The 288,358-nt window shown below is 36.9% G+C and overlaps 1 protein-coding gene across 1 annotated transcript; it reads left to right on the top strand.

Moving 5' to 3' along the window:
* The first annotated feature begins 17,288 nt into the window (after nt 1-17,288).
* On the top strand, nt 17,289-186,499 carry LOC149149910 (disease resistance protein UNI-like). Its single transcript, XM_089442620.1, has 2 exons — nt 17,289-17,474; nt 184,379-186,499. Exons 1-2 carry the CDS (start codon nt 17,289-17,291, stop codon nt 186,497-186,499), a joined length of 2,307 nt encoding a protein of 768 aa, XP_089298746.1.
* Nucleotides 186,500-288,358: the final 101,859 nt, after the last annotated feature.

Consider the following 288,358-nt stretch of genomic DNA (forward strand, 5'->3'; position numbering starts at 1 on the left):
TAAACGACACCTCTCCACAAACTAAAACACATCGCTTGACAACTCCTCCTCCACCTAGAAACTAATAAAGGAAATTTTAAATGCCCCCAAATGACCACTAACCATCTTAGTTAGCCCACACTTCCCTCCAAGGCCACAAAATGACACCAATCATAAAGTAAAAACAAAACTTGCAGAGCTTAAACTTGACCAACTAAATATAAAAGAGCGGATACAGGGAAAATTCCATCAGGACCACCAATAGAATTTAGAGGCCCCCTTATCCGTCACCTCTTCCACAAAAGAGTACTAATCAAACAACGTAAACTGATGATTGAAAAAAGCTAAGGACAATAAAAACAATAATACTTGCAAGGAGGGGGCCATACCACCAGTATCCACCGATAGAGAACCCAACTATAAGCATCACACACCCCACCCCACCCCCCCAAAGCCTAGGAAATCTTCTAGTCTCTGGAATTTGTCGTGAGGCAGGGTCCCAAATTACATTCTATCTTACCAGTGGAACCAAAAGATCACTAAGCCTCCCCTCTCCATTGTTCACTGTGCACAACACCAAGCCAAAGAATATGAATGACTCACCTAATAAGCTTCCCTACTCTCGTGAACACTCTATTCCCTTGAATACCCAAACCCTCATCGCCCAACACTTACGAATGCATACAAGCACCCAAATAATAATAATTATACTGTGGATCACCTCCATAATGTTCCTCCTTGAAGCGCCAAACAAGGCTTGCATGGCACACTTCAAATTCATTAATACCACTTAGATGTGCTATTAAACGCCCATGTCTTGGGCATCACCATTTGCATTTGCCACTCATCATGGATTCTCAAAATATATTAAAAAATAATGTTTTAATTTATTTATATTCAAAATATTTTATAATATTAATATCAATTATTAAAAAATAAACTCATTTCATCTTATAACAAAGTTTTCAGAGATATATATTTTAAAAATTAATTAATTAAATTTATCTTATAAATTTAAAATTATAATCAACTTCATTATTACTGACACTTTCATTTGATTCTCTTCATATTTATTTCATTAATTTTTATTTTTTTTATTAATTCCACAAAAAAACTATACAATTCCAACTATTTTCTTATTATATTATGCGTTTATTTTATAAACATGTCAAAACCACAGTAACAACCTCTTTTTACTCATTATAATTGAAATTTTCCCATAGAAAACATCCTTTTATTACACTATCTTAAAGAGTCTTTCAATAATGCTATTGAGATGAAATGATATTTTATCAACATTAACATGATGATAAGGTTTTATCCTTCCTCAACACCAATAACATTGTGTTAATTCATATGAAATATATAGCTTATATATATTTATAAATTAAATGCAACTAAATTTTTGTGGCTTACAAATCTTTAATAATAAAGGTAAAACCACATCCTTATAATATAGCTATGTTAACATAAAGTAGAATTGGTAATTTTAGGAAATTTGATTATCTATCTGCTGAAAATGAAAACTAGAGAAATTAATAAGGTGTTTATTAAATTTAAATTGAAAACATAAAATCAATGATATAAAAAATGATTTGAAAAATAAAATACATAAGAAAAAAATTATTAAAATTAATATATGAAGATATAAAAAATTAAATAAAAAAATATATTAATATTATTTAAATAATTTTAAATTTAGAGAAGTAAATTAGAGTTATTTTGAGTGGATGGAAGAAGTAATGGAATTCTCCCACTCCCATTCCTTCAAATAATAGATGTTGATAGTATTACTAGCAATTGCCCCAAAAGGTGCAAAAAGAGGCCGATAGAAATATTAAATTGAAAGAATTGTATTTTGGTTCAAAATAATAAATATTATAATAATTCAATCATTCAAACTAAACCTAGTCAATAAATTGTCCAAAATAAAATAAATCCTTAATCAAAATTATACCAATTATTATTCTTTGTTTCTCTCAATTATTTATATAATAAAATCCAATCAATCATTCAAAATAAATCAAATCAATAAATTTGGCAAATTAAATCCCAACTAATCAAGATTATTTGGGAATATATATGTATAACCCAACAAAAAAAATTATATTTATATTGACCTGTCCAAAGCATTTCCATTCTTGCTATTTCAAAGGGAAGGTAAGGGGGTGAGGTTATTTTGGCATCACTCTATTTGGCTAGAGAGATAGTAATTTATTTCGACTTTTGTAAACACAGTTCTAAATACTGAGATCTTGGTGATTATCTTCCCCATCACGTTTACTGGGGAAAAGTTGTATAGTGGTGCCAAAGTAACTTAATAATCCCACTCTTCCAAAAGTAGACACTACGAAAAGGGGTGACATCATTGGTAAGCATAACAGAGTTCAATTTAAATTCCATATAGGGCCCCATCGAGGCACCTCGAGTTCGATTCACACCAATGCCATACAAAACCACTAGAAGTCATAAAAAGATCATAGCTACAAAATAAAGAATTTAAAAAGGGTAAGTTAAAAACCTGCATGTTAGTCATATCCATAACTCTCCAGAGCATGCTGGGATGGGCACGAAGGTGCTTTCGAAGCATATTCCCGATGACCACTTTAGAGAAGTCAATATTTGTTATCCACTTAAACCCTGCATCATATAGCTTCTCCGATACTTTTTACATCCCATTATTTTGCCAATAATATATTATGGCATTTATATAAGCAAAGGTTTTCAAAATTATTATATCAATGTTTTTCCTACATCCATGTTGATAATAAGAAGGGGAGGAAGCAAGCCATGGACCGAGTCAAGATCAAGATGGTTAGCGAGGTCGAGGGTCAGGTTAGTCCCACCCTTTATCAATGTTGCATCCATATAGGGTCGAACATTGTCTCTAAACAATGTGTTACAGTAATAATCATGACCTTCGACTACCTTAGGCTTGGATCACTTGCCACGTGGACCTGTCCACGATGGCAATGCAAGCACATAACTTGCCACATGGGCTATTGTGTGGCTACTAGGTGGAGGTCAGATGATGTGGTAAGGTTTGAAATGGCCTATGCTTAAAAGTTCATAAATTATGATCCTTGAACTAGATTGAGAAAAAAATTATATCGTTGGAATCATCTCAATGAGATGGATGCAACGATATTGTCCATTTTAATTTTTGAGGAAGTTGAAGAAAGAATTTTTTTTTAGATCCCATTCCCATAACTATAACTTGGAGTTTGGAACATAGTAACCACCTCCTTCTAAATCTAATTGCAATAGATCACAATTCTAACTTCTTTTTTTTCACACCCATTTGACTCCAATGACTTCCTTTTCAATAGGAGGATCTAGAAGCTCCCTAGTTTCATTCCTCTCTATTGCCACAATTTCTTCATCCATTTCTTTGAACCATTTGAGACATTAAAGGAAAAATAGTATATCTCTAAATTTCATTTAAAGATTTTACCTTTATGAAAAGAGGAATTCATCTTGTAATAGTACTTGAATTTGAAGAAGATGATGGTGTGGATGTAGTGGGAAAAGTATTCAAGGTACTGGTTGGATTTGTAGAAACAAAAGATTCATCTTCTTGTTAAATAACTATTGGGTTTTCTTGTTGTATTCCTTGATTCCAATGTCCTTCCTCTATTTCATCAAATAACACATCATGACATACAAGTAATTTTTTATTTTTCATACAAGCATCCCTTTGTTGCCTCACAATAGCCAATAAAAATCCATTTCACACTTTTATCATCTAGTTTTTTTTTTTTATCTTTTTTGAAAATAAACATGAACATAAGCAATACAATCAATAACTTTGAAATGAACAACACTAAATTTTCTTCTAGTCCATCCCTAATATGGAATCATATTTTGCACACTTCTTATTAGACATCCACATAAAAAAAAAAGAAGAAGATGTAATTATAGCTTTACCATAGAAGTGTTTGGAAGAGCTTTAACTTTCAACATACTCCTAGAAATCTCAACAATTGATCTATTCTTCGCAAACACTCTCTTGGGAACATTCTATAATTAATGTCTTCCGTACATATCCACTCTCCCTCTCTCTCAATTGATCTATTCTTCGCAAACACTCTATTGGGAACATTCTATAATTAATGTCTTACGTACATATCCACTTTCCATCTCTCTCAGCAACGTCTAAATGGTTGAACAGTAACAAATACATCAATTTTTTTTTTATTAATATAAGATACGCATATTATTCTACAAAAATCATGAAAAAAACAATGAAATACTTCTTGAACTTGTCACGAGACAATGTTTTCATAAGACCACATATATCTACATTCACTAACTCCATTGGTTTTTTTTCTCTCCAACATTTTCCCAGTGGGAAAGGAATTATCAATAATACATTTTTCATAAACTTGATCAATATAAGCATCCACAGTGAAAAAATTTAATATCCTTATACACGTAAAGTTTAAAGGTTAATAGCATCACATTTGAAAGTGAAAATTCCTTCCAATTCTTGAATCAAAACCAAACTATGTAAGATTAATCTTCCTGAAACAGAAACGGCTACGGCTACTGATCTTCCCGGCATTGTTCGTTGCCAGCTAAGAATTCAAACCAATAGATAGGTCCATTTTGCGCCAGCATTAAGTGGGAGACTTTCTTTATCTCGATATCCCACGCGTTATCCAATGTTTTCCATGGAGTAGGTGAGAGAAATGTTTGAAGGGCGGTGGAGAACCTTTGGTTACGCCTAGGCAATATGTTGTTGTCGTCGATCCAAAAAGGCCCATTATCCCAATGCCCCGCAAATTCATCCCACTCTTCAGTACCCTCTCCCACTATTCTATGCTTCACGTTTTCCATTTCTACTTTCGATATGCACAGCAGTACATCATTTATGTCTTTATGTACATACAAGCGATACAAGTCACCATAGATTAAAGGCTGGGTGTCATCGCGATCGGCCTTCGGTATCATGAAAATATAATCCTCGTTTTGAGACTGAGACGGAGCCGGACGTCTTCCATTTACAGTCAACTCCTCTGGAAAGAGGTCGGCTGGAGCAGGACATCTTCCGAATACACTTTTGTAAACAAGCTCGTTATTAATCCTACGATTCAACTCAATATAGGTTGGCAGCCTGTTTGATTTATCCAGAATCAAGTTTCGGGGAAGTTGAGTATTAATGTTAACATATTCCCATTGCCAGTTGCTTTCATTTTCTCCGTTTCTCGACAGTTTCCATACGTTGGTTTCTAAGGCATGAGATCCACTTCGCTGCCATATGTAGCTGTGTCCCCCACAAGTTGTGGAGGTGTAAATATAATCCCCTAACATTGGCAGGTAGGGGAGTCTTTTCCAAACAACATTGAACTCTCTTAAATTGAGCAACCACACTTTGTACACCTTATGCCAAACCTTGCGTTCTTCTCTTACAACGCCTGGAGTGAACAAATATAAGCTCTCGCCGTCGCACACAAACACAGAATCAAATGCCACGTTCGGAGGTGGTGGAAGTGCGTTCTCCATACCACGAGAGGGATTCCACACACACAAACTCCTCTTGTTGAGGCATTCCTTGGACTCAAAAATACGCAATACAATGAACTCGCCTGGGGAGATAATAGCAGCCGCGTTATAAACACGATCATATAATAATGTGGTATGATCCGCCATAGCATTGCCCCACGATCGACTCAACAACCTCAGGACCGGCCTGGAATCCCATGGCATTGCCCGACATAATCGAGGAATGACTTCCCTGAGAACGACGTCATTACTGAGTCCAGAAACTAAGTCTCTTTCTGCCCAATAGCATAACAAAATACTTCATTACTGTGTGCAGAAACTAAGAATCTTTCTCCCAAATGAAAAAAATCATAGAAAGCATAGAAACGAATGTTTAAATAGAACAATGAAATTTGAATGCAATAATCAAGAACAAATAGCTAACTCACCTGCTGCCATGGATGTCTGAGATGTCACATCAGCAGCCGTTTCTCTGTAATTTTCTTCAATTGTGTCTAATCTGTTCGCAAGATTTTCCATCTTTACTAATATAATGTGTTCACTTCACACAAAGGTGTGTGAGATAACAGATTTTCAAGAAATATATATATATAGGTTTTGGGGGTGGTTGAAAATGTTCACACGATTAGAAGAGAAGTCGAGGCCGACCATTTTTCGAAATAGTATAATTGAGGCCGTAGTGTTCAGCTAGGGGCTTCCCAAGATTCCTCCAGTCGCCCTACCATTCGAAGGGTTCGTCTGAGCGGAGTTTGAAAAATTCGTCCCAGTTTTCTCGACTGGTGAAGTCTTGCAAGGCCCCTAGGAGTTTCTTTTCGACTTTCCTACTCTTCTTGCTGAAAATTCCATCTTTCCTGCTTTTCAAGGACTTTCCTATCTCCATTGAGTCCAGATAGGAAAGGAAAGTCCATGGCATAACCAAATGCGATCATTATAGGCTAATGGGCAGTTGTACACATGTGGATGTGGCCACTAAGAAAAAAGCTGCAAAAAAGCTTGATAACAGGAAAAAGCGGCCATAGAATAGAGAACATGCAAGTCATCATTTCTAAAAATAAAAATATATATTAATAAGGAAAATAAAAATATATATTAATAAGGAGATCGTTGGGAAAAAGCAGTAAAAATGTTTAATGGGAAAAAACAGTAAAACTCTACCAATATTTGGAAAAAGCAGTTACTTCAAATCAACAGAACAGGGTAAAAGTGTTGACGATTGTTGATGCATAGGAAGGCCTATCGGCCTAAATATGATAAATGTTAATAATATTGATAATGTATAAATAATCTAACTTACAGAAGAAATAGTATTTTTTCCAAAATTAAATATTAAATTTCAAATCAAAATAGCTACTCACCCTTTATTTAAAATAAATTGAAAAAAAAATACTATAATCATATTTTAAAAGAGACAGATTTGTGGAAGTTGAATAAATACAAAGGGTGTTTCTTACGTATTCTGCAAAAAAAAACAACTAACCCTGAAGCGAAAAAGTCTTTTTGGTGTTTTCAAGTGCAGATTGGAGTTGCTTTGGGACCGAAACACTCATTACCAATTTAAAATTTGCGAAAATGCAGTTTTTCATAATTTACAAAATAGAAAAGACGGTTAAATACACGTGTAATCTGGCCAAAAAACGAAATACTCATATGGAACTACAAAATCCGCCAAACAACAATGATGCCTTCGCTTTCATTTTTATAATAGCTATTCGAATTCTACCTTACAAACAGAATGCGAAAACAGGCATGGGCATAGGTTGTAATTATATAATTATTTAACTATGATTGATATGATAGCATGGGAGAATGAATGCTTTGTAATCAGTTTTTTCAATTATCGTTCAATTTAATCTAAGATCGATCGAAGACTGTCATATAAATACCATATTTTTTATTGGGTGGGAAGAAATTTAACCATAAATTAGTTTTGAAGACTATTGTTTGAATAGGTCTAATTATTAAGAACATGTTTTTTTAACACAAAAATCACAAAATATGTATTTTTTCGGGAAAAAAATAAATAATAATATCTTAAAAAAACAGAATTTCAAAACTAAAAAGATAAAATATTTATAACTTGGTACAATCAAATCTCTACGCTGATATGGACAGTTGGTCCCCACAGATCTCTGATCCAATTCCTAATTAGACTATGGACACTTAAAAATTGCTCTAGGCGCGAGTATCTATAAAGTTGGACAATCTGTTTATGGATTCCGCATTTACCTGTACATATATATAGGTCCAAATGCACTTAATTTGTTCCACAAACCTCTAATTGATCCAGAGAACCTTCTGCGGTAGAAGGAATTGAAGAGGGCCGAATATCACAGCTCCATCTTAGCGAAAGACTTGATGTTTCAAACGGTTGGCAGAGTCATCGGATTTCATTTACTTTCGATTTCTCACAAACAAACATTGAAACGGACTACAAACAGACTTTCGTTTTCTAAATCTCTAGAGAAGAAGGTTAACAGTTCTTCCCCGCTCGAAACAGACTTGACAGCGGTAGCATACCAATGCTCATGATTGGTAAAACAAGCCGCAATCTTTGACTTATTAGGCTGGGGGCGCTTGGTTGGCTGTGCGATTGGTAATGGCACAACGTGTGTGGGAGATGTTAAGGAGGGGCATCCTTAAGTCGATTGCTGATTCCTAACGGAGAGTGACAAAAGTCGTGGATTGCGTCGCCAACCGCCGGCGGGGATGAATCCAACATGCAAGGCAGATAAGTTGACGTGTTATGGATTTAACGAGACGTGTCATCCTCAGATTTGCCATGGATAGACGAGGAAGGTCGGCGGGCGATCACGCCCTTATAGGACACCTTCTATTTAATAAGTCAGACTGCAATTTGAATAACGATCAATAATGTCTGATGACTGTGTATCCCATTACTCATTTTACAACTAATATATTTGGATTTATGACTGATTTTCAATAAAGACTAATGACTGTGTATCCCACTACTGATTTTACAACTAATATGTTTCATTCTGCAACTAATATGTTTGTATTTATATGATGAGTGATTTATATAATAACCATGGTAGATCAACTCAGTCTGCATTTTGAATAACGACTTATGACTTTGTATCTCTTCGATGATTTCACAACAAACATGCATATTCTTTGTATTTATATTTGTTTGTTAGCCTGTGTTATAATGTCTCTCGCCCTTTTAGACGCGGGATTTCTTGGGTTGTCGAGCCAAAAAGAAATGGCAGTGACGGCTATTATCACTGGAGTGGCAGCCAATACATTCAGTAGCGCTATTGCTCCACTCATCCGGCAAATAGACGATGTTATTCGGTTGGATGAGAACCATAAGCTTCTGGAAGGGCAGTTAAGACTCTCTTACTCGATGTCAGCAATCAATTTCAAGATCGGCAAAAGATGCCCCCTCAATCTCTGTGAAATTGTCTGCGAAGGATGGAAGATGCAGTTGGAAAAGCAAGACAGTTGATCAATTGTTTTCGAAGGCGGCAACGGTGTATCAGTTGCCTCCTTTGCAAGCCTAAACTTTCTACAAAAATCCGAAGGTGGAAGACAACTTTTGATGAGCTCTTTCGCAATCTTCAAACCGACTTCTCTGTGTTTCACAGTGCTTAACAGATTGCCTCTGCGGCACCACAACAAGCAAGCCTACTGCTTCAAGACCAACTAGACACATGACTCGTAGTGTCACGCCCCAGGCCTACGGTAGTCTTTCAATCGTACTTGGCGAGGTGCGGCACCACCGAACACTTTCTTTTCACCAATACTTATGTTCATGGACTACGCCTAACCACTTGTCCTACTTAATTTGTGTTTCTCAACCAAGTAATTATTATGTTTCCTTTATACCAATGAACACCCATACACATCCATTATCATCAGCAATTATAAATGAAGAACACAATTGCACAGTATAAAGGGAGGGGCAACTCCCTGAACAATGAGTCTACCCGAATATATATTATTAATCAATTTTTCAATATTACAAAGCTTCACAAGTATACTTGGGAAACACCAAGTTTCATACTTAGCCAAATTTACAACTTGTCACACCTTCGTGTGCCAACCAAAGTTCCTTACCCAAGCTGGGCGGGCGCGCCCTCACACGAACTACCAACCGCACTTCTCAACCGAACCTTGTTTCTTCGTGGACGACGGGCAGGCAACCTCACCAAGTCACCGAGACACCCTCGTCTACTCCTTCGCACGGCGGTCTCACCAAAGTTTCCACCGCATTATGTTTTACACGTCGGGTGGGCGACTTCACCAAGTCTCCACCCGCGCTCCTCGTCCGAACGACGGGCACTCCTACTCGCACCCTCGCCTTTCCTTCCAAGCTGCGTGCTACTGTGTGGAGCTGCCCAAGGTTGGGCGCATTAGAACTGCGCCTTTCCTTCTTGTTGCGGCTCGCACTCTTCTTCACACCTCACACTTCTTCGAAAGACTTGCTTGAGTTTGATTGCCAAATGAATCCATCGCATTGTTGTATTTGTATGGATGGTTGGGCAAGTCGTGCTGCCCAAGCCGACTTGCCAACGCCCTCACACATCGTTCGTTCGCCTTGTTTTGTGTTGGTCGGCCAACACTCTACGCACAAGCTGCCACAATATGTAAGGTCGACCGGTGGGTTGAGCCATCGCTCCCCACTCTATAAACTCCATCGCTCCCTCCTCTAATGTGCATTATTAACTCGTCCCCTCGTGCATTTTGGTCATGGAAGCTCGCACTTCGCGTTTTCCACTTCGCTCATTTGCCAACAAGCCGTCGCATAAATCGGGAGGTCGTGCCAAGAACCGCAGGTCCTTACATCCTCCTCCACCTGAAATCGTTGTCGTCCTCGACAACATCCCATCCTGGTAGCCATCCACCAAGATCATCATCAATAACTGTCTCATCCTCGGTCCATGATATCGACTCCTCCACATACTGCAAACATCCCTGCAACATATGTAGAACCACCATCTCCATCATGTGTCGTCCCATCCTGTGAACTGTCCTCCTTCCTACCTGCCTGATGTCAACATCTCTCTGGTACACTGCTAGCCCCCATGACTTGAACTAGTCGGGTGATCAGTCCAACTGTCACACTCAAATCATAAGAATGTCCATCCTTATGCCTTCACCAGTCTATTTCGGATTCTGCCACATCCTGGACTCACCAAGAATCTCTCCCATGCTCAGGTCCATGGAAACTCCATCCCATCTGCAACATGTCATGATGCTTAATGCCAAACCATTCCTGCACCATCTGTCATACCTGCTCAACCTATTTTAAGGACTCACTGCCATGAGCAGCTAACAATGAGCCCCATCTTCTATGTCATCTAAGAAGATGTAGAGGGAGTAGAGCCTGAAGGCTCACCCTCACTAATAAGCTCAATCCATCTGTCAGGATTCTCTATCTCCATCCTTTATAGATATGCCACCCGATCCTCCTCATGGACATTCGGTCTCACATAAACCTCCTCCTCGTCATCATCATCCTCAACTTCTTCTAGCCTTCTTGATAAATCCAAGATACTATCAGAAAGTGTCCTGATAACCAATGACTGCTCGGTAAGCTTTGCCTCAACAGTAGACAACCGCTTACTCATGTCTTCCATGCGCTTCTCATCCTCCATCTACATCACTGCTAGTTTACAATCATGCTTTCTCACACTAATGGTTGGAACACCAATGGGTACATCTTCCCTTCCATCGTAAATGTACGGTTTCTTCAAATGCGGAATGATCATAGCATCATATTGTTTCAAGAATTCCATCCCCAGCACAGCCTCATAGTCATCAATCCGCACTATAGTGAAGTTGACTTTCCCGGTCCACTCACCTAGTGTTGTGTCCACTCTTTTAGCTACACCAAGAACCGAATCAGGAGGAGAATTCACCATCTTCATTTGTGCCTTCACTGGTATAAATTTCAACCCAATTCTTCTCAAAACATCTTCACTCATGAAGTTATGAGTAGCTCCACTATCTACCATAGTAAGTACCTTAATACCTCCAATCTTCATCCGAACATACTCCAAGCTGTTCCTTTCAGGATCTCTTTGAGAGACCACTTCCGTAGCAGCAGCACCACCAAGAACCTGCATCATCACCACAAAAGGTTCTTCTTTCTTCGCATTAGATTGTGCAATAGCAGCCACTTTTGGTCTAGAAGGACAATTCTTTACCATATGTGGTTTAGCACAAATCCAACACTTCAATGGCTTCTTTGTCTTCTCATCTGACTTCAAAGCTTCATTTTTCTTCATCTCTTTTGGCTTATCGGACTTCTTCTTCCTCTCATCAGAAGTCTCATCATAATGCTCCACCAACCTGTCCACAGTAGCAAAAGCTTCTTCAAGTGTTTTAATCTTCTGCCTCTTCACTTCATTGCGTGCCCAAGGTTTCAATCCAATAATGAAGTTGAACACCTTGTCCCTCTCCACCATGTCAAGAAGTTCCAGAACCGCACTTGCAAACTCCTGCTGATATGTCTGTAGGTTCCCTGTCTACTTTATGAATTTAATCTTCATCCTTGCTTCCCACGTTTCATCCTGAGGACTGAAATGAGCCTGCAAAGCTTTCTTCATATCATCCCAAGAAGTAATGTCATCAGCACTACCATTGGCAATCTGATCCATCCATCTTCTCCACCACATCTTAGCATCTTTTGTCAGGAATTGAGCAGCCACTTTCACCTTTGTCTCATCATCGGATAGACCCAAGCATTCCAAGTATTGCTCCATATCCCATAGAAAGTTACCAAGAGTCTTCGCACTTCTTGTACCATCATAAGATTCTGGTTCCTTGACTTTCACATGAGACACTCCTCCACCTGAGTTATGTCTCACGGCCTTCTTCAACACCGCGATCTCATCATTTGCACCATCAAGAGATTTCCGCAAGTTCACGATCTCTGCCAGACCCTTGTCCCTTGCTTCTCCAATCTCCTTGACTTCATTTTCAAGTTGTGTACACTTAATATTAGTGTACTCTTTCCGATCCTGGAGTTCATCAAACTCTTCCCTCAACTGCACATGATCCTCTAGTTCCTTCACGACTAGATCCATCTTTGTAGTCTAGTAAGATTCTAATGCCTCCACTCTCTCTAGTATCTTGTTTATCCAAGCCTCAGTCGCATTGTGGCTAGATTCACTTGATCCCACACAAGATTCACCTGCCATTTCTGCCTCCTTCTTCCTTCTTTGTGATCGAGTATCGACCATCCAATAGCCTCACCAAGTTGCCTGCAACCTGAACCAGCCCTCATTCCACTTGTATGTGAAACAGCTTCCTTCACCTGCAAGTACCTGCTTCACTGTCACCAGCTTCCAAGCTTCTTCAACCCTGAATACCACCTGGCACTTCGTCACGAGCAAACCTTGTTCTGATACCAACTGTCATGCCCCCAGGCCTATGGTAGTCTTTCAACCATACTTGGCGAGGTGCGGCACCACCGAACACTTTCTTTTCACCAATACTTATGTTCGTGGACTACGCCTAACCACTTGTCATACTTAGTTTGTGTTTCTCAACCAAGTAATTATTATGTTTCATTTATACCAATGAACACCCATACACATCCATTATCATCAACAAATATAAATGAAGAACACAATTGCACAGTATAAAGGGAGGGGCAACTCCCTGAACAATGAGTCTGCCCGAATATATATTATTAATCAATTTTCCAATATTACAAAGCTTCACAAGTATACTTGGGAAACACCAAGTTTCATACTTAGCCAAATTACAGCTTGTCACACCTTCGTGTGCCAACCAAAGTTCCTTGCCCAAGCTGGGCGGGTGTGCCCTCACACGTGCTGCCAACTGCACTTTGCGAAATCATTGTTTATATTCGATCTGTAATTAGTGACTGAACTTTGCGAAATAGTTGTTTATATTCTTATTTATAATTTGATATATATTCTTATTGATCCACAACTAATTTTCCATTCATAGATTTTGATACTATGATCTTCAATATATATACTATACCTTTTTACTAACATTAAATTCCTCACATAGTTCAAATCCAGACCTTACACTGTATGGTGTATGCGTCATAAATCTCCACTTTACTTTTATAAATTTCGATTGAAATAAGTGTGTTATGAGTATTTCAAGTTGTGTTATTATTTTCAACTTGAACTTGAGATTCATGTGGTATGAGTATCTCATGTGTTATGAGTATTTCTATAAATCTTTATGTATCATGAGCATTTTCAATTGAAATTGGAATTTGTATAACTAGTGATAGAAGTTGTTCAACTTGGAGTTGAAAGATAATGATTTGGGTTTTATCTTCTGAGATCAAATCCATCATGCATTATATAAATGTTATTATAATGAATATAAACCTTTTTCTCATGCTTTTCATTAAAGTTTTTACTTTACATATTATCTCTACCTTGAATCTTTTAGTGTTAGTGATTGACTCAAGTCTAACACATTTGACTCTTTAGTGGAAAGAGTTGCAGAACATAAGAAATAGTTTGGAAAGAAGAAGACAACATCACAACGCACTAGATAGACTATGTGCATTGCTCAAAAAGAGAAGAACCAATCACATGATTCTTCTAGGGGAAATGGCACTAAAAGAAGGTGGGGGAAAAATTAATTCTAGAGATAGGGGGTAAAACAAAATCAAGAAGAAAGACTTGATCTTCATTGTATTTGTTGCAACAAAAATGGATCTGATGCAACAACATTTGGAATCCTCTAGGAGAAAATTAAAGACAAGCACAATTAGAAAGAAGACAAAGGTAAAACACTAATCCAACAAAACCACCTAGATCTACGTATTACATACTTTCTTTATGTAATGTCGAAATAGATGAAGAATTGTTTCATACTTCATTTGCTTCTTGGAGAGATGCATAACTGCTTGACATAGGTGTAACATGTAACAACCTTCCAAAGACACTTCTTTGAAGATTTAGTGACAATAATTTGTCAACTCTTAAACTTTTAGGATCGACACCATCATGCTTAACTTTCCTTGGTTCTTAGATTCACTTCTACATGATGTGCTTTATCTTTCAAAGTTATGAAGGAACTTTCCGCCCCTTGTAAAATTTAACAACAAGGCCACTCCATTCATATATTTGATGGAAAATTTCAAATAAAAAAGGTTTATGATAACATGGTTGTCATGACTAGAGTGGAGGATGAAACATTGTTGATGTTGAAAGGGACATCTACTCATGCACAAAGTTATGCATATCACTCTCATCAGAATGATTGTACATTGTCATATAATCTTCTATGGCATGATAGATTTGAACATATTAAGTATGACAACCTTTGTTTATTGAAAATAATAATGTTTGTAGTTTGTCTACTATTCCTAAGAAACCAAAGTAATGTAATGTTTCTATCCTTGGAAAGAATACCAAACAACCCCTCCATGAGTCCACTTCCAAAGCACGTAGAAAAATTGAACTAATACATTATAATTTATATGGCCCCGTGCTTATTCCATGTTTTAATGGAAATAAATATTATCATGTCTTTTGTTGATGATTATACCAAGATGTCTTGAGTGTACTTATTGAAATATAAATCTCAACCTTTTGAAACTTTTAAAAATTTCCATGTATTGATTCTAAATGAAGGACAATTGGATATTTTATCTCTTCACACTAATAATTGAGGAGAATATACATCTAATGGATTTGAAAACTATCTTTCGCAACACGGGATTCAACATCAAACCATAATCCCATATAATTCTCAACAAAATGGTGTTAATGAACACGAATATCTTGAATATGGTTTGTTCCATGATGTTTTTCAAAAATGTAAAGTTGATGTTTTTGGCTAATGTGGTTCTATGTAAAGTATTTGTGAAAATAGTTTTCCATCTCAAGATCTTAGAAATAGTACTCCATATGGAATGTGGCACGACCACATTCCTACAGTGAGACATCTCGGGGTCTTTGATTTAACTTGTTATGCCTTGATTTATGAGGCACAAAGATGTAGGCTTTAACCCCATAAAGTTAATCATTGCAAACAAATTCTTAAAAAGCTAAACATATACACTAGAAAAGACAAAAATAAAAACAAATATTTTACACTAGAAATTGAAGCTAGGAAAAATATAAATATTCTTTAGTATATTGATCTTTATATATATACATATATATATCGTGGCATCCATAAACTTCCAATTCATTTATCATGGATTAAAATATAACCATAGTTCATTAACAAAAACTACAAATCCATGGGCCAAACCTCCATGCACAACAAAATCATTTAACTAAAAAATTGTGTGCCGAAAACTAAAAAAAATAGATGCAAAAAATCACCTAAAAGAAAATTAGGCACCTTACCCCCAAACAATTGCACAAGGTGGATTTTCCACTACTGCACCTAGAACAACATACAACACATGCAAGTAGTCATGCAAAGAATATAACACATACCCAATGTTCTCTCACTTATTTTTCTCTTTTCATATAAGGGGCCACACGAGTACATGATCAATAATCTAGGGCAATAATTCCCATTGTTTCTCTACAAAAAGAGAACTTCTCTATGCTCACATGTTTTTTAATGAATATGCAACATTCTTGAAAGTGTCCACCTTTTCCAGTAGAAACTTCTTGTCTTCAATCATATTTTTGATGAAGTGTTATTGAATATCAATTTTTTTTGTCTTTGTTGATAATCTAGGCTCTTCACCAAGGAAAATACATTCTAAATATCACATTCTATCATTACAACTTGTTGCATCAATCCAATACTTGAAAAAAATATTTGTAACCATATTTATTCCTTGCTTGCATGATTTGATGCCATGTGTTTAACCTTTGTGGTTGAGAGTGTTGTTGAAAATGCAACAAGAAAATCATGATTTCATTTTGTCCTTGAATTAAATTAGGAATAAAATTGTAATTCCACATCACAAGACAACTTGTACAAGTTAAATAAGTTAATTTGACTTAGTTGGCTCAGTTAATTCGAGTTGAAGGTCTAACTAGAGTGGTGTAGAGTGTCTCCTACATTATAGGATCCCTCGTTGAGTTTATTTTGATTTGTAATTAATTATTTTAGTTTAACCGAGTTAAAGTCAGTGAAACGAGTTCCAACTGACGGAGGAACTAGTAGGAGGTCAAACAGTGGGGTGTTGCTTCATGTGTTTAACCAATTAACTTATGATTCACTCATAAGTAACTCATGCATGTTAGATCTAAGAGTTACTAAGTTCAGACTTGAGTTCAAGGGAAGTTTACCATCAATTGTATAATCATCCGAATTGTACAATTGGTGCATGCAGTCAAAGGAAGGTCTATCAGGATTTCTCAATTCATATTGAGGAATTTCCCTAATTAATAGGGGGCTAATTCCCAAGGAAGCAATGCAAGGAAATAGGGACTTGGGGAAGCAGAAAATTGGTTAAGTATTAGCATAGGTGTACAGTCTAGGAAGTTGTGAGATAGATAGAGATAGTGCATAGGTTGCTCGAGCTTCTGCAAAGCATTGCAATCTTCTCATTATTTATGACTAATGCAATATACAAATAGCAGGGGTTTTTAGTTGTGGATTTCCCCAGGAAATCATTATGCAATGTGTTGATTGAATTATTTCTCTTGTATGCTTCGTGATTTATCGATCAATTATTATTTCTGCTGATGAGTAGAGTAGATTCAAGTCTATTGTTTTAGTAAATTAAAATTAGCAGTTTGAATCTACAAGAAATTTCTAGATGGCATTAGAGCTAAAATCACTATAGAAGAGAAGAATACGAGTTTATATTTGCAAGAAGAACAAGTTTTGCAGATCTATTCTCCAGAGCTAGTAGCAGGATCTGGATGGCGTTCTATGGTCTGATGCTCGAGTATGCCCTTGAGGGTAGCTCGAATTGCATTTCTTGGAAGGACTGGATGGAAGCAATCATGGAAGATAATGTATTGAAGGAATACATTGACAGCAATGTCTCAAAACTAGCAATTGCAGATGCAAAGAACCTGACAAAGTGGAAGAAGAATGTAGCCAAGGTAAGAAGGATCTTACTGGAAGGAGTTTGATATCATATTGTCTCGGATCTCCATAGGAAGGAGACTCCACATGCAACATAGAATGCCTTGATAGACTTATTTCAGAACAAAAATGGCCGTAGGAAGCTAGCACTGAAGGACAAGCTTCGAAAAATCAAGATGGAGAATGGCGACACAATACCACAGTACTTGTGCAAGTTCAGCCAATGTCGGGTTGATCTTGGGAGTGTTGGGGTCACAGTTACTGAAGATGATCTAGTCAACCTATCACTTCTAGGCCTTCCCAAGAGCTGGCACAACTACCAGGATTAGGTAAATGGGAGGGAGAAGCTACCAGAGTGGGAGCATTTGTGGTTTGACTTGATGCAAGAAGAGATTAGGCGGAACACCGGAGATGGAATATCATCCAAGAATGAGGATGATGAGAATTTTGCATTAGCTAGAAAGGTAAAGAAAGTGAAAGGAAAGAAATTCCAATCCAAAGGATATTCCAATCAGGATGGTAAGAAGAAGGACTTGTCAAAGATTAAATGTTTGCATAAGAAACCCGACAAGAACCCCTAAGGAGGAGCGGTAGGTGAAGCTCTTGCTTCACAATTCGAGTTGGATTTCACCCTCATTTCATGTATGGTGACATTGGTGATGGAAAGTGTGTGGAATATGGATACTAGTGGAGGCTCATTCCATATGAAGAGCAACAAAGAATTTTTCAATGACTTGGAGGAGTAGGACTTCCAGATGCACATCGAGATGGTAGATGATGGAAGGTATAACACAATCGACATAGGTACTATTACTTTTCAGAAGGAGTCTAGTTCTCCTTTCACATTAAAAGATGTCAGGTATGTTCTGAGTTTGAAGAAGAATTTAGTTTCAGTTCCTATTTTGGAAGGTTGTGGCTACGATGTGATATTTAGGAAAGGGAAGGCTTTCCTTCGTCACATAGCCACAAGACAAGTGAAGCGGATCAAGCTTCAGGTGGAGAACCTCTACAAAATAGATGTAGAAGATTGTGCAACATTGAAAACAAAGCAGAGAAGGTGTAGAGCTGAGACATTAGTGAATTACATCATAGAAGATTAGGCCATTTGCACCATGGAACATTGAAGATCATTCAGCAAATTTCTACATGATTTCCCAAGGGCGCACTAGAGCAATGAGATACATGCAAAGGGTGCACATTGGGGAAGTACACCAAAGCCACCTTTCATGATAAGGACAGTCAAGCACAAGCGATCTTTGAAAGAGTTCACTCAGATGTGTGTGGACCGTTCTCGAAAGCCCCCATAGCCAAGCACAAATATTATCTGATATTTGTAGATGATTTCTCATGTAAGTGTTGGATTTTCTTCATGCAAAAGAAAGATCATACGTTCTCTAAATTTTGTGAATTTAAAGCACTTGTTGAGAAATACACTAGTAGGAAAGTGAAGGCTCTTAGGAGCGATAACGGTGGAGAATATGTGTCAAATGAATTCAATACCTTCTATGCATTAGAAGGAATTTGACAAGAGTTAATAACAACCCATAACCAACAATAGAATGGGGTTGCTAAAAGGAAGAAAAAAGTATTTTGGGAGCTGCATAGGTGATGTTACATGATCAGGACCTACCGTTTCACTTGTGGGCTGAAGCATGTAACACAATTGTATATGTGCATAATAAGAGTCCTCATCAGATTCTTTGGATGAGTACACTAGAAGAAGCTTTTTCACGTAAGAAACTAGATGTGGCAGACTTCTGAATCTTTGGTTCACTAGTTTACTATCATGTTACCAAGGATGCAAGGAAATAGCTAGAGCCAACAGTTGAGTTGGGCATATTTGTGGGGTACACTGATACACCTCACAACTATCAGGTGTACCTGCCATCTCACAGGATGACAATGGTTCGTAGTGATGTGAATTTCAATGAAGAGAAGGCCATGAGATGTTCCCTTGAGAGGGAGCTTCAGTTACATGTAGATGAAGAGCTTTTAGCTCCAAAGGAAAAACCTCAAAATGATGTGGAGAAACCACATGTAGAGGAGAAAAGAGTTGAAGCACCCACTCCTGCAGAGACATCCAAATATGGAAGGAAGTGCACCAGAGAAGCTGACAGATTGATGTTTGATGCTAGAGAAAATGTGGGAGCACCCACATCACAACGCAGGAATAAGAGGTCATGAGATCGGTACACTGACTATGTGGATCTGATGAGCGAGAGTGTAGAGACTGAGCCATCCTCATTTGAGGAAGTAGTGCAAAAACTAGTATGGGTTGTCGCCATGGTAGAGGAGTATGACTCCAATATGAGGAATAGTGTTTGGGAAGTTGTCCCAAGGCCAGAGGATAAGTCAGTGGTAGGTTCTAGGTGGATCTACAAGGTGAAGAAAGCAACAAATGCAAATGTCGAGAAACATAAGGCCAGATTTGTGGCCAGAGTGTTCTCTCAGGTGGAGGGAATTTATTACGAGGAGATCTTTTCTCCAGTAGCAAGGTACTCTTCAATCAAATCTATCCTAACACTTTCAGAGCAGATGGGATGGAAGATACATCAGATAGATGTGAAGATAACATTCCTCAAGAGAGTGATTGAGGAAGAGGTTTACATTGAGCATTCAAAAGGATTTGAGACCTTCAACAGAGAGTGGCATGTGTGCAAACTTAAGCGAGCACTGTATGGAATGAAACAAGCACCTCATGCTTGGTACACCAGGATTGAAAACTATTTCACTAGGTTGGGCTTCTCCAAAAGTGAAGCATATGCATACCTTTACCATATTATGGTTGAAGGTAAATTATTGATTATAATATTATATATCAATGATTTAATTCTAATAGGTGATGAGAAGCTGGTAAAATCTTACAAAGAGGATCTTGCAAGAGAATTCAAGATGAATGTCCTGGGGCTCATGCATTATTTCCTTGGTATGGAAGTATGAGAAGGAGATGATGAATTATTTGTCTCTCAAGGTAAGTATGACAATGATATGGTGAATAAGTTTCACATGGAGAGTAGCAAACCCATGGAGACTCCTTTAACAGGGAATTGGATGAAGGAAGATGCTACTTCAGGTGAAGTAGCAGATGCTACTATTTACAGGAATCTTGTGGGGTCACTTATTTACTTGGTGAACACATGATTGAACATATCTTTTGCAGTTAACTAGCTTAGTCAAGCAATAGTTAAGCCAACCAAACTCTATTGGAAGGCAGCTAAACATGTGTTGAGATACCTCAGAGGCACCACTTAGTTTGGTCTTTGGTATAGACAGACTGAGGGAGTGAAGTTGTAAGGCTTCACAAATGAAAATTGGGCAGGGATTCTGTCAGACATGAAGAGCACATCAAGGGGGGTTTTTAGTATTGGGTTAGCAACAATTTCTTACTACAACGAGATGTAGAGATCAATTGCACTTTGTTCAACAGAAGTGGAGTACACAGTTACTAGTCAACCACCTTGTCAGGCTATCTGGATGAGGAAGATCCTTGTTGGGGTAATTGGTCGGTTGATGGATCTTACAACGATTTACTGTGACAATCAGAGTTATATCAAACTCTCTAAGAATCCATTTTTTCATGATCGGTCTAAGCATATCGACATCGGGTATCACCATCTATGAGATTGTGTGCAGAGGATAATCATGTTGTTGGTTACTTTACTACAGAGGAACATGACATAGACATCTTGACTAAGGCACTGTGAAGAGGAAAATTTGAGTTCCATATAGGCAGGAATTGGGTATCTGATAACAGCTTTCTTGTTGATAGGAAGTTTTGAAAATGCAAAAAGAAACTCATGATTTAATTTTGTCCTTGAATTAAATTAAGAATAAAATTGTAATTCCACATCACAAGACAACGTGTACAAGTTAGATAATTTATTTTGACTTAGTTGGCTCCATTAATTCGAGTTGAGGGTCTAACTAGAGCCATGTAGAGTTTATCCTACATTATAGGAGCCCTGGTTGAGTTTATTTTGAGTTGTAATTTACTAATTTAGTTTAACCAAGTTAAAGTCAGCTACACTAGTTCCAATTGATGGAGGAACTAGTAGGAGGGCAGATAGTGGAGTGTTGCTTCATTTGTTCAACCAGTTAACTAATGATTTACTCATAAACAACTCATGCATGTCAGATATGAGAGTTACCTAGTTGATATTAGAGTTCAAGGGTAGTGTACTATGAGTTGTATAATCATCAAAATTGTACAGGTGGTGCATGCAATCAGAGGAAGGCATATGAGGATTGAGCAATTCATATTGAGGAATTTCCATAATTAATTGGGGGCTAATTCCCAAGGAAACAACGTAAGGAAATAGGGACTTGGGAAAGTATAAAATTGGTTAAGTATTGGCCTAGTCTTGCCTAGGAAGTTGTGAGACATATAGAAATAGTGAAAAGGTTTCTCGGGCTTGTGTAAAGCATTGTAATCTTGTCATATTTTCTTACTAATGCAATATACAGATAGCATGGGTTTTTAGCTGTGGCTTTCCCCAGGAAATCATTGTGTAATGTGTTGATTGAATTATTTCTCTTGTATGCTTTGTGATTTCTCGATCAATTATTGTTTCTGTTGATGAGTAGAGCAGATTCAAGCCTATTGTTTTAGTAAATTACAATTAGCATTTTGAATATAGAAGGAATTTCTACAAGTTCCACTACAAACTGTCTCTTTCTCATCCAACTGATTACTCCTCCGAACATGTTAAATACATACCCACTTATATATCTTCTATGATCCATATTTCTAGCCCACTATTCATAAAAAAATGTATGTATATACAACAATTTGTCCAATCCAAGTTTTCCTTATTAGTACAATCCATTTCCAATAGTGCCACACAAATCCCTGAAAACCCTCTTTATTGATGTTTAATGCTACTTGCCTAGCTTTGATATATACTTGCTCAATACTCATGTTTCATGTGCAATATTGAATCTAGTAAAGACCATCACATACATCAAACTTCCAATTGCACTAGCATATGAAACACATGACATGTCCTCTTCCTCTTCCTATGTCCCGGGACACTGATTTCTAAGTAACTTTAAACCTACATAAATAGAGACATTTACCCATTTACATTCTTTCATATTAAACCTTTTCAATATTGTCTCAACATACTTTGATTTAAACAAGGTTTCTTGTTGGCTCAATCTCTTTTAATTTCCATTCCTAGAATGAAATTTGTAACACCAAGATCCTTCATCTCAAATTTAGAGGACAACTGAGTAAATTGACTTCCTAGATGGTTTCTTTGTCATTTCCAATCAACAACATATCATCCACATACAAGAACAAATAAGTAAAACCAATTTGAAATACACATAGTGATCTTATTTGCTCCTTGTGAAGCCAAGTCCCAATATATAAGTGTTAAAATTTTGATACCACATCATTGGTGATCCCTTTAACCTATAGGGGGGATTTTTCATCCTGCATATGAACTATTTCTTTTTCCTTCATCACAAGGCATTCTTACTATTTCATGTATATTTTTTATTATAGATCCCCAAGTAGGAACGTTTTCTTCACATCCATATTTTCTACTTCAAAATCAAAAGCAACAACAACAAATAAAAGAAGTATAATGGAATTTAACATGGCAATAGGAGAAAAAATGTCACTGAAGTCAATTCCTTTTATTGGGATTAGCCTTTTTCCATTGACCAGTCTTTTTATTTCTCCACTTTTCATTCCACATTGAAATTATTCTTAAACACCCATTTGCTAGCAATCGGCTTTCTTCTAGCTGGAAACTCCATTAGATATCAAACATCATTTTTGTCTAACGTTGTCATTTCTTCAACCATAACATTTTTTTGGAGTTTTCCATCCTCCAAATCCACCACCTCCCTAATAATTCTAGGATCATCATCAGTAATAATCAAAACAAAATATGAAAAGAAATGAGGTTGAGTATACCTTTCTAGATTCCTTATTTCTTAAATTGATCTCCTCAATAATGGAGTATGTGGTTCTTATTCTTTCAATTTGTGTTCCTTTGTAGAGTTTGATGTAACAACCCCGAAATTAAAACATGCAACTAATTAGATCAATTATGCGATTTACAATCAACACACCTCTATTCAACTAATTAGCATAGAATTTTTGAGAAGTAGGAGCAAAGACAACTTACTTGCAGCAATGATATTCCTTACTTGTACTTTCAGAGTTGAACATTATTTGAATCCTACTAATCGCAACAAAGTTTTTGGGATGACTCTCCACCCAACCATAGGCTCAGTTGAACAAAATATTTCTACAACTGACCACCCCCGAGCCCTCAATCAACGTACTACTGCCAGGGAATCCTTTGTCTCACAACACTTTTCTCCCAAGAGAATGGATGAAGGAATGATGGAATGAATCTCTCATCTTCCTCATTGTCTATTAAATAGACCAAACATTGGAAGGGGAACTGCATGCACACATTCCATGTGTCAACATGCAACTTTTATTTTTTTATTTTAAGTTTTACTTAAGTTAAATTTTCTCTCAATTTATTTCTTTCTTATTTTATTCATTTTTTACTTTTTGATAATTTTACTTATTTTTACTATTTTTATAGTTCTCTTAGTTAACTATTTCTTATTTTATTTCACTTTTTGTTAACTTTACTTATTTTTGCTATTTTTATAGTTTATTTTTATTTTTATTTATTTAGAACTCTAGTATTGTTATTTACTATTTTATTTATTTATTATTTAGTTACTATTATTATCTTTTCTTTATTGTTTATCATTTATTTTCTTATATTTTAATATTATATTATATTGTTTATTATTTATTATTTTTATTATCATTAGGGGACATTACATACTCCCCCTCTTTAAGGAACTTCATCTGAAAGTTAAGTAGAATTATTTAACATTTTTTTTTTTTTTTTTTTTTATATATATTACTTCATGTTTTCCCTACACCCTCTATTAAGCTAGCATAACCAAAATGCATCGAAAGTTTTCACAACTCTTGGTAAATCTTAAGGAACCTCTGTCATTTTTCCCACTTTCAGAATCAGGCATAAGCCTCATTGATCTATATCTTAGTCCAAGGCTGGCCCCAAGGCCCGCGCCCGACTCAGACCTCATCTGCCCCAAGGCAGGCATTCGGTATAGTACTCAATGACTTCTGGCATCTCGCAAGGTTGGCCCACTCCCTCCACACCTACTAAGGTGCACAACCCCAGGCATCGAAGTCCTTACACCCCCACCAGACTTCGACATCCCAATCCAATATCAGGAAACTAGCCTACAATATTAGGCACTTGGCCTCCTCAAGATGGTCCCATAGCCCTTCAAGAGCTATCCATCAAGAGCTATACAAGACAAAGGAACCACTGACATATGTAGTGTTGATTGAGTATGTCCCCAGCCCATATGGTGTTACATATTCTCCCTCGCAGGTATGGGCTCCCACAAGATCATCAAATAAACCGGCCCTCTCAGCCCATTTGTGGATTTCCTGTCCATCACCACATCTCAACATACATCCAATGCATTAGTTATAATCATAACAAAATAATCCATATGCCAAATCTTGCATGTTATCTTGACAACATAACATCATTGTTATCACAACATCATGCATGTGATTACCACATGCTTCAGATCATAAAATACCTTCATAAGTTATAACATCAACATATTTGCATTAAAGATATGTCATGACATCACATAATAAATGAACCACATGTCATAACATCATAATCCCTATGCATATAATATCCATAATGAGAATTCAACATCATTATCATAACAAATAAATAAATAAGCACCACATATACATCATTAACCTCTCATCAGAACTATATAGATTTACCACATACCATCATATCATGAAACATCATTCATGTGAGAATCATCTCAATACTTATCAAATATAGAACAATAATACACTATAATAATTCTTATCATGAATTAATTTCATTTACTTATATAAATAATGAATGTTAACTATGAATCAAGATTATTCAACATCCCTCTAGGATCTAGGTTATCTCATGAATACTATTAGTGTCATGTTTTCATCAAGGTACCAATAACTTTTAAAAAATCATTTATTGTTCTTTATATTAGGAAGTTAACCATTTACACCGTAGGTATACTCATCTAAGTACATCGTTAAATTTCAAATGAGTCTCATCAAATATTCTTGCTTCCCCAAGGAAATTTTAGTGAAATTCATTGTTAAGATATTACCGTTTGTACAATCATTTAAATAATCAATATCAACTTACAATTTCATGATCACTATACATATTGTTCTTATCCAAATGACACACATACACGAGGTCATCCTTAGTTAAGTCTTATGTTATGCTTAATCCGCCCACATGAGAGCTTGTTGGCCCTTGCTGATTTATCTGTCACACATGTGATTGTCATTGTACATCCTCAAAAGATCTACTTATCTCATCAAGTTCCCATATCAATAATTCTACTTGACCTCTCTTTATGCTCAATGGTTTCTCATTATTCCATACTGTTTATTTAATTTTCCCAAAAGTTAAACAATCGTTATCCTTGAAACATTTTTCTAGTTTATCACTTGTCATTTCTCACCAATTACAAGTATTCACAAATTTCAATCTTAACGCTTTTAAATTATGTAGGTCATCACTTTTACACTCATCAACATCCTTAAGAGAACTTTCCACTTGAGATAGACCCCATAATTTTCTTAGTTCCCTTCACTCTTTAATGTTATACACCTTAAGAATGGTATGAACTTTAATTAGCTACTTAAATATAAAAATTCATATTCTTGTTATTCACATTAGCACCATGCGCCACTATCACTAATGTTGGACTTACCATGAAATTATGCATTTTCCCAATTTCTATTTTTAGCTTCCTTATTCCCATACTGAAACATTCATGGATTTTGTAATCAAATGTTACCATAATTCCTACTACTCCTTTAAATCAACTTCATAATTAACTGCAAATCTTTCATTATATTTTAGGACAATTTTATTACTTCTTGTTGATTCTTATGCTTGTTTATGAAACTTCCACTCATTCCCTTAGAGTGTTTTTCTATAACATTTTCGCTATTCACCATCATCGTTCCAATTTGGTTATGGTTAGGAGGATTGCAATATCATTGATAGAAAATTGACAAGTTCAGCATTTTCCCTTCTTGCATAAGATTAACTTTATTCAATATTGCCACAAACTTTAGGGATCAACTTAGAACTTTCCTTTCATTCTTAAAGCCCTTGATAAATACTACTTTTCTTTTTCCATCTATTCATGTGGAATTCCACTTCTATTTTCTTAATTTATTCACCTATAAATTCCCCACATCTTGTATAAATAGTTAGTGTCATCTTTACTTTCTTAAGTTGCATAGGCTTGCATTAATTTCCATAATTAGCCCTTTATTATCCTTCTTTCCCTCTTCAAGAGGTGAAATTCTCGGAGCAAGCCAACAGAACAACTCAATAACCTCAAATTCACTAGAGAGTTTGCATAACATTAACTATTCATGTAATCACTAGTACATATATCCATGCATTTCTCTTTATGTTAAAAGGACAAACTATGCTTTAACTAGAAAATTCAAATACAGAAGAAATTTATGATCTTACTATATACGACTCAAAATCTACCTTTTTTTTCTTCATCTCATTATACAAATCCATAACAATCTTATATATCTATTATTTACTTGTATATTAAACAAGTCTAACAACTTTCTTACATTTCCCCTATTCTTTGTGTATAAAAATATGATACAATACCTTTACTTATTATAATTATAATTTTCAAACATGCATCTAGATGCTTATAAAATTTAAGATTTTTTTTTTTTGTAATAATGTAGATCAACATTGAGTAAACTTATATCAATTTCCATTTGTATACTTGAATCTATATAATTCTATAAAACGTATTTTGAGAACCATGATAATAGTTATTTTTACATTATAACTCTATGTACATGACTTATTGCATGTGATTTTTCAACCAAATCAGTGAACTACATACGTTGAAGACCCAAGGCTCGTTGGTGCCAGAGTTGCCTAGCTCGGTTGGTGCGAGAGTTGGCTCTGCACACAACCACAACCTCAAAAACAAATATTAAAAATGACTATAAAGTGGCTGCATAGGATTCATCAAAGATCGAAGACATGGGTAATAATTTTTTCCCTAGCCTAGGAGACTCAAGCTAACTTTCGCAATGTTTCATATATGTCCACCCGAAATTAAATTAGAATATTATCGAAGACATGGGTAATAATTTTTTCCTTAGCCTAAGAGACTCAAGCTAACTTTCGCAATGTTTCATATATGTCCACCGGAAATTGAATTAGAATATACAATAGCATATACTTGTACTAAAAATAACCTTTTCATAGAAGTGACGTGGCATATGATATATTAATTGATTATATTTTTTTAATTTCCTCATATTTGCCAACTTCAATTTTAAAGTTTGCATGAGACAAAAGTTAAACACATTATGCATTCCATTTAATAACCTAACTCTAGCATAAAAATATTTGTCACCTAAACACTTTTTGGAAATATATGGAAAAAGGCAAGGTATTAATTATTCAACTTCTATGTATGGAGGTATAAAACAATTTGACACCTTTAAGGACATGTACGATCTCGTGTGGTTATCCGGTTAGGTTTCAAAAAAATCCGTATCTTAGCTGAATGACGGTTTACAGAAGGCAATTGTTTTTTTTCTATGGGAGCTTCCTTTGACTGTTTTTACAACATCGGGTTTGTTTGGCCGCTAAATTGCATTGGTTATTGTGGCGTGATTATGGTTCGAATCCTCTCAATTGAAAAAGTCTTTTTGTATTTATATAAGTTAACCCATTTTTCGATTTTTCTTAAAATAGCCCATGGTCGGTTGGAAGAATTTTTATATATAATTTTTATTTTTATTTTCACATTATTAAAAGAAAAATTGTTGATAATTTAATTAAGTATTTTTTTTGAATTTTTACCATAGAGTTGAAACCTTGCTCTGATGCTATATGTAACAACCTCGAAATTAAAACATGCAACTAATTAGATCAATTATGTGATTTACAATCAACACACCTCTATTCAACTAATTAGCATATAATTTTTGAGAAGTAGGAGCGAAGACAACTTACCTGCAGCGATGGTATTCCTTACTTGTGCTTTCGGAGTTGAACGCTATTTGAATCCTGCTAACTGCAACGAAGTTTTGGGGACGACTCTCCACCCAACTGTAGGCTCAGTTGAACAAAATATATCTACAACTGACCACCCCCGAGCCCTCAATCAACGTACTATTGCTAAGGAATCCTTTGTCTCACAACACTTTTTTCCCAAGAGAATGGATGAAGGAATGATGGAATGAATCTCTCATCTTCTTCATTGTCTATTAAATAGACCAAACATTGGAAGGGGAACCACATGCACACATTCCATGTGTCAACATGCAACTTTTATTTTTTTATTTTAAGTTTTACATGAGTTAAATTTTCTCTTAATTTATTCCTTTCTTATTTTATTCATTTTTTACGTTTTGATAACTTTATTTATTTTTACTATTTTTATAGTTCTCTTAGTTAACTTTCTCATTTTATTTTACTTTTTGTTAACTTTACTTATTTTTACTATTTTTATAGTTTATTTAGAACTCTAGTATTGTTATTTACTATTTTATTTATTTATTATTATTATATTTTCTTCATTATTTATTATTTATTTACTATTATTATTTTTTCTTTATTGTTTATCATTTATTTTCTTATATTTTAATATTATATTATATTATTTATTATTTTTATTTTTATTATTATTAAGGGACATTACATTTGATTCATCATCCTTCAATTCAATCTCCCTCTTCTTTAGTTCTTTCTCCCTTTGTACGACTTCCTATTTGAAAATATATTTTATATTTCTAAATACCACATCTCTACTATACATAACCTTCATAGATTTTGGGTTCCAAAGATTATAACCTTTCAAACCATCTTTATATCCAATAAAGATATTATTTTTAGCTTCCTAGTTAGCTTGCTCTTATTCTGCTTTATTATGTGTACATAAGAATCATATCAAAATACCCTAATACATTTAATATAGGGTTTCTCACTAGTCCATACCTCATATGGAGTCTTGTAATCCAATACTCATGAGATTGATCTAATTACCAAGTACCACGCACTGTTCTTTTCCTCTTTCCCAGAATTCCTGACCTAACTTGGTACCACTAAAAATGCTCCTTTCTTTCTCCATTAATGGTCTATTCAGATTTTATACAACTCCATTCCACTAAGGTGTGTATGGAGTAGTCTTCTTCCTTGCTATACCACACTTCTTGCAAAATTCTTCAAATTTATTCCCACATATGTCTCCACCATTATCTATCCTCCAAACCTTAATTTTCTTCTTTTTTTAATTTTCCATGAGAGCCTTAAATTCTTTGAATTTGAAGAAAACTTCAAATTTATTCTAGAGAAAATAAATACATGTATTCCTCAAGAAGTAATCTATAAATGAGATATAGTACACAAATTTACCCAGTGATGGAGCCAACACAAATCCAAGCACATCACTATCCACTAACTGTAATATTCCTAACAACATAAGAGAATCTTACCTGATTTTACTTCCCATATAAACAATGTTCACAGAAATAAAAATCTAGAGATCATTTAGACATCCCTTCTACCACACCATTAGCATGTAGTACTCAAACAACCTTTTCTTTGAAATGACCCAATATTTAATGCCATTGCATAGTCTTTTCTCTGGACATTGTAGGAGTTTCTCATTCTTTTTCTCGACCTTTAGGAACATTGAGTTCTTGCACCCATCACTAATAGTACTTCCTGGTAGATTATATAGAATCCCAATCCAAACTCCTCTTAGCAATACTATAGCTCTCGAACCATCTTGTAGGTATAATTTTCAAACATTGTCTTCACACCTAGATTGCTAAAATTTCTTATAGAAATCAAATTTTTGGCCAATACTAGGATGTGGAAAACATCAAGGTGTGTTCTAATACTTCCACCCATAAGCTTCAACTTGAATTTTCCATGTCCTATGATTCTGCCTATCTAGTCATCCCCTAGGAAAACATTACCACCAATATTTATTTCATACATGAAAAACCACTCCTTGTGAAGAATCATATGAAAGGATTCCCCTAAATCAATCAATCATGCCTCATGATCTACATGTGTACATGAAGAAGCCAAGTACATATACCCTCCTTCATCTAAAGAGGTTTCTTGCTTAAGTAGAAGGAGCCTCATTAAATTCCTTCCCTTTCTTAATGATTTTGGATTTATAATTGTTATATGGGAAATTCACTTCTGCGGACAAAAATGAACTCCCTAGATCTAGTAGTATGATCTAGAACAATAGAGGAAAAAATTCTAACACCCTCCTCCCACATCTACCCAAGAAACTAGCCAGTCGGGGTAAATATGCGACAAGAGACCACTATGATATGATTCGACCTCCTAAGTCATGTTAAGGAAGTGGAACCGATGGAAACACACCATACATACATTCAACTTCAGCATCATGACCCATAGGAACCAATCCAACACTTTAGACAGCTTTCCCTTGGGTCCCACTGAAATTTTGGATAACTTAAGCCTCAGTCACTCTCATGATATAGGCATGACAATGCCCATAAACCTAGAGTCACTCTCACAAGCTTTCCTACCAGCATCCAAAGACTCTTTTTTCTAGTTTTGTGCCAGTGTCCCCAGGATTTAAGACACTTTTTCAAGCCCAAAGCCCAAGTCACTACCCATAACTTCATGATACCTTCAGAATAATAACATAACATGGAAATTACAATACTAAAGCAATTACTTGAATGAGACCTTGACTGGACCCCTACCAGCCATGACAAACATTTCGTAATCGATAGGTTTAAATAACAGATCTGAGCATAGGGGTCTCATACTTATCTGAGATTCACCATGAAGCATTGATACCTCAACACATTAACTGCCATTCCATCCATTAGGTCATAGATACATTCTTCATTCATATACAAGTAGAAACATGATGATATTCATACATAGATGATGTCATAAAACATATACATAACCAGCATAATAGGACATAAATACTAATGAACTCACCGCCATATAAACCTCATATAATCCAATATAATGCTTATAGAAATACAAGGAGAAATAACCTCTTATTGATGATGAAAAATCTAGCCGGGATGGGACTTCCACGTTCCTCCTGACTGATTTGAATGTTGGGAAAACTTGTTAATGCTATGCAAGCTCCCTCATCAGTATTATAAAAAATGTGCTTAGGATCGTCTCAAATTAACCAAAATGTGAGGAATTATGTGTCAATTCTTAAGTTTCTTTTATAATCAATTTATGATGTTAATTAGTTGTTTAAAACACATATACGACAAGTAAAATTCAGAGAAGTAAAACACAAGAACTCATAGGACAAAGTTGATAAAGGAGTTCACCCCTACTGGGCTACATCTCCTTGGACCTGCTTCAATGGCTAGGCTCTCTTTGGATTAATGGTCAATTCTCTGATTACATGCACCTAAAGTGCTTCAATGGCTTTGCAACTTGATCCATTGGATTCAGAAGACCCAAAAACCCCAAAATTTCCTATCCAATCTCTACAATTGGACTTCAGGTGATCTAGGCTTGACCTCCTCTTCTAGTGGCTCTAAGCTTCCTTAAACTTCAACGTAGAAAAATCACATATAGAAGTGTTTTTCTGCATCTGAAACCTATTCCATTGGGTTCAGAGCATCCAAATAATCTAGGAATGACTCTTTCTGAGCCAAAATTGGTTGAATAACACAAAAGTTATGGCCTCTTCAATTTTCCCTAGGAAAACTCCACCAAATCTGGAGAAACTCCAGTTAACCCCACCAAATTTGGAGCAGTGCCGGATTTGTCGGACCTGCCAAAAATGCTGCCAACTTCTGCTAGCACCCTCCTTTTCAGCGCTGGGTTGTATGGTGCCCATGGAACTGGGGCTGGTCCCCTTGGGTTGGCCCCTTACCTCCAAACCTTCGGCGCTTAAACTTTAAATAAAACTTAAAATGCATATAGGTTAAGACTTGTGGTGCAGCATAGTTGTAAGGCATGGGGCTTGTGTGTGTGAGGTCACGAGTTCAATTCCCCGGCCTACCAAAACATTTAACCCGACCTTTGAGAGGGCACATGGCGGCCTCCGGGCTTGCCACATGTCAGCCTCTCATTGGTCCACCAAAATACCTTTGACCAATAATCTGCCGACAATTGTCAAAATGTGATTGAGCCACCTGTCATAATATTCCGATAATTTTCCAAGGAATATTCCTTAGAATATTATTTTTCTGACTGGACTATACAGATGCCTAGTCAACATCCCAGTGAGCCCAATACCCAAAATTTGCATGTTTGAAAAAGCAGACATAAGGGTCTATATTTCTCATACGAGCTTCGTTTTGAGTGCAACAAGTTGTGTTAGGATCGTACCACTGAGATGGACGTGGTTGTTCATATTTTGAGCGATTTTGAGCACTTTTATTTTTGAGGAAATTTTTTCCCCTAATCCAAATTTCGATCACTCCTTCCCACTGATAGGCTTTTGGACCCACAAAATCTAGTTATATGATGAGAGATGAATACTATTCTCCTTCCCAAGTTCTATCAATTGATTCTACTTGGAAAAATCTCCATGACAACCACTTGGGTTCATTGACATGCCTTGCCTTGGAAATGGCTTGGCACTTCAACCAATGTTCTCCTTTTGCTACTAACCCAATCAACACTTGTTGGTTGGTTGCTGATTAAACACCCTATTGTACCAAAGCGATCCCTCGGTGCTTGGAAAGCTGACTGATGGCCTTCCCACTGAGAATCATGTTCCTCCTTTGCAACACATGCATTCGATGCAAGCTTCTCCTTGGAAACCACTTTTCCAAGTTAAGCCCATCTGATTGAACTAGAACAATAAGTTTTAATATCAGTAATAACAAGAAAAGAAATTACAATTCTTTTACCTCCATGGTTCCAAATTCCACATTTGGAAGAATGCATTCGCCATCTCTTTGGCTTCTTGGCGTCAACACATCAAATGGTCTACAATGGCTGCAATTTTTTTTTACATTTTTGTCCACTTTCACTTCTTGATTCAATCATCCTCTAGTATTAACATGCTGATCATGTCATGATTTGAGAATGAAGACTAATCACAAGCCTCTTGCTCAAGCATGGACCTTCCAAATTCCTGCGACATCTTGTCACAAGAAACACCATTAACCTTGAAAAACACTCATGCAAGAGTATAACTTGACGATCTCTTCCTTTTGCTTCTTCAAAGAAAAGAATGTCACATCATGTGAACATCGCCATGTGCTCTTACATCTTGGTGTACAAATCATTGACTAAACACAAGTCAACAAAACATGCTTCTTCAAACAACTGACTTTCAATTTAAGCAAAAGCATGTACATCAACTTGATGATTTACAACAAGAATTCCACATTCTCATGAAACAATTCGTCACATCTCCCTTTCATCTTTGGAGACAAAATCAACTCTTCTAAGTCGATATAACATACATGTAACAATCAATCAACCACACTAGCCGACACTCATGCATGTGAAAATGATCAATATTCTCAAGTTGACAACATACAAGTTAACAAAGCAGTCAACCAACACAAGTCAATCACTCATGCATGTTCAAGCACAATGAAACTATTAAAAATTCCATTGTTCACACACACAAATTCTCATGCATGTATAAGAATTCTCAACTCTCTCACAAGTACAAGAATCCCATTGGTATGTACGTGTACTTAAAGAGATGAAATGACCAAATTTGCTGCAATAAAGTGAGTCAACATACTCCACTTTTGAACATCTTCCTAGCGTAAACTTGCAAGTTCAAGAATGCAACATGCATGCAAATTTGTTGTTGCAAATTGCCATCTTTGCTACATCTAAGTGAGTCAACATAACTCTACTTTTCCAACATCTTGCTTCATGCAATATGCAGCATACTTTCAGGAGAAAAGAAATGCATCCAAATAACAAGGAAATGCATCAATAAGGCAAGATTTGCATTGATTATCAAAAGAAATGCAAGGCCTTAATTGGTTAAGAAATCTAGACATCTCTTTCCAAACCATTTCAATGGTGCTTCTTTCAGTTGCACTTCATCATGTGTATCATCCTGACCCACATCAATTATGGAATCCTCTTTTCCATTCTTGCCAAAATCTCTCTCCACCTTCAACTGTCATGGATGACTTGTTGGATGCAAAGTCGAACACTTGTCTAAAAGACGACCCTGCTTATGGCAACGAGTGAAAAATAATTGCATCTTCTTTTCAACATGCTTTTGATTATCCAATGGACCTTTGGCTTTCTATCTGTTTTGTTTTGAAAGTTTCGTGTGTATGATTATCCTCTTCCAACACCTCCAAACAATATGGTTATTCAAACCACAAAAGGAACATGTAAATTTTCTCCAAATCTTATGTGAAGATTGACCATGTTTATCATAATCAAAAGAAACTTGATTAAAGGCAGATTTATACCTTTCACATTCATCTTTGTCGCCTTCTTGAGGAGGTGAATTTGATGAGGTAGTGGCTCTCTTCAGAATACCAAAAATGGTTTCAATGACCTTAGAGCTTTCAACATCCTCTTGTTTTCCATTTCCACTATTTGGATGCTTATGAGCATCTTCTTGCAAAGTGGGTATAAAACTTTTGAATTCCTCATGAACACAAACTTCACAAGCTTGAGGTAATGAACATGTAATGAAATTACTTCTTGGAACACCTTCATGTGCCTCCTTGGCTTTGGAGCATTCTCCATCATGTTGTCCATAACCAAGACCCAAATACCTAGGCCTTTCCTCAACAAGAATTGGCTCAACTATGCCTTGTGCATGTTTTCTTAACCCTTTACCTTCATAAGCTATCCTCATCAATAATTTAGACCCTATTCCTCTAGTGTGTCTTTCAAAAGCACCAAAACATTCATTTTGAGAGGAAATTGAAGATAAACTTGAATTGCATACCTCATTTCCATGCACATACTTGGCTAGGGTTTCCTTGGCATCATGAAGTTGAATCTCCATATCATGCATATTTTCAAGAATCTCTTGCTTCTCCTCCTTCATGGCCATCAACTCCTCTTGAAGTATAGTGTTCTCCTTCCTATCTTCATTCATCTCTTGCACCATATCTCTCATGATGATAAGCTCTTGCAACATCTATAAATCAAAGAGTCTTGCTAAGGAAGATGGATTAGAAACATTACTTGTTGAAGCATCCATCACACTTGTAATCCATAAAAAATATTCACAAATCTTCAAAAAGTTTCTCAACAAAGAAGCATCTCCCTTCTTCACCTTACACACGTAAACTTGCACACAGTGAAATTCCTTGCACAAATACAAAACAAATAACTAATTTTCTAGCTAATCTTGGCAAACCATCTTATAGTTAAAATGAGCTAATAGTGCTCTAATACCAACTTGATATGAATGTTGGGCAAACTTGTTAATACTATGCAAGCTCCCTCGTGAGTATTAAAAAAAATGTGTTTAGGATTGTCTCAAATTAACCAAAATGTGAGGAATTATGTGTCAAGTGTTAAGTGTCTTTTATAAGAAATTTATGAGTTTAATTAGTTGTTTAAAATACATATACGACAAGTAAAATGCGGAGAAGTAAAACACATAAACTCATAACACAAAGCTGATAAAGGAGTTCACCCCTCTTGGGATACATCTCCTTGGACCTACTTCAATGGCTAGGCGCTCTTTGGATTAATGGTAAATTCTCTGATTACATGCACCTGCAATGCGCCAATCGCTTTGCAACCTGATCCATTAGATTCAGAAGACCCAAAAACCCCAAAAATGCCTATCGAAGCTCTGCAATTGGACTTCAGGTGATCTAGGCTTGAGCTCCTCTCCTGGTGGCCTGTTGATGCCCCGAAAATCATTGTATCAACATTGGGGGATAACCACCCGGTTCGGACCTTAATACAGCTCCTTTTCCATTTGGGATGGTGTCTCTGACTGGATATAATGGGACCAGTTTCCCAATAATGAATAAAAGGGGATGAATGAGTGATTGGTTTCTAATAAATGATGATGAATAGATGACTTAATCTAACAGAAAAACATAAATGACTATTCTATCTCGGGAGGCTTCTATTCTCTTAAGTGCAACTCTTGATGATCTCTGTTCATTGTTAAGCATATAGATGACTCTACACAATAAACATAGAAATTCATTTACTTAATGATTACTTTGTTCAAGTAGTTGAAAAAAGTGATTAACAAACATTGTTACAATTATCCTTTTATATTACCAATACATGTATGATAAAAGAAAAGCATGCTGTAAACATCCAATAGTCGAAATTGTAAAGAATGTTGTTAAAAAACACATGCATATATATGATAATAGCAAGAGAGATCAAACAACAATTCACATAAACAGAATGAACTCAGACATAGATAGTAGTACCATATGAGCTGCAAATCATTCCCAATATCAATCGCTATTTGAATTCCCTCTTCCGATGCAGAAATAATTTTAAACAAAGGCAGTAGTGCACATTCAAATAAAAGCTTCGTTATCAAAACTGGAATAATTGGCCCAGTCTTTATAAAAGAATATGCCTGAAGTACAGTAGTGCAACTTCAGGTTTAAGTCATATACAAAAAACTTACGACCCTTTCTAATGCATTGAAAGGGTCTATAAATACTTGACTAAAGCTAACTAACTATTAAATTAAAATCCTACTTAATTGGTACAACTTGATTCGGGAGTATATTCCTCATAGCAATCTGGCAGTCGGCAACATGATTCATCACTTAGGCTATTTGCCTTTTGATCTGAGTTGGCATATTGCAAGCATTGGTTCCACTTCTGGTGGTCGATTGAGACGAGAACTGAGCTGGGTAGCATAGGTGGCATCTTGTATATCGGGAATGATACACCCGATTGCATCTATGAGGCACTTGAGGGTGGCTCTCTGGCTGTATGGTTTGACTACGAACAACTAATAGGTGTCCCAAGTCAAACTCTTAATACTTGCGATTAATCTCCCATTCTTCTCCAGCTCCTGATAACATGACTGCTCCAATGTTTTAGCCGATAGAAATTTACCTGGGGTACATTGAGAGACCATGTTAGATAAGTAGAGAGTGTCATTAATCAATTCAACCAAATTACTTGTAGTTAACTTGCATCTGGAAACTACTCTCTCTGCCTTCATTAACTGGGACTGCCATTCCATAAATAGGATCTCTTTATGTGATTCTAGGATTTTTGGCAAATTAGCTGCCTGTCCCTCATCAATGTCTTGCCACTCAAGAAAATTGGTCAAGGTCTCATCGGCCTGCTCCAAGTCTGTTCTAGCATCAATCGATTTATCACTTATTGATGCTGTTAAGTCACATAAAGGTTCTGCTTGAGCGATTTGTTGACATAATATCCGTATTTGTGTCACCAATTCTTTGTTAATCTGTAATGCTTCGGCTCTAAACTCAGCTGGCTGTGGAAGATTCTTGGACTTTTCTATTTGGGCTGATAATTGAGCAATTTGTTCATCTTTAGATTTCCCCATTTGTTCATGCACTGCTTTCAATTTTGCCAGTGCTTCCGACAGCTCCTTCTGCTTTTGAATGGCACTTGAATCAATTCTTTGCTTTTCTTCCTGCAATTGTTTATTCAGTTGATTGTTTATTTGTTGCTGTGTAGACAACTGTTGTTCAAGTTGCTCTGCCTTCTGTTGTGCCTTCGATAACTGTACTTGTAGCGAAGCGATTGTTTGGTCCTTTTCTCTTAATAGATTGGTCACTTCTGATGCCTTGTCCATGGTGGCTGCCGAATAGGCTCCAACATATTGGGACAATTTAGTAAGGTCATCGGAAGGATCAAATTCCTCTTTCCAGACCACATGGGCTATCACTGTTTGTTCAGGGAATAGGGAAGGTTGATCAGTCCTTCTCCTTTTCCGCTGTCGTTTTACTATAGCCCTGTGCTTTGGGCTGTAAAAGACATCCAATGGAGGTATCTCCTCCACTTGAAAAACAATCTGATCGGAAGGATCCTTAGGAATTATCTCTATTCCTGTAGAAATGGGTAGGCCGCTGGTTCCACTTGGAACCTCTTTAGATGCTGTATCCTGTGTGTCAGCCGCTTTTGATGTATCAGCTTCCTTTGAGCTCTCATGATTTCTTATGATTGAGTCGAATTGTTGCCATTCCTGAAGGAATTTCGGGTCAATCTGGGCATCTACATTCACTTCCGTGCTGCTCTGCTCCTATTCTTTCCTCTGTGTTTCCTCTTGCTTTCTTCTCTGCACTTCTTCCTGCTCTCTTCTCTACACTTGCTCCTGCTCTTTTGTTTGGATTTCTCCAGCAATTCCTGATGTAGCAGGAGGTTCATTAGTGAGTCGTTGCTCAGGCTGGCTTGATGTGTCATCGGGGTCGTTGCTAACATATCTAGAGGCAGAGTTTGCAACCTCTGTTCTCTAAGTCTGTTAAATTCTACTAACCCGTCATCCTGATATTTCATTCTGGCTAGTGATTTAACCTGGAATAGCGACTCGGCTGAGGAGAACAGGTCATCGAAAATATCATCTTTATGATCAAATTTAGTTAATTTTTCCTGTTCGAGTGCATTGTAGGCGACTTTGTTTGGATCAAATCGCCTATTAGGAAGAGTAGCAAGATTCAGTGCCTTAATCTTATCTGCTTCTTTCTCTGCATGTTTAAAGTCATGCAGAGCATAGACACCACATATTAGAAGAAAAGAAGGCGAAACCTGCTTCTTTTTGTTACTTAGAGTCTGTGTAACTCCTTCGGATGTAATCTGATATGCTACCTCTCGGGCTAACAGTTTGTCAGGTATATACAAAGGGAGGACATGAGGCTTGGCTTGGCTGCCGAAAACTCTTACATAGGTGAATTTTTCTTCTCTGAACCATCTCCCTATGGATGTCAAGTCAATCTCCGCTTGGTAGGAAATCTTAGGAGCAGGTTTGTCAAAAATGGCATAGTGAATGGGTAACATAAAACCATTGCAAACTTGATATAAATGATGTTTATAGTGGGCTTTCCATAACTTCTGGTGATATATATGAATGGGCATGGGGTCTTGTGGAGTCCATCTCCACCCAAGCACATGAAATTCAGAATTAAAACACAGGGTGTCCAAGATATAGGCACTATAGTGAAATGGGAGAATGAACCTTTCAGTAATGCGGGATTTGTTTCTAAATTCAAGGACTGCGATTGCTAGCTTATCAGACAATATATTTCCCCAATCCATTATTTCACTATTGCATGCTGCCTCCATCAAAGGAACCATCTCTATAGTGAAGTTTGCGGAATCATGTAACCCCCACAACCTACACATACCCCGACATAACAATAAGTAGAACACAAAGAATCGGCAGAGTACTTACCCGAAGACTCATGATTTTGTTTTGTTGGGTTTTGCCTCCAATCCCAAATGGGTTCTGATTTAATGTCGTTTTCATTCCTGAATTTCTCCAAGAATGCCTTGTTGTATTTCTTCTCCGGTGCAGGAAAATGGTACATTTTCCTCAAATAATCAGGTTGAAATGAGCCGAAGACTCTCCTGTCCATGGTGCAAAATGTCCTGTTTGTGATTGGGATTTCTTCAATTGCCCATCTGACCACATCTGTATATGGGAGAATTTGTTCTCAGGCTGCTATCCGATGAAGGAAAGAGTCGGCTAAATCTTTTAGAGTAGCATCAAACTTCCGAGTCATGTCTGTTGTGGCTTGCACCGTTGTTACCTCAGGCTCTTCGGCCTCAATCAGATTGTAGATGCTTAGCCAAGTAGTTTTACTGAGTCCTAGACATGTAGTGTCAGATATCAGTCCCTTTTTGCTTGCTCCTGGATCAGCAGTGTGTTGCCCTGCAGCTGCCGAAGCGGAAGCTGTTGTAGTTTTCTTAGATTTCTTCCCCGTTCCGTGTTGGGTTGTGTTATATTCTTTCCACGACTAACCTACGTAGTTAAACGGGGGGTTAGAGGGGGGCAGTAGCCCCCCTTCGTTGCGCCGATTGCGCAGCGGGGGGGTCACAGGGGGGGCGGGTAGTCCCCCTCTACGGGGTCCGGGGCAGCGCCCCGGGAAAACTTTTTTTGGACCCTATATTAGGTTGGGCGAACCTACCTATGGTTTTGTGCATGTTTTTCGCACATGGTATTGGACGCGATGGTTTTTCGGTCCATGGTATTGGATGCTTCGGCATGTATAAATATGTATTATAACATTGAAAGGAATATAATGAAAAATCAAGCTGGTAGTCCCGTTTTTGGGATCCAGGGAAAAATCTCTGTGCATATGTGTTTTATGGGTTATGCTCTCGCATTGTTTATTTCTTTGTTTAAGAATTCGTATGCAGGTAATTTTTGTACAGGGTTAAAACCTACATTTGGTATCAGAGCCAGGTTTTGGCTTCAAGGGGATGCCTTTGTTGCTGAGGGGTTTCGCTCGGGCCTGTGGTAGACCCTGTTCAGTGGGAGATCTGCGAGATCGATTCTGGTGGTGAAAGAAGATGGCGAGCAGTGGAAAGATCGAGATTGACAAGTTCAATGGTCAGAGTTTTGAGTTGTGGAAACTCAAGATGGAGGATCTGTTGGTCGATAAAGATCAGTGGATCGCGGTAGATCCGGGTACTAAACCATCGGGAGTGACCGATGAAGAATGGAAGAAATTGGATCGGAAGCCAAAGAGCACAATACGATTGTGTGTCTCAGATTCAGTATTGCTGAATGTATCAGGGGAAGCTACGGCAAAGGCTTTGTGGGTCAAGTTAGGGACTTTGTACCAATCTAAGTCTCTGGTGAATAAACTGTTCCTGCGGAAAAAGCTGTATAACCTGAGGATGAAAGATGGAGACTCGGTGACAGAGCATCTGAATGCGTTTAATACTGTGGTAAGTCAATTATTATCTGTTGATATCAAAATTTCAGATGAAGATAAGTGCATCAGTCTATTGTGTTCTCTACCAAATTCGTGGGATAGTCTGGTTATTGCAATAGGTAGCAATGCAACTGCTTTGCAGTTTGATGAAATAGTCTCAGCCTTGCTGACGGAGGAGATGAGACAGAAGAATATGGACAACCAGAATGGTGATGCCTTGTATGTACGAGGACGGTCCCAGAACAGAAACAAAAATAAGTCATCGAGTGGGAGATCTAAATCTAGAGGGAGATCTAAATCTCCAGGAAAACCTACAAAGGTGGTGTGCTGGAAATGCGGAAAGGAAGGGCACTTCAGAAGGGATTGTAAATCTAAAGCTCCTGATAAAGGAAAGGGATCTGATGATGCTCCTTCTGCAGAGGCGAAAACCACCTCAAATGAAGGTGGGGATGTGTACTTGGCTTCTTCAAGTACACATGTAGATCATGAGGCATGGTTGATTGACTCAGGTGCATCCTTTCACTTCACTCCCCATAGAGAGTGGTTCTGCGAGTATGAGAAATACGATGGTGGTGATGTCTTCTTAGGAGATGATAGGAAGGCTAGAATCATTGGTCGGGGAAAAGTAAAGTTGAAGTTGCAAGGTGGAAGGGTTAGAACACTTCCGGGTGTTCTACATATTCCTGCATTGGCCAGAAATCTAATTTCTGTAAGCAAGTTGGATGATGCAGGTGTAAAGACGGTGTTCGAGAAAGATACCTGCAAGATGGTTCGAGGAGCACTGATATTGATGCGGGGAGTTCGGATTGGAACTCTGTACAAGCTGCAAGGTAGCATTGTTGTTGATGGGTGCAATAGTTCTATGGTTCCTGAAAATGGAGTAGAAAATCTAGTGGTCTCTGGAGAGAAGACCATGTTGTGGCATCAAAGGCTTGGACATATTGGAGAGAAGGGCCTTCGAATACTTCATGGTAAAGGTATGGTAGAAGGTATGAATGATAGCTCTCTGGATTTTGATTTCTATGAAAATTGTGTGTATGGGAAGCAGAATCGAGTGAGTTTCCCCTCTGTTGGTAAGAGGACGAAACAGATATTAGAGCTTCTGCACAGTGATGTGTTTGGACCTGTGAAGGTTCCATCACTAGGTAAGTCTGTGTACTATGTATCATTCATAGATGACTTCTCAAGGAATACATGGATATATTTCCTTAAGAAGAAATCTGAAGTCTTTGACAGGTTTAAAGAATTTAAGGCTCTGGTGGAAAATCAGACAGAGAAGAAGATAAAGTTGCTGAGGACAGATAATGGTGGAGAATTTTGCAGCAAGGAATTTGAAGAATTTTGTAAGAAGTGTGGTATAGCACGGCAGAAGACTACTCCATATACACCTCATCAAAATGGAGTCGCAGAAAGAATGAACAAGATGTTGATGGAAAGGGCAAGAAGCATGCTCAGTGGTGCCGGGTTAGGACAAGAATTCTGGGCAGAGGCGGTGGATACTGCACGTTACCTGATCAACAGATCGCCCTCATCAGCATTGGAGGATAAGACTCCACAAGAAGTATGGACTGGTAAGAAACCCTCTCTTTCACATCTGAGGGTATTTGGATGTGATGCATATGTACATGTTCCAAAGGAGAAACGAACCAAGTTGGATAGTAAATCTGAAAAGTGCATCTTTATTGGGTATAAGGATGGTTTAAAGGGTTATAAGCTTTGGAACCCAGTCACACGGAAGGTTGTGTACAGCCGAGATGTGGTGTTCAGAGAGGTAAAAGATGTTATTCAACATGAAGTCCAACCAAAGGAACCTGAGAAGATAGAGTTTGAGCCAAAGGAGGAAGAATCAGACTCTGCAGCAGAGGAGGAATCAGAAGATGAAGAGCCACAAACTCTGGCTGTGAGAAGATCAGGTCGAGAAAGAAGGCAGCCAGAAAGGTATAATCCATCTGCTTTCAGTTCAAATTTTGCTTTGTCTGTTACTGATGATGATCCCAGAACTGTGAAGGAAGCAGTGGATTCAGAGGATGGAAAACTCTGGAAAGAGGCCATGGTTGATGAAATGGCATCTTTGCACAAAAATGAGGCTTGGGATCTGGTAGAGTTGCCGGCTGGAAGGAAACCCATTGGCAGCAAATGGGTGTTCAAGAAGAAGACTAATGCAGAAGGAAAGGTGGAGAAATACAAAGCTCGGTTGGTAGCAAAAGGTTATTCCCAGGTGCCGGGAATTGATTTTGGTGATATTTTTTCTCCTGTTGCCAAGGTAGCTTCTATTAGATTACTTTTATCTGTTGCTGCTGCTTTTGATTTTGAGGTAGAACAGATGGATGTGAAGACAACATTTCTTCACGGGGATTTGGAAGAGGAAATCTACATGAGGCAACCTGAAGGCTTTGCGGTGAAGGGTAAGAAAGAACTGGTATGCAAGTTAAAGAAGTCTCTGTATGGGTTAAAACAGTCACCAAGGATGTGGTATCAGAAATTTGATACATTTATACGGGGACTTGGCTTCACCAAAAGCAAAGCAGATCATTGTGTGTATTTTAAATTAATTGGTGACCGTGTTATTTATCTGGTCTTGTATGTGGATGATATGTTGCTGGTTGGAAATGACAAAGAAATTATCCAGGATTTGAAGACCCAATTGTCCTCCAAATTTGACATGAAAGATCTTGGTGCTGGCAACTATATTTTGGGCATGGAAATTAAAAGAGATCGGGGAAAGAGGAAGCTCTGGTTAAACCAGAGGAAGTATGTCGAGAAAATACTGCAGAGGTTTAATATGCAGGATAGTAAACCGGTGAAGGTTCCTATTCCTGTAGGTGTGAGGTTATCTACTGAACAGTGTCCCAAGACACAAGAAGAGGAAGAGGACATGTCCCGTGTTCCATATGCAAGTGCAGTCGGTAGCCTGATGTATGCAATGGTCTGTACTAGACCAGACATTGCACATGCAGTGGGAGTATTGAGCAGGTTTATGTAAAAACCTGGGAAGGAGCACTGGACAACAGTGAAGCGGGTTTTCAGGTATTTGCGTGGCACTAGTGATTATGGTTTGTGCTACCAAGGAAGACCAGGATTGGACAGAGTGTTGGATATTCATGGTTTTGTTGATGCAGACTGGGCTGGAGATCTGGATCAGAGAAGATCTACAAATGGGTATGTGTTTGACCTATTTGGAGGTGCAGTCAGTTGGATGAGTAAGAAACAATCTGTAGTGGCACTATCAACTACAGAGGCAGAATACATGGAAGCCACTCATGCAAGCAAGGAAGCAGTTTGGTTGCAAAGATTGTGTTCAAGTATGGGGTTAGTACAGGGAGCTATAAGAATAGACTGTGACAGCCAAAGTGCAATTTTCTTGGCAAAGAACCCTGCTTATCATTCAAAGACAAAGCACATTGATGTTCAGTATCACTTTGTGAGGGATATGATAGAAGACAAAAAGGTGTTGCTGGTAAAGGTGGACACTTTGAAGAATACTGCAGATGCATTGACAAAATCTGTGAGCTCTGAGAAGTTCTCTTGGTGTAGAGAAACAATGGGTGTTTCAGGGCTGGAAAAATGACTAAGCTCTCCTGTGGCCCCCTGTGGAAAGAAAACAACAAGTGGGAGATTGTTGGGTTGTGTTATATTCTTTCCACGACTAACCTACGTAGTTAAACGGGGGGTTAGAGGGGGCTGGGAGCCCCCCTTCATTGCGTCGATTGCGCAGCGGGGGGGTCATAGGGGGGTTTGAGGGGGGGGGGTAGCCCCCCTCTACGGGGTCCGGGGCAGCGCCCCGGGAAAAATTTTTTTGGACCCTATATTAGGTTGGGCGAACCTACCTATGGTTTTGTGCATGTTTTTCGCACATGGTATTGGACGCGATGGTTTTTCGGTCCATGGTATTGGATGCTTCGGCATGTATAAATATGTATTGTAACATTGAAAGGAATATAATGAAAAATCAAGCTGGTAGTCCCGTTTTTGGGATCCAAGGAAAAATCTCTGTGCATATGTGTTTTATGGGTTATGCTCTCGCATTGTTTATTTTCTTTGTTTAAGAATTCGTATGTAGGTAATTTCTGTACAGGGTTAAAACCTACATTCCGCTTGAATTTGCTGCTTCGGAAGAGCTCTGCACAGGAGAGAAAATGAACGTAATGCGGAGAATTGGTAGCACAAACCAAAGATGAATGAGATATATTAATCAATGAATAATGGAGGATTTAACTTAAGGTGGTCGCGGATACAATCTCTGAAGAGATTTTAGCCTTACTGTTTCACTAAATGGCCGTTTAAACATGTCAATCCTTTAAATGCTCATTATGTCGTTCATTGGCCGAATGATTCATTTAAGCGTGGCTTTGATGTTTTGGTGGTTGAGCGTAAGTGAATTGCTATCGGGAAGAGAAAGGCCTTTAATACTAAATAACCATAAAATATCCCGGCTTTACAAATCTTTTTTGAAATCTGCGCTTTAGCTTTATCGCAATCGGCGATCGGGGGAAAGCTTAAGTTGTTATATTGGTTCCTTTTGGAATCCCCGATTGCTGATAGCGATATCGCCAATTCGCATCGGGAGTTTTGAGCGAGGGCTTTAGATGCATGCATGGTACATCCCCGATCGCCGATAGCGATATCGCATCGGAGCGAAGAGGGGCCCTTTGTTATGATCGCTTGCCTTCCCGATATCCGATAGCCATTTGTGTATTGTCGCATCGGGGAAAATCAATGGGTCTTTTAAGTCATGCATCCTTTGTCATTGCGATATGCGATCTTGCGATCGCTTTATCGCAATAATAAAAGATTACTCATTCTTTATTATAAGACCGATTAAGTAATTTATCAAAAAGTGTTTTATAATGTTTTATTTCATTTCGGACCTTTTGGATAATGATAAGTTGATACCAATTTAAATGAAAAGGGACCCATTTCATATTATAGTTTTGAAAAATAATAATATGTATGAAATGGGGGGTTGTTGTAGAGCACAACAATTGGCGATTCACTGGGAGAAACAGTTATCTCTGAGAAGTACTGAAATACTTAAACTTTCTTTAAATAAGAATCTCATCAAAGAGGAAAATTCTAATATAACTAGGTATATATGCATTTCAAATAAAATAAAAACTATCTTTGCTAATTTCTTCTCTTGTTAAAATTAGATACATTCTAAGTTTTAAATTGGCCTCTATTGGTTGATAATGATAAAACAGAAAACCTTTCCAAATCATCCTTTTGTAATTGACTCCTTTGTCATAGGTAGAGCCTCTGCTGCCAGCAAACGTTCATAGTTTTGACGGGGGTACCTTTTAACCATGTTATTGTCCATTATCCCATCCATTTCAGAGTATGATTAACAGAATGAATTCAAAACATGCTTTCGCTTTTTGTATTTCTTTTTACTTTTCTGTTATTTTGTAAGGTAAAACCCATTGTCCTGGTTTGGTGGCCAGCTTTTTGACAATGCCATTCATTGGTACTAATCTAACTGAACAAGCTGGCTCGTGATGAGACCCCTTGTCTTATGATTCTAAGTCATTACCCTGTTTTGGTACGCAGTGTTGGTAATGTCGGTTAAACTATTTTCCGATGATCATGGTAAGCAGGCTTGTAATAAGACGCCTTATCTTTTATATCAAATATTTTAGAATTACACTCTGAGTAATCACAAACTTTGATGAATGGGATGGACAATTTTCTCCTCAAGAGAGAACGGATGATAGGGTAAGAGTTGAAGATGTTGAAGTTGGATTAGTTTCTATTTTGATATTGATAACCTTTTCGTGACCAATTTGAAAACATAAAATGATTTACAATACTTCTAAACCTTGAGAAGAGTTCACAAAAAGTGAAATGTGTTTTAGAATGCAATTATACCTAGTTTCCTAGAAATTGTCCCTTTTCTTTAAGGATTCTATCATTTAAAAGTAAATATCAACACTACTTCTTTGAGCAACTTTTAAATACAGCAAAGGTCAATGGAAGATACTTTACAACTTTATTTCCTAATGGTCCTACAAACTACAAATTCTTAATGGTCCTAAACTAAAAAAAGGGAGAAAGGGTTACCTCCTCAATTGAAGAATTTCTTTAAGATGAGGCCATTAACAGGAAGAGAATCTCTCTTACCTGATAAATATTGTAATATGAATGTCGAATGGCCTATCTTCTCGCAGATCTGAAATGGCCCAAGCCACCTTTTCTGGAACTTGGTGTGTTTTCCTTTATCCTCATGGGCTTTGTCCCATTTCAGAACTAGATCACCGACTTGCAACTGTTTTGAACTGGATGAAGTGGAATCAAAGGATGACTTGATAATTTGTTGATGTTTTGCATGAGTAATTTTGGCTTTCTCTCTTTCCTCTTCTAATTTTAAGATTTGATCATGTCTACGTTGAATAGAAGAAGAAGGGCTTTCTTCAATAAACTGAACTAAGGCTAGAGAAGGAAGGACAAAATTTGTTGGTAGCACTGCTTCTTTCCCATATACAAGATTGAATGGAGAAGATCCTATGGAAGCCTTTTGTGTTATCATATCAGCCCATAGTGTGAATATTAAAGATCTGTTCCAATTTTTATGATTCTGTTTCATAGTTCGCTTAATAATTTTAACTAGATTTTTATTGGTAGATTCTGCTAAACCATTACCCTTGGGATAGTAATTAGTAGAATATTTCAATTTAAACCCTCTTTTAATAGCGAAATCAAACATAGCATTTCCAGAGAAATGAGATGCATTATCAAAAGCAAGAGCATTTGGGACACCAAACCTGGTAATGATGAATTGATCTATGAATTCCATAACTTCCTCAGAATTTGTTGTCTTTAAAGGAATCGCTTCAACCCACTTAGTAAAATAATTAGTGGCAGTAAGGATATACTTATGCTGTTTGGAATAATGTGGAGTGATTTCTCCAATGATGTCCAATCCCCATTGCTCAAATGGTTGTTCAATGTTGACTGGTTGCAAAGGGAAAGCTGGCTTTCTTTGTCTTCCACTAGAAGTTTGACAACTTCGGCATTTCCTTACATATTCATGAGCATCTCTAAATAGGGTGGGCAAATAATATCCAGCATGAATGATTTTGTGGGCTGTTGTGTCAGCTCCAAAATGTCCTCCCGCTGGTCCATCATGCAATTCCTGCAAAACTTTTTGTGCTTCAGGTTTTTCTAGGCATCTTAATAAAATTGAATCATAATTTTGCCTAAAAAGTACATCATCAATGAGTGTGAAGTTTCTTGCTTTCAATCTAATGGACCTTTTGCTTTTATAAGACAGGTTAGGAGGTGCATATCCATTTTTCAAATAAAATATCAAGTTTGCATATTGTGATTCAGAATCAGTAATACTTATCTGATTGATTTCTTCGATATGTTATGTATCACTTGGTTGTTGAATGTTGGATGCTCCTGCCAATAACCTGCAAAAACCTTGGCCTATAACAATCTTTGTTGGCTTTATTTCTAAGTCATATTCTTGAAGTGCTGTAACCCAGTTTGCCCTTTTTTCACCTAATTCCCTTTGGATTAATAGTTGCCTTACTGCAGGAAAAGGAACTATAACTTTTGTATGGGCTTTTAAAAGGAAGGGTCTGTAATGTTTGACAGCTTTATACATAGAAAAGGCTTGTTTTTCTACTTCGGAGTAATTCAGTTCGACGCCCTAAAGGTTTGAACTATAAAATGAAATTGGTGCTTCCAAGTTGTGATCATTCATTTGAGTGAGTACTGCTGCAGAAGATGAATCGGATGCGATAGTATACAATGTGAAATGATTAGAAAAAATAGGAGTATTCAAAGCGGGGGCATTGATTATTGATTGTTTGATTGAATCAAATGCTTCCTTTTCTGCTGACCCCCATCTAAACACTGAATCTTTCTTAATCATAGTTTGTAGTGGTAAAATGATGTGAGAAAAATCTGGAACAAATCTTTTGACAAAATTGATTTGGCCTAAAAATGACTACATGGATTTTTTATTATGAGGAAAAGGGATTTCAGAGATTTCTTTAATCCTATCCAGATCAATATAGATGCCATCTTTGGAAACAATAAATCCCAAGAGCTTTCCTTGATCAAGAGCGAAGAAGGATTTTTTGGGATTGAGTGAAATACCATATCTTCTGCAGCGTTCAAAGATTTGGTTTAAATCATGCAAATGATTGGATCTCTTCTTAGAAAATACAGTAATATCATCTAAGTAGACAACTACTGTTTTGTTGATCAATCCTTTGAAAGCTATATCCATCGCTCTTTGGAACGTGGCTCCTGCATTAATAAGTCCGAAAGGCATTTTCTGATAAGCATAAGTTCCCCATTTTGTTCTGAATGTAGTTTTGAGTCTGTCATCAGGATGGACCAAAACTTGGTTATATCCTGAAAAACCATCTAAAAAGGACATCAATTCAGAGCCTGCTATTGAATGGAGTATCTACTCCATAGTAGGTAATGGGAAATTATCTTTTAGGCTTGCCTTATTCAGATTTCTGAAATCTATACAAATCCTGATATCGCCATTTTTCTTCCTAACAGGCACCATATTGGAGACCCAGTTTGAGTGTCGAACGGGAAAAATAATCTTAGCCTTCAAGAGTTTATTGAGTTCTGATTTTATTTGACTCTCTAAGTTCGGATGTATTTTCCTAAGCTTTTGTTGAGCTGGTTTTTGTTCTGCAAGCATTGGAATGGTATGCTGGATAATAGATGTATCATATGTCTTTAAATCATCATATTTCCAAGCGAAGACATGTTTATTTTTCCTTAACAATTTAATGAATGCTATCTTTTCTTCCACCAAAAGTCCTAATCCTAGATTAATGTTTTGAGGATTTTTCTCAGTGCCAAGATTTATCAATTCAAACCTTAAGGTGGAACTTTGGAGCTTTGTATTGGTCACAGGTTTAAACCTGTCTTTAATATCATAAAGATCCTCAAGCTTCACCACAGGCTTCGGTATTGAGTTTTCCTCGTGCTTTTCTCTCATTTGAAGATCATGCTCGCTTTCCTCTATGATCTGATCATCATAGGACTTTTCGGAAGTCAAAAATGGTAAAATGTTTTCATCGTGATTGAATACTCTCCAATTAGTGACACTGTCAGGAATTGACGGTCTAAAAAGCAACTCTACTGAAAATCTATCTGGGCTATAATCTTCGGAAGGTAGGAGTTTGGAAGTGACATTGGCTAGCAAGTCCGCTGCTGAATTTTGAGACCTAGGGATGGAAGAAATATTGAATGCTGAAAAGTGCGAGGTGAGCTCTTGTACCAGCGACTGATAATGTTTGAGGTGGTTTGAAAGACAATGAATCGTATTTCTCACCTATTTGATAATAATTTCTGAATCGCCGAATACCTTCAAATATTGAACCTTAAGGCTAATCGCTTTGTATAGTCCTTGGACTAAGGATTCATACTCAGGTGTATTGTTTGTGCATTCAAACTCCAACCTACACGACAACATTGTTTTTCCTCCCTGAGGGCTAACCGAGATACATCCTGCTCCCGAGCCTTCGCTAGACTTAGAGCCATCAAAATATAGTAACCAAAATAAAGAATTATCAACAATTTTATTTACAGTTTTCTCAGTATCATTAAAACATCTTGACCTATTTGTTTGTGAATAATTTTTGATCTGAGATGTAAAATTGTTTACTGAGAAAGGAGATGGTTGGGCTGTGAAATTGCCAAAGAATGATTTAGATGAATAATTCCCCAAGATATTGTTATTAAATGCTATTGGTTGATTTTCCTGTTCAAATTCTGTAACAATGTGGGTCATGTGTTTTTCCCGATTGATTTTTATTTGATTTGGCTTTCCCTTGTAGGGTAGCCACATGTGTGACCAATCGGTTGAAATATACCCATGGAGCTTCTCAGACCAATCCCTACTCAAGATTAAACCATAAAATTCAGGTATATCGGCGATTAAGATATCAATTCTTTGAATTACTCGTGGATTGGCTGATAACCTGATAGTTACAGAGTTAATTTCTCCTACGACCTGTACCTTGGTTCTATCTAACTGCACAATGTGAATTGCAGATTTTTGGGGCTCGATGTTTAGTTTGGAACAAACTGAAGCTGGCATTATATTTTAGGATGCCCCTGAGTCAATCAAACAATTGTGCAGATTTCGATTATAAATCTCATAGGTTAAGAGGAAAGGAGGAGTATGGGAATTGGATCTGTCTCCAATCAGAATCGTATCAGTAGCTTCAATCCTGCTAGAAGGTGGTTGTCCTGAATCATTTGTAGCTTTAGCACTGGGAATAGGTGAAGAAGGAACGACATTCAATTCTTTGAGAAGCAATTTCTGCTGATGTTTTAGTTTACTAAGTTCAAACATAGTAATGTTTGCCTTAGTTTTCTTCATATCATCAACAATATTGTAATCCATTGAATTGGATACTACCAATGTTTTAGATGTTGAAGGAATATTTGAGGTTGAAGGTTGGTTTTGTGGAGCTGTTGCAGCTGGCTTCTTTGTGGATACCTTTTCCTTTGTAGTAGTAGCACCTGCACTTCTTTTCTTTGAAGTTGTCTGGACGGGTTCAGGGGCTCCTTTACTCCTAGTAGTGACAGGAGAGGCTTCTTGTTCATTTTCTGTATCAGAGTTAGGCAGTATGAAATCCCACAATCCATGGCATTCAACAACTTCCTCTTCTTCATCAGTTGGTGAAATTGTTTCCTCTTCTTCTTCCTCAGGGTCTGAATCTGCATTAAATATAACATTTGGTGGTTGTGATTCGGTTTTCTTGAAATTTCTAAAGGGCCTTTTAGTTGAGGTTTCTGCTACTTGTTTTTTGATTTCAACCATTTCATTTGAAAAAGTTTTAAGGACCTTTTGCAGACCTTCCATATCATAGGGATCTTAAGGGGTTTTCTTCTTTGAATCATATTTAAAAGAAACTTTTTTGGATTTTCTATCTTCAAGGGCAGCTTTCTTATCTAGAGCATTAATACATTTCTCCACAGCAAGTGCTTCTTTCATGTTTTCAGCTAAAGTTGGTTTTCCGGCCCTGTCTACGAAAATGTCTATATTGCCACGTAGGGCAGTTATATACCACTCACTTCTAATTTGCTCACTTGGTTTGGAGGCCGTTGGGATTTTATTCAAGAGTTTATTGAATCGCGCATTGAATTCTTTAATCGTCTCCCTATGCTCTATTCTAAGATTGGAGACATCATTTATTAATGTGGCTAAAGATCTATCATCACCGTACTTAGTGAGAAACTACTCTTGGCAAATGGTCCAACTGGTAATGGATCCAGAAGGCAAGGAAAAATACCAGGATCCTGCTGATCCTTGCAAAGTGTAAGGGAAAAGCCTAACGACAACATCTTCCTCCGTCACTCCTTTCAAGTTAACTGATAACATGAAGTTATTAATATGTTCCTCAGCCTGTATTCCATCATCTGGGTTAAACTTGGGTAGCCATTTTTTAGGAGCATCAGGTAATGCATGTAATGGTGCAGGCATATTGACCGCACCAGGTCTATTCCATGGATTTTCCATTGAAACACCAGTAGGGGATGAGATGGCTGATGAAATTGCAGATGTTTGGGAGGGACTTGATATTGAGGATTGAGCAGGTTGGGATGTTGAAGTTCCTAATCCCTGATGAACAACAATCTGTAATGAGGGAGTGGATGGTTGACTTTGCACAGGGGAAGATGAGATGGAGGATGTGGAAGAAAGTGCCTCACTGTCAGATCCTTCAGTGTTCTTCTTTGCCCTTTTCCTTTTACGTAAGGGCAGCTCGGTGGGTTCAATAACGAGCTTTCCGCTCTGAAGTCTAGTGAGGGGATGAGGTAGATTGAATTGTGAAGTCTCACTGCTTTGAGACACTTCAGATTTCTATGGTGATATCGAGAAGCCTTGAAGTTTATGGATGAGTAACTGAACTTCAGGGGATTCAGGACTTAATCGTTCTTGAGTGTTATGGATTTGAGCAGTGGTAGTTGATCCCTCTTCTTCTTGCTTGGATACTGGGGAACTTGCATGCAATTGGGAAGTACGAGGTGATGTGGAGGGAGATTTACTCTCAGAATGATCTCTAGATTTGGATTTGCTCGCCATTCATAGTTAGGCCCTCCTTCTAGCGCCAAAAATGTTGATGCCCCGAAAATAGTTGTATCAACATTGGGGGATAACCACCCGGTCCGGACCTTAATACAGCTCCTTTTCCATTTGGGATGGTGGCTCCGACTGGATATAATGGGACCAGTTTCCCAATAATGAATAAAAGGGGATGAATGGGTGATTGGTTTCTAATAAATGATGATGAATAGATGACTTAATCTAACAGAAAAACATAAATGACTATTCTATCCCGGGAGGCTTCTATTCTCTTAAGTGCAACTCTTGATGATCTTTGTTCATTGTTAAGCATATAGATGACTCTACACAATAAACATAGAAATTCATTTACTTAATGATTACTTTGTTCAAGTAGTTGAACAAAGTGATTAACAAACATTGTTACAATTATCCTTTTATATTACCGATACATGTATGATAAAAGAAAACCATGCTGTAAACATCCAATAGTGGAAATTGTAAAGAATGCTGTTAAAAAACACATGCATATATTTGATAATAGCAAGAGCGATCAAACAACAATTCACATAAACAAAATGAACTCAGACATAGATAGTAGTACCATATGAGCTGCAAATCATTCCCAATATCAATCGCTATTTGAACTCCTTCTTCTAACGCAGAAATACTTTTAAACAAAGGCAGTAGTGCACATTCACATAAAAGCTTCGTTATCAAAATTGGAATAATTGGCCCAGTCTTTATAAAAGAATATGCCTAAAGTACAGTAGTGCAACTTCAGGTTTAAGTCATATACAAAAAACTTACGACCCTCTCTAATGCATTGAAAGGGTCTATAAATACTTGACTAAAGCTAACTAACTATGAAATTAAAATCCTACTTAATTGGTACAACTTGATTCGGGAGTATCTTCCTCATAGCAATCTGGCAGTCGGCAACATGATTCATCACTTAGGCTGTTTTCCTTTCGATCTGAGTTGGCATATTGCAAGCATTGGTTCCACTTCTGGTGGTCGGTTGAGACGAGAATTGAGCTGGGCAGCATAGGTGGCATCTTGTATATCGGGAATGATACACCCGATTGCATCTGTGAGGCACTTGAGGGTGACTCTCTGGCTGTATGGTTTGACCAGGAACAACCAATAGGTGTCCCAAGTCAAACTGTTAATACCTGCGATTGATCTCCCATTCTTCTCCAGCTCCTGATAACATGACTGCTCCAATGTTTTAGCCGATAGCAATTTACCTGGGGTACATTGAGAGATCATGTTAGATAAGTAGAGAGTATCATTAATCAATTCAACCAAATTACTTGTGATTAACTTGCATCTGGAAACTTCTCTCTCTGCCTTCATTAACTGGGACTGCCATTCCATAAATAGGATCTCTTTATGTGATTCTAGGATTTTTGGCAAATTAGCTGCCTGTCCCTCATCAGTGTCTTGCCACTCAAGAAAATTGGTCAAGGTCTCATTGCCCTGCTACAAATCTGTTCTAGCATCAACCGATTTATCACTTATTGATGCTGTTAAGTCACATAAAGGTTCTGCTTGAGCGATTTGTTGACATAACAGCCTTATTTATGTCACCAATGCTTTGTTAATCTATACTGCTTCGGCTCTGAACTCAACTGGCTATGGAAGATTCTTGGACTTTTCTATTTGGGCTGATAATTGAGAAACTTGCTCATCTTTAGATTTCCCCATTTGTTCATGCACTGCTTTCAATTTTTCCGGCGCTTCCGATAGCTCCTTCTGCTTTTGAATGGCACTTGAATCAATTCTTTGCTTTTCTTCCTGCAATTGTTTATTCAGTTGATTGTTTATTTTTTGCTGTGTAGACAACTGCTGTTCAAGTTGCTCTGCCTTCTGTTGTGCCTCCGATAACTGTACTTGTAGCGAGGCGATTGTTTGGTCCTTTTCTCTTAACAGATTGGTCACTTCTGATGCCTTGTCCATGGTGGCTGCCGAATAGGCTCCAGCATATTGGGACAATTTAGTAAGGTCATCGGAAGGATCAAATTCCTCTTTCCAGACCACATTGGCTGTCACTGTTTGTTCAGGGAATAGGGAAGGTTGATCAGTCCTTCTCCTTTTCCGTTGTCGTTTTACTACAGCCCTGTGCTTTGGGCTGTAAAAGACATCCAATGGAGGTATCTCCTCCACTTGCAAAACAATCTGATCAGAAGGATCCTTAGGAATTATCTCTATTCCTATAGAAATGGGTAGGCCGCTGGTTCCACTTGGAACCTCTTTAGATGTTGTATCCTGTGTGTCAGCCGCTTTTGATGTATCAACTTCCTTTGAGCTCTCAAGATTGCTTATGATTGAGTCGAATTGCTGCCATTCCTGGAGCAATTTTGGGTCAATCTGGGCATCTACATTCACTTCCGTGCTGCTCTACTCCTGTTCTTTCCTCTGTGTTTCCTCTTGCTCTCTTCTCTGCACTTCTTCCTGCTCTCTTCTCTGCACTTCCTCCTGCTCTTTTGTTTGGATTTCTCCAGCAATTCCTGATGTAGCAGGAGGTTCATTAGTGAGTCGCTGCTCAGGCTCGCTTGATTGTGTCATCGGGGTCGTTGCTAACAGATCTAGAGGCAGAGTTTGCAACCTCTGTTCTCTAAGTCTGTTAAATTCTACTAACCCGTCATCCTGATATTTCATTCTGGCTAGTGATTTAACCTGGAATAGCGACTCGGCTGAGGAGAACAGGTCATCAAAAATATCATCTTTATGATCAAATTTAGTTAATTTTGCCTGTTCAAGTGCATTGTAGGTGACTTTGTTTGGATCAAATCGCCTATTAGGAAGAGTAGCGAGATTCAGTGCCTTAATCTTATCTGCTTCTTTCTCTGCATGTTTAAAGTCATGCAGAGCGTAGACACCACATCTTAGAGGAAAAGAAGGCCAAACCTGCTTCTTTTTGTTCCTTAGAGTCTGTGTAACTCCTTCGGATGTAATCTGATATGCTACCTCTCGGGCTAACAGTTTGTCGGGTATATACAAAGGGAGGACATGAGGCTTGGCCTGGCTGCCGAAAACTCTTACATAGGTGAATTTTTCTTCTCCGAACCATCTCCCTATGGATGTCAAGTCAATCTCCGCTTGGTAGGAAATCTTAGGAGCAGGTTTGTCAAAAATGGCATAGTGAATGGGTAACATAAAACCATTGCAAACTTGATATAAATGGTGTTTATAGTGGGCTTTCCATAACTTCTGGTGATATATATGAACGGGCATGTGGTCTTGTGGAGTCCATCTCCACCCAAGCACAGGAAATTCGGAATTAAATCACAGGGTGTCCAAGATATAGGAACTATAGTAAAACGGGGGAATGAACCTTTCAGTAATGCGGGATTTGTTTCTAAATTCAAGGACTGCGGTTGCTAGCTTATCAGGCAGTATATTTCCCCAATCCATTATTTCACTATTGCATGCTGCCTCCATCAAAGGAACCATCTCTATAGTGAAGTTTGCGGAATCATGTAACCCCCACAACCTACATATCATTACCCCGACATAACAATAAGGAGAATAGAAAGAATCGATAGAGTACTTTCCCGAAGACTCATGCTTGTGTTTTGCTGGGTTTTGCCTCCAATCTTGAATGGGTTTTGATTCAATGTCATTTTCATTCATGAATTTCTCCAAGAATTCCTTGTTGTATTTCTTCTCTGGTGCAGGCAAATGGTACATTTGCCTCAAATCATCAGGTTGAAACGAGCCGAAGACTCTCTTGTCCATGGTGCAAAATGTCCTGTTTGTGATTGGGATTTCCTCAATTGCCCATCTCACCACATCCGTATATGGGAGAATTTGTTCTCGGGCTGCTATCCGATGAAGGAAAGAGTCGGCTAAATCCTTTAAAGTCGCATCAGACTTCCGAGTCGTGTCTGCTGTGGCTTGCACTATTCTTACCTCAGGCTCTTTGGCCTCAATCAGATTGTAGATGCTTAGCCAAGTAGTTTTACCGAGTCCTAGACATGTAGTGTCGGATATCAGTCCCTTTTTGCTTGCTCCTGGATCAGCAGTGTGTTTCCCTGCAGCTGCTGAAGCAGAAGCTGTTGCAGTTTTCTTAGATTTCTTCCCCATTTCGCTTGAATTTGCTGCTTCGAAAGAGCTCTGGACAGGAGAGAAAATGAATGTAATGCGGAGAATTGGTAGTGCAAACCAAAGATGAACGAGATATATTAATCAATGAATAATGGAGGATTTAACTTAAGGTGGCCGCGGATACAATCTCTGAAGAGATTTTAGCCTTACTGTTTCATTAAATGGCCGTTTAAACCTGTCAATCCTTTAAATGCTCATTATGTCGTTTATTGGCCGAATGATTCATTTAAGCGTGGCTTTGATGTTTTGGCGGTTGAGCGTAAGTGAATCGCTATCGGGAAGAGAAAGGCCTTTAATACTAAATAACCATAAAATATCTCGGCTTTACCAATCTTTTTTGAAATCTGCGCTTTAGCTTTATCGCAATCGGCGATCGGGGGAAAGCTTAAGTTGTTATATTGGTTCCTTTTGGAATCCCCGATTGCCGATAGCGATATCGCCAATTCGCATCGGGAGTTTTGAGCGAGGGCTTTAGATGCATGCATGGTACATCCCCGATCGCCGATAGCGATATCACATCGGAGCGAAGAGGGGCCCTTTGTTATGATCGTTTGCTTTCCCGATATCCAATAGCCATTTGTGTATTGTCCTATCGAGGAAAATCAATGGATCTTTTAAGTCACGCATCCTTTGTCATTGCGATATGCAATCTTGCGATCGCTTTATCGTAATAATAAAATATTACTCATTCTTTATTATAAGACCGATTAAGTAATTTAGAAAAAAGGGTTTTATAATGTTTTATTTCATTTCGGACCTTTTGGATAATGATAAGTTGATACCAATTTAAATGAAAAGGGACCCATTTAATATTATAGTTTTGAAAAATAATAATTTGTATGAAATGGGGGGTTGTTGTAGAGCACAACATGGCCCTAGGCTTCCTTAAACTTCAATGTAGAAAAATCATGTATAGAAGTGCCTTTATGCCTCTGCAACCTATTCCATTATGTTCAAAGCATCTAAATCATCTAGGAATGACTCTTTCTGAGCTAAAATTGGTCGAATAATGCAAAAGTTATGGCCTCTTTACTTTTCCCTAGGAAAACTCCACCAAATCTCGAGAAACTCTAGTTAACCCCACCAAATTTGGAGCAGTATCGAATTTGTCAGACCTGCCAAACCCGCTGTCAACTGCTGCTAGCACCCTCCTATTTAGCACTAGGTCATATGATGCCCATGGAACTGGGGCTAGTCACCTTGGGCTGGCCCCTTACCTCCAAACTTTCGATGCTTAAACTTTAAATAAAACTTCAAATGCATATTGGTTAAGACTTATGGTGCGGCATAGTGGTAAGCCGTGGGGCTTGTGTGGGTGAGGCTGCAAGTTCAATTCCCTGACCTGTCAAAACATGTCAACTGACCTTTAAGAGGGCATGTGGCAGCCTTTGGGATTGCCACGTGTCAGCCTCTCATTGGTCCACCAAAATACCTTTAACCAATAATATGCCGACAATTGTTAAAATGCGATTGAGCCACCTATCAGAATATTTTGGGAATATTCCTTGGAATATTATTTTTTCTGACTGGGTTATACAGATGCCTAGTCAACATCCGAGTCGGCTCTATACCCAAATTTTGCACGTTTGACAAAGCAAACATAAGGCTCTAGATTTCTCATACAAGCTCTATTCTGAGTGAAACGAGGTGCATTGGGATCCTATCGCCAAGACGGACGTGGTCATTTAGGTTTTCAGTGATTCCGAGCACTTTTATTTTTGAGCAAATTTTTGCCCCTAATCCAGATTCCAATCATCAACCATAGAATGGTTGAGCCAAATCTCTCTTCAGCCATTCACCCCCATGCCATATTCCAAGCATGAATGTGGGACTCAACCAAAAGAACCAACCAGGGCATACCGAGGCTAAACCACCTCACCCTCGTCAATAGAAACCAAGCTTTACCATAATCCATCCTTGATCACTAGGCCAACATAAAAATGAACACATCATAACAGGATTTACCATGATCTCCACCTAATCACTAGGCCAACAAGCATGGATGCCACCAAATTTCTCCACCTACCCCATGAGGAATTTTCATGTCTCTTAGTCTCTCAGGCTTTACCACAATCCAAACCCGGATCACTAGGCCCTAGACCGAGACCCCAGTCTCTCAGACTTTACCGCAATCCATACTAGATCACTAGGCCCTAAACCAAGACCCACTCTCCAAGATTTACCCCATATCCCAAACCTAGGATTACTAGGCCAAATAGAGAGCAAACCACCTCTAGGATTTACCATATATCTTGGCATTCACTGGCAAGGATGCCTAGGCCATCTGAGGCAACAAAAAATTTGTCTTTACCGCAACCCATAGTCTGGTTCAGGGGTTACTAGGCCATGTGTTCTATCACTTTGAAGATCCACCTCACTCAAATTTGAATCCATCCGACAACCTAGCTCAACCAAAACATGAGAACCCCATCACACCATGGCTATTCGGAAATGACAAGGTGAGGTTGAAAAAATTGTTACACCTAGAAAAACCCTTGCCACAATAGCAAAAGAACCACATGAAATACCATGCATTGCAAATCTAAAATACACATGTAAATTGATACCTGTAATGAATCTTGATGTAGCTGCTTGATCCTTCCTTTCCCTTCTTGATCTTTTCTTCCTCTTTCCTTCTTTTCCTTTCTTGATCCCATGCAAAACCATAGCCAAAATTTGAGCCAAGAGCTTACATTGACTAAGAGATTGTCAACTGATCCTCATAAGCCTTTTTATCATTAAGGCCTCTATTTTCTTCATTTTCCATTATTTTCTTCATTTTCCTCCTCACATGCAACATGTGACCTTTCACCTCCTTTTTCTCCTAATTTCCATTATTTTCATAAATAAATGTGCCCAAAATGCCATTTTGCCTTTTCAGATCCTTTGCCATTGCCTTTTCCAATTTGCTTAGCCATAATAAACCAAATCAACACCCACTAGGATGTTTCCCCCATCATTCAGCTTGGAATATGTGTCCCATCATCCGTGGTCTTATATATTTTTACATGAGTTTTTAATCAGGGTTGTTACAGAACCCTCCCCCTTGGGGAACATTGTCCTCAGAGTAAACCACACCAAGACCTCAGCAAGACCAAAAGGAAAGCAAACATACTTCCCATGGAGCTTTATAAATTATCTCGTTGTAGTATTTATAATGAATGACCTGCTCAAAAGTAAAACATCATGACAAAATGACAACATATCGCATACTGGAGCTTTATAACACAACTCATTACGATATTTGTAATGACCACATATACACATATGCACATTTGCTAAACCAGCAAGTAAAAGCATACGATGCCCATATCAATCAACAAGGGAATCTAAGGGATTACACTTCCACCCTCAAAGAAACACTAGGATTAACCTCCTTCCCAAGAAGTCCAGAATCCACTGTCACAGTCAAAGGTCCATCCAATGTCCAGAGATATGATCCTACATCGCTTATCCTCTTAGTGAACAATTACCGACTCATAGTTCCAGGGTGCAGTCCTAATGTGCACTTGATTCCATCTAGTAATGCTCATGACCAAAAAAAAAATATCCCCGAACTTCCATTCTTTGCTACACAGTCCCTCGGGCAATCTCGTCACCCCTTCCGTGCAGTCGCTCACCTTCCAAGTTCCCTGGAATCCCATATCCTAGGTGATGCATCCCTTGGAAAGTCTTCCTTTCATCAGAAGATAAAATAATCAAGGCATATACCTACCTTAAAACCATCATACCAGTCATAACATGGTCATGACAATAGATGGACACTATTGAGTACCAATGTCCTATAATGGCCCTGCTCCTGAAGTACTCTACCAACATACTACTGCATGTTCCAATTTCTTTTGTTGTTGCTACCAATTATTGCAGTCGATTTCAACCACCCAACCGGGCATGTTCATGCATTCCTGTTCCAAGCACATAATTTCCATTAGATTCAAAATAAATTGAAATAACTTCAAATCATACCTCATCGGTAGCTCGTCAATAAGGTACTCTTACAATCCTTTTTACTTCCTGTCACAACAAGTCAAACCAACTGTTTCATCAAATCATCATGTGTAAGCACATCACATTAGGTTAGCTCAAAACATAATCATCATAGATCAAAATCATAAATCACATGTAACCATCATAAACCAAAATCGTAGATCACATGTAATCATCATAGACCAAAATCATAAATCACATGTATAGTAAAACCAAATAAAATACTGATACTTATCATTTAATCAATCCTTGGCTTCCACCTTTGTCTTTATTTTGTATGTGCTTTGGATTGATTGCCACACCCGACAAACACCCAATGCCTTTTCCTCAACCATATCCACATACACATAGTGTGCATCACACCCATACCACCATACATGACATACAACACCATGCAATACGTGCATTTACACCCAGTGTACAACACAACATGATACATACTCCTACATCCAGTGTACAACACAACATAACACGTATACATACACAATGTACATCACAAGATATACATCTGCACACAACGTGCGACACCTCAAAATTCATACACATACACCTGATATACAACACAACTCATATGTATATACCCGATGTACAATGCCACACAATACATGCACCCACACATAGTACAACACAATGAATACACATGTCATGATAACATGACTACACAATGCACATACATAGTACCGCATGTACACAACACAATATGCACGGCATGCACACAATACCACACATACACCAGTACCATATGTACAACATGTACACAGTACCACCTGTACATCACACCACCTGTACAAAGTGTACACAATACCACATGTACACAGTACCACATGCATAATATGTACACGACACTACATGTACACAACGACACATGCACGACATGTACACAACACTACCTGCAACCAACGCCACTTGTAAAACATGTACACAACATTACATGCACACAACACCATATGTACCTAGCACCATATGTATAACATGCACACAACACCACATGTACATAGTATCATCTGTACACAACACTACATATCCAACATGCATAGAGCACCATATGCACACATGCCACATATACATTATGCACACAGTACAATATGTATGCAACACCGCATATGCAGTATTTACACAATAGTATTTGCATCATCCTATATATAACATTGCATAAACAACATGTACACACACTACATATACACAACACCGCATGCACAAAACAACACATATGCAACATGCACAACATATACAACATAGACAACATATGCACAAAAATAGTACCACACGCCAAAAACCACACTATCTTTATCAAGCAACTTTTCTTCCAGTGTCTTATCCATGCTTGTCCTAGCATGTCATAGACCACACTGCTTTCATTTCACTGATGTATCCCTCAAGTGACCTATCCATAGAATAGACATAATATAATCACATAATATCAACTAATAACCACATGATACTAACCTCGTAGATTTGTCAGGCTACTCTTCCCACTTGATTCCTCATGAACCAGGAATCTCTTCATGCCATTCACCTGCATAAGAAATAATTCCTCCACACAAATGATACTTGACAACCCTTTGAAACAGTGACATAGATACATGGATACATACATAAATATACATAAACATTAGCATAAAAAAATCATGGTCTTGTCAGATAATGACATACATACACACACATATATATACATATAAATGTTAGCGTTAATAATCATGATGCATGATGACCCTGTCAGACATGACATACATACATACATAAATACATACATACATACATACATACATACATACATACATACATACATACATCTATACATATATAAACATCAACATAATCATGATCATAACCTAGTTACCATATAACATAAGGTCTAGGTTAAAAGCACTTCCTTATTTGTGCATAGCATGCACAATGTTGAGAACCACAGTTTCCAACTTAGCCAAGGCATCCTACACCTCAGATCCATTTACCTTACCTTTTCTGGTTACCCTTCTCATCTCTGTACTTCCACCGTCCATTTACCATAATGGACCCAACCAGTCCAACCGACTGTCATAGTCTTACCTTCCGCTTTGCTTACTCGAGATTCATTCGTCTCTTACATTACCTGTCAGGTACCACATAGCTCTCCCCGAGCTCCATCAACTTTCCTCTTTCCCAGCCAATTCCCAAGACTCAAAACATAAAAGGCAAGCCATGAAACAAACAAGAAGAAAATCATGAAAACCAATAACAACAATACAACACCACAACCAAAGTGGAAATGCCTTGCACTAGACATAACAAAACCACAATCAAGCACAACAAATCACTCAAATACCAAAAGCATAAGACTAACAACAGACACCATGACACAATCCCCATGGTTCCCAGTGCTTCCAAGGAAAGCTCAACCTGAGCCTTCTTCATAATCTCATGGAAGTCTCTTTGCCATGCAATTCTCTACATCATATTTCCATGAACGAATAATTGTCAATGCATAAATAAACATAACAACATACTAGTTACCTTATCTTGTTGTGCCAAGAATGTTTCATGCAACTGAGCACATCCACGTCATCTCTCAAGGGACTCCAATTCCCTTGAAAGATCCACCTGCAACTAGATACTAGCTAGTATACCTATTAAATACAAGTTCATGACTTTAGCACATATCCACATAATGTAAAACAAGATTAAGGTTAAGAAGACTTCCTACATGCAAAGCACTCATTCATTTGGAATTAGGGTTTCCAAACCTAGCCAAAGGAGTTCCTTCCTAATTCCTTTCTTCTACCTTTTTACTTTGTTGCAATTAAGTCTTATTATGTGCTATCACATCATCCAACTGTTAGTTATATAAACACATCGATTGTTACCTTGTCATGATAATACCAAACATGTTCCAAACATCAAGATAATCATATGTATAAATTTGAAATTAGCCTTTACCAAGACTAACAATCAAGTCATAATCCATAATCAACTCATAGTCATTAGACATAATGCTACAACTGTCACCTACTTATACTCAAGTACATATCAACTATCTCAACACATATGTATTAGTACAATCATCTTAAAACCATATCATTTGAACACATACTCATATTATGAAATTCATCAAACATTCAACCAAATTGCAAACATATCATGTTAAATAAATAAATAGATGACGTAATAGACACCAAACACTCGAACACCAAATAGATGACATAATCAAACAATCAAGCACCAAATATACGACATAGGTGAACTCATACCTTAATGTATCTCAGGGGAGGATATCTTGTCTGCATGATCAATCTAGTTAGCATGATATAACTTCACAACATATCAACTCAAGCATAAATAAGATCATGATATCCATAATAGTCACTATATAACATGTTCACATCATAAGATCATAAACATTTGTCGTTCATGCATAACAATCCTTAATTTACATACATGCATGCCAAACATACAATACATGTATGGCGATCTTCTCTTACCCCAAATTCTAATGTTGCAACCTCATTATTGTGGTCTACATCTCCTGCTCTATCTCAGCCAACACATTAACATCAGAACAACCAATAGCACCATGATGACATAAATTGCATACCATGACTTCACAAGGCATGTTTGACCTACATTTCATGCATAACTATGACCAAGACCATACACGCATAACAACTGCATATAGACGTATAACACATGAGTATGAAACCATACACACATCATTCTAGCTAGGGTCCATTCATCAATGCATGACCATATCAACTACAAAAACCATGACCTCGTGCATGAAAATAACAACCACATAATGTGCACTTGAAAGCATGTGAACATTGACATGCATAACAATGCATAATCAACCATACACACATGAAAACATACTCCATGACAACACCTTCAACCTTCACATGGTGACATAACTACAACCATGATCAATACCGTGAAAATGTAACAATCACATGGACTACAAGCACAAGAAACACATATGCAACCAACATGAATGCATGACCAACACACAACTTATCCAGTCTGAAGGGTGAATCATGCTATGATACCACTCTGTAACACCCTCCTCCAACATAACATGGAAGTGACATTACTAAAGAAATTACTTGAATGAGACCTTGATTGGACCCCTACTAGCCATCATAGGAATTTCGTCAAACATATCACAAATGTGTAATCTACAGGTGTAAATAACATATCTGAGCATAGGGGTCTCATACTTATTTGATATTTATCATGAAGCATTGATGCCTTAGCACATTGACTTCCATTCCATCAATTAGGTCAGATACATTCTTCATTCATATACAAGTACAAAACATGATGGGAGCCATACGTAGCTGTCATAAAACATATACATAACCAAAATAATAGGGAGAAAAATACCAATGAACTCACCACCATATAAACCTCATATAATCTAGTATAATGCTCATATAAATACAAGGAAAAATAACCTCTTATTGATGATGCAAAATCCAAACCGGGATGGGACTTCCATGTTCCATCTGACCATAGAATGGCTGAGCCAAATCTCTCTTCAGTCATTCACCCCTATGTCATATTCCAAGCATGAATGTGGGACTCAACCAAAAGAACCAACCAGGACATACCGATTCTAAACCACCTCACCCTCATCTATGGAAACCAGACTTTAGTATAATCCATCCCAGATCACTAGGCCAACACAATGAACACATCATAACAGGCTTTACAATAATCTCCATCCGATCACTAGGCCAACAAGCATGGATGACACCGGATTTATCCACCTACACCATGAGGAATTTTCTTGTCTCCCAGTCTCTCAGGCTTTACCACTATCCAAACCTAGATAACTAGGCCCTAAACCAAGACCCCAGTCTCTCAGGTTTTACTGAAATCTACACTGGATCACCAGGTCTTAAAATGAGACCCGCTCTACAGGATTTACCACATATCCCAAACCTAGGTTTACTAGGCCCAATGAAGAGAAAAACTCCTGTAGGCTTTACTGTATATTCTGCCATTCACTGACAAGGATTCCTAGGTCATTCGAGGCAATACAAAATCTGGATTTACTACAACCCATAGTCCGATTCATGGGTTACTAGGCCATGCATTCTATCATTCTGGAGACCCACCTCATTCAACTTTGAATCCATCTGACATCCTAGATCAACCAAAACATGAGAACCCCATCACACCATGGCTATCCGGAAATGGCAAGGCTAGGCTGAAAACACTGTTACACCTGGTAAAACCCATGCAAAAACAATAAAATAACCACATGCAATACCATGCATGCCAAATCTAGCAAGGAAAATACACATGCAAATAGATACCTTCAATGAATCCTACTCTAGTTGCTTGATCCTACCTTTCCCTTCTTGATCTTTTCTTCCTCTTGCCTTCTTTTCCTTTCTTGATCCCATGCAAAACCATAGCCAAAACTTGAGCCAAGAGCTTACACTGACTAAGAGCTTTCCAACTGATTGTCAGAAGCCTTTTTATCAATGAGGCCTCTATTTTCTTCATTTTCCATTATTTTCCTTCATTTTCCTCCTCACATGCAACTTATGACCTTTCACCTCCTTTTTCTCCTAATTTCCATTATTTTCATAAATAAATGTGCCAAAAATGCCATTTTTCCTTTCCAAAGCCTTTTCCATTGCCTTTGCCAATTTATTTAGCCATAATATATCGAATCAACACCCAATAGGATGTTTCGCCCACCATTCAACTTGGAATATGTGTCCCATCATCCGTGGTCTTGTATATTTTTACATGAGTTTTAAATCAGGGCTGTTACAATAATGATCTATTTTTTCCTTAAAGATATTATAATATGGAAAAGAGACCTACCTAAGATCCATAATAAGTCCTCCTCTTCTCTCCGCTTGTAAGTTCCAACTCTAGCTCCACAAGCTATAAATGGAACCTAAAACAATGACTAAAACAAGCAAAGGAACTACAATATCCACATAGCATAATCCATTGTCTATAATCAATGGGTCAACATGGCATTGAAATACATAAGTATCAACATGACACAAGTATAATAAAACAAAGCTCTTTTTGTATTAATAAATAAAGGAGAGAGTTAAAACCATATATGGAAGTTGATTTTGTATATATCTCCCCAGTTGTTTTGTCCTTCCTTGCCACAAAGAAAACCTTCATGTTCAACCCTAATTTAAATGGATGATGATTCCTTAAGCTCAAAGTAACAATATGATCAAACTAATAATCTCCAAAAGCAAACCTAGACACTATTGGAGGAAGTAAATATATAGGGTAAACATGGTAGTTTAGGATTTACCAATCTAGGCTTGAGATCTACTTATGATGGGGGATAGACTCAAAGGATAAGAGATAAGGCATTTATAGTAGGAATTTGAGATATCTATCCATGGTAAATAATTAAAACCACCTTAGAAGCTTCTGGAAGGAGAAGTTTCAAAAATTCCCGAAATTTTAGAACCATCGCACCTCCAAAGTAGAAAAACTAGTGTCGATTAGTGCAGGTGCTCAATTATGCAACTTGTAACCATTGCAAGTGGACATGCATGTAGGGTGCATTGGGACTAAAAACAATGTTTTTGAGCCAGTTGACCCAAAAACTCACTTTTTGGAGAGGTGATGCTTGGGGCCTTGCAAAGGGATAATGAAAAAGTGTTCAAGGATGTTAATTGATCCAATTTTTAGGCCTTTTAAGTGGATGTGATAAAATGGCCTGTAACAGATTTCCCCCTAAAGTACAAAGTCAGAAGCAGTGGTTGAGGACTAAAGTGCTTTACTTTGTGACAAGTCTGGATCAAGAATAAATTAGTCGATATCACCATTTGTTACAATACATATTATCATGATGATATCATTGTTGAGGGAGGCATACCCATACTCAACACATAAGCCAATATTATATGTACAATAATCAAGAAGTCTTGTGCACTAATGACAGAATGTGGAGCCATGATTGGATGATTGTCTAAATGATCATGGCCATCATACTTTGAAATCTTGTATGAATCCTGAAATTGCAACCCAGATGGATGGAACAAGATCTGAGGTCTCTACCTTGCCACTTGATAATATGATTCCAACCATAAGAATAAATGAGTTAGAGTCGAACATGGTAGACACCATCTGATTACTGACCAATGATGTAATTTGTTAACATACGCGAGAGAAGTCATCGATAATGATAATGGATCTCAAGATACTATAGTACAACCTATGTGGTGTGAATAGGTGAGTTAAAGTAAAACACTACACAAAATCTTCTGGTCGGAGGCCAATAATGAAGACCTATCACCAAAAGCGAGGAAACTTTCCATTGAGGTATGCAAGCTCCAAGGCACCAAAAGGGGGTTTCTAAGTCAACTTCCTGGATAATGTACTGATTTCGATAGGAAGCGACCCATCGTAGGAGGTCCTTGATGTATACCCCATCAACGATATGAAACATGTATCAAGATTTGAGACAGAATGATGCTGATGCAGAGCTGATTTAGGAACAACAGTCATGAATGAAGGCTTAAGAGTATTGTAGATGATATCAACTGAAGGACTTGTCTTGAACATATCGAAGACACTTTATGGAGTTGTAATATTGACCCAAAACTGATTACAAAGGCTTTCATTAGGGGGAATTTTGAGGTCTAAAATGGGCCTCCTAAGGAAATTATAAAATAATAGTGGAAATAATAAAATAAGATTAGATTACATCATCAAATTTTAGAGGGAAAAAAGAAAAAAACTATTTTTCAACTTATATTTTCAATTTATCTCCCTATGGGATTACTCAAATTTCGAGCGAAAGCACTCGTTGGATGCAAAATTTGGCTACTCATCCAATGAATACCCATGTTGCATACTTTTGATGGACCCTACTATAGGAAAAATGAGAAATACATGAAAAACATGATTGCAATCACATTTTTTCATCTATTTCTCATTTTTCGTGTAGCAGGGCCCATCGAAAGTATGCAACATGGGTACTCCTTGGATGAAGAATTAAATTTTGCATCCAACGAATAATCCCACTCAAAATTTGAGTAAAACCTTAGGTAAATAAGTTGAAAATGCGAGTTGAAAAAGTAGTTTTATTATTTTATTATTTTATTATCTTTTTACTTTTTTACTCCAAAATTGGTGAATCATCCCCCGTGGTTGACATCATGATCTTGAATCCTATTGGTCCTTATAAATTTTATTTTGGTTGTACATTTTTCTTAGGAGGCCCATTTTAGACCTCAAAATTCCCCTATTGAAATATGGTGTGATTAACCAAAGAGCCAGGTATATTTTCCAACCCAACAGTCATGAAGATGAAGTGAAAGAGTGTCAAGTTCAAGAGTGACTCGCTGACATTAATAGGTTAAGTACCATTTTTCCCAATTTCCCCAACTATTTCTGGTCAATACCTCTTTATTTTTGACAAGCTTGAGGAGGATAACATATTCTTGATCTATAAGTTCATCCTTTGTATGAATCCTTCAGATTATTTTTAATGAACCCTGAGAAGGATTGGTTTGATCCCATCATGTTTGATGAGTCCAATGAAGGTGTAACTCAACTTTGTTTTCATGTTTAGAGAGATTGGAAAAGAGGTGAAAAATAAAACTCTAAAGGTTCCTTTTAGTAAATTTAGTCTCTTGGGTTCGAAAATGCATCAAACAATATTCAGGAGAACCTTTTAGTCATGTTCAACTAAAGTATTCATTTTTCGTAAGTAGTCTATCTTAGTGTGGAAAAGGGTTAAACTTATACTGGGTAGATGTATTTTCATTTAATTTAACGAGTTCAAAAAGACAAGTGCTCAACAATATTTCCATGTTTAGGGAGTCTGAAAAGAGCTGAAAGAGGACTCCAGGGGTTTCTCTTTTTGTAAGTTTACAGAGCCCAAAAAAGTGATAAAAGTGTGCTCCTTCATCAAAATGGCCTACATTGAACTTAAAATTCACATCAGATCATTTATTTAGCTTTTAACCTGCTCATAAAACCACAAAAATATTAAAAATATATGTGACATGGTAAAATTAAGTCAAAAAATTTAAAAATATAATAAAGTAATATTAGAATTGTCCATAAATAGGCAGAAAGTAAATTCATTTTTACCTCTTATGAGTGAGCAGTGAGTGCTTTTTTACTCTCAAACTTCAACAGATGATTGCAGCCAATCTGGTGGACCATTTCCAGTGCTACCAGTTCTAGGTAAGAGATATGTCCATGGTCTCCTTTTTCATGGTTTCCATTTTTCATTTCATGCAATTCTTTTGAGATTTATCAGCATTTTAGTGTCTAATTGTTTTCCCTAGGCCCATCGCACCCTCTCTGTATTGAAAGTTGTGTTGGGTCTTCCTGATTCACACTTGGAAGAATGTTCTAACACACTTGTCCACTAATGGGTGCAATTGAAGAATTTTTTTAATGTTTTTAGCTAGATTTCTCTCAAAAAAATTTCTCAAGGATGATTCTAAGTGTTTTTCTTGTGATTTTGCAAACATTTATCGGAACACAAATGGTTCTAATTTGGAGAGAGAGAGAACATGAGTCCTAATATTTGGATGTTGCGAATGACCAAGTAACAATAAAAGCCTTAAGGAATTGTGGACTCCTTAAGTTTTTAAGGCTTCCAGGCATGAGAGCTCAACTTGAGTTACCAGAATATCTAGTTAGGGCATGGGGTATACATGGATAGTGATTCAGGATCGAGGCACATACTCTAAAGATAGAGATTGAGGACATCTATTTTCTAGAAAACTTGTCTTGGAGAGGAGCTCCTATCTCACTATCTAGTATGAGAAGGGGCAGGGAGACCATCAAGGATTACATAACTTCTCACTTTAGACTTTGTTCTCAACCAACAAAGGACAGGAAGATAGAGATTAAGGATGTGATCTGACTAACTCTAAGTACACTCATTTTCATCATGTTTGGGTTTATCGGCGACACCACTTTGTATTTGGCTACCAAGTACCAAATGCAATATGCATAGAACCCACTGTGTTCAACTGGAGTGAGGGGGTTTTGGAAAATCTGAAGGAACAACTCAATAGGGAAAAGGATGGGCAATTGAATAAATTTAGATATGGTTCCATTCTAATATCATTTTCTCTAGAGAGGATACCACTACTTTGACCTCAACGCATTAAGCTTAAGCTCCCAGGTGGTGGGCTCCAGTATTGTAGCAATAATGCTACAACTCCTGGAGCTTCCTTCTCTAATTTTATCAACCTGGTAGTTCGTAACAAACTTGGAAGCGACGGTGCTGTATGCACAAGTACTAGCTCTTGTCGCAGCTGTCACTTGGTCATCTGGCACAAGTCCGCTAGGGCTCAAGCCAACTTCTATGAGTTCTCAGAAGAAGCTTTTTAACCGATGAATGAAAGCTATCTCAAAGGAAATTAACCTACTGTAGGAAGGAACTGAAAGCCAACAAGAAATGAAAACCCTAGCAAACCCTAATTCTGCCAGCTAGTCCTACTGATGCAACGGTGAGAATGTAAACTACTGAAAGAGGTGCCATTACTTCTAGGAAGGTGAGATGCATGTGTCTAGACTACTTCGATCTAAAGAAAGCATATTTTTGTATTTTTGTTCAAGTTGTTGGAATTATTATGTGTGTGCTTCTAACTGGGTCTTGACTGTGCAGGGATAGATCAAGGAGGGAAATGCTTGGAAAAGGGTCAGGAAGGCTCAGAGAGGGTCTAAGGAATCCCTAACATCCTTTCAGAGAATTTCACAAAGTTTAGATGCCTGGCAACCGTGTTTACAAGCTTCTATAGGAAGTCTGCAGGGGTTCTACAGGATGTTCAGAATTTCTACAGGAAGTTCAGTAATTCCTACAGGATGTTCTACAATAGGATTTGGGGGTGATGGATGAGTGGAAGAGGCTATATGGATGGACATGGAGGTAGGAGGGGAGCTTGTGATGGCTTATGGACAGAGAGATGAGATGAAGAGGGGGTGTGCAAAGCTGGTTGGTCTAGAGGAGGTTAGAGGAAATGGAAGGCCGAAAAGGTAGAGTCACGTGGGTGATAGAAGAGTTAGGAGGCAAGTGGTCTAATTGAGAGATGAGTGGATGGCCTAGGCACAGCTTGGAAGGATAAGGGAGTGAGGGAGTAGTACTGCACTGTGTAAATGAAACAAATCATCCATGTCTTGCACATAACCGAAATTTCATCAACCTATTCTAACTGTTTTTATGAAACCACAGAACAACAACGTGATTTTGTAAGCAAACTTTTGCATGGTAAAGAAAAGATTCATTCCACAAGACCTGAACGCATGGATGCTGCTACAAACGAGAACATTGCATCAAAGCTTGCATGAACATGTAAAACCGTGTTTTTGGTGGGTGGCACGGTCTGCAATTCCAGTCCCTAAACAGAGGTGGAAGTGAGTGTGCAGTCAACCCTTTTTGGAACTCTGATTCACTCCAATCTCCTTACTCTAATCTAAACTTATGAAAGCAACTTTGTTCATAAAACTAATCTACTTAACCACACCAAGAAATTCAACTCAGCAATCTATGTTTCCAAATGCATGTAAAGGAAAAGAAATACAATGCTGAAAGAAAGGTAACAATACAAAGGAAGGAGGCCTATTGCTCTCAGGTTGGGCCCAACCCCGAGAGCTATGGCTCCTCTAAGAACTCAGAACTGAACTCAAATCTGCCTGCTTTTCATTAAAAGATAATAGTCATAAGTCAAATAACATGCCAAAGATGGCTTACAAAGAGAAAAATAGAGCTGTCAGCTCGTAGTTCAGAATATGCAACAAAGTTTCAAAAGTCCCCATCGAAGGCTACAGCCTCATCATTTATACATTACGAGGGCCAAGCTGGCCTCCTAAATTAGTGGGATTCGGCTGACCAAACTAAGAGTGATCTGCTGCTTCCTCAAAATCCGTTTGGCTGCCTTCTAACTCGGTGGTTGACTGTTGGAGCTCGGAGTTGGGGGTGAAGATCACGAGGAAGGCCATTCATTGCTGTGGACAACCTTCATACAAAATATCAACCCCATCTTGGCTGTCTCCTAGCCTTCATCTGCGTGGTTTTGCTCCATTAAATGTCAAAAAACCTGAAATAAACATGTGTTAGCCACCTAGGAATAGTGACTGCCCTCATTCGTACAAATGACATAAATATACTAAAAAATGATGCATAAGTTATGAAAAATGAAGGGTTGAGCGAGGGTATTTAGGCCAAATGAGCCCAAAATGTTACCAAATTTGGGGCTCATCACCAGGTCCTAGAGTTCCACGGATGAGGCAATGGGTAGATCTCATGGCTCATCATGTGGGTGAATCTTCGATGAGTTTCACTCCCACTTTATTTTGATGGATATGCGTGCAACTCATTATGATAGAGGACTATCCATATGTGAGCGCTAATTTCTACGGAGACCCAGAGCTCATTTTACTTAAAGGCGAGCAATGGGGTGATATAGAAACAATGTCATTTTGATTTTTTAATTTAGTTTTTGGGATTTTACATTTTTTATGTTTTTAATGCTTCATAGGTTAAGTATTGATTCTACATGAAAATATTGGACCAGTATGACCAAGAGGCTCTTCATATCTTCAACGACGAGGAGAGACACAACTTGCATCAGTAAGAGTTGCAGTGGCTGCAAGGGGAGAGGAGGAGATGCAGGATCTCAACATAGCCAAGACTCTCATTGAGTTCAAGCGCCATGTCGAGGGTTTGACCCATAGTGTGTCAGATAACAGGGCCAATGAGATCCCCATGCACTTACAATGATACACTATTGGAGTACCAGAGCACATTAGTTGGTTGTTGTGTAAGGTTTCCTCTGCGATTGTCTATTATCACGATCATCATTGGGACTAGTCTACTAGGAGAGCCATATTTTGTCTGCATGTATTTTGATAGTATGGGTTGTGTGTCCTTATGTGCCTTGGACATAATTTTTGTAAAACAAACCTCTATATATATATTCATCTTTCGACGTTTCCTATTTTCTCTATGTCTTGTCCAATGTATGATGTTGATTGAAATTTTTATGTGTTGCAAATGTCTGTCTAAAACATAATTGGCTAATGCATTAATTAATGTGTTTAGATTTCTAGGAATATGTTGATATTGAATATAATCAAAATATCATTCTAGAAGGTGAACCCTTAAAAGCATGCGAAGCATAATTGGACTTTAGACATTGCTTAAATGTAGTACTACGAGTTGTGAATTAATTTTGACCATCAAATGGTGAATGCCATGTGAAATAGTATCAAACAACAGTTCGATCAATCCACTACACTCAACGATGTTATTGGTTGAGAGATTGATACAAATCCCTTGCAAACTCACTAACTTGCCATTTGGAGCATAAATAGCCCATGCTGCAGAGGAAAGGTTCAGAGTACTATGGCTAGTTCCATCAACATAACCAACATATAGTTGAAGGAATGTTGACATCTGCAAATCAAATGTAATCCAAGGCTAACTGAGGTAGTAGGAAACTTTGAATAAAACACACTATAAACACACCAACACACTTATAGAACATGTACACAGTGACTATGAAAAGGGTATCTATGCATACTATTTTTTAAGGTACAACCCATTTCTTGACTTATCGAAACAAAATATAGATTAATGACTTGAAAGTTAGCCTCTTTGAGGGGTAAACCTCCTTTACATTACATAAATGAATAATCCTTGGATGATACAAATTATAAGACCCCTTGGTATATATAAGAGTGTAAGGGTTCACAATTTAATCTGAGCCTACATAACAATAATAATGTAAGGGAACACCGGTAAATAGTGGGCTTCTATGGAGCACAACAATAACAATATGGGGGTTATATGGGAACAAAAATAATAATAGGGGGATAAAATAACAATAAAAATAAGGGGTTTACACTAGTATTATAGGGACCTAACATCCCCCTCTCCTTTAAAAAAGTGTTTTCCTCAATGCTTGAGTAGTTCTAAATGCTTTTGTATAAAATTTTCATCTTCCCATGTGGAATCTTCAATGGGTGAGTTCTTCCACTTAATGAGATACTCTAAAATTAAATGATTTTGTAGCTATTAGGTTCTTATTTCCATGACTTGTTCAAGCTCAAATATGATTTTTCCTTCTTCATCAAGTTCTAGCAATATTGTTTGAACTTGGATCTTATCACTGATAACCTTCTTTAAGCATGAAACATGGAAAACCGGGTGTACTCGGGAAGATGTAGGCAACCCTAATTTGTATTCCATAGTACCAACCTTTTGCAACACAATTTAAGGACCATAGCACTTGGGTGATAATTTATTATCCTTCTTAGCTTAATTGAGGGACAATTGTTTGCATGGTTGTAGCCGTAAAAATACCCACTTGCCTACATCAAAAATTCTTTCACTGTGATGTTGATTTTCTATTGTTTCATTCGATTCTGTGTTAGAGTGAGGTTATCCTTTAAGAGTTATAGAACTTATTGTTGATGCTTGATGTGATCCTCAGAATTTTCTCTTAAATATGATGTGATCGATGATGGATGATATCCATAAAGTGCCATAAATGGGGTCATTTTTTCTACAGTATGGAAGGAAGTGTTATACCACCATTCCTCCATAGGTAAACACTTGACCCATTGTGTTTGTTTATCATATACAAAGAAATGAAGATATCCTTCCAAAAATTTGTTCACTATCTCAGTTTTCCTGTTAGATTGAGGATGATAAGATGAACTATGATCTAACTGAGAGCCAAGAAAATAAAAGAATTTCGTCCAAAAAATTCCTGTGAAAATGGGATCTTTTTCACTTAGAATAATCTTTGGGTTTCCATGTAGCTTTTGAATTGTTTCCATAGATGTAGTAGCAACTGTATTGGATTTAAAAGGATGAGATAATGTACAAACTTGTGTAAACCTGTAATAAAATCCATTGCGACCTCCTCCCAATGTTGACTTGGAATGACTAAAGGTTGTAACAAAATCAAGGTCTTAATTGTCTCAAGTTTATTTTTTTGGCCAACCAAACATTTTGCCATAAACTTCTGAATATCAGATTTAAGGCCATCCCAAAAAAAATCCTTCTTGACCCTGTGGTAAGTTTTTATAAATCCCAAGTGCCCTCCTAAGGGAGAGGTATGCAATTCCAATATAATATTTTGTTTGAGTTGGGAATTCTTACAAATATATAAGTGATCTTTGTACCATAATGAATCATTTTTCCATATAAATGTATCAGTTGTATTTGGATCTTCCTGCAGCTTTTGAATGAATTTCCGCACCTCTTTTTCATTATTCCATTCATCCCTTGCTTCAGTTATCCAATCAGGTTGGATAATAGAAATGGCACAAATCAATCCTTCCACATCCTCATCCTTTCTTGGGAGTGCATCTGCAACAACATTTGCTTCCCTTTTTTGTAGATGATTTCAAAGTCATAACCCAACATCTTTGTGACCCATTTTAATTGATCTTATGAAGACGATATTTGTTCCAGAAAGTATTTAAGATTATCCTGATAAGTTTTTACCTTGAAGTGTTTTCCCATTAGGCAATGTCGTCATTTATTTAGTGCATGTAGTATCGCCAACATTTCATTCTCATAAATAGGTTTGTGTATATACTTTCCCTTGATTTGATGACTTACAAAAAGAACGGAACTTCCTTCTTTCATTAAGAAAACATTAATTCCATTTCCTGAGGCATCACATTCCACAATAAAGGTTTTTGTGAAGTCTAGCACAGGTAAGATCGGTGCTTGGCACATTGCCTCTTTAAGATGTTCAAAGGCCTTAGTTGCTTCCGGAGTTCAGGAAAATGCAGCTTTCTTCAATAATGTTGTTACAAGTGATGTTATTCTCCCATAATTCATAACAAACTTGCTATAATACCCTGTCAACCTAAGAAATCATCAAATATGCTTTAGGGTTGTGGGGATTTTCCATTCCTTAATGGCTTTAATTTTGTTAGGATCTACCTTAACACCCTCATGAGATACAATATGACCCAAATATTCCATCTCTTATACTCCAAAGAAACATTTTGAGGTTTTTTCATATAATTGTTTCTCCTCCAATAGTTTAAGAACCCTATAAACATGTTGAACATGATCCTTCCAAGTCTTGTCATAGATTAGTATATCATCAAAAAATATTAACACAAATTTCTAAGGAAGGGTTTGAAAATGGAATTCATCAAACCTTGAAATGTGAAAGGTGCATTAGTAAGGCCAAAAGGCATGACCAATATTCATAATGGCCTTCATGATTTATGAATGTTTTTTTTAGAATGTCTTCAGTATTGATTCTAATTTAATGATATCCTGATCGAAGATCCAACTTGGTGAAGTAAATTTTTCCATCTAATTCATCCAACAATTCATCAATGACAAGAATGGGAAATTTTATCTTTAATTATGAGCTTGTTGAGTTCCCTATAATAATCCAGACACATACGCCATGATCCATCCTTCTTGTGCACCAATACTACTAGAGCAGAGAGATAACTTTGACTAGGTTGAATTATACTGACCTCTAGCATTTCTACAACCATATGTTGAATTTCAATCTTTTGAGAATAGGGATATATGTAAGGCTTGATGTTTGGAGAAACACTTCGTGGAATCAAATGAATAGCATGATCATAATCACGAATAAGTGGGAGGCCTTTAAGTGTTTGGTCCCTATAATACTAGTGATTCCCCCATTACTATTGTCATTTTATCCCTTATTATTATTGTTCTGCCCCTACTGTCCCCATATTGTTATTATTGTGCCCCATAGAATCCCACTATTGTTATTTTTTGTGCCCTTATATTATTATTGTTAGGTCGGCTTTGGCTATATTGTGACCCCTTAGACTCCTATATATAGAAAGGAGGTTTTGTCATTTATATCATCCAAGAATTATTCATTTTTGCAATGTAAAGGAGGTTTCCCCCTCGAAGAGGCTGAATTCTAAGGCGTTGATCTTTCTTTTCTATCTTTTTGTGAGCTGGTTTCATAACATTTGGTATCAAATCTTTGGATTCTAAGGTTTCACTCCTCCAAACAGGTCATCATTGAATTTTAGCTATAACTTTTTTTCTGCACAATTTCAGAAGACAAAAAAAAACCCATTTGAGAATAAATCACGCTGAACCTTGGTTCAGAATTTCAGATATTGTATTGGTATATTTTCGGAGATATGATATAAGGAAGTTAGGGATTTTGCAAGATCCATAATTTCATCTAAAACGAGTCATCGTGGAATTTTTGCTATAACTTTTTCGCTACGAAGTTTCAGAAACTAAACAAACAAAACCATTTGAGAAGAAATCGGCTAAACCTCAGGTCTGCATTTCAAATCTTGGCTCACTATATTTTCGGATATATGATTTGAGGAGGTTAGGGTTTTTGAAGACTGCCGAATTACATCCTAAATAGGTGACCTTGGGAAAATCATCATAACTTTCTCTCTGAGAATCAGATTGAAATTTCGTAAGAAGTTACAGAAAGAGGACAGACTATATTTTGTTTAGTTATAGTTTTCAAAACCTAAGGTTGAAAGAGTAACACGTGGCACTTCGTACAAGTTTGATCTACTGAAAACGTATATAAGCAAGTCATCTTGGGAGTTGGGGCATAACTCTTCCTTGGAGAATCCACTTTCGATCAGAATGGTGGCATTGGAAAGAGGACACAAAGGGATATTGCAAATCGCACTTTCAGACCTTGGAGATTCGAAATTACAGAGTTACAGTCATTTCAATATCGAGCTCCCACAAACTGAAAAAAGGTGTGTAGTTTTTTTTTAAATTTTTGCATAAGTTTGGTTTGAAAAACTAGTTTGAAGGAATTCAAAGGGCATAGTGAAGCATTATTATCAGTAATTGAGGCCCCAAAGAAAGAGAATGGAAACACCTAGTAAGCAACCTAGAATCTCTAGCATGACTTATGAAGAAGAGGACGAATGCAACATGATATATCAAAATTACAAGACCAAGTGCAACAAATTTCACTCACACAAAAAGTAACAGAAGCTAAGATGGATGGTTTAAAGAAAGACATAGAAGCTAATATGTATAGCGTGGAAGCTAAGATGGATGGTTTAAAGAAATGTGTAGAAGCTAAGATGAATGATGTGGAAGCTTAGATTAATGTTGTGGAAGCTAAGATGGACGATTTAAAGAAAGCCGTGGAAGCTAAGATGGAATATTTGACAAAACTTCTACAAGAAATGCATACTAATGGTGAAAGGGTAGTAAAGGAAACACATGATGAGAACAAAATAAATGTTAGTCATGATTTCATAGACTCTAACATTGGATCGAAGAACCACCATGTTCCAAAGATCGATATGAGGAAGTTTGATGGCAAGGATCTTGCAACATGGATACTATAGATGGAGCAATTTTTTGATCTCCATAATGTCCAAAACAAAAAAGGTATGCATTGCAAGTTTATATTTGGAACCAAATAAGCTTGTATGGTATCGATGGGTTTTCTCTCATAAACAAATTGTCACTTGGGATATTTTTATGGATGAAATGATATCACATTAAGAGGATACAAAAGGCAACACTTTTTTTAGCCAATTGATAAATCTCAAACAAAAGGGTTCAATGATAGAGCACATTGAGGACTTCCAAAAATTGAATATAAGGGTAAAAGATATTCTAGAGGAGCATATGATTGATGTGTTCATAGGGACTTTAAAGAATAACATCCAACATGTGGTTCGCCTTTGGGAACCTGATTCATTGGAGAAGGCATTTAGGTTGGTAGGAAAAATGGAAAGAAAAATTATGGCAACAAGGAAGCCTACCACTCACAATCATAAAGATGGAAGTGTTGTTGCCCCTAGCCATTCACAACCTACAAGGTTGACATCACAATAATTGGAAGAAAAAAGAGCAAAAGGGCTTTGTTACAGTTGTGATAGCAAATACACTAAAGGTCATAAGTGTGCTAAGAAGAAATTATTTTACATAGATTGTGAAGAGGAGGAAGAAAATGAAGAAGAAACATCAAAAGAAGAGGATATACACTAGGAAAAAACACTAGAGAAAGAAGAAATGAATGCAACCATATCTTCTAATGCATTGATTGGAATTAGCACTCCTCAAACTATCAAGATAGAAGCATTGGAAATAATACTGAGAGGGGGAGTGAAGCAATATTACTCAAGTCAATAATATTTTTCTTTTCATACTCAAATTCATATACGCTACTTCAATGAAGGTAACTCGCGTGTACATACAACTGTGTTTAAGGAAACAAACATATATCCAACAACCTAATGATTCAGTTAATTCATCATATGTTGATCTTTAATCTCTACATCATTACTTTATTAAAAATTGAACAGTAACTATGTGTAGTTAATAACAGAAAGAACCATCACACATAAGCAACACACATGAACACCAAGATTTAAGGTGGAAACCCAATGTGGGTGAAAACCACCAGTTTTTGTTGTCTCTGTCTTCTTTTAATAATAAGAAAATTTGTTTACAATATTGTACTAGTGTAGACTCATACCAGTACACAGGCTTCTACCTTCTCTCATTCCCGAGATTCTACTGGAAGGGAGCTACAACCCCCTAGCTTTTTTACTAGCCGATATGTTTACTAGTACATAGGCACCAACCTACAGAAGGCTACAACCTTCTCTCTTCCTCCAAGGACCACGTTTCATAAATTTTTAGACTGGATACTCCTGGAACACAACACCATAATCTCAAGGCCACGTTTCATCCAATTTTCATACTAGACCCATCAACAACATTGAAGCTCAAAATCAATCACCACTGCAATACATCCATCAACTATATCTGCATCAACCAATCACTGAAACTCAATCATTACTTTCTGAATCAACCAAACTCAATCAATCACTGACAACCTCTAAACCTCTGACACAACTGAATCAATCATTCATTCATACTTTAATCAACTTCAACAAATCAACTAGAATAGAGAGATCACTGTAGCCAGTACACAGATTTGTACCCAGAGCATTGCATCATCATTCAGAACTAGCTGTAACCTCAAAACCATGCATCAAAGTGTATACACAACTTGGAAGAGCCGAACCAGTGTGTATACACAACTAAATCAAAGCGAACCAGCGTATAGATCTGTAAATACTTACTAATAACTTCGCTACACTTCCCGACTTCAGACATACCCAGATCATCACATATAAAGGATAATACATGTGTTAGAACCCATATCTATCCCATCAGATCACATAATGATAAGTCATTATGATCCTAATCCATTATTAGATCTCATCCATCATCACTGAAGCAAATCACATTCAATCAATCTGAACACTGTTACCAAAATGCAGTCACCAGAACATAAAGCAAAACACAGAGCTCTGCGTCAACAACCAGAACCAATTGTAACTTCAAACATCATAGTTCATAAGGTATACGCTACTTTGATGTGTAGAACTTGCGTGTATACGAAATTTTACCAAAGCCAACCAACGTATACATCTGTAAATTTTAATTCGTAATTTTGCAGTTATACTCGGATCAGAACATTTACAGAATAAAACATGCATCAGTATTTAGATCTAGATTATACATGATCAAACCATATAAAGATATTTCATTTCAAGTCTTAAGATCTCGATCCATCATTAGATCTAATCCCTCATCATCCGATAAGGTTCATCCTTGGTTCAGATCCAGCACTGCACCATAACCTAATAACTTGTAGACTAGATCTCACAATTCATCAGATATTCGATACTTGCACACTTTGGCCTAATGATCTTCTCCTCCTTATATAGTTTTAGGCCTTTCTCAATACCATGGACCAAAACAACTTAGGACCAATACCTTGGACCAAATACCTAGGGTCAATACTTCGGACCAAATACCTTGGACCAATACCATGGATCAAAATACCATGGACCAAATACCTTGGACCAAAAACTTAGTTTTCCAAGGTATACACGCATTTCCTTCTGTGAAAGAGAATATGTATGTATACACAGCTTTTATATAGTGAACCTGCGTGTATACACAACTTGGTCAAGGTGAACCTGCGTATACATCTCTTTCTTCATTCTGTGAAGAATGATTTGTAATTCTTTACTGTTTACTTGCTATATTGTGGTCTTTCATCTAAGAGAGTTGCCATTGTACATTACTTCTGAACTGATTCCTTTGAACTGCCTTACATTTTGTCACTATTGTCTTGCATTTGATATCTCTACTGTAGATTCATCTAGTTACCATATACAAGTGAGTTGTTCTGCTACAAGTGGGTTGCCATCAAGTACAACACATGCATCATAATGCCAACAATCGCCCCCTTTGGACTTGATGTCAACAACAACACCAAGTCACTCTCCCCCTTTGACATCAAGGGCAAAGGTCGGACCAAAATATTCTCCCCCTTTGATAAGATAAAAGGGCAGACCAAAATGAAGACTTTCATATCTGAATAGTTGAGTATTAATCATGCTCCCCCTATGCACATGCTGAATTCTCTGATTGAACTACCCCTTTGTTCATGATGAGATGTACTGTATCATCCATGCTCCCCCTGAGCACATGCAGAGTCTGCAAATATTTTCAAGAAAAGATAACATGACTCTATAACTCAACTATGTGAGTTTGACCTTCCTATCACAAATGAATCATACATACATTCATTCTCCCAACCAAGTGTAGATATACCAAACTTGACTCATCCACCCAACCAAGTGGGAATATACCAATTGTTTATACATGGCTGAAATATTACATCATCCTTCCCATGCATAATGGGGGTACAAATTACATCATATGACCAAAAGGGACTTATCAAAGGACTACAACAGACAGAGACAAATTATTACATCATGGGTCTTGATATGACCTTTACATTGAATGATATACATGACATTTATGACAGAGACCAAATATCTAAACAAGACCATGATAGTTATTAGCAACTATCATACACCATGTATGATCTACTCCATAAGCATATGTTAACAACATCTAGATCGGCAACTTGTATATTTCCATGTTAGTGTAAATATCATCAACCTGTCACAAAGTATGTCTACATATATATATATCAACTCATCCTCTTGATCTCATCAAGATCAACTTGCATCATTTCCTTCTATGAATCAACTCAGCATATGTCATATCTCCAAGCAGTAATAAAATCATTCACACCATATCATATGTGAAAACACCATAGTCATCACATGATCTTTCACATCATCATCAAGAACTACATGATCTTTCCATAAGGCCCTTCAATATATCAACCATGTATCATCACTAGGGAACATCCCACATCTGATAAGCATCAACCATGATAATCAACATATGTGAGTATCAACCTATCATCATAATATAAGAACTTATCATCATTAAGTGGTTAAGTAATCCATGTCTTCAAATAGCTATGTCTTCATGCAACCTGCAATAACACCATTCTCTTGGACAACCAACAATATGTAACTTAAGTAATCATCCATGTATCAATCAAAGAGATATCAATATGTATCTAGCAAACCATGAGTTCATGGTCATTTGTTAAGATTTCTTGATATCATCAACAACAACAATCCTCAACCGTGTGAGAGCCAAGATCTATAGGAATCTTGTATCATTACTGCACCATATGAAATTTATGCATCTTTGAAGGCATGATGACAACAACATAGAAGAAATGAGTGGCTCATCATCAATTAATGAAGTTGTGTACTCAAGCTTTGTACTTCTCCTTGTTCTTATGAAGATCACCATGTAATCAACATATGTATTGTATACATCATCAAAAAGTCATCCACAATCATCCATAAATCTGATCTGAATAACAACTATGTAACCCCAATCAATACAAGTATCATTTGAGATTTCATCATGGGAAACTTATAACCGTCACATAGCAATATGTATCAATTTAAACACTTTAGCCACATAAGCATCATCATCATTGAAAAGACTTCTAAACATAATGCCAACAATGCTTTGTTAGAAGCATAGCATGTTCTCCCCCTGAACCTGTTCCACCTGTTCACTGTCAGATCTGATCATTGCATATATCAATAAGAAGTATCAAGGCATCATCATCAATCAGATATACATCAAGTTATCAACAAATTGTTGGGATCAAGACACTTCTAAATAATATCCATAGACTGTAGTCATCTACGATAGAAAATATAACTGGTAATTGTCTGAATCATATCACACAAATTTTTCTAAGACTGTCCCACTACATTTTTATCAAACCACATATACGTGACTATGCAGCTTCGAACTTGCGTATATACGTGACTTGTCTTCATGAAACTTGCGTATGAGATTTAGAACATTGAAGTTTCACACTTTCAACTCCCCCTGAGTCTGTTATGTCTGTACACTGTGCCATGCCACATTTTTCTGACTGTACTTCCTTCTTCTTCCATATCTTCGAGTGTGATGATGTTTTCTCCTTTTGGTATGGTGCCCAAAATTTTGTCTTGCATTCCTTTGCTATATGTCCAAACTTGTTACATGCATAACATCTTACATGTTTCATATTTCTTCTATAGCAGTCAATGGCTTTGTGACCAAACATATTGCAAGAAAAACAATATCCCTTAAAGTACTTGGAAGCTGATGATTTTTCTGTGTGATGGTATTGAACCATTCTATTTCTGCATCTTGCTACAACGTGTCCAAGATTATGACATATAAAACATTCAACATTATTCATTTGAGGAAATAACCAACTATCACTTCCACATTTAGGAGTAAAAGATTTTCTTTGAAGAATTTCTTTCCTTGGTCATTGATGGGGTTGACCTCTAATCTCCTTGTTTAGCATTTCAGGCTTTACATTAGAGTTCCTTGCCTTAAATTGTGAGCTAGATTCACCTTCAATAGATTCACGGAAACCAAGACCAAATTTGATGGCAGGAGACCTTTGACTACTAAGAATATCATCCAAAATCTTAGTACTATCTTGAAATCGTAAAAGCTTATCCTTTTCTTCTAATTTACCTTTTAGTATATTTACCTCAACCTGATATTTCTCTTCCTTTTCAAGATACTGCTTCTTCATGATTTCTTCAGCTTTTCTTCCTTCTTCCACTTGTTGCCTTAATTAGAGAACTTTGTTTTCTTGTTATTTAAGAGCTTGGAGTAGTTCTTCATTCTGCTTATTTGATTTTTCAAGATCTTCTTTTAGAGAGAGGATCTTAGCTTCAAGACCTTCATAGTAACTGGATCTATCTTTAAGTTTCTTGATTGTTGTGCTCCTTTTATTTACTTCATTTCTTAATGATGTCACTTCATCCTGCAGCTTTTGACATTGATCTTCCTTTTCCTTGTACTGCTTCCTTACTTTGTTTCCTTCCTCCTTTAGATTGGTAGCTTCTTCTTTGGAGGCACACTCCCCTTTGTCCAATAGATCTTGTTGATATTTAATTTTGTCTTTGAGCCTTTTAAATTCTGCCTCTATTTGATATCTTTCTCTTTCACCCATAAGAGAAAATTCAGTTGTTTCTCTGTCACTTTCATCATCTTCAAATGGACAAAGAAATGTATCACCAGAGGATAATAAATTCATACCTGATGGTTCTTTTTCTTGCTCATCTTCATTCTGAGGTGATTTTGAATATAAAGAGTTTCTTCCACATAATCCCCAATCGACTCTCCCATTGTCATAGTTCCTTTGAGATGCCTTCTTCTTTTGAGGTGCTTTCTTCTTCAACTTCTTTCCCATCGTTTCTACGGATCTCCTTCAAGCGATCAAGCTTCTGCCAAAGGACCTGCTCTAATACCAATTGTTGGAAATAATGTTGAGAGGGGGGGTGAATCAGTATTAGTCAAGTCAATAATCTTTTTCTTTTCATACTCAAATTCATATACGCTACTTCAATGAAGGTAACCTACGTGTACATGCAACTGTGTTTAAGGAAACAAGCGTATATCCAACAACCTAATGATTTAGTTAATTCATCATATGTTGATCTTTAATCTGTGCATCAATACTTTATTAAACATTGAACAGTAACCATGTGCAGTTAATAACAGAAAGAACCATCACATAAGCAACACACATGAACACCAAGATTTAAGGTGGAAACACAATGTGGGTGAAAAAAACCTGCTGCTGTCATCTCTGTATTCTTTTAATAATAAGAAAATATGCTTACAACATTGTACTGGTGAAGAGTCATACCAATACGTAGGCTTCTACCTGTAGAAGGTTACTACCTTCTCTCGTTCTCCAGCTTCTACTAGAAGGGTGCTACAACCCCCTAGCTCTTGTACTAGCCGATATGTTTACTAGTATGTAGGTGCTGAATTACAAAAGGCTACAACCTTCTCTCTTCTTCCAAGGACCATGTTTCATAAATTTTCAGACTGGATACTCCTAGAACACAACACCATAATCTCAGGGCCACGTTTCATCCAATTTTCATACTGGACCAATCACCAACATTGAAGATCAAAATCAATCACCACTGCAATACATCCATCAACTATATCTACATCAACCAATCACTGAAACTCAATCATTACTTTCTGAATCAACCAAACTCAATCAATCACTGACAACCTCTGAACCTCTAACACAACTGAATCAACCATTCATTCATACTTTAATCAACTTCAACAAATCAACTAGAATAGAGAGATCACTGTAGCCAATACACAGATTTGTACCTAGAACACTGCATCATCATTCAAAACCAACTGTAACCTCAAAACCATGCATCAGAGTGTATACACAACTTGGAAGAGCCGAACCAGCGTGTATACACAACTTCATCAAAGCGAACCAGCGTATAGATCTGTAAATACTTACTTATAACTTCGCTGCACTTCCCGACTTCAGACATACCTAGATCATCACATATAAAGGATAATACATGTGTTAACACCTAGATCTAGCCCATCAGATCACATAATGATAAGTCATTATGATCCTTATCCATTATTAGATCTCATCCATCATCACTGAAGCAAATCACATTCAATCAATCTGAACACTGTTACTAGAATGCAGTCACCAGAACATAAAGCAAAACAAAAAACTCTGCATCAACAACTAGAACCAATTGTAACTTCAAACATCATAGTTCATAAGGTATACGCTACTTCAATGTGTAGAACCTGCGTGTATACGCACTTTTACCAAAGCCAACCAACGTATACATCTGTAAATATTAATTAATAATTTTGTAGTTATTTCAGACTTCAGTTATACTTAGATCACAACATTTACAGAATAAAACATGCATCAATATTTAGATCTAGATTATACATGATCAAACCATATAAAGATAGTTCATTTCAAGTCTTAAGATCCCGATCCATCATTAGATCTAATCCCTCATCATCCACTAAGGTTCATCCTTGGTTCAGATCCAGCACTGCACCATAACCCAATAACTTGGATACTAGATCTCACAATTCATCAGATATTCAATAATTGCACACTTTGGCCTAATGATCTTCTCCTCCTTATATAGTTTTAGGCCTTTCTCAATACCATGGACCAAAACCACTTAGGACCAATACCTTGGACCAAATACCTAGGGTCAATACTTTGGACCAAATACCTTGGACCAATACCATGGATGAAAATACCATGGGCCAAAAACTTAGTTTTCCAAGGTATACACGCTTTTCCTTCTTTGAAAGAGCGTGTGTACGTATATGCAGCTTGGTCAAGGTGAACCTGCATATACATCTCTTTCTTCATTTTGTGAAGAATGATCTGTAATTCTTTGTTGTTTACCTGCTATACTATGGTCTTTCATCTCAGAGGGTTGCCATTGTACATTACTTCTGAACTGATTCCTTTGAACTACCTTGCATTTTGTCACTATTGTCATGCATCTGATATCTCTACTGTAGATTCATCTAGTTACCATATACAAGTGAGTTGTTCTGCTACAAGTGGGTTGCCATCATGTACAACACATGCTTCATAATGCCAACAAAAGGGAATATCAAGAAGAAAAAGGTAATAGTGTTGACTGATTTGGGCAATACCCATAATTTTATTCATTGTAAGATAGCCAAGGAATTGAATTGCTTCCTGTATCCAGGGCTAGAGTGTCAAGTGATGGTTGCAAGTGGAGGAACCATAACTTGCTTAGGAAAGTGCCATAATATCAAGTTATCCATCGGAGAATATGTATTGAATAGCCCAATGCTTTCCTTTCGAATGGGTGGTGTTGATGTTGCACTAGGAGTCTAATGGCTACAATCCTTAGGTACAATAGCTTTTAATTTTCAAGAACTTTTCATGAAATTTTCTTTAGAAGGAAAGGAAGTTAAATTAAGGGGTATCGCAGGGAAACTGGGAAGAATAATCAGCTCTAACGGAATGACAAAACTTCCAAAGAAAGAAAACGAGGCATAATTGCACAATTATGTTCACTAGAGGTTCCCACATCGAAATCATCTATTTCTCCAGATCTACAAAATGTCTTGGACAACCATTCCAAGGTATTTGAGACTCCCAAAGGCCTCCCACCTATTCGTGATCATGATCATGCTATTCATTTGATTCGAGGAAGTGTTCCTCCAAACATCAGGCCTTACAAATATCCCTATGCCCAAAAGTGTGAAATTGAACATATGGTTGCAAAAATGCTAGAGGCTAGTATAATTCAACCTAGTCAAAGTTCTTTCTTTGCTCCAGTAGTATTGGTTCACAAGAAGGATGGATCATGGTGCATGTGTCCAGATTATAGGGAGCTCAATAAGCTCAGTATTAAAGATAAATTTCCCATTCCTGTCATTGATGAATTATTGGATGAATTGCATGGATCAATTTACTTCACCAAGTTGGATCTTCATTCAGGATACCATGAAATCAGAATGAAGGCTGAAGACATTCCAAAAATAGCATTTAGAACTCATGAGGGTCATTATGAATTTTGGTCATGCCTTTTGGCCTTACCAATGCACCTTCTACCTTTCAAGGTTTGATGAATTCCATTTTCAAACCCTTCCTTAGAAAATTTGTGTTAGTATTTTTTGATGATATAATAATCTATAGCAAGTCTTGGAAGGATCATGTTCAACATCTTAACAAGGTGCTCAAACTATTGGAGGAGAAACAATTATATGCAAAAAGCTCCAAATGTTTCTTTGGAGTACAAGAGGTGGAATATCTTGGTCATATTATATCTCATGAAGGTGTTAAGGTAGACCCTAGAAAAATTAAAACCATTAAGGAATGGAAAATCCCCACATCCATAAAGCATCTACGAGGATTTCTCAGGTTGACAGGGTATTATCACAAGTTTGTAAAGAATTATGGGAGAATAGCAGCACCTCCAACAACATTATTGAAGAAATATGCATTTTCATGGACTCCAGAAGCAACGAAGGCCTTTGAACATCTTAAAGAGGCAATGTGCCAAGCACTGGTCTTAGCTACATCGGACTTCACAAAAACCTTTATTGTGGAATGTGATGCCTCAGGAAATGGAATTTGTGTTGTTTTAATGCAAGAAGAAAGACCCATTGCTTTTGAAAGTCGTCCAATCAAAGGAAAGTATTTACACAAAACTATTTATCAGAAGGAAATGTTGGCAATACTACATGCACTTAAGAAATGGCGACCCTACCTAATGGGAAGACACTTCAAGGTAAAAATAGATCATGATAGCCTTAAATACTTTTTAGAACAAATATTTTCTTTAGAAGAGCAACAAAAATGGGTCACAAAGATGTTGGGTTATGACTTTGAAATCATCTACAAAAAAGGGGAAGAAAAATGTTGTGGCAGATGCACTCTCAAGAAAGGATTAGGATGTGGAAACATTTCTTTGTGCCATTTCTATTATCCAACCAGATTGGATAAATGAAGCAAGGGATGAATGGAAGAATGACGAAGAAGTGTGGGCACTGATTCAAAATTTACAATAATATCCCAGTACATCTGATACATTTAGCTAAAAAAATGATTCGTTCTGGTACAAAGATCGATTATACCTATGTAAGAATTCCCAACTCAAACAAAAGATTCTTAGGGAATTGCACACCTCTCCCTTAGGAGGGCACTCAAGATTTCTAAAAACTTACAACAAGGTTAAGAAGGAACTTTTTTGGGATGGCCTTAAATCGGATATTCAAAAGTTTGTGGTGGAATGTTTGGTCTGCCAACAAAATAAAGTTGAAACAATTAAGACCTTAGGTCTATTACAACCTTTATCCATTCTAAGCCAAAATTGGGAGGAACTTTCAATGGATTTTATCACAGGTTTACCCAAGTCTGAAGGAAAGAGTGTTATCATGGTGGTAGTTGGCAGACTTACCAAGTATGCACACTTTTGTGCATTATCTCATCCATTTAAAGCGAGTACAATTTTTACTGCATTTATGGAAACAATTCAAAAGCTACATGGAAACCCAAAGATTATTGTAAGCGATACAGATCCCATTTTCACTGGAAATTTTTGGACAAATTATTTTCTTGTCTTAGTACTCAGTTAGCTCATAGCTCATCTTATCATCCTCAATATGATGGGAAAAATGAGATAGTAAACAAATGTTTGGAAGGATATCTTCGTTGCTTTGTATCTGATAAACAGACACAATGGGTCAAATGGTTGCCTCTGGCTGAATGGTGGTATAACACTTCCTTCCATATAGCAACAAAAATGACCCCATTTATGGCACTCTATGGATATCATCCACCATCCATCACATCATATTTAAGAGAAAATTCTAAGGTTCAAGCAATGGAAGATCACATCAATCATCAACAACAAGTTTTCTAACTCTTAGAGGATAGCCTCACCTTGGCACAGAATAGAATGAAACAACAGGTAGGTCAACATCGCAGCGAAAGAAGTTTTGATGTTGGTCATTGGGTATTCCTGGCTACACCCATATAAAAAAAGTCCCTCAAGCAAGCTAAGAAGGATAATAAATTATCACCAAAGTATTATGGTCCGTACAAGGTGTTTCAAAATATAGGTATTATGGCATACAAATTGGAGCTTCCTGCAGCTTCCTAGTGCACCCAGTTTTCCATGTGTCATGCTTAAAGAAGGTTAGAGGTGACAAGCTCCTAGTTCCAACAATATTGCCAGAACTTGATGAGGAAGGAAAAATATATTGAAACCTGAAGTAGTCAAAGAAACAAGAACTCGACAGCTATGAAACTGACCAATTTTAGAGTATCTCATCAAGTGGAAGAACTTACCCGTTGAAGATTCCACATGGGAGGATGAGAATTTTATACAGAAGCATCCAGAACTACCCAAGCATTGAGGACAACACTTTTTTGAAGAAGAGGGGCATGTTAGGTCCCTATAATACTAGTGATTCCCCCATTACTATTGTCATTGTATCCCTTATTGTTATTGTTGTGCCCCTAGTGTCCCCATATTGTTATTATTGTGCTCCATAGAAGCCCACTTTTGTTATTTTTGTGCCCTTACATTATTATTGTTAAGTCGACTTTGGCTATATTGTGACCCCTTAGACTCCTATATAGAAAGGACGTTTTGTCATTTGTATCATCCAAGAATTGTTCATTTGTGTAATGTAAAGGAGGTTTCCCCCTCGAAGAGGCTAAATTCTAAGGCGTTGATCTTCTTTTCTATCTTTTTGTGAGCTAGTTTCATAACATTGAGAGTCTCAAATAACTGGGAATGATTGTCCAAGACCTTTTGGAGATTTGGAGAAATAGATGATTTTGATGTTTGAACCTCTAGTGAGCATACTTGTGTAATTATTCCCCGTTGTTCTTTCTTTGAAAGATATGTCATGCCATTAGAGCTGATTATCTTCCTTGGTTTCCATGCAATACCGCTTAATTCATCTTCCTTTCCTTCCCAAAATAATTTCAAGAAAAGTTCTTGAAAAATAAAATCTATCATCCCCAAAGATTGTAACCATTAGACTCCTAGTACAACATTAAAACCACCCATTGGAATGGAAAAAATTACACTATTCAATACATATTCCCACATGGTTATCTTAATATTATGACACTTTCCAAAGCAATTTATAGTTCCTCCATTTGCAACCATCACTTGACACTCTAGTGCAGGATATAGAAATCAATTCAATTCATTGACTATCTTACAATAAATAAAAGTATGGGTACTACCTAAATCAATCAACACTATTACCTTTTTCTTCTTGATATATCCTTTTATATTGAGAGTTTGAGGAGTGGTAATTCCTTCTAATGCATTACAAGATATGGTTGGATTCATTTCTTCTTTCTCTATGGTTGCTTCCTGGTGTATATCCTCCTCTTATTATGTTTCTTTTTCCTTTTCTTCATTCTCTTTGCAATCTATGTAAAATAATTTCTTCTCAGCACACTTATGACCTTTAGTGTATTTTCTATCACAACTGTAACAAATCCCTTTTGCTCTTTTTTCCTCCAACTGTTGTGGTGTCAACCTTATAGGTTGTGGAAGGCTAGTAGAAACAACAGTTCCATATTTATAGTTCTGAGTGGTAGACTTCCTTGTTGCCATAATTTTTCTTTCGACTTTTCTTGCCACCCTGAATGCCTTCTGCAATGAATGAAGTTACCAAAGGTGAACCTCATGTTAGATGTTATCCTTTAAATTCCCTATGAAGACATCAATCCTATGCTTCTCTAGAATATTAGTTACCCTGATATTCAATTTTTGGAAGTCCTGAATGTGCTCCACTATTGAACCCTTTTCTTTGAGATTTATCAATTAGCTAAAAAATGCACCACTCTTTGTATCCTCATAATGTGCTACCATTTCCTCTGTAAAAATTGACCTAGTGACAAGCAGTTTACAAGAACAAGGCCATCAATACCATACAAACTGATTGGGTTCTAAATATAAATATGCAATGCGTACCTTTTGTGAGTGTTACACATTATGGAGATCAAAATATTGCTCCATTTGTAGTATCCATGTTACTAGATCTTTTCCATTGAACTTCCTCATATCAATATTTGGAATGTGGTGGGTGTCAAACCCATCCTTGGAGTCTCTAAAATCATAATTCATATTACTTTTTTCCTCATGATGATTTTCATGGATTACCTTGTCACCACTGGGAAGGCTTTCTTGTGGAAACGTCTTTTCTTCCTCTTCTTCATGTGTCATATTAGAGATTTCTGGTTGCTTACCAGGTGTATCCATTTTTCTGTTGTGGGGAATATTGGAAATAATGATATATATTCTTCACTATGCCTTTTGAATCACTTCAAACTGATTTTTCAAAGAAAAGTTATGCAAATTTAAAAAATACACACCTTTTTGCTTGTTTTTGGGAGCTTGATCTTGAAACTATTGTATCTCTATAATTTTGGCTCTCTAAGGTCTAAAATTTAGTCCTGCGTTAGCACTCTAAGTCTTATTTCTAATGCCATAAGTTAGACCAAGATTGGATTCTTCAAAAAAATGTTATGCCCAATATCACACGATGACCTAATTATATACTCTCATTAGAGAAAACTTGTACAGAGTTCCACGTGTCACTTTTTCGACCTTCAGTCCTGAAAATGATACATAAAAAACTATAGTCCATGCAATTTCAGTTATGTTGTATGAAATTCAAATCTAATTCTTAGATATAAATTTATGATGATTTTCCCTAGGTCATTTATTTGAGATTGAATTCTGGAGCCTACAAAAATCATAACTTCTTCGGACCATATCTCAAAAAATATAGCGAACCAAGATTTGAAATTATTACACGAAGTTCACCACAATTTCAAATCCATGTGGTAGAAAGTTTTGCTTCTAATTCCTTGTGGAAATAAAGTTATATAGAAAATACCAAGATGACCTATTTGAAGCAGTGAAACCCTAAAATCCAAAGCTTGATACCAAATGTTAAGAATCTAGCTCACAAAACAGAAGAAAAGATAGATCAACAAATTAAAAATTAGACTCTTCAAGGGGGAAACCTACTATACATTACATAAATGAACAATTCATGGATTATACAAATGATAAGACCTCCTTGGTATATATAGGACTGTAAGGGGTCACAATATAATCAAAGTCTACATAAAAATAACAATGCAAGTGCACAATAATAACAATAGTGGGCTTCTATGGGGCACAAAAATAACAATAGGGGGCTAAAGTAAAAATGAAAATAAGGAGGATACACTAGTATTATAGAGACCTAACAACTCTATTTTGATGCATTTTTGGGCCTTATTGGCCATCACAACATCGCACTGAGTTTCATCTAAGCATGATAGATGCAAAAACGCTCTTCTTCTGCGGAAGTTATGGGGAGAATTTTGAAGGGAAGCTTCAAACAGGGAACCTCACATTGAATGGGAAGTATTTCCTCTAGACCATATGCCAACTAAAGGGGTGTGAATCCAGTCGCAGTCTGAAGAGAGGTTCATTATGCCCAAAAAGTTGCAAAAAGGATGAGGTGCCACTTTGTTTTGTGAATCCCTATCATGTGTTGTAGCATTATTTTCAAAACTTTGTTAATAGATTATACTTGTCCATTAGTCTGTGGGTAATAGGGATTTGTGTTGTAATGTTGAAGGCCCAAATTGGCAACAAGTTTAGGAATCATGTGATTTCGAAAGTGTTTCCCATGGTCACTGTGAGCATCATCGGGACTATCTACTAGGAGAGCCATATCTTGTTTGCATGTATTTTGATAGTATAGGCCATGTGGAAATATGTGTCTCAAACAAAAATTTTGTAAACCAAACTCTATATATATAATTATCTATCAATGTTTCTATTTTCTCTGTCTTATCCAATGTATGATGTTGATAGAAATTTTTACATGTGTTGCAAATGTCTGTCTAAAACATAATTAGCTAATGCATCAGTTAATGTGTTTAGACTTCTAAAAATATGTTTATTTTGAATGTAATCAAAATATTGTTCTAGAAGGCGAACCCTTAAAAACATTCGAAGCATAGTTCGAGTTTTCTTTGAATATACGTTGTTTAAATGTAGTAATATAAGTTTTGAATTAATTTTGACCATCAAATGGTGAGTGCCACGTGAAATAGTGTCAGACAACAATTCGATCACTGCACTATACTCATTGATTTTATTAGTTGAGTGACTAATACAGATCCCTTGTAAACTCATTAAATCACCATTTGAAGCATAAATACCCCACGTTGTGGAGGAAAGGTTCCTAGTACTACGATTAGTGCCATCAGCATAACCAACATATGGATGAAGGACAATGAAATTTGCAAATAAAATGTAATCCACTTTTAGCAGAGACAATAGGAAACTTCGAAGAAAACACACTGTAAACACACCAACACACCTATACGATATGTACAAAGTCACTATGCAAAGGGAATCTAGGCATAGTATTTTTTACGGTACACCCCATTACTGGGTTGTGCCAAAGGGATTTGGTCAAAATCAATGAGCTCATATGCCCCTTTCACAAATACACGTTTGAATTTATACGGGCCTAGCCACATTGGCTTAAGCTTCCCAGCCCCTAACTTATCGTCTTCATAATCATACAAAAGGGCTAGATCACCTTCTGAGAAGGCATGAGGTTTAACATTGTTATCGTACTGTGCTTTGATGAATTTCTTGTGGGCCTCATTGGCCATCGTGGAATCACACCGAGTTTCATATAAGCATGCTAGATGCACAAAACACTCTTCTTCTGTAGAAGTTGCTAGGAGAAGTTTGATGGAAAGATTCAAAGCTGGAATCTCGCATTCAAGATTACCTCTAGACCATACACCAATTGAAAGGGTGTGAATCCAGTTGTAGTCTGGATAGAGGTTCAGTATGGGCACAAAGCTAAAAAAAGGATGAGGTGCCAATTCATTTTCTGAATCCCTATCATGCATTGTAACATTGTTTTCAAAACTTTGTTAACAAATTCTACTTGTACATTAGCTCATGGGTAATAGGGAGTTGACGTGTCATGTTGAAGGCCCAACTTGGCATTAAGTTTAGATATCATGTGATTCCAAAAATGTTTCCCATGGTTTGTAACAATAGCTTGCGGCACACCAAATATATTAATGACATGATTAAAAAGAAATAATGAAGTTCCTTTGCTAATGTTATTATATATAGGCATCGCTTCGACCCATTTGGCAAAATAATCTACAACCACAATGATGTGCCATACATGAGCTTTACGATTATAAATTTGGCAAGCAAGACACTTTTGGACTGCAAGAATGCAATCTCAAAACATGGTGGGCTAAAAGTAACCAATCCACCAAATATTTTGGGTGGTGGCATAGCCAGACATATGTCCACCACATGCTCCAGCGTGACATTCATTCAAAGCTTTCTCAACCTCCTCATGAGTGAGGCACCATCTAAAGATCGTATCGACACCATGACGATAGAGTATGTCACCAATTATAATGTAATTTTGATCGTGGTATTGAATACGCCATTGATTAGAGAGAGAGGTATTATACCGAAATGTCTATATTAGAGATAGATAATGATTTCTCCATACTAAGGATCAGATGAATCAATAAGAAACAACGACTCATCAAGAATAAAATCATGAGATGTAGATTCAGTTTTGGATGAGGGAAGGTTGCATATTAGTTCAAAAAATACTAAGGACTTCTTAGATTTGTATTTGATGAATTCCAAATCAAAATCCTAGAGAATAAAAATCCATTTATAGTATTTCCCCCTAACATTTTTGTGACAAAATGCATGTCATCGGGTTGCAATCAAAAACTACCATAGTCTTCTAAAGCAGAATGTAGTGGCGAAATATTTGGACCATTTGGATGACTTCCAAAGCTAAGTTTTCGACGAGAGTATATTTGATTTCAGTGCAATTTAAATTATGACTCAAATAATAAATTGGATGTTTGTTTCCTAGGTCATCTTCTTCGACCAATACCATAGCAATGGTAGTAACAGTCACAAAAATATACATGAAATAATCACGTTGATAATCGGGGGGATACAACAACGATGCTCGAACCAAAACATATTTCAAGGCATCATAAGTATTTTAGGCGATATCAGCCCAATGGAAGGGAACCCCTTTCTTCAATAGGTGAGTAAATCCTTTCGTCAATTCTACATAGTTCGGTACAAATCTCCATAGAAATTTAGCCTTCCCTTGGAGGCATTATAACTAAATAGATGATGAAGGTGCAGGAAAATCAAGGATCACATGAACTTTAAGTGGATCAATATAGATTCCTTGCTTCAACACAACAAATATGATAAGTTTACTAGATTGGACACAAAACACACATTTGTGTGGATTTACTTGATATTGTAATGTTGACAACATAGAAAAATAACCCTAAGATGCATCAGATGATCCTCATGATGTTTGGAGTGGGAACATAAATCATCCAAACAGTATTGTACAATTTGATTGATATCATAGGAGGCATAATTCATAACACTATGAAAATTTTCACCAGTGTTCTTCAAACCGAAAGGGAGCTTATGATAGGAAAATGTGCCCTATGGAAAAATAAATGAAATCTTATGTTGATCTGATGGGAGTATGTTGATTTAATTGTAGTAAAAAAAACCATCCATAAACGAAAACTTTTTGCTCCTAGCACAATCATCAATAATTTGGTCGATAAATGGGGTTGGGTAGCTGTCTTTAGGACAAGCATGATTAATATCCTGATAGTCAACATGTACTCGAATCATTCCTTGTTTCTTCATCACAGTGACTATGTTTGAGACAAATCAGTGAGAGGTACTTTGTAAATAAAACCATCACATAGAAGTTTTTCAACCTCTACCTTAATCGCAACAACTTTCTTAGGGTGAAATGGGCGTAAGCATTGTTGAAATAGCTTAGAATCAAGATAAGTTTTGATCTTATGTACTATAATATTTGGATCAATACATGGAATATCTTAATATGTCTAGGTGAAAACATCACGAAATTCTTGAAAAATTGATTTATAAATATTTCCAACCTCATCAGGAGAACAAGATGCACCAATATGGACATTTTCAATAACTCTAGGTTTAATCGAAATATCGAGAAGAATGATCTCTTCAATATTTGCTAAATTATTCTCACAATCGACGCCATGAATATAAATGGAATTTGTAAATATCTCGGTAATATTGGGTGAGTAAATGTATCCAACATTATTCTCAAGGGTTTCGAGCAAGGAGGAACAATGATGATTGTTGTTCCATGGTGCATCATCTAACATCATGATTTCCATGATGCTTTCATCAGTAGAGTTTGTAATTAAGAAAGGATCAGAATATGAACCAAAATACTGAGAATTATAAACACAATCTATCAAGGAATCAAAATCAAAAGGTGTCGAAAAAGCCAAATAGATGACTTCATATTGAAGCTCAATGGGACTAAGTGACATGTGGTCACCAAATGTATCAAGATTAGAATTGTCTAGTACTATCTGGGATTAGATGGAATAGTAAAAGAAGAGATCATATTTACAAAGGAAACCCGATTTGGAATGTCAGGAGGAGGGAGTGAAAAAGTTCCCATCAAAGAGGAATCATTCAATAATCCTACTCTGACATGTTGATAATACTGTGGGGATTCTCCCACAAGAGGGATGCTTCCAGTAGTTTGATAATTATTAGAAAATAAGGTAAGCTAATCGATGACCACGGTGCCCCCTTGGTGAGGGAAAGTGATCACCCTAAAATAGGTTGACACGAGAGCTTCCATGGCATAAATCCATGTGTGTCCCAGTAAAAGGTTATAATCCAATGGTCCATCTATAACTTCAACTTCTATTGAAACCATTTTTCCAACTAATTCTACTTGCAATGTATTTAAAATTCCATAAGGTTTGAAACCTCTTCCATCAAAATATTTAAGAGTAGTGGGTGACTGATTAAGTTGAGTAGAACCAATAGCCTTCTAACAGGAAAGTGACATGATACAAGTTGAAGCACCTTTGTCCACAATTGTCTGATGGATAGTCTTACTTCGAACAACAACCTAGATCATAAATTCCAGTTGTGGGGGAAGTTTGGGAGTATGATTCTCATGATTAAAGACCACAAGACTCGAATCCAAAGGATTTATGCCTCCAATTGCGGAAAATAAAGACCTCTTTTGGGTAAGACAATTTTATAAAACATTGAGATTTGTCATAGGAGAGGGAGCTTGATCCAAGTCCTCAACTATATTATAGTTCTACGCAACTCTCACATGAGGATTAAATGCAGATTTGTGAATAACACCTTTGGGAGGTATAACAGTTAATTCAGTCGGTACCATAGTTGGAGAAGGATCTGAAGTGGAGGAGGTGGAGCTGGCAGGTTGATCAATAGCCTTACCAATCTAGGGATTTGGGTTACCATAGTATTTATTTCTTGTAGCCACCATAATCTTGTTTTTCTGTTTGGTGGAAGATAACATCATAACTTGGGAAGAGGAAGCTAGGTCTCGTGCAACCATATTCGTCTCCTGGTTGGGAGAGGGATCTGTTAACACAACATGCACGTTAGATGATGACTTTAGGAATTGATTAACCTCCACCCGATGTGGATAGTCCTGAGTAAAATGTTTCTCATTACAAATAAGGAAAGGATAACGAGGCTTTCTTTTGTCCTCAAGAGACTGATTATTTTGTTTTTTCTGCGAAGAATTATATTTCTTATTCTTTCATTTTCATTTCTTCTTAGTTCCGGATTGCTAAGATTTGCCTTTAGTGGACTTGACAACATTGATCTCGGAAGTAGTCATAGGAGTAGCAGAAGATGGGTTTTTATTAGCCACAACATGATATGAACCAAATAGTTTACTCAATTTCTGTTGACTAGCATAACCAATCACACCATCAACGACATGTGATTCTTTGGTGGGGGGTGGTGGAACAACATGATGAGGTCTCGAAGCATTGGGTATTTTGTCGTAGAGCGTGCTGAATTACGTATAAATAAAATCAAGTTATTGGGCATGAGAAATTACTTTCGCTTCAGTAACAACTCCACTTTTAGAAACATCTTCAACTATGGATGGTAACAAATATTTAATAAACCATTCAGCCAATAACTGATCAGGAATAAAAGTTTTGACCAATCGACATTGATGTTAATGCTCATGAATATGATCAAAAATATGAGTGGAATCAAACTATTTCAACGAGGTCAAAAGCTTGGTTCTAGTTTCATATTGGATAGGTAATTGAAAATGGTTCAGGAATATAGTTTCCAAGGCATTGAAATTGTTAAATGAAGCTCGTGGTAGTTTGACATACCACTTAGCTACCGTACTAGTAAGAGTTCTCTGGAAAAGTCATAAATGAATCGAATCATCATTTAGGGAGTTGGATGAACACCATAAATGATAGGTCATAACATGAGTAGACGGGTCTTCTCCAGGATTTCCATTAAATTTCGGGATATCGCTTGGCAATTTGGTAGGAATGGCTGGAAAATAAGGAGATTGACAAATAGGATCATTTGTTAGCTGGGTTAAATTTGGAAATTTAAGAGTTGCTACAAATGGAAACTGCCTATTAAATTTTGGTGGAGGATATCATGGGTAGGAAGGGATGGGTTGAGCAATAGGTATCTGCATCCTAGGGTAAGGAGGTTTGTGATAACTAGGATAAACATATCCATACTGTCCAGTTCCAAGATAACCTTGAAAAGGCTGAAATGGTTGTGTTTGAATCTATTGGCCTTGATAAGGCATTTGTGGAATACTAGTTTGACGAAAAATAATTTGAGGAATACTTTGGAAAGGTTGCCCAGAGGGATTTTGCATCATCCCTACATTGGATTGAGTGGTTGATACATGGGCCATACAATATACAAGTTGGTTCACTTGCATTTGAGGAGTAGTCTGACCAAGTGATGGAGTTTACAACGTACCCTGAAGAGGTTGGGTAGCTAGGACCTGAGAGAGTGTAGATACTAGTGCAATAGGTTTGGTGTGATGTGCAACTTGGTCAGGTTGACTTGTTTGAGGTGAAAATTAGGCAGGTTGAGCCATAGATTCAATAGGTTGGCAAGTAGGAACTTGGGGTGTGACTAAGGAAGGTTGAGAAATGAGAAGTTGATTGAAAACCAAACCAGGTTGAACAAGCAATGTCATATTGCAAGGATTATAAGCCATTCCTGGAAATGGAGGACTTGAATAGGAGGGAACACCAAATTCTGACATGTGATCAGGAGATGGAGACATGACAACAAGAGGTTTCCCCCTGCCAAGGGATAAGGAGAATAGGGAGGTAACTTCCACTAAGGAGGAGGGTACCCAATATAGGATGGAGTAGACTATTATAAATGTCCCAATCCACTAACAAATGATCCATATTTTTGCACCAGAGAAGGTTGGGGAACCACTAGTTGAATGGGTTGTGGGGTGCTCATTAAAGAAGTACTAGATAACATTCCAGATGAATATGACAAAGGATAATTCCATGGACTAGTCGATGCACTAGAAAAGGTTCCAGATAATGACTAGTAGCCAGGTGGCACTGAAGGACCACCATATAAATGGGTCTCTGGTGAAGTTGCAAACATGGAAGTAGCTGCAACTTCAGTTGACTTTCTCATGATATAAGATATAGGTTGAGAAACTGTCATTGAATCAATCATGGTTAAACTTCCCAAAGAAGTTTGGCAAGGAAAATTAAAATGTGAGTTGAAACGAGGTGTGGTAGGTTAAGGATCTTGTATAGGAGTATGAGGAGTAAGGAAAGGATGAACTTGATAAAGAGAAGTCTCTCTAAAATGAACCAGAGATGAAGGTCAAGACTCTTCAGTTATTTCCTTAATACTCAAAATATCAGGTGGAAGTTGTTCTCCGTCGGGACTAAAATATATGGTTTGTGGGTGAGTCAAAGGCAGAGGAAGAGAGGAAGAAGGCCCTGAATTAATAGGCTCAGTTAACTGAGGTTCCTTAGGTTGTAATGTATCTAAATTAGGAAATTCAGGTTCAATGACCTCAAGTAGTGAAGATTCAAGGGCTTCAGTTTTGAGTTCATTGGACTTATCAATTGGTAAATATGTCATTTTGGTTTTAGTACTTATTGGAAGTAATAAGTCTGGTTGATTGATTTCAGATGTGGTTCTAAAAGGGGAAGCATCTGAAGTACTAGTTTTGGTAGTTTGATTTTTTTTATTCTTTCAGTGACCAGGTGTTGCCTCTAGAGTTAAAGGATGCAATATTTCATTCTACGCGAATGATGGGGTTGTTGAGGGTGTTATTCCATGATGGTATAATAAATTTTAGAACATTAAAATCACAAAATAAAATGAAGGTCTAACTAGGAAGAAAAGGATTACCAAGTCACTCTGAACTATTGAATATCGTTTCTAGTACATGCAGGAAATTTCCTCAAATTTTGTGTTCATTGTATCACAGTGGAAAATGCGGTCGAATCGGTTACCTATGGCGGGATAAAAACCTATTGGGGACTTCCAAAATATACCCGAACGTATGTAGAAGTGCAGTCTATGGTAGTGTTGTTTAATGCATATTGTATGATAGGAAGTATTTTGATATACTTTTCATATGTGGAGCACCATCTGATATACGCAAGGGTACATGGAGGATCTAATATACTTATCTACGTGGGTTATCGACTACCTCCGGAATGTAACATAGACAAGTAATGACATCTCTTATGTTTAAAGACAACAGAACACATCTTTAGCCTAGACCTCTATGTGTGTCGCTAATGTTCCAAATGCTCCTTAGATTGATTGAGTATATTTTATAAGTTTATCTTTATTTATGTTTCAGTTTCAAGCCTCATGATATGAATTCACTTGAATTCCTTATAATGCAATCTAGCATGATAATAAGAATCCTTTTATTTTCAATGAAAAACTATCTACAAGAGGGAAGAAACAAATAATGGTGCAACAATCAAGAATGCAACAAACAAAACTCCCTAATTAGATATTTTAATGCAACTTCTCCAATTTAAATTCAAAACCCTATATGTGATGTGAATAATGATTTTTTTCTTTTCTTTCCTCTTAATTTTCAAATGCAATGAAAACTAAGATGCAACTAGATCATTGATTAAAATGAAATCACACAGAATATGACTATAATATAAATTTCTCTAAGCTAATCAACAATCAAGCCACAATGTTTAGAAAAGACCTAATTGATAAGAAGGAAGAAAAAACCAAAGAAATTCTCATCAAAGGCTAATAAAATCAAATGAAAACACTATGATGGCTTTTTAGAGACACAAACAAACTAGGGAACTCAAGAAAACCTCCTAGACCAAAGAAGAATGTAGACCAAGGAAAATGAATTCAAATTTTTGCATCCTAAAGGATCATCGCAAGGGCAGAATAGGAACTAATGCGCACCATCACACAACCAGAGAGGAGAGGCTGCATTGGGTCGCTCCATTTCAGAACATAGATTGTGTTGGTGCTAATTTGGTCTAAACATGATAGACGAAACCCTACCAAGCTCAAAAATGTGTTTTATTAAGGTCAATTACTATCTGAATAAGTCGATTAAGGTCGCTTTGAAAGGTGAAAAAATGCCAAGGCCAAGGAAACCACTAAGGGAAATAGCGATCCCTAGTGGAGTCACCAATTTGTTATATGGAAAATTCACTTCTGCGGACAAAAATGAACTCCCTAGATCTAGTGGTTTGATCTAGAACAATAAAGGAAAAGGATATGTAAGTTTTCCTTTGAGAGATTAGAATACGAAAAATAAACCTACCTAGAATCCGTAGTAAGTCCTCCTCTTCTCCCCACTTGTAAGTTCCAACTCTAGCTCCACACATTGTAAATGGAACCTACGGTAATGAATAAAACAAGAAAAGGAACTACAATATCCACATAGCATAATCCAATGTCCCTAATAAATGAGTCAACATGGCATTTAAATACATAAGTATCAACATGACACAAGTATAAGCAAACATAGTGCTTTTTGTATTAATAAATAATGGAGGGAGTTACAACCATAGATAGAAGTCCACTTTGTAGGTATCTCCCCAATTGTTTTGTCCGTCCTTGCCACAAAGAAAACCTTCACACTCAACCCTAATGCAAGTGGATTATGATTCCTTAATCTCAAAGTAGTAGTATGAGGGAATTAATAATCTCCAAATGCCAACCCAAACTCTATGCGAGTCAATTAATTTATAGGGTAAACATGGTAGTTTGAGATTTACCAATCTAGGCTTGAGATCCAACTATGATGGGGGATAAGCTCAAAGGATAAGAGATAATACATTTAGATAAGGAATTCAATATTTTTATCCATGGTAAATAGTTAAAACCACCTTAGAAGATTTTGGAAGGATAATTTTTATTTTTATTTTTAATTTTCCCGAAATTCTAGAACCATCGCACCTACAAAGTAGAGAAACATGCATCTATCAGTGCAGGTGATTAGTTATGAAGGTTGCATGTTGGGTCCCTATAATACTAGTGATTACCCCATTACTATTATAGTTATACCCCTTATTTATATTGTTGTGCCCCTATTACCCCCTTATTGTTATTTCTGTGCCCCATAGAATCCCTCTATTGTTATTTTTGTGGCTTTATATTATTATTGTTAGGTTGGCTCGATTATATTGTGACTCCTTAGACTCCTATATATAGAAAGGAGGTTTTGTCATTTGAATCATCCAAGAATTGTTCATTTATGTAATGTAAAGGAGGTTTCCCCCTCGAAAAGGCTGAATTCTAAGGCGTTGATCTATCTTTTCTATCTTTTCTTGAGCTGGTTTCATAACATTTGGTATCAGAGCTTTGGATTCTAGGGTTTTGCTGCTCCAAACAGGTCATCATGGAATTTTCGCTATAACTTTTTTCCTGTAACCTTTCAGAAGTCACAAAAATAACCCATTTGAGAAGCAATCGCGCTGAACCTTGGTTCCAAATTTCAGAGCTTTTCGCAGATATTTTCGGAGATATGATCTGAGGACGTTGGTCTTTTTGCAGACTCCTGAATTACATTTAAAAAAGGTGACCTGGGGAAAATTATCATAACTTTCTCTCTGGGAATCAGATTGAAATTTCGTAAGAAGGTACAGAAAGAGGACAGACTGTAGTTTCATGTATATCATTTTCAGAACCAAATATCGAAAATTGTACACGTGGCACTTCATACAACTTCGCTCTTTTGGAAAGGTCTATAATCAGGTCATCTTGGGAGATTGTGCATAACTATTTCTTGGAGAATCCAATTTGGATCAGAGTGGTGGCATTGGAAAGAGGACACAGAGAGCTACTACAGGTCACAAATTAAGAACTAGATGATTGGAAAGTATAGAGGTACATCAGAGGCAATATCGAGCTCCTACAAAGTGAAAAAAGGTGTGTAGATTTTTCTAAATTTTTGCTTAAGCTTGGTTTGAAAATTTATTTTGAAGGAATTCAAAGGGTATAGTAGAGCATTATTATCGGTAACTGATGCCCCGAGGAAAGAAAATGCAAACACCTAGTAAGGAACCTGAAAGCTCTAGCATGACTCATGAAGAAGAGGAAGAAATGCTACATGATATATCAAAATTACAAGAACAAGTGCAACAAATGTCACGCTCACAAAAGTTAACAGATGCTAAGATAAATGGCGTGGAAGCTAAGATGGACAATTTGAAGATAGATTTGAACACAAATTTGAAGACAGGCATGGCAGATTTGAAGACAGATTTGACAAATTTTCTACAAGAAATACTTACTAATGGTGAAAAGGTAGTAAAGGAAACTAATGGTGAGAACAAAATAAATGTTAATCATGATTCCATAGATGCTAATGCTGGATCGAAGAATCACCATATTCCAAAAATCGATATGAGGAAGTTTGATGGCAAGGATCCCGCCACATGGATATTACAAATGGAGCAATTCTTCGATCTCAATAATGTGCAAAACACACAAAAGGTACGTATGGCAACTGTATATTTGGAACCAAATCAGTTTGCATGGTATCAATGGCTTTGTTCTCGTAAACAATTTATCACTTGGGCAATTTTTACGGAAGAATTGATAGCACATTATGAGGACACAAAAAGCAACACTTTTTTTAGCCAATTGATAAGTCTCAAACAAAAGGGTTCGATAATGGAGCACATTGAGGAGTTCCAAAAATTGAACATAAGGGTAAAAGATATTCCAGAGGAGCATAGGATTGATGTGTTCATAGGGTCTTTAAAGGATAATATCCAACATGATGTTCGCCTTTGGGAACCTGATTCATTAGAGAAGGCATTCAGGTTAGCAAGAAAAATGGAAAGCAAAATTATGGCAATTAGGAACCATACCACTCACAACTATAAAGACGGAAGTGTTGTGGCCCCTAGTCTTCCACAAGCTACAAGGTTGACACGACAACAATTGGAAGAAAAAAGAGCAAAAGGGCTTTGTTACAATTTTGATAGCAAATACATAAAAGGTCATAAGTGTGCTGAGAAGAAATTATTCTACATAGATTGTGAAGAGGAAGAAGAAAAGGAGCAAGAAAGGTCAAAAGAAGAGGATATATTCCTGGAACAAAGCTTAGATGAAGAACGAATAAATCCGACCATATCTTGTAATGCATTGGCGGGAATTACCACTCCTCAAACCATCAAGATAGAAGGACAAATCAAGAAGAAAAAGGTAATAGTGTTGATTGATTCAGGAAGCACCCACAATTTTATTCATTGTAGGGTAGCAAAAGAATTGAATTGCTTCCTATATCCAGCACCAGAGTGTCAAGTGATGATTGCAAATGGAGGAACAATAAATTGCTCTGGAAAGTGCCATAATATCAAGCTATCCATGGGAGAATATGTATTGACTAGCCCAATGCTTTCCATTCCAATGGGAGGTGTCGATGTTGTACTAGGAGTCCAATGGCTACAATCCTTGGGTACAATAGCTTTTAATTTTCAAGAACTTTTCATGAAATTTTTTATGGAAGGAAAGCAAGTTGAATTAAGGGGTATTGCAGGGAAACTAGGAAAGATAATCAGCTCTAATGGCGTGACTAAGCTTCTAAAAAAGGAGCAAAGAGGTGTAATTGCACAATTATGTTCACTAGATGTTTCCACATTGGAATCATCTATTGCTCCAGATCTCCAAAAAGTCCTGGACAATCATTCCAAGGTATTTGAGACTCCCAAAGGTCTCCCACCTATGCGTGATCATGATCATGCTATTCATCTGATTCCAGGAAGTGTTCCTCCAAACATCAGGCCCTACAGATATCCCTATGTCCAAAAAAGTGAAATTGAACGTATGGTTGTAGAAATGCTAGAGGCTGGTATAATTCAACCGAGTCACAGTTCTTTCTCAGCTCCAGTAGTATTGGTGCACAAGAAGGATGGATCATGGCGCATGTGTCCGGATTATAGGGAGCTCAACAAGCTCACTATTAAAGATAAGTTCCCCATTCCTGTCATTGATGAATTACTGGATGAATTGCATGGATCAATTTACTTCACCAAGTTGGATCTTCATTCGGGATATCATCAAATCAGAATGAAGATTGAAGACATTCTGAAAACGGCATTTAGAACTCATGAGGGTCATTATGAATTTTTGGTCATGCCTTTTGGCCTTACCAATGCACCTTCAACATTTCAAGGTTTGATGAATTCAATTTTCAAACCATTCCTTAGAAAATTTGTGTTAGTATTTTTTGATGATATACTAATCTACAGCAAGTCTTGGAAGGATCATGTTGAACATGTTGACATGGTGCTACAACTATTGGAGGAGAAACAATTATATGCAAAAAGATCCAAATGTTTCTTTGGAGTCTAGGAGGTGGAATATTTGGGTCATATTGTATCTCATGAAGGAGTTAAGGTAGACCCTAACAAAATTAAAGCCAACCAGATTGGATAAATGAAGCAAGGGAGGAATGGAAGAATGACAAAGAAGTGTGGGCACTTATTCGAAAGCTACAACAAGATTCCAGTACTTCTGATACATTGAGCTGGAAAAATGATTCGTTATGGTACAAAGATCGCTTATACCTCTGTAAGAATTCCCAGCTAAAACAAAAGATTCTTATGGAATTGCACACTTCTCCCTTAGGAGGGAACTCAGGATTTTTAAAAACTTACCACAGGGTTAAGAAGGAATTTTTTTGGGATGGCCTTAAATCAGATATTCAAAAGTTTGTGGCAGAATGTTTGGTTTGCCAACAAAATAAAGTTGAAACAATTAAGACACCGGGTCTATTACAACCTTTATCCATTCCAAGCTAACGTTGGGAGGAGGTTTCAATGGATTTTATCACAGGTTTACCCAAGTCTGAGGGAAAGAGTGTCATCATGGTGGTAGTTGACAGACTTACCAAGTATGCACACTTTTGTGCATTATCACACCCATTTAAGGCCAGTACAGTTTCTACTGCATTTATGGAAATAGTTCAAAAGCTACATGGAAACCAAAAGATTATTGTAAGTGACAGAGATCCCATTTTCACTGGAAATTTTTGGACAGAATTATTTTCTTGTCTTGGTACTCAGTTAGCTCATAGCTCATCTTATCATCCTCAATCTGATGGGCAAACTGAGATAGTAAACAAATGTTTGGAAGGATATCTTCGTTGCTTTGTATCTGATAAACAGACACAATGGATCAAATTGTTGCCTCTGGCTGAATGGTGGTATAACACTTCCTTCCATACAGCAACCAAAATGACCCCATTTATGGCACTTTATGGGTATCAACCACCATCCATCACATCATATTTAAGAGAAAATTCTAAGGTTCAGGCAGTGGAACATCACATCGAACATCAACAACAAGTCCTCCAACTCTTAAAGGATAACCTTGTGTTGGCACAAAATAGAATGAAACAACAGGCAGATCAACATCGCAGTGAAAGAAGTTTTGATGTAGGTGATTGGGTATTCCTACGGCTACAACCATATAAGCAAATGTCCCTAAAGCAAGCTAAGAAGGATAATAAAATATCACCAAAGTATTATGGTCCGTACAAGGTGTTGCAAAAGATTGGTACTATGGCATACAAATTGGAGCTTCCTGCAGCTTCTCGATTGCACCCAGTTTTCCATGTTTCATGTTTAAAGAAGGTTATAGGCGACAAGCTCCCAATTCAAACAATATTGCCAGAACTTGACGAGCAAGGAAAAATTATATTAGAACCGGAAGCAGTCACAGAAACAAGAACTCGACAGCTACGAAATCAATCAATTTCAGAGTATCTTATCAAGTGGAAGAACTTATCCGCTGAAGATTCCACATGGGAGGATGAGAATTTTATGCAGAAGTATTCAGAATTACTCAAGCGTTGAGGACAACACTTTTTTGAAGGAGAGGGGCATGTTGGGTCCCTATAATACTAGTGATTACCCCATTACTATTATAGTTATACCCCTTATTTATATTGTTGTGCCCCTATTACCCCCTTATTGTTATTTCTGTGCCCCATAGAATCCCTCTATTGTTATTTTTGTGGCTTTATATTATTATTGTTAGGTCGGCTCGATTATATTGTGACTCCTTAGACTCCTATATATAGAAAGGAGGTTTTGTCATTTGAATCATCCAAGAATTGTTCATTTATGTAATGTAAAGGAGGTTACCCCCTCGAAGAGGCTGAATTCTAAGGCGTTGATCTATCTTTTCTTGAGCTGGTTTCATAACATTGCAACCATTGCAAGTGGAAAAGCATACAGGATGCGCTGGGGCTAAAAAAAATGTTTTTGATCTAATTGAACCAGAAACTTAGAATTTTTGGGGGGGTTATTCTTAGAGATTTGCAAAGGGATAATGCCAAAGTGTTCAAGGATGTTGATTGATCCAATTTTCAGGCCTTTTGAGTGGATGAGACAAAATGGCACGTAACAATAATATTTCTTGTAACTCCATTATTTTACACATCTCCAACGTACCTTTACATATTTTCATCTAGATTTAGATATTCCTCTAGATTAAGATATCCCATTTGAAGTTTTTTTTTTTTTTTTTTTTTTTTTTTTTTTTGTTATGGGAGCATCCTCTTTTAAACAAGGAATTTGTGTTTTGTTATTTTCCATGTTTTCCTATATCATCTCCTTTGATAAGAAGGATGGTATTATAATTCTAAAACTTAAAGTAGTTACATGTTGATGTTTGTAGCTCAAATAGATACTTTTACATATGACTAAGTGTCTAGCATGTAGAAATCACACAAAGTCTCCTTAGGACACTTGCAAAAGTACTGAGTAAGTTGCTATTGCAACTTAGCCTAAGTCTAACTTATGTAAAGCACATAATTAATTATATTGACTACTGAACAAAATAACTTAGGAAAAGTAAAGTATTTTATTTAATGATAATGTTTTGATCTAAATCGTTGATCTCAAGCAAGGTGAGATATAATATTGGCTATCCATCACCTTGGATATTAGGTTGAGAGATTTAGCTCAATGAAAGGTTAAAAAAGAAAGATTAAGGAGAGGAGAAGGGCACATCATATAGTGGAACAAGCCATTAAGAAATAAATTTTGTCAAGTGACGAGTGAGCTACTTTAGTTTCTCAGGTATGAGGAATGTGCATGAGTACAATATTGAAAATCTAGATCAATCATGTAGATCAAGGATAGATCTAGGACCCAATCATCTAGATCAGATCCATGGTATGTTTAATTTGTATATTCCTTAATTGGGCCATTATCCTAAAACGCAAGCCCAAGTAGGTTCATATTATTATTTTAATGAAGAACTATGTGTCACATGTGATTGAGATTGGTTGAAAAATTGTGCTTCCTTTGAATAATCGTGTTAAGAACCTAGTTGTGTTTTTATTTAGCAGATCTATAATAATTTTCTAGGAACAAATTACTATGTGGTAAGTATAGAATTTAACATGGTACTAGAGCGAAAACTCTAAGAAGTTGATCTCAAGGTGCCAAGTTTGTACAAACATAGTTGGAGTGAAGTTTGGATCATACAAGGTGCATATTTAAAAAACAAGTTAGGCCATATGAACATTGCACACTATATGGTGGTCAAGGAAAATTATTCTATAGGAAAAAGATCGTGTTGTACAATGGCTAAGAAAAATAATGAAATGAAAAAAGTGAGATAGTTGAGTGGGCCATGAAGATGCCCATCTAAGGTTTTTAAATGGCACAAGGTTGCCAAACCTATCACTAGGGCTAAGTGGCTTACATAGGTTGTGTCTGAATGGTGGTGCAAGGCTCTGTAGCAGGAAAATTTGAGGATGATAATGCATAAGGAATTTGTGTAGCATGGGATCACATAGAGAATGATCACTGCAAAAGAAAACGACTATGAGCACAGACAAAGAATGAATGGTGTCAGGACTAGATGGAGAGAGCTTGCATAACAAGAGGTGTTAGAAGGGTAGATCTTATTTGAAAATAATATATTCAGTGTGCTATCAAGAGAAGATAATAGGCCATGTTGTCTTACATCGTAGGAAAATACCACTAAACTATTTTCAACACGCAAAGGGAGTGATTGGGTCTAGTGTAGGTGAAGTTATAGACTAGAGATTTTTAAATACGTAGAGGTGCCATGTGAGGAGTTGACCATTGGGAGATGATATGAAGGTATTCTCAAAAGAGTGGGTGAATAAAGTGTAGGTAAAGCATATGGTTAGGATCCAAGGAAATTCAAGCAAGGAATCCTATTGGGTGGAGAAGAGTGTTGGAAAGTAACTAGGTTCGGTATTCATAATGACGTGTAATTGTGATTTTATGTAATTGATGAAAATAAGAAAAATAAAACTATTATTATGCTTGTCACATGGGTTTCATGAGCAAGAAATTTTATTTTAGTATGACTCCCATTGTGAGTCCTTAGGATTGGCCATAAAATCAATTTGAGTCTATGTCATGTATGAAGGACCCTTCTTGGGCATATTACACTTATGTATGTCATTAGGATTGTAAAGTATATCTCCATGACAAGCACAAGTTATCCCTCTTCAAGTTGGACTTAAGATGAAATGAAGAACTCATGTCGGCTTCACCTAAAGTGGAGACACAATTGTTCAAACTATCATGTCAGATAATATACATGGAAATACTATTATAAATAGGAATTTCAACATATTTCACAGTGAAACAGTTCATATCACCCTCTAAAATTTGGATGAATAATTACAGAGACAAGTTCGGTGAAGGAGCTTGGATAAGGGTACAAGAACTCGGGCTAATTGCAAAGGCAAGTTTAGATAGGATTGCATAGATAATTTTGATAATTACAGTAAGAAAGCTTCAGTGTTATCACAATGATATGATCTCACAACAACAAGGAGAATTCAGTTCTATCTCACAGTCAAGGGAAAACTCTATCTTAGTACAAGAAGGAGAATTCAATGTTATCTCATAGTCAAGGGAAATATCTATCTCAGTGTCAAAACAACAAGGAGATTTCGGTGCCACCATAGTACAAAGGATTCAATATAACTACAGTAAGAAGGTCTTGTTGTAATCACAGTAAGCAGATCTGGGTGTCATGACAGTAATGAGATCTCGATGGTGATAACTTTTCGATTCTAAGAAGGTTGAAGTGGAAGAGGACTCAAGAAGAGGAAAAGAGAAAAAGGTTGACTGTTAAGAGAAATTTTGTCTTGGTCTTGGAGTGGAAAATAGGTCAAGGGTCTTAGTCTTGATATTCATCAATTGGAATCTCTATAAGAAGAATTTGTGTGGGTTTTCCTCTCAAAGAGTGAGAGGTTTTGGCCTTGGTTGATAGCGTACATTCTATGTCTATTGTCTATTTATTCCTATGCATTGGTAGTTGTTTGATGAAGAAGAACAGTAATAATCTAAGTAAAATAAATTCCTAATCTAAAGAAGTAAAAAACACTCATAAGCAGTTACTAATCAAAGAGAACTCACTTAATTTCTATGCCCTAGATTTCTCAACATGGTTTTAGAGCTAAGGTGACTCAATCAAGGAATGTCATCTTATTAAGGGACACTCAAGGATAAAATATCAAGGATGGCATCAAAGTAAAGATAATCTTAAAGTCAAAAGAAGTATCATAACCCTAGATCAAAGAAGTCTAAAAAGAAGTATTGGGATCATCATCAAAAGGTAGAATGCCAAAACCCTACATCTACTAAAGTTAAATATTTTTTATGACTATTCATCCAAAGGAAGCTAGATCAAAAGGCGGTGTCATCTCACTCTTTCTGGGATCAAGGATCATTCTTAAAGAAAACTACCTTCATCAAGGATAACTTTTCTATGCTCTATATTATCATCAACATCAAGGAAGCAACAAGAAGAATGAGCATCCTATCTAGTAAGTATATGACCTTGTTTGAATCTATTAAAATGTCTTTTTGCAAGGAGAGCAATATGATGTTATCTCTCAGGTTGTTCCCTTTGACTCCCAAGGGAATACTGCCGAGGTAACCACTAACCAATCTTTTAGCTACAGGTCCTAGCCTACCTGCAACCAGAGAGGGCTCTCTCTTTATGATTTAACTTTGTTTTGGTGTAATTTTAGGCTAGTTATGGTGTACATGGGTTTTGTTTTGATTTTGGTGGGAAGGATGATGTTTTCAAGCAGAGTTGGGATGCATAGTGTGAGAAGTTCAAACCATTGGGCATGGAGTCATGGATTAGGGCTTGCTGTTGCGTTTTCTTGGTCACAAGAGGAATACAGAGCAGGATAGCTACACATAGAACAATATCAGGCTGGAATAAAGATGGAATGAAGGTCAGAGATGAAAGGCAACTAAGAATCTTTCATTAGCTAACCGAGAGGGAAGGTGAATGAAAGTTTGTCTAGGAGCAGTCAAGAATTCCTAAATAACAGTCATATGTGAAAGAAACAGGGTAAACATGATCATTTAAGTATGCATATTCATAACCATTTCTGAAGAAAGCATATAGAAATAACAAGAACTAAGCATAGAGTGCAGTCAAGCAAAGCCTAAGCTATTCTTCTTTCTTTCCATTTAGATGGTAACACAATGGTGGCGTAAACATATATAAACTGTAAATAGAGGTAAGAAAACACTTATTGAGCCATGTGGTAGCACAGGAATTCCACAGTCACTCTTTGGCCATTAAATAACACAATAGACAGTTCTTCATCCAAAGCATTCGAGCAGTCTTTGATTATAGAGCTCTCAAAGTATACAGCGCAAGTCTAGAATGAGGATTATCAACCAACCCCAAATACGTTCTATGGGGAGGTATATATACAAAAACAAGATACAAAATATCTAGGTGATGAGTCTTCAAGCAATAAATTACATCACCAAATCTTGCAAGGGAGTAAATGAAGAATTAAACACTGCAGTTAATATTGGCTTGCTAGCTGTCTATTTTCTCAGAAAACTTTGACTTTCTGGGCTGAATGAGTCGGCTGCCTGCTGCACATTTATTCTGTGTGTGTTGCCCTGATGCTGGTACACTGCTTGTTGTTGTCTGGGTCTTCATCCTGTGTGCTCAACTTCTTAGCATTTTGATGAGTTGTAGTTATCATTTCAATTCTGCTTTATGTTGATTTACCTTTGACAGGTGTATCGTGCCATCTGTATATGTTGAACTGTAGCTTGATAAAAAAGAATTAATAAACAAAATCACCTGAGCAATGTCTCTATCATCCCTTTCCACCAATCCTCTGTAGGTAGCTGATGCCTTTGTATCTTTATCAGTGTTTCATCAGCTTCTGTGTATCTATGAAAAGTGGGCTGGAATTCGAACAGGTGGTTTATCTCATGTGCAATGTAGAATAGATTTTCTAATTTATCAAAGACACTCTGTCCTGATGGAGGCCCTGTCTCTTCTGATGCGCTTGAGGAAGCTGTGATTTGATTAGCAGCATAATTGTTCACCCTGTTGGCATAATGGTCATGTGACAGCAGTCTTCCAGCACTGGTTAATAAACTTGGTAGCCCTCTGCTATGTAATGCCATGATCTTTGTCTTGAACTCATCCACCTCTGTTTGCATTTCTTGGCATTTTCTGTCCAATGTCTGCACAAAATTCCTAAGGGTTAACACCCTTTTTATTAGCAAGATAGTTTCAGTCCTGTTCCTGATTCCTAATGCTGCCAGCTGCCCTTTGGTGCGAGTATTCAAAAATTGGATCATTCTATTTGCTTGCTCGGGCATATTTCTTAAAGATGATCTAGCCTTTTGTTTTTCAAACTGAGCCAAGTTTATCAAATCCATTTTCTCATGAATGGTTTCAATGGATTGCCATTGGTCTGTAATGGATTGGCCAATTTTGGCCCACAAAATTTTCTTGATATCTGCTAGAGTTTTATCGAAGGTAAGCTCTTTCTCCAGCTCCTTTATTCTTTTTTCCAAGGCTTTGACTTCTCTTGTCTTCTCAGCTACATCCTTCTTTGATTTGTCATATTTTCGCTCAATTGTAGCCAACTTTTCCTTGGTTTCTTTTAGTTCTGCCATTTGCAATTCTAGAGCTTCTATTTCCTTCATCATATTGTCCATTTTCAAGCTGGTGCTTTGCTCTGTAGGTGTTGAAGTAGTGGCTGAAATTGGTGCTGAGCTTGAAGCACCTGCTTCTGATGTTGTAACAGTGAGAGGGACTGTTGTGGTGGCCGTGGGAGGAGCAGCTACAAGAATCTGATCTGTTTGAATTGGCTGAGAGGCCAACTCTCCCTGTCTTCCCTGTAATGATGCCTCCAAGGCACTCTCTGTCTCTACCAACCTTTTATGTAAGGTTGTAAGCAATGCTACCACATCCTTCTCCTCCTTTTGTTAGGCCACCTCTATAGCTTGAGGATGCAATGTGGGTGACAGCCTGATTTTTCTTTTTAGGGCAGCTATGTCTTCATCCTTCTTTTTTATCAAAGCTTGTACACCCTTGGGATCAGAGGGATCATGTCCTAGCTCTATGATAATCTCCTCCAAGGACTTGATTCTATTGTCCTTGGCTTGTGACGAAGATTTCTCCAACTCAAGTTGGGCAGCAGTGTTGTGCAAAGAGTTTTACAATTTGTGAGCTAACAATGTCTTATCTGCTAGAGTAGAATATACCATCTCCCCAGTCTGCTTGTGCAATTCAATCTGGTCCATGGGATGGATATCCTTGGCAAACACTTCTAGATTGGTTCTAATGTAATCAGCAACTGATTGGGGTTGCTGAGTTGTAGGTCTGAACTGACCGAGGGTCATTCTTCCTTCCTGGATGTCATAGGCTACCATTAGCCTTTGTTTATTAGTAGGGGCCATCCTTATTAGCTAGTTGTACAACTATAGTCTCACTGGCTCATTCCTACATCACCTTGCCATAATGCCATGTCATCCGCCACCTGTCCTCTGCTGACGTCACTGCCATGTCACCCTTCCGTACCCAGGACCCGCCGATGATGTCATGCTGACGTCATCACAGTAAAGGCGCAAAGGGTGAGAATCACGTCAAAGAATGCATGAATCAAGAAAGAGAGGCAGTTTCGATGCGCGATTACATCGCGAAAAAAAACTACTCAAAAAGGAGAGCTTCCTATTGCTCGGCTACCTGCAAAACCCAAAAAATCGCAAGAGGCAATGCTGGAAACAGAGAACTAAAGAAAAGACAACAGGCACAAGGAGTGAAGATATGACTACGGCAATTTTACAAAAAGGCCAAGTATGCATACCGAAAGCAGGATAACAAAGTCGTGACTCAGCAAAGCACCAGGGCAGCAGGCCAAAAAAACGCAAATTAAAAGCACAGCCTCAGTCGACTCAGTTGATCCCAAAAGTCTAAATTCTCTGACAGAATGGATAGCTAATACCCTAAATATCTATTGCATCATTTACTCTTTCATCTACTATATCTCAAGAGTTGGTAAAGAAGTTATGGGTTTAACTCATCAGCTAGATATTTTGTAATTCATTTTTTGTATATATACCTCCCCACAGAACATATTTGGGGTTGGTCGTTGGTGATTTTCTCTATAAGACACTGCACTGTAAATTTTTAGACTTTATAATAAATGGCCGACAAAGTTCATGGTATTTGCACTGTCTGGATGTGAAAGTAATCAACTGTGTTATGCTACAGAATTCCTGTGTCGTTTAACGGAACAATAAGTTTTCCTAAACCATGTTTTGTCTTTTCTTTGTTTACAAAATTCACGTATATGTTTCGTAATCTTAGAAATAGAGAAGAATAATAGCTCAAGACTTGTTTAAATACACCCTCTGCTCAATCCCTGTCTCTAATTATGTTTTCTTCGGAATTGGTCATAAATATGAATTCTCAATTGCTCATGTCTGCACTAATTCTCTCTTTATGAATGTTGTTTAGGAATTCTTAATTGCTCCTAGATAATATTCTCACACTTTCCCTCTATCAGCATAGTGAAAGATCCTTGACTGCCTTTCATTCCCTGATTTCATGCCATCATATCTCAAATTTCAAGGCTTGTTCCATAAATACCTGTCTGGCTCTGTAGCATCACATTTTCCCATGAAACACTTACAGCAGTACACCACCATTGACTGCATTGCCCAATAGTTTAGACTGTTCTGAGACTGCATCCCAGATCTGCTTGAAATCATCATCCAACGGAATTTAGAACAAAACCCTGCACTTCATATCTAGCCTAACATAACAAAAGACAAATTTAAATCATAAAGAGAGAGCCCTCTCTGGTTGCAGGTAGGCTAGGACCTGCAGCTAAAAGATTGGTTAGTGGTTACCTCGGCCATATTCCCTTTGAGAAGCTTAGGGAACAACCTGAGTGATAACATCATTGGCGACTACACTGGGGAACATAACTAATTTTTCAATTGTTGTCTATTCCTTAAAACTATAGATGAAGCCTGAATGTCAGCCAGGAAGCCTTTGAAACTGTTCTTGCTTTGCATTTACATGATTAAATAAAAGCTGCTTCAGTCAATCTTCATTCTAGTTTTAAGCTTTAAACAGTTGTTCCAAAAAATTTGATCAGTTCCTTCCTAAAAACAGAAATTTCTCAGAAAATACCAAAAACAAATTCGGAAGCTGGCTCCAAAGAAGAAAACTCGTTATACCAGGTCAAATCCTGACCCAGACCCTCCATCTGTTTTTGACAATCCCAACTTAATCCCAAAGATCCTTAGGAAGCAAGAGGAACAAGAACAGTTTGCTGATTCAAGCCCTGAAACAGTTCTGCGAAACTATATTCCAACCCCTGCTAAACCTTCAGTTCGTCCTCACATTGCTCCTTCTTCCCCTTCTTCCTCATCCACCTCTCAAAACACATTCTCCACATCTCCATCCACTGCACAAATTTCCATTGTTGTCCCTGCTGTCCCAGTTGTTCCATTCCTTCCTGTTGTCCCATTTATCCCTGTCAATATGGAAAATAGATATGCCCCTTTGCAGCTACCTGCAAATCCAGGGGCTATGCCTCAGGATTACCAAAGTAAGATCACTTATTTTGATGGTACAGGTACCTATACTGCCCTACAGCATACAAAGAAAATGCAAGACTACTTTGAGAATTATGAGATAGACGATGATGATGTGAGAATGAAAATCTTTGTCCAAAGTTTAACAGGTGAAGTAAGAACTTGGTTTAGAGCACTTGCTGCAAATTCCATAGCCAATCCAGATGCTCTTTACCAAACATTTCTCAACAGATGGGAAAAGAAAAAAGATCCACTGCACATTCTATCTGAGTATGACACCATAAAAAGAGGCCCACAAGAAACTGTCCTAGATTACTGTGCAAGATTCGACAATGTTTACAACGCCATCCCTCAAAACCTTAGACCTCCACCTGAATTAGCCTTAATCAAATTCCCTGATGGATTTGATTCTGACATGGCATATCAACTGAGGGAAAGAGCCCCGCCAACCTTAGCAGACATGCAAAACATAGTTGTTAGTGTAGAGGCAAACCTTATTGCTAAAAGAAATCGGGCAAGAGCTGAGAGAAGAACTACTTTTAAAGAAGAACCTTCAGCATTTGAACAAAAATTGGATGCAATCATCAAAGGTATGGACAGACTTGGGGATAGGGTGGAAACCATTGAGAGAAAATCATCATGGGAAGGTCAACCAAGTGCTGCTAGAAACCCAAACTTTAGAAAGAATCAAAATCCAAATGTTGGAAGGGCTGGTCCTGATCAGAACATCAGACCTCCTTTTCAAGAAAATTATGCCGAGGCCTCAACATCTAGTGAACCAACCGAGGACCCTCACATCAACTTGATGGGTTTGGACAGTGAACACCAAGTCTTTTTAACACAAGAGGATCAAGAGGCCCATAATTGCAACCAATTTCAAACCAAATCAGGAGAGTCATTTGATTTTAGAGAAGGCTATGATGCAGCAGTCTATGAAGTCCACAAATAGTACAAGTTGAGGAGCAGAACTATAGATGTGCCTGAAACTATCAAACCAAAGGATGCTAAACAGCCAAAGAAAGCAAAAGACAAAGCTGTTCTCCCAGAATCCTCTGATAAAACAGACCTACACCCAAGAGAAGTCACTGTGGAGGATATATCAGATGAACAACCCTCTAAAAATCAGCCATCCTCATCCCTCCCCTCAAAAGCAAGTTCAAACAGCATTCCTGAAAATAAATTCAAAATAGATTCAATTCAAAATCATACCCATGATGAAGAAAAGGTTACTGAAAATTCAGCTGAAAAGGAAAAATTTGCTCTCCCTAGCAGAAAGATTCAGATAGAAAAACCTTTTAACTTGGAAACAGAAATAGGTAAACTAAAAATAGCTATTCCTCTCTCCGAACTTGCCAAACATGAAGTATATAGACAGCAAATCAATAGGTCACTCCAAATATCAGACAATAGGGATGTTGTGAATGTTCTAGATGATCAACCTGAATTACTGTTTGCTCCTGAGGTTAACGGAAAGACAGCAAATGGAGGAGTTACACCCTTTTATGTCAGCTTAAACATTCATGACAAGGTGTTACACAATGCAATGTTTGATTCCGGGGCCTCACATAACCTAATGCCCAAATCTGTGATGGAAAAACTAGACCTAGATATCACAAGACCATACAAAGATTTGTTCTCATTTGATTCAAGCCAAGTCAGGTGTCTAGGCCTAATTAAAGATTTGTGTGTTTCCATGGTCCAATACCCAACCAAAACAACTTTGATGGATGTGGTGGTAGCTGATATTCCACCCAAATATGGTATGATTTTATCCAGATCATGGGGGGCCAAACTCCAAGGATCCTTGCAACTAGACATGTCCTATGCCACTATTTCAGTCTTTGGGCAACCAAAGAGACTATACCGTGAAACATTAATGAAATATGTGGTGAGTAGTCAAGAAAAGCCCCAAAACTTCCCCATCTACTCAATGCATTCTGATATGGACTCATTCATCTTATATAACGCTGATATCTGTACCAAAATTGATGCCAAACTCCTGATAACAGCACAACCAGAGAGTATGAATGAACAATCTACTGATCCAGATCAAAAAATTGTCAAGATGACTAATGCAATAAAGAAAAATGTCACATCAAATGACTTACAAGAACCCAATCTGCCCATGATGCAACTTTCTAAAACTCTCAATGCAAACCTTGATCATGAAACCTTATGGTATTTAGAGTTTGATGGATCTGTAAACAAATTAGTAGCAGGGGCAGGGGTTTGGATTCACAACATGCAAAATGACCAGGCTGAAGGTCATGCATATAGGTTAAACTTCAGATGCACAAACAATATGGCCGAGTATGAAGCCCTCTTGTTAGGTCTCAAACTCATCAAAAACCTAGGTGCAACCAAAGTCTCAATTTTAGGGGATTCAGATCTGATCATACAACAGATGAAGGGAAATTTTGTCACAAATGATCTTAGGTTGAGGGCTTATAGAGGGGCAGCCATTCAAATACTTGACACCTTCTCAAAATCTCAGTTAACTAAAATTTCCAGAAAGCTCAATCTACATGCACATAGCTTGGCAACCTTTGCCAGCACTTGCAAGCTACCTTTAGAACCCAACCACTGTTTCACTGCTGAAATCAAACATAGACCTGTTGTCCCTGATAATGTTAAAAATTGGCAGACCTTTGAAAATGATACACAGATAAATAACTTCCTCACTTTGAAAGAGGAATTCTCCAACATGAACATTGATACAAGCACTGTGGACGACCAACAACAAAAGCACAAAATTGAACAAAACATATCAGCTGAAACAGTAAATCTGATGTTGCATCCTACTACTTTTGATCACAGCAATGTACAGGAGCTGAAGCAAACAGATTTTGATGAAATAGATGAAGCAGAAGCTAAAGTAATTGATCTAAAAGACAATTTTCTGCCCATAGGTTTAACCCCTTTGGAGGATTTATTCGATTCAAATGATATCTCAAGGAAGCCAAAAATGCAACCACTAAATGCTGAAATTGAGGACTGCAACATTGGAACCATAGAAAATCCCAAAATGGTAAAACTATCCAAGGCATTACCCGCTGATCAGAAGTTGAAATACATTGAATTGTTCAAAGAGTTCCAAGATATCTTTTCTTGGAGTTATGAGGACCTCAAGTCCTATAATACTCCAGTCATCCAACACACTATACCTTTGAAAGAGAATCAAAAACCTTTTAAACAAAATCTTAGGAGAGTGAATCCCGTTCTCCTTCCCCTGATTGAAAAACAAGTTAAATGTATGTATGAAGCAGGAATCATTGCTCCAATCAGGTTCTGAGAGTGGATCTCAAATCTAGTGCCTACTAGGAAGAAAACAGGAGAAATTAGACTGTGTGTTGACCTAAGAAATTTGAACAAAGTCTCTCTCAAAGACCATTACCCCTTACCAAAAAAGGATCATATCCTACAAAGGGTAGTGGGAGCATCTACGATTTCATTGTTAGATGGGTTCTCAGGATTCAATCAGATTTTAGTACACCTGGATGACCAAGACAAAACTGCCTTTACAACTCCTTGGGGAACCTTTAAATATGTGAAAATGCCTTTTGGACTCAAAAATGCAGGGGCTACTTTTCAGAGAGCAATGGACATAGCCTTTGCCAAGGAAATCCATGATTTCTTAGTAGTCTACCTTGATGATCTCACTGCCTTTTCAAAATTAGACCATGAACACTTAGAACATTTAAGGAAAGTGTTTCTAATTTGCAGAAAATATGGCATATCTCTAAATCCAAAGAAATCACTCTTTGGCCTAGAGGAAGGCAAGCTCCTAGGTCATATAATCTCAAAAGATGGCATTAGGATCGACCCAGACAGAATTCAAGCTATCCTTCAAGTGCCTCATCCGAGAAACATCAAAGAACTACAAGCTTTTCTAGGGAAGATTAACTTTTTGAGAAGATTCATTCCTAATCTGGCCGAGCTCATAAGACTATTAAACAATATGCTGAAGAAAGATTCTAAAGTCAAGTGGACCATGGAAGCCAAACAAGCCTTTGAGGACATCAAAAGAGCTTTGACAAACACACCAGTCCTCACAAGTCCCAGGTTTGATAGAGATTTCATCATTTTTTCCTTTGCATCTGAGCACACAATTGCTGCTGTCCTATTACAAAAAGATGACCAAGGGTGTGAGAAACCCATTGCCTTCTTCAGCAAAGCTCTTAGAGATGCTCCCTTAAAATATCAGATTATGGAAAAGCAAGCTTATGCCCTGGTAAAGGCCATCAAAGATTTCAGGATTTACATTCTATACTCTCATGTGATTGCCTATGTCCCAAATGTTGTGGTTAAAGACATTTTAACCCAAGAAGGAATTGAAGGCAAAAGGGGCAAATGGATTTCCAATATCTTGGAATATGACATTGAAATCAAGCCTACAAAATTGATAAAAGGACAAGGGCTAGCCAAACTGATGACTGAAACCAATTTCCAAGCCCTTGACATCAATGAACTGGACAACGAAGAGGAGATGGCGACTCCACAGATCAATCAAGCCTTTTTACAATCCCCGTGGTATGCTGACATATGTTTTGTATTGTTAAACCTGCAAGCTCCTCTAGGGTTGTCCAGAACCAGAACGAGATTCTTGAAAATGAAAGCATCAAAGTTTTGTATTATAGATAGTTCTTTGTTTTGGAAAAATCATGAAGGAATTTTACTTAATTGCCTAACATTAGATGAAACTGACAATGTCCTTAAGGAATTTCATGCAGGTGACTGTGGAGGACACTTATACTGGAAATCAACAGCTGATAAAATCCTAAGGGTTAGATTTTATTGGCCCTCCTTGTTTACTGATGTGAAAAAAATTGTAATGTCTTGTCACAAGTGCCAAATTTTTTAAGGCAAGAGAAAGTTGTTACCTTTACCACTTAAACCTATTTCAACTGAAAGACCTTTTCAGCAATGGGGTCTAGACTTCATTGGTGAAATTCACCCTTCATCCTCCAGCCAACATAGGTGGATTTTGACTGCCACAGACTACTTTACCAAATGGATAGAAGTTATCCCTTGTAGGCAGGCCAATGACTCAATCATTATGCAATTTTTAGAAACCAACATCTTGTCAAGGTTTGGCTGTCTAGAAAAGATCATTACAGACAATGCTGTTGCTTTCAAATCCAAAAGAATGATCAACTTTTGCCATAAGTACCATATTACCTTAGGCCATTCCACAACCTATTACCCTCAAGGAAATGGCCTAGTTGAGTCCTCCAACAAAAGCCTTATCAACATCATCAAAAAGATCTTGGAGGAGAACAAAAAGAATTGGCATAAGAAGCTGGTAAATGCACTGTGGGCAGACAGATTGACCACTAAAAGATCCATTGGTACAAGTCCATATGAACTAGTTTATGGAATGGAAGCAAGGTTCCCTTCATCTTTGGGAATCCCTGTAATCAAGCTACTACAAGAAATACAAGCAGAGCCTAATGATATTCAAAGAAGGATCAATCAAACTATCCACTTGCAGCAAACAAGAGAAGAAGTATATCAAAGAACCCAGGTTCTACAAGATAAACTCAAGAAGATCTTTGACAAAAGAACCAAGGCTGAAGATTTCTTCATAGGAAACAAAGTGTTGAGATGGGATTCTAGGAGAGAGGACAAAGGGAAACATGGCAAATTTGATTTTTTGTGGAAAGGACCTTATGTCATTCATGCTGTACAAGGTAATAACACATATTTTCTGAAGAGTTTGGATGGCTCAAATACTGAAGAAGGCCCAGTCAATGGGCGAATGCTCAAGCACTATTTTGATTCCATGTAATCAGCATAACACCACTGTGTATTGTACATAAATATCTGTAATTCCAGCATTTTTATTTACAGCGGTTAGATAAGGAAGCAAGTGAAGCAAATTTTGAGAAAAATTAGGGTACTGCGCCATTTTTGATATATGTTTTGAGTCTATCATTGGAAATCAAGAGAAAGCACTTAGGAACTATGAAGATGATGATAAATACTCAGAGAAATCAGCAAACACAGAGTTATAATTTCACAGCAGATCAGCTCATAAGGACTATATACAGGATACAGAGGTTCAGATCCTTGATATTCAAGAGAAGGAACTTTCAGGCTACAACAATAGTTGAAAAAAAAACAAGGCAATCTGACCTGCTGTTCTTGGCCTTTCACAAGGAAAGGCCATCCCCAAGTGGAGCCACTGTTAGGTTCCTATACCAATAGGTTTCATTTTTCATGATTGACCTGGGAAGTGCCAAATATGTTCATCTTTTCATGCTGCAAAGGTTCCATATTTTGTAAAAGAATTAGAGAGAGTTAAAAAATGTAAAGAGGGTATGCCCTAAAAGAAAAATCAAAGGGCAAGAAAGATCAATTGGTCAGAAAAAATGACAAAAATGAACCCCAAAGAAAGACCAGGAAAGTGGCTAGCCAAAATGCCACTGCTAGCTTGGTGGATGGCCCAACAGTTCAATCTGGACCATGCCATGGTTTAAATTGCTTGTTCTAGACTAGAGAATGAATATCTGTCCAAACAGTTCAAGCTTGGTAGATCAGTAGCTAGGTAGAGAAATTAAGGAGCCCAACTGCTTAACCTGGGCCCTTGGAAGAGATAAGGGTACATTTAGATAGGAGGGCAGTCAAAAGAAAAGAAGATAATCAGGGTCTGCAAGTCTAAGTGCACCCATTCAAAAGGATGAAAAAATGTTACGTGTATTAGGCAGGGTAGGTAGTTAAGGTTGCAGAAGCAAGGTTTTGATCACCTCATGTATTGTCAATCAGAGCTCCTCTCATCAATGACAGAAGTGGCAAAGCAGTTGTTTTGATGGTAGAACTTTGGAAGAATGTCTAATTCCCCTTCTATTCCCCCATAAATCACTCACTAACATCCCCTTGAGGACCTTGGGATCTGCCCAACCAGTCCTGTTATCACTTCATTTTTGTAAAATACTAAGTCAAGCTTTGACTTTCTTCAATGAAACGAAGCCACATTCCTGGTGTAAAAATCCTTTCTCCACATTCCATTCACTTCTTTTGTCTAAGTTTCAATCCATAAACTTAACCTCTGCCCTACTCTTTCACCTCGCAAACTCATATTAACTTCTAATTCTATTTATATAGCTCCCTAACCTATGTTCCTATCCCTATTGCTACAAAAAGCTATATAAAATTCCAAAAAAATATAATAAATATTCCCACCCCATGGCACTATAGCCTTATAATGCAGTCTTGGGAAATAGTAGTCCATCTGGGACTATTATGAACCCTTCCGCGTCTTAACCTGGAGTTAGTTTAACCTCTGGTTGAATTAACAACCGCTGCCCACCTCTCTGCTCATTAAAATGTGTTACTACACCCTTCACGTTCATATTTAAAAGTTTGGTGTTTAAATGTTTATTAAACATTAAACTCCTCTCCAGCGCATATAACACTTATAACCCGCTTTCCAAAGGTTTGAACCCCCCGCCACATAAATAAATCAATATAATATATAGCGGACCCCTGTACATTAACCTGCCACCAGCTTCGCGCTCCGTCGGCCCTCCGATCCGCCCTCCTAGATCCAACAGCCCAGGTGGATTTCGGGGCACCCCCGATGCACGAGAGTTAGCATCCGATGGCACGGTGGTTTTGCCGTCGTACAAAGGAAACATGTTCGCCTTTTATTGCATCGGGAGGGTTCTAACACATACCGCCCCCGTACAGAAGGTGGTTTCATGAAACTGCAAACCGCCTTCTGTCTTGTGCCACGTCGTCTCACTGGCGTCATTGCCACATCACCCTACCGTAATGCCATGTCATCCGCCACCTGTCCTCCGCTGATGTCACTGCCACATCACCCTGCCATACCCGGGACCTGCCGATGACATCATGCTGACGTCATCATAGAAAAGGCGCAAAGGGCGAGAATCGCATCAAAGAATGCCTGAATCAAGAAACAGAGGCAGTTTTCGATGCACGATTAGCGCCATAAAAAATTACTCAAAAAGGAGAGCTTCCTATTGCTCGGTTACCTACAAAACCCAAAAATTCGCAAGAGGCAACGCTGGAAATAGAGAACTAAAGAAAAGACAGCAGGCATAGGGAGTCAAGATATGACTACGACAATTTTATAAAAAGGCCAAGTATGCATATCGAAGGTAGGATAACAAAGCCGTGACTCAGCAAAGCACCAGGGCAGCAGGCCCAAAAAACTCAAATTAAAAGCATAGCCTCAGCCGACTCAGTTGATCCCAAAAGTCTAAATTCTCTGACAGAACAGATAGCTAATACCCTAAATATCTATTGCATCATTTACTCTTTCATCTACTATTCCTCAAGAGTTGGTAAAGAAGTTATGAGTTATTAACTCATCAGCTAGATATTTTGTAATTCATTTTTTGTATATATACCTCCCCACAGAACATATTTGGGGTTGGTCGTTGGTGATTTTCTCTATAAGACACTGCACTGTAAATTTTCAGACTTTATAATAAATGGCCGGCGAAGTTCATGGTCTCTGCACTGTCTGGATGTGAAAGTAATCAACTGTGTTATGCTACAGAATTCTTGTGTCGTTTAACGGAACAATAAGTTTTCCTAAACCATGTTTTGTCTTTTCTTTGTTTACAAAATTCATGTATATGTTTCATAATCTTAGAAACAGAGAAGAAGAATAGCTCAGGACTTGTTTAAATACACCCTCTGCTCAATCCCTGTCTCTAATTATGTTTTCTTCGAAATTGGTCATAAATATGAATTCTCAATTTCTCATGTTTGCACTAATTCTCTCTTTATGAATGTTGTTTAGGAATTCTTAATTGCTCCTAGATAATATTCTCACACTTTCCCTCTATCAGCATAGTGAAAGATCCTTGACTGCCTTTCATTCCCTGATTTCATGCCATCATATCTCAAATTTCAAGGATTGTTCCATAGATGCCTGTCTGGCTCTGTAGCATCACATTTTCCCATGAAACACTTACAGCAGTACACCACCATTGACTCCATTGCCCAATAGTTTAGATTGTTCTGAGACTGCATCCCAGATCTACCTAAAATCATCATCCAACCAAATTTAGAACAAAACCCCGCACTTCATATCTAGCCTAACATAACAAAAGACAAAGTTAAATCATAAAGAGAGAGCCCTCTCTGGTTGCAGGTAGGCTAGGACCTGCAGCTAAAAGATTGGTTAGTGGTTACCTCGGCCGTATTCCCTTTGAGGAGCTTAGGGAACAACCTGAGTGATAACACAATAAATTGATTGGGGCTTCAAACTATCTTGTACGGAATAAAAGGATAGATCTAAATCCCATTGAAAGTGAGGTCATGAATCATGTCAAAGGATCTATTACAAAACCAGGAGAGGAAGATGCTCAAGCTCTTTCCAAGTATATGAAAGAGGAAGTTAGGGCTCAAAGGATTCTCATAGAATCCATCAAGGTTCCCCTCATCCCATATGTATCTAAACTTGCAACTTCAAAAGAAATCTATGAGAAACTGATAGAGTTGTATTCTGTAAGCACTACTTGAGAAGTCATATCATTAATGTAAGAACTCTACAAGTTGAAAATGTCTAAGTAAAATGGAATAGCCTCATACTTGATGAGGATATCTAAGATCCGAGATCAACTACAAGAGCTGGGAGAAGTCATGTTTTATAGTGAAATGCCAACAATGGTATTGAATAGACTGCCGAAGGAGTGGGGTAACTTTACTTCAAGTATTTATGGGAAGAAAGGAGCTACTCCATTCCAGGATCTATGATCCCTATGCAAGATTAAAGAATCCAGGTAAAGGAAAAATCTGATGTCAGGTGAGCATAATCAATCTTATGCTACAATGACAAGAAGAAGAGAAGAAGCTCAAATCACAGAACAAGTGGAGGAGGCTGAAAAGAAGAAGTCCAAGAGAGGAAGTAAGAGATCTCTACTATGACTAAGATAGTCTTCCTCACCTTAGTTCTTTTCAAATTCCTAAGTCTTCTATTGTAAGATATGGCTATCATGATTCACTAAATGGGATGCATCAAGGCATCATAGAAGAATTGGGAACAATAGCTCAGGACATCATCATAGAGAAGCATGAACGATGGATAAAATATATGGAATTCAGAATCTCATTGGGAACACAATCAAGGTCATCTAGTACAAGCTGCATCATACATATGTCAAAAGGAAACATCTAGTGATGGGGATACTTTAGATCCTCAAGAATCTTTGATGGAATATTCATTGGAAGATTTACATACCATGAGGGGAAGAAAGTGTTTCATCAAGAATTTCCAACTTCTAGAATTCATGGGATAATGGTAGGATGACATAAAAATGAAGCAATTCAAGGGATTGAAGCTTTTTCAATCAAGGAAGCTTCTACAGGAAGTTTGGATGACCCAAAGGAAAAATGAGGTATGTATGCTTACATTTGATATTGTGGAAGTCATGTCATATGGTTACATGTATCATTAACCAATGCTCTATCTTAAGAGCATCATCAAAAGAAAGGATCTCCTCCCTCAATGGGTGCAGGAATGCACAAGTCACACATTCACTAGATGAAATTAACATAATATGTTCTCATATGAAGAATGAGGTGGTTGACTACAATTGAGGTACTCTGATTGAAATCCCTTAGGAATGAAATCTGTGAAGGAAGGAAGGAAGATATAATGGAATATGCAACCATGGTAAAGGCAATCAACATCTGAAATACCAAGAAGATATTAATAGGATATCTTCATGGAAGATATGAAAACTCTGATGGAGTCTGAAAACGAAAGAGACCCTTGACAATATATATCGTTGGGAGATGTGTCGACATGTATGTAAGATGCTAATGAAAAGAAGAATATGGCATGAGGAAAGACCATCACAAAGGTAATTTTAATGTTCATTCCTTTATTTTTGAACAAATATTTAGATGAGTTTATGTAGCGTTGTTGAGGGAAGATCTATGGATGTCTTCCACCACTGATGCACATGTAGTAGGATGAAATATCCTTAAGTAAACATGGCATGAAGAAGGAAATATGGCATGAATGAAGGACATATATGGATTAATGGACCACTTTCTGATGATATGGATGACTCATGGATGAAAGTTATGGGTGGTTGGTGCCATATGTAGAACTCCAAAACATGAAGATTCCTAGATAACGAAAAGGAATTCATGTCATTGTGAAGAGGATTTCTTCAAGTAGCTAGTTGTCCCATCATATCCACATGAGGAGTTGTTGTAGGTCCCTAATTAAGAGGGATCTTGGAAACAAGTTTCTTACTTGGAAGAAACTTGGAAATTCCTAAGCCAAGAGGAAGCTTAGGAACATTCCTTATGTAGGAATGAGTACATTCCTTTATTGAAATAGATATTTCCTCCCTAATTAAGAGGGAGAGATAGAGACATCATTCATGTCTTCACTTGGGAATAAAAAATGGAGGATTGGGTAAGAATATGGAATTTGATATTCTTTGAGGATGTATTAGTGCATCCAAGGTAAGAGTAGTCGTTGAGGACCGATATTCTTTGAGGACTGGGAATCTAAGATAAGAATAATTCTGGTGGAAAACACCCTGAGAACCCGAGTGGGTTATGTTTTGAGAGAGACAATTATGAGGGTGTCTATACATCATTGGTCTCACCAACATTGTGCTAAGATCTTATGGAGAGATAGAGTTGTTAGTCAAGGCCTTGCTATGTGACAATGTTGGCTGATATGATGCTATACAGATGGGTTACCGATCCGATTCTTCTTAAAATAAATTCTTCAGATTGAGAATGACCAAGTACCATTATGAATATATCCCTAGTTAAGAGGGAGTTTTGCAAACTAACTACGTTTGGTCTTCATAAATATGTGTAATTTTGATTTTATATAATTGATTAAAATGATAAAAAAAATTATTATTATGCTTGTCTCATGGGTTTCATGAGAAAGGAATTTTATTTTAGTACAACTCCCGTTGTGAGTCCTTAGGATTGGTCATAACATCAATTTGAGTCTATGCCATGTATGAAGGACCCTTCTTGGGCATATTACACTTATGTATGTGTCATTTGGATTATTAATTAGACCTCCAAGACAAGCACAAGTTATCCCTCTTCAAGTCAACCTCAAGATGAAATGAGGTGAAGAGGGCTTTGTATGAGGTGAAGAGGGCTTTCATGCTGAGAGGATGGCACTGGGTCAGACCAATGGGTTGTAATCCTCTCTTCTACTACTTCTATCAATAAAGCTATCTGAGTTTTCTCTATATTCTTGTATATCTCTTAATCCTGTACTGATATATGCATTTGTATGGTTAATATACATCTGATCCTATATTGTTTATGGTGATAGATCTCTATGCTTTGATGGTATTATGCTGCTTCGACTCTACAGGTGCTTTTTGAAGTGGTACAAGTAAGGAAGGAGTCACGAGATTCTATCAAAGGGGAAAGGAAAAAAGCAAGGAGCCAAGCGAAAGACTGACGTTGGTACTCTCTGCTTCTTTCTCATCTATCTCTCGTAAAGGAAAACACAAGTGACTTTAGTTTGTTTGTTTCTAAGATAGCTACCCATCTTAGTGGGACTAGCAGCTCTGAATAGACACTAATTTTCCCAATAAAATTAGGATGTTTTATTTGCAAACCAAAACAGAAGTGAGGGATGTCAACTTACTTGCAATGATGGAAAGAGAGAGAAATTTGAGGTTTGTTGGATGTTTTGAGGCTTTTCTAGCCTTCCTACTCAACGCACAGTGTCGATACCCAGACGCACAGTGCCAGCCTGTAAGCGCAGCGCCAGTGTAAATTTACACTGCGAATTTTTTCCAGATGCGCAACGCCGATATCAACATGCAGCGCCAACCTATTTGCCTCGGAAGCGTGGCACCGCTCTACCAACATGCAACACCACTGCTCCACTTCTCTAGAAGCGCAGTGCCACCCTCCAGAAGCACAGTGCCAACCTTCCTTCGCCCAAAACTCACTCAAGCTTGCCTCTTCTTCTCACTTTTTTGACTCCTTGCTTGCCAATGAGAATAATGAACTTGGAAATGAAATGTGGGAGCTTAAATAGGAGTAGATTTTGATTTTTCATTTGAAAAACCCACTTTCTAATGTTTCTTATCCTTCTTCAAAACTCTGTTTTAATGCCTTTTTCTTCTTTGTGTCTTTGCAAGTGGATAAATGCTCAACTTGAACTTATTTTTGTTGTGTTTCTTTGTCTTGCAGCAAGGAGAGATGCTTTGGTGTAGCTGGGATCAATTATTACATATAGTGACTTAAAATTACATATGAAATACAAATAAACTCAAAATACTCTGTTTTCACCTCAAAAAACATGTTTTTGAGGTGAAAATTACATTAGGTTAAAAGATAGTTATTCAGTGGCTATGACCTACAAGCCATCATGCTTGACTTATTCATCATCCTCATATCCTTGTTGACCTTTATTTACATGTTAAAATCAGGCTCTTGACCTTGGAAATGAAACCCTAAGACCTAATGAAAACATGCTCTCTGACCTAATGAAAGCATGATTGCAAATTGACCATGAAACCATAACTGAAGACAACCTAAAGAAGGGTCAACAAGCATACTCTATGAGGGAAAAATTTAGATTTTTTGAAGAGAAGACAATCATCAATGGATTAGTTTAACATGACCTAATGGAATGATGTAAAATTTTCAGTATGGGACACTTAAAATGACAATGCAAAGAGAAAATTTTGATCCCTAATGGAAGTATGTAGATACTGACACTAACAGAAGCAACCCTTGCCACACTTGAAGGTCTAGGAGAAGCTATCGAGGATGAAAAGAAATCTCCTATCCTTCGGCAAAGTGAACAAGGCACTCTTGTGGTCTGGAGGTCAAACTTGGCTATAGGAGGTGGAGGGGAAGGTAGCAGAGGAGGCAAAGGCGGAGACAGACCAATGGAATCAAAGTTGGACACATCAGAATCTAAAGGAGAGGAAGAGTATGAAGAGGGAAAAGAGATGGCTGACCCAAATCTTGAATGGATGACTCAAGGACCATTGGCTCTCCCGGCTGTTCTGCACAAGATGCCGAAGCGAGTGGAGAGAATGAACATCAAGTTTAACCTTTATAGTGGAGTGAAGGCGGAAGACCACTTAGACAACTTCTACCTACAGGTGCAGACCCTTGAGGTATGTTATTATGATGTAGCATGTAGATTGTTTCCGTGTACCTTGGACAACTGGGCAGTTTCTTGGTATCACAGCCTTCCACCCAACTCTATATAGAACTGGGGTTCTTTCAAACGTATGTTCCTTGAAAATTTTGCTGATGACAAGACCCTAGCCATGCTACTCAAAGAATTGGGAAGCCTCAAGATGGAGGGAAAAGAGAAAGTGGGTGATTTCAATCAGAGTTTCATGCGTATACTGAATAAGTTCACAGCGGACACTAAGCCTCATGACTCCATCACCATTGATTGCTACACATATTCACTACCAACCAACATTGTGTAGTTCGTCAAGCAAGCTACGAGACCAACACTATTGGAAAACTATGAAGAGGTTATCAGTGTTGAGAAGTACCTACGTACAGTTGGAGTCATCAAGGATTATCAATCGACGAAGGACTCCAAGTATGCGAGTAGGTAGTCCCAAGCAACGACGAGCAAGGGTAGAGACAAGGAAGCAACCGACATTGAGACCCTCACTCGTCTTGTCAAGAGCTTGTCCACTGAAATGTACAGACTCAAACAATGCAAATCAGATGCATTTTTAAGCAGTCACCCACCCAGACAAAGGTAGGAAAGAAGTTCATCAACAGGTTCATCAAATAGTGACTTGTTTTTTCCAAAAATTGCAGATCTGAAATTTTGTTCTTTCCATGAAGAACAACATCCTGAGAACTCTTGCTCAGGCTGGAAGTGAGTCAAAAATACTTTTTATAGTCATACACTCAAGGTGGGAAGCGATATGCAGGAGCATCTAGAAGACACGTATAGCAATGCAGAGGTTGCACCTAATGAGCCATCAGCTCTGAGAATGTGGTGAACACATATCAGTGCTCCCAAACAATGGCAAAGCTAAACACTGAGAAGTAGCCTTGAAAGAAAACTAACCATTACAGTCTTAGAAGTAAAGGGGCTCCCCCCACACTTGAGGAGATGCAACAAAAGTTCAGACTACTGATAAGGAAGTCCAATCCACCAGCTGCCTCGAAGAAACAAACAAAAATTAAGTCTGGAAAGGCTTCGACAAGTCAGAGTACGTCCATGAGTAGCAAATTACAGAACACTCTGCCGAACAACATGAACACCCATTCCACCCCAGAAACCTCAGTGAGTCTACCACCTCTGGATTATAACATTGTTGTTGACATGAAGAAAACTTGAGAAAACATTAGTTTGTTCGAGTTGGCTAAGATCCAGAGTTAGCGAGATATCCTTTGTGCGCTTTGGGATAGACAACGATGAACAATGCAGCCTCTACTAGCAAGGGAGAAAGCACAACTCCTAGACCACTTTCAACTATGCTCAATACACTATAAATGGAAGAAGCAAACTCAAGTTGTCCTCCATTCCTGCTATCTTTTAAAATATTCAACTACAATGTTCACAACTGCTTGGTTGATTCCCACGTGATAGCCAATGTCATGCCGCTCTCCATTGCTAAGAGGATCAATGCACAATGGAGCGAAACATCCGCGAGAATCATCCAACTTGATAGAACATCCGTACTAGCCATTGGTGAACTACATGACGTGATCATCCGACTATCCCGTGATCGTCAAGTCCACCAATGCATCAATATAGTGGTTGTGGACATTCTAGAAGCATATGGTCTATTACTCAGTAGGGACTGGTCCAGCAAGTTGGATGGATATTTTTCTATAGACAGGTCCCACATGTGGCTTCCATACAAGGGAAAGTGAAACCAAATTTGCGTAGAATCTGAGAGGTACATGAAGCATAATTTCACTCCCATCAATGGTGAGAATGAACTGTTGGCTCTCGCAAAACTCATGTTTGGCAACTGCCTCCTTGAAACAAAGTTGGGTTGTTTTCCTACATGGTCAGCTCCAACCCCACCAGACACACAGTTGGGACTCCTTCCTTGCCCAACTAATGGTAATGAAACTTGTACAGCACATTGTACCAATAGTAATAGTAGTAGTAGTGACATCAGTAGTAGCAGTACTAGCACATCAAGTGGTTCGTGTATAAATGAGTTGTGGACTTTGTACTTCGATAGATCACAAACATAGGATGACTCAGGAGCTGGGTGTGTTCTGATCAACACTTGCAACAAGAAGCATCTGGTGTCAAGTCACTTGGAGTTTGAGTGCAAAAACAATGTAGCAGAATATGAAGCACTCATATTGGGCTTGCAGAAAGCCATCAGCCTCAATGTGGTCATGCTTAAAGTGGTAGGTGATTCAGAGATAGTGGTATGGCAGGTACGTGACACCATTCACTATTTATTACCACATCTAAAAAGCTACCAAGAAGAGGTATGGTGAATAATATCAAACTTCCAAGAATTTAATATCATTTTTGTGCCACGTACGCGTAATGCAGCTGCCAATGCATTAGCAAACGCATCCTCAAGAATGTCACTAATTAGGGATAGATTTACTATTGAAATTTTGTACAAGACATCTATCCCAGATAACATAACTAACTTACGTGTGTTTAATGATGATCAACAGATACTACATTTTATGGCCAATGCCGACATTTTCAAAGATGCAGTAATATATGACAATGAGCATGAGCACTCTCTGCAAGCAAGAGTTGATGACATGAAAGGCCACATTATCACAAAATGTGTGGTATCACTGGAAAATCTATATGACTTGCAAGAGCGATTCCAAGGGCCAAGGAACAACAAGACTCACAGTTCCACCATATCAACAAAAGCTGAGAAAAGTACATCCGTTGCTTGAACCCCTCATACAAAAAGAGCTTACTAAATTGTTGGATGCACGGATCATATACAAAGTTCGTCATTCCACTTGGGTCTCTAACCTTGTTCCTATATGAAATAAGTCCAAGGAAATCAGCTTCTGTGTCGATTTTCAGAACATTAACCACGCCTTGGAAAAAGATAACTACCCTGTGTCATTTATGGACCATATCTTGCAAACAATATCTGGGGCACAGATGTTCTCTCTCCTTGACAATTTTCCAGGATACAATCAGGTTCTGGTAGTAGAACCTGATAGACTCAAAACTACTTTCCCTACCAAGTGGGGTATGTTCGCTTATAGACGGATACAATTTGGGCTTGTAAATGCAGGCGCAACAGTTTAGCGTGCTATGGACATCACCTTTCGCAGACTCATTGGGAAAAGCATGGTGGTATACCTCGATGATGTGACTGTGTTCTCCCGAAGACGAGAACACCACATATGACATATTAAGAAATTTTTTGAGTGATGTCGAAGATACGGGATTTCCTTGAACCCCAAAAAGAGCATATTTTCTGTGTTAGAGGGGAACCTCCTCAGACACATTGTTGCCAAGAGCGGTATCAAGATGGATCTAGACCAGGTCCAAGCTATCACATGCATTCCTCACCTGGTTAACAAGAAAGCCATGCAGTCCTTCTTGGGAAAGATAAACTTCCGCCGGAAATTCATCTCAAATTATGCAAAATTAGTCAAGCCCATGCAGGACATGATCAAGAAAGATGCAGTGTACACCTAGAGCAAGAAAGAAAAGCATGCATTCGCCCAGATTAAGCAAGCCATTTTCAAAGCACTCGCACTGTACAATCCAAATTTCAAAAAGGACTTCCTACTATACACCTTTGCTTTTGACAACTCGCTAGCCGCAGTACTCACTCAGTAAGATGAAGCTAATGACGAACATCCCATATCTTTCATGACTGCAAGCATACATGGACCAGAACTTAACTACCCTACCATTGACAAACAAGCTTATGCAGTTTACAAGGCGGTGAAACACTTCATGCCCTACTTCCTGAAAAACCACCACATTGTCTTCGTTCCCTACCCAGCAGTGCATACATTGATGGTACAACCACAGCTGGGAGAACAACGTATGAACTGGATGACATGTTTGCAATAATATGATATTGAAATCAAGCCAGTACACACGATCAAAGGACATGGGCTCTACGGACTTTCAATTGTCGCAAAACACACCCAGGAGAGCGAAGAAGAGCTTACTGGTTGGGAGTAGGAGATTGAAATGTATGAAATAAGGTGAGCAAGACCCATGGAAAACACAACCTCTTAGTACGCAGATATACGTTGGTACCTTAAGCATGGGACCATACCATCTCACTTTTCTATCAGACAAAAGAGCACATTATGCTTGAAAGCCTTAGCATGCCAGTCAGTGCACAGAGTGCTTTACAGAAGGCACAATAATGGAGTTTTGCTTAGGTGCTTGGAGACACAGGAATCAGAGAAGGTACTACAATATTTGCATGATGGACTGCTGGGGGTCACTTTGCGGGGAATACCACAACACACAAGGTTATGCGAGCTGATTTTACTAGCCCACATTATTCAAGGATGCGCATGCCTATGCCCACAAATGCCCAGTCTATTAGTCGTGTGCCGAAAGAAGACGAAGATATGCAACCCCACTACACCCTGTTGCAATTACTGAACCATTCCAACAGTGGGGCCTGGAAATTATTGGGGGAATTTTCCCTCATTTGTCAAAGAAACACCACTATATCCTAATAACAACTGACTACTTTACACGGTGGACATAGGTAGTTCCACTCAAACAAGTGAACGACCAAGAGGTCATCAGCTTCCTCGAATAGAATATCATCTTATGCTTCGGCATTCTGGTATCACTTGGTTTTGATAATGAAACTTATTTTTTGTCTTTGAAACTCTAGGACTTTGCATTATAAAATGGTATTGTGTTAAAGCATTCATTGAATTACTATCTGCAAGGAAACAGTCTAGCAGAGTCTACAAATAAGAATCTCATTTGTATAATCAAGAAGACTATTTTCTCTTAATAGTGCAACTGGCATACCGCCCTGATGAATGCATTATGGGATAATTGTATAACACCTAAGCCCTCTCTGAACACCTCATCATACTTCTTGGTTTACGGTAAAGAATCCATCCTCCCGCTAAATATCTACTTGCCTGCTCTTCATCTTTCCCAGGAATCCTAAGGCAAGCCTTGACAGCTGGTTCGCATTAGGATGGATGCTCTCCATAAGCTCCAAGAAGAAAGGATGAGAGCAAAAGAAAAATTCATACTCCACCAGAACCATATCAAGAGGTTGTTCAATAAGAAGTCTGTAGGGAAAGCTAGCTTCGATGTGGATGACTTAGTTCTGAAATGGGATAAACCCCATGAAGACAAAGGAAAACATACGAAGTTCCAACCCTTGTGGATTGGCCCGTACATAGCTCACAAGAAGCTTGGACCATACACGTATCTTTTGCGATCACTCGACAGGAGGATTGACAACCTTCCTATCAACTACCAAGACCTCAGGCATTATTTCCAATAGGTCAGGCCATGCCCATGCCATGTACATAGTTTGCTTGCTGCTTGTTGTTTCATTTGGTTTATTTTTTTTTATTATCTTTTATTTTTCTTTGTTTTATTCTGATTACTATTTTTATTCACGTGCATTTTTTTTGTTGGATATATTAATATTTTTGTTTTTGGAAATAAGTGTTGCCAACTACTACGTTTTGGATTTTGAATAGAGTATGTGGCTAAAATTCGAAGAGACTTGTGACACTACAGCATTTGGCTAGTCTTGTGTCCATTTTCTCTATGCTTGGTTACAACGTTCATCCGATGAAGTCCTAAAAGAAAATACGAACCATCTGTAAGGGAAACTTTGGTCCAACCGTGAACCTATGTCCACACTCGGAAACCCCATGCCTGTACTCAACCTTCTGCTCTGTGTGTTGAAGCTAATCCAATTAGTAGAAACAGAGAAGGGGACAAATATAAAAAAGCAAACCTATGTCAGAGGTCTTACATGCTTCTCTAAAGGAACAACCTCTTCTTCTCTCAATAAGTCAGGATCCCTCTTCCACCCCAAAAATAAATAAGTGCCTACGCATAGTTCTCTAAAAAAATATAAAGGAAAAAGAAGAGAAAGTCCTCCTGCGCAGAGAAGTGAAGCATGCAACTCCACCAGGGTACTGACCAGGCTCGCTGGCAGTGACGCAATGTGTGTGTTCTTACGTGACTCTGCTAGGGTACTGTCCAGGCCTGCTGGCAGCGGAGCAACACCAGAGATGAAAACTTATACTTTGAAAATCTTCAACTCACGAACTAAAATACCCTTCCCGGATTCAAAACAATGAGATCTAAGCTAAACTTTTGATTGTGTTTGACTGAATTCGCAAAGGGTGAACCATGTATTTCCATGGGGTAAGTGGGGAGACTGAAGTAACGTGCACAGCGATTCAATACTTCCTAAAGGACCAAGGCCCTATGCTAGCAATGAATCGAAATAGAGACGCTGGAGTTCTACCAATGTGTGGCCAAGTGTTGTAGCGGCTACAACCACCCTCCAAAATTTTGGCCTGCACCAACTTCGAAGCCTCCCTTGGAGAGTTTCACTTGATGATTACACACAATCGGGTTCACTCCGTGAGCTCATGTGAATCTTTACATTCGCCTTGCTTGTTTATTGCACTCAAACCTCTGCATGTTGATGTCTAAGTCATGCTTGAGACTGTTTTCTGGTTATGCTCAAAGTCTTTACTTCGTATGTGTTTGATGTGTTCACCATGAAAGCATCTGTCGCCCTCACACATGGAGTCACATTCACTATCGTGCAAGCGTCGTCTCGATCATGAACGATCAATCACAAGTGCAGTGCTTGTCATTTGCACCGTTGATCAATCATGTTTAACATATGTATGCAGATGGTTTGGCCGTTTCATCCTCAACTCATGCGAGTGTGTTTCCATATGATCACCTATGCATATTTCGACTTTTCGCACACTTAGTCATTTTTGCTAAAGTTCTCATGACCAGACTCTTCACTGACAGCTGGACCAACACCCTAGTTTCGACCTGATCGAATGTCAACTAGAATAGCACAGATGCACCAAGCTAGTTCTTTCAAGCTGTGCTACCTGCAAGAATTTTAATCAGCACTCATGTTGGCCACCCAGATGGTCGACTAACTGTTCATCTCAGAAATTGTACAGTGCTCATGAGCAGGCCCCCGGCTGCCCATCAGTCAGCTCATCTCATAAATTGTGCAAAGATGATGATCAAGCCGACCTCCTCGCCTTAATGTAGTTCTCCCAGCCAGTAGCTCCCAACATCAGACTGCCTGTTCCCTCCAGGATTTGCACAATTTCTATTGTCAACGACTGAGAAACCAACTAACAGTTCCATCTGGGAATTGCACAAGCCTAGCTTCCAGTGACCCCAACAGCCAACTAGCAGTTCCCTCTGGGAATTTCGCAGAATTAGCTTCCAGTGACCCCAGCAGCCAACTGGCAGTTCCCTCTAGGAATTGCACAGATCTGGCTGCCAGTCTCCCGGGCAGTTCCCCTTAAAAACTACACAATCCCTGCCTACTGACCCCTCATGCAACCCAGTCTGTTACACTAGAAAATTGTGCAAATTTGGTTGTCTAGCCCCTGCTGACTGTTCGTTCCAGAAAATGCGCAGAGCATGCCTGCCTTTCTTTCTAGCAACTCGGACTGTTCCTCCCAAAATTTGCGCAATTTTGCCTCCCAACCGAGCTAGACCTTGTAGTCAGTCACTGTCAACTCAAATCGACTATCTCCATCTCTCAGTGATTCTTGTGCAATTCTCATCAGCAATTTCTCAGAGACATCATCCCGAATCACATCCTGCTGCCTCTCCCAGTCACTTGAATTCGAATGATCATGTGTCATGGTAGAATAGGAGGTTTTGGATTTGATGTCATCTCATCATAAGTGACTGCAAGTACAGGTACACCAACAAACATGTCAAGGCGATGAATGGGATGAATGAAGGGAGCACATGCAGATGGACAGGTTCACCAACGAACGAACGAGCGAAGCATGCTAAATGGACGAACGTGACGAACATGCACCTTTGCAAACAAGTGAGCCTGTCAAGCCTTCCAGCATGAAAGCAAGGAACAACATGCTAAAGCTTCATCAAGCGAACCAAGGACCATTGAAGACTCCACGCACTTCACCATGTGGAGATGAGGTTATGGTACACCATGGAGACATCCATCATTCAATAACACTCTAGCTCGACATGCACTCTAGCAACAGAATGAATGTGCCAGCAATGTCATGTCAAGTCATGTCGATTCAAGTCATGAGTCATGTTGCCCACATCTCTACTATGGGTTTTTTGCCAATCAAGGTGATGTAATGTGGAAGTCCAAGAGACCCACTTGTTGAACATAGAGTCATTTAAGTCAAAAATTCAAGGAAGTCGAATGGTCATGAGGGTAGTCGAACAACCACAAGGGTCAATTTCACCCTTAGCTATAAATACCCCCCTCATTTGTACATGAAAGGACTTTTCAGCTCAACTCCTCCCACATAGCTAAGAGAGTCTGTAATCTTTTCTTTGAGGAGTAAGTAGTGGCTCCAACGCCCCACAGACAGGGTTAGTGATATATGGTGTAACAATGTGTCTTGGAACTTTCTTTTAATTCAGAAGCCTGTTAACATGCCAACACTTTTGTATACGTGTATTGTATTTGTTGTAAGACTGGTCTTTAACACTTGAAATGCATGGTTCTTTAACCATGTGTTCTACATCTGAACTGATTCATTTGTTGTAGTGCATCATCTATTAATGTAAATGTGTTGTATATGTTGTCTTGTCTGTGTCGACTGATCTGTCAGACATCAAACAGATCTTTCACACAAACCCTACTGCAACAACCGCCGCACTTGTCTCAGACTAATCCATGAGTGTTGTACATGTTATCTTATCTTGTATGTTGTGACAACCGCATCTGGGTGGACTACTTTGCCGGAAGTTGTGCATGTCCTTTTGTGTTATGTGTTCCTAGCCGAGTTGGGACTAATCCCTTTCAACCTGGAACTCACCTTCACTCTCTTCCCCTCACAATGAAAGAACCATTGACACAAGTACACTTACACTTACCAGGCACACGAACCTCACTTCTCGAAGACAAAGCAAACCACTCTCCTGTGCTGACAAGCAAGAGTTGAGGAAAATCCTTAAGGCAATGGCAACAAGGCCATCATGCCGGATGGGACTCCCACACCAAAAAATGTGTGGTCTAGTTGGGACTTCATACTGGGGTGATCCCCTGAATCTTGGTGAGTCTAGCACTATCAACAGGTTCATACTCACTATGACAACTTTCAAAAATTGGGCTAGCATCCTTCTACCAACTTCAATCTTTCATTCTAGCACTTATTCACCTTGGAAGACAAGCAATATGCTTGTTTATCAATCCAAACCAAATATGATCTTAGCATGATACTCTAAGGATTTCGGCCACCCATTAGGGCACCTATACCTTCTATAAGTATACCCTAATTTTACCATATTAGATCTCCAAAATCATGCACAATCCTCTTACTTCAACCCTTTTTCCTCTGTGTTATACTCTGTTAACTCTCAAACTAAAATGAGTCTCATTCTGTGTACCTCAGACCTCTTGAAATGAGCATATCCAACCCTTCTAGATACCTCAGAAATTTTAGATTCCAAGCCCAACATTGTGACCTTATAACTATTGTTGTAATCACAAATTAACACCCAGACTAGGTCTCAGATGCTCCTGAAATATTATAGATGGTTGTAGCATTATCCTTTGAAGGTTTTCTCAACAAAAAGGTTCCAAGATCAAACCTTTCAAACTCGACCTTTCTCCTCTTAGTCATACATAAATAAAAAATCTCAAAAAACCATGGGGGATGATTCACCATTTTTGGAGTAAAAAGGTAAAAGGATAAAATAATAATAATAAAAAACCTACTTTTTAAACTCATATTTTCGACTTATCTCCCCACATTTTTACCCAAATTTCGAGTGGGAGCACTCGTCCGATGTGTAATTTAAATTCTCATCCAAGGAGTACCCATGTTGCATACTTTCGATGGACCCTTCTACACAAAAACTGAGAAATACATGAAAAACGTGATTGCAATCATGTTTTTTCATGTATTTCTCATTTTTCGTGTAGAAGGGTCCATCAAAAGTATGCAACATGCGTACTCCTTAGATGAGGAAATAAATTCCACATCTAATGAGTGCTCCCACTCGAAATTTGAGTAAAGTTGTGGGGAGATAAGTTGAAAATACGAGTTGAAAAAGTAGTTTTTTTTTCTCTCTCGAAAATTTGATGAAGTAATCTAATCTTATTTTATTATTTCCAATATTATTTTTTAATATTCCTTAGGAAACCCATTTTAGACCTCAAAATTTCTCCAATGATTGCAAAAACTCTTCCCATGATCTTCTAGCTACCCATATTCTTGACCTTAACTCGTAAACCATGTTGGAAAATCCATTAAGACAACATTTAATTCACTTTTCTTTACATGGAATTTACTTGTGATATATATTCTTATTTTTCTTCATTATTTTTATGTTCTCATCATCAAATATATGCCAAAATAATAAATATCACAACCATACAAAAATGAGCACAAGATATAGGCTCCAAGATAGGGCAAAACGCCTCCAAGGGGAAAACCCATAAAAAACATCTCTCCTTATAAAATCAACTTCAAAGGAGATTTCCAAAACCAAATCCTAGACCAAGACTACCACAAGGAACCAAACCAGCCAACCTTCCTTCTTCTTCAATGCAAGCGAAACAAAATAAGCTTTACATTACATTGACAAGGTTTGCAACACCTTCCTGAAGTTTTCAGGCCTGTTGCATGACCAGAAACCTAGCCCTCTCACACGTGTGAGCTACTACAGAGATAATATAGGTTTATGAACATAATAGAGCTTGAATCCTTCTTCGCTAGGCTCTTCTAGCCTTCCCAATACTTTCGCACGTCTCCTTCAATTGCATATCGAACCTAAGAGATGCTTGCTTGTTCTATTTAAATGAGGTTGAATCTCTTCTTTTTATAGCCCTTCGAAGAGGTTCCATTATCCCTCTCTAGGGAAACTTCTTCTTGGTTGGCTGACTTGGTCTTGGGAGCATTCTAGACACTTCCAAATACAAAATAATTTTTCTTTTCTTGATACAAATGCCTGGAAGGATCTTTTACATTATGACAAGGACTTTTGACTCATGTAAACCCTTGGAGACCTAATGCCAAATATTTTGAGCATGAAACCCATGATTTTACAAAATTGATTTTTTCTTTTATTCTTACATCATTTTCTTTCTCCATTTGGTAGGTACATGAGTCAAATGGAAATTATGAAGACCAAAACTAGTTACATTTTCCAACACTAAAGGCATCTAACCCGTCAAAATCACCCGAAGGTTACAACCATCCAAGGCCACACCGACCATTAACATGGATGAATTTTTGTCCACGTAATTTCGAATCGGTGACCTAACTTGTGGCTTGAGTAGCTACGACCAAGGGTCATCTAAGCCATCAAAATAACCCGAGCATTACATCTAGACTAGGCCGCACTAGCCCTTAACATCGTTGGATCTTCGCCCATGAGGTTTTGAGCCAATGAACTTTTCACCATGAAGTGTCTTAACAGAACACCATGGAAATTTTCCTGTGAGGTTTTGAGCCGATGACATTTTCACCATGGAGTGCCTTAACAAAACACCATGTCATCGCTAATGGCTTGATTATGGGGATTTGAACCTTGAATCTTATGAATTTCATGATTTACATAATACTTCATAACATGGTGTTTGCCAACTACATCGTCCTCTTAGGCTACAAATATTTTAGAATTATTATTTTAATATATGATAAATTATTTATAATATGATGAAACCGGGTGGTGTTCTACTCCCAAGACTCCTTGGAATGATAGAATCTATCAGATTTGTGATACTAAGAAGGTGGAAGATGGAAACCACTTCTTTTTAGACTGTCCAACTCTTACTCACATCCGCTCTCAATTCACTAACATCTATCACTCCTCCAATCTTCTTGACTTATTAATCCAACACAACTATAACGATCTTGGAGCACTTATTTCTCTTCCTTTTGATCACAAAAAGAAGATTTTAAAGAACCACAAATATATTTTATTTCTTTTCTTGAGGTTTGGTAAACCGCATTGGTCTTAGTGGATGTTAATCATCATCTTTATCATCAATATTATTTAAATATTTTATTAGTATTTTAATATAAAAATGATATCCACAGAAAATATATATAAATATGTAAATAATATTTTTTAATAAATAATTAATATTTTATAAAAATAATATAAATAGGATATATGTTTAATTGAAAATTATTAAAATACTTATTTAATTAATTTTATTTGCAACAAAATTACATTTGTGTCTAGCCCCCCTCCACTACGCCCAAACTTTGAGGTCTCCATCAGTAATTACATCTCCTCCCAGGCCTCTGCTTCGTCTTCACCACGCCGAGACTTTGGCTGTCTCCGTCAAGAATTACACGCCAGAGACTTTGGAGTTTTGGTCACTAATTACACCACTCATCTCTCCAATTACACCTCTTTTAGATAGGAAACGAATGGTTACATTTAGGCCACCTCTGTACAGTTTTCTTCACCACGCAGAAAACTTCTCGGAAACTTTAGAACCCGTGGAGAATTAAAGCTACTCTTTCCAACAATCACAGAAGCGGAGGAATAAGTACACCACTTCGTCTTCAGCGGTCTCCGTCAAGAATTACACCTCCTCTCATCCTTCCAATAAGCGGACGAAACATTTGTGTCCGACCGGCCGACACTCTCGAGTCTCCGTAAAAGATATATTAAAATATAAATATAAATATTTTATTTATTATATATAATATTTTAATAATAAGTAAAGTTACAGTGAGATACAAAATATTAATAGTATTTGGTTTAAATATGTTATTTGAGAGAATTTAGACATATTAGAGTTAAATAAAATTAAAGTATACAAAATAAATTTAGCATAAAGTAGTGGGAAGATGTTGGTTTTCTAGGTTGAAAACATGCTTTAAATCATTGGTGTTGTTGTAGACTTTTTTCTTGACAATTATGGTAGGGTTGGCCATGTTGTTTGGAAGAGAATTCATCATAGTGTTCAACTAAAGAGCCTATTTCCTTGCATGTAAGCTTATTAATTTGATGTTCTAGTGCATTGAGATGATCCATCTATTTTTTTAGAATGTAAGTGTATTAACTTCTTGTTCTAGTGTATCTAGAGGACTCATTTTTGAAATTATGGCAATCTCAATAGCCTTTAACAATAGAAAGAGAAAGAAATGGCCAAACTCTTCCACATAAAGATACAAGTAAGGAAGATAAATATTCATGCTCTCTTTGACTAAGGATCACATGCAAATCCCATTTTAGCAAAGCTAGTAAACAAATTTGCATTGGAAGTTTGTGATCGTCCGAGCTTATACTCATTAGGATTGGTAAATAAGGAAGCATAGTTAGAGTTAACAAAACAATGCAAAATTAGATTAACTATCACTGCTTATTTTATTGATGAAGTAGAATTATATGTAGTTCCCTTTGATGTATGTGGAGTGGTGTTTGGAAGTCCCTACATGCACATGCAATATGCAATCTTCATGTGCAAAGCCAACTAGTACCAACTCGCCAATGATGGAAAATAATTCACCATCAATGTACACAAAGGAAAGTTAAAAATTTCACGAGTAAGTGCCAACTAAGCCAAGAAAATGACCAGTTATGGCAAGAAGTTTGTCTAATTGTTTTTAAGAGAGAATCATCTTGTAGAAGAGTCAGCAAGAGCAAAGGAAAACTTGGAGGGGTGTACTAAGAAACATAAACAACAACTAGAAGAGTTTCTATAGGCTTATTGGGATGTGTACTAGGAGCCTAAAGGGCTACCACCCAAGAGGGAAGTGAAGCATAAGATCCAGATATTTCAAGACTCCCTTGCTAAACATTGGGTTGTACAATTAGTTTATTATAGAAGAAAGTGAGGTGAAGAAACAGTTGCAACAACTACTAGAATGGGGTGTCATTCAATTGAGTACACCACCATGTGGGTCAACCATCATCATAGTGCCAAAATGAATGGGACTTGGTGGATGAGTATTGATTACATGGCATTGAAGAAAATCACACTCAAGAATAGGTACCCCCACCTAAGATTGATGATTTGTTGAATGAGTTGTAGCAAGCGAAATACTTCACCAAGGTGGATTTAAAGTCTAGATATCACCAATTCCGAGTTAGAGAAAACAATACTTGGAATACTGCCTTCAAAACCAAGCAAGGTTTGTATGAGTGGGTAGTCAAGCCATTTAACCTATGAAATGTACCAACTATGTTTATGAGGTTAATGAATGATATGTTGCACCATTTTTTAGATTCATTTGTTATTTTCTATTTTGATTGTATATTGGTATATAGCACTACCTAGAAGGAACACATCTCACATTTGACATAGGTGTTGGAGACATTAAAGAAGCACCAATTACTAGAAAAATATCAAGAAGTGTGAGTTTTCACAGTAGTCTCTGCTGTATCTAGGGTATGTGATAGGTGGAGGAGAGATAAAGATAGATCCTGCTAAGATGGAGGACATCATGAAATGGTTGGTGCCTACTAATGTTTCTGAGGTTAGGAGTTTTGTTGGGGCGAAAATACTTGAGGAAATTCATAGCCTAATTTTTAGTGGTAGCAACATCACTCCATGCCATAACAAAAAGTGGCGAGAGTTTCCAGTGGGGAAAGAGTCAACAAAGGGTCTTTGATGAGTTAAAGAAGAAGATCGTTCAAGCACTAGTTCTTGCACTACCAAAGTTGGTGATGTATTCCTAGGAGATTGAGGACGAGCAACCTTCAAAACCAAGCAAGGCTGCGACTTTTCTACGAGCAAGTTCTGTAGGGCAGGGAAGTCCCTGCCACTCAAGTGAAAACTATGCTTTTAGAAAATTTGCAAATTAATATATGAAGTGGAAAAATTAATTGTCTACAAAGGGGAAATAACTTGCATAAATTTTTGGTGGGTAGTAACCACAAGTAGTTCTCCACATTTACATTTTTACTCCTACTTGTTAAAGTGTTGAAGGACACATAAATAAGGGTGGGAAGTTACTCTTAGTAAGTCTATTTACTTACATCTTGTTCCTATCTATATTTTATAAAAATACTTGATGGTAAATATGTTATTTATCTGAGTATGGCTATTTTCAAAGAATTTAATTTTAGATGGTTTTCTATGAAGCTTAACAATGAAAATTTATTGCACAAATATCTAAAAATCATGGCATAAATATTGCAAACTGCATTTAAAAATTATGGCAAAAAAATATGATGCAGTTATCCACATGGCATTTTATTGTGGAAAGACTACAATAAGACCTTCAATTTATGGTCCAATCAAATGCTTGAAAAATAATTATTGAAAAATAATTTATTTTTTTTCAAAGTTAAACATTATAACTTGCATTGGGCAATGCCAAACTCATACTGCTTTGTCCAATCTGTCAATCCCAAGAAGAAGTTCAAGCTCAAACCCTACTCAGCGTAATTTGGTGATGGAGCTGCACAATCACAAACAGACACAGTCACTGTCACAAATGACTATCCACTGTCCCTTCATCAAATAGCTCCACCATCGCAGAGTGATGTGGGAGAGAATTCACACACATCTGTTCAACCATCACATCCTCCCGACATCATCCTTTCAATTTTTTTGCAGACTTGGTTGTGAGTCCCATACCTCGTCACATGTATTTTGTACCTCAACCTCAGTCTTTGAACTGGGATAATCCTCTGAATGACACTGTCTTGTGTTCGTCCATTAAAACTCTACACATGTTTTGAACGAGGATTAATCTATCGACGGAGTTGGTGTTGCACAACCAACATGCGCTGACATTCATGAAGAGCATGATTGGGAGCTTGAACATCCACCGGCAACAGAGGACCATCCCTGTCTATCCATACCTCCTCTATTTTTTCCTGACCTCCTTGGTGATCCTGCCATCTCTGATTTTTCATGTGTATCTCTGTCCATGAAAGCACCCATTGTTGATCATTCGCAGGACACACCAGATGTGTACCCATCATCCAACAACAGAGAGGACCAATCATTCATTGAAAATCCACTTGATATTTCATTTGCTCTTTCCGGAAACGTAGAGGGTGAACATCCTTCCTTCTCATCTACCCCTCTGTGTGATTCATCGAACCATGAGGATGCCGACCAACATCCTGAGTTTTCTGATCTTGGTTGTCGTGATCTCTTCACCTCATCATCTGATCACGATGTTGATTCACTTGTTGTTAATCCGTCTAAGCCATTGGTCTAGGAAGACCCATTTGTCAATTAAGTTGAAACCCCACAGACTGTCGAGGCACTTCAGCATGAGCTAATGGTTATGTCAAGCCCTCGGTATCCTGAGGTTGGTTTCACTTCTAATCAGGAAATTGTTCAAACATTCAAGGCTTCTTGTCACTCATCTGTATGCATTGAAGATCAATCTAACACTCATATTTCACTTCCTCCGCTCGAACTACAAGATCCCATTTCTCATGCATAAGAGGAATCTTACTCAGTAAGCACACTTGCGCAATGTAAGTGGTCTACCTTCCTCATGTATGCTTTCATATCACAATCAAGAGTGTGTGTATGCTTAACATATGCACATAGTGTCACACAACATCATGGTATGTCCACAGACTACATGTCACGCATTTTCACTCATTTTTTTCTATGGATGCTTGTAAGCTTGGAGTGTGTCTGTCTTCATTATTGTATCTTTCACAGCTGCTGGTCCACACAATCGTGTTGGTCGGGGACCATGCCTTCACCAACATGTGTCAACCAATGCATTGGTGGCTGCATTCGAAGTATCACTTCACGTGATTAGGCCCATGCACCATTAGCTTAGGAGTATGAGTAGCATTTGCTTTCATTTTGCTTTCTTGCATGGTTGTTTGCTTTCTTGCTTTGCATGATTGTTTGCTTTCTTGCTTTGCATGATTGTTTGCTTTCTTGCTTGTTTTCTTAATCACTTTTCTTTTGCATTTACTTTTTCTTCTACTTTTCTTTACTTGTTCATTTGTTTGTTTGTTTTCTTACTCACTTCACTTTCGCTTTTTGCTTCTGCTTCTACTTTCCTTTGTTGTTTGTTTGTTTGTTTGTTTCGTTCATAGGTTAGTTTCGCATGAAACCATGTATGACTATTGAAACAAGATGGGTAAAGTAAAAGAGGCCTTATGCAACTATCACTACCTAGTTATCTGTCATCCTACCTCTGTATGAAGAACATGTTACTTCTAGTCCATGATACGTCAATGGAAAATACATACTGTTCGAAGTGATCCTTGGTGAAAACACAATGCTTGTGCACCTACTAGTATCACCTACTCTAGTCGATTGTTTTTGGGTTAACCCTTGTCAGCTCAGTCAAGTAGAGTAAGGTGAGGGGGAAAACCCTAACAGGCACGTCAGAGGTATAATAAACTACTTCTCTGTTGGAACAAACTCTTCTGCTCTCAATAAGTTTGGATCCCTCTTCTGCCTCTAAAATGAATAAGTGTTATGCACAGTTATGAAAAAATGAAAAAAGAAAAATTTCAAAAAATGAAAAATGAATAGGGTGAAAGAAGAGAAAGGCTTCCTATGTAGAGAGGTGATGCAAGTAACTCCGTCAAGATACTGACTAGGCTTGCTGGTAGCAGAGCCATGCTTGTGCTCCTATGTGACTCCGCTGGGGTATTGTCCAGGCCTGCTGGCAATAGAGCAACACTAGAGATGAAACTAAGACACTAACGACTATATTGCTTGTACACCAATATACCCCTCAACCCCAATTGAAACAACAGTGTTGAATTGGCTTGGAATGTGTGTTGATCAACCAAGAGCTTGGAATATGCTACATATTACAATCAAGAAAGTGTGGAAACCAAGACGAACTAAGAACTGAACAATACTTTCAGAGGTGTTAGACTTGCTTTTCACGAACAAGGTCCATTCAGAGAGTTGGAGTTCTAACAGTGTGTCGTCATGTGTTGTAGCGGCGACAACCACCCTCCAAATTTTTCCTTAGCTTTGTTTTGGAGCCTCCCTACCAACCTTTCACAGTAGCATGTCTTGCTTCATCAAGTACACAAGCTTCAGTGATTTTCTTGCAAAAATACAACCTATCCATCAGAACTTGTTGCACTCACCTCACAGACTATTCTCCCAAACTTGGTCCAACTGCAGGCTGAGCAGCTCCCTAAAAAATTTGCGCAATTCTATCTAGAAGCTTCATGGGCTCCAAAATTGCACAATTCTTCCAGTCAGGCTTCATCCATAAAACTGCAAAATTCTTCCCAGCAGGGCTGCTCAACCTAGAAATTGTGCAATCCTGGGCATCAGTTAGCTGCTCTACCCAGAAATTGTGCAAATCTCCTGGGAAGCCAACCCAACTCTATTACACAACATTTTTTCACTGTCCCTGTACTCCCCGTTCCATGATCCTGGAGGTCCTCTACAGTGAACCCTACATGCTTCCCCTTCATGAATAAACTTGCAGTGTGTCCCTCTTCATAAGCAGAACAATTCCCTTTTGCATCATTTCCCAAAAATCTTATGTTTTTCATAGTTTACAAGACTGGCACTAATGACCCATGTTCTCCTCGCGCCAATATGTAGGGATTAAAACTATCCCTAGTGCCAACCGAAGTGACTGAGCCTTGTTCCAGTCACACCGATCCTATTTTGGAAAGTTTTTTAAATAAGGAGGTGAAGCTTCCAGCTCTAGAAGCTTCATAACGGAAGTCTAGTAAATGGTTGGGCCGGATGGAGTCAAGGATTTCAGTTTGGGCTCCTTTCCCCTATAGGATGGAACTACCTCAAGAGGTAAGACCTTCTCCCATGAGAAGAGGAACCATCTCCCATCCATTCATGCTATATAAACCTCCCTTTTTCCCAAGCACAAGCTAGTGTTAATGTTGGTGTGCTATTGCTAATTATGTTTGGAGTAATCAACATGTTATTCATAGTTGTAGCTCTCTAGTTGTGTGTGAGGGAGAAGTGTGAATTTGATTTAATGTGAAGACTAAAGGTAAGATCCTTAAAACTATCATTGTTGAGGCCACCATGGAATGCTAACAGAAGTGTGTGGGAACCTGGTTTTGTCGGAGGAGAACAACAACGTCAAGACAACGGTTGTAATCTCTTCTTGATTTAATATATATGAAAGTATCGATTGATTTCCTACATAATGTGTCATCTCACATGTTTATGGCTTAATGCTTCTTGACTTGTTAAGTAGGTTGAATTGCAATTTGTCTATTATCACTTACAAATATCTTGGAATTGACATCAACATAAATCTAAACTAGGACGATTGTAGAAAGAAAAGAACTTTGGGGGGCTGGAAAGCATTTTATGCTTTTCAAAACAAGTGTAGATAGGTAGAGTTATGGTACTTGAAGACCACTCAAATTCTTTTTATAATTTTAGTGGTTCTTGTGATTCTTTATGGTTGTGAAGTGTGGGCAAGCAATACATTTGGCATGCAGTGGAAACAAATTGAGAATATTCAGAAATGCTTGATTACAAAAAAAATTCAAAATTAAAAGTGCAGTTCCTTATGATATCTTCTTAAGTGAAATAGGGGTTGCTCCTATTGAAGCAATCGCTATGGTGCGAGTCATAATATATTTAAAAAAATTGAGAAAATGGAAGAGGTCAGACGGAATAAGGTTGTCTTTAATGACATATTGTGCAAAATAAAGAAGACTTGGATGCAACCAAATAACAAATGGTTTAGTAAATGTGGTATTTTATTGAACATGTGTCCCACAAATAGTATAGAGATAAAAAAATTTGTTATGGATAAGTTCCAAAAGCCTACTTGGGATAAGGAACTAGGGAGAAAGAAAAAGTATTATATTGAAGAGTTTAATCACACTCATAATCATCAACAAAAAGCATACATAAGGGTCAATATTTCTTGGAGAGACAAAATTCTTATTACTCAGTTACAAACTAATTGTCATCAACTTTTTTGTGTAACAGGGCACTGTAAAAGGCCAAAAGAAGTGTGGGAAGAAAGAGTATGTATTTTTTTTCTCTTTTGAAAAAGTGGAAACAGAAAAGAATTTCATTGTAGAATGTGAGACCTTCAAAGATAGCAAGGAAAGTTATGTAGATATTTTGGCAGCTAGCTCTTGGAATAATTTATTCAGCGAAAGGTTTGTCCAGCACTTGAGAGCGTTTATTGTGAGGCTTCATAGGAAAAGGACTAAATACATGAATCAAATGGGAAAGGAAGCTATCTTTAACATTGTGAATGTTAAAATAATTTCTTTCTTTATTCTTTTTGTTGGAAAATATGAATCCACTCTTTGAATCTACCTTGAATAAATGTGCCACTCATTTACAGTCTGGTTTCCAATCATTATTGAGGCTATTACATTTATAGCCAACGGTGACCCTTTACACTCCTCGACGACAACTCAGGGAATATGCTCTATGTCCTGAGAAACATGCCCGTCTTTAAATCCGACTTTGCAAAACAATTTCCAAGCCTCCTCTCTTAGTAGTGGTTGTATTTATATATATTGGTTTGCATTCATTTCTGGAATGAGATCTCTATTTGGAGTAGAAAATACAACCTTTATTCCTCTGTTCTCACCAAATTCCACGCCCAATTCTTTCAGAGTCACTAGGCTCCACATGCCATCTAAACTAAGAAAAAAATCTTTTTCCTAAGATGGATGACAACTTCATGTTCCAAGTATCAACATCATTATAAGGACAACTAGTGTGGTCTAAGTTGATTGCAAAATCCATATGACTCTACAACTCCGGAATGGAAAGTTGAGCAAGTGCAACCAAAATCACATGATAAAAAACGCTACTTGCCTTGCAGGTGTTGTAGACCATTTTTAGCAATGTTGTTTTTCCAACCCCTCCCATATCATATACAAAAAATATCCGATCGTGGGGAGCATATATAAGCGACCTCTTAAGTAGTATCTTTGCAAATTTAATTTCTAACCTTACTAGTTTGGTGTCTAGTTCATCTTGATGTAGTAAGTTCACCTGTTGTGGTGTCGCGAACACAATTTTTCGAGCATTGTGAAACACAAATAAGTTGGTTTGAATATTTTGAAAAGCTCATCGAAAATTTCTTCCACTTTTGGATCTCTGTAGAGATTTTAGGGTTGAAAAGGAAGCAATCAATTGTCTTCCTCTTCCAATTGCGTCTTGCATCCTTAACATAAATTTTTGCAGAGATTGAGGGGGCGTCTTTTGTGGATCTTTGATTGATCACTAATATCAAGCAAGAGCCTCTTCATGTGATTTGACTTCCCTTCCAGAAGGTGATGATTCTCATCCAACCTTATAACATCATCTATTTGTTGGATGAGTGGAGTGATAGCGCTAATGAGGGCCATTGCTTGTGGCTCTGGTTATAACAACCATTATTGCCTTTTTTTTGGGTTTGTTTTTGTTTGTGGCCTTCGGGGAGATATAACTACATCTTTTTTTTATAATTTGAATATAATTTTTGTTGAAACTTATATATATATATATATATATATATATATATATATATCAAAGGGAAAAAATGAATTTTTTCATTTATATTTGAAATGTTTGCAAATTACATTGTGTTTAAATAAACTACTTCATTCCCACAACCATCAAAGTGTTGGCCTACTTCACTTGACAATAGACCAAGACTTACATTCTCCAATTGAAACATGAGTAGGAACAAGTTACATTGAAGACATGAATTTCTCATACATAGATTGAGACATTTTAATACACATACCATTCATATTCCTCACGCATCAGTTACAATGCTCTAGCACTGTGACGAAACCTGCTTCTGAAGGATCGCCTTATTATCCCACCAAAAGGAACAAAATATCCTCATTCCCAAAAGCATATATATGATAATCACTATGTAGCATAATTACAAAAGACATAGTGAATACTATTTGTGTTGCTAAAAATCATGATCTTCTCTACTCAAACCTGGTGTCATGATCCATAACTATTCAATTCGAACAAAAAAAAACAGGATTCCCTCATATTTTCAGATGACCATCTTTCATGAGGGTGCCTTTGTAAAAAACCTAGAAATGGATCATATCCACTAATGCCTTACATCCTTCTTTCTAATATGTTTTCATCCAAATCTTGTTCTCTATATATGTGGGACATTGATACCCTCTAAAAAGAAGAAAATAATGTGATAATCCTTATCTTCCAGTGAGAAAGGGTTGGATCCTGCAGAGTATATTGTTGATTGGACCAATTGATGATCGACTTAGAGTCTCCAAAATTCAATCTCATCAATATCCAACCACCTTGCATAATAGAGGATGCCCCAAAAGGAAAGGAGCTCAGCCCCAGTGTTGGTGCCATATCCACTACACCACTTAAAATTATGTAAGTCACCAGAGCTTCTAAATATTAGCACCCCACTTCCGCAGACCCCTAATGAGGCAGACCCATCAAAGAGCTTAAACCAAAAGTTGTGCCGCACATCCTTCATATTTATGTATCTTTTAGGATAATTATAAGATAACATCCCTTTCTCTAGGAAGTAGGATGTGATATTAATGGACGTAGCCCACTCTCCCGACTCCCTTTAGTAAAAAATAAAAGTGTTTCACGCCCTCCATATGCCCCATATAATATAGAAAGGGAGAGCTTTGTATTCCTTTTTTTTTGTGAACTAGTTTGTGACACAATATTCCGACGAAGATTGATCCCACATTACTGATAATTTAACATGATCAAGGAGCTCCTTCCATACTTCAACAAAAAATGAGCACTTTAAGAATAGATGGAAAGTGCCCTCCGACTAATCCATGCATAAAGCACATCTACTTGGTCCATAAAAACCCTTCTTTAGTAGGTTGACCATCTAAGGATTTTTTCATGTATCACCAACCAACAAAAAAATGTCAATTTTTGTGGTATATCCCATTTCCACGCTATCTGGAACCACCCAAACTCGCGATCTCTTGACTAATCTTGTGTTAAGAAGCCATAAATTCCCTTTAAAATAATTTTCCCATTATACATGGGACCATTCCATGTAAGTCAATCCTCCGCTTCAGAGAGTGTAATCCCTTCCATATTTATATGGATTATGTATTCCTCCCATTCCCCCGCAAGTGCACTAGAGAGGCTAATATCCCCGTCCTCTTTCCAAGTGATGCACCATACCTCATGTCCCTCATCCACGTAGACATCCTTGAAATGTATAAAACCCCTGTTGTGAAGGGTATCTAATAGTATAGGGGAAAGGGTAATATGTCTAGGAAAACTAATGATGGATATCAGACCAATATATGCATGTGCACCATTCCCCACTATACACTGCATATTTCTTAATAACCATGGAGCGATTTTCAACAAACTCTTCCAAATTAGCAAAGTCACCTGTTGGGATGGGGCACCCGCTCTAATCCATGATATTAGAGAATGGTGCTTTAAATATTTACTTTTAATAAATTGGTGCCAAATATCATCTGTGTTGATATCCCTCCAAAGGTTCTTTATTAGTAAAGACCTACTAAAAGTGGCCAAGTCAGAAATGCCCCAACAACCCAAAGATACCTGTTTGTAAATTTTCTCAAATTTTACAAGATGGAACTTCTTCTTATCCCCAACTCCAGCCCAAACATAATTTTCCATAATAGAATTTAATCTTTGAATAATGGTGGTAGGGAGACATATGATGTGCATCCAATAAATAGCAATGCTCTAGAGCACAACCTCAATCATAACCAATTCCCCCCTAGAGAAGGCCATTTGTTTGACCAAGAAATCAACCTCCTTTGAAATTTCTGCACCAACCATTCCTAGTCACTATTCACATATTGATTTGTTCTAATGAAAAAACCCAGATATCTAAATCCAACATTCAATGGAAGTGACTTTACCCCAAAAATGGCATCAATCTCCCTGGCCAAAGATGATTCCTGGTCTAGTGCATATAGAGAAGACTTCCCAGAATTCATAATAAAACCAAAATCTTCCCTAAAATCCTCAGGAATGTGAAAAAAAAATTGACATTCCAAAAGAGGTCCCTTCCCTAGTAGAAAAATGTTGTCAACAAACATTAAATGCGTCAGAGAGACATACCTAGACAACTTACAACCAATGATAATACCCCTTGACCTAGGATCCCACTTTCTCCTACTCAAACCATCAATCATAATAAAAAATAATAGTGGGGACAAGGGACACCCTTGTATCAATCATCTGGATGCCTTGAAAAACTTGGTTAGAATTCCATTTATAATAACCGCTAGATGTATCGATGCAACACAAGCCATAATTTGTCTTACCACCTTTCTCCCAAACCTAATTTTGCATGGTATCAGCTTAAGGAGCTCCCATTCCACACACACAGAGACACACACAATAGAGAGAGAGAGAGAGAGAGAGAGAGAGAGAGAGAGAGAGAGAGAGAGAGAGAGAGAGATACATATATATAGATATAGATATAATTGAAATTTAGTAAAATATTTATAGAATTTATTTATTTTTAAAGTCAATTGAGTTTAGCTAGGGTGGTTGGTCATAATAGTAATTATTCTCCCTACCTAGGTTCAAGTCTTATAAGTTGACATGTTGAGAGAGAGAGAGAGAGAGAGATATATATAGATATAGATATAATTGAAATTTAGTAAAATATTTATAGAATTTATTTATTTTTAAAGTCAATTGAGTTTAGCTAGAGTGGTTGGTCATAATAGTAATTATTCTCCCTACCTAGGTTCAAGTCTTATAAGTTGACATGTTGAGAGAGAGAGAGAGAGAGAGAGAGAGAGAGAGAGAGAGAGAGATATAGATATAGATATAATTGAAATTTAGTAAAATATTTATAGAATTTATTTATTTTTAAAGTCAATTGAGTTTAGCTAGGGTGGTTGGTCATAATAGTAATTATTCTCCCTACCTAGGTTCAAGTCTTATAAGTTGACATGTTGAGAGAGAGAGAGAGAGAGAGAGAGAGAGAGAGAGATAGATATAGATATAATTGAAATTTAGTAAAATATTTATAGAATTTATTTATTTTTAAAGTCAATTGAGTTTAGCTAGGGTGGTTGGTCATAATAGTAATTATTCTCCCTACCTAGGTTCAAGTCTTATAAGTTGACATGTTGACACTATAGAGTGGCAATGTTTCCCTCTTAAGTGAGTCTATATTGAACATCCAAAGTTTTATAACCCCAACGATTAGCTCAAGTGGTCTAGACCCAAGAAGTGAAGTGTGCATTCATGTAGTGGACACATTGTACCCTTACGCAAGACCTGACCATCAAAGCTTGAATTACTTTTTAGAACATCATTGTCTTCACCTTAGTAGTTCAATTTTATCACTAATAATTTAGGATATGATTATGAGATTGGATATAATAAGGTCATGTAGAATGTGGTGCTTGATTCTTTGTCAATGAAATATAGGGAGGAAGGGTTGCAATTTTCCTTATCCTTACTAATGCCAGATTTGATTATATAGATCCACTAGGAATGGCTAGATATTTCTAAGGTTATCCAATTCATCTAAAATCTATACGAGACCCTAAACCTTCCTACAAGATATATTTATCAACATGACACCTTAAGATATAAAGGGTGCATTTTTTGTATAGGACTCTAATCTAAAATGATAAGTGCTAGAAAAATTACATTCATATACCATCACATGTCACTCTAGACTTCAAAAATTATATGAGCAAGTTAGTGATATTTGTTTTGGGATTGCATGAAGAACTAACAAGAATTAAACAATGAATATCCCTAGGACAATTCAAACTTTACGAATCATGGTAGATATATGGCTTGAAATTTCCAGAAACTTTATAGTTGGACACCATAAGGAAAAAAGATACATCATCATGTTGGTTATTTAACACCTTTCCGAATATGCCCCCAAAATTTATTTAAATTATCCACCGTTGCATAAGTCTTCACGAATCATATTTTTAAATTACATAACATCCTTGATTCCATTGTGATGGATCATCATCTACCTTCACACAAAACAATTAGGTAAGAGTTGCTTGACTTATTGGGAACCTAATTGAAAGAGCACAATTTATCACCACCAAATATATGGATAGATAAAGGTGTTCATTAAGTTACTAGAGGATTCTTTGAGATGGTTTTTGTTGAATTGACTGGGCCAATAGGTTCATGGATTTGTTTTGGAAATGGCAGTATAATAGTGCCTATTATGGTCCTACTAAAATGTCACCCAATGACTTAGTTGTTATGAAGTAATACTACCATTTTTAGTCTTGTACTTACAAGGCACATATGAGGTTTAAAAAGTGTAATATATAAAATCTTATTGCTAAAGTTGTCATTTCCCTAACAATTAAAGGATAATTGGTCTTTCCTTAAGATAAAGTGAAGGTGTTGTCACTTCAGATTGCACTAGCAGCACAAGTGTTGCAGGAGAGATAAAAAGCCTCCTAGAGACAGCCTCTGGGTTGATTATAGACTAGTGCCTAGGACACCTTAAGTAGACGAGTGCATTGCAACATTATGAGTGGGGTTTAAGTTTCACTCCAATTGTTACGTAATAAAAATAATAAGAGGGACTTGGTTCAATAGGCCTTCATTAAGGCAGACTAAAGCTGACAGATGGATCCAAATGCGGGGGGTATAGTGAACATTGCATTTTTCTTCTGAATAAGGTATCTTTGCATATTATCTCAATTCATGTGATATTTCTGTGTTTTTGGTAATATTGTTTTGTATTTCTAGCATTTTGTTATTCTCGCAAGTCAAGTGCGTAACAAGTGTTATCATAGCACTTTCGAGGGGCAGTTGTACCTCTAATTTTGGCAATTTTGTTTTTTTAGGTTAGAGACATGTTTCAATGTCTTTAAACCGTAGGATCTTTTGTTGAGCACATAAACCTATGGATTTGGGGAGGCATGCACTTAATAACTACAAGAGATGGTCACGCTTGTTGGACTACCTTGTAACCCTTGTGGGTACCCATTTGAGTAGTATCACATTAAACAAAACCGCACATCAACTGGAACCGTGCATAGACTGAAATTCCACGTACCCTTGCGTATATCGGAAGCCCCCCCTAGGGTAACCTAAAACCTAACCTTAGACAAGTCATTGACCATCTTGGTGGCACAGTACACTGAGAACAACACTCAGGGAGATTACTCGTATGTACATAATGGTATTGAGGTAGTACAACTAAGGGTGCAGTCGATCCTCCTTAGTTGGTGCTCTGAAAGATTGGGCCAAGTTCTACTATTGGACCTCCACGTATATCAAAATATGTAGCACCTAGCACTCCTTTGTGGCCATAGTTCCATCAATTATCTGAAGATGCCCCCCCCCGCCCCACCTTTTCATCCAACTAAGATCCAATGGTTAGGGTTTGACCATCGTTGTACAACTCAGATCTAGTAGTTGGCATTTTGTCGTCGATGTATAGATTAGATTCAAAAATTGGGGTTTTCACAAAACAGATTAGACTCTTTGTGCAATGAGGGTTTTGGTTTCTTTAGTTTATATTAGATTTTCACAGAACATCTGGCAGTATTGAGACTTTGGGGTTTTTTTTACTACAATCGAGCCTCGATTTTCACAGGATATTTGATAGTATCAAGCATTTTGAATTTCATTCACCACGGTATTGATCAGCTAGGAGTAAAAAATATATATATATTGGGGTCCTCATGAGACACTTGCAAGAGACCGAGCCCGCATTCAAGATGACGAGTTGATCGCGGTGTTACCATTCACCTGTAAGCCACCCAAATGTAGTCCCAAAATTTTCCCGACACGACTTTAAGTGAGCCACATCACTACACTCCTAATCTTTCCGTATTTCCAACCATACTACTCTTAAGGAAGATCAAAATTTGACTCGGGATAATGTATACATGGTACCAGGTCTAAAGTTATGCCTACAGATAAAGTTGAAGCCCTCGAGAAAAAATTCAATGACTTCCAAGCATCCTTTAACAACAAAATCACAACAACAGTACTAGAATCCTTGAGGAAATATCACTAACTCAAGAGGCAAGAACACAATGTTGATGCCCACATAGAAGGAGAATCCAACCATCACATTTGTTTCCATGAAGGCCACCAATATTTGAGCACTAGACACCCAAGCTAGACATGTACAAATTTGATGGCTCTAACCCAAAAGTATGGGTGACACAAATGGAACAATATGTCCACCATAATAATATATGGGATGATGACACTAAGGGCATCTAAGCTATCAAAATCACCCAAGAATCACACTTGGACCGGGCCACACTATCCCTTAGCATCGTTGGATCTTCACCCATGAGGTTTTGAACTGGTGACATTTTCACCACGAAGTTCCTTAATAAAACACCATGGATCTTAACCCACGAGGTTTTGAACTGGTGACATTTTCATGATGGAGTGCCTTAGCAAAACACCGTGTCATCGCTAATGGGGTTGATTATGGGCATTTGAATCTTGAATCTTATGAATTTCACGATTTACATGATACTTCATAACATGGTGTTTGCAAACTACATCACCCTCTTAAACTACAAATATTTTAAAATTATTATTTTAATAGATAATAATTCATTTATAATTGATAATGCATTTTATAGTTTTTTAAATAATATTGATATTCTTTAAATATTTTTTTTATTATCTTAATATATAAAAAATATCCATTAAAAATATATATATATATATATCTATAAAAGCATAAGGAATCCACTGAGGTCATCAATCACCTCACCAACCTTGACATCGCACATTTAATTGAGATTTGTCTCACGTCCACTTTTTTCTGCTTTGAAGGGGAATTCTATGAGCAAACCTGTGGGGTTGTCATGGGCTCCCCCTTGTCCCCGGTTGTCGCTAATATTTTTATGGAAGATTTTGAGTCCAAAGCTTTGGCTTCAACCCGTCTCCTTCCCAAGATTTGGAAAAGATCTGTGGATGACACTGGTGTCATATGGTCCCATGGCCAAGATGAGTTAAATTAGTTTTTCCAACATCTCAACAATCAATCTTCTTCCATAAAGATTACTATGGATCAAGAAGTGGATGGGTGCCTACCTTTCCTGGATGTTCTCATTTCAAAGAACGATGACAATTCTTTCTCCCACCAGGTGTTTCGAAGGAAAACTCATACTGAGCAGTATCTTGATGCCAATTCTCACCATTTCCCTGCTTATAAGTTGGGTGTTCTCAAAACACTAGCTACTCGTGCGCTGAGAATTTCTGATGAAAAGAACCTTGATAAAGAGAAAGCTCGTCTGCTTAATGTTTTTTTTCCAATAATGGATATAGTAGGCACCAGGGTCTAAGAGCTTTCCTTAAAGCTAACAGAGGTCCCAAGGTTAAGAAAGACCCTAAAGATCGATTCTCTCAGGTGCATCTCCACTTCATCCAAGGGACCACTGACAAGATTGCGAGAATCCTTAAGCAGCATAATGTTCCCTCAACCTTAAAATCCCTTAACACTATTCGTAGCTCCTTAAGATTTGTAAAAGATCCAGTTGACCCCAAGGACATGAAAGTTTTTTATGTCATCCCATGTTCTTGTGGGACCCCCTATGTTGGTGAAACTAGGCGCTCTATTTATCAAAGGATTCATGAGCACACAGTTGTCATCAAGCATGGGAGGATAAGGTCTTCAACCTTATCAGAGCCTGCCGAGAAAACTAAGCATCATATATGTATTGAGGAGGCCAAGGTTATTGCTAAGATTGCTCCCTTTCATCACCGAAAGTTTAGGAAAGCCATAGAAATTGAAAGAAGACCGAGCAATCTCAAGATGGATGACAACTAGAAGATTAGCAGTTGTTGGATCGCTGCCCTTTCCTCTTAACCCCCCCTTTTTCCCCCTCGTCATTGTTTTATTTTTGTATTTTTCCCTCTTCTTTTGGATTGTTTAGATTTCCCCTTTCTTTTGGATTGTTGTTTGATTCTCTTTCATTTTATTATTCACCTATTTATTCCTAAGTTATTTCATTTTTAATTGTTATTATTAGGTTTATGGAACCTTCCTTATTATGTTCTTAATTTAATCTTTAGATTTTACCAAAAAGTATTTATTTATTTATTATTATTATTATTATTTTCCAAGATAACTAATTAACTGATCATTTGGTATTCATTTATGTTCAATTTGTAATATAATTAGTAACATTTTTAGTTGATATAAATAGTTTAAACACATTGTCTGATGAATTAATTAATTAATAACACTTTAGATTTTTATCTTAATATTTCATATTTATGTGAATTTATATGCAAGGATAATACTTATATATCATATTTTCATAGATATGGTAATCAAACTCACTATTTAACTTATTATCTTTTTAATTGATACTTTATAAGATTCCCTACAACATTATGGTTTTAGTTGTAGTTAGATGAAGATAAATAAGCAAGTTAACCCATTATTTCATTGTTTGAACTAATATCTATATTTTTATCCTAGTAATTAGCATCAATATGAATTTATTGAGTTGAAATATTATGCTTAATTAACTTTAAATAAAAACTTTAAAAAAATAATAAATTATTTTACCTTTAATGTTCTTAATTCATATTATTTTAATTAATATAAATGGTTTTATTTAATTACATATAGATTTATATTAAATAACATTAACAAATTAACTAACTTATTAATTAAATATCTAATTCTTCCCTAAATCTAGGTCGGGTCAAATATATTTGTTGCCTAGTCAATTATAGCAGTTACTTTTGGTCAAATTGGTTGTTTCTTTCTAGAAGTTGGAATGCTCGGTCTCTCTATTTAATCCATTGCCATGGTCTGGTTCTTCATCTTATCGTGACTATGAACTACACTAACTGCTTCCAAACGTGTCAAAGAATGAATTTCGATGTGATTATCACCTAAACCATGTCTCAAACATTTAAACCATATTTTTTAATAAAATTATTAAAAAACTTATTTTATTTATTTTAATATTTAATTTGGATAGTAAAATTTTATTAATAAAAAATATGATGAGAGCCATCTTATATTTAAATTTCGTTGTACACGAAGACTCTTCCTTATTGCAGAATTTGACAATTTGAGAGCATTATAATTTCAGAAGTGCGTGCTGCTCCACATATCCGGAAAAAGTTATCAGTCTTGAAATGTATTTATCGAGCTTTTATAAGCCAATTTATATAACGGTATTAGTTTATAATTAAATTAATAAATATAAAATTATCTAATCCTTCTAATAGTAATTGTAGGAGCGGACGAATAATTTTTTCCTTTTCAAACCTCCACAGGGCGACGAATAATTACACCTTTCCAACCTCCATTGGGCAACGAATAATTACACTTTCGGCTGTTTCAAACTTTGTCGGCCACCTTTGTACTGCTTATCTGGACTACATTGATTTTTTCTTTAATTTTAATGTTTATCTTAACTATATAGACTTTATATTGATTTTTAACTATATACAGTTTATATTGACTTTTTTATTTTGACCCCCCTTTTAGATATTGACTTTTTCATTTGATTTTTTTCTATTTTCTTGCTTGGAGCATAAAGAAAATAGAGAAAACACTCCATTAAGAGTTCTGGCACCATTTATCTTCATTTTCTTCCCTGCTAATAACAAAAAAATAAAAAAAAATTCTATTCATTTTTCTATGTTAACTAATTTATGTTGATATTAGTTTTATATATTTATTTATAGAAATCAAGTATTTTAATATTGTACATATTAAAATATTAAATGTCCAAATAAACAAATAACTAAAAATAAAATAAAAAATTTCAAATACTTCGTAATAAGAATTATAAGGAGATGTTTAATTCATTCAATTCTTAATATAAAAATAATATGTGATATTTAAAAATATTCATAATAATAAACAAATTTAATGTGGGTTACTGATAAAATATTTTAATATCCAAGATGAGGTAATATTGACATATACTTAAAAATACATTAATAACAAAAAAAATTAATGTGGACAATTTAATTTCTAGATAAAATTTCTTAATACACATGCTATGCAAAATATTTTAATGCCAATTATGTATGTATTATATATTCTTTAAATTTGTTTTGTATATGTCTCATAAAGCAACAACAAAAATTAAATTTTATGGGTAAAATATTTGAAGTAGTCTCACTATTTTACATTTTGATATTTTTTAGGTATATATGTATATTTTTTTTGCCAATTTTCCCTGAAATCCAATAATAATAAAAAATTGGACTAACAAGTTTAATATAGCATTCCAAAATACAATTTAAACAATGAAAAAATATACATTGTATATGTAAGAGAACCAAATTCATTGGGATCTATAAAAGACTGAGAGAGATCCAATTTTTTTCATGTTTTACAGTTTAAAATAAGTTTGCACCTGAAGAGATTTATCCCTCTTGCAAACTAAATATGTGATTAAGATATATCTATACTAATATAATAATTTTTCATTAACAAAAAAATTGATAAAATCCTTCTTATATTAAATTTCTTAGTTCGAACACACTCTTTTCTATTGTACAATTTTATAATTTGAAAACATTTTAATGTTAGAAGGAATCACCTGTAACTTACAACAACCCTTAAAATCCAGATATTTGAGATCTTTGAGCTTTGTGATTTCAGATGGCAATGATTCTAAATGACAACATCCATTGAGATCCAAAAATCTGAGATTTTTGACATCTCTCATTTCACATGGAAATGATTTTAACCATTTACATCCTTTGAGGTGTAAAAACTGTTTGTTTGAAATATTCTCAATGCGTGAATGCATATCATCAATTTCAGTATAATTCGGACCAATATTTATCTATTTTATTTTATTTTATGTTTTATTTTTTTCCTTCTTCAGAAAAGAAAAAACTCACAACTTTCTATTAAATAAAAATATGTTTACGTAAGCATTTATATAACAGATGTTCCATTATAATCCTTGTTACATATGATTGATAACACGATATAGGGCACACAAACTCAGAAAAGAGCACAAGATATACCCCAACAACAACCATCCACACATCATTCTAGCACCACTAGACGATGCTCCAAACAACAAGAAGATATGAAAAAGGAGATTTAGTGTATAAAACTCTACGGTCAACAAGCACCATACCACATCACTGAGAGATTCAAAAAATATGGTACGCACGCCTGACAAAATAAAACCCCAAGACATGGAGGCCCTCATAAATGCCAAGTGGGAGTTGTAAATAGCGTGAAAAGGTGGCCAACCCACACATACAAAAGTTTTGAAACCCCAACAACCAACGCTAGAGGCAAAACTAGGGATACTGCCCCCATAAAATATCTCATAGGATCAACACCAAACATAGGGCTACGATAACAAAAAATAAGTGACAAGACCCGGCAAATCTCGTGGCCACGACCTAACAGTAATATCGATGAACCTTCACCGAACAAAGATACAATGACGAAAACTAGAAACAAGGTGACAATGACCCTGAGTAGCGAAAGACACAATAATCAAAACCGTAGCGAAGTCCTGAACCCTGGCACCAACAAAGCTTCCACATGGCGACGTTAATGACAATTGCAAAGGAAAGGCACATAGTTGAGAAAGGCAAGTCAAGAGGCATGAACAATTGAGTCGATCAATCAAGGTTCACTACACGACTGTCCCATCTGCAACAATGATAATTGGAAACGGGGCGGTTGTGACCCCGAATAGCAGAAGACACACTGAGTAGAACTATAATGAAGTCCCAAACCCCAACACAAAAAAGGCTTCCACATGGAGGCGACAACAAAAACAATAGAGGAGGAGGGCACAATTGAGAAATGCGGGACAAGATCCATGAACAAGAGGACCAAGCAGGCTAGGGTTCGCTACTCGACCTTCCCCTCCTCAACAATCACTCTTTGCAAATTACACCCCTGGTGGTTATTCCTTACTTGTTTTCCTTAGCAACGAGAAAATGAAGGGACTGAAATTCAAGTTGTTTCAGTTCTCATAATGATCTTGGCAATAATTATAGCCCCGTGCCACCTAAATCTAACACCCTGAGAGACACAAGGTTAAGGAAAAATGCTCTTGAAATCACTTCCAATTCAAATTTACGTACCAAAGTTAGAGTCACCAGTTTTGGATATCTCAGCTCCTTTGTTGGCAAAGATGTAGTATCACTACCAAAAAGGGAAAGCCACTACAATTATCACAACAAAGGATCTTGCATCTAAAGGGGCTAGAAACATTATGATATGAAGATACACATAATTGATTAACATATATATATTAAAATCTTATATCTTAATAAAATTAAAAGATATATTAAAATATAAATATTGTATTTATTATATATAAATATTTCAATAATGAGTAAAGTTATATTTCTTATATAATATATATACATATAGCGAAAGGATATCCACCATGATTGAAAATTTTTAAATTTTATATTTTGTACTTAAAAATGCTTTAATATAAATTTATATGGTAAGATACAAAATATTAATAGTGTTTGGTTTAAATATGTTATTTGAGAGAATGAAGACATATTAGAGTTAAACAAAATCAAAGTAGGCAAAATAAATTTAGTAAAACTCAAGAAAGTATTGGGATTAATGTTGGTTTTCTATGTTGAAAACATGCTTTAAACCATTGGAAAGTGAATGTTGTTGTTGTAGACCCCTTTTTTTGACAATTATGGTGGGGTTGGCCATGTTGTTTGGAAGAGAATCCATTATATTGTTCACCTAAAGAGCATATTTCCTGGCATATAAGCTTACTGATTTGATGTTCTAGTGCATTGAGCTGATCCATCTGTGCTTTTAGAATGTAAGTGTATTAACTTCTTGTTCTAGTGTATCTAAAGGACTCATTTTTTAAATTATAGCAAACTCAATAGCCTTTAGCAATAGGAAGAGAAAGAAATGACCAAACTCTTCCACATAAAGATACAAGTAAGGAAGATAAATATTGTTGCTCTCTTTGAATCAAGATCACATGCAAATATCATTTCGGCATAGCTAGTAAACAAATTTTCATTGCACGTTCATGATTATCCAATCTCACACTCATTACGATTCGTAAATAAGGAAGCATTGTTAAATGTAACAAAACAATACAAAATTAGATTAGCTATCAGTGTTCATTTTACTGATGAAGTAAAATTAGATGTAGTTCCCTTTGATATATGTGGAGTGGTGTTTGGAAGTCCCTACATGTACATGCTATATGCAATCTTCATGTGCAAAGCCAACTAGTACCAACTCACCAATGATGGAAAATCATTCACCATCAATGTGCATAAAGGAAAGTTAAAAATATCACCAGTAAGTGCCAACCAAGCCAAGAAAATGAGTAGTTCTGGCGAGAAGTTTGTTTTATGTTTTTAAGAGAGAATCATCTTTTAGAAGAGACAACAAGAGAAAAGGCATCCATGGAGGGGTGTACTAAGAAAAATAAACAACAACTGGAAGATTTTATATAGGCTTACAGGGATGTGTTCTAGCAGCCTAAAGGGACAACACCCAAGAGGGAAGTAGAGCATAAGATCCAAATATTTTAGGACTCCCTTGTTGAAGATTGGGTTGTGCAGTTAATTTGCTAGAGAAGCAAGTGAGGTGAAGAAATTGTTGCAACAACTACTGGAATGGGGTCTCATTCGACTGAGTACACCACCATGTGGGTCAACCATCATCATAGTGCAAAAAATAATGAGACTTGGTGGATGTGTATTAATTACATGGCACTGAAGAAATCACACTCAAGAATAGGTACCCCCTACCCAACATTGATGATTTGTTGAATTATTTGCCGCAAGTGAAATACTTCACCAAGGTGGAATTAAATTTTACATATCACCACTTTCGAGTCAGAGAATAAGATACTTAGAATGCTGCCTTCAAAACCAGGCAAGGTTTGTTTAAGTGTGAGTTTTTGCAGTAGTCTCTAGTGTATCTAGGGTATGTGGTAGGTGGAGGAGAGATAAAGATAGATCCTTGCAAGATGGCAACCATCATTTAATTGTCGCTGCCTACTAATGTTTATGAGGTTAGGAGTTTCATTGGTGTGACATAATACCTAAGGAAATTCACAGCCTCATTTTTAGTGGTAGCAACATCACTCCATGCCATAACAACAAGTGGCAAGAGTTTCTAGTGGGGAAGGGTTAACAAAGGGCCTTTGATGAGTTAAAGAAGAAATTCAATCAAGCACTAGTTCTTGCACTACCAAAATTGGATAAGCCCTTTCAAGTGGAGATAGATGTTGGTGAGTATGGTATGGGAGAAATCCTGATGTGGGGAGGAAGGTTTGTATGCTACCATGCTAAATTATTTCATGGGGAAATTGTTAACTACCTTACCCATCATAAGGAGGTTTATGCCATTGCACAATCTTTGAAGAAGTGGAAGCATCATCTAATGGGAAAGGAGACAATAATCCACATATATCACCAACAACTATAGTACTTACAATCGCAAAGTAAGCTCTAGATGACAAAAGATATAGTTTTGAGAAATATGTTTACAACTACAAGACAGGGACAACATGAACTTTGATATATTGGGTTGAAAGGAAAATTTCTAGGAAAAGCTAAATGGCACACCTAAGAGAATGTGGACTAAAACTCTCGAAAAATGGGGAGTGATTCATATTTGATAATTATATTATTTTTCATCCATCTCAATTCTTTTAGGGGGGGGAAAGTGGAGGAATCAACTCATAGGACCATTTTTATCAGCAAGACCCAATTTGGCAAAATAGGGCCTAAAATCTTTTGTGAGCATTTTGAGGCATCAAAGACTGCTTTTTACAGGGTAGAAATTTAACACTTAAGTACTACACTCTTTTCTCCTATTATCCACACAAACACTTCTTTCCAACAATGCAAAAATCACCTTAGTTGGAGTCCGTATGGAAAAGTTATGCCACTTGGAAGTTGACCTTCTTGTTTTGGCCACCATAATTCGAGGGGATGCCATGTCAGCCCCCATTATCCATGGAAAATGGGCTAGACGCGTGGTAAGGATCAAGAAGACTCTAGAATATTCTATATTATAACTCTGGTTAGAGTTAAGGGAGTCAAGCCTAACCACTAGTAGCCTAATGGGTTGCGTTATAAATGGGCCACTAGGAGGAAAATGGGTTCCATTATTTTCGAGTGCACTTTGTTCCATAGACAATTAGAGTAACTAAGAGGGATAGGGAGAGAACACACAGAGAGGATTTTTTCATTTCCGTAGCCCATGGTCCACATGGCTTCTTTGTAATTACATCCTTTTTATATTCAAATAAAGAGAGCAAAGTGACCTCACCTTCCAACTGGGTTTTCTAACGAAAGGGTTTCTCAAGATATGTCTTGTGTCAATTGCAGTTTGTGAGTTTTTATTTCATTTTTCTCTATTTTTTTCATAATTATAATTTGCGTGCATACACAATAATTAGTAATTTATAGATCTAGAAATGTAAAGAGAAATAAACCGTCGTGTTGTAGATTTCGGATTTTTAAGTACAATTTATTAGGTTTGTTGTGATGAATTGGTGACTGGAATGTCCAAAAAAATTTACAAATCACATATGCAACAATAGACAAGAAAAGTGGATAGTGATGCATGAAATGAAAAGGATGAAGCGATAGAAGATGGAAAAGAAAAGAAATAGAAGCATGGTTAATGATGAAGAAGGAAACGAAGTGAGTTATAAATAAAAGTATTTTTTGTGTGGGTTTGAGAGGTATATACAATCAATCCTTCAAGGAATACATCCCTAAGAAATAGTCCTTGGATAATTTCATTTAATAATGATATTGGTTAGATATTATTTTTTTTTGAAATTGTGCATACTTGAGTTAATAAAGTTTGTGGTTAAAAACCACTAATGTAAAATTTCTTTTCATTATGTATTATTGTGGTAAGCATAAACAAAAAGAGGATGTCAAATCATTAAGAGAGAAACTCTATTTGAGGTAGTCTACACCTAGTAGAGTCGTCGATCTTAGTGAGGAGGAAGTCAGGTAGATTTCGAGTCATGAAAAATGGGCTAGTGTAGCAATAAAATAATCATTGAGGATATGGAAAAGAAGAGATAACTAAGAGGAAAAGGTTTGTAAGCAATAGAGGACCCATGGACATATTTCCATGAAGAGTTTTTGTTTCTCAGGAGTATGATGTAGGAGAATCGACATCAAGGTTACAATTGAGCCAGGAACCCATGAGATTGAGGACGATGAAAATGATAGTGGTGATGTAGAGCGAGTAACAGGGACATGTATGCAAAATTTTGATGGAAGAATGATTGATGAAGCATGTATGAGAAGAAGTTTCCTAGAGAACGAGTGGATACAATGAATGACAACCCATTTATTCTAGTAGATGGTGATTATTTCATATGAACTTCAACTAATATTTATGTAGGTACAAGATGATAGCAGAGAAGATCAAGAAGGAAGAAGACCAAATAACTATTAATGATAAAGACAAAGGACAACAAAGGCAAAGAATGAGAATGGACTAATTTAATGAGTAATGCTCATTAAAGAGGAGACATAAAAAGATAATAACTATTCGTAATTTTTAATGGATGACAGTATGACTATTGTAATAGTGTACACATATTCTAGAAATTCTATATAAGAGCAAGTGCTGTAGGGCAAGGTAGTCCCTGCCACTCAAGTGGAAATTATGCTTTTAGAAATTTTGTAAATTAATATATGAAGTGGAAAAATTATTTTCCTATGAAGGGGAAAGGACTTGCATAAATTTTTGGTGGGTAGTAACCACAAGTAAGTTTCCACATTTACATTTTTACTCCTACTTGTTAAAGTGTTGAAGGACACATAAATAAGGGTAGGAAGTTACTCTTGGTAAGGATATTTATTTACATCTTGTTCCTATCTATGTTTTATATAGATAATTGATAGTAAATATGTTATTTATGTGAGTATAAGCTATTTTTGAAGAATTAAATTTTAGATGGTTTTCTTATGAAGCTAAATAATGAAAATTTATTGCACGAATATCTAAAAATCATGTCATAAATATTGCAATTGCATTCAAAGTTTATGGAAAAAAATATGAGGCAATTATCCACAAGGCATTTTTTTGTGCAAATGCTACAATAAGAACTTCAATTTATGGTCCAATCAAATGCTTGAAAAATAATTTCTTCAACAATATTAAAAAATAAATATTTATTTTTCAAAGTTAAACATTATAACTTGCATTGGTCAATGCTGAACTAATAGTTCTCAACAAAAAAATGATTGATAGAGTCCTACCTTGGCAGAGACTAATAAGAGGTAGAGAAAATCTAACAAATATAGGGATGAATATTGTTGAAAAAATCATGGAGAAATAATGGATAGATCATAGGAGATAGTTAGGGAGATATTATTGGAGATAGTTAAGGAAACATTTAAAACTAATTAGCTAATTATGATGCAATTTTTATGGTCATATATAGTTATAAATACAACTTCCCTTAACTGAGAACTACATCATGCTCTTGACATCCCTCGAGTTTTGAAGGTGTGTATTTTTTTGTTTGTTGTGTGCTTAGTTGCAAGAGTCACAAATCTCCTAATTTATCTAAATGTAAAAAGAAAGAAAGAAATAAATAAATAAATAATATTGAGTAATATATGATGATGATGGCCATAATGATGAAGAAGAACATCCACTAAGACCTATATGGTTTACCCAACCTTAAGAAGGCATTCTTTAACATTTTATTTTTATAATAAAAAAGAAGTGTGAGAATAATTCCAAAATAACCGTAGTTTTTTTTACTTAAAAGATCAAGAAGATTAGTGTGACAAATATTTTGAATATTATATTGAATGTGAGTATAAAATGGAAAAAAAAAAGTGTTTTTCATCTTCAACCCTCTTAGGATCCCATAGGTGACAAACTCTTTCATCCCATGGCATTTTGGGAATTGGCGGATGCTCAGTTTCACTCTAAAGTTGATGAGAATTAGTTATTATCTTGGCAACATTCATTTTCTTCTTAACACTAGTCAATATAAAAAGATATTTTTGGTTTTCTAGGTTGGGGTTAATCATCTCCTTATAATATCTTAGTTTTCATTTTCCCTCTAGCTCTTTGTTGTCTCACAATTTCTCCTTAAATTTGGAAGTAACAACATTTTTAATATTATATGGATTCTGCAAGATGATCTCTTCCTTTATTTCCCAATTATCTAGCCATGATTAGGCATCTTTATGCCTCCCAAGTTTGAGTAGAAGGTGGGTGTTTTGGCTAGAGCTAGAAACAATTTTAGGAACCTCTTGGCGTCCATGTTGTATAATTTCTTCTGATACATAAGATTCATAGTCAATTGTACTTTCAATGGGGTAAAGCTTGTAGGTGGACATGGTAGGGAGTATTTCCTTTAATCTTAAGTTTGTAGGTTATAAACTACTTTTAGATTTCTTCAATTTTTCTCCACAAGTTTTTGGATATACATCCATATAAAATACCAATAGTGACTAGAGCTTGAAACATTTTAATCCTAAATCCTAAGATTTGTCTACTTATAATTATTTTCAAGTCTATACATATACATATTGAAATAAATATATTTATATAAAAAATAATTTTTTATATTTTTTATAAAATTTATTAAAATATATTATTTTTACATTAAAAAAATAAAAAATAAAATAAAAATAAAAATAAAATAAAATAAAATAAAATAAAATTTATTAAAATATAAATTAAAATAAATTAGATTACAATGTTAAAACGATAAAAGTACATATAATTTTTTTTTAAAATAGTTAATAGATTACAAGGTTGTAAGAGAAATGCAGAAGAGTAATATTTTTCTCCAGTGGATTAGGATATAAAGGTTATTTATCTGATTACAATCTTTAAAAAGTGCCCTAAAATTACAAGGATGTAAGAGTAGAAGACCAAGTGGGCTATCATCGATGCATAGTTGGACAAGCTTCGATGCATTCTGCTGAAGGAGCCGATAACTTCAAATGAAAAATAGTATTATTTAGTATAATAATTGAAAAGTTTATTAATAGTTATATGTAAAATTCAGTTTAAAATGTATGATAATGTAAAAATTTCATTAATAATTTTGTGGAAATATGATTAAATTAATGAACTCCTATTAACACATATAAATGGTTAATTATTTTATGATTAAAAAAAACAAAACTTTAAAATTTCAGCTATTCCTATCTTCAAAATAATTTAATTTAAATAAATTCTAAATTTTATTTTTTAAGTGTTTAAAATTAAAATCAAAGAAATAAATATTTATATTTTCATTTTTTGATAGGGTATTTTGCTAAGATAGTTTATGGTATAAAGATTATTAGTTGGAAATTTTGTGGACACAAAACTAATCATGCTAAAAGATAATGTAAGGAGCATGATTTTGACAATTTAAAAGTCTTTGAGTGATGACTACTCAAATCAAGTTAAACATACTAATCATCTCAAGACTCACATAACCTAATAAACCATATATATTTGGATATATATATATATATATATATATATATATATATATATATATTATGGAAAATATTTTTAATTACAAAATTATTAAAAATTTTAATATTGATATTACATTGTTATTTGTATTAAATTGTTATTATTGATGATTTATTTTTCAATTTTATATAGCAGCGTAGATCCATCTTAACACCGGATATATCAAACGCCTGAGAGGGATCAAATCTCTCGAGGTGAAAACCTATTTTTTGAGGGAGGAAAGGTTTTCATATCGAGAGATTTGATCCCTCTTGGCGCTTGATAGATCGATGTTAAGATGGATCTAGGCTCGTTTCAGTCTTGTGGGGTCATACAAAATTGGTTGATGATACGGATTTAAACAGGAACACAATAAAATACAGAGATAACCATAAAGACAGATATGCAGCGGAAATAATACCTCAATTCATTACTGTAAAATACTGAAATATGCTTACAAACAGAAATGGAAATAAACCAGCTAGGGCGATGGTAGCTTATCTCTAAGAAGAGATGTGGTGGCTACATGCCTCTGAACTGTCTTACAATGAGGCTCGGAGGCCAATTTATTGTTGAGAAACAATGGAAAACCCTTCACATTCCAAAACCTAACCCTAGAAGATGAAACGCCAAATTGTGGGCCCTGTTTTATCGGGTTCTGACTCAGAGTCAGAACATGCATCTGATTCTGAAACCTTTAGCTCGGCCACCAGTGACTGCTTGGCCCGACACTCACTTGTGTTGTGAGTGGAGCTCTTATGGAACTCACACCACTTTCCGGTGTCCTTTTTCGGCTTCGCGGCGCTGTTCTTTGCTTGCAGCTTTGGCGGGTTGTCTTGGGCCGCCCCGCCTTGGCTTTGCCCTTTGTTTTGCGGTTTGGGGGCACCTTTCCCTTGTTACGGATTCGCAGACCCAAAGTCTCGCTTCTTCTGTTTAAACTTTTGCTCGACCTTGACAGCATATTGGTATGCCATGCCGAGCGAGGAGATGTTCAGGAATTCTATTTCTTCTTGGATGTACTTGTGCAGGCAGCCATGGCATTTGAGTACCAAATGCTGCCTTGTATCCTTGATACCCAACTTTGTGCGAAGGGTATGGAAAATTTTGGTAAACTCTGGTACGTCTTGGTCCCTTCCCTGCCGTAGCGTGGTCCACTTTATGTATTGATCCTCATAGCTTCTGACAGGGTAGTACTGCTCCTTGACGGCATCTCAGAATGAATCCCAAGTCAGTGCGACTGAAAATAGTGAGCCTGTACTTTCATCCCTCTGCTCGCAGTAGGTTTCCCACCAATCCTTGACGTGGGGGGCTGCTTTGAGAAGAGCGAAAATAATCTTTTCCCGACTGGAAAAATCATGAACAGAAAAATAACCCTCTAGCACATTTAACTATTTATCGACGGCATCTGCATATATCTGACCCTCGAATATGGGGATTTCAAAATTAACTTGTACCTTAAATGGTGTGGCATTTCCAGAGTTGCTGTTGGAAGCCGATGCGTCGCCCCTGGGTAGCCGCTGAAGGATTTGGGCAAAGTTGTCCATCATCGCGTTCCTTTGTCGCTCGAGGGCTTCTTCGAGCAAGATTTTGATAGGATCTCCTACCCCCTCATCTTTCTTTTCATCTGCCATGGGAGGCCATCAGGATTTGCAAGGCTGGTCTTGCAAAGGTTCGACCAGTTCAAGCCCTAACTCCTTATATCCTGACCTCATTGGGGACATGCAAAGAAAAACAGAGAAGAAAAGCAGACCGCTCTGATACCACTGATCCGGATTTAAACAGGAATGTAATAAAATACAGAGATAACCATAAAGACATATATGCAGCGGAAATAATACCTCAATTCATTACTGTAAAATACTGAAATATGCTTACAAACAGAAATGGAAATAAACAAGCTAGGGCGATGGTAGCTTATCTCTGAGAAGAGATGTGGTGGCTACATGCCTCTGAACTGTCTTACAATGAGGCTCGGAGGCCTATTTATTGTTGAGAAACAATGGAAAACCCTTCACATTCCAAAACCTAACCCTAGAAGATGAAATGCCAAATTGTGGGCCCCGTTTTATCGAGTTCTGACTCAGAGTCAGAACATGCATCTGATTCTGAAACCTTTAGCTCGGCCACCAGTGACTGCTTGGCCCGACACTCACTTGTGTTGTGAGTGGAGCTCTTATGGAACTCACACCACTTTCCGGTGTCCTTTTTCGGCTTCGCGGCGCTGTTCTTTGCTTGCAGCTTTGGCGGGTTGTCTTGGGCCGCCCCGCCTTGGCTTTGCCCTTTGTTTTGTGGTTTGGGGGCACCTTTCCCTTATTTCGGATTCGCAGACCCAAAGTCTCGCTTCTTCTGTTTAAACTTTTGCTCGACCTTGACGGCATATCGGTATGCCATGCCGAGCGAGGAGATGTTCAGGAATTCTCTTTCTTCTTGGATGTACTTGTGCAGGCAGCCATGGCATTTGAGTACCAAATGCTGCCTTGTATCCTTGATACCCAACTTTGTGCGAAGGGTATGGAAAATATTGGTAAACTCTGGTACGTCTTGGTCCCTTCCTGCTGTAGCGTGGTCCACTTTATGTATTGATCCTCATAGCTTCCGACAGGGTAGTACTGCTCCTTGATGGCATCTCGGAATGAATCCCAAGTCAGTGCAACTGAAAATAGTGAGCCTGTACTTTCATCCCTTTGCTCGCAGTAGGTTTCCCACCAATCCTTGATGTGGGGGCCTGCTTTGAGAAGAGCGAAAATAATCTTTTCCCGACTGGAAAAATCATGAACAGAAAAATAACCCTCTAGCACATTTAACCATTTATCGACGACATCTGCGTCTATCTGACCCTTGAATATGGGGATTTCAAAATTAACTTGTACCTTAAATGGTGTGGCGTTTCCAGAGTTGCTGTTGGAAGCCGATGTGTCGCCCCTGGGTAGCCGCTGAAGGATTTGGGCAAAGTTGTCCATCATCGCGTTCCTTTGTCGCTCGAGGGCTTCTTCGAGCAAGATTTTGATAGGATCTCCTGCCCCCTCATCTTTCTTTTCATCCGCCATGGGAGGCCGTCGGGATTTGTGAGGCTGGTCTTGCAAAGGTTCGACCAGTTCAAGCCCTAACTCCTTATATCCCGACCTCGTTGGGGACATGCAAAGAAAAACAGAGAAGAAAAGCAGACCGCTCTGATACCACTGATCCGGATTTAAACAGGAACACAATAAAATACAGAGATAACCATAAAGACATATATGGGTAAAAGCATGTTAATGTGTCTCATTATATGGCAAAAGCAAAAAAGTACTCAAATGAAAAAAGGTAAAAAAAATAATATAAAAATATCAATTAAATGAGTTGAGTTTCATACTTGTTAATTATAAAAAATAAATGCTAAATTTGTAACAAAGCTAACTCACAATAAATTTTGGTAAAAGCCATAGTGAACCTATTTTATGGGTTTAGAAAATATAAATAATGTTATAAAAAGTAAATACTAAATTTGCAAATAAGTCAACTGATAGTAAATATTGGTAAATACTATGGTTAATCGCTGAAAAAATATAAATAATTTTATGTAAAGTTAAATGAAATGTTAAAACTCATTAAAAAATTATATAAAAATAGAAGTATAATTTCTAAACAAATAATTTTATATATTATATTTTGAATAATATAAAATACGTTATTATAATAATAATTAAAATTTTTATTATAAAAAATATAAAATATATTTTAAAATTTTTCAAAAAATAATTTTAGCATTTTGTTATATGTTATTTTCAAATTTCTATTAAAAAAATTGTTTTTATAAACTTGAAAGGGTAGTTTCTTGGGTCGCGGTTTTACATATACGAAAATATGAACATTTTTACTAGTATTTTAATAATAATTAAAAAATATGCTTACTTTTTATTTTTAAGTTTGTTTAGCAATCTTTAGAATGTTTACAACACATCTCTTAAAGAAATTGGAATTAAAAAACATAAATCAATAGAGAAATGGGGGGTCGCGGTTTTGTCACTTCTTAAAAATTTATGTAAAATATTAATGATATCTTTTAAAGAAAATGAATGAATTAGATAAAAATTATATATTAAATTTTAGAAAAAATATGACATGAAGTTGAATTTAAATTGGCATCTTTTGTCTTCTTTTTCCACCACCTAATTTTTGATGATTTTTTAAATTTAATAGTAAACATTCCAACTCCATTTATTTTTATAAAACTTCTTTGCCACAAAAAGGGAAAAAGTGATACACATTAACATGCTTTTACCCATATGCAGCGGAAATAATACCTCAATTCATTACTGTAAAATACTGAAATATGCTTACAAACAGAAATGGAAATAAACCAGCTAGGGCGATGGTAGCTTATCTCTGAGAAGAGATGTGGTGGCTACATGCCTCTGAACTGTCTTACAATGAGGCTCGGAGGCCTATTTATTGTTCAGAAACAATGGAAAACCCTTCACATTCCAAAACCTAACCCTAGAAGATGAAACGCCAAATTGTGGGCCCCGTTTTTGGGTAAGTTGGTACATCAACTTCCCGGGGTCGCGAATTGGTCGTACTATCTTCGTTTGACGTGCATGATAGACCGTTGGAAAGATCTCTCCGAGGACTACGACGGAAAAGACGATTTTTAACGGAAAAAACGTCGTTTAGGGCCTCAAAACGGCTCCGGAAGTTTAGGACCCGAAAAACTGCTAAAAATAGTAAACTGTGCTATAATTAAGGAAACTAAAAAAACTGTAAGAAGCACTAGAGGGGATCCAAGTGGAATTAGCGGGTGGCCACCAATATCCACCTGGATCAGTTGAACATCTAATTATTTTTATCATTTGAAATATGCTAAATATGTCTAATATTATTTTGGTCAATTTGATTTAAAATTTGCTTAGTTACATCAGTTTGTTGGGATGAGAGAGACTCTTAGTAACTTGAATGATGAAAAATGATGAAATAAACATTTTGAGTGCAAAGTGTCAATGTAACAATTTTGATTGATAGAAAATGTGAATAATAAGAATATAGTAAACTACGAACAATCATCAATTTGAAACAACTATTTTCTTTTACTGTTCCTATTGTCACACCTACTATTTTTTCTATTTTCTCATATCAATCATATGAAAAGAGTAGTTAGAATCATAGACCATTCAAATATTTAACTTGAGCTACTATAGTAAACAGCATCTCCAATATTAATAGTAGTTTTCTATTACCGCTTTTGAATGCAGAGTAATTAACAATGTTGAATGGTGGAAAATGAGAATAATAAGAATGTAGAAAAATTATAAATAGTTTATAATTTCAAGAAGCAAAAATTTCAGGTAAGAAAACATTTTATTTATGATGAAAATCCAAATATTGTATTTATGGTTGAATTACTGTAACACATAAGTCAATGCACACCATGAATAAATTTTATGTGCTTACACTGAGAGAGTGTGTGTATGTTTTTGGGGTGAGAATGAGAGGCAAGGGTAGATAGAGATATAAATGGGGGGAGAGAGGGAAGAAGACAGAGGCAAAGACAAGGAAGGAAGAAGAGATATAGATATGGAAAGAGAAATGTTAGAGGGAGGGAAGGGGAAGAGAGAGAGAGAGGGAGGGGAAGGGACAGATTGAGGGAGAGAGAGATAGATAGATATGGAGAAAGAGGGTGTATGTTTAGGGGGTGAGATAGAGTAATAGAGAAGGAGAGACAATGGGAGATAGAGATATAGATGGAGGAGGCAGAGATGTGCTTACACTAAAATCAATGCACATTATTAATCTAATTACTTTGAAATTAATGCACATCATACATCTAGGTGCATCAAATCATAAATCAACATCTACACTAAAATCAATCCATCTAGTGCAAATAATCAAATAGGATTAGAAATCAACATCTATACTGAAATCAATGCATCTAGTGCAAGCAATCAAATAGGATTAGGAATCAATGCATCTAGTGCAAGAAATCAAATAGGATTAGAAATCAATATCTTTGTTGAAACCAATACATCTAATGAAAGAAATCAAATATGAATAGAAATCAACATCTACACTGAAATCAATGCAGGCAAGCAGCAAGTTCGATCGATCATAGGTTTCAGTGTGTCCTTTCGGCATTATCATTGTTTCACGATGGGTGCAATGGGTGCCCATAAGAGGGATGGCCAACATTATAACCTCCCCCACCATAGGGATTCCCATATGTATTATCACTGGTAGGGTGGATCATCCACATTGAGTGGATTCGAACTGGGCAACATGAATTCAAGAAGGCTTGAATGGTCCCCTCTACCGAAACTAGAAGGAAGGGAAGCCCAGTTTTACCCGAGAGGGTTGGTAGCTAGAGCCGACCGTGTTTCATCGCTAGTTACATTGTCATAGTGTCTTTCCATACCATATATATATATATATATATATATATATATATATATATATATATATATATATATATATATATATATATATATATATATATATATATATATATATATATATATATATATATATATATACGTGTAACTTTTCCATTTCAATAAGCCTTACTTCTAAGAGGCCAACACATCACTTTCGCTAGTGCAAGGTATTAAATAGGATTAGAAATCGACATCTACACTGGAATCAATGCATCTTGTGCAAGCAATCAAATAGAAGTAGAAATCAGAATTGACACTGAGATCAATGCATCTAGTGTAAGGTATTAAATAGGATTATAAATCAACATCTGCACTGAAATCAATGCATATAGTACATGTGATTAAATATGATTAGAAATCAAAAACTACATTGAAATCAATACATCTATTTTAGTGAAATTCCAAAATATTCATGACTTTCTAGATCTAACTTCTATGTTTGTATTTTTCTATGTGTGTCTTTTTCTTCTTCCCTCTCTCTCAACCTTCCATGATGTGTCTATCTCCCTCCCCCTCTCCTTCTCTCTCTTCCCCTCCCTCTCTCCCTCGTCTCTCTCTTCCCCTCCCTCTCTCCCTCGTCTCTCTCTATTTGACTCGCCCTCCCTTTCTCTATCTTTCTCTTCTTCCCTCTTTCCCCTTTCCATCTATATCTATACCTCCCTCCATGTCTCCTTATTTGCCTCTCTATCTCATCCCCCTAAACACATTTCATGCTCTCTCTCTCTCTCTCTCTCTCTCTCTCTCTCCCCATATCTATCTGTCTATATATACATCTATCTCTCCCGCTTCCTTTCCCTCTCTATATGTTCCCCTTATCTCTCTCGCTGCCCCCTCCATCCATATCTCTATCTCCCACCTATCTCTCTTCCTCCCTCCCTCTCTTTGCTTCTCTCTTCTACCCTCTCCCCGCCCCATGTATATCTCTATCTCCCCATGTCTCTCCTTTTCACCCCAAAAACATACACACTCTTTCTTTATATCTATCTATCTCTCTTTCCCTCCCTCTCTCTCTCCCTCACTCTCTTTGCATTCTCTCTCTCTCTCTCTCTCTCTCTCTCTCTCTCTCTCTTCACCTCTCCCTTGATACTTCCTCTCTACCTTTCTCTCTCTATGTCTTTCTTCCCCTTCCAACTCCATCTCTCTCTCCCCCTCTCTCTCCTCTCTCCCAAGTCCTCTCTCTTTTTCTGTCCTCTCTCTTCCCTTCTCTCCACCCTCCAACTCTATCACTATCTCCCTCCCTCTCTCCTTCTCTCTCCCCCCATCTCCCCCCTCCATATCGATGTCTCCCTATCTTTCTTCCCCTTCTTTCCCTATCATTATCCTCTCCTTTTATCTATCTTTCATCATCTCCTCTCTCCCTCATTCCATCTTCATGCCTCCCTTGTCACTCCCTCTCTCTCTCCACCTCTATCTCTCAATATCTTTGTTCTTCACCCCCTCTCTTTCCCCCTCCAAATCCATCTCTCTCCCTCCCTCTCTCCCCCTCCTCTCTCTCATCCTTTCTCTCTCTCATTGTCTCTCCAACCTCTATCTCTCTTCCCCCCTCCCCCACTATATTCCCCCTTTCATATCACTTTCTTATTTAAATATGATCCAATTGTATTGTATTTAAAAAAAAAAGTGGTTGTAAAATATTAAACCTATATTTTGGATCGATCCAATTGTATTGTATTTAAAAAAAAAAGTGGTTGTAAAATATTAAACCTATATTTTCCTCTATCATTGTTAATCACTTTGCTTTCTCACTTGGCTTGGATCCTTGGTTAAGATGCATCTATCATAGTTCTTTATAATATTATTTATATTACATAAATTTCACATATGTATATATAAAAGTGTTCTCATTTTTTAATTTATTAAAACCTCCATTTAATCTCTATGGGAATATTGTTAGTAGTCCTGCTAATGGAGGGTTTAGATATACCTCAAAAGTAATTATAACCCTTTTGCAAAAAATGTTATTAAATTAAATTAAAATAAATTATTTGTAAACTATTTTGATTTTGAAATAAGTTATGATTTTTGGGCATGTGGTATTGATAAGCAATGGTATTGACCCATGGTATCATAACAAAATAATTAAAAGCCTAGATCCATAACATAATAATCAAAAGTCTAGATGGCCCATGGTACTGATAAACCATGGTAGTAGCCCATGGTATTATAATTTTCTTCCCTCCTCTCCCTCTCTATCTTTCTCTTGTGAGTATTGGCCCATGATATTGTAAAAAAACCTACTTAGAAGTTAATAATATCCATGGTAAATATTCATTATTAAAAATGTTGTCATATTGTAAATATTAAGTTTTTATCCACTTATTAATTAAATCTATAGATGGAACACATCTATATTAATTGTTACAAATATATTGATTACAATTGAGCGGACATTACAAATATTTACTTACATTACATTTACACATGTGCCTTATAAGGGGTTGTAGAGCCACTAGTGACCCAAAAAGTGAATGGGTGAGGGGAAATATTACATAAAAGATAATATTATAATATTAGAAGTTACCCAATATTTATAACCACCATCACCTAATAAATAGTGGCAAGGAGTGGGGGGAAATACTAATTAAAATGTAATATAAATTTTACCTAAGATTTCCCCTCGCCCCTACTAATTTTATAAGTTGAGTTTGTTTACTTTTAAATTACAAATATAAAAAAAAATTACAATAAGAAGTGGATCTGTTGAGGGGAAATATTGGGTAAAATGTAATATTATAGTATTATATTTTATCCCATATAACTTTGTAAAAAGTAGATGGAGGTAGGCAAAAATATTAGATAAAATGTAATAAGTACATTTTTCCTAATGTTTCCCCACCTCTTCAGACAAATCCCTAGTGCCAACATATCCATAATTTTTTTTTACCTTTACATGAAAGTTTTACCTTTATAGGCTACATGGATTCAACGTCATCATTTTCTACAACTATCTATGTATCTAAATATAACATCAAACTAACATGAATCTAGGCTAGTTTAATCCCCCTTAAATAGATTATATTCTAGAGGAAAACCATGAGTCAATACCATGAGTCATTTTTATTTTTTTTATTATTTAATTTTTATAGGGTTATTTTTTAGTTTGTTATTTTAATTTTATTTTCACCAAGTTACAATGTTTACATTACATTCAGTTGCACATCTCTACCATATTTTAATTTTATTTTGACCCAGTGAAAATGTTAACATTATATTACTTTATGTTACACATTTCTTGCATACTATAGACATTAGATATCGGCTTAATGAAAAAATGACATTTATCACTCATAATAAAAATATATATATATATTTAAATTACTTTATCTCATTATATAAAATTTGATGTAAAATAAAAGTGAAAATTCAAACATTTAAAAATGGGTGGCATTGATTTTTAAAGTAACATTATTATTATTTTTTTAAAGTAATTTTACGCACAACATCTCTTGCATATAAATATATTAAAATAAATTACACACAATATCATATATATATATTAACTGACAGATATATATATATATATAAATTTTTTAATGTAAAGTGACAACATTTCCCTCATGTACTAAGCTGTGCCACTGTAGAGGACCTCCCCGCACAAAAAGGTGTTATACCTTTCTTACATTTATAGATTTTTATGAGATTAAAAATCTATAAATTTAATTTCCATTATATTATTGATTCAAATATTTAAAGAAAGGATTGAAGGATATTTAACAAGAATGACGTCTGTGTATTCTACGGTTGATTTTACTAATATGTCAGTCCTGATCTGTATGTTTATATTTATATATAACCATTATAAGTCAAGTCAGCTTGCATTTTTAATAATGACTAATGACTGTATATCCATTACCGTGTATCTCATTGTATGTTTGTATTTATATAAGATTGTTTATACCCCCTTCAGACCCGTGATTCTTCTGTTGCCAAGCCCAAAAAAATGGCATTGAATTCTATTATCACGGGAGTGGCAGCTAATACCCTCAGTAGCGCTATTTCTGCACTCATCCGACAAATAGACGATGTTATTCGGTTGGATGAGAACCGTCAGCTTCTGGAAGGGCAGTTAAATCGTATGAAGACTCTCTTACTCGATGTTAGCGATCAATTCCAAGATCGGCAAAAGACGCCCCCTCAATCTCTGCAAAATTGTCTTCGAAGGATGCAAGATGCAGTTGGAAAAGCAAGACACTTGATTGATTGCTCTCGAAGGCGGCAGCGGTGTATCAGTTGCCTCCTTTGCAAGCCTAAACTTTCTACAGAAATCCGGAGGTGGAAGACAACTTTTGATGACCTCTTTCACAACCTTCAGACCGACTTCTCTGTGTTTCACAGTGCTCAACAGATTGCGTCGGCGGCGCCACAACAGGCGAATCTACTGCTTCAAGACGAACCAGACACCGGACTGGTAGGGTTGGAAATTAGATCTGCTGAGATACGACATGAGAGGTGGCTTACAGAGGCTCCCCGCGATCGGATATTTGCTGTATATGGGATGGGTGGGGTTGGCGAAACAGCGTTGCTAAAAAAGGTCTACAACACCTACAAGGTAAGTGGTGTTTTTGGTCATGCGATTTGGGTTGCGGTTGCCCAATTTTCCATTCTGGAGTTGCAGAGTCGTATGGCTTCTGCAATCAATTTAGACCTCAGTGCCTATTCTTATAATGATGTTGATTCGCGGAAGATGAAGCTGTCGGCACATCTGAGAACGAAGAAATTTTTCCTAATTTTAGACGATTTGTGGAGCGCAGTCACTCTCAAAGAATTGGGCGTGGAATTTGGCGAGAACAAAGGGAGCAAAGTTGTATTCTCTACTCGAAATAGAGATCCGATTCCAGAAATGAATGCAGACCAGTCCATGCAAATACAGCCACTGCCAAGAGAGGAAGCCTGGGAATTGTTTTGCAAAGTAGCTTTCAAAGACGGGCATGTGCCTGACGAGATAGAGCATATTGCTAGAGTCGTCTCGGAGGAGTGTAAAGGGTTGCCCTTGGCTATAAATGTCATAGCTTCAACAATGATTGGCAATCGGGCTGTAAATGAGTGGAACCTTGCTTTAAGGCAGATTCAGACTGTGGATTCAAATTTTCCAATTACTCATCCTCGAATTGATCGAGATCTGTATGAGCGATTGAGATGGAGCTACGATAGTTTACCCCATGCTCATTTGAAAACCTGTTTTCTGTATTGTGTGATGGCTCCAGAGGACTGGTACATTCCGGTGCACATTGCATCGCACATCTGGATCGCAGAAGGTATAGTAAAGAGCAAAGAAATGGACTCCTTAATGGATACTGCTCACAGCTATGTAAAGTTACTTGCAGATCGTTCCTTAATCCACATGCGAGCAGTTGGTGGATCCAGTTATTGGGGCTTTACGTTTGGACTTCACGATGTTACCCGCGACATGGCAATTTATGTCGCGCAGAGAGAGGAGAATTTTGTATCCATGGCAGGTCAACATTGCCCCAATGTTGACGCTCTTTTTCCCGACATCGAGAGTCGCGATAGTTGCAGGAGGCTCTCCCTTATTGGTAGCAATATTACGTCTCTACCAAACAAGGAATTGAGATGTCCAAAATTGGTCAGCCTATTTCTAGGACAAAACCTTGAATTAAAGGAGATTCCGGAAGCATTTTTGCTTGAGCTCGTCTTTCTGAGGGTGTTATGTTCAAGTTACACGGGGCTACAACTATTGCCAAAATCATTGTGGCAATTGAAACAACTTGAATATCTTGATCTGAACTATACTCAAATTGAATATGTGCATTCAGGCATTGGCAATCTTTCAAACCTTCAGTTTTTACATCTCAGTGGATGTAAAAGATTAAAATCATTGCCATGTGAAATGAGAGATCTCAAAAATCTCAAATTTCTGGATCTCAGCGGATGTCATCATTTGGAATCCTTGCCATCTGAAATTGCAGAACTCAAAGATCTCAAGTATCTGAATCTCAAGGGCTGTCGTAATTTACAGGTGATTCCTCCTGAGATCAGACTGCTTATAAATTGTGAAATTCTGCGGTAGAGAAGAGGGACAGGTGATTCCTCGTGAGATTCAATTGCTTTCAAATTGTCAAATTCTAAGATATAGAAGAGGAGTCTGTTTGTACTATGAAATTTTAATATAAAAAGCAAGTGATTTATAAGACTCATGTATTATTTTTAATTCAATTGATTTAATAATTAAAAATATGTATTTGTTAATAAAAAATTATAAAGTCAAATCCTTCTTTGATCATTGAAAGGATGAAACGATGTGCAATTAACTGAAACCCCAAAGCCTCCGCACGGAACGGAGGCATGGTTGGAGGGCAACCAATATTTACAAGTTTGTCGAGTTATTAATACTGGAATACAAGTTTGTCGAGTTATTAATACGGGAATATATGTTTACCGTTAGATTTAAGCAAGTAGATAATCTAGCGATGAGCATTTATGGCACAGTGGGTTCCATAGATTTGTAAATATGCCTTGTCTAGTTGGAGTTGGTGTCAGTTGGTGTAATTATTGACAGAGACTTAAAAGTTTGGCTGGAGCTAACCAGCCATATATTGGGTATTTAATGCCCTCAGAGCAGCACGCCACTTAGCCCGATAACACGGAACACGGGAGCAGGCAAATATTATTTAATGCCGAATTTACCCGCTCCCGTGTTATCGCGTTAAGTCGTGTGCTGCTCTGAGGGCATTAAATACCCAATATATGGCTGGTTAACCCTTTCCTAAAAGTTTGGGCGTGGTGAAGAGGAGGCGGACAAAAATTATTCATCTGTTTTTGTAATTATTGGAAGGATGCGAAGAGCTGGGAGTTGTCTATAATGCGATTTTTTGGAGATTTCAGTGACGGAATCCAGCGGAAGAAATTGAGGTTAAATCTTAATTTGTTGCAGTTAAAATGGTTTTTTAACTGCATATTTGGATTCAGCACCCTGAAAAACCTCTGGGATGCTTTGATTGTGCAGAAATTAGCTATCAAACTTGCTATTCCAATAAATTACTGCCAGATTTTGACCGAACCACCGAAAAAACTTCCAAAAAATCACATTATAGACAACTGCCGAGAAGCTGTAATGGTTAACAGCGACCCGAAAATTTGGGCGTGGTGGAGACGGGGCGGACACAAATTTATTGAAGGATGACTCGAGAAGGGAGTGTAGTTATTCGAAGGATGAGAGAAGGCGTAATTCTCGACGAAATCGAAACTTTAGGCATGGTGAAGACGGAGAGAAGGCAGCGGAGGTGGTGTAATAATTCATTCGCTCGTCAACTAGCACAGTCATGATGTGTAGTTTTATTTTATTTTATTTTATTGAGGTGGTGTAATAATTCCTCCGCTCGTCAACGAATTAGAGTCATGATTATATAGTTGTTTTTTAATACGGTTCACTATACTGATTTGGTATTAGCTAAGTCTTTGAATGACATGTTTTTTCTGTTTTTTAAAGGTAGTTTATTGTATTGATTTAGTATTAGCTATGTATATTAATAACATTTACATGTTATTTTGAGGAATTATAGGTAACCCATGAATAATATTTACATTTTGTTTTGAGGAATATGAGGAATCAAGATAGATAATGATATTATAGACAAACATGTTATAATTTGAGCTTTTAATTCGAGTGAGGAGGAAGGCAATAGACCATTCTCACCACAGTACTGACATGGTATCTAATCAAGATAGATAATGTATTAAAGAAAAAAAAAAAAAAACAAAAATGTCATAGCATGAGCTTCTAACCCAAGTGAGGAGGAAAAGGAAGACAATAGGCCGTCCCCATTACACAACCTACGCTCACTCGACATGAAGAAGGCAATAGACCATCCCCACCACAGGATTGACATGATGTGTAAATTGAATCTAAGGAATCAAGATAGATAGATAATTGTATTACAGAAAAAACATGTCATACCCTAAGCTTCTAACCCAAATGAGGAGGAAAAGGAAGACAATAGGTCGTACCCACTACACAACCTACACTCACTCGACATGATGTGTATTACTCATGAGAATACTTCAGCGAAATCACATTCAAAATTTTCAGGTCAACATATTTTGAACCACTTAATGTGGTTTTTCATCGCGACAAGATGTGTAAATGAGAAGAAAAACATGAAAGAGTGTGGCGAAAATGGTAGAGAGGAAGACGAGATGTAACTATCCATCCAATCGTGTAATTATGAAGAAGAGGTGTAATTATAGAAACACAACAAAAAGCTTGGGTGTTGTGGAGAGGAGGCAAAAGATGGTACAAAGGCGGCTGAGATGGATCCATAGCAGAGAGCTTGGGTGTGGTGGAAAGGAGTTAGAGGATTATGGATGTGGTGGAAAGGAGTTAGAGGATTATTTGTTTTTTTGTGATGTCATAATTTTATTATATGGAAAAATATATTATTTTTATAATATTAATTTTAATTTTTTAAGTTAATATATAAATAAAATGAAAAATTATAAAAAATTATATTAATTTTATGTATATTTTTAAAATTAAATATATATTTATTTTTAATTTGAAATAGCTTTAAAATTTTAAAAAATTAAATATAATAATATAATAAAAGATATGGAATTAAATATGATTCTTAGAAAGAAATGAATAAAAGAAATGTAATTAAAATATAATTGGAAAAAAAGAAAAAATAATAAATATATATGACTTCATCAAGTTGAATGTATTAATGAAAATAGTTAGATATGTTTGTTGTTTTAGTTTTTACATAATATTTATCTCAATATGGGATTGAACTAGAAATTATTGTTAAATTTATGTAAGTGATAAACAAAATGATTTTATTTTGTAATTTAAAAATTATATGTCTATAACATTAGCTTAGCTATTAAGTTGTGTTGACTGTCCATTATTTGACTGTGTGTTTGCAATTTTAACCAAAGTTTGGAGAAAATGCTTATTATTTATATTTTAGCATAAATTCAAAAATAATTTTCAAATTTTCAATAAATGTTATTTCTAATTTCCCATTGGATGTTGAAGCTTTGATGACACAATTCCCCGTGTGGAGGGTGTTTTATTTTCATTTTTTTCTAATGTCTTACAATTCATTTTAAAATTAAAATTAAAATAATTTTGTGAGTGGTCATTCCATTGGTGAATGCTTTAACATTGTTACTGTTATGTTAGCGCTTTGCTTAATGATGCGAGAATTGATGTTTTTGCAGGACACTGTTATGTTAGTGATTTATTCAATGATGCGAGAATTGATGTGGTTGCAAGTTGTTTGCATTGGCCCCTGGGTGGGCTGAACAAATGTCGAATTAATATTATTATGTTTCCTTGTGCAGAGCACGAAGTATGTGTGAGAGAACGGGGTCCCTTGCATAGTGAGTGTTGTGATAGTGATGAACAATGAGGATATTGGTACGGGTTCATTGTGCAGAAATTTACTCAACGGAGGACGAAGCAAGTGTGGGAGAACTGTGGTCTTTTGCATAGAAGAGGGTGCTTTAACACTTACAAGGGTGCAGAGGGAGCTAGTATCATTTTTTTAACAATTACTGTAATCATTGGACTATAAAATCTAGAATCATTTTTTCAATACCTGTGACATGCGATTGCTGGGAACTATTATGTTAGTGGTTTTGTCAATGATGCTAGAATTGATGTGGTTGTGGGTTTTTTGCATTAGTCCCTAGGGGTTGAAGAAATTTGTAATTGATATTATTAAAGAGTATGTGCGGGAGAATTGAGGCTCTTTTGCATAGAAGGGCATGCTAAATACACTGTGTTTTCAATCCATGTGAACAAAAAGTGTTGCACGGTAAAACAAATGTGTGGAAAGCTTTGTGTGAGGTTTGTTAACATAATAAATATACAAATAATTTTTTTAATTATTATTTAGGAATGTTTTTCACAACTATGGAAGTAGTTGTGTAAAAGGGACTGTGTAAAGGTGTTTGTGCAGAGCTAGCTATTCGGAGGTAGCATGTGTGGAGTTTCGAATGTCAATGACTGATCAAAGGGAGTTAGAATGTCAATGACTGATCAAAGGGAGTTATTGAGTGCATAAGTAGTTGTGCGAATGAAGTGGTGCATAGTTGGTTGTGCAGATTTTATGCGAAAGTTTTGTGCAAAGTTTATTAAAATAATAAATATACAAATCCTATTTTTAATTCCTATTTAGGGACGTATTTCACAATGTATGATCATTAATTAATATTAATGTTCAAATGCCAATTAATGAGGGCATTATTGAGCGAAAAAGTAGTTGTGCAAAGGTGGTTGTGCATGTGTGGAGGTTATGCAAAGAACATATGCATGCGCAGAAACTGTGCAGAATGACGGAAGTGTAGAGGGATCTTTTATTTGTAATGTGATTTGATATTAGTAGATTGTGCACAAGAGCGGTGCTTAATTTATTATTAATAGATTCTATGGAGTGTGGAAGTGCATACAATGAAAGCTTGAGAGTTTTTTCCACACAATTGACCGTGTTGTTAGGAGATAACACATGTAGAGAACAAATGTTTTGTCCAACATTTATTTCATAATGAATGCTTCATGCCCATAATATTTGGGACCCACATTTATTAGTATCAGTTTCAAATGTAAATTACTAATGGAAGGGCATAGTTGAGTCCAAAAGTAGTTGTGAAAATGAAGCTGTGGGAGGTAGTTGTGCGTGAGATATTTTTGCGCACAAATGGATTTTCTCTATAGTTCCCCACATATGCATTTGTGTTAGGTTGAAAGAATATGAAAATCATGTTTCTAGATTTGATTATTTGGTGCTTATGTGGTTTTTTGAATGCCTAAGTAGATGTGTAATTAGTAAATTGAATGCTAAGGTGACTTGTATTTAATTGTAGCTCTATTTTCTATTAATTAGAGGGACGATAAAAAATCTACAAGGCAACTTTATCTTTGTAGCGCGTTTCAAACGCAAAATAGTGGCGGGTGGTGATTTCTAGGGAAACGAGACTACAAACCTTTCAAATAGCTAGTATAGTGAGGGAAATAGAAAAAACAATGGATCATGTAGCATTTTCTCTTTGCAAATTACATTTAATATATCAGACAGTATTGTCTGAGATTCTGTTGGATTGGATAAATTGTTATCTTCGACCCTGAGCTTGCATCTTCAATGGTGTCTCAATGCCGATTCTTTTACATTATGGATGATAGCAGTAGTGTATAAATACACAAGTTTTACAACACTGCAAGCTTCTAAATTGATTCACCTTTGTCGATTTGTTGTTCCCATTTGGTAGTTTCTTAACTGATTATGTTGATTGCAGTTAGTTTGAACTTGTTTTATACAGTAAATTTATGTTTCTTATGACACGTATAATTCTGCTATTAAATTAGTAGATTGTGCTTAACTTTGACTTTCTTTACAATACTGCAAGAATTTAAACTGATTTGCCTTTCTCAGTTTCCTCTTCGAATTTAGTAGTTTCTTAGCGGATTATCATGATTATAATTAGTTTAAACTTGTTTTGTAGGGAAAATTTCTATTTTTTATGACACGTATAAAGCTGATATTATATCAATAGATCATGGTTTGCTTTGGTTTATTTAATTGCTAAATATTCAACGTGTCGCGTGTAGTAGTTTTGACGCCAATAAGAGTATAGGAATTTGCGTTACGTTAAAAGTATATAAAATATTATTAGTTTTCGTTCCTTGACTTGTGGAGTTTATTCGAAGTCGTTGGTTTTTTATTTATTTTTAATCGTTATGATGTATGTTCTCTTATTAATAGAAAACACTCAATTTGTCTTGTATGCCGATACACACAAGGTATGAATATTAATAGAAAACACTCAATTTGTCTTGTATGCCGATACACACAAGGTATGAATGTTTGTCGTTTTGATGTATGTTCTCTTATTAATAGAAAACACTCAATTTGTCTTGTATGCCGATACACACAAGGTATGAATGTTTGTCGTTTTTGTTCCACACATGCATTTTATCACAAAGCAATACCAGTTGAGATGCATTAAAAGGAGACTTAATCTAATATTGCATAATAGTAAAAAGTATTTAATCAAGAAAATATTAGTTATATTAGTTATTTCTAGACTATAAATTGCTTTTTGCAGTTGTTCTTGTTACATTATGAATTACATTTTCTGTTTTCGGTAATTATATTATTTTCATCTCTGTAAAGATTAAATAATAAAAAATTAAATGTATATTATGACTACAAGTCATTCATAAATCAAATTTGGTTCGGTTTTACAAAGTAGTGGAGAACCAGTTGTTAAGTCGTTTCACCATCGAAGGTAACTTTACTATTTGTTGCTACTATTGATAGTTTTTCAAGTCTCCAAATTTGACCGCAAATCACTTGAAGTTACAACGGTTAACTTTCAGTAATTAAATTATTTTTTCGTCAGCAAAAATCAAAGAGTTTAAAATTAAATTTTCCTGTGTGGAACAAGATTTGCAGTGCATCATAACGAAGTGTCAAATTTTGGTAGAAATAGTTATGTCAAGTTATTTGTAAATCAAATTTGGTTCAATTTTATAAAGTAGTGGGACCACCGGTCAAGTCAATTCATCGTAGAATTCAAAGTAGTTGAATACATGTTGGCATAATATTTATTTGTGAATTTCCTTGTTCACTTTACTATTTATAGCTATTATTGATGGCGTTCTCTCTATCGAGGCCACAATTTCACCCAAACAGTGAAATTCTCGACAGAATCCAGTGAAAATAATTTGAAAAAATACAATCCCAGTAGCGTTTGAATCATTTTTTTACAATGGAAATGGATTTAGTACCATCAAGAATCTCTAGGGCACCAAAAACACTGATCCTTGATAGTGGTAACTAGGATTTTTTTTTTAAATTGCCAAATTTAAAAAAAAATAAAAATAATAAATAAATATATAAAATAAAATTGGTTTGTAGTGATTTTTTGTTGTAACAACAAATTTTCCAACGGCATTTTTTATGATATTGAATCCATTTCCACTATTATAGAAAATGATTCAAACACTTGAGCTATCAAGTTTTTATTAAACAAAAAAAGTCGTATTGCAGTGATTTTTAGCCGTATGGGTTAATTTATTGGTTCAATAGACCACATCTCTTATTGTATATCATAAAATTTTGTTTCTTATGACATATATATCAATGATCTTGAATTCGAAGCAAGTGTGATGTAAATGCACATGATGCTTTTGGAATTTCAAAATATTTTCCTATTACTATTCATATAAGTTTTTTTTACTATCTTTATTGTTATTTATTCAAAGCGTCGTGTGTAACAATTTTCACACAAGTAATAGTAACACAAGTAATAGTAACAACCAGTGTTTGTGAAGAAAACAAAGAATTGTAAAGAAAACACATTATTGTAAAGTGAAACGAGATTTGAATGCATTATTCATTAACAGGTATTTTTTTTTTTGCATACGAAAAATGTGTAGTATGTGAGGGAAAGAGATTATTTGTAGTGATATAGTTAACGCACTTGCTAAGATCGATTATAGATTTGAATAGTCGAGAACTTATGAGCGATATCTGTCAACGAAAGAGAAAACAAGTAACAGGAGTTGGAGTACTAGATTAGAGAATGTTGGGTGTGTTCAAGAGACCTTTGATTTTAGAGAATTTGTTTATCTTTGTACAACTAATTTTGATTTTAAAAAGAGGGATTTTAAAAAGAGGGAAATTAATCTAGGAGTGATAAAGGTTTCTCTGAATCCCAATCCATTCAGATTGTTATTCAAGTTACTGAAACTGAACAAGTGTTTAGAGTTGTCAGTTGCAGATAGTTTCTAGGAGCCAGAAACACGCGTAATTGATGTTGTGCGTGAATTCATTTTTGCAACTTCTGAGGTTCCTTTTGATCTTTCTCTTGTGTATAGTTCTTTGTTTAGGTAATCATTTAGGGATTTATGTTGTCTCTTTTCTCGTGTAGTAGGTATAGAAAGTACTTCACATGTCCCAAAATGCATTTTTTATGTGCATTATGAGACATACAAAAATAATTGTATCTTTGATTGGGCTTATGTCATTTCGAATGAATTAGTTATTCAGTTACATGGATTACCAAAGAAAAAATGATTCTTTATGATGGCATATCTGATAGCACTTTCATGTCAAGGCCTATATTCATATTTCGTGAGGAACTAATGCAACTATGGTATCATATATTGTGGAAGCACGGAGCCTCTTTAAAGTTTTTTTAATTCAGGATGGGTTTGTGAGGCAAGTGTATTGCATGGTAACTAGATAAGAGCCTTCTTGAATATTTGTAGAGGTTGAGAATTTCCTATTTGGAAAAAAGGAAATATGAGGAAAGAGAAAGCAATACGCTTATACGAATTTATGGTTTTGAAAGTAGGCCATTGCTTTTTCCAATGTTTGTTCTAGATAGTTATTTTGTTGTTGAAGTCTGTAGGAAATATCACCATTGGATATTTATATTTGAACAGAAAAAGAAATACAATTTATTTCTTTTTCATTTACTGTTGAAAAAGTGACTATGAAGAATATAGCTCACGCTATCATTTTTTAAAAGTCTTTGGATGCTTTCAACTTAAGTGAATTCAGAGCTATTAAAGGATTTGATAGAGGAATAATTTTCATGGAAGAACTTGAGTCTATGAGGTACGGGAACTTGTTTCTAAGAGGTAGAGAGAAGAGCAAGGAAAGTCATAGTGTATCAACAAAAGATAAAAAAATGCTAGTAGATGCTGAACATATTGCTAAAAAAGAGAGCATCAGGATAGGAGAAATATTTAAGAAAAGAGGTGAAAACCCTACAGGGCAATCTCACACTTGCACACGGAGCACTAATGCGACTTCATATGCTAGCAAAATAAGGAAAAGAACTACTGGAAGTGAAAAAATTGTTTTCGATAAGCTATTAGGTAGCGAGGATGATGAAGAGCCTCCTTGTAGAGTAAATCCAAAAGAGCACAAATGATTGAATCATTTAGATCCAAGAGTGTGCCTAAAATAGAGAGAAATGAAGAAGCAATGGACATGGAAGTTGATATAGTTGTACTACCTGATTGTGTTAGTACTTGTTTGCAACAAAATTAGAGAATAAGTGAGAAAATTGTTGAAGAAGACATTAGTTTCGATGACAATTTTGTCACATTGCATGATGAAAATGATGATAGGGGAGGTAAGAGATTGAATATTGAAATGATATAGATTTCCAACAAAAAGGTTGTTGATTAAGCATGATTAAATGTTGATTTGTCTTCGGTTGAAATGGAAGGGTTGATGAAATTGCATCAAGTTGGTGGTGAAGTGCTTTTGAATTCTGTTGGTCAATGACAGGCAGAAAATATGAAACTGAAGGAAAAAATAAAAGAGCTAGAAGATACCCTGAGCCCAAGTCCCTTTCTAAAGACTCCACTGGCGATGCACAGACTATCGTTGGTAATTTCCAGTCTTAGTGAATCTAATATATGTGAGAAAACTGTTAATCTTCTGAGTGAAATGAAATCATTTATCATTAGTAATATATCGGAAGGTTTGCAGATTATTAAATCAACATGACAAGTTGCTTTTTATCTAGAAAATTTAAAGCAAAGAACTAGGTCTTTCGTAAAATTGCTCAAAAGTGAGCTGGAGGGAGACAGGGAATTCGTAGACAATGACCTATTAAATTTTAGTCAGAATCTTGATTCACTGTCTGAATTAGAAAAAGATAGACAAGGGTTGTTTGATATTGATCAGACGAGGCAGATCAAGGATGCATGGTATAGGAGAATCAGAACATTGGAAGACATTATTTCTGAGTGTGGAGACATAGAAAATTGAAGAGAAGATGCGTATATCAATGCGATAGTGATTGCTCAGGATTTAAATGGTCTATGTATTACATATGAATCTATATTAATTGTGAATAATTTGAAGGTTGATTTGGAGAAGATGAAACAATCGCAGGAAACAAGTTTGATGATATAATTGATTTTAGTGCAAACGAAATTAGAAAATGGTTGATTAGTTTTGTTAGAGTCAATAAAGAGTACTCTGCCTAAGTTTGGTAATTGCAAGAAGAAACAAAATAAATTCAGGAGAAGATATTCAATGTATGTGTTAAGAATGACATTATTGTTGTTGTGATGGAATAATCCATTGAAGCTAAAGTAAAGGAATTTGTTGTAGGAAGCCTAATTGCGAGAGATAACTTTGGGATGAATAATATCGGACTCTACTTTTTCATATTCTAAGTGTTTTAGTACATTGAAACATTTGTTTTTGTCATCAAAACATTTTACTATTTAAATCTTATGTGTGTAGTAAGATGGAATAGTTTAATTCCAAAATGCAGTTAATTGTTACCTATTGAAAATGACTTTTGGAGATTACAGTTGATGAAATTGTAATTGCATTTCTCATTGGCACAAATGTATTAAGCTTTGTGATTCAAGTACTAACATTTTCATAAATTCTTTATGCAACATAAACTATTTTCTGGACCATGGCTCTGTAATAATAATTTATTTCAATTTTGATTATTATCTTTTCTATCTCTTAGTATGTTTACTAATTATGTAAACAATTTTGAGATAACTTTTGACATGGGATGTTGTATGGACTGGGTTCTCGAACGTTGTATAGAAAACAGTAATTGAACACTTGTTTTCCAGTATTTTCATTGAGATTTTATATATTAGCTAACGTTCTACAAAGAATAATAATTAAAATGGATTTCTGTTTATTTTGTTCTAATAATGAAACTTTTTACCAGTTATATCAATAATTCTTAGATAATGTTTTACATGTGGACTTGCATCTATTGCATTTGTTGTGACTAGCATTCGAATCTTAATATAATTACACTTGTTGTAACTATGTTGATAACTATTGAAGGCTACTCGGCCATAAAGCATGACTATTCTGTTCCAGTTGTCTTTATTTATGAATGCATGTACAAAAGCGAGAATTGCACACATCAGTGTTTCATTGTACAAAGTTTTCATTCTGTCTAGATTAGGATGAGAGTTTTGAACTATGTGATTTTTTTTTTTTCAAGCATTATGAAAAAACTCCATATTTCATTTTGCAGTAGTCAATTGTAAACTAGTCTTTGTAAGTAATTTGGTTATATACATATATAGTTTGTTTACTTAAAGAAAATAAGTCTTACTGAATATAGGAACTTGTTTTATTGTGGAGAGGTTTTTCTTGTGTGAAACCCATATTAAAGCTTATATTGTAAATCATAAAAGTTATAGTAGTCAATTGTGAATGAGTATTTGTAAAGCGTTACTGAGTACGAAAGTACCTATGTGAAATTGGTTGTGCATGTGTTAATGTTATTTGAAGAACAAATGCATATGCAGAATTAAGTATTTATAAAACTCATGCTATATATAGAAACCTATTTCACTGTGTGGATATTTTATTGCATCAAACCCATAATAAATCTTACATTGTACGCATAAAACTATTTCAGCACAATGAAAGATTTTATTAAACAACAATAAACCTAAAAACTATAAAACTAAATTAAATAACATTATTTAATAATAAATTTTATCAATTGTAAAAAAATTAATAATAATGTTGTGGCTGAAGTTTTACTGGTGATTGTAATCAATGCGGGAGGCATACACTGCATATGGAAAAGATGCGGAATTATAAAATCATGTTATGTAGAAGAAGAAGAAGAAGAAATCCTTTCATTGTGCATTGTGGTTTCCTCATTTTCCTACATGACATAATGGCATTAACAGTTCATTACCCTTTTGGTGAATGGATGGATCAACACATAATAGAGAATGTAAATGTTATTACCTCTAAACTGACATCGATATAGTAGTGGATGTGATTGTTGAGAGCTTGTAAGTTAGCTATCATTATTAGAAAGGATTCACATTTAATTTGTTTCATACATGGAGTAACTGGTTTCTGAATTTTGAGATTTGTTTTTAAACTATTTTTGCTATTTCTTGGAAACATTTTCTTTGTCGTATTTTAATTTCTATTTAATTAGAAAATTTTCTCAAACAAATTTCACACGCAGAATACTAACAGGTAGTGGAAATAGAAAAAGAAAGAAAATTTAGCACTATCCACAATTACTCTGATACTGAAAATCCCGCAATTTGACAACTGTAATCTGATTTTCCAAAAAAATATAGTTGATTTTCTAAAACTATTGTCAGAATCTTCGCTATTGTCTAGCCAGAATTGTGGTGCATTTGGATTATTCAAAATTATTTCTACTATTTCTCGTAAATGTCGATTTTTCTATAGTGAATTAATATATATTAGAAGTGTCTTGCAGAAGGGATTTCACAGGAAGAGTAGTAACAAGTGGTGGTTGTTTAGGATATTGATGAGCTATACCTAAATCAAACTAAAAATGTTGTTGGTTATCAGAATATTTTAAAAGTATAGAGAAAAAATGGCTTCGAGGGGAAGGAAAGCAGTTATTTGCATTGATACTATTAACTCACTTGCACTCATCGATCAGAGATTTCAGTGGTTGGTTGTGTATCACTTATATGTGAATCTGTCTCTGCAAGAGAAGAGTAGTGATAAGATTTGTTCTATAGGATTCGCGAATGCTACATGCGTTCCATAAGTGTTTAATTTTAGAGAGATCATTTACTTATGCATAGAGAAATTTGATTTAGCAACAATAAAAATTATTCTTCCAACCAAATATACCAGTATTTCTTTGACTTCAGAGACATTCAGGCAGATACTGAAACTACCAATTCCGAATATGTGCTTAGATTTATTGAAAGAAAATAGTTTTTTAGAATCATAGGCAAGTGGCCTGAAAATCATACATGAGTTTGTTTCGCCAACTTTTGAGGTTCCTTCTAATCTTTCCTCTCTTTATATATTACTCTTTTTAGAGAACTGGTTAAAGAGTTTCGTTGGTTGTGTGTGCATTTAATAGGCTAAGCAACTATGACCAATGTGGCAACATCCATCCTATATGTGCTCCATTATTCATATAAACAAATTTGTATTCGACTGGGTTGATCTTATTTCAAATGAACCATGTTTTCAATTAGTACATTCGTTCAAGAGTGGTAGATTTTTCGTGATGTCATATCTAAAAATAGCCCTCGTGTTCCAGTCCCCATTGTCTCTTGAAACTGCGGAGTTTATCCTACCAGAGCCCCATCCCGCAGCCTCCACTACCTGCTTGTACTGCACAATTTTTTCCCTCAGTGGGCACTGCGCAATTTTTTCCCTCACTGGGCACTACGTAAATTTTTCCCTTAGTGGGAACTGCATAATTTTTTCCTTTAGTGGGCATTATGCAATTTTTTCATCAGTAGGGAATGCATATAAATTTCCATTAGTATGGCCTGAGCTACGCACTGTGCAGTCTCATTGATCAAGCTTGACCCTTGGTTGCTTAAACTGCGCAATTGCACACTCACTGGCCTTCTCTCCTGACCTATCACCCAATCCCGGCCCAGTTCATGAATCCAAATGCTCTATCTTATGATAGGGACTTTCATATTGATGTCGCCTCATCATGAGTGAGTTGCAGATGCAGGTACTCTCTTACACCATGAGGGGATGATGAAGAAGGAGATGAAGAAGGGGAGCATGCAAAAAGACATCTTTGCAGCTGAAACATGTAAGCTCATTGATCAAAGCAAAGCAAAGGGACAAAATTTTGAAACTACCATCCAAGACTAAAGATTATTGAAGACTCTGCATCAAAAAGTCATGCAGAGGAGAAGAGAATTCATATCCAAGAAGACATCCAAAAACTCAACAACAACAATGACTTGACATTGCCACATCACCAAGCAGTCCATGTCAGCAGTTTCATGTCATGTGATGTCATGAGTGGTCATATGCTACATCACTATTGTGGACCATGTATATTATATTCAAATGTATTGTATAGTGTAATTCCAAAAGACACACATGAATATGGATAGTCATGTAAGTCGAAGAGTCATAGGAAGATGAATAGTCATGAGGGTGGTGAAAGAGTCACAAAGGGGAAGCATCACCCCTTGGTTATGTATACCCCCTCATGTATGAGAAAAGTAATTTTTCACCTTAGCTCCTCTAGCAAGGCATTAGAGAGATCAGCGAGTTCTTTTGGGAGCAAGAAGTAGCTCCAATGTCCCACTATTGGGGCTAGTGACGTACATTGTAAACATGTGTCTTGGAAATTTTGATTAATAACAGAAGCCTGTTAAGACCAACACATTCTTCATGCATGGACTATGAAATTTTGTAAGACTATTCTGTGGATGTTTGTATTTTATGTTTTCTTTCACATGTACTGAGATAGTTGAACTATTTCAGTTATTTTAGTGCTTATCTTAGTGAGAGTGTGTTGTAATGGTTGTTATTATTGTCCCATCCTTATGGACTATTCTGCGAGATAATAGACAAGTATTTCCTTATTTCTCGGCTTTAACAACCATCGCACATACTGTGGACTATTCCACTGGATGTTAGATGGATCCTTCTAGTTCTTGTGTGTCTCTTCCTGGGTGGTACTATTACCTCTCACTTAGAAGCTAACTTTTCTTCCCCCTTTGCAGTAGAAGAACCTTCACACAGTCACAACTCCATACTCACCAAGCACACCTCCCTTTCTTTTCAAAGACACCATTCCATCCCTCTCTTGTGCTGACTATTAGAGATAAGGCATATCTTTGAGATGTATGGAAACTAGACCGACATTTCGGATGGGGCTCCTACACCAAACAATGTGAAGTGTGACATCCGGGCAAGAGGACCCAGATCTTCCCATGGGGAGTGTGAAAAACAAGAAGATTTGAAGTATGGTGTGATGTTGAGTGCACATATGACTAAGTGTTAATGCATGTATGTGAAACAAGTGCATGAATTAATTAAGCTGAAATAAAACGAAGCATCTGAAGAGAGTCACCGTTAGTGCAAAAATGGGAAAACACATGCGACACTCAGGAAAGGAAATCTATAACTTGCAACAACACTTATACAAGCTAAAAAAAGTTAAAATGCCAGAAGCAGTTCAAAGAAATAAGTGAAACAACACTCTCACAATATAAACAACAAAAAGTGATAGAAAAAGCGACTAAAGACTAGAAAAGCAAACTCACCCAGAAATGTGACGACAATCGCACCGAAGGTTCCTTGATCTCCTCTAGAATGGCCAGCTCCAAGATTGAATATGCAAATGAGCTTTCACAGTGTCAAATAAATAGATTTGTTCAGGTTAGGGTTTATGACATGCATGCCTAAAATCAACGAAAAAGTGACACTTGGCGAGAGTTTCCAAAATAACTCAAGTGCCTCCTTCGGGTTGCTAAAATAGATCCCTATTTTTTATGGATGCTTTTATAATTTTTTTCTTTTTCGGGAAAAATTGCCATGCACTTCCCATAAAGATTGTGCAGTTCTAGGAAGGATTGGGAAAAATCTCTAGTTCAAGCACTAAGAAGTTTCTAAGCACAGTGGGTTATGCACAATTTATGGGCTGAGTGGCTCTGGGTTGCCTCTCCTGTCTGTGCAATTTCCCAGCTCAAGGCTAGTTACCATCCAGTACTACGCATTTCCTGAGCTCAAGGGTCACTGGTAGTCAAGACTGTGCAATTCCCAAGAGCAAGGCCAATTTCCCTCAAGAATTGTGCAGTTCTCTAAGGCAAGCCTGGAATTGTCAAGGACCAAGTCAAGAGAACGACTTGTGGGTTAGAAAAAAAAACTAAGTGAGAAACACAAGCAAGGATGAAAAGAATAAAGCTTAATTGAAACACAAGTACCTGGATTAATGCAAGATGAGTTGTTGTGGTTTAGAAGGGAGGCTCCAAAGTTGAAGCATAGGCGAAATTTTGGAGGGTGGTTGTAGCCGTTATAACATTGGAGACACACTGGTAGAACTTCAGCTCTCTGTATGGACCTTGTCTCATGAAAAGTGAGTCTAACTCTTCTGGAAGTATTTTTCAGTTCTTCGATTATCATAGCTTCTTCACTTAGCTTGAGTTAAAGATGTAGTGCCTACCATTGTCTTTATCGGTAGAACACATACCAAGCCAAGGCAAATTGAGTTGTTTTGATTGGGGATGAGGGGTATATAGATGCACAAGTAAAATATATTGTCAGAGTTTTCGTTTCATCTATGGTGTTGCTCCACTTCCAGCAGGCCTGGACCATACCTCGACAGAGTAACTTCAAGAACACAAGCATTGCTCCACTGCTAGCGAACCTGGACAGTACCTCGGTGGAGTTACTTGCTTCACCTCTCTACAAAGGGAGCCTTTCTCTTCTTTCACCCTTTATTTTATTTTTATTTTTTATTTTTATTTTTCAAAGAATTGTGCATAGGAACTTATTTATTTCATGAGGTGGAAGAGGGATCTCGACTTATTGAGAGTAGAATCAGTTGTCCCTTCAGAGAAGGATATTTATATATACCTCTGACATACTTGTTAAATTATTCCCCCTCTCCTTACTCTACTTGATTTAGTTGACAAGGGTTAACCGAAAATATAAAACTGATTAGAGTAGGTGGTACTAGTTAAGAGTGCAAGCATCGTGATTCCACCATGAATCTCTCTGAAAGGAACGTATTTTCCATCAGGGTATCATCGACTAGAAGAAATGCAAGATTCACATAAAGAGAGGGAATAGACAAATAACCAAGTGTTGATAGTTGTACAAGTTCCTCTTGGATTTCACCTTGCTTGTCTAAGAATCCAAACACGGTTTCATGCAGAAACTAACCTACAGGTGCAAAAGAAAACAAACAAAGGAAAGAAGCAAGATAAAGAAAAAAAAGTAAACAAATAAGAAAAGAAAACACTACTCCTACTTCTAACCTAAGGAAAGCATATGCCAACTCACGTAAAGTGATACTTCCAATGCAGCCATCAGCGCATTTGTTGGCCCATGCGGGAGAGAGCATGATCAACAAGAAAGATATGAAAGCAAACCAAAAAATAAGAAAGATAAAACAATGTAAACCAATACATTTGAAGCTTGAATGCATCCACATAAAAGTAAAGATGAAAAGCACATGAAAGGCACTCTGTGGATGTATCATGGTGTCTATCACATTGCGTATAGAAGACAAGCATGTACACACCTTTGAACTCAAAAAATGAACAAACACGAAGAAAGAAGAAAACTTCCATTTGGCAACAATTCTTGCTACGTGCGACTCCTCTAATGCTTGAGAAATAAGATCGTGTGACTCCAATGGAGGATGTGAAAACTATGAAATAGATTAATTTTAAATTCTAACCACAGAGTGATGAGGAGCCTGGAAATATTCAACAAATTTTTTATCAGCAGTGGAACTAACCTCAAGGCTACGAGAACTTGACATAACCATCATCTCGAGATGAAGTGCCTTGACAGCTTGAGGAGTTTCCATTTCATCAGAAGATGGATCATCAAAGATTGGTGGCCTAGAAATATCAACAGTAGGCAAATCAGAATCTGGATCAGATGAATGAATGAAAAGATCACGAGAACCACAATCCAAAAATTCAAGATGATGGGCAACGACATCCTCATGATCTGATGAATCATAAAGAGGGGATGATGAAAAACGAGAAATTTCACCCTCTATGTTTCTGGAAAGGTAAGATGAGAGATTAGGAGAATCGAGGAAGATATATTTTTCCTCTCCACAATAAAATGAAAAATTGGCATTCCACATGTTCTACGAATGATCAGAGATAGACACATCTGGTAATGAATTTTCGCAAGATGGAACAAAAATGGCAGAATCATCGAAGATGTTAAGATATAGTAGACGAGGTGCGGATAGAAGGAGGTCATCCTTCACCATAGATTCTTGTTCAGATTCCCACACATACTAATAAAAAATGATATCGCAAGTTGGTTGTTCAACACCAACTTTGTCCAAAATTTCATCCTCGTGAACATCACATGTGAGATCTGAGTTGGACGAACACAACACACCAAAATTCAGAGGATCAAAGGGGCTAAAGGACGGAGGATGAGGACATAAGACCACATGACAACCATCAGAGTTACAGTCCAAATATGCAGAGAAATCCTAAGTAGGTGGGATAGGAGGAGATGGTGATAGATCAACAGGTGGATTCTCAACTTCTCCCACCTCGACTTACGGACCTAGAGTTGTTTGATGAGAAGGGAACAGAGGGTCACTTGGGATAATAAAATTGTCCATATAATACTTGGAAGCTCTAACAGTGAGGTATGTTGGGAGAGGTTCGAAATATTCTAACTCATGCAAATTCTTAGAAATGTGAACAAGATACTGAAATCCTTCCTCCAAAAATTCCCAGTCAACTTAATCTTTAGGAAATTCATAACATAAGTGAATAAAACAATCGTAAAAATATTGAAGAGAATCATTAGGTGATTTTTCGCAAATTTAAAATTTGTTGATTGAGGGCTTGTTGTAGCGGCTACAACCACCCTCCAAAATTTTGCCTTAGCTTCGTTTTGGAGCCTCCCTACCAGCCTTTCATAGCAGCATGTCTTGCTTCATCAAGTATACAATATTTAGCGATTTTCTTGTAGAAAGACAGCCTATCCATAAGAACTTGCTGCACTCCCCTCACAGGCTGTTCTCCCAGACTTGGTCCAGGTGCAGGCTGAGAAACTCCCTCAAAAATTTGCGCAATTATGGAAGGAAACCAACCTTCCCTCTAGAATCAGCGCAATTCTGTCTGACAGCCTGTTGGGCTCCAGAATTGCGCAATTCTTCCATTCAGGCTTCATTTAGAAAATTGCACAATTCTTCCCAGCAGGGCTACTTAGCCCAGGAATTGCACAATCCTAGGCAACAGTCAGCTACTCTACCCAAAAATTTTCCGAATCTCCTAGGAAACCAACCCAACTCCCTCCCAGAAATGTACATTTTTTCCTTCATCTCAGCAAACTATTGCATGTGCAGTTGAGTTGATTGGTTCCCTCCGGGACCAAGCAAAACTGACTTGCATGCATGGGTTGCTTCTCCCAAGGTAGCATGTAAAGGCATCCCTTGTTTCAGGGATCTATTTTTAACAGTTGGAGGTTACATGCAAGGATCATTTCAGAAACCTCCCACCAAGTGTTGCTTTCCCTAGATTTGTGGCATGCGAGTTGCAACCTCGATTTTATCGAAAATCATCAACCGAACACTACAAAGCTCATTCCTGGCATTGTTCTTGCAACTCTGACATCCCACATTGCATCTAGGAGTTGTCGGTAGATTCAGCTCAGTTTTTTTTGGCTGAGCCCACTTTTCATATCTTTTGTTGCATTTCTGGTGCTTTTTGTGTTTCTATTCGTATGAATGTTGTCAGCTTGGTTTCAGTGAGTGCTTGCTGTCGTTTTGATACATACTATATTGTACTAGCACCGTTTCAGTTTTCGTTAAAATCTCACTGTTGTCAGATGCATGAAACTGTTTTTCATGAATGGTCACTGATTCGACAACTCGCCTCACCCACATGCATGTTGTTCCATTTTCTGAATATTTCATTCACTATTTGCATGCGCGATCATTCACTTATACTTAAACTCAGTATCACCATTCATTCATATTCACATTCACTTTCAGTTTCCTGTCGGCAGATTTGGGCAGCCTTGGACCAGACTCTGCCTCACCAAGACAACATTGCACAATCCTGAGAGGGAAGGCTTTGTCTTCCTCTCAGAAAATGCGCATTTCTACCCAGTGACTATCCCCCAGTCTTGCATTGCTCAATTCTGAGGGGTGGTGACTATAGGCCCAGAAAATTGCGCAATGCAGTCACTGAACCCAAAATCATTGCCAGCTGAGATTGCCCATTCCATGATTCCAGCAGTCAGCAGCCAGCTTGGACTGTGCATTGCATAGTTCCAATAGTCATTCAGCCTCCCAGTAGCCCAAATTGTGCCTTGCATAGTTTTGGAAGTCAGTCTCTCGACCTCCCGAAGGAAATTGTGCAACCTTTATGTTGCCATGAGTGTTGTCATGTCTCCAGGTATCACAGGTGTTCATCTGCCTCTCAGCAGTACAGGTACAATGTTTTCTAGGAGAGCAGAGTCCAAGGCACTGTTCAAAGAACACTTGGGGATGCAGTCGATCAAGTGTCGATTAAATTTCCTACCCACGAAGACATCAAGTTATTTGTAGACAAGGACATCAAGATATGACGATAGCAACATCACAGCAAACAACACCATGAGCAACAGCTAAAAGCAGCATACCAGATGCAATGAACACAAGAGGAAGGTTATTGATAACACAAAGGTAGAACAAAGTTACAAGCTCAAGCATATACACTTGTGATGAAAGAAACTTTGGAGACTCAGGTTATGGGGTGACAACGCGACATGGATATCGCGCGAAGACAGAGAACGTAACAGAGAAGGAGTTGCATGTGTTGAAGCAACAACTCAAGGAAGAACAAGAGCTTCATAGACAAGAGAATGAGTTGCAGCAGAAACAGGTACAGTAGGTGGCAGAACATGCACTCACGGATGAAACTATGCCCATACAAGTTATAGATCCATCCTAGCAGCTGGCACAGAGCAGACGTGGTGAGCAGTGTTGTTGGCCGCATGCCAAGGAATTCAGCAAAATGAATGTCATTGTCCGCATGCATGCAATCTAACCCATTCAACACACTCACCAAGGCGAAGACAAGAAGAAAGTCTGACTGGAGTTGAACATGTAGTTGATAGTTGATATGCATGACCACCATCACATACTGGAAGATCAACACAGACACTATGCATCAGTGTGTTGCCAATTCGACCGCACCCAAGAAGACCATGCGCATGCTAGCAGACGAGTTGGACAGAGGAACCATACCAATGCACTCGGATGCAACAAAGGCAAGAGTTTGCCTCAGCAAGATGTCACCATTGAGCGCATGCACACCATCATGAAAAACCAAGCTTGGCATCAGCTCACCACCCTCACCATCACAAGCATGTTAAAGAGTTGGTCTCACCACAATGGACTGAGTGTCAGTGATTCCTTGCATGGCTTTCTCAAGCCATTTTGTCTCACATGAGCACATGTGCATTCTATTGTAACATCTTGTCAAGTGGAAGTTTAAGTGTCAATAGTTGGATGTAACAGTCATAGAGTAGATGAAGAGTCATGAGGGTAGAAGAACTGTCACAAAGGGGAATGTCAAGGGTCACCCCACCCTTTGCTATAAATAGAACCTCATAACTCATTGTAAAGGCTTTTGGTCAACCAAGCTTCCGATAAGACTATCTTAGAGAGAGCTTCGACAATATTGTAATGAGCCTTGGCTTCTCCACTGTGCAGAGCTTTGGAGGAGCAGGTGGTTGTGGTTGTAACGCTCTACTGTCGGAACTAGTGGTAGGACATGGATGTATTATATGACTGGAACTTACACTTCTTAATATAACAAAATCTAGCACGTTTCATGCATATGTTGTATTGTATTCTATGCTATCTGGTTTACTCTAAATGATATATGTATATGTTTTCTTACGCATCCATGTATAGCTATCTGTGTATGTATGTATGAATATTTCTGAAATGTGTTGTTGGTTTAACCATCACTTTGGATTACTAGCTAACTTTCCTTCCAGGTTGTGATGCATCTTTGCTTGTGTGTTCCCTTCTTAACTCTGTGTTGTCACAGGTTTCCAAGGGGCACACTCATCTCAACCCCCATGTGTTATAACCTCTCATACACCTTCCTTGGCTCATTACAACTGTCACACCCTTGCTACCAACAGAGTTATCTTACTTGCCTCTATGTGAAAATGCAGTCAAGGCATTACCATACGACCCACTGCTAGGACTTCAACACCATACGATCTGAGGTCTAATTGGGACTTCTTACTGGGGAGATCCCCTGACATGTTGGTGGGTCCAACACTGTCAACATTTTGGTGCTAGAAGGAGGGTCAGATGACAAGCTGAGCCCTCATCATCTATTTTGAATCTTTGCACATCTATCATGGAGTTTGTTATAGTTCGTCCTCTGAAATTTCTGTCCAACGGAAATTTATTTCATGTCGAGAGGGAGTTCTGGGATCACTTGTCACAACTCACGTATGATTGTGAAGGTGAAGTAGCCTGGCCTAAGCACTTAGATGAATTCTATGTGCTCATGCAAGGCATGGAAGATTTTGATGAAGTACAGGCCTGTTCGCTACTCGAACACACACTTCGCGACCACCCATCACAATGGTGTGGCACATTACCTCATAACTCCATGCACTCATTCAAGTAGTTCAGCAATCTAATCGAATCTGTTTTCCACAATTCTGACCCTGAATTTTTTGATAAAAAACTGTGAAAACAACGGAAGGCCCCGCATGAATCACCTATGGAGTTTTCGGAGTGCTTCCATATATTCATGTTTGAAGCCCTGAAAAGCAAGATGAAATTTCAGTATCTCATGGACATATTCAAGTACTGCTTTGTCCAATCTGTTAATCCCAAGAAGAAGTTCAAGCTCAAACCCAGCTCAGCGTAATTCGGTGATGGGGCAGTGCAATCACAGATGGACACGGTCACTGTCACAAGTGACTGTCCATCGTCCCCTCGTCAAACAGCTCCACCATCGCAGATTGATGTGGGAGAGCATGCACACACATCTATTCAACCATCAAATCCTCCTAACATCACTCCCTCTGATTTTTTCGCAGACTTGGTTGTGAGTCCCATACCTCGTCACATGTATTTTGTACCTCAACCTTCGTCTTCGAATTGGAATAATCCTCTGGATGACACTGTATTATGTTCATCCATTCTAGACTCTACACTTGTTTTGAATGAGGATCGATCTATTGATGGAGTTGGTGTTGCACAACCAACATGCACTAAGATTCATGAAGAGCATGACTGGGATCTTGAACGTCCATCGGTAGCAGAGGACCATCCCTGTCTGTCCGTACTGTTATCACTCCAAAATTTCTTCAAATTTGTTAGAAAAAGAAATGATAGAGGTAACCACAAACCACTTTTTGAGATCAGGACCCGTTGAGCCTCAAAACTGCCCTTTCCTTAGCAACTCTTATCATCCCTTTTCTTTGTTTTTCCATGAAGAAAATGCATCCCTATCATCAATAACCAATATACATTGCCTTAAGGAGAACATTCTAGTGATTTACATGTTATGCTTTTATGTTTTGCTGTTTGAATAAGTTTTTGTCTTTTAGCTACGAAACTCAGCCTATTCTACAACTAATCGCCTATTCCGTAGCTACTTCCATGCTTTTACAGGTTCCAAGTGTCAGAAGGATAAAATAACTACATAGGCAGCTTGGAAATCTTCATGACATGGATCGTGTCTTATTCAGCTAGCCCAGGTCGATAAGGAAGATGGTACAAGACTCCGGTCAAAGGAAAAGTCAAACATAGAGACCAAAGGCAAACATGACTTTGTTTTGTACACGTTTTACAGTGATGGGATCCAAAACAACTTCCTGAACCCACGGAATCCAACATCCATCTGTGCAACAGAATCCAACAGCCATCATCTTATATTTATGCCTCTAGCAGCCGAGGAAGAGAATTCTGTGTGCCTGTCTGCTACGTGTTTTTGGCTGTATATTATTTTCCTCCATAAACAGTTGTATAATTTTCATATAAATACCTGTGTAGAGAACACAGAACCAGTTCGAATTTCCTCATGTATTAAGCTCATACTACTGCTCTGTAATTTTGAAAACTCACTTCCTGTGTTTTTAATATGAAGACCGTGTGTTTTATGGATATCTGAAAGCATTTCTTGGAGATAGCTTGAGCACTCATAACCTGATCAGTTGCAGAGGGCCCCTGCACTGACTAAGGTTTTATTTCATTTTGTTTTATCTTTTCTAGTTAACTTTTAATTCATTGTTTCTTCCATAGTGTTCATAACAATTTACTAACCTCGTTTATAATGTAGTCTTTATCATTTTCTTACTAATGCAGAATAGCTTTCTCTTTGCTTAATTTCTTTCTAGTTTTTATCAAGTAGTTAGAAGTTGAATTTAGTAGTGTAGAGTAGTTTGTTTCATTTGCTGTTTCATTAATATCTAAGTTTTCAATTAGACTAATCAGTGCCATTACCATTCTTTCCATTTTGTTACTAGTTTATTGACTCATGGTGTAGATGAATGCTTTCTAAAGAGCCCTTCTAGTTGATAACTCATCTTAAACTAAGTGGTTGAATACTTCATTCATGCAATGAGTCTTTTCTGCATTTTTGTATTTATTTTCTCTTAGAATAATGAAGTATATAATTCCTCAAAATGTCATCACAAGGAGGTTGTTCTCCCAAAATTGAGAGGCAGAGTAACTAAGCACTTCATTTAGTTTTGTTTCCATAGTAGATTAGTTGCAATTTCATTTTCATTCTTTGTATTTCATTTAGTTTTGTTTCCATAATAGATAGTTTCAATTTCACTTTCATTTTTAGTATTTCATTTAGTTTTGTTCTTGTAACAGATTAGACAATAGTTGCAATTTCACTTTCAGTTTTCAGTATTCCATTTAGTCTTGTTTTTGTAATTGAATAGACAGTAGTTGCAATTTTACTTTTTAGTTTGTAATGATTTGGAAATAATGATATGATTAGAAATAGAAACTTTGTTTTCATTTCTTGATTAAACTTTGCTTCTAGACCTTACTTAATCTCTTTTAATTCTCATTTCTTTAGGATCTTAGCAGTCTTTGCAGAAGTTAGATTTAAGATTTTTCTTAGATTGTAAATCATTAGGGACTAAAGGATCAAAAAAACCCCAAAACAACATAAAACTCAAAAACAATGAAGTAAGAAGGGTCAACTAGCACATATAGTGCACTGCACTTCATCAGTTTACGATACCCATATTGATAATTTATGTAGAGCAATTTAAGACACTAAATTGACCAAACATTTTGGCGTCGTTGCCGAGGAAGTGTAACTAGGTAGCCTTATCTATTACATTCAAAAAACAAAACAATGACATGCATAGAGAAAGAGACTCTAGGGGTAGATTTATAGCTAGGGGCAGAAGTTCAATTCCCACAACTCCACCTAGAGCAAGAAAAGACACACCTCCATCCCAGACTCATACTCCCAGCCATAGGATTCCTGGAATTCAAGGGGCAGAAACTCAATCAGAAGATTTTCTTACTTCATCTACCAAAACAGTCTTAAGAGAGAAAAAATTTGAATCTCCAACAACATGGATAACCTTTTTCACCTCCACGGGAGAGCCTATTGTGGTTGAAGAATTAGGAATACCTGGTGAGGAAGAAGAAGTAAAAACTATCTCCCATAATCCATTAATAGAAGAACTAGAGGAGGAGGGAATAACCTTGCAGGTTGAACCTATACTAACTCTAAAGAAACTATAATGGCAGAAGAAGAACAAGATGGAGAATTCTCACTGTTTGGAGGAGGGGATAGAGGGAGAGGTAGAGGAAATAATGGAGGAGGTAGAGATAATAATGGAGGAGGCAGAGGAGATAGGGAAGTAGATAAATCTTTTGGATTCCCTATAGTGGATGAGGAAACACATACCACAATGAAAAACATCTCACCATCTGTCCTCCCAAACTTCTATGGGTTGAGAAGTGAGGACCCTGAAACATTTTTGTTTGAGTTTGAAGTCTTGTGTAGAACTTATGACTATCTAGAAGACTCTCAAAAACTCAAATTGTTTCCTTCAACACTAAAAGGGGCTGCTTTGAAATGGTTCATGGGGTTAGTCACTCAATCCATTAGAACATGGAATGACATGAAAAAGGAATTTTTGGATAGATACTTGGATTATTGTATGCCTACCAATAAGAAAGATGAGGCATTGAAAATGATGTAAAGAGAGGATGAAAACTTAGAAGATTTGATTGAGAGATTTAACTATAATTTGAAAAGAGCAAAGATGAACAATTTATATGAAGAAACTTTGAAAGATCTTTTGTTAAAGGCCATTAGAGATGAGTGGATAGATATCCTTAACATGATGGGGAAGGGAGATATCTCTCAACTTCCATTGAGTGACATAGGAGAACTGTGTGTTCATCTCTCAAGATGGAAATCTAAAACAGGGAAAGGGCCGAGAGATCCTTCTCTTGTTAGAGTAAACAAATCTACAACTAGATCTGTAAGTAGGGTAGAAATTGGCAATATGCTTGATGAGTTTAAAACTGACATTCTAGGGAGCCTTAGTGAGCAACTAGACACCCTTAAAATTCAAAAAAAGTAGAAAACAGAGGCTGATGATTTAGCCATTTTTTGTCCAAAATGCAGGAAGAAACATGCTCTAAGGGAATTCCCTTTAGATGAAAAAAATGTAGAAACTTGTATGATTTGTTCAAAAAGTCATGAGACCAAGGGTTGTCCCTCAATCCTAGGTCTTAAGGCTGTCTTTCAAGAGGAAACAGTCCCAAATTCTGCAGAACCTCTTTGTTTTGTTGCAAGAAGACCTTGGCAGGGGCCACAAAATCAGGGATTTAACAATCCAATATATCTTCAACCCCCCCCCAAACTGGAATTCTTGGCAGCAACCTTGGCCTCAACCTCAAACTCAGTATCAATCTCAATCGTGGGCACAAGGGGTACAAAATCCTTATGGGAGATTTGCTCAATATTATCAATATCCTCCATCCTATCAGAATTATCCTCCCCCACAAAATCAACAGCCACAACTTCAAAATCAGAATCCTCCACTTTAATTGCCATTTCCACAACAACCTCCACAACAAAGTTAAAACCCTCAACTTTTACTGCCATTTCATCATAAACCAAATCAGCTACCTACCCAACCACTACCAAACGCCAACAATAAAAACCTTCAGAATGCTTACATGGTAGAAGGACAACAATTTCCAACTTACATGATTACTCCTCTAGATTTTAATGATGTTCAACTAAGATTTGGAAGGATGTTAGAAAAGGAAAGACCTTCTATAGTTATTCAAGAACAAGACACTTCTGAGGAATATTCTCTAAACGTCAATAAACGTTTTGAGGAAACATCTCTCCAAAACCAAAACATTGAAAAATAAAAACAAAAAGAACCAATGAACACAACTCCTATCATTGAGCAACCAGCATCTACTTCTAGACCTCCTTTTCTTGAAAGACTACAAATCGATAGAGGGGTGGAAAAATAGATCTTGTTGCCCAATTATGATTTTCTAGATGAATTGAAGAATGTGTGTATCAAAATTCCTTTGCTACAAACCATTAGAGAAATTCCAATTCTAGCCAAGACAATAAAGGAGTTGAGCATCAAAAGACCAGGAAGAAAATCAAAAGAAACAAAAAGAATTCACCTGGTAGGAAAGATAGCAGACATAATGATGGGAAAAATTGCCATGCAGAAATATGTGGATCTAGGAAGTCCAATTGTCAAGACACATATAAATGGAATTGAAATTCCAAATACATTGATTGACTTAGGGGTAGCAATAAACATCATGAGTAGACAAACTATGGAGCAGCTTAAACTTCCCAATATTCTTTACACACCTACCTTACTGCAACTTGCAGATATATCAGTAATCAAACCAGATGGTGTGCTAGAAGACATTTCAGTATCCTTAGATTCTTGGGAATATCCTGTTGATTTCATGATCTTAAATCCCAAGAATAATCTAGGAGGACACCCACTCATGTTAGGAAGACCTTGGCTGGCCACAACTGATGCTTTTATTAGTTGTAGATCTGGTGACATGTATATTTCTAATGGTAATTCAACAAAGAAATTTACTTTGTATCCTCCAGCAAAAGAAATCACAGAAATAGATGACAAGGAATGGATTAATGATGAAGATGATATTCAGCCTCTCTTTACTATTTCAGAAATTAGTGAACATAGCCAAATTTTCAATATAATGGAAAATTTTGAAACATCTTCAGAATATGATCATGCACAATTTCAAGAAAAATCTAATGTTGAATACTTGTCATCTAGGCAAATGTCTCTCTATTCTATGGAAGAGTTTGGTAGCTCTACAATTGAAATTTTCCAGGTAGGACATTGAACATAAACAAAGACTTGGAGAAACTACAACAAGAAGAGCTAACCAAAACATTACAAAAACATTCTACTGCATTTGCATGGGAGTACACTGACATGAAAGGTACTGATCCTAAGACTTGTGTCCATCATATCTATATTGAAGAAAATGGTAGAATAATTAGACAACCTCAGAGAAGAACAAATCCAAATCTTAGGGAAATTGTAAAAGAAGAGCTCCAAAAATTACTCAATGTAAACTTCATTTACCCAATTTCAGATAGCCAATGGGTTTCTCCTTTGGTAATTTTTCCTAAAAATAATGGTAAATGGAGGGTCTGCATTGATTACTGAGAATTGAATAAAGCAACCCTTAAAGATCACTTTCCTTTGCCCTTTATAGATCAAGTGTTAGATACATTAGTAGGTAAGAAGTATTTCTCATTCTTTGATGGTTTTAGTGGTTATATTCAAATTCAAGTAGCACCAGAGGATCAGGATAAAACCACATTTACTTGTCCATGGGGAGCTTTTGCCTACCAAGTACTTCCTTTTGGGTTGTGTAATGCACCTACAACATTCCAAAGAGTAGTACTAGGAATTTTTTCTAATCTAATACATGATTGTGTGGAGGTATATATGGATTATTTTACAGTATATGGAAACACATTTGAAGAAGCTATGGAAAATTTGGAAAAAGTTCTTAAAAGATGTAAAGAAACAAACCTTTCACTAAGCCATGAAAAATGTTTTATGATGTTTACAGAAGGTATTGTTTTAGGACATCACAATTTGGGAGATGGGATGGAATTAAAGTTGACAAATCCAAAGTTGAAGTCATCTCTAAGTTATCAATTCCAAATTGCCAAAAACATGTTAGAAGTTTTCTAGGATTTACAGGATACTATAGAAGGTTTATAGAAAACTTCACTAAAATAGAATCTCCACTCTTCAAAATTTCTTACAAAAGATTGTGAATTTAGTTGGAATCCTGATTGCCAACTAGCATTTGAAACCTTGAAAGCAAAAATTTTTGAAGCACCTATTTTAAGAGGTCCAAATTGGAAACTTCCTTTCAATATTTCCACAGATGCTTTAGATACAGCTCTGGGAGCTGTATTGGGACAAAAATATTTGATTCCTTATGCCATTTACTATACAAGTAAGAATTTGAATCCCACTGAGTTGAATTATATTGTGACTGAAAAGGAATTTTTAGATGTTGTTGATGCAATTAATAAGTTCAGACACTATATAACAAGCTATGAAACCTTTGTTCATACATATCACTCTACAATTAGATATTTGATGAATAAACCTGTTAATAATGGCAGAGTTACAATATGGCTTTTACTATTGCAAGAATTCAACATTACTGTGCTAGATAGACCTGGAAAAAAAACAGAGTTGCTGATTTCTTGTCCAGGATTCAGAATATCAAAGAAGACTCTCTAGTTGAAGATAAGTTTCCTGATGAATATCTTTTTGCAGTAACTACTAAAAATCCTTGGTTTGCAGATGTTGCTAATTTCTTGGTTACAAGGAAGTTACCTTCACATTTTTTTCCTAGAGAGAAAGGAAAGATTATTCAAGAAAGTGAAAGATATTCATGGATCACTAACAAATTGTATAAAACGGGACCAGATCTTATGATCAGAAGGTGTGTCAGGGAAGATGAAATGCCTGATATTCTCAAAGCATGTCATGATGAGCCATGTGGTGGACACTTTGCTGACAAGGGTAGGGAAACCTGCTCCCTCAAATGAAATTCCATTACAAACTCAGGTACTTATTGAACCCTTTGAAAAGTGGGATTTAGACTTTATTTGACCAATTACTCCTCCATCTAAGAAAAAAAAGTATATATTGGCATGCACTGATTATGTCAGCAAATGGGTAGAAGCCAAAGCATTACCTTTTGCTAACGAAAAATATGTAGTTATTTTTATTTTTGAGGATATCTTCACTCGTTTTGGTGTTCCAAGAGAAATTGTGACAGATCAAGAATCTCAATTCACATCCAACATCATGGAAAGGCTTATGGAGGAGTACAAGATCAAGCATAGGAAATCAACTCCCTATTATCCAAAAGAAAATGGTTAAGTGGAGTCTACAAATAAAATGATTGAAGGAATCCTCACCAAGACTGTGCATCTACATAGAAGAGATTGGGGAAAAAGGTTTCCTGAAGCCTTATGGGCCTATAGAACTACATGGAGGAACACAACGGGACATACACCCTATGAACTTGTTTATGGGAAACAAGTCCTGTTCCCTATAGAGTTCCAAATCAGAACTTTCAAGATGGCAGTCCAGTTGGGGATGGATTTATCAGAGGCTCAAAAACATACGCTAGAGAAATTAAATGAACTTGATGAAATTAGGCAAGAGGCAGATCAAAGGACTGGTATAGTCCAACAACAGAGGGCTAAATGGCATGATAAATACATCAAGGACAAGAGGTTTCAAGAGGGATATTGGGCACTGTTATTTGATTCAAAGTTTAAAGATTTTCAAGGGAAGTTTCAAACTCATTGGCTTGGGCCATATGAGATTGAAAAAATCTTCAGTAATGGAGTAGTGAGGATCAGAACAATAGATGAAAATCAAACTCCTCTTCTTGTGAATGGTCATGGATTGAAAATATATCAAAAACCAATCTCAAATGAGGAGTTCATCAAGATCTTCCAGAACAATTCTGAAATGAAGTTAGTGAAGAATAATCCTTCTTCTCCACCAACCTAGTCTTTATTTTTCCTATCTGAAAAATAAATAAATAAATTGTATAAGGTTGAAAACCAATCATTGATTGGCATGCTTATACAGAAAATACAGGGTGAAAATCAGAAGTTTCTAACACCCTATATTTTCCATTTCCTTTCTAAAAAAAGTGGTGACAAAAAGCCACAATCACTCAGCATTCTGCAAAATTCATTGTCTCATTTCATTTCACTCTGTTTTACTTTTACAGCTCCACTGGTTTCCATTGTCTTATTTCACCAATAAATTTTTCCTTTTCCAGCCTTTCTTTCACCTCCATTTTCATTTATCATCATGTCTTATTTTCACTTACATAGCCATTTCTATTTCATCCATTCATAAGCCATATTTTACTCTCTGTTTTCACGTTCTGCAACTGATTTCGTTCCGCAACTGATCCTGTTCTGCAACAACAGTTTGTTTATTAGTCCAAGCACAAGAATCTAGTTCAAAATAAAATCTTGTATGTAGGTAATTGAAGAAAAATCAACTTTGAAGACTAATCATGCCTAAAGCACATGTGGAGCAAACATCAAAATATTAGCAAGTGGAAGGTAAAGGTTCCAAAGGTAAAATACAAAAATTTATTTCAAAAGCAATTCAAAAACATAAGCTTGTATAACATGTATGATCACATGTCTCCTTAATTAATCATCATGTGATTTGACCGCCACGATGTCTCTGCCATATCTTCCGTCTTCAATAACAAACAGTCCAATGATTCCTTCATAACTGATCTCCGCTTTAAACTCCATAACTTGTACTTAAATAGTCCTCCACAGCTACATTTGTTAACGGTTAGGTTAATGATGTGACCTACCTATATACGACTCTTCAAACCCTGACTGTTTATTTATTACTGCCAACTCTTAAGTTTTTCTCTCATACTTATGCAACCATTTCGTATATATAGTCGTTTTGTTTCCATAATTCACAGTCATTCTGCTTCCATATACCCTGTCATCCTGTTTCCATATCCATAATCATTATGTTTTCATATACCCAGTCACTCCATTTCCGTATACACAGTCTTCTTATTTCCATATACACAGTCATTCAATTTCTTAGACAGTGAGAGTAGTTTTGAAGAGTAACCGAGAACAGAGGATATGGGGCTTATTGTTAGAACTGAACCCGTAGGGGTAAAATACATGGAAGGGTTTTCGCAGCTGAAGGGAATGTTACAGAAGGCAAGTTGGCTATGTTTTATTGAAAAATTCAACGGTTACCATAAGGAAATCACTAAATCCTTTGCCAGGTCATTTGATGGAACAGAAGTGGAAATAGGTGACATCAAATTTGCAGTTACTGAATCCTTCATAGCAGAAGGAACATAAATCCCAAGGCTAGGAGAAAGGTGGTTTAAGAACAAAGAGTTTCATGATGAATCTTGGAAGGTGATTCTTAAAAACCCAGGTATGGACATTTCAGTCTTTAGAAAAGGGATTCCAATTTCTGCACTCAAAAACAAATGGAGTAGCATGTTGTTAATACTGCAAAAATTCATTACCTGTGAAGGGAGGTTTGGGTCTATGTATGTTTATCATATAAGGTTTTTAATGAATTTTCTAGAGAATGGAACCCTCAATCTTCCCTTTTTCCTTTTGAATAGTTTGAGAAGAATGGAAACCAATATTCAAAAGAAAGTTGAATCAATAGAAACCACTCGATATCATCATGGACTAGTGAAGATTTTAGTTTAATTTCATTTGAGAAGTGTAGGGGATACATGGTAGGACTTCTTGGTAAGGAATTTCTTCTAAGATGCTCCAGATTTATCTAAGGGAAGTCGTGCTAAAATGAGTAGAAAGAGAAATGTCAGCATTGGAAGCTCCTTACAAAAAGATGATGCAGAAATAGCTCCTAAAACAGAGATCAGAAAGCAAACTAAGTAGAGGAGAAAAATGAAAGAAAGGGTTGAAGAAATCAACAGGGATATTCCTGAACCTTCATCACCTAAAGAGGATGAACAACTGCTTTCTGAAAGACTAACCAAGATCAAGGAACAAATCAAGAAAGATAAGGAGAAAGGAAAGAGGAAAAAGGACACCAAAGAAGAAACCATAAGTTTCCAAAATGTGAGAAGGAGTTCTAGACTCCGAGGCAAGGTGAAGAAGATGAAATCAAAAGAGGCCCAGTTTATAAATTTAGAGGATGAAACCCCAGTTCAATCCCCTGACAGTATTCCATATGAACAAAGTCCATAGAACTCTCCTCCACAGAATTTTGAAGGTAGCCCAAGTAGAGCTTCTCTTGGCATTGATCCAATACAACAACAAATCTATGACTACATAGAGTCATTAGAGAAAAAGAGTACCTCAGTAGACCCAGGGACTTCAACTAATCCAGAGTAGCCTGTCACTTCACAAGAAACTCTAATTAGCTCTCTCAAATAGGAGATCTATGAGCTAGAAATTCTAAACAAGCACATCCAAAAAGAAAATGAAACCTTAAGGGAGCAGAATAAGCTGGATAGAGCTATTCATGACAACACTATGCTACACTTGGGATTATGGCACAAGAAGAATAGGAAGCTAAAAAGGAAAAATAAGAAGTTGAATAGGACACTTATTAATCTCAAGTACAGATTTCTTATGAGGAAGCCAAGGATGGCAGTCAGTGCAAAGAAAAGCAAGAAGAGGAAGTTGGATGTGTTGGCTGAAGTATCAGAACAAATGCAATAGGAGGAGGAAGTTCACAATTTTGATTGCATGGGGACATGCAATGGTTTTGCAGTGGGGGTATGTTGAGCCTCAAAACTGCCCTTTCCTTAGCAACTCTTCTCATCCCTTTTCTTTGTTTTGCCATGAAGAAAATGCATCTCTATCATCAATAGCCAGTATACATTGCCTTAAGGAGAACATTCTAGTGATTTACATGTTATGCTTTTATGTTTTGTTCTTTGAATAAGTTTTTGTCTTTTAGCTACGGAATGCAGCCTATACTATAGTTAATCGGTTGTTTCGCAGCTACTTCCATGCTTTTACAGGTTCCACGTGTTAGAAGGAGAAAATAACTACATGGGAAGCTTGGAAATATTCATGACATGGATCGTGTCCTATTCACGTAGCCCGAGTCGACAAGGAAGATGGTACAAGACTCTGGTCAAAGGAAAGTCAAATGTAGAGACCAAAGGAAAACAGGACTCTGTTTTGTACACATTTCACAGTGATGGGATCCGAAACAACTTCTTGAACCCACGGAATCCAACAGCCATTTGTGCAACAGAATCCAACATCCATCATCTTAGATTTATGTCTCTAGCAGCCGAGGAAGAGAATTCCGTGTCCCTGTCTGCTACATGTTTTTGGCTGTAGCTTATTTTTCTCCATAAATAGTTGTATAATTTTCATGTAAAGACCTATGTAGAGAACGTAGAACCAGTTCGAATTTCCTCATGTATTAAGCTCATACTACTGCTCTGTAATTTTGAAAACTTATTTCCTGTGTTTTTAATATGAAGACCGTGTGTTTTATGGATATCTGAAAGCATTTCTTGGAGATATCTTGAGCACTCATAACCTGATCAGTTGCAGAGGGCCCCTGTGCTGACTAAGGTTTTATTTCATTTTGTTTTATCTTTTCTAGTTAACTATTAATTCATTGTTTCTTCCATAGTTTTCATAACCATTTACTAACCTCGTTTATAATGCAGTCTTTATCATTTTACTAATGCATAATAGCTTTCTCTTTGCTTAATTTCTTTCTAGTTTTTATCAAGTAGCTAAAAGTTGAATTTAGTAGTGTAGAGTAGTTTGTTTCATTTGTTGTTTCATTAATCTCTAAGTTTTCAATTAGACTGATCAGTGCCATTATAGTTCTTGCCATTTTGTTGCTATTTTATTGACTCATGGTGTAGATGAATGTTTTCTAAAGAGCCCTTCTAGTTGATAACTCATCTTAAACTAAGTGGTTGAATACTTCATTCATGCAATGAGTCTTTTCTACATTTTTGTATTTATTTTCTCTTAGAATAATGAAGTACATAATTCCTCAAAAGGTCATCACAAGGAGGCTTTTCTCCCAAAATTGAGAGGCAGAATAACTAAGCACTTCATTTAGTTTTGTTTCCATAGTAGATTAGTTGCAATTTCATTTTCAGTCTTTGTATTTCATTTAGTTTTGTTTCCATAATATATAGTTGCAATTTCACTATCAGTTTTAGTATTTCATTTAGTTTTGTTCTTGTAACAGATTAGACAATAGTTGCAATTTCACTTTCAGTTTTCAGTATTCCATTTAGTCTTTTTTTGTAATTGAATAGACAGTAGTTGCAATTTTACTTTTTAGTTTGTAATGATTTGAAAATAATGATATGATTAGAAATAGAAACTTTGTTTTCATTTCTTGATTAAACTTTGCTTCTAGATCTTACTTAATCTCTTTTAATTCTCATTTCTTTAGGATCTTAACAGTCTTTGCAGAAGTTAGATTTAATATTTTTGTTAGATTGTAAATCAATAGGGATTAAAGGATCAAAAAACCCCCAAAACAACATAAAGCTAAAAAACAATGATGTAAGAAGGGTCATCTAGCACATATAGTGCATTACGCTTAATCAGTTTACGATACCCGGATTGATAATTTATGTAGAGCAATTTAGGACACTAAATTGACCAAATAGGACCTAGCCTTCCTAATCTTAGAGAGGGCTCTCTCTTTATGATTTAACTTTGTTTTAGTTAATTAATTTTAGGCTAGTTATGGGCGCACTTGGGTTTTGATTTGAATTTGGGTGGTGGGATCACTTACTTAGATGAAAAGGGATGTCTTTTACCATTGGGCTATGGGGTCAAATGTCAGACAAACAAGACTGGATTAAGTTCTAAAAATAGTGTCTAGAGGGCAAGATAGAGGAGTTACTACAGATCTCAAAGGATTGAAGGTGAAATGGTTTCCAATTGGATCTAGAGAGCAATTAAGGGTTCCCTAGGCTGGATTATGAAGAGAATGAAAGAGGTCAATTGGGATGGGAGAAGAATTAAGGGTTCTCAAATCCAGGTATTAGAGGAAAACATAGAAATGACTAACTATGCAAATCAAAGTGTACTTAAACAAATTTTGAGTTAAATTTCCAGCTAATTAATTCAAATTTAGATAACAATTAAGTTTATGAAACACATAAGAAGGTAACAAAATCAGAAAAATAAGATACTTCACTGCAATAGCTCATCTCATGAATCCTCTAGTGCAATCTTTTTATTACTTTCTCCAGCCTGTTGACTTGAAAAGTGGTACAATGATCCTTAGATTTAAGATCAAAATAACTCTACAAATGTATAGCAATCCACATTGAATACTTCGAATTATGAAGTATTTATACAAAAGAACTTTACAAAATATCTCAAACTGTATTGAGTACTAATCTAGGAAAAGGAAATATCTTCATGCAAGAAGATAGAGACAGCTATTGACCTGTTGTTTGTTGTCCCTCTTCTTTAGGTTCTGCTGTCTTTTAGTCTCTGATCTTTTGCGCTTTAAGCTACTTTGTTGTTTGGTCTTCACGCTGGATGTCATATTTACTTATGACCTTTCATCTCCATCCTCCGTTTGTCTTTTAACTGTATTTGTTTTACCATGAATTCTTTGTCACCTACTTTTACTTTTACCTTTTACTGTAAATATTACTCACTCTTTCATGTTTTTGTGTTTTTAATAAAAGTGATTTTTACTATGTATAATACATTATGTTGCTTGGAGAGTGGTTTGTAAGAGTCTTTTGCTATGCTAGTGAAAAATGATTTCATCTGTGTTTTAACCATTACTACCTCTATGTAAAGGGTTTCTTCCTGCTCTGTGATAATTGTCTTTTACTTCTGGATAAATGCTTTTGAATACATTTTTCTTCTGAATCTTGGAGTAAATAGGTTTTGGAACTAGTATCAAAAATGTTTATCCAAGCTCCTATTCTGCTAATCACCTGCAAAATAAAACAATTCATTAATAAAATCTAGGTCTGAGAGGAGGTGACTGAAGGCTGTATTTGAATTGGGAGGAACTGTGGACAGAGTCCGGAGCGTGTTCAGGAGGTAATCGGTGAAATCTGGTCGCAGAGGCTCAGGGTGGCGTAAATGGTTAAGGTATCTTTCACTACAAAAACGAGTGAAAAGAGTGAAAATGAGGCTATTTGGGGTTTTAACGGGTAACGGCTAGAATTGCCATGTAATTTTATAATATGAACAGTGAGTGGTTTCGACTTTAGCGGGGAGGCGGTTTTAAAGCTCATCGCACCACTTTTGGCCATCAAGTGGTATTTTCTTGAGAGCAGACGAGTTCACCCAGTGCTGCCACGTAGCCAAAAGGGGCCCGATCAAAACCGTGAATCTCTCGTGCTCTCGGGCTGGTAAAGGTCGGATGTTAGGAGCACACAATATGGATGTGTGTCGTCAGATCTGGGGGTGAAAGATCAATGACTATCGCGTGGTGAAGCTACACGGAGGGCAAAGGAGCGGAGATTAGCGAGGCGCGAGGGATAATTACACTTAATTTGTAATTATTTAATGAATAAGTGGTGCGGGTTAAAAGTATAATGCACGGGTTTACAGAGTGGGACCAGGGTTAACTGTGGGTGTTTATTTAACCACACCAAGGGTGTGGGTTAAACGGGTTTTGTATCAGGAAAATGTGAATTTGCGCAGTTAATTTAAATAAAGCGAGAGGGAGACAAAACTTAGGAAATATGGGGTTTTATGGTCTAAAAGTGTTTTGGGGGTTTTGTCAGGAAATGAATGAATGGCAGAGTTAATAAAGTAATGTGTGGGGGGGAATTTAAACTTAGGATAAGGGGTTTTAGTGGATTTTTAGGCAAAATAGGGAAATTAATAAGGGGAAAATGATTTTTTCAAAAGGGAATCGGTTTCACACTAGGAAAATGGGGTTTTGGGTTGGGAAATGACTTTTCGAGGGTAATTTGCTAGGGAAAGGTGTGAAACCAAGGGGAAAGGGTGAAAATGAAGGGAAAAAAGGTATTTTCTTAAGAAATGATGGGATAATGGGGAGTTTAGTAGGTATGTAGTGGGGGATGAAATGAAATGAGGGGAAGTTAACCAAATCAACTTGTGAACATCCTCTCACTTCCAAAACTGCTTCTACACACTAAAACATAGGATTAAGCATGATAAATGTGCTTATGCTTCAATCAACCTTGTACTTCTGCAACCTTTCTTCTACTTACCCTTTGCTTACTCTAACATTTCTTCTTCACTTTACTGGGTGCATTTAAGCTAGCAGACCCTTTCTTTCCTTTTTCTTTTGAAAATTAAACTATCTAATTCTAACCTTATATCTTCCAATGGCTCAGATTAAGCTTATGAGAACATTTTGTTTCTCTACCTAACTACTGATCTGCCAAGATTAAACAGTTTGGCTAGATCTTTATTCTCTATCTATGAACATGAAATTTAAAGCATGAAGTAGTCAAGATTAAATAGTTTGACTATCATGGGTTGTGCCATTTATGAAAAGCTGCACACAACCATTATTTTGCACAATAAAGTAAAAAGCAGCGGCACTTAGACTTGCACACTTTCATGATCTTTTTTTTGTTTAGGGGTTCATATTTTTTCACTTTTTTTTTTTTATCTTTTCTTATTCTTTTTGTCCTTTGATATTTCTTTTAAGACATACCCTCTTTACATTTTTAAATTTTTAATATGGAAAACATTTTGTAGAAAGAAAAAGTATGTAGAATATTACAAGACTTAACATAGTCAATTCAAAATTATGAATCCTATTATTATAGGACCCTAACAGTGGCTCCACATGGGATGGCATTTCCTAGTGAAATGTCAAGAACTTTAAGATCAATAGCCTTTGAATTATGACTGCAGTTACCTTATAAATTGTTCTTCTGTTATTTATGCCTTATTCATACTTATGATGGTGAAACCTTCAAAGCTCAGGGTCTTCTCTCCGGGCTTCAACTTCAAAAGATCACCATCCACTTCAATCTACATTCTGCAATGTTATGTACAATGATGCAAAGTAATGTGAACTATTGTTAATCAGTGGAAAAGTAATGCTTCAACATTCTACCATTGACAGGTCCTCATGGTACATCTGATCCATTGATCTCTCTCAAGAAAAAGGCATTGTTACCCATGTAACCATAAATGACATAAGGCCCTTTCCATAAGAAGTCAAATTTTCCATGTTTGCCTTTGTATTCTCTTCTTGAATCCCACTTAAGAACTTTGTCACCTATGTAAAAATTATCAGCTTTAGTCTTTTTATCAAATACCTTTATGATTTTGTCCTGGATTACTTGTGATTTTACATATACTTCTTCTTTGGTCTACTGCAAGTGTATGGTCTGATTTATCCTTATCTGAATATCATTTGGTTCTACCTGCAACTCCTGGATGATCTTCATCACTGGCACTCCCAAAGAGGATGGAAAAACATGATCGGTCCCATATACTAACTGATAGGGAGATGTGCCAATGGACTTTTTATTAGTTAGTCTATCTGCCCATAAGGCATTGACCAACTTTTTATTCCATGTATTTTTGTTGTCTTCCAGTAATTTCTTAACGATATTGACCAAACTTTTGTTAGAGGATTCTGCAAGTCCATTACATTGAGGGTAATAGGTTGTGGAGTGGCCAAGGGTGATATGGTATTTTTTACATAAATCTATCATTTTCTTGGATTTAAAGGCAGTTGCATTATCAGTAATGAGCTTTTGGGGGCAACCAAATCTTGACAAGATATTATTTTCTAGGAAGGAGATAATGACATTGTCTGTGGCTTGTTTAGAAGGGATGGTTTCTATCCATTTGGTAAAATAATCAGTGGCTGTCAAAATCCACTTATGTTGGGATAAGGAGGCTGGGTGTATTTCTCCAATTAAGTCTAACCCCCATTATTGAAATGGTATTTCTATGGAGATTTGTTTAAGAGGCAAGGGTAAAAGTTTTCTCTTTCCCTAAAATATCTGGCACTTATGATAGGAGGTCACATGTTTTTTAACATCTGCAAAAATAGTGGGCCAATAGAAACCAACCCTTAGGATTTTGTCAATAGTAGTCTTCTAATACAATTGTCCTCCACTATCCCATGCATGAAATTATTACATAATTTTATCAGCTTCATCTTTCAGTAAACAGTTCAAAAGAATATCACTAATGTCTTTCCAAAAAAAAAAGAATTATCTATGATATGATATCTTAATGACTTCATTTTCAAAAATCTAGCTTTACATTTTATTAAACCAGGAGGAGCTTGTAAGTCTAGTAATACAAATATGATATCTACATACCAGGGTGAATTTGTAAAAGGTTCACTGATCTGTGGAGTCGCCATCTCGTCCTGATCATCAATGGCACCAATGAAATTTATATCTAGGGCTTGACAGTTCGATTCAGCCATGAGTTTGGTTAAACGTTAGCCTTTGATAAGTTTAGTAGGCTTTATTTCTATGTCATATTCCAATATAGTGGCAATCCATTTGCCTCTTTTTCCTTTAGGCACATTTTGTGTCATAATGTCCTTAACTACTGAATTTGGAACATAAGTAATAATGTGAGAATACAAAATGTACACTCTAAAATCTTTGATAGCCTTTACTAAAGCTAATGCTTATTTCTCCATAATATTGTATTTGAGTGTGGCATCTCTTAAAGATTTACTGAAAAATGCAATTGGTTGTTCATATCCCTGGTCATTCTTTTGCAACAAGACTGTTACAATGGTGTGTTCTGAAGCAAAAGAAAAAATTATAAAATCTTTCCGAAAATCATGACTTATAAGGACTAAAGTCTTGGTTAGGGATTCCTTGATGGCTTCAAAGGATTGTTTGGCCTCCACTGTCCATTTAAGTGTTCATTCCTTCCTTAACATGTTATTTAGTTCTCTAATCAATTCCGCTAAATTTGAAATGAATCTCCTAAGAAAATTATTTTTTCCTAAAAATGACTGCAACTCTCTGATGTTTCTAGGATGGGTAATGGTTAAAATGGCCTCTATTCTAGAAGGATATATTCTAATTCCATATTTAGATATGATATGTCCCAACAGATTACCCTCTTCTAGACCAAAGATTCTCTTTTTGGGATTTAAAGAAATCCCAAATTTTTTGGATTTGATGAAAACTCTTCTCAGGTGATCTAGGTGTTCATTGTCAGATTTAGAAAAGATTGTGATTTTATCTTGGTATACCACTAAGAAATCATGGATCTCCTTGGAAAAATATATATCCATAGCTCTTTGAAATGTTGTGCCTATGTTCATTAATCCAAAAGGCATCTTCAAATACATGAAGGTACCCCAAGGAGTAGTAAATGCAGTTTTGGCTTGGTCTTTTGGTTGAACTAAGATCTGGTTATATCCAAAAAGTCCATCAATTAAAGAGATTCTGGATGAGCCTACTACTCTCTGAAGGATATGGTCCATTTTTGTTAGAGGATAGTTTTCCTTTAAAGAGACCTTGTTTAAATTTATGAATTCAACACAAAGTCTGATTTCTCTAGTTTTCTTCCTAGTAGTGACTAAATTTGAAATCTAATATGAGTATCTAATGGGAGCTATAATTTGGGCATCATATATTCTTTTAACTTCTTTCTCAATAGATGGAATAAGAACTAGATTAATCCTCCTAAGTTTCTGTTTAAAAGGCTTATGATCTTCTTTGAGAGGTATTTTGTGTCGAATTATGCTAGTGCCACAAGACTTCAACTCTTCATAACTCCATGAAAATACATCTTGGAAATCTTTAAACAAATTTATCTATTTTACCTTTTCTTGTGGAGGTAAGGCTTTTTATATTTTAATGAGTTTTGGTTTTTCCTCAGTTCCTATGTTACATTCTTATATATCTTCTCTCAAAGGTTCCATTTTCGGCTTCCTAGCTACATTGTTTGAGTCAAACAAATCTTCGAAGGGGACTAATCCCTTAGGCAAAAAATTATTTTTAAGATTAAGAATTTCAAGATCATCATTCATTATTTCCTCTATTTCTACATTTTCTAAGTTATCTACTTCTAATCTAGTGAAATTAGTGGGTTTACCTATATCTAAAATATTTACATCTATGTCACTATCTATGTCATTATCTACTGTACAGTCTGTATCTATTTTACAATTCTAAAACTCACATTCAGCATTCATGAAGTCATAAATCTGAGAATACTGTGAGAAAATCTGTCAATACTTCAAATTGTCTAGTATGACACGCCTATGTCTCACTTCTACAGTGTACTGATGGTTGGGTTGGAAGGGCAATTTGTAGGTACTAGCAAAAGTGGCAAGACTTTGGGCTCGCATATTTTTTTTTCTAGGAATGGAAACAAAGTTTGTTTCCAGGAGGTCTTTAATCAAATCTAGGATAGTCTCCCTATACTAACTAAGTATGGGATTGTTTACAGAGTATTCACCATTAATCTGTTTAATAATCAACTCTGAGTCTCCAAGTATAGAAACTCTCTTTGCTCCAAGTTTTCTAACCATTTGTAATCCTAAGATCAGAGCTTCATACTCTGCCATGTTATTTGTACACTTGAAGTTTAATCTGAATGCATGTCCCTCAGAATGATTATTCTCCATATTGTGGATCCACACTCCTGCATCAGCCCCGAATCTATTCACGGATCCATCAAAATCTATATGCCATAGGGACTCATGAAAAATGTTCTCACTATCAGTTGTTTTGTATTTCAGTTCTTTAGTTGTGATTTGATTATTGTCATGGTCTGAATTGTACAAGATGAAAGAGTCCATGTCAGAATGCATGGAGTATATCGGGAAATTTTGTGGTTTTTCAACACTATTCACTGTGTATTTCATCAAGGTCTCTCTATATAATTTCATTTGTTGTTCAAAAACAAATATGGTGGCATAAGACATATCTAATTGCAAGGATCCTTGCAATTTTGCTCCCCATGAGCGAGATAGCAGCATTCCATATTTGGGTGAGATGTTGCAACTACTATGTCCATCAAAATTCTCTTTGCTAGGCACTGGACTAGAGTTACACATAAATCCTTGATCAAACCAAGGCATTTGAATTAGCTAGAGTCAAAGGAAAACAATTCCTTATATGGTTTGGTAATGTCTAAGTTCAGTCTCTCCATGATTGCTTTTGGCATGAGATTATTGGATGCCCCTGAGTCTAACATTGCATTATGTAATATTTTGTCATGAATGTTCAGGCTAATGTAAAAAGAAGGGACTCCCCCTTGCTGATGAATACCATTGGCCTCAGGGCCAAACAATAATTCAGGTTGATCATCATTCAAATTGACAACATCTTCTCCCTCTCCTGTATTTAAAGTCTCAGTTATCTGTGATCTATAAGATTCATTCTTTACTAGTTCGATCAAAGGAACGGATATCTTTAATTTTTGCTATTTCAATTTTGATGTTGAAAGGGAGTTGAGGTTTGTTTGTTTGGATGAGATTTTCCTTAACAAATGTAGTATTTGTGTTTTTATCTTGTCTCTCAGTACTAGGCAATTCAGTCTATGTTTCAGCAGTTTTGTTTTGATTTCCCTTGTTTGGAATGTTTTGAGTGATTGTTTCAGTTTGAGTTTCAGTGGAGGTTATATCTACAATTTTTGGGGTAGAAGTATTCGATGTTCCCCTAGGAAGGATTTGTAAAATTTTAGTGACAAGAGCTTCTATTATCTTTTTAGTTTGGGTCTGGATTGATCTTTTAGTGGGAGCTTCATTGTTCTTTTTACTTCTTAAGCTATACTGTTTGTGAACCTCATATATAGCTGACTCATAACCTTGTTTAAAGTCAAAGGACTCACCATATTCTAATTGCAATTGTTGCAGCATGTACAACTCCTGTTCTTCTTGAGTAAGAAAAACAATATCTTCATTATTGATTCCTAACAAGTTTATCTGGGTGTCATCCTCTTCTTCATGGCTCTGTGAACCCTCAACATAGTTCTCCTAGAAGGGAGGCCTAATCTGCTGATCTGGTATAGCATTCTTTCCAGCATTAGGATTCTTCCTAAATTTGGGGTTTCTTATTGGGGGTGGTTGTTGATTCTCCCATTGAGTTTTTCTTTCCATGTTTTCTAATCTATCCATTATTCTTTCTACATTGTTCGCTAAATTATCTATTTTTCCATTAGAAATGGAAGTTTCCTCTTTAATTACAACTCTCTTTTCATTTCTTATTTTGGCTTTCTTGGCTAATAGGTTGGCCTCTACACTAACAACATTGCTTTGCATTTGTTGCAATGTTTGAGGGTTTCTTTCCCTTAACTGGTATGACATGTCAGTGTCAAAACCATCAGGGAACTTGATTAATGCTAGGTCAGGTGGAGGCTTAAGATTAGCAGGTATTGCATTGTAGATGTTATTGAACCTAATACAATAATCCAGAACTAACTCATTAGGAACTCTTCTAATGTTTTCATATTCAGAAAGTATTTGCAGGGTTTTTTTTTTCTCTCCCATATATCAAGGAACAATCTAGGAAAAGAAGCTAAGTCTGCAATATGGGCCGCATGTAAAGCTTTGAACCATTTCTTAACATCCCCAGTTAATGTTTGGGCAAACAACCTCATTTGGACATCTGATTCATCTACCTCATGCAATTCAAAATAGTTAGTCATTTTGTTCACATGTTGTTGGGCAGTGTACTGACCAGTAGCATCAAACAAAAAGATTTTTCTTTGATAATCTTGGGGCATGGCATGGAGTTGTGCAGGTAAAACCAGAGGTGCATATCGGTCTGCCATGGCTTGGATTCTGGCTTGACTAGGGGGTAAAGTGCTGGTAGTTGAGGAAGGGCTTGAACTGGATGGAGATGAACTAGATGATGGTGAGGATGGTTGATGAATAATTGGTTTAGGGGAATGGACTATGGTGGTTACTATTGGTGAGGTTGTGGTAAATGAAGGTGTATTTACAGTGATTGAAGATTGTGCAAAAATTTTAGAGGCAGCAACAATAAGGGCAGCTAGTTCAATAGATTGTTGAAGGTAAGCATCATCTATATGGCTTATCAATGTAGAGGTCAAAGCTTCTAACTTGTCAAAAGTCTTCAAAACAAATTTATCTAAATCTGGATGGATAATCGCCCTTTTTGATTCTATGAGTTGAACAAACTTAGGGTCTAACACTGTTTCATTGATGGAATTCTCAGATTCAATTCTAAATAATGAGAGGTCAAATGATAAATCAAAAGGGATTTCCTCTAAATTTGACAACTCCTTAGGGAGTGAATTTGCTTTAACTAACTTGCTACTACTTGCCTAAGTTTCTACCTTTTTTGGTTTTCTTAAAATTATATCTAAGTCATCAACTATAGTAGCAGGGTTTGGATCTGGATTGGCCTTGGCGTAGTGAGTCTTTTTAGGAGCTATAATTCTAACTTTTTAAACTGTTTTTTAATGAAATTTTTTCAAAAACAACTTCTGAAAATGACCTTAAGGGGCTCAAGATGAAATTTAAGGTTTCCTAAAATTTTTATTAGATTGAGGATCGAAGTCCCCAGTATGGTCGCCAGTGACGTTATCACTCCAAAATTTCTTCAAAGTTGTCAGAAAAAGAAATGATAGAGGTAACCACAAACCACTTTTGGAGATCAGGACCTAGCCTTCCTAATCTCAGAGAGGGCTCTCTCTTTATGATTTAACTTTGTTTTAGTTAATTAATTTTAGGCTAGTTATAGGTGCACTTGGGCTTTGATTTGAATTTGGGTGGTGGGATCACTTACTCATATGAAAAGTGTTGTCTTTTACCATTGGGCTATGGGGTCAACTGTCAGATAAACAAGACTAGATTAAGTTCTAAAAACAATGTCTAGAGGGCAAGATAGAGGAGTTACTACAGATCTCAAAGGCTTGAAGGTGAAATGGTTTCCAATCGGATCCAGAGAGCAATTAAGGGTTCCATAGGCTGGATTATGAAGAGAATGAAAGATTTCAACCAAGATGGGAGAGAAACTAAGGGTTCTCAAATCTGGGTATAAGAGGAAAACATATAAATGACTAATTGTGCAAAACAGAGTGTACTTAAACAAATTCTGAGTTAAATTTCCAGTTAATTCATTCAAATTTAGATAACAATTAAGTTTATTAAACACATAAGAAGGTAACAAAATTAGACAAAGAAGGTACTTCACTGCAATAGCTTGTCTCATGAATCCTCCAGTGCAATCTTTTTATTACTTGCTCCAGTCTGTTCACTTCAAAATTGGTACAATCACCCTTAGGTTTAAGATCAAAATAACTCTACAAATGTATAGCAATCCACACTGAATAGTTTTAATTATGAAGTATTTATACAAAATAACTTTACAAAATATCTCAAACTTTATTGGGAACTAATCTAGGAAAAGGAAATATCTTCATGCAAGAAGATAGAGACATCAATTGAACTATTGTTTGATGTCTCTGTTATTTAGGTTTTGTTGTCTTTTAGGCTCTGCTCTTTTTCCCTTTACGCTGCTTAGTTGTTTTGTCTTCACGCTGGATGTCATATTTACTTATGACCTTTCATCTTATACACTTTCATCTGCCTCCTCCATTTGTCTTTTAACTGTATTTATTTTACCATGAATGCTTTGTCACCTGCTTTTACTTTTACCTTTTACTGTAAATCTTACTCACTCTTTCATGTTTCTGTGTTTTTAGTAAAAATGATTTTTACTATGTAGAATACATAATGTTGCTTGGAGAGTGGTTTGTAAGAGTCTTTTGTTGTGCTGGTGAAAAATGATTTCATCTGTGTTTTAACCATTATTGCCTCTATGTAAAGGGTTTCTTCTTGCTCTGTGATAATTGCCTTTTTCTTTTGGATAAATGCTTTTGAATACATTTTCCTTGCGAATCTTGGAGTAAACAGGTTTTGGAACTAGTATCAAAATTGTTTATCCAAGCTCTTGTTCTGCTAATCACCTGCAAAATAAAACAATTCATTAATAAAATCCAGGTCTGAGAGGAGGTGACCAAAGGCTGTATTTGAATTGGGAGGAACTATGGATAGAGTCTAGAGCATGTTCGAGAGGTAATCCTTGGTGAAATCTAGTCACAAAGGCTCAGGGTGGCGTAAATGGTTAAAGTAGCTTTCACTGAAAAAACGAGCGAAAAGAGTGGAAACAAGGGACTTCGGGGTTTTCATGGGTAACAGCTAGAATTGGCGCGGAATTTTATAATATGAATAGTGAGTGGTTTCAACTTTAGCAAGGAGGCAGTTTTAAAGCTCATCACACTGCTTCTGGCCATCGGGCGGTATTTTCTTGAGAGCACACGAGTTCACCCAGTGCTTCCACATAGCCAAAAGGGGCCCGAGAAAAACTACGAATCTCGCGTGCTCTCGGGTTGGTAAAGGTCAGACGTCGGGGGCGCGCGATATGGATGTGCGCCATTAGATATGGGGGTGAAAAATCTAATGACTATCACACGGTGAAGCTGCATGGAGGGCAACGGAGTGGAGATTAGCGAGGCCCAGGGGATAATTACATTTAATTTGTAATTATTTAATGAATAAGTGGTGCAAGTTAAAAGTATAATGCACAGGTTTATGGAGTGGGACCAGGGTTAACTACAATGGGGTTTATTTAACCACACTAAGGGGGTGGGATAAATAGTTTTTGTATCGGGAAAATGTGAATTTGTGCAGTTAATTTAAATAAAGCGAGAGGGAGACAAAACTTAGGAAATATGGGATTTTATGGTTTAAAATGGTTTTGGGGGTTTTGTTGGGAAATGTATGAATGGCAGAGTTAATAAAGTAATGCGGGGGGTGGATTTAAACTTAGGATAAGGGGTTTTAGTGGGTTTTCAAGCAAGATAGGGAAATTAATAAGGGGGAAATGATTTTTCAAAGGGGAATGGGTTTCACACTAGGAAAAAGGGGTTTTGGGTTGGGAAATGACTTTTGGAGGGTAATTTGCTAGGGAAATGTGTGAAACCAAGGGGCAAGGGTGAAAATGAAGGGAAAAAAGGTATTTTCTTAAGAAATGGTGGGATAATGGGGAAATTAGTGAGTATGTAGTGGGGGGTGAAATGAAATGAGGGAAAGTTAACCAAATCAACTTGTGAACATCCTTTCACTTTCAAAACTGCTCCTGCACACTAAAACATAGGATTAAGCATGATAAATGTGCTTATGCTTCAATCAACCTTGTACTTCTGCAACCTTTTTTCTACTTACCCTTTACTTACCCTAACATTTTTTCTTCACTTTATTGGGTGCATTTAAGCTAGCAAACCCTTTCTTTCATTTTTATTTTGAAAAGTAAACTATCTAATTCTAACTTTATATCTTCCAATGGCTCAGATTAAGCATATGAGCTCATTTTATTTCTCTACCTAACTACTGATCTACCAAGATTAAACAGTTTGGCTAGATCTTTATTCTCTATCTATGAACATGAAATTTAAAGCATGAAGTAATCAAGATTAAAAAGTTTGACTATCATGGGTTGTGGCATTTATGACAAGTTGAACACAACCATTATTTTGCACAATAAAGTAAACGCTAGTGGCACTTAGACTTGCACACTTTCATGATCTGTTTTTTGTTTGGGGGTTCATATTTTTTCACTTTTTTAATCTTTTCTTATTCTTTTTGTCCTTTGATATTTATTTTAGGACACACCCTCTTTACATTTTTTCATTTTTAATATGGAAAACATTTTGCAGAAAGAAAAAGTATGTACAATATTACAAGACCTAACACAGTCAATTAAAAATTATGAATCCTATTATTATAGGACCTTAACATGTACCTCCTTTGTTTTTCCTGACCTCCTTGGTGATCCTGCCATCCCTGATTTTTCATGTGTATCCTCCTCCATGAAAGAACCCATTATTGATCATTCGCAGGACACACCAGATGTCAGCCCATCATCCAACAATGGAGAGGACCAATCATTCATTGAAAATCCACTTGATATTTCATCTGATCTTTCCGGAAACGCAGAGAGTGAACATCCTTCCTTCTCATCTACCCCTTTATGTGATTCATCAAACCTTGAGGATGCCGACCAACATCCTGAGTTTTTCGATCTTGGTTGTCATGATCTCTTCACCTCATCATCTGATCACGATCTTGATTCACTCGTTGTTAATCCGTCTAAGCCATTGGTCTATGAAGATCCATCTGTCAATGAAGTCAAAACCCCACAGACTATCCAGGCACTTCAGCATGAGCTAAGGGTTATGTCAGGCCCTCGTTGTCCTAAGGTTGGTTTCACTTCTGATCAGGAAATTGTTCAAACACTCAAAGATCCTCATCACTCATCTATATGCATTGAAGATCAATTTAACACTCAGATTTCACTTCCTCCACTTGAACTACACGATCCCATTTTTCATGCATAAGTGTAATCTTACTCAGCAAGCACACTTGCACAATGTAAGTGGTCTGCCTTCCTCACGTATGCTTTCATATCACATTCAAGAGTGTGTGTATGCTTAACATCTACACGTAGTGTCACACAACATCATGGTATGTCCACGGACTGAATGTTATGCAGTTTCACTCATTTTTTTTCTTTGGATGCTTGTAAGCTCGGAGTGTGTCTGTCTTAATTGTTGTATCTTTCACAGCTACTAGTTTGCACAACTGTGTTGGTCACGGACCATGCCTTCACCAACATGTGTCAACCAATGCGTCGATGGCTACATTGGAAGTATCACTTCACGTGATCAGGCCCATGCACCATTAGCTTAGGAGTATGAGTAGCATTTTCTTTCAGTTTTCTTGCTCTCATTGTTGTTTTCTTTCTTGCTTTGCATGGTTGTTTGCTTTCTTGCTTTGCATGTTTGTTTGTCTGCTTTCTTGTTTGCTTAATCACTTTGCTTTTGCATTTACTTTTTCTTATGATTTTCTTTATTTGTTTGTTTGTTTGCTTTTTTGCTTACTCACTTCGTTTTCTCTTTTTCCTTCTGCTTCTGCTTTCCTTTGTTGTTTATTTGTTTGCTTGTTTCATTCGTAGGTTAGTTTCGCATGAAACCATGTATGACTCTTGAAACAAGCTGGGTAAAGTACAAGAGGCCTTGTGCAACTATCACTACTTGGTTATCTATCATCCTACCTCTGTATGAAGAACTTGTTACTTCTAGTCCATGATACGTCAATGGAAAATATGTACTGTTCGAAGTGAACCTTGGTGAAAACACAACGCTTGCACGCTAACTAGTATCACCTACTCTAGTCAATTGTTTTTGGGTTAACCCTTGTCAGCTCAGTCAAGTAGAGTAAGGTGAGGGGGGAAACCTTAACAGGAATGTCAGAGGTATAATAAACTACTTCTATGATGGAACAACCTCTTCTGCTCTCAATAAGTTGGGATCCCTCTTCCGCCTCTAAAATGAATAAGTGTTATGCATAGTTATGAAAAAACGAAAAAAATGAAAAATGAATAGGGTGAAAGAAGAGAAAGGCTTCCCACGCAAAGAGGTGATGCAAGTAACTTCGTGAGGGTACTTACCAGGCTCGTTGGTAGTGAAGCCATGCTTGTGTTCCTATGTGACTCCACTGGGGTACTATCCAGGCCTGTTGGCAGCAGAGCAACACCAGAGATGAAATTAAGACTCTGACGACTATACTGCTTGTGCACCAATATACCCCTCAACCCCAATTAAAACAACTGTGTTGAATTTGGCTTCGAATGTGTGTCAATCGACCAAGAGCTTGGAAGATGCTACATGTTACAATCAAGCAATTATGGAAACCAAGACGAGCTGAGAACTGAACAATACTTTCAGAGGTGTTATACTTGCTTTTCATGAATAAGGTCCATTCAAAGAGCTGAAGTTCTACCAGTGTGTCGCCATCTATTGTAGTGGCTACAACCACCCTCCAAAATTTTTCCTTAGCTTCGTTTTGGAGCCTCCCTACCAAACTTTCACAACAACATTTATTGCTTCGTCAAGTACACAAGCTTCAGTGATTTTCTTGCAGAAAGACAACCTATCCATCAGAACTTGTTGCACTCACCTCACACACTATTCTCCTTGAATTGGTCCAACTACAGGCTAAGAAGCTCCCTCAAAAATTTGTGCAATTTTGGAGGGCAACGAGCCTTCCCTCCATAATTTGCGCAATTCTATCTAGTAGCCTACTGGGATCCAAAATTGTGCAATTCTGCCAGTCAGGCTTCATCCAGAAAATTGCGTAATTCCTCCCAGCAGGGCTGCTTAGCCCAGGAATTGCGCAATCCTATGCAGCAGTCAGCTGCTCTACCTAGAAATTGCGTAAATCTCCTGGGAAGCCAACCCAACCCTATTACACAACATTTTTTCACTGTCCCTGTACTCCCCATTCCATGATCTGAGAGGACCTCTACAGTGAACCCTACATGCTTCCCCTTCATGAAGAAACTCCCATTGTGTCCCTTTTTATGAGCATAACAATTCCCTTTTTCATCATTTCCTAAAAATCTTATGTTTTTCCCAGTTTACAAGATCGACGCTAATGACCTATGTCCTCCTCGCGCCGATATGCAGGGATTAAAATTTTCCCTAGCGCCAACCAGAGTGACTGAAACTTGTTCCAGTCACGCTCATCCTCTTTTGGAAAGTTTTTTAAATAAGGAGGCGAAGCTTCTAGCTCTAGAAGCTTCGTAACGAAAGTCTAGTAAATGGTTGGGCCGGATGGAGTCATGGATGTTAGTTTGGGCTCCTTTCCCCTATTAGGATGGAACTACCTCACCAGATGATACCTTCTCCCATGAGAAGAGGAACCATCTCCCATCCATTCGTGCTATATAAACCTCCATTTTTTCTAAGCACAAGCTAGTGTTAATGTTGGTGTGCTAGTGCTAATTAAGTTTGGATTAATCAACAAGCTATTCCTAGTTGTAGCTCTCTAGTTGTGTGTGAGGGAGAAGTGTGAATTTGGTTTAATGTGAAGACTAAAGGGAAAAGCCTTAAAACTATCATTGTTGAGGCCACCATGGAATGCTAACGGAAGAGTGTGGGAACCTGTTTTTGTCAGAGGAGAACAACAACTTCAAGACAACGGTTGTAATCTCTTATTGATTTAATATATATGAAACTATTGATTAATTTCCTACATAATGTTTCGTCTCACATGTTTATGGCTTAATGCTTCTTGACTTGTTAAGTAGGTTGAATTTGAGTTTGTCTATTATCAAGTCAAGAAGCATTAAGCCATAAACATGTGAGATGACACATTAGTTAGGAAGTCAATCGATAGTTGCATATATATTAAATCAAGAAGAGATTACATGCAAGGATCATTTAAGAAACCTCCCACTAAGTGTCACTTCCCCTAGATTTGTGGCATGCACATTGCAACCTCGATCTTATCAAAACTCATCAACTGAACGCTGTAGAGCTCCTTCCTGACATGAATATTGTAACTCTAACATCCCACATTGCATCTAGGAGTTGTCGACACATTCAACTTAGTTGTTTTGGGGCAAGCCCGCTTTTCATGTCTTATGTTGCATTTCTGGAACTTTTTGTGTTTCGCTTCATATGAATCTTGTCTGCTTGATTTCAATGAGTGCTTGTTGTCATTTTGATACATACTAGCTTGTACTAGCACCGTTTCAATTTTCAAAACATCTCATTGCTGTCGTATGCATGAAACTATTTTTCACGAACAATCGTCGATTCGGCAACTCGCCTCACCCACATGCATGTTGTTCCATTTTCTGAATATTTCATTCACTGTTTGCTTGCATGATCATTCACTTATGCTTATAATCAATATCACCATGCATTCACATTCACATTCACTTTTAGTTGCCCGTCCGCAAGTCTGGGCAGCCTTGGCTCGGACTCCGCATCACTAAGATAGAATTGCGTAATCTTGAGAGGGAAGGCTCTATATTCCTCTTAAGAATGTGCATTTCTACCCAGTGATTGCCCTCTAGTCTTGCATTGAGCAATTCTGAGGGGCAGTGACTGCTGGCCCAGAAAATTGCGTAATGCAGTCACTGAGTCTGTAACCGTTTCCAGCTGAGATTACTCATTGCACAATTCCAACAGTCAGCAGCTATCCTAGACTCTGCATTGCTTAGTTCCAGTAGTTATTCAGCCTCCCAGCAGCCCAGACTATGCCTTGTGCATTTTTGGCAGTCAGTCTCCCGACCTCCCGACAGAAATTGCACAACCTTCATGATCATTCACACACGTATGTTGCAAGTCAGTTCTCAAGTTTGTTTTAGTTTTCAACTGACAGATTGCTTGCCATGAGTGTTTCCATGTCTCTAGGTATCGCAGGTGTTCATCTGCCTCTTAGTAGTAAAGGTACAATGGTTTCTAGGAGAGTAAAGTCGAAGACACCGTTCAGAGCACATCAGGGAATGCAGTCAATCAAGTGTCTATGAGATTGCCTACCCACGAAGATATCAAGTTGTTCATAGATAAGGACATTAAGATATGATAGCAACAACATCACATCAAGCAACACCATGAACAACAATTGAAGGCATCATACCAGATGCAACGAATGAAAGAGGAAGGTTGTTGACAACGCAAAGGTGGAACAAAGTTGCAAGCTCAAGCAGATCCACTTGCGATGAAAGCAACTTTGGAGACTCAGGCTATGATGTGATGGTGCGATATGAAAATCGCGTGAAGACAAAGAATGGAACAAAGGAGTTGCATGTGCTAAAGCAGAAATTGAAGGAAGAACAGGAGTTGCATAAATGAGAGAATGAGTTGCAGCAGGAACAGGTACAACAGGGGGTGCAACATGCACTCATGAATGAAATTGCACTCGTACAAGTTATAAATCCATCCCAGCAACTGGTACGGAGCATACATGGTGAGCAGTGTTGTTGTTCGCATGTAAGGGAATTCAACAGTATACATGTGATTGTTCGCATGCATGTGATCCCACCCATTCAACACACTCACCAAGGTGAAGACAAGAAGCAAGTCTGACTGGACCTAAACATGTAGTTGATAGTTGATGTGCATGACCACCAACACACAATGGAAGACCAACATAGACATTATGCATCAGTGTGTTATCTTTTTGGCTGCACCCAAGAAGACCATGTGCATGATAGCAAACGAGTTGAACGGAGGAGCCATACCAATGCACTCGGATGCAATGGAGGCAAGAGTTCACCTCAACAAGAGGTCACTGTTGAGCACATGGACACCATCACATATGACTAAGCTCGACATTAACTTACCACCTTCACCATCACAAGCACGTCAAAGAGTTGGTCTCACCACAACAGACTGAGTGTCAGTGATGACTTGCACGGCTTGCTCAAGCCATTTTGTCTCACATGAGCACATGTGCATTGTAATGTAACCTCTTGTCAGGTGGGAGTTCAAGTGTCGATAGTTGGATGTAATAGTCATAGAGTAGATGAAGAGTCATGAGGGTAGATGAATTGTCACAAAGGGGAATGTCAAGGGTCACCCCACCCTTTTCTATAAATAGAACCTCATAACTCATTGTAAAGGCTTTTGGTCAGCGAAGCTTTCGATAAGACTATCTTAGAGAGAGATTAGACGATATTGTAATGAGCCTTCGCTTCTCCACTATGCAGAGCTAGTATATCTCTTTGGAGGAGTAGGCAGTTGTGGCTGTAACGTTCCGCTGTCGGAACTAGTGGTTATACATGGATGTATTGTATGACTGGAACTTACACTTCTTAATATAACAAGAGCCAGCACATTTCATGCATATTTTGTATTGTATTCTATGCTATCTGGTTTACTGTAAATGATATATGTAGATATTTGCTTACGCATGCATGTATAGCTATCTGTGTATGTATGTATGAGTCTTTCTGAAATGTGTTGTTGTTTTGACCATCACTTTTGATTTCTAGCTAACTTGCCTTCCATGTTCTGATGCATCCTTGCTCATGTGTTCCCTTTTTAACTCCATGCTATCACAGGTTTCTAAGGGGCGCACTCATCTCAACCCCCGTGTGTTAGAACCTCTAATGCACCTTCATTGGCTCACTACAACTATCACATCCTTGCTACCAATCGAGTTATCTTACTTGTCTCTGTGCGAAATTGTGGTCAAGGAATTACTATATGACCCACTGTTGGGACTCCTACACCAAACATTCTGAGGTCTAATTGGTAATTCTTACCTGGGAGATCTCTTGACATGTTGGTAGGTCCAACATAGTCAATAGGGCTTTATGGTCATAAAGAATGAAAGAACGACATAATTCAATAAACAAGTGATAAAAAGAGTGTATAGAGTCTGCAAGGAATGGGTGACACCATTTCCTTGTGTGCCCTTCAAACGTGAATGCGAACAACCCACAGAAAATATCATTAGAAGGTACAACATACCTGTCAAAAAAGTCAACAAAAGCAACCGTGTGCATGAACAAGGTTGTTCCATCCTCGCCATTGAACTTATACCTGGAAAATCCATCTATTATGCTCATCGGCACCTCGAAATTAGTAAAGTTAGAGAAACATTTCGGGGTTATGATTTGGATAGAAGTCATGAAATATGTGCATAAATTCAAAATAGACTTCAAGGGCTCAACTTGTCAGCTGACCCTCCTTCGAGCACCAAAATGTTGATGGTGCTGGACCCACCAGCATTCAGGGGATCTCCCCGATATGAAGTCCCAACTAGACCTCACACTATTTGGAGTAGGACTCCCAACAGTGGGTAGTAGTCTAATTCCTTGACCATGGTAGCACATAGAGGTAAGTATGATAACTTTGGGTGAGAGCAAGTGTGTGACCCTACAGAGAGTCAAGTGTGATGCCTGACAGTTCTAACACACAGAGGGGAAAAGGAAGTGTGCCCCTTAGAAGCCTATAATAGTACATAGTTTGAAAGGAACACAAGAGCGGAATGACATCACAAGCTAAAATGCAGAATAATCCACATATTAAAGTGATGAGTTAATCGAACAAAACACATTCAACAAGGTTCATACAAATGTATAAAAAGTAGTTCAAAAGCATATGTGTAAGTTAAATAACATACATTTCTAAAGAAACCATAATAGTCCAACTACATTAACAACATATGCATGAAAGCATGTTGGCTCCGATATTATTATTATAAGTGAAAGTTACATCCATGCATACACCATTGATGACCACTAACCCCAATAGTGGAACATTACAGTCAATAACACTTGCTCCTCCAAAGAAGTATGCTCGCTCTACGCTATGGAGAATCTAAGGCTCTTCACAATACTCCAAAGCCTTTTCTAAGCCTAAGCCTAGCCAAAAGCTTGGCTCCCAAAAGCCTTGTTCTATGAGTTATGAGGTTCTATTTATAACAAACGGTGGGGTGACCCTTGAGATTCCCCTTTGTGATGCTTTGACTACTCTCATGACTCTTAAACTTCTTTACATGTAACTCATTACATTACATGATGACCTTTCACATTCCACTAATGAAACTTGGAATTTCACTTATAACATATTTATAAATAATATTACATTTTCCACATATACCCATTTGAGACAAAACAGGCTAGAGACAAACTAACAAGACAAAACACTATGATTCCGAAGTTTAGGGAAAGACCAACTCAACAACCTCCACTTGATAATTCTTAGTCACATATTGATGCCAAGCTTGGAACTGCATGATGGTGTCCCCAAAATATTTGATGTTGTCTTTCTGAAACCAGACTATGTGATGGCATCTAGATATATGGTATTGAAACCTGTATCCAACTCATTCTAAAGCATGTGTAGCATGTTGTTAACCTTAACAGGATCATCGATGTACTTCTGCATGTTGTACGTGTTCAGCTCCAAGTCTTCCCTGGTGGCCTCTCATCTTAGATGCTCCATGTACTCATCAATCTCTAGGTGGACTTGGTTCTTGGGTTTAGCATTGGTGAGGGAACCGATTGATGGGATCCTATGTGTTGGGTTGTGTTATATTCTTTCCACGACTAGCCCACATAGTTAACCTGAGGGTTAGAGGGGGGGGGAGGCAGAGGCCCCCCTTTTTTGCGTCGATTGTGCAACGGGGGGTTTGAGGGGGGCGGGTAGTCCCCCTCTATGAGGTCTGGGGCAACACCTCAAGAAATTTTTTTTGGACCCTATATTAGGTTGGGCAGACCTACCTATGGTTTTGTGCATGGTTTTTGCACATGGTTTTTGATGCGATGGTTTTCGGTCCATGGTTTTGGATGCAATGGTTTTTAGTCCATGGTTTTGGACACGATGGTTTTCGGTCCATGGTTTTGGACATGATGGTTTTTGGTCCATGGTATTATATGCTTCGGCATGTATAAATATGCATTGTAACATTGAAAGGAACATAATGAAAAATCAATCTGGTAGTCCTAGTTTTGGAATCCAAGGGAAAATATCTGTGTATATGTGTTTTATGTGTTATTCGCTCACATTGTTTATTTTCTGTGTTTTAGAATTCGTATGCAGGTGATTTCTGTATGGGGTTAAAACCTATATTTGGAATCAGAGTTGTTTTGGCTTCAAGGGGATGCCTTTGTTGTTGAGGGGTTTCTCTCGGGCTTATGGTAGACCTTGTTCAGTGGGAGATCTGCGAGATCGATTCTAGTGGTGAAAGAAGATGGTGAGCAGTGGAAAGATAGAGATTGAGAAATTTAATGGTCAGAGTTTTGAGTTGTGGAAATTCAAGATGGAGGATCTATTGGTGGATAAAGATCAGTGGATCACGGTAGATCTGGGTACTAAATCAACGGGAGTGTATGATGAGGAATGGAAGAAGTTGGATCAGAAGACAAAGAGCACAATACAATTGTGTGTCTTAGATTCAGTATTGTTGAATATATCAGGGGAAGCTACGGTGAAGGCTTTGTGGGACAAGTTAAGGACTTTTTACCAATATATGTCTCTGGTGAATAAATTGTTCCTATGGAAAAACTGTATAACTTGAGGATGAAATATGGAGACTCGGTGACAGAGCATCTGAACACATTTAATATTGTGGTCAATGAGTTATTATCTATTGATATTAAAATTTCAGATAGTCTAGTTATTGCAATAGGTAGCAATGCAAATGCCTTGTAGTTTGATGAAATAGTCTCATCCTTGCTGACGGAGGAGATGAGACAGAAAAATATGGAGAGCCAAAATGGTGATGCCTTGTCTATACGAGGACGGTCCCAAAACAAAAACAAAAATAAGTCATCGAGTGGGAGATCTAAATCTAGATAGAGATCTAAATCTCTAGGAAAACCCGTAAATGTAGTTTGTTGGAAATGTGAAAAGGAAGGGCACTACAAAAGGGACTGTAAATCTAAAGCTCCTGACAAAGGAAATGGATCTGATGATGCTCCTTATGTAGAGGCGAAAACCACCTTAGATAAAGGTGGGGATGTGTACTTGGCTTCTTCAAGTACACATGTAGATCATGAGGCATGGTTGATTGAATCAAGTGCATCCTTTCACTTCACTCCCCATAGAGAGTGGTTCTACGAGTATGAGAAATACGATGGTGGTGATGTCTTCTTAGGGGATGATAGGAAGGCTAGAATCATTGGTCGGAGAAAAGTAAAGTTGAAGTTGCAAGGTGGAAGGGTTAGAACACTTCCGAGTGTTCTGCATATACTTGCATTGGCCAAAAATCTGATTTCTGTAAGCAAGTTGGATGATGCAGGTGTAAAAAAAGTGTTCAAGAAGGATACCTGCAAGATGGTTCGAGGAGCACTGGTATTGATGTGGGGAGTTCGGATTGGAACTCTGTACAAGCTGAAAGGTAGCACTATTGTTGATGGGTGCAACAGTTCTGTGGTTCCTAAAAGTGGAGCAGAAAATATAGTGGTCTCTGGAGAGAAGACCATGTTGTGGCATCAAATGCTTGGACATATTGGAGAGAAGAGCCTTCGAATACTTCATGGTAAAGGTATGGTAGAAGGTATGAGTAACATCTCTCTGGATTTTGATTTCTATGAAAATTGTGTATATGGGAAGCAGAATTAGGTGAGTTTCCCCTCTGGTGGTAAGAGGGCGAATCAGATATTAGAGCTTGTGCATAGTGATGTGTTTGGACCTGTGAAGGTTCCATCACTGGGTAAGTCTTTGTACTATGCATCATTTATAGATGACTTTTCAAGGAATACATGGATATATTTCCTTAAGAAGAAATCTGAAGTCTTTGATAGGTTTAAAGAATTTAAGGCTCTAGTGGAAAACCAGATAGAGAAGAAGATAAAGGTGTTGAGGTTAGATAATGGTGGAGAGTTTTATAGCAAGGAATTTGAAGAATTCTATAAGAAGTGTGGTATAGCATGGGAGAAGACTACTCCATACAAACCTGAGCAAAATGGAGTTGCAGAAAGAATGAACAAGATGTTGATGGAAAGGGCAAGAAGCATGCTCAGTGGTGTCGGGTTAGGACAGGAATTCTGGGCAGAGGTGGTGGAGACAACATGTTACCTGGTCAATAGATCACCTTCATCAGCGTTGGAGGATAAGACTCTAGAAGAGGTATGGACTGGTAAGAAACCCTCTCTTTCACATCTGATGGTATTTAGATGTGATGCATATGTACATGTTCCAAAGGATAAAAGAACCAAGTTGGATAGTAAATCTGAAAAGTGCATCTTTATTGGGAATAAGGATGGTTTAAAGGGTTATAAACTTTGGAACACAATAACAAGGAAGGTTCTGTACAGCCAAAATGTGGTGTTTAGAGAGGTGAAAGATGTTATTAAACATGAAGTCCAACCAGAGGAACCTGAGAAGAGAGAGTTTGAGCTTAAGGAGGAAGAATTAGACTCTACAGCAGAGGAGGAATCAGAAGATGAAGAGCCACAAACTCTTAGTGTAAGAAGATTAGTTCGAGAAAGAAGGCAGCTAGAAAGGTATAGTCCCTCTGATTTCTGTTCAAATTTTGCTTTATCTATTACTGATAATGATCCTAGAACTGTGAAGGAAGCAGTAGATTCAGAGGATGGAAAACTCTGGAAAGAGGCCATGGTTGATGAAATGGAATCTTTGCACGAAAATGAGGCTTGGGATCTGGTGGAGTTACCGGCTGGAAGGAAACCCATTGGCAGCAAATGGGTGTTCAAGAAGAAGACAAATGCAGAAGGAAAGGTGGAGAAATAAAAAGCTCGGTTGGTAGAAAAAGGTTATTCCCAGGTGCCAGGAATTGATTTTGGTGATATTTTTTCTCCTGTTGCCAAGGTAATTCTATTAGATTACTTTTATCTGTTGTTGTTGCTTTTGATTTTGAGGTAGAACAAATGGATGTGAAGACAAAATTTCTTCACGAGGATCTAGAAGAGGAGATCTACATGAAGCAACCTGAAGGCTTTGCGGTGAAGGGTAAGAAAGAACTGGTATGCAAGTTAAAGAAGTCTCTGTATGGGTTAAAATAGTCACCAAGGATGTGGTATCAGAAATTTGATACATTTATACAGGGACTTAGCTCAACCAGAAGCAAAGTAGATCACTATGTGTATTTTAAATTAATTGGTGACCATGTTATTTATATGGTCTTCTATGTGGATGATATGTTGCTGGTTAGAAATGACAAACAAATTATCTAGGATTTGAAGACCCTATTGTCCTCCAAATTTGGCATGAAATGTCTTGGTGCTACAAACATTATTTGGGCATGGAAATTAAAAGAGATCGAGCAAAGAGGAAGCTCTAGTTAAACCAGAGGAACTATGTCGAGACAATATTACAGAGGTTTAACATGTAGGATAGTAAACTGGTGAAGGTTCCTATTCCTGTAGGTGTAAAGTTATCTGCTGAACATTCTACCAAGACACAAGAAGATGAAGAGGACATGTCCCATGTTCCATATGCAAGTGCAGTCGGTAGCTTGATGTATGTGATGGTCTATACTAGACTAGAAATTACACATGCAGTGGGAGTATTGAGCAGGTTTTTGTCAAAACCAGGGAAGGAGCACTGGACAACAGTGAAGCGGGTTTTCAGGTATTTTTGTGGCACTAGTGATTATGGCTTGTGCTACCAAGGAAGACTAGGATTGGACAGAGTGTTGGATATTCGTGGCTTTGTTGATGTAGACTGGGCTGGAGACCTAGATCAGAAAGATCTACAAGTGGGTATGTGTTTAACCTATTTGGAGGTGCAGTCAATTGAATGAGTAAGAAACAATCTGTAGTGGCATTATCAACTACAGAGGCAGAATACATGGCAGCCACTCATGCAAGCAAGGAAGTAGTTTGGTTGCAGAGATTGTGTTCAAGTATGGGGTTAGTACAGGGAGCTATAAGGATAGACTATGACAGCCAAAGTGCAATCTTCTTAGCAAATAATCTTGCCTACCATGCAAAGATAAAACACATTGATGTTCAGTATCACTTTGTGGGGGATATGATAGAAGACAAAAAGGTGTTGCTGGTAAAGGTGGACACTTTTAAGAATATTGCAGATGCATTGACAAAATTTGTGAGCTGTGATAAGTTCTCTTGGTGTAGAGAAAAAGTGGGCATTGCATGGCTGGATAAATGATTAAGCTCTCATGTGCACCCCTGTGGAAAGAAAACAACAAGTGGTAGAATGTTGGGTTGTGTTATATTCTTTCCACGACTAGCCCACGTAGCTAGCTGGGGGGTTAGAGGGGGGGCAGGTAGCCCCCCTCTATGGGGTCCGGGGCAGCGCCCTGGGAAATTTTTTTTGGACCCTATATTAGGTTGGGCGGACCTACCTATGGTTTTGTGCATGGTTTTTGCACATGGTTTTGGACGCGATGGTTTTCGGTCCAGGGTTTTGGACGTGATGGTTTTCGGTCCATGGTTTTGGATGCAATGGTTTTCGGTCCATGGTTTTGGACGCGATGGTTTTTGGTCCATGGTATTGGATGCTTCAGCATGTATAAATATTTATTGTAAAATTGAAAGAGACATAATGAAAAATCAATCTGGTAGTCTCGATTTTGGGATCCAGGGGACAATCTCTATGTATATGTGTTTTATATGTTATTCTCTCGCATTGTTTATTTTCTGTGTTTTAGAATTCATATGCAGGTAATTTATGTACGGGGTTAAAACCTACATTGTGCTTCCTCACCATGACATCCAAACTATTGTACAACCACACATATGAGACTTGTATGTTGTTGATGAATGGGGCAAGTTGCTCATAGTTCTGGATCAACATCTGGACCTTTTCTTTCTACAGCTCTATTAGTGGCTTCATCTTCTTTACTAAGTCAAGTGGGGTCCCTTTTTACCACGTTGTCCACTCTTGTACATGGGCGATGGCAGCATGTATGTTCTTGAGAGTTTGAACAAGCTCTTTTCTCCGATGTTGTAGACCATGCACATATACAACTACTTTATGCATGGTGACAAATCTGTCACAGAGCTTCCACATGGTACCCTCAAGTGTTGATACTTTAGTGAGTATCGCTTTCCTCATCTCCCCCATTTGGTGTATAAAACTATAACCTTGTCCTTGATGAATGTAGGTGATGCATGATCATCTGGAAAGTGCTTCCTCCGTGCCTGTACAATATTATTCTGCAACAAGTCAAATGTTAGACTGTACACATCCATGACTAGATCATCATCAAGGAGAACAATATCCTCTTTCTCACTCGAGACTGGTTCTGACACTAGAGGTGTTGGAGACTAAGAGATGACCTCTAGTGCTCTCAGCATAAGGTCATTTTCTTCATTCTTGGGCTCCTATTCCAACTCCATGTTTGTCACTTCAATCAATCACTTAATCTGTTGAGAAAGCACCCGATCCTGAATCTATTCACCCTCTTCCTCAGTTGTTTCCTATTTCGAATCATAAACCTGTATGGGTGTTATTTACTCTGTCATCGTGCCTTGCCTTTTTTCTTCTTCATGTTTCCGCTCCTCCTCTTTCTCTCCTCCTCAACTCTTGTTCTTCCTTCAACTTCTTCTCTGTCTCCTACAACTTCAGTTCTGCTTCATGTAGCCTCTTTTTCTCTCTTCCTTTGCTCTGCTCTCTTTATCCACTGCTCCCTCTTTGCTTTCGCTACCAAAGTTACCTTCTCCAAGATAGGATCTTCCTTCATCTTGCAACTTTTCTCTCCCTATGGGTCCTCAACAACCTTCCTCTTTCCCTTGTCCTTCATTGGATTTCTGCCTATTGTTGTTGTTGTTGTTTCTTCTGGCACCGTTGTTGTCTGCAAAGTATCCTTCCAATTTGTTGCTATATTGACTAGCTCATGGAGTTTGGAGGCATTGTAATAGTACCTCCAAGGGTTCTCCTTAGGCCAATCGCATGTCCCGTGGATCCATGGAAAGTACACTCTCATACAATGGTCCTTGAAAATACCATGGGGATCATACGAATTAAAGTCTTTGGTGTCGAACTCGAATTTCACTATCTCCTTAGCCTCGACATCTACATCCTTCAAGCTCTTAATCTCATATAATTTTATCTACAAAGGAAGAGTGGGACATGGCGAATTCTTCTTCCTATGCAGTCTTACTAACAACCCTGTAGAGAGGTGATATGAAACTTCTTGCATGATCAAACTATCAATGGTAGACCTTAGTAGAACATGTGGAGGCTTCTCTCCACCAGACACTCTAATGAAGGTACCACCTGTTGAGGCATACCAGTTTGCAATGTTTACTAGCACCTCCATTGCTTCTTGGGACATGAAAGGTGGATCCTACTTAGAGATAAGCTTGTACAACGAGATGATAAAATGGTTAGTTAGACTTTCCATCACTCCTCGATGGCTGCAGTCGAAAAGAAACTTGCAATAGATGTTGACAACAATCCCTTTTAGTGTCCATGTGAAACTCATGCCAGGGAATTGCTGGTGGGCACATATTGCATCCAGTAAGTATGTAAACATGTAAAACCTTTCTTGATCATTCTTGGGTAGATTCTGAGCGTTAGTCACTGTAGAATTTCCTACAAATCCTCTAAAAATCTACCTCTGAGATCTATGTAGAAAATCTGACTGTACATTAACCCGATAATGCAATATACTAAAGCAAAATAATTTAATCTACTTCTACAATCAAACTTGTGGAAGCTTAATAGATTTGAGCAAGATCAAGCGGAACACATATAACAGAGAAGAAGAATCAATACACATGAAACATAGAAGAATACTCAGGGGAAAGCCTCAGCTAAAAACCCCACTATCTGTATTATCATACAAGGTGGAAATACATCAAGATTACACAAAGCTTTAGCTCTCACAGCTAGCCAGCTCTCAGTACAATCCTCCTGGATGCTCACAGGCTAACAAGGCTTCTCACAAACCTTCTCCTCTGCCCTCCAAGCCTCCTATTTCCTTGCACTGTTTCTCTTGGGTGATCCTACTGTTACCAAGTGTAACACTGATCACTCACACTGATCTCACACCCTGTAAAACTGCACAATCCTCAAGGAACCTTGTTCCTTCTGCATGGATGAGTTTCCTTTATAGGAAAATTCCTCCAACTGATAGTACATTGTCCCTATCTTTAATCTCAACTGGGTCTTTCTCAGAATAGACATGCATGAGTTAATGATGAGAGAATCTTCAGTTATCTGGAGTACACTAGTTTGATGCATGCATGCATTAATTGACTGAACTCACAGTTAGTTCCTCAAATAGTTTGGAACTAATCTAACTGGACTTAACTCAGTAAACTGATCTAACTAATTACAACTCAAATACAACTCATCCTTATCTCCTTAATTAAAGGATAATCTCCTTAATTTAAGGGATAACTTTTGCATGACTTCAGAAAGACTTCTAACTTGAATTTCTCCAACTAATTAACTCAAGATCAATTAATTAATTATTTCCAAGCAGCTGGTGAGACTAAATTCGAATTTAATTCACAATTTTAATTTAAGGACAAATTAAAATTGGAATATTCTGGATTCTATTTTTATCATTTCTTGTTGCTATTTTCAACACTCCCTCTCAACAAGAAAGGAATTCAACTCAATCCTGATCCTGAACCTTTGGAATGTTCTACATGCAACACTTCTCTCTAACGTTGTTGCTCCAACAACTCTAGAAAAAAAAAATATCCAACCTGAATTAGTATGATGCATCTGTCATCAAAGTCTCTAACTACTATTGCCTCTGTTGACTAAAAACTCTATGCTTCTGCTGACTCTTCCTTTCTGCACTATTATTAGTCCTTCTCTGTGCTCTTCAGTATCTGACTACTCTAGCCTTTGTCACTTTTATCTCTAATTGCATCAATCCCACTAATTCCTCCCACTACTATGTACTTTTGGCTCCCATAACAAGGTACGATCCATGAGATAAAACCTCTCAATGGACCCTGCCCAATTTCAGCCTTCTTAGGACTATCTCTTCACATCACCCCACCTCACACTTGGAGGTATGGCTGCATGTTATCCCTCGGCCCACTTGGCTTGAAATTTCGCCCTACTAGAGGTCTCTACATGAGTGGATGCCTCCACTCGGTCTCCTCTCAGCATCTCCAATTGTGGCTCCTCCACAATTGTCTGAGACTTCTTCTGGGGCTACATGTTGAAAGGTAATTTACTCTCCCTCTCAACCACCAAGTCTCTAACCTTTTCCTTGCTCCTCAAGGCTTTGCATGCATCTTGAACCTCAAGAGCATACAGGTTCTTGACTCATGAACCGATCTGCTTCACCTGTCCCATGGTGATGTGTCTAAGGAAAACCTTTCCCTTACTAAAGACAACATAGTAGCCTTTGTCCTCCAACATCGTGATCCATACCAAGTTCTTCTTCAGTCTAGGCACATACTTCATATCTGTCAAAGTGATAAGAGCTCCATGCTCCCTCTAAAAAGCAACCGTGCCCACTCCTGAAACACTATACCTTTCATTGTCACCCATCTCTATGAGTATCTTGAGGTCTTTCTCCTCCAAGGTATTGAATAAACTTTTATCACCGGTCATGTGGAATGAGGCTCCACTGTCAAGAAACCAACCACAACCGATCATCGAAGACACCATGCATGCGATGAGGGTGAAATCCAATTCGAACTAAGAGGCCATTGCCTCACCTTCAAATCCTTCCAAGGATCCCTTCTTGGACTTCTTCGATGGGAAATTAGTTGCATAATGACCCATCTCGTGACAATTAAAGCATCTCACTTTAGATTTGTCAACCTTCTTCCCTCCATGAGAAGAATTAAATTTGGAATGAGAATCCTTCTCCTTCCCTTTCCTTGCCTTACCTGCTAAGGCCAAATTTTATTCGTCATCCTTGGATGAAGAACCATCTCGTGTGCTCCTCCTGATCTCCTCTTGCATGAGATTTGACCATAGTCGTTCCCAATATAACAGTTTCTCCCTTCCATTCACAGAGTCTTGGTAGCTATTCCAGCTCTTTGGAAGACCGAGGAGAGCAAGACTCACCATATCATCATGGGTTGTAGTTATTCCCACATTACCAAGCTCATCTCTGCAGGTGGTGAGCTTGTTCAGATACGTAGAATAGTATTGTCGTTCTCCATCTTGATTCTCTGAAGCTTATCCTCGAGCGCCAATTTCCTCTGGTCGCTACTGTTCCGGTAGAGGTCCTTCAATGTCTTCCACATTGAATATGGAGTATCCTTCCCATGGCGACTCGAGAAAATATGGTCTTGAACTCCCTCAAGGATGATCTGTCTTGCCCTCACCACACACTTCTTCCATTCAGCCAACTCTTGTGCATTAGTTGAAGCTGGCTTTGGGGATTCTTGATCAATGAAATCCTTCAAGTTGTTGTCTTCTAATACAGCCTACATGCGGTCTTTCCATGCTATGTAATTCGAGCTGCCATCCAAGGCATACTCGAGTCTCAAGCCATAGAACGCCATTAACCAACCTGAAGTATGAGATGAATTTGATTTGTACCTGTAACCTCGAACTTAAAACTTTGAATTTCCCTTCTCGGTATACTGTTCACAACTTCAATCACCCTTGCTTTGATACCATGTAGAATTTCCTGCAAATTCTCTACAAATCTACCTCTGAGATCTATGTAGAAAATTTGACTGTAGATTAACACGATAATTCAATATACTAAAGCAATATACTTTAATCTACTTCTACAATCAAACTTGCTGAAGCTTAATAGATTTGAGCAATATTAAGAGGAACACATATAACAGACAAGAAGAATCAATACACATGAAACATAGAAGAATACTCAGGGGAAAGCCTTAGCTAAAAACCCTACTATTTTTATTATCATACAAGGTGGAAATAAATCAAGATTACACAAAGCTTTAGCTCTCACAGTTAGTCAGCTCTCATTACAATCCTCCTGGATGCTTACACGCTAACAAGGCTTCTCACAAACCTTCTCCTCTACCCTCCAAGACTCCTATTTCCTTGCGTTGTTTCTCCTGGGTGATCCTACTCTTACCAAGTGTAATGCTGATCACTCACACTGATCTCACACCCTGTAAAACTACGCAATCCTCAAGGAACCTTGTTCCTTCTGCATGGATGAGTTTCCCTTATAGGAAAATTCCTCCAATTGATAGTACACTATCCCTGTCTTTAATCTCAACTGGGTCTTTCTCAGAATAGACATGCATGAGTTAATGATGAGAGAATCTTCAATTATCTGGAGTACACTAGTTTGATGCATGCTTGCATTAACTGACTAAACTCACAATTAGTTCCTCAAACAATTTGGAACTAATCTAACTGGACTTAACTCAGTAAATTGAGTTAAATAATTACAACTCAAATAAAACTCATCCTTATCTCCTTAATTAAGAGATAATCTCGTTAATTTAAGGGATAACTGTTTCATGACTTCAGAAAGACTTCTAATTTGAATTTCTCCATCTAATTAACTCAAGATGAATTAATCAATTATTTCCAAGCAATTGGTGAGACTAAATTCAAATTTAATTCACAATTTTAATTCAAGGACAAATTAAAATTGGAATATTCTGGATTCTATTTTTATCATTTCTTGTTGCTATTTTCAACAGTCACATTGATCTTCAACTGATGAGCCAACAAATATGACCATTTGAATGGCTTCCCATCACTCACCAACTGATCCAGTATGCCTACCCACCCTCAGGAAAGGTTTCTATTTTCTCTCGACCATATATTATGTAGGCAAAGATGATCAAGAATTGATAAGCCTTCATGAGGGAATTCGTCTTGTAAACATGAGTGGGTGTCTATCTAAACTTTGATGGCTCTTTCACCTAGCGCTTGATAATATCTCTAGTGTTCACAAAGCTATGGGTGTCATAGAAAAATGAGTCCATGCACTTCACCAATGTGGGTATATGATACATCTTTTGAAAGTTCTCTAGCCTAAAGGTAGCAAGCTCTCTCCCGCTGGCATTGGTCAATGTCATAGTCTATTCATCTATGTGTGAGAAAATCAAGCTGATAATGTCTGAACATGGGAAGGTGGGGTACTTGCATGCAACCTTGTATAAGCCTCATTACTAGATACTTAGATAAACTTGTCGGTCCTCTAATTCTTCCTTGAATTTCTCGGTGAAAGTATATTTGATTTGCTGCCATGTCAGTTTTTTACCATTCGCAATAAAAAACTGAGTATCTGCATAAACTACTACATCAACTGATATTTGCTCAACTACTTCTCCAATACTGCTCTCAATTGTTTCCTTTTATGTAGCTCCCTTGGATGCCATGTTAACAGTGACTGCTAGAGATATGCACAATAACTATTGTACCTATGGGACAGAGAGGACACTCATGGCAAGAAAATGTCAACTTAAAAACCAAAGAAACTTCAAGACAAGATCAAGCAACAATTCGGGCTCATGATGGGAAGGATTGCACAATTCTACCTTAGAGAGGTCACTAGCTGATTGTGGGAACTATGCATTGTGCAGTCCCAGTAGTCAGTCGGGAATCTTGATGACTGGAACTGCGCAATGTACAGTTCAGTCTAGGCCAAGGTCAGGAGAGACTGTGCATTGCACAGTCTCAAAGGCCAAGCTGGGAAGTTGGCTCTTGGAATTGTGTAGTGCGCAGTTGGAGCTAGCCCAGGATAGGATCTGCACAATTCTAGAAGCCAAGGTAGAGGCCTTGAGCTTCCAGATTGTGTAGTGCATGAAGTGAAGTGTGAGATTCAAGTAAGGGGACCCAGATCTACCCATGGGGAGTGTGAAAAACAATCAAATCTGAAGGATGGTGTGATTTTGAGTGCAGATATGACTAAGTGTTAATGTATGCATTTGAAACAAGTGCAGGAATTAACTAAACTAAAAGAAAACAAAGCATGTGAAGAGAGTCATCACAACGACAACCATTGGCGCAAAAATGGGAAAATACATGCGACACTCGGGAAAGGAAATCTATAACTTGAAACAACACTTCTACAAGCTAAAGAAAATTAAAACACCAACAATCATTCAAAGAAACAAGTGAAACAACACTCTCACAAGTTAAACAACTAAAAGCGATATAAAAAGCAGTTAAAGACTAAAAAATAAAAACTCACTCAGAAAAGTGATGATGATCGCATTGAAGGTTTGTTGATCTCCTTGGGAATGTTAGAGCTCCAATATCAAATTTTCAAATGAGCTCTAGCAATGTTGATTAAATAGATTTGGTCAAGTTAGGGTTTACGGCGTGCATGTCTAAAATCAAGGAAAAAGTGACACTTGGCAGAAATTTCCAAAATAACTCAAGTGCCTCCTTCCGGTTGCTAAAATAAATCCCTATTTTTTAGAGATATTTTTTTCTTTTTTCTTTTTTTCCTTTTTCAGGAAAACTGCCATGCATTTCTTGGAAACATTGCACAATTTTGGGAAGGACTGAGCAACTCTTCGGTTCATGCATTGAGCAGTTTTTGAGCACAGTGGGTTTTATTCAATCTCTGGGTTGAGTGGCTCTGGGCTTCCTCTCTTTTCTACGCAATTTCCTAGCTCAAGGTTGGCTTTTGTCTCGTACTGCACATGTATTATCACATAGATACATATATGTCAATAACATGAAGCATGAGAATAGTTTGTTTTGCTATGACTCCAAGAAGGGATTTTATTAAGTTTTCTTCGTATTTGTCTATTGTACATAATGGAAGTTTTTTGTTGTATTTCGAAATAAAAGTGATATATTAATTTTATGCCATTTTGATTTTGATTGGACTTGTGCTGCACTACGTAACCTTTAATGGATTAATTAGAAACAAAGCTTTCTGCGAACAACTTTCCTTGTAAGGGAAGATTTCATTTTGTGGAGTAAGAATATCCGCAAAATGAAATATTGAAAGCTTCCTCCACACAATGGACATGATTTGTAGTTCCACACATATTCCTATTTACACAAAGATAACCACAAACAGAGCTTTCACTATGTGAAGAGCACAACCTTTAATAAGTTGACCAGCAAAGTTTTTTGTGCATAAGAAGTTGATCTTGCTGAAGTGAGAAACCGTACTTGGTCTGCAAAAGGTGTCTGCTAACATTTGTGCTTATTCTCAAGGGTTATTATGTTGCATAATCTAAGCCTTTGCATTTTCACATAAAATCCATATGCGGAGGTAAGAAAAGCCACAAGAATGCTTCGTACAATAAAATTTTGGACTCTACTTCTGCACTCCGCACTAGAATTGTATTGACATTAGACTATTAGTAAACAAATATGAACATTAGACTATTAATAAGCATCAACATTAGACGTGTTGTGGTTTCAAATTTGAATGGACCTTCCCGTTCTGTCGATTAACTCAATTAGTAACATTTTATACATTAATATTAATATTTTAGTGCTTTCAAAATTATAAAGAAAGCTTCAAAGCTTTGCATTTTGTATCAACTTTGAAAATACACATTAATTTTAATATTTCAATGCTCTAAAAATCAGGATTTTATATTTAATAGTTTAATGCTTTGAAATAATGTCAAGTCATAACATTGCAAAGTGATAACAACTTTTTTCATAATTGGGTTCCCAATGAAACCTTGTTGATATTATGAATGAAATTGCTCAGTTTGGAATTAAAAAACAAATTTTAAGTACCTTCACCGTAATTATCAAGTCTTCTCAAGAGGAATAAATACTTTATAAAGCATTTCTTGTGCAAACAGGAAGTCACTGTAATTATCAAGTCTTCTCAAGAGGAATAAATACTTTATAAAGCATTTCTTGTGCAAACAGGAAGTGTACGAAGCAACATGCAAAGTGAAAGTTTTTCTCAAGCAAAGCTCCACACAAGGTTTATTAAAATAACGAATATACAAATCTATTTTTTAATTATTATTTAGTAACTTATTTTGCAAGTACATAAGTGGTTGTGCAGATGTCGTTATGCAAAGTTGATTTTTCAAAAAAAAATTATGCACAGAACAAATGCATGTGTGCAAAGCTTTCACTGTGCCCAAAGCATTGGGAAAAGTTTATTAAAATAATAAATGTACAAATATTTTTTTTAATTCTTATTTAGGAACTTATTTTGCACTAATTTCTTCCTCCCCATGATATTTGAAACTCACATACATTAATAACAATTTCAAATGTAAATTATTGATCGAAGGGTGTTATTAAATACAAAAGCAATTGTGCAGAGGGGGTTTTGCATGTGCGGAGGCTATGCAATGAACAAATGAATGTGTGGAATAAATTATTTGTAGAATTTTGTCAGAATGATGCAAGTGCACAGGAATGTTTTAATTGTAATTTCCTTTCAACTATTTTGGAGTTTTTGCAATTGCAATTTGATATTGGTGGATTGTGTGGAGCATGGAGGTATGCAAAATGAAACTTGAAAGGTTGGTTAGCACTTTGGAACAAGAACAATGCTTATTTTATTATTAATAGATTTTGCAAAGTGTGTTTTGCAATATGCATGTGGGTGTGTTCCAGATCCATTTGGGCACATCAACCCCAATTTACAGATCAATATTATTAGGGCCGATCAACCCCTAATGCAGTTGTTACATGCCCTAAAGAAGTTAAACATCGGGATGCCTCACTTCCCAAGAAGTTCCATCACTAAAAACATCTAGAAACTGCCTCTAAGAAGATCAACACAGGTAGGCCTTCATTAGGGTGCGCTGCAATGCAAACCATACACTGTTAGGATGCTATGCAACGCACTTGGTCCCTATTTGGCCTGCGCTGGGCAAATTTGAGCGAACTTCCATGAGGGTTTGAAGATTCCTTATCCATTGGATGCCTCTAGAAGTTTCTCAAGAGTATCCACTCCTTTGAGTTTTCATTTGGATGAGGAAGGGAGTTAAGGAACAATAATCCCCTTATCCCTTCTTCCATGGAACTGAATTCTAAATTTAGGAGGGCATTCATTGTCACCATTCATGGCATAACTTCCTTTATTCACCTATAAAAAGACCACTCATATAAGTGATCAGGGGCTGGAAATTATTGAGTTGTAGGGAGATGTTGTTGGTATGAGTTTTGAGTTGATTACAAGTATTGTAATGATGTCAAAGTGTCTTGCTTATTGTGAGGAGAGGATGGGATTGAACTAGAGGAGTGATGCTGAATCAGGAAAATTGGGTTGTAACTCTTCCTTTCACTAATAAAGTGTTCAAATATTTTTCCATATGCTTGTATTGTCTTTTGATGCTTTCATATGCTTATCATGTACTTGATTCCATGCTATGTTTAATCAATAGATCATTATCATATGCTTTGATGGGTTTTTGTTTCCGTCTGTGTGCAGGTACTTCTCAAGCGGCTTAAGTTGGGGAAGGAGCAACATAATCGGTCAAGGGAGATAAGGAACAAGTAGAAGCTACAAGTAGGTTTTATGTTCTCTTATTTTATCTATTGTTTATAGAAAAGGTAGAGAATGCTTTGTACTGTTGTTTCTAAATTAAGCTACTAGTCTAGAGGGTTAGGCGTTTATCCAAGAACACTAAAATTTCCCAAAACAAATTGGTGACTCCGCTGGGGAGCGATCATCCATCCTAGTAGTTTATCAGCCTCTTAAGACATTTCTACATACTGTACTTTTGGTCTTTCATTGAATTTCAGTCTTCTGTGATTGAAAATTGAGCCGAAACTATGCCAAATTGTCTTCAAATTTTCTTACTGCCAACAGCACAGTCCAATGAAGGACACAGTGCGCTGCAATGCACTTCCCGCATAGACGCAGTGTGATTCAGTGCACTGTGTCTAACTACTGCCTGCACTGATCCCTTGAGGGTCAGTTTCCCATCTAGGAACTGAAAGTTTTCACCAATTTTCTCTTGCTTGAATGAGTTGCTGAATGTCAATGATGTTTTGTCTCTGAAAATAGTTTTTCATATCCTTAGCCAGCCCTACTTTGATTGGATTGATTAATGTTTCTTTAATGTTTTCTTTGTCATTATCAGTATATAGTCAAAGTTAGTTTTTGGTCGATAGATCTTTGTCGAAAGAAAGTGTTGTAAAGTTGTCTTTTCCTTCGAAAATTGAATTGTCATCAAATCTTCATTCATGAAAGATCGATTGATTGATATGTGCATATTATTAGTATTTTTATTGAAAGAGTTGTAATTCCTCATTTCTTTGAAAATGAAAGTGTCGTAAAGTCTTCCTTTCCTTGAAAAAAAATTGTCGCAAAATCGTCATTTTTATGAAAAGAGTTTATTGATCGATTGTGCATTAGTTTTCCTTTTTGTTCATTCACATTAAGGGAAATTGAAAAGAAAAACATGCATTGTGCATATTAAAGTTTGTGAATGCTTGAAAGGAATGGTTTATGGAATTGCATCTAGTTTGTGCTCTTTGTTGATTGATCAAAAAGTACTTGTTTGCTCTATCCCTAGTAGCTAGGATTTTCATTGTTAAATTGAATGGAAAGAATGCTTATCATATTAGTTTCATTTTAGGAATTGCAAACATACATCACATGGTGAACCTTGAAAGGCAAATTCTAAAGAAGATCAACTTAAAATTTATCTGAATTTACCTAATGGAGCATTGTCACCTAATGAAAAACATTTAGAGGTCTAGGCTAGAGATGTGTTCCGACGTTGTAAAACAATGCAGATGTCGCTAACTTGTCTGCAATACATCCCGAGTGTGATACCTCATTCCACGTACATGAGTATATCGTAGCTCATCCATATACCTTCGGGTATATAGGGTGGTGTTACAGTACGTAAAGTATATGGGAATGGTCTCACTGTGCGGTTTTGCATTAGACAACGCTTATACGGATTGGGCCTCCTCGTACTTTCGAGTATATAGGGGAGGACAAAATTAGGTTGCTACCCATCCATAGGTAACTGAGTCAGCTGCCTTGTCCACTGTGATATACTGAACACAACATTCGGGGAGATTTCCTGCCCGTACTTCTCGGTTCGCCGGGAGGAATTCTGTAGTTCACAGTTGCTTGGTAAACCTTTAGCCTAGATTATCCCTCTTTTGTTTTGTTATGTTACTTTGATTAAAATAAAATTAATTGACCACGGATAACATCCTCCTCGCTCGCTCCTTAGTTGATCTTAAGTTGAAACATATGGCGACAAATTTAGAGTCCACTGATCAAGGAATTCCTTTTGATGGGAATCCTAGTCCTTTTCCTCCTTTCGGAAATATTTGTGCTCCCTATATGGCTACATTGTCCCTTATGGGCTTTACCATTGGCTTGCCAGTATGGTTTTTTTCAGCCTCCTTGGTTCAAAATGTCATGATTTCTCCACACTCAAGTACTCCTCCAACTGGACAACATCAACCTCCAGTTGATCCTAAAGTTGACCCTTTGCCTTCTTCCTCTGTTGTTTCTTCCTCCCCTTCTTCCTCTTCACCTGGTGAAATTATTGGTACTAGTAACTAGGTGGCTAAGAAGAAGAAGAAAGGGATGAAGAAGAAGAAGAAGCAAATTCAACAGAGGGGCAACCAAGCAACCATTGCTTTGCATGCAACATCTATGAGAAACTGTCCATCAAGCCTCACAAAGTTTGATATCCATGCAAAATTTGTGCATGAGACCATCTTCTTCGAAATTGTACTGATATTCCTCGGATCTTAGAAGAATGGTCTTCTCGTTCACATCATCCTGTGTCATCAACTTCTCGAGATCATGTTGGTGACACACCATCAACTAGTGGTAGTAAAGTTCATGGAAAGAAGGGAAAAATCAAGTTTCCTTGTAGGTTATGTGAAGGGAATCACCCCATTCACCTTTGTCCCTATCTGGATGAAGCCAAAAAGGTGTTGGATAATCGTCATGCTTCACCGCAGCGACTTCCATTTGGTTACATGGAAATCTCCCTAAATCCTTCACTAGTTTATGAATTGAATGACCAAAATCAACCGTCGGTCAAAACCATGCTCTCTGAAAGTGAATCCTATGAGTCTATACTTGATCCAAATCAACAGGTCGAGGTAAAAACTGACCCGATTTCACCTTCAACTAATCGTACCTTTCCCGAAGAGAGTGAACATGATACCACTCAAGTTATTTTTGTTTCTTTAGATTCTAATGAGCTTGGGGGCAATCCTCCTACTCCATCAATATAGGAGGAAAATCCTCCTGCTGTCGTAACTCAAGGGGTTAATCCTCCTGTTCTTATGGTACCCCCTCCAAGTAGTCTAGTCACTTCCTTTGATTGGAATCGACTGGCAGGATTCCACCTTCCTTCTTATGTGCCTTTCCAGATCATAGTACAAGTTTATAATATGATTGTATCTGGAACTATTATAGATGAAGGTGCATCAATGAGTATCCTTTCCTCAACTGCTTGGCAAGCGCTCGGTTCGCCACCGCTTGTGCCAGTTATCCAGACTTTGTTGGCTTTTAACAGAGGAAGCAGTAAACCATTAGGGATCCATCCACAGTTACCTATTACTTTGGGAGGAAAATTCATTTATCTGAACGTGATGGTAGTCCCAAGCCCTTTAGATTACAATTTACTTCTTGGGCGCGACTATGTTTATGACATGGGAGCTATTGTTTCAACACTCTTTCGAGTGATTTGTTTCCTGCATGAAGGAAGAATTGTCACCATTAATAGCTTTCATTTCCCAGTCCAAATATGGCTCCTAGTCAACCATCTTCCCTAAATGGTCCTTTTGTACCAATGGTATCATCCCCGCCACGGGTTAATTATGTGGCAACCTGTTCCATACTTACATCAACTGACGATCAATTCAGTGATGTTGTACATCATGTATTGGGGGCATTGGAACCAGATCTCTCCTTCATGACCTCTTATGGGTTGTGATCAAGTTTATGAGGATAGTTCCTGGTCTTGTGTCAACCTCTTTAAAAAATGAAACAAGGAATATGAGGATAGTTCTTTTACTGTGTCAACCTCATTAAAATAATGAAACATGTCTATGAGCATAATTCCTTGTCTTGTGTCAAGCTCATTAAAAAATGAAACAAGGAATATGAGAATATTTCTTTTACTATGTCAACGTCGTTAAAAAATGAAACAGGCCCATGATGATAGTTCCTGGTCTTGTGTCAACCTCATTAAAAAATGAAACCAAGGAATATGAGGATAGTTATTTTACTATGTCAACCTCGTTAAAAAATGAAACAGGTCCATGAGGATAGTTCCCGGTCTTGTGTCAACCTCATTGAAAAATGAAACCAAGGAATATGAGCAGAGTTCCTTGTCTTATGTCAAGCTCATTAAAAAAATAAACAAGGTCCCAAGTTCCAAGTCAAATCTTTGAGTAGATCTCGTAAAATCCCAGTCGAGTCTTTCACTTGATCTCGTAAATGAACCTTCATTCCATCCACCTGATAGCCACGAGTAGTCTACTTAGGTGAATGTAATGAAGCTTGGGGGCATGCACCTAATGGTAAAGTTAATTTTACTTGTAGGTTATGTGAAGGGAATCACCCGATTCACCTTTGTCCCTATCTAGACGAAGCCAAAAAGGTATTGGATAACTATCCTACTTCACTGCAACGACTTCCATCTGGTTATAGAAGACTCTCCCTTTCATCATGCCAGGGGCATGTAAACTAATCTCAAGCATAGTTTTTCATTTTAAGCTTGTGTAAAAATGAAACTGAATCCAAGCATAGTTTTTCGTTTCAAGCTTGTGTAAACATGAAACTGAATCCAAGCCCTTTCATCATGCTAGGGGCATGTAAACTAATCTCAAGTATATTTTTTTATTTTAAGCTTGTGTAAAAATGAAACTGAATCCAAGAATAGTTTTTCGTTTCAAACTTGTGTAAACATGAAACTGAATCCAAGCATAGTTCCCTTTGGTTCAAGCTTGTGTAAAAATGAACCCGTTTCCATTTTAACCCTTGTGATTGCCATTATATCAGCCTTTTCTATCATATGAGCCTTGTTTCATTCCATCACCACCATCTCTTTGGTCAATCATATGCTTTCACTTGGTTGTTTTACCTTTTTTGAGGAACAGTTGCAATGAGTGGTCTTATTAGCCAGCCTCTTCACATAAATCAACATGTTTTTAGAAGTTCCAACATCACCGGAACCAGTTACTACCCTAGACACCACTCGTTCCTCAAATCGGAGTCTTCTTTCAGCTCTTTTTAGATTCCATGAACATGAAAAGATTGTCGAGCGCTTGTCTATTCCAGCTCTTTATAGGATTGAAAATGAAATCTCTCTTGTATTATTTTATGCTTTTTCGGACTTGAGAGATTATTTTACGAAAAAGAACTTGCGGAGTTTCCTTTTTGTCCCTTTTCAAACTCTCTAAACATGAAAAGGACTGAGTTGTCTTTGTCGTTAAACTCGTTAAAAACATCAAATAGCGACAAACTTGTCCATCTAGACAAGGCTGAATTTCACCTTCGTTAGACTCATTAAAGCATCAAATAGCGATGGATTTGGCCGAAGGGTGAAATTATACAACAAGCATATGTTATCCTCCTCAAGCTTGATAAAAAATAAAGTGGTACTGGTCAACAATGAATGGGGAAAATGGGAAAAAGGGGAGAACACTTTATGGTACCAAGTCGCTCTTGAACATGACATTTTCACTTCATCTTCGTGACTATTTGGGTTGGGTTATCTGCTTGACGGTTATCATACTCATGGTCTATCACACCATCCATCACTTTTGTTTTGGGTCAATGCTGCCAATTCATTCAGACTATTTGGGTTGGGTTATCTGCTTGATGGTTATCATACCTATGGTCTATCACACCATCCATTACTTTGGTTTTGTGTCAATGCTGCCAATTCATTTAGTGTCTCTGATATGTTCAAGAGAAGTCATTTAGTTCAAAATTCATCCTTTGCAATACCATAAACTTTCATTTTCATGACGCCATTCCTGAACCTTGTGTCGTTAGTTTATTTTTCATCTCCAAAATCATTTACCTCATTTTGTGTCGTTGATGTGGGATACATTAAGGCCCTCCTGCAATGAGTCACTTCTTGTCGACATCAGCACATCATCCAAGAAGTTGACTTAGAAACAACCCTTCAGTACCTTGAGGCTTGCATACATCAATGGTAGGTTTCTCACTTCTAGTGATAGGTTGACATCACTGGCCTTCAACCGAAAGACTTTGTATGGTGTTCGACATCAAATCATTTATTCACACCATGCGAAATGTATTGTAGTACCTTGAGGGTCATTATCATTATCGATGATTCCTATCGCATCTGTTAATGGCTTACATCATTGGCTGGTAATCAGATGATGTCTTCCCATGTTCGACTTCAGAACATCTATTCACATGGTTGTACTTGAGCGAAAGATTGAACGAGATCGAAGACCCCGGATCTAGTTTCATCCATTCGGGCTGCGATATATTCAAAGTACTATATCAAATGTACAATGGCCTTACATTCATGGTCAACCATTCATGGGTCTATATCTGTAGATGACTATATTTGTACATGTAATGAAAGTTTATAAGCTGAGCATGGGTATGCCTTCCCTTAGCTAGTTCATGAGAAAAAATCATGTTATCATGATATATGTATTGTAATTGATGCAGGTTACCTTCCATTTCGAAACCTCCTCTCCTCGTGATAAATCATTTCACTCGACATATATATTTACAACTTCATGCTTTATGGGGAAACTGTTACAGATCCATTTGGGCACATCAACCCCAACTTACAGATTGATATTATAGGGCCCATCAACCCCTAATACAGTTGTTACATGCCCTAAAGAAGTTAAACATTAGGATCCCTCACTTCCCAAGAAGTTCCATCACTGAAAACATCCAGAAACTGCCTCTAAGAAGATCAGCACAGGTAGGCCTTCATTAGGGTGCACTATAATGCAAACCATACACTGTTAGGATGCTATGCAGTGCACTTAGTCCCTCTTTGGCTTGTGCTGGGTGAATTTGAGCGAACTCCCATGAGGGTTTGAAGATTCCTTATCCATTGGATGCCTCTAGAAGTTTCTCAAGACTATCCACTCCTTTGAGTTCGCATTTGGATGAGGAAGGGAGTTAAGGAACATCAATCCCCTTATCCCTTCTTCCATGGAACTGAATTCTAAATTTAGGAGGGCATTCATTGTCACCATTCATGGCATAAATTCCTTCATTCACCTATAAAAAGACCACTCATCTAAGTGATCAGGGGCTGGAAATTATTGAGTTGTAGGGAGATGCTGTTGGTATGAGTTTTGAGTTGATTGCAAGTATTGTAATGATGTCAAAGTGTCTTGCTTATTGTGAGGAGAGGATGGGATTGAACTGGAGGAGTGATGCTGAATCAGGAAAATTGGGTTGTAACTCTTCCTTTCACTAATAAAGTGTTCAAAGCTTTTTCCATATGCTTGTATTGTCTTTTGATGCTTTCATATGCTTATCATGTACTTGATTCCATGCTATGTTTAATCAATAGATCATTATCATATGCTTTGCTGGGTTTTTGTTTTTGTCTGTGTGCAAGTAGTTCTCAAGCTGCTTAAGTACATGAAGGAGCAACAAAATCGGTCAAGGGAGATAACGAACAAGCGGAAGCTACAAGTAGGTTTTCTGTTCTCTTATTTTATCTATTGTTTATAGAAAAGGTAGAGAATGCTTTGTACTATTGTTTCTAGATTAAGCTACTAGTCTAGAGGGTTAGGCGTTTATCCAAGAACACTAAAATTTCCCGAAACAGGGTGGCCTATATTTCTCCACAGGAAAACACTAACTGAAGAAATAGAAACAATATAGCTTAATAAACATTTGAGGATGCACAAAAATCTCAACATTATCAAATTGTGACAAAATCATCTTGCTATGAACATTATAAAAAAGCTAACACTAAATAATACTCTGTGAATCACAATCCAAGAAAATTGATTATGCATTTCCATGTTGCAACTTCATATAAGCACACCGGAATGGAAATGAGTCTCAAACTAGTTGGTCAAGGAATAGTCTCATAAATTGATTCACGTAAGCATTGTTTGGTCTTCATCTTTGTTTTTCTACACATATGCCATCATATGCTCCACAGAGGCAAAAATAATAATATTAATTTTAGATTTGCTAAGTGTTCCCCATTTACTCCGGTTTTGCGAAGGAGTTGCAAACACATCAATTCTAGCACCATTGAGTAGAGAAATAACACACCGTTAGAGCACACAATATCATGAACCGATAATATAATCAAAAGAAATGAAAAGTAGCTAATGATCTCATTTATTTGTTCTAACAACATTTCCTGAAAATTTGTTGGATCTTTAAACTATCATTTAGCATATTGTGCTCTTGGCAAAAAAGAGCCTTAGTCTCGAAGACATAATGTTAAAAAGTTCTAAATTGTTTTTTCCCAGCTTGTGTTTAATATTTTCAAACAACATATGGATATTTTCATGTAAAACAACGTATGAAGATTTTCACACACTAAAAGCTCTGCATAAGCAAATGTACGCACAAGTCTAGAAAATATTTTTAATTGAGGTTTATTTCTTAGCATTGGGGGGAGCTAAGTAACATATGACTATTTATTTTACGAATTTCCATAGTGGTAATGACATTATTGAAACTATAGGTTTAATGTTTTATTTAATTGATGAAATTAATCATATTTACTAATCAATCGCTTATTTCAAAGCATGTAAAAAAACTAAGCATATAGGAACTCATGGCATTGATTCTTTTCTTTATTTTTTAAAGGAAAGAATTAAACTTAAACATTCGTTTAATGCCTCAGCTTCCTCTTTTAAATTAAACTTAGCTTCCTCTTTCAAAATGTTTTCCTTCCATTTCTTGATTCCAACTCCCCATTTGGCTTCTACAACCCAGTATAAGGGAGATATGTGTAATGCAAGTAAGTAATGTTATGTACATAAGTTTGTCAACATTTTTTATTTTCGGATCAATTACAAGTAAAATTAAATGTATAAATAAAATATATATATATATATCATACAATTTCATATGAATATATAATGATAAATATAAATAATCATATAAATTTCACATCTATATATATCAACGTATTTTCATTTTACTTTTATTAAAAACTTGATTTAATCTCCATGGAAAATAAACATGTGGTAAAGTGGTTGTTGACATTTTTGATTGTCGGATCAATTACAAGTAAAAGTAAATGTATAAATAAAATATATATATCATACAATTTCATATGAATATATAATGATAAATATAAATAATCATATAAATTTCACATATATATATCAACGTATTTTCATTTTACTTTTATTAAAAACTTGATTTAATCTCCATGGAAAATAAACATGTGGTAAAGTGGTTGTCGACATACATTAAATAGTTCATATATGTTAGTTTTTTTGGTTTGACCCAATGAGGATTTGAACATTAAATATTGTGGTTTACATTACTTTATAACATGGAAATGGCCAATTAAAATATCCTCCATGGGCATTAAATATTCCATAATAATATTTTATATACATTTTTATTTTGTTATATCTTTAATTTAATTTTCTTTTTGAATTTTAACTATGCAAAATTATATTTTTACATTATTATTAATCTTCTTATGTATTGATTGTTGATATTAATCTTTTTATAATAGTTTCCAATAAAATCTAATATTAATGTTGACATCATCGTTACATTGATATTATAGATCCATCTTAACTCCAAATCTACCAAGCACCGAGAGAGATCAAATATATTTTCAATCTAAAAGAGGTTTCTACCTCACATATATTTGACCCCCTCGATGCTTGGTAGATTCAGAGTTAAGATGGATCTAGGCTGGTATAGACACTTTTAGCCATAAGTAATGGTTTAGAAGAGATATGCAATATACTTACAAGTTGTAACAATTTTTTAGCTTATCTCACCCTATGAAAAAAGTATTGATAACTCTTGAGATTATTCTAAACATGCATGAGGCTTTGGATAGTTCATGCTAGAGACGTTCCAAATTCCCACAACAACTTTTATGTTTGACTCAACCTTATACATTTCACATGTAGCCGAAACAAACTTAATGATATTTAATTTCTTGAAGCCTCGTTGAACTTTAGCATAAAAGAATCTAACAATTAAACTAACCATCAAATCTCCGAAATTTCTCCGAGGATGTAACAATTTTTTAGTTTATTTCACCCTATGAAAAAAGAATTAATAACTCTTGAAATTATTCTAGATAAACATGAATTTTGAATAGTTCATATTAGAGATGTTCCAAATATCCATAATTTTTTTTTTTTTTTTTTTTTATGTTTAACTTAATCTTGTATATTTCGCATGTAACCCCAAAAAACTTTTCTGAGATTTTAAAAATAAACTTTAACCTAAGATATTCTAACAATTAAACTAACCATTGAAACTACCAAATTTCCCTAGAATAACTATAACCCAAAGCTCACAACCTGAAAGAAACAATAAAATGATAAAAATATCAAAGATATAAATAAAATGAATACGAAAAGAATCCCACTTGTGACAAGAGAGAACGATTAACTTTGTATTCAATAAATAAAAACATACCTTCTTATATTAATAAATAAATCACATCTTATATTTATTAAAGGGGAGAGGGAAAGATGGTAAAGGGGACAGAGAAAAATGGTATGTACTTCTTTCCATTAATTTATTGTTAATATTAAAAGTATTTTAACCTAATTTATTTAGATAAAATGTATCTAAATCATAAGAAAATTAAAATAAATATTAATTACGTTAATATTTTTTTTTAATGATCATTTTGATAAAAAACATTAAATTTATTTTTTCATTCGACAAATTTATTTTAATGAAATAATATCGTAAAAATAATTATAATTTATTTTGTAAATTCAATCTCATCATTTTCTACATGTTTAATGAAATTATTTTTATGTAGATTGTTTTAGGAAGAAAATTAAAATAAAAATGAATCACAAAAATCTAAAATCAGTGAAATCATTTTATAAACTAATATGTTCAATTCTGTCATATTTTACTTACCTAATCAAATCTATTAATTTATGGGCATTTAAAGCATCTAAATCACCCCAGGATCACATTTGTCTGTTAGCATGGTTTGATCTTTTCCCATGAGGTTTTGAACCTTCATTATAGAGTGTCTTAACAAAACACCCTCTCACCACTATTGGACTTTATTTTTTTTAATTATTATTATTATTTTTTAAATATATAATAAATCATTTATGATTAATAATATTTTCTATCATATATATATCTTTAAATATTTTTTAAATAAATAATTTATATTTAAAAAATATATATGAATATGATATATATTTAATTGGAAATTATTAAAATACTCATTTGGTATTAAAAACATTGTTAATTTGAATATTTATTTTACATAATAAAATTTTATTAATAAAAATGATGATCATAGCCTCCTTAAATTAAAATTTCATTCTACATGAAGACTCCTCTTCTTTAAAGTAGAATTTGACAATTTGGCAACATTATAATTTCAAGAGGAATCACCTCCAATTGACAATAGATCATAAGATCCAGATATTTGAAATCATTGATTTCTGTGATTCCAAATGGTAATGCTTTTTAAATGAAGAGATCCCTCGAGATTCATAAAATTGAGAATTTTGAGAGCTCTCATTTCACATGGAAATGATTGTAAGTTTATACATCCCTTGAGATGTAAAAATTGAAGGTTTTAAAGATTATGAATCCCTGAATGCACATCTACAATTTCAGTATAATTCAAACAAAGAAATTCAAGTTATTTCATTTGCCACAATGATTATGGCAATAATTGTAGCCTCATGTTACCTAAATATAACACCCTAATAGATAGGGGGTAAAGGAAAAATGCTTTTGGAATCACTTCCAATTCAAAATCGTGTCTTAGAGTAACTAGTTTTGGACATCTCAGTTCCTTTGGTGGCAGAGTTTGGACATCTCAATTCCTTTGGTGACAAAGACACCATATTACTACTATAAAGGGAGGGCAACCAATATTTAACAAGCCATATGCCCGTTAATGCGGTCGGGCTATATATGCCCACCACTAGATAATGTACTTGTTTAAATCTAACAGTGGGCATATACAACCCAACCGCATTAATGTGCGTATAGAATGGGAAATATGTATCACCTAAAGGGAAAGCCTCTTGCAATTATCGAGAATGTCGATGTCATGGAAAAGGGTGTCGTTGTTAGGGAAATATTGACCTGCCATGGATACACAATTCTCCATGTCATGCGCAACATCGTGAATTCCAAACCAACTAGAATAAGGAACAATATGCAAATAACTTTACATAGTTGTGTGTAGTATCCATTAAATTGTCCACATATTTTCTCTTTACTATACATTCTACAATCCACATGTGCAACATAGAGTGCACTGGAATGTATCAGTCTTCTGCAAACATCACTCAACACAAAAAACATGTTTTCAAATGAGCATGGGGTAAATTATCTTAGCTCCATCTCAGTCACATACACATATCTCGATCAATGCGAGGATGAGTATAATACGCTGACTCGTTAGTTTTCACTTTGAAATTGGGGGTGGTCCTCCTATTACAAGACAAGGAAGGCGAAGGCGAAGGTAAAATTGAGTGGAGTTGAGTGGAAGACAATAAATTCAGGAGAAAGAAGTGGCGTACAAGTGGAGAAAAACCTCGACAACAATGCTCGTCTCTAATTGATACCACATTTTGTCAGAAATTAAAAGCAAAAAAGTTTCTATAAAATATATAAATGGATAGGAGATTCCAACGTCGATTCACAAATACAAGGATTTGTAGCAATACTTTCTGATTGGTAGCATTTGAGTGAAGGCAAGGTTGCCACTGCCATTTCCATTGTCCCCTATTCCTATATCGAGCAAAGGCGATACCCCATCAAACAGCCAATGTCGGGCTAGGAATAAAAACAAGATTAGGAGTGTCTTTCCTAGGCCACAGGGAACATGTTTTGATCGAACTCTATAGTTGGTGCACGGACAGTGCAACATAAATGCATTCAAACGTGACAGCGGGACAAGAAATTTCAGGACTTGTGGGAACAAATGATAAGTGGGTTTGGGTCAATGCCAAATAATATCAGGACATTTTAAAGCGAAGACTAGCCTGCCTAAAATGGGAGAAAATAATGAAAAAATGATCTCAAAGGGAAATTAATCAGACCCTTCATAATAAGTAATATTCAAACAAGTCCCCTTTGAAAGAATATGGCAACAGTAGGCCTAGAGTAAATGTCATTGATTATTCTGCCTTCTACAGCCCCACATCTACACCTCTCACATGGTCATCTGATCTTTATGTGAAATAATTATTAAGTGCAAAGAAGAGTTTGGAGGTTTTAGAAGCTAAAGAGCATAAAAGAGATCATAAAATTCATGTAATAACAGCTAAAAATCAGGCTTTAGCAAAAAGCAATAAAGTTTTGAAGGAGAAAGTGGCATTTCTATAGGAAGCTATCTTGATAGGGAAGACAGAATGGAAAAACATGAATACAAATGTGTAAAACATGAAGAAATATATAGTGGAAAGTATAGAGGTGGTGAATTTGAAACCATCCGAGGACAAAGGGAAAGCGGTTGCCCAAATAGACAACCATGAAGAGAAATCAAGAGACAAAAGGAAAGGAGGTTCCACAAGGGTTTCCAAAACTTGGGCTCAAGCTATTAACAATTCTTCTAATAGGGAAGGAGAAGCAAACATTTGGGTTGGAAACATGCAACATAGAGAAAGCAAGGAAAGGAAAGATAGAGAAGCAAACATAATTATTAAAGGGGTGAAATACTATGGGATAAATGAATGTACTCTTGACCTTGCAAGGGACTTCTTAAAAGACAAGTTTCTTTAGAAAATACAAATATGCTAAGCATGGAGGGTGGGTAAGGTTAACGGTGAGAAAGCCAAGCCCATAAGAGTCATTGTGCCCAGGTTGAGTGATAAATATATCATTCTAAGAAAGAAGTGGCTCTTGAGGGGTTCTTGCTTTTTTCTAGAAGAATATTTAATTATAAGACAACAAGAAGAAAGGAGGGAGGAAATGTCAAAGATTAGGGCAACAAGGGATGAGGGTTAGAGAGCATGGATTTATAAAAGTAAATCTGTGGTAGCACGTTTTGAAACTCATTCCAAAACATAGCAGCAAGATGGTAAAAAAGAAGAGGCACCTAATTCTTCAGTAGGAAACCATGAAACAAGGTGAGTATGGGCAAGCAGGGACAAAGACTCAATTGTGAGTCTTGTATGTCAAAACAAATAGAAATAAAGTCATACCCAAGTTTCTTTAGGATTAGTTTGTTCGAACTACATAGGTTACCCATGGAGATGAGGACCTAGGTTAGGGCCTATTGTGAAAGATAGAGACATAATTTTCCTCGTAGAAACACATGAGCATGAAGGGTGCAAGGCACCTTTATTTGAAGGATACTAGAAGATGGCAGTGTGGAACAAGGCAATAGGGAATGGAAAAGAACATGGGGGTACCATGGTATTAGTGAGGGAAAATTAAGGGTGTTTCATTCAGTTAGAAAAAGAAGACTCAAACAAACAATTCATTTGGTTTAAAATATCAAAAAATGGAAATCGCATTAGAATTGCAGCATACTATTTTGCACCGCAAGTTTCAAAAACTTATAAAAGTAGAGGGCTTGACCACAAATACCCCCTTGTAGCCCTAAAAGCAGATATCTTACATATTCTCAGCTAGGCCAAGTCCTTATAGTGGACAATTTCAATGCTAACACTGCAAGTGATCAAGCTAGCATTATTTGTTGTAAAGAAGATTGCGACCCTATCTGGATTACAAAAGAGAGTAATCATCAATGGGAAAGAATTTCAAAGGAAAAGGGATGAAATCTTTTTGGTGAACAATTTCTTACTCCATGTGGGGCTTTCGATTTAGCCATTAATTGTTTGTCTAGATGGGAAAAGTATGGTAATTTCACTTACACTACTTATAGTGGAGCAAGTGTAGTAGATTATGTAATTTGCTCACATGGCTTGTGTGAGAAAATAGAGGAAGTTTTGATCGAAGAACAACTTTGGGATTTAAAATCAAATCACAAGCTAATTTATTTAAGCTTCTCTTAGACTAGAAAGAAGGAGTTAGGGTAAAAAATTCAGTTTGTTAAACAAAAATTCCCAAAGGGAAGAATTATTATGACTCCAGTAAATTGTAATACCTTCAAAATAAAACTAGAGAGGCTCTTCGAGAAGGAGAAAATTTTGATCCATGGCCTTCATAGTCACAAATTAACACATTTAATTCAAAGCCCACTTACAACTGCAAAAGAGAAAAAATTAAGAAGTCTAAAACAAATTGCTTTACAGTGAACACTTGGTTTCGCGAAGAATGAAAAAAGGTAAAGAGAATGTTGAAAGAATCAAACAAGGATAACATAAAGTCAAATCTTACAAGCATATATTAAGAAAGAAAAATGTTGATTTCATGGTTTTAAGGAGGGAAGAACTAATCTTCCTTGGGAAAAATAACCCCAAATTATTTTGGAAGGAGCCCCAACTGAGAAAGATGCAAATGGAAATTAGTATTACAACTTCTAAATGGTTTTACTATGCAATACAACTTTATGAGCGAGATCCAATGGTTGACCCTCCTCCCTTGGTCAACACTAATATTGAACTCTTCACAGTGCAAGAGGTAGAGATGGGTATCAAGAATTTGGGTGTTGGAAAAGAAAAAGACTTAGCTGAACTCCAAGAAGAGTATCTAAAGTGGGGCTTAAAAATTCTTGCACCTCACATTACAAAAACTTTCAACAACATCATATAACAAGGGTCACCCATAGATTGGAGAAATTGTCTAGCAATACCTCTTTTCAAGAGCATTGATGTCAATAGTCCCTCCAATTATAGGACCATAATGATAAACCCTTTGTTTTCAAAGTTATTTGGAAGCATGCTAGAAAATAAAATTACCAAGCGGGAAGAAGAAAGAGATAAATGTACGAAAGAGAAATTAGGTTTTAGACCTAAACATTCCATAGTTGATCATGGTATAACATTAAGACACACCATTGAACAAGTTTGGGAGAAAATTGAAGAAGGTTTTTGTTGTTTTTTTATTTCAGAAAATCCTTTGACACGGTTCATAGGGATAAAATTTGGCACATAATAGAGGAACTTGGGGTTCCTAGGCATTTGAGAGCAGTTGTGCATAGGCTGTACGAAGAGATGAAAGTCAAAATTAGAACTTTACCAGGAATTTCTAAAAGTTTTAGAAGTGATATCAGGGTCAAGCAAGGTTTCTCATTGTCTCCTATCCTTTTTTGTTTATATATTGACAAGTTTGAAGAGTGGTTAAGTTCGCAAGGGGTAATGGTATCCATTTAGGTGAGTTTGTTATAAGGCTTCTTTTGTATGCGAATGAAATTATTCTGATTACTAAATTTTCTCTTGGTTTGCAAAAGCACTTACTTTCCCTTGAGAATTTTTGTAGAAGGGTGGGGATGCAAGCAAATATTAGAAAAATGAAAGTAGTGGCTTTCTTTAACAAAAGAAAACATAACCAACATAAGTTATACTTTGAAGGAAACACTTTGGGAGAAGTTACGAATTACAAATATCTTGGAATTGAATTCAACAAAAATATAAACTAGGATGATTGTAGAAAGAAAAGAACTTTGGGGGGCTAGAAAGCATTTTATGCTTTTCAAAACATGTGTAGAGAGGTAGAGTTATGGTACTTGAAGACCACTCAAATTATTTTTAGGATTTTAGTGATTTTGGTGATTCTCTATGGTTGTGAAGTGTGGGAAAGCAATACATTTGGCATGCAATGGAAACAAATTGAGAATATTCAGAAATGCTTGATTACAAAAAAAATCAAAATTAAAAGCGCAGTACCTTATGATATCTTCTTAAGTGAAATAGGGGTTGCTCCTATTGAAGCAATCGCTATGGTGTGAGTCATAAGATATTTAAAAAAATTGAGTAAATGGAAGAGGGCAGACGGCATAAGGTTGTCTTTAATGACATAGTGTGGAAAATAAAGATGACTTGGAAGCAACAAAATAACAAATGGTTTAGAAAATGTGGTATTTTCGTGAACATGTGTCCCACAAACAGCGTAGAGACAAAAAAAATTGTTATGGATAAGTTCCAAAAACCTACTTGGGATAAGGAACTAGGGAGAAAGAAAAAGTATTATATTGAAGAGTTTAATCCCACTCATAATCATCAACAAAAAGCATACATAGTGGTCAATATTTCTTGGAGAGACAAATTCTTGTTACTCAGCTACAAAATAATTCTCATAAACTCTGTTCTGAAACGGGGCACTGGAAAAGACCAAAAGAAGTGTGGGAAGAAAGAGTATGTATTTTTTTTCTCTTTTAAAAAGTGGAAATAGAAAATAATTTCATTTTAGAATGTGAGACCTTCAAAGATAGCAGGGAAAGTTATGTAGATATTTTGGTAGCTAGCTCTTGGAATAATTTATTCAGGTAAAGGTTTGTCTAGCAGTTGAGAGTGTTTATTGTGAGGATTCATAGGAAAATGACTAAATACATGAATCAAATGCGAAAGCAAGCTATCTTTAACATTGTGAATGTTAAAATAATTTCTTTCTTTATTCTTTTTGTTGGAAAATTTGAATCCAGTCTTTGAATCTGCCTTGAATAAACGTGTTGTTAGTGTCAGTCTTTGAAGCCTTCCACTAGCAATCAAACATGCTCTTACAAAGTGGTCTTAGGATGTCAAAGTAAAATTTTGTTATTTCAGTGAGTCTTCAAGTAAAATTTGGTCACTCGGTATTAGGTCTAGGATTTGTTTTCACTTCTTTCAAAGTTGTCCAAATGTCTGTCCATGTCACCATTCAGTTAAGTGTACCATCATTCAGAGAGTTTTCATTATCATTTCAGGTTCCAATGGGTCATTTTACACCTTGTTCGTGCTTCCGTTGTACTTGGGTAAGGCTCATTTCCCTCTCCTAGGGTTTTGAAGGTAATTTCTCTTGGATGGTCAAATCATCAAAAACGCTTGCATCCTGATGCTCATACACCTTCCCCTATCCTTAATGTACCTTATTAAATACTTCCCATCACTGATATCCCTCAAATTCCTCATTCTCCCACAAACCATAGTTTCTTGCTACAATTTGACAATTTTCTAGGCTAAGCCTGTGTTTTTCCCTTTTGGACCCCTTCGCTTCACTCAATATTTGAAATTTCCACTTTCCCCTGCTTCCTAACATCCCTCCCTATTTCCCAAAATTTTCTCAAGAATTTAGAACCCCCTTATCCCCTTCATTTCACTTCATTTCGACAAATCCCCTGTTCCACACATCGGGATAGGTTTTACTCAAATGATTTTTCTGAGCAAGAAAAACTGAATTTGGAAAACCTGAGAGAGTTTTTTGTCCATAATAGGCCAATGAAGAAAAACCTCCTTCACTTTTTACACAGGTGTCACGGTTTTAGAGAAATGTCAAAAGTACAAGTTGCCTCATGAGGGTCGCTGCACCTCTGGAGTGACCTTGGGAAAATCAATATCTCTCCTAGCTTGGTTGGCCAAATGACTTGGTTGATGCATCAAATGATAACTAGACATAAAGATATTTCCAATGAGCTATCATGAGCTCAATTTGGAGTTGTGGAAGACCTTCAAAAGTTTACTGCAATAGCACTCTGCATTTAGGCACCCTCATTTTTCACATTTTGACCAGTCTTGGGAGATTTGACTTTTGACAAGGCAAATTAACTACAAATTGAAAAATTCAACTTGTGTTGGAAAGTAGAATCAATAAGATTTCCAACAAGCTATCACAGTGTTGGGTTCCTATAATACTAGTGATTACCCCATTACTATTGTAGTTATACCCCTTATTTATATTGTTGTGCCCCTATTACCCCCATATTGTTATTTCTGTGCCCCATAGAATCCCTCTATTGTTATTTTTGTGGCTTTATATTATTATTGTTAGGTCGACTGGATTATATTGTGACTCCTTAGACTCCTATATATAGAAAGGAGGTTTTGTCATTTGTATCATCCAAGAATTGTTCATTTATGTAATGTAAAGGAGGTTGCCCCCTCAAAGAGGCTGAATTCTAAGGCGTTGATCTATCTTTTCTATCTTTTCTTGAGCTGGTTTCATAACATTTGGTATCAGAGCTTTGGATTCTAGGGTTTCGCTGCTCCAAACAGGTCATCGTGGCATTTTCGCTATAAATGTTTTTTTGTGACGTTTCAGAAGTCACAAAAAAAACCCATTTGAGAAGAAATCGCGCCGAATCTTGGGTCCGAATTTCAGAGCTTTTCGCGTGATATTTGCGGAGATATGATCTGAAGAAGTTGGCCTTTTTGCAAACTCCTGAATTACATTCAAAACAGGTGACCTGGGGAAAATCGTGATAACTTTCTCTCTGGGGATCGGATTGAAATTTCATAAGAAGGTACAGAAAGAGGACGGACTGTAGTTTCTTGTGTGTGTGTTTCAGATTCAAAGGTTGAAACAGTGATGCGTGGTACGTTGTACAAGTTTGCTCTACTGAACCAGTCTAAAAGCAAGTCACTGTGGGAGATTTCACATAACTCTTCCTTGGAGAATCCAATTTGGCTCAGACTTGTGACATTGGAAAGAGGATGCAGAAGGCTACTACAGGTAGAAATTTCAGAACTGGATGATCCGAAATTACAGAGATACATCAGATTCAATATCCGGCTTCTATAAAGTGAAAAAAGGTGTGTAGTTTTTTTTTAAATTTTTGTGTAAGCTTGGTTTAACAGAATTCAAAGGGCATAGTAAAGCATTATTATCGGTAACTGATGCCCTGAGGAAAGAAAATGCAAACACCTAGTAAGGAACCTGAAAGCTCTAGCATGACTCATGAAGAAGAGGAAGAAATGCTACATGATATATCAAAATTACAAGAACAAGTGCAACAAATGTCACGCTCACAAAAGCTAACAGAAGCTAAGTGGCGTGGAATCTAAGATAAATGGCGTGTAATCTAAGATAAATGGCGTGGAAGCTAAGATGGACGATTTGAAGATAGATTTGAAGACAAACATGGAAGAATTGAAGAAGTTGCTACAAGAAAGGGTCACTAATGGTGAAAAGGTAGTAAAGGAAACTCATGATGAGAACAAAAGAAATGTTAATCATGATTCCATAGACGCTAATGTTGGATCGAAGAATCACCATATTCCAAAAATCGATATGAGGATGTTTGATGGCAAGGATCCCGCCACATGGATATTACAGATGGAGCAATTCTTCGATCTCAAGAATGTGCAAAACGCACAAAAGGTACGTATGGCAACTGTATATTTGGAACCAAATCAATTTGTATGGTATCAATGGCTTTGCTCTTGTAAACAATTTATCACTTGGGAAATTTTTACGGAAGAATTGATAGCACATTATGAAGATACAAAAAGCAACACTTTTTTTAGCCAATTGATAAGTCTCAAACAAAAGGGTTCAGTAATGGAGCACATTGAGGAGTTCCAAAAATTGAACATAAGGGTAAAAGATATTCCAGAGGAGCATAGGATTGATGTGTTCATAGGGTCTTTAAAGGATAATATCCAACATGATGTTCGCCTTTGGGAACCTGATTCATTAGAGAAGGCATTCAGGTTAGCAAGAAAAATGGAAAGAAAAATTATGGCAACCAGGAAGCATACCACTCACAACTATAAAGACGGAAGTGTTGTTGCCCCTAGTCTTCCACAACCTATAAGGTTGACACCACAACAATTGGAAGAAAAAAGAGCAAAAGGGCTTTGTTACAGTTGTGATAGCAAATACACTAAAGGTCATAAGTGTGCTGAGAAGAAATTATTCTACATAGATTGTGAAGAGGAAGAAGAAAAGGAGCAAGAAAGGTCAAAAGAAGAAGATATACTCCAGGAACAAAGCCTAGATGAAGAACAAATAAATCCGACCATATCTTGTAATGCATTGGCGGGAATTACCACTCCTCAAACCATCAAGATAGAAGGACAAATCAAGAAGAAAAAGGTAATAGTGTTGATTGATTCAGGAAGCACCCACAATTTTATTCATTGTAGGGTAGCAAAAGAATTGAATTGCTTCCTATATCCAGCACCAGAGTGTCAAGTGATGATTGCAAATGGAGGAACAATAAATTTCTCTGGAAAGTGCCATAATATCAAGCTATCCATGGGAGAATATGTATTGACTAGCCCAATGCTTTCCATTCCAATGGGAGGTGCTGATGTTGTACTAGGAGTCCAATGGCTACAATCCTTGGGTAAAATAGCTTTTAATTTTCAAGAACTTTTCATCAAATTTTCTACGGAAGGAAAGGAAGTTGAATTAAGGGGTATTGCAGGGAAACCAAGAAAGATAATCAGCTCTAATGGCATGAAAAAGCTTCTAAAAAAGGATCAAAGAGGTGTAATTGCACAATTATGCTCACTAGATGTTTCCACATTGGAATCATCTATTTCTCCAGATCTCCAAAAAGTCCTGGACAATCATTCCAAGGTATTTGAGACTCCAAAAGGTCTCCCACCTATGCGTGATCATGATCATGCTATTCATCTGATTCCAGGAAGTGTTCCTCCAAACATCAGGCCGTACAGATATCCCTATGCCCAAAAGAGTGAAATTGAACGTATGGTTGCAGAAATGCTAGAGGCTGGTATAATTCAACCAAATCAAAGTTCTTTCTCAGCTCCAGTAGTATTGGTGCACAAGAAGGATGGATCATGGCGCATGTGTCCGGATTATAGGGAGCTCAACAAGCTCACTATTAAAGATAAGTTCCCCATTCCTATTATTGATGAATTACTGGATGAATTGCATGGATCAATTTACTTCACCAAGTTGGATCTTCGTTCAGGATATCATCAAATCAGAATGAAGATTGAAGACATTCCGAAAACAGCATTTAGAACTCATGAGGGTCATTATGAATTTTTGGTCATGCCTTTTGGCCTTACCAATGCACCTTCAAAATTTCAAGTTTTGATGAATTCAATTTTCAAACCATTCCTTAGAAAATTTGTGTTAGTATTTTTTGATGATATACTAATCTACAGCAAGTCTTGGAAGGATCATGTTGAACATGTTGACAGGGTGCTACAACTATTGGAGGAGAAACAATTATATGCAAAAAGATCCAAATGTTTCTTTGGAGTCCAGGAGGTGGAATATTTGGGTCATATTGTATCTCATGAAGGAGTTAAGGTAGACCCTAGCAAAATTAAAGCCATTAAGGAATGGAAAATTCCCACATCCATAAAGCATCTGCGAGGATTTCTTGGGTTGACAGGGTATTATCACAAGTTTGTTAAGAATTATGGGAGAATAGCAGCACCTCTAACAACATTATTGAAGAAAGATTCATTTTCATGGACTCTGGAAGCAACAAAGGCCTTTGAACATCTTAAAGAGGCAATGTGCCAAGCACCGGTCTTAGCTACACCGGACTTCACAAAAACCTTTATTGTGGAATGTGATGCTTCAAGAAATGGAATTGGTGCTGTTCTAATGCAAGATGAAAGACCCATTGCTTTTGAAAGTCGTCCAATCAAGGGAAAGTTTTTAAGCAAAGCTATTTATGAGAAGGAAATGTTGGCAATACTCCATGCACTTAAGAAATGGCGACCCTACCTAATGGGAAGACACTTCAAGGTAAAAACGGATCATGATAGCCTTAAATACTTTTTAGAACAAAGATTATCCTCTGAAGAGCAACAAAAGTGGGTCACAAAGATGTTGGGTTATGACTTTGAAATCATCTACAAAAAAGGGAAGCAAAATGTGGTGGCAGATGCACTCTCAAGAAAGGATGAGGATGTGGAAGCATTGTTGTGTGCCATTTCTATTATCCAACCAGATTGGATAAACGAAGCAAGGGAGGAATGGAAGAATGACGAAGAAGTGTGGGCACTTATTCGAAAGCTACAACAAGATTCCAGTACTTCTGATACATTTAGCTGGCAAAATGATTCGTTATGGTACAAAGATCACTTATACCTCTGTAAGAATTCCCAGCTAAAACAAAAGATTCTTATGGAATTGCACACTTCTCCCTTAGGAGGGCACTCAGGATTTTTAAAAACTTACCACAGGGTTAAGAAGGAATTTTTTTGGGATGGCCTTAAATCAGATATTCAAAAGTTTGTGGCGGAATGTTTGGTTTGCCAGCAAAATAAAGTTGAAACAATTAAGACACCGGGTCTATTACAACCTTTATCCATTCCAAGCCAACGTTGGGAGGAGGTTTCAATGGATTTTATCACAGGTTTACCCAAGTCTGAGGGAAAGAGTGTCATCATGGTGGTAGTTGACAGACTTACCAAGTATGCACACTTTTGTGCATTATCACATCCATTTAAAGCCAGTACAGTTTCTACTGCATTTATGGAAACAGTTCAAAAGCTACATGGAAACCCAAAGATTATTGTAAGTGACAGAGATCCCATTTTCACTAGAAATTTTTGGACAGAATTATTTTCTTGTCTTGGTACTCAGTTAGCTCATAGCTCATCTTATCATCCTCAATCTGATGGGAAAACTGAGATAGTAAAAAAATGTTTGGAAGGATATCTTCGTTGCTTTGTATCTGATAAACAGACACAATGGGTCAAATGGTTGCCTCTAGCTGAATGGTGGTATAAAACTTCCTTCCATACAGCAACAAAAATGACCCCATTTATGGCACTTTATGGGTATCAACCACCATCCATCACATCATATTTAAGAGAAAATTCTGAGGTTCAGGCAGTGGAACATCACATCGAACATCAACAACAAGTCCTCCAAATCTTAAAGGATAACCTCGTGTTGGCACAAAATAGAATGAAACAACAGGCAGATCAACATCGCAGTGAAAGAAGTTTTGATGTAGGTGATTGGGTATTCCTACGGCTACAACCATATAAGCAAATGTCCCTAAAGCAAGCTAAGAAGGATAATAAATTATCACCAAAGTATTATGGTACGTACAAGGTGTTGCAAAAGATTGGTACTATGGCATACAAATTGGAGCTTCCTGCAGCTTCTCGATTGCACCCAGTTTTCCATGTTTCATGTTTAAAGAAGGTTATAGGTGACAAGCTCCCAATTTAAACAATCTTGCCAGAACTTGACGAGGAAGGAAAAATTATATTGGAACCGGAAGCAGTCACAGAAACAAGAACTCGACAGCTACGAAATCGATCAATTTCAAAGTATCTTATCAAGTGGAAGAACTTATCCGCTGAAGATTCCACATGGGAGGATGAGAATTTTATGCAGAAGTATCCAGAACTACTCAAGCATTGAGGACAACACTTTTTTGAAGGAGAGGGGCATGTTGGGTCCCTATAATACTAGTGATTACCCCATTACTATTGTAGTTATACCCCTTATTTATATTGTTGTGCCCCTATTACCCCCATATTGTTATTTCTGTGCCCCATAGAATCCCTCTATTGTTATTTTTGTGGCTTTATATTATTATTGTTAGGTCGGCAGGATTATATTGTGACTCCTTAGACTCCTATATATAGAAAGGAGGTTTTGTCATTTGTATCATCCAAGAATTGTTCATTTATGTAATGTAAAGGAGGTTGCCCCCTCGAAGAGGCTGAATTCTAAGGCGTTGATCTATATTTTCTATCTTTTCTTGAGCTGGTTTCATAACACACAAGCCCAATTTTGACACCAGGAAAGCCTTCAAAACTAGTGTGCGAAAAGGCATTGCGCACCTGGCGGTTGGCGCTGCACATAGAAAAGGCGTTGCGCACCTGTGGCAGGTTTCCAATGTAAAATTACACTGCCGCTGCGCATAGAAAAGGTGTTGCGCACCTGTGTGAGGGCATTGCGCACCTATTAGACACACTCAAATTGCTCCAAATCACTTCAAGCTGCCTCAAAACTCCAATTTCCTCTTCTTTACAAACACTACAAATTAAAACCCTACCCCCCATATAAACCCTATCCTATATACATCCCATTTCCATACATAAAATCCTAAAACCCTACTCACTCCCTAAATCCCATTCACCCTCACGTACTCATCCTAGAATCGCTTCATACTCATCTTTCATCCATCCACCCTATCTCATCATTCACCACAAGTGTTCACAAACAATGAAAAAGGGCAGGTGACTAGGCAGCGAAGAGGCAAGGTTAGAAGACAAAAGGCAAAGGAAATTGAGAATCCTAAGGAGATTTGTCTTGAGTGGTTAACACACACCTAGAGAAGTTGATTGAGAGGGTTAACAGAGACAAAAAGATGTTTCGTCACTTGGCCTATCACTACCTAACCCGGAACAAAATTTGCAACATAAGGGTGAAGAGGTTAAAGGCCAAGCTAAACAAAGTTTTGAGGAGCAAAAAAGAACAAGATAAGCTCAAGATCTTGGTTGAAGCATCATTGGCTCATCAAAGCACTTAACAAGGGTCAATCATGCCAAATTTCAAGAAATTTGGAGAATTTTTTGTCATTTTCGAAATTTTTAATGCAAAAGCAGGTTTTTTCAGCAGGTGCACAGAGCCACCGGCGCTGCGCTTTTGTTGGGGGCATCCATTTGAAAAAAAGTTTGTATTTTTGGAATCAGCATGAAAAAATATGCATGCTCAGAAATGGCTGAGAATTTTGGACGAGTTTTGGGTCTCCAAAAGGGTAAAAAACACCCAAAAAGTGCCCTCTCTGCCACTTTTTTGCCACACAGGAAGCAGTCTTGGGAGATTCCATTTTTGGAGGAGCAAATGGACTCCAAATTCAGAAATTCAAGTTGATCCAAAAAGTATACTCACCAAGCTTTCCAACGGGCTATCTTGAACCTGATTTGGACTCCGGGAAGCCTTCCAAAATTGGCCTAGAAAAAGCACTGCGCATAGGAGGAAATTTGCCAATTTTGTCTGATTTTCCAGAATTTCGCCCAGTTTGACTATCAGTTGACTTTTTCTTTTCTCCTTGGTAAATTTGTGATGGTAAATGATGTAATATGATGTAAATTTGATGAAAAATGACTTGAGGGGGTAGTTACATCAGTTAGAGGTAGTTTGAGGATGAATGAATCAGTTTCCATAGTTTTAGAGGCAAGTTGTTCCACTGCCTATTTTCTAGTTCCTAGTTTAGATGTTGTTGAAACAGATCCTTGACTCATGGATTCTACCCCTAATGGCTAGCATAGGCGGTTTTATGCTTATATTATGTACTTTCAGAGTCATTTGTCAGGGTTGGACTCTTGTAGATGCATTTAGATTTATTGTAAATCACTTATGCAGTTTGGCAAGGAAATGAACCAGGGTTTTGCAGCGTTTTGTGGGATTCTTGTGGTAATGTGTCTTGGCATTGTTTATTCCTCTGTTATTTAGTTTCTCTTATGTGTATATGTTCCAGAATCTATTTCTTTCTTCATAACTAAATGAATCAAGATAAATAGGTGGAATCCATTGATATTCAGTGCTCTGCCTTGAGGATACATTTAGTTTTTAATGTTTTTTGTTGTTTGAAGAGGACTCATGAACCTTGCATGCCCTCTCCAACTCCTCACTAGTCTTAGACTTACCATCACATCCAATTCAAAGTGCCAAAACACTTGCCTACCTCGCCCCACAGAACCCCCTGCAAATTTGAGTTGATTTCCCAGACCCAAAACTGCCTTCTTCATTTGATCCATCAACCAACCATCAAAATCAAACAAAATCCTCTAACCTAATATACCTAGCCTAAAATCAACAACTATTTTCAGTCATCACAAGCCCTAGTTGCCATATTCTAATTTAGATTGATAAGGAGAGAGCCCTCTCTCGACCTGGTAGGGCTAGCTACCAGGTTAAGCATGGTTTGATGTTACCCTAGACTTGCCTTCCTTCAGCCTGAGGTAGATTTAGGCACTAACACATGCCACTCATTTACACCTTGATTTCCAATCATTGTTGAGTCTATTACATTTATAGCCAAGGGTAACACTTTACACTCCTCGATGACAACTCAGGGAATATGCTCTATGTCCTCTGGAACATGCCCGTCTTTGAATCCTACTTTGCAAAACAATTGCCAAGCCTCCTCTCTTGGCAGTGGTTGTATTTATATAGATTGGTTTGCATTAATTTCTGGAATCATATCTCTATTTGGAGTAGAGAATACAACTTTGCTTCCTTTTTTCTCGCCAAATTCCATGCCCAACTCTTTCAGAGTCAGTGCGCTCCACATGCCATCTAAAATAAGAAAAAAATCTTTGTCCTGAGATGGATGAAAACTTCATCTTCCACGTATCAACATCATTATAAGGACAACTAGTGTGGTCTAAGTTGACTGCAAAATCCATATGACTCTGCAACTCCAGAATGGAAAGTTGAGCAACATGATAAAAAACGCTACTCACCTTGCAGGTGTTGTAGACCATTTTTAGCAATGTTGATTTTCCAACCCCTCCCATATCATAAACAAAAAATATCCGATCGTGGGGAGCATCTATAAGCCACCTCTTAAGTAGTATCTCTATAGATTTAATTTCCAACCCTACCAATTTGGTGTCTAGTTCATCTTGACGTAGTAAGTTCACCTATTGTGGTGGCGTGAACACAAGTTTTTGAGCATTGTGAAACACAAAGAAGTTGGTTTGAAGATTTTGAAAAGCTTGTCGAAATTTTCTTCCACTTTCAGATCTCTGTAGAGAGTTTAGGGTTGAATAGGAAGCAATCAATGCATCACTTCCACCTTCGAGAGGAATCGATCTACTGTCTTCCTCTTCCAATTGCGTCTTGCATCCTTAACATAAATTTTTGCAGAGATTGAGGGGGAATCTTTTTTGGATCTTTGATTGATCACTAATATCAAGCAAGAGCCTCTTCATGTGATTTAACTTCCCTTCCAGAAGGTGACGATTCTCATCCAAACTTATAACATCATCTATCTGCTAGATGAGTGGAGCGATAGCGCTAATGAGGACCATTGCTTGTGGCTCTGGTCATAATAGCCATTATTGCCTTTTTTTTGGGTTTGTTTTTGTTTGTGGCCTTCGGGGAGGTATAACTACATCTTTTGTTTATAATTTGAATATCATTTTTGTTGAAACTTATATATATATATATATATATATATATATATATATATATATATATATATATATATATATATATCTATATATCTATCTCTCTCTCTCTCTCTCTCTCTCTATATATATATATATATATATATATCTATATATATATATATATATATCTATATATATATATATATATATATCAAAGTGAAAAAATGAATAGATATATATCTCTATATATATATATATATAGATATATATATCTATATCTATATATCTATCTCTCTCTCTCTCTCTCTCTATATATATATATATATATATATATATATCTATATATATATATATATATATATATATATATATATATATATATATATATATCAAAGTGAAAAAATGAATTTTTCATTTATATTTGAAACATTTGCAAATTACATTGTGTTTAAATAAACTGCTTCATTCCCACAATCATTAGAGTGTTAGCCTACTTCACTTGACAACAAACCAGGACTTACATTTTCCAATTGAAACATGAGTAGGAACAAGTTACTTTGAAGACATGAATTCCCCAACGATTCTCATACATAGACCGAGACATTTTAATACACATACCATTCAGATTCCTCACGCATCAACTACAGTGCTCTAGCACTGTGACGAAACTCGCTTCTAAAAGATCGCCTTATTATCCCACCAAAAGGAACAAAATATCCTCATTCCCAAAAGCATATAGACGATAATCACTATGTAGCATAATTACAAAAGACATAGTGCATACTATTTGTGTTGCTAAAAATCATGATCTTCTCTACTCAAACCTGGTGGCATGATCCATAACTATTCAAAATCGAACAAAAAAAAGCAGGATTCCCTCATATTTTCAGATGACCATCTTTCATGAGGGTGCCTTTGCAAAAAGCCTAGAAATGGATCATATCCACTGACACCTTGCATCCTTCTTTCAATAATATGTTTGCATCCACATTTTGTTCTCTATATGTGTGGGACATTGATAACCTGTGAAAAGAAGAAAATAATGTGATAATCCTTATCTTCCAGTCAGAAAGGGTTGGATCCTGAAGAGTATATTATTGATTGGACCAATTGACGATCGACTTAGAGTCTCCAAAATTCAATCTCATCGATATCCAACATCTTGCACAATAGAGGATGCCCCAAAAGGAAAGGAGCTCAGCCCTAGTGTTGGTGCCATATCCACTACACCATTTAAAATTATATAAGTCACTAGAGCTTCTAAATATTAGCATCCCACATCCGCAGACCCCTGATGAGGCAGACCCATCAAAGAGCTTAAACAAAAAGTTGTGCCACACATCCTTCATATTTATGTATCTTTTAGGATAATTATAAGATACCAGCCCTTTCTCTAGGAAGTAGGATGTGATCTTAATGGAAGTAGCCCGCTCTCCCGACTCCCTTTAGTAAAAAATCAAAGTGTTTCATGCCCTCCAGATGCCCCATATAATATAAAAAGGGAGAGCTTTGTATTCCTTTTTTTTTGTGAACTAGTTTGTGAGGCAAGATTCCAACGAAGATTGATCCCACATTACTGATAATTTAAGATGATCAAGGAGCTCCTTCCATACTTCAACAACAAATGAGCACTTCAAGAATAGATGGAAAGTGTCCTCCGACTGATCCATGCATAAAACACATCTACTCAGTCCATAAAAACCCCTCTTTAGTAGGATGACCCAAGGGTTAGCTCAAGTGGTCTAGACCGAAGAAGTGAAGTGTGCATTCATGTAGTGGACACATTGTGCCCTTACTCAGGACTTGACCATCAAAGCTTGAATTATTTTTTGGAACATCATTGTCTTCACCTTAGGAGTTCAATTTTATCGTTAAAAAATTAGGCTATGATTATGAGATTGGATATAAGAAGGTCATGTAGAATGTGGTGCTTGATTCCTTGTCAAGGAAATATATGGAGGAAGGGTTGCAATTTTCCTTGTTCTTACTAATGCCATATTTGATTATATAGATCAACTAGGAATGGCTAGATATTTCTAAGGTTATCCAATTTATCTAAAAACTATAGGAGACCCTAAACCTTCCTACAAGATATATTTATCAACATGACACCTTAAGATATAAAGGGTGTATTTTTTGTATAAGACTCTAATCTAAAATGATAAGTGCTAGAAAAATTACATTTATATACCATCACATGTCACTCTGGACCTCAAAAAACATATGAGCAAGTTAGTGCTATTTTTTGGGATGGCATGAAGAACTAACAAGAATTAAACAATGAATATCCCTAGGATATTCCAAACT

This window comes from Pinus tabuliformis, chromosome 9 (assembly GCF_031772625.1).
Source record: "Pinus tabuliformis cultivar Carrire ecotype Pingquan chromosome 9, CPIR1, whole genome shotgun sequence".
Classification (NCBI taxonomy): Eukaryota; Viridiplantae; Streptophyta; class Pinopsida; order Pinales; family Pinaceae; genus Pinus; species Pinus tabuliformis.

Excerpts from the sequence above, each read along its gene's own strand:
- LOC149149910 (XM_089442620.1), top strand. The coding sequence starts at position 17,289 with ATGGCGTTCTATGGTCTGATGCTCGAGTATGCCCTTGAGGGTAGCTCG. Across the intron at positions 17,475-184,378 it reads GGAAGAAGAATGTAGCCAAG|ACCCGTGATTCTTCTGTTGC; the intron begins GTAAGAAGGATC and ends TACCCCCTTCAG.